The following is a 254166-nucleotide window of genomic DNA, read 5'->3' as shown; positions in this document are numbered from 1 at the left end:
CTGGCCTACACCACAGCCACAGCAATGCCAGATCCTTAACCCACAGAGCAAGGCCAGGGATTGAACCTGCATACTCATGGATCCTAGTCAGATTCGTTTCCACTGAGCCACGACAGGAACTCCTAACTGTAAATCTTGATGTAAATCTGCTTCTTGATTAACTGTGTCTTCTAATCTCTTCTGTTCCTCCATTTTATCTTTTTGGTTCTTTCTTTTGCTATCTCTTTGATATCCATTCTATTGACTCTTCCCATCTTTTTCTATTCTCCAGCTCTCAGCCAAAATCAATAAAACACTCTAACAGTGATGTGCAATGCTGAATAAAGCAGGGTTGACTGATCCAGTAAATCGTACTTGAGTATCTTCACTGTACAGGCCTCTGTGCTAGCACTGGGACCGCTTCCTGAGACCTTAATTCAGGACTCTAATTTCCAATCTTTAAAACGCTGAGTATTACTCAAAGGAAGTTCAGTACTTAATTATTTACTAAAAAATAGACCGTGGTGAATCTATGTAAAGGTACTAGTCCCTGAAAGTAGTGATAAAGTTTACTGTCTACACTTATCCAAATTAAAGTAACTTTGAAGAGCATTTTATCACTTATATACCAAAAATGTGTCTGAAAGACTGATTTTCAATGCCAGGTCAAATGACATTGGGCACAGAGTGGTTTGGTGATAGAACAATTTGCAAGGCCTAGAGTTAAATATAATTGAAGGCATTATTATTCAACTTTTTTTGAAATTGCTTGCTGGCTAGAGTCTAGTGTATTTTGTTTCAGGTCTAACTGAATTTTATAAACACCCAAAGATGGGAATTTGCAACGTCAATACTGACAGGACAATAGCTCTACTGGGTTCAACTATTCAATCTTCCTACAAAATGTCTTGTTTTCCTCCTTGTTTTTTATACCTTCAACACTATAACTCACAAAAATAAAAAATACAGGCTTCCTTTACCAGACCTAGAAATGCTGTGTCACATCTTCCTTCTCTAGAAACAAAGAGACCTGTGCTCTTCATCTTTTTGGATTCCTAGATTCTTTGCACAGGGAGCAAAGCCAAGAAATCTGCATTCCTTACCTCAGCAACCATGCCCTGGTGGATTTGATACTGGCTGTAGCAGATTTGATAGATTTATAGTTGCTTCACTGTAATACCTCATGAATGTTTCCAAACAACAGAACTGCATGAAATACGGAAGAAGGTCTCAAAATATAGAGCAGCTACAAAATCACATGGGTCAGTGATTAACCACTGACTAACAATTGTTGAGCTAGCTAACAATTTATCATCCTTGTGGTCAAGCTAGGTAGGTGCCTACATAAAGCCAGAGGGTCCCCAAGGTACCTTTCCTGTCCCCAAAAATATCACTCTCACATATTACCATCTTACCACATCAGTCTCTCTTATACCTGAAATTCAAACTAGCTCTTTGGGGTTATACAACTAGTTAGCTATTTTCTTAGAAGCACTACTGAAGTTTGCCAAATGATTCAAAAAGGTGGCAGAAAGTTCTCTTCCTCCATTAGCATGAGTCAGTATGTGAAATTAACTCATATCATCTTGAACACATCACAGATCCTAGAGACACTGAGGGAATCAGGGTACTAACAGCTTAACACAAGGCAGGTATTTGTCAACTCCAATATCTGAAACTTCTGAAGACATTTACTATTTTTATAATTTATTTTATTCATTTTTAAAATTTTTTATATTTTTTATAATTTTTTATTATTCATTTTTTTCTTCTTTCTTACAGCCGGGCAAATTTGTAAGTCAATGCTAGACATAGGTTATGAAAGCTTCCAGAAACATCTTGCTTCTAGTAGGTAGTTAGAGTAAGTAAAATTCACCTTATCCAGTCTGAAGTTGAAACTGAGCTAGTTTGAAGCTGAATTTAGTCAATGTGCAGGCCAATCTACTTCTGGTTTGCTATTACTATTAAAAGAGGAATGCTAGAGGAGTCACAACTGAAATCCTAGATTGTTAATTAGGTGTCTTCTCCATAATGATCCCTGAACTTCATCTTTGTCTCCCCAGCCCTGGTCAGATTTCCAGCCGAACATCAGTTACAAACTGGCAAATGCTTTGAGGGGAAAAGCATCATGGAATGTTGTGTTCATTCACTTTCCTTCCCTTCTCTTAAGCAATCTGACCCTCTTGTTCTTCCTGCCTTAGATTTTCTCCTGTGTCTTCAAACAGATAATGTGTGATGTATATCTGTGTAGGTATGTATTTGAATCCCAATTTTTCACTTTTCTAGTTTTTCTTAGAAAGGTCATTGTCTGCTACAAACTAGTCTGCCATAGCTGAAAGCAGAAGTTGCAAAGGTGTTTGGAAGCAATATGGCATATCAAGGGAAAACCCATGGAAAAGGAAAGACAAAATAAGCTTTCATATTTTTGTGAATTTGTTTTTTTTTTTTCACTTGTGGAGGTTTTCTTTTCTACCCAATTTTTCAAATTGTCCATGTTGTGTGGTCTCTGGCCTTCTTATTGAAGAAAACTATAAAGAGATAAGTATTGTCCCAATAATTTTTAATATCAAAGTACAAGTGGTAGTAGTTCTGCACACTTGGAAAAAGAAATCACAGATTCATGGAATCAGCAGGGCACTTAGAGAACACAGTCTAGTCTCTCCTGAAGAAGCCAACTTGCCTGAGGTCCCACACTGGAGGAAGGAACAGTACATGTCTTCTTCCTGGCCAATGCTCTTTAAAGAAAATACTCTATTGCTTTCACGAAAGCACTAACTTCATGGGAAGATTTCTGTTGACTGATAACTCTAAGATTCTAGAGCCATAATGTCCTCTCTGGAGAAAAAAATCTTTTGTGTTTGTTGCCTATCAATCTCATCCCATTCCCTAAACTGTCCCTTTAAGATACTGATCGAGGCTCTCCGTAGATGACTGTGATTTTCAAACTACATGTTCCTGTGCATAAGAGGGTGTTAAGTCAGTTCTCCACAAAACAGACATTTGCATGCAGGAAGATTATTAGGAAAGCTTGTAGAGGAGTGTTAGAGGAAGGACTGGACAGACGGAAGGTTTAAAATGGATGAAGCCACAACAAAGGGTCACTCAATCACCTGGGTACCCTGGAGCAGGGATGGTACCCTCGGAGTTGTCCTGACTTTGGCAAGGGGGACAGCTTCATGTTTCTACATGGATACTTCAGTTCTTTACTGACCTTAGGCAAAGGGTGTGGCCTTGAGTTGGGTGTCTCTCCTTGGCTAAGGACATTTCCCAAAGAGGGACTTGATTGAGAGCCATCACATGATAAATCTCTCAAGACTCATTCCTGAAAGGGGAACGTGGAAAACACAAAACAGCACCTTCTACAGGTTCTTAATTAAACCAAAATCTAAAGCAAATAAAAATTAAAAGCAATTCATCAAAGGTGAAAGTCAAACAAACTAAAATGCATCCGATTTGTTTTTCTGTTAGGTTGTCTTTGAAATAGACATCAGATAGCAGGAGTCTGAAAGTAAAATAACCTAATGATTTTATTCATAAAGGTTTTGCACTTGTTATCAAAGACAAGGCATTAAAGAGCCATGTACGGAGTCCCCTTGTGGTGCAGTGGGTTAAGGACCTAGTGTTTTCACCGCATGGGTTCAGTCCCTGGCCTAGGAACTTCCACATGCCATGGGTGTGGCGAAAAAAAAAAAAAAAAAAAGGAGTAACTAAATAAATAGACATGTAAACTTCACAATCATCTGTCTGGATAAAGTTTATCAGAGTTCAGGTAATTGCTTTCTAAAGAGTACCTTCATTGCTTTCCTGTTCCTTATGCAAGTTTTAATGAGAGACTTAGTAAAATAATGATACTGAAGTCAAAGGAGCTAAAAAGCAGACATCATCCTCTAGTCATGCATGTGACCCTCTGGAGAGCTGAGTGCTACGGTCACTGTATAGTCAAAAAAGGAATGTTTGCATTTGACTTTAGCAATGACCACAAGTATCCACTAATATATTTATTGAAAGGAAGTAATGTTCTTTAGTAGAAGAGCTATCATGTTGATATCCTTATTGAATTAGTTTAAGAGCATGAATAAAGTACACGATCTTTAAAACAGTCAAATTCCAAATTGTGAAGACATAATTTAAATGATCAATAAGGCAAATTTTTATAATGATTTATTCATGAACATTTTCAACTTTCTCACTTTCAAATTCAAAGTAAGTTTTTACTGTCATCTTGAAATTCTAAAGCATATCTCCTATTAATCTTTGAATTACCTTCAGGTGTGTATATGTATGTGTAGTTATTCTTAGAAGTCAAGTTGTACATACCATGTATTTGAAGTGTTCATGTTTTTAGAATGGAGAAAAAATATTTCTATATGAGAACATCAAATAAGAAATTAGGAGCAATTTGAAGAATGAAAAATATCTCTTATTAATCTGTGACTCCTTTAAATGGCCTGAGAATCCTGATTTTTCTAGTCTAATTTAAAAACAAAAGTTGATGCTTGGAGGACGATAAGGCCATCTGATTTCCTTGTGTTCACAAAGTTTAAGTTACAAAAAAGTCACCTAAAATTAGTAGGTACATGTGTGTAGTGTGATTCAAAGAATATCTATCTCAAAGCCATACCTGGTTTTAGATATCTTTCCCCAAACAAGCTCCCAGAGTTTTCTCCTTTTCATCTGTCCAGAAGTAGTCCCCTCTATTGGAAGAACTAATGAGAATGCTATCACCATTAAAAGTGATACTCAGAGGGAGACCCAGGCATTGGAATAATTTTATGCACTTACTAACCTGCTTAGTATTTGATGCTTAGATTTTTGTTGTTGTTGTTAACACAGAGCAATTTGGCAAATTATCCGGTGGAGAGCACTGAGGAGATAATAGAGCAAAATGGGTACTTTCCGGTTAAGAAGGAGAGTCTATGAAAAGATTGGCAGGGAGGGCGGTGGGCATTTGATGGAGGAAGTGTGAGTATACACTGCCAGGAGACGTGAAGAACATAAAGACATATTGCATGGACTTCACACTGATGCCAGTGCTGTTAGCTGTCCTCCCATTTTCTAATGTTCTCTCAAGTGATAACTTTCTCTGACTTAGACTGTGGGGGTCCTGGCACCTTTTACATACATCCTCGTATATTTGAGAATGTTAACATGATTCCAGTTCCTTTCTCTTCTTAGTTCTGAAGACTTTTATTTATTCCCAAGTATAGCCAAGGACCACAGGAAGAAATAAAAGTTAAAACGCAGCCGCTTATAAGTATTCAATAATTATATTTTATTATCAATGAAATAAGAAACAATATCAAGAGCAAAGAAACTGCTTATTGTCTTTTGTCTCCAAGCTAAGTATGTATCCTTTCCTCATTCTTTTTTTTTTTTTTTTTTTTTTTTAATGGAAGTTCCCAGCCAGTGATTAAATCTGAGCCTCTGCTACAACTATACTACAGCTGCAGCAATGCTGGATCCTTAACCCACTGCACTGGGCAGGGGACTGAACTCTCACCTCCACAGCAACCAGAGCTGCTGCAGTCAGATTCTTAACCAACTGCAGCACTGAGGGAATTCTTCCTCATTCATTGTTACCATGGATCACTAGGGACAAGCTGATACAATTATACCTTATAACTAGTGCCATTTTGTGGAATAATATTCTGTTGAAAAGTTCCCTGATCATTATAATAATTGCTCTTTTCATATTAAGATCATCTGGTTCTAAATATTTGATAAACCCTGTATCAAAGTTTTTATGACTTTTGGTGAAGAAATGGGAAAACATTTTCTGATTAACCAGTCTAAATGCTCAAAGATAGATTTTAAAGTAATAATGACCTTCATAATTGTATTTTTGAAATGAAATCCAGAATAAGTATCTCAGTCTAGATATAGATGAGTTTCTGCTATAGTCCTAGTCTTCTTTTATGTGAGGGCTATTAATTGTGAGCTTGTTATTCAGACGCTAATCTGAGCATTGATCTGACTCAATACATTTTATTTAAAATATTTCATGTTTACCATGGATAGTGATAGAATTAAAATTCTGGGAAAAAGGCTAAGTGTGTGTGTGTGTGTGTGTGTATGTGTGTGTGTGTGTAAATTGGTATACGTATGGGGGAGGTGGCTATGCATGTAAATATTATAAAATAAGAATTTTTAATGAGCATACCTCAAGAATTTGAATACTTTCTCTGTAGACAGCATCTAACCATGAATTTCTAACATGACTTTTCAAAGTCTATAGAAATGTATGTGCTCATATAGTATTGCTTCCTTTTAGGATCTAGGTATTTGAGTAGAAAAGACTACCATCTAAAGTTCTAAGAGCTAAACTTCAAGGTACACTAGAACTTTGAATGTTCTGAGATTTAATATGAGCAATTTCCTTGCTCTTTTGCCCGGCTGGTAAATCATTTACTCCAGTAGGCAAAATTTTTTCTTTTAAAAATGCTTCTTTTGAAAAAGATACCTCAAAATAGAGTTGAAATAGAAGCACTGTGTACTTGCTCTGGATACAAATCTACCAAACTGGAAAATAGTGGATGGCTTTTTAACTTAAAACCCAGCAGGAAAATGGGAAGAATGAGTTTTAAGTAAGAAAGATGTATCTAAAAATCCTTTATGCTAAGTAGAAGGAAAACTACAAATTACTGCATAGCGTTTAAACTTTGGCATTAGTGGAAGTGTAGACGTATACATTCTGTTCCCAAAAGACCTAGAGGGCAAAATAACATTTTGTCCTAGAGCTGAATATTTGCACCTATTTATCCCCTGCCCCCAAGCTCTAGCAATGAACAGTCCTGTTGGGATCTGACAGTCGGATCTTGGGTTACAAGCATTCCAACAATACCTGTGCCTATTTCTTATACAGAATGGAGAGGAAAATAATTTTCAGAATGAAAATAATAACCAGAGAGAGAGGTGTTACATAAAATAGGAAGCCAAACCTATACCAGAGCTAGATGCTTCTCTGAGAATCTCAAAGGAAAAGTTAGCTATATTTTTTCCTTTTCACCCTATTAATTCATAGACCTGTCATAACTCTGAATTGCACATTACATATGTTTCCTCCCACACATAGATATCTGGTGTCATGATATTTCCTTGATTCATGGATGCATCACTCCTATCTCTGCCTCCATCTCCCTGTGTCCCACAGTGTTGCATGGTGATGGGAGAGGCTGGCTTGGGACAAGATCCTGTCTCCAGAAGACACCCTGGCTGTGGCAGCATCATTAGACTTCATGACTTTACCAGCAGTGATCACCATGAGGACCGTTTCATAAGAGTGGCCTCCCCTTAGTGTCCCTGGTGGACTTAGTCATTATGTCTTGTGTTGGGTCATCAGCCAGTATCATTAGTTTGGTGTTTACTACTCAAACTCCCCAAACTTGTCAAGTAAGAAGAGCTGCCTAATCTACAGATTCAACACGGAGACTTCTGAGCACTGACCCTTTAGTGCCAAAGAGACTTTTAAAAACTGTCATTGTCAGGATTGAAATGTTAAATTTTGAAATGTCATGGAAACTTTATTGTCAATATAACACAATTTTCAGGATTTAAATATATCCATCTGCAAAATACCTCATTTTATGCAATATTTCAGTGCCTAATAATGAGGGATAATCCATTAATAAATGTAATTTGTGCAATTACTCATGCCATTGATAACAAGGAAAGAGAAAAATAGCTTCCAGGGGGCCAGACTGAATTGTTCCCGAAATTGAAAAGGAAACAAAGAAAAACAATAGGAAAAATGCATTATCTTAGTTATTAGAGAAAAATTATTCTGGTTTGTGACTTATCAATCAGAGATGAAAGATGTAAACAACACCAGAAATCATCCTTTCAGCAGAGATGTCAGTCATAAATGAGGTTTCATCATTGATATGCTTGTCCGAAGTAGTAATTTAGAACTACTGCTACCAGCTCTGGCTGTATCCAGAATGATAATTATGAATTAAGTGGTGAGCAGCTGCTTAGAAATAAAAGTTTGTCCTGGCTGCCAGGAGCCTAAGGACAAAGCTAACAGTCCCTATAAACCATTAGTTTAAGAACAGAATCTTCAATACAGCCACAGTCCACCAATTTGCCAGGCATCAATGGACATTAGCCATGACATACAAATATGGATGATTTTAAGAAAAGAAACTGTTTCCAATATGTAATCCTTTCTGCTTTTCTTTCTATGGATCTGTGCCTACTCTGAAGATCTTAAAGCAAAAAAACTCAAATTTAATTCACAAGGAAAAGAGAAACAGGCTAGTAAAAATTGTCTTTATTATCTCACAGCAAGAAATATGTGCTTAAGATGGGATTTATTCTTTGATTGCTATTGGAATAGACACTTAATTTTTCTCCCTAAAATGAAATGAAACTTTTAGAAGATTTGTAGCCGCTGAGAGAGCAGTTTCTCACATGCCAAGCTATGTTAGCAAAGTTGGAAATAAATCATCAAAGAAATCTGACTCGTACTACACAGCTCATGTAAAGTACTATTTCCCTTTCTACTCACATGAAGCAAATGTGGGACAACTATGTTACTGAGTTCACTGCATCCTAGGAAATAACATCCTCAAATCAAAGCCGATGAGTATTCTTCCTCTTTTGTTGGAGCTCAGAATAGTCTCTCTGTACCTTCCCTTCCTCTTGTCCTGTCTCCACTGCTGCTTCTCCTTCCTTGTTCTGACACCAGAAGGTTTGCTCAGCTACCCTCCTGCCTGAGTTTCCTCCCCTCCTCATACCTCCTCTTCCACTGGTATTAATGCTGCTTTCTCAGAAGCCCCCGCGGATGACAATGACAGTGATCACAGACTTGTCCTCCATCTTTCCAGACTATTGATACAGCATGTATTTAATCATATTGTCTGTTTAGAATGAGAACAATAACTGATAGTCTTTCTGCAAATAGGCTTAGATTTCTAACCTTTGTGCTTGAATGTATATTGAGATTTCTATATAAATAAATTTAAAAATGTTTGACTAACAATTAACATTATTTAAAAGTTCTGGGTTGAAGGGTTGCCTTTGCCATTTTACAGCTTCTAATAAATATTTCACCACTAGTTGAGAAAAGAGATTCCTGGCCGATAAAATACACTGAGTCCCTTTTATATTAAAAACAAAAAACAAAACTCAGTCAACTAGGGTAAAATCCCATTATAACATAAGAGAAAAAAGGTAATAATAACTATTATTTTTCAAGAGCTTATTATATGTCAGAAATTTTGCATTTGCTATTTAACACACACACAGCCCTATGATGCTGCTATCCTTTGTGCTACCCTGTTAAGCCAATGAACATATTCAATCTCTGAAAAGTTACAACACCTCTCAGGTTCTACTGGCCGACTCAGCCTCTCACAGCCTCAAACATCAATTCTATTTTATTTGCTCCCCATGACTTAGTGATATATCAGACTAATTTGAGGAACATGATTTTCTTTTGATAGAATGTAATCTATTATAGAGGGAAATGTTTTATAACAGACTTTTACAATATTTTTATTTCTTCCCTATAATTCTTATGAGTAAATGGCTCTGGGTCTGAGATTCTTAAATCCTACTGTCTTTGTGCCACCTAAACCTCTCTCTCTCTCTGCAGAGCTTACACATTTCATGGAAAAGCAAACTGTCACCTTAGTAGGAAGTTCTGCCAAAACTTTTTGCTAATTCATGTTCTGCTTAGTCCAAGGGGCAGGGAAATAGATTTTCCCTTAGTCATCAACGTGGGGAGTCTGATGGTGAGGAGAATGCTGTTGAGGGAAAAGCATAGCTGAGTGCCTGATCATTTGCCCTTTGGAAAGAAATTCACTCCAGAAATTCACCTTGTCATGGGGTAGTCATGTGACAATGAAATCAAGTTAATTATCTCTTTCTATAAAAATGTGTTCCGGATATACTAGTTAAACATTAGGACTTAGAGGAATCACTTTTCTAAACACGTAACTCCAAGAATTATTGCAGAAAGGGAAAAGTGTGTAAAAACTATTCAGAGGAGAAGCTGTATTAACAGAAACAGGGCCCTTGCGCACACATGATGTGTGGATCACTTGAAGGAAGGTTCTGTCGCTGATTTGATTCTTCATACTCATTGTCCACAAGGCACCGGGAGATGGTGATGATAAAGTCAATAAAGAGAAGCATGAAAGCATTGTTTTCCTTAGTAGAACTCTGAACCCTGTAACACCACGGTTCTTGTCTTATTAATCTTAGCATCACCAGGGTTTAGCACAGAACCTAGATAGTTGCTCAGTTTATGTTTGTTGAATGGAAGCAAAGTGAAAATCAAATGAGATAATCATAATAAATGCTTCTTTAATGGGAAATTACGTATATGGTATTCTAATACTAAATACATAATTCTAAGAACATGTATATGCATTTACTTACTTAATTTTTACAATAATAAAATATGCACAATTTTTATCCCCCATTTTACAGATGGGAAAACTGTGGCAAGGGGAGATTATGAATTTTCCTAAAGTCACAGAGCTAGTAATTGGGCTCACCTGGGATTTGAACCCAAGATGCTCTTGTTCCAGAGTCCATGCTCCTAACTATTTGCCAATACTTGCCCCTCATAAAGTCTCATCAGAGAATGTTTTCCTTGGACTCTCTGTATTTGATCATGCATGCAGCTGATATTTTCCTTATTATGCTGCAAACTCTTGAACTCTCCCAGGAAGGATCTGAGGGCTATTCACCTTTGAATCTGATCCAGCAAACCCTTGAACATAGCGGTCTGTTTAGCATTGAATAAATACATCAAAACAAAATCCTCACCTCAGAGGAAAGGGTAACTATCGTGGGAACCTTCAGAGGTAGCATAGTGATTAAGATTGAGTTTTGAGTTCTCATTCGCTCAAATATTTCATGACGAAAATCCTCTCAGAAAGGACAAGTCGGGCAGTACCCAAACTAGGACCTAGGCAAATGAAGGAACCCCAAGTTCTTTGGGAAGAGCCTGAAGCACACCAGAGGAAAGCACAGCAGAGTCAGGCTTGACACGGCAATGCTGCACATAGGATATTTGCAGATGAGGACAACAGCAGCCAGCTCAGAAATGTCTGCCCAGAGGTAACATACAGGGGGGAGCCTTTCCTATTTGTGCCTTTCAGCGTCTCCTGTGAGCAGACTGATTATCAGTTTATCAGATTAGTCAGCTGGCACCTGTGGAATAACACATGGAATGGGAAGGTGTTTGTGGGTGAGTTGAGGAGGGAATGTAAATGCACAAGAATAATGGCCTTCGGATACCAAAGGCCCAGTGGTGGAGGCAGCCTGCAGGGCCAATCAGGCCTCTGGGGGTGGGAAGCCTGAAGCCACACCTGGCCAGTTTTCGAATTTGTTCCTGTGGGTTGTAAAGATATTTTTTTCTAATATACATAGTAGATAAAATACTTTACTAGGTGTAGGAAGACCCACCCTTTCTACAAATTGTGTAACATGGAACAAGTGGCTGTGTTTCCTTGGGTCTCGGTTTCCTCATCTGTAAAATAGGAGAGGGCTGGACTGGATGATTCCTATGCTCCTTCCAGGTCTAACACACTGGAGAATCTACCACAAGTTACCAGGGCCAAAGTCCGCTTTAATCACTCAGCACTTACGCAAACAAAAACAAAAACAAAGAAAGAAAATAGAAAGACTTTTCCCAGAGCTTGCGGTAGCTAAGGCAGAAGGCCTAGCCCAGCCCTTGCCCATACTGTCCAGTATTCCCTTTGCCCTTCATGAAGTTTCCAGTTTTAACAGCTTCAAAAGCTACCCAGAGCCAAGGTATCTTAGTAAATGAAACAGAAAATTAAATTCAAAATTACTGAAAATCTTCTCAAAGGAGGAATTGAAAAAGGAGATGAATGATTACACACTCATTTTAGAAATCCCTTCAACTATTAAAAATAAAACATCACAAAATCAAAAATAGCTCTCAATTGTACAATATTCCATCACACTGAAGGCGTAGCACTATATCAAATTTGCAAACGAACATTGTGAAAATTTATCTTATGGGCTCAAGGGTCCAAAGTTTTCTGCTAAAGTTTTCTCTAAGGGTCTGAAGTTTTCTAGATTCAAGTCCATCTTTTCCTCTAAGAGATGATAAATCTGAGATGAAAACAAGTTACCCACAAAGGACTCTAGAATTACAGTCTATTTATTTACAAATATGTGCTGTTCCTGTACCATGTGGTTTGAACAAAGATATCAAAAAATGAAAACAACATCAGGTCTTGGGCAGAGCTGCCATTGAGATAGCTCAGTTTCCAGGTCTGTGTTTTCAAAGAAGCATCCACTCCTGTTCTGTTCAATACCAGGCACTCCTGCTCTAAAAATATATCTCTAGATCTCCACGTTCCCTTTCCCCAGTGGGTGGATTAAACTCATGCTCTGCACACCAGGTTAAAAAAAAAAAAAAATGATCCCTCCCCAATTCAGTGGTCCTTCTTTTCAAGAATATTATTTTGTCTGTCTACTTCAATACTATTTAAAACCATAGATGGCCAGGACCCACCAGGCATGATGATAGGAATGAGTGGTTTATCACCTCCTGCCTCACATTTCTTTCCTTTTTTTTTTTTTTTTTTTTTTTTTTTTGGTCTTTTCTAGGGCCGCTCCCACGACATATGGAGGTTCCCAGGCTAGGGGTCTAATTGGAGGGCCACAGTGACTCGGGATCCAAGTTGCGTCTGCAACCTACAACACAGCTCACGGCAACACCAGATCCTTAACCCACTGAGCAAGGCCAGGGATCAAACCCACAGCCTCATGGTTCCTAGTTGGATTTGTTAACTCCTGAGCCATGACGGGAACTCCTGTCTGCCTCACATGTCTGATGCCTCTGCTCTTCCTCATGCAAGTGACCAGGTCTCAGCCTTCCTGTTCCCTTCCCCTTCCTCCAGGTTGTTCCGAGCTCTCTGGCCAGGTCTCCTCTTGCTCTGCGCCCCTCCCTGCTGCTGGGAGGGCATGGCACCAAAAGAGCTACTTGGGTGTAACCCTACTTAGTTAACACGGAGCACAGAGGTTTTATCAGAGGACCTCCAAATGTCAGTATCTCTGCTCCGCCCCCCCCATTACATCTTTTCTCCAGTCTTCTCTGTCCTACTCTGGGTTCCAGAAACAACAGACCTGAGCTCCCTAAACAATTGCACTTGAGTGGGCAGCCACTAGGAGGATGTTGGTAAGAGCGGAAGAAAACAAAGGTCGGAGTATGCCCTCCACCGCATCCCTTTCCCTCCGTACTCAGCCAGAGTCTCCAGCAGTATCTGTCACTCTCCACACTTCACTTTCTGCTGCGAGGGCTTTGTTCCACTGTTCAACTTCTGGCCTCTCTTTCGCTCCATTGTCCCTCCAGCTCTGGGGATATAATGGCTTCCTACTGTTGCTGGTTGCTAGGAGGCTCATCTTCCCTCACTTGCTCACTTACAGACTGTACGTAGTTCCTCCATTAATGGCTCTTCATCTGAATCATCTAGAGTGTCTGCTTTCCTGCCAGGAAAGTATCTACAAGTCTCTTCTGTGGAACACTCTGGTTTCTCCAGAGAAGAATTCCGTGATATTTATCCAGGTATACCTGACTCTGAATGCTCACATAGGAGCACTGGGGGAGGCCTTCATTTTCTACAGTCTTTATCCCCTCTTTATCATTCACCATTCTATTACAGTAACTCTCCTTTGTCTGATGTTATCCCTGGTGTTTTGAGGTGTACCCTCTTCAAGGGAAATTCCAGCTTCTTGGTAGTGTTGGGGCACAGGGGATAAAAGAAAGGATCATGAGGTCTGATTGCCTCTCAGAGCCTGTTGACCAATTCTTTTTGTTTTCAGCCCCAGTCTTGTGCAGTAATAAGTGAATTTAAGTTCTAAATTTTTCCTAAGTTCCATAGTATGAATTGTTCTGCTTCTTACTGACATATGCATTCAATCTATGTTTCCCTTTAAACACTGCTTTCTCTGCATCCCCAAATTTTAATAAATTGTATGTTCATGTTCATACAGTTTAAAATAATTTTAAATTTCCCTTGAGATTTCTTCTTTAATCCATGTGTTATTTAGAAGTGTGTTGTTTACTCACCAAGTATTTAGGGAATTTCCAGCTATCTTTCTGTTATTGATTTCTAGTTCAATTCCATTATGATCTGTATGATTTCTATTCTTCTAAATTTGTTAAGGTGTGTTTTAAGGCCTAGAGTGGGGTCTGTGTTGGTAAATGTTCCATGTGAACTCCAGAAGAATGTGTATTCTGCCACTGTGGGATAGAGTGCTCTACAGAGTCCCTCATATCCCCTTGATTGATGGGATTGCTGAGTTTAACTCTGTTCTAACCGATGTTCTGCCTGCTGGAGTCTGTCCATTCCTGATAGGGGAGTGTTGAAGTTTCCAAGTATAACAGTGAGTTAATCTATTTCTCTTTGCACTTCTATCAGTTTTTAACTCATGTGTTTTAATGTTGTGTTGTTCCATCCATGTTACATTGCAGATTGTCATATCTTTTTGGAGCAGAGGGAAAAAACAAAACAGGGACTTTTATGAAGTTTACCAAGTGTTGGGTGTTATAAAACCTCTCCTCATGTCCTCAAGAAATCTTCCAGACAACAGTATAAAATCTGATTTATTCACGTATGATTTCTGGCTTGGATAGGCTTTAAGGGAAAAGGGCTGAATCCCGTTAGGAGATAATGCCACCCACAGAGACATGCAGCATTTGGGTTCTGCTGCTCTTTAGTTCCCTTCCTTTACTTCTTTTTCTTCCCCTTCTTCCATTCAACAGATATTAACTACGTACTTAGGTATTATACAAGCTGCTATGGATTATAAATCTGTGCTTTCAATACAATTACAATAGACTTGGAGATACAGAGAATAACACTGAGATCATGGAAAAGTTAGAAACGTGTGTGAAGTGTGTGGTGGAGGAACCAGACACGTGCTTGGTGTAGAGATGAACAAACTAGACAGTCTCTGTCTACAAAGGGCCCTCGTTCCAGACGGGGGAGGGTTGAACATAAGGACTGACAGAACAAGAAAGTAGGAGATAACGTTCTAAACAGTGCAAAGGCAAATACAGGGACCACAAACCCCAAGCTGGGTGATACATTCAGGGGTACCCACTTGGTGTGGGTATGGGGAAGGGTACAAGTGGGAAGCTGTATGAGGTGAGCCTAAGAGCAGACTGTGGAGGAGCTCGTATGTTTTGAATTTCATTCCAAAACTGAGAGGGATTTTTAAGAATTTTAGGATGAGGGATGGGCTATAAACAGATTTAGATTATTAGAAGGCCACCAGAGAGCACCGTAGAGGATAATGAAGTGGGGTCAGATGGAAGGCAAGAAGGCCAGAAGAGAAGCCACTGCAGTCCAGGCCTCATAACTACTACCGATGCTGATTAGGCAGAGGATCCAGAGGTGAAGAAAAGACTAGAGAAGTTGTTGTGACGGGTAGTTAAAAATCTATAGAATCTAGTGATGGGTTATTGGTGAGGCGAAGGAAACAGTAAAAACATGAAGAAAAAAGGTCTAAGATGATTCAAGGATATCTAGCTTAGGCAACTGATTTCAAGGGATTCACCATTCTTTTAGAGATATTAAATGCATACAAATTATGTCTGGAGAGATGAAATTCAAGAGCAAAGAGAAAAACCAGATTGACATAATGGGCCTAATGAATAACATTTGCTTATGTGAGGATATTTGAGGCCAGACATTTCTGGTTAAGGCTCACATGTAATTGAGTCCCTAATGCTCTTCTACTGTCTACAACTCAGGGAGAGGAAGCTTACAAGCTCCAAGGGAAAAAGTAATCCTTGTGCTGGAACAGAGGCTGGATCCATCTGAAGGGGAAATTACTGGATTCCTCATTGAACATCCTGGGAAACAACCTACTGGCTTACTCAGAGTCCCATATGGGAGTAACAGGAAATGCCATCAAGTGTGTGGTCTTATAACTGCATATAAAATGCAGCTGAATAGGCACATCTATAGAGTCTGAAAGTAGAATACTGGTTGCAAGGGACTGGAGCAGGGGGGAGGGTGGGAGGGACTGGAAGATGAGGAGTGATTGCTAATGACTAATAGGATTTTTGGGGGGGTGATAAAAATGTTCTAGAATTCAATAGTGATGATGGTTCCACAACCTTGTGAATACACTAAATGTCACTCAATACTTTAAAAAGATAAATTTTACAGAGTGTGAAAGACACACATATAACAAAGTCTCAGGACCTTTGGACCACTGAATTATCCTCTGAGCTGGGCTCAGCTCATCTCCCCACAGACCCTCTATTTAAGATGGTGGCCCTCATTATATATCTGGAGAAAGCTCTAATTCGAAAAGATACATGCATCCCAGTATTCATAGTAGCACTATTTACAATAGCCTTAATCTGGAAGCAATATCCATCGCTTCTCGGCCTTTTGGCTAAGATCAAGTGTGGAAGCAATATCCACTGACAGATGAGCAAAAAAAGATGTGGTACATATATACGATGGAATATTTCTCAGCCATAAAAAGGAATAATAGAGAAAGACAAATAACATACGTTGTCACTTATATGTGGACTCTAAAATATGATACAACGAATCTATTTACAAAACAGAAACAAATTAATAGATACAGAAAACAAACCATAGTTTCTCTTACTCTTAGAGGCAAAGCCTATTATCTATGTGCAAAAATAGAAGGAACAAGGAGAGAACACAATCATTCCAACCAGCTCAGATGAAAAGTGTCTGCGATTGTAGCTGACAAGTGGCCATTCTCTGTAGGACACTGAGCCTTAGTTCATCAAAGAAATAAAAGTGCACACAAACACACAGAGCAGACATACCCAGGAACCGCAATCTTCATCTCCATCTTCATTATGTTTTAAAACTTAATCAACTTCTCAATTAGGTTAGAAAGCAATAATTGTACATTAGAATTTCATTTTAGTAAGACTGGAATAGGTTCTCCTTACCGGAAACTAGATACCACATGCCTTGGGCTAGCAGGACACAGTGAATAGACCATGAGCTTCAAAGTCAATAAGATAAGAGGGTCACCACTGGTAGCTTGTGTTATTGGACATGTTGTTTGGAACATAAGCCTTTGTCTCTTTAAATTGAAGATAGTACTTATCTCAAAGGATTAAATCACCATAAAACATGCGTTGTCTAGTGGCATTTCGCAAGATGTTTTCAGTGAACGTTATTCCACTTCCTGTTATGACAAAGAAGGTATAATTATCTGGTCCACCCCCCAACCCCCCGCCCTCTCCATGCTCCCTCCATCCCTTTCCCTCTTTTTCTATTTCATATTCCTTTAAAAATCTAGGGTATCTGACTCTTGCACTAAGTTGGAGGTACCAAAATCTAAGATTCTGCAAGATTCTTTGAATGTCCTCTTTTTAAGAAGGAGAAAATACCATATTTAAATTTTTACTTCTTTTTATGAGTCATATAAACATAAAAAGAGGAAGATTCTAGTAGCTCAGTGATTTTCCATTTCTCAGGCATAATAATGCAGCTGATAAGTCTCTTTGGCCCTTTCACCATCACATTCATCCAAGCCCTGTTCCAGTAGGATATAATTTGCATGTTGGCAAGATGATTACTTTAATATGCAGTCATTAAAAAAAAAACAGACAGAACCCAAATAGGAAAATAGAACACCTTTTTAATAACTGGTGCGTTAAATGAGAAACAGTTTTCTTTCATGATAGTATATTACTTGACCTTCTGCAGAGACAAGTTCATTGGATCTAATTTTATGGAACCAATTACCTTTTTTTCTGGCCAGAGATGGTTTGATTTGACTGAAGTCTGGTAAGATGCAAAGAGGCTATTAAAATGATTTTTAGCATTTTTTTTCCAAAGAGTGATCCATTAATTGCCTGTGAACATTCAGCCCTCAAACCTCCTACTCTATTAGGTTCAGACTAGAGTTGTAAGATTCTGATGTTTTTATTGATAGAATTAATAACAACTGCTACTCCTTAATTTTGTTATTACCAAACTGGACATTTGACAAATGTACTCAGGGCCTTGCTCCAGTAAATTTAATACAAATATGAGGTAACATATCGACCTGAAAGGCTAAAGTCAAGAAGGTTATTGTGGAAAGAATACAAAGTGGAGAAATCATTTTACCAAATTTTGGAAAAGCTAAACATAATGATTTTTAAAACTAATTCTTTTCAGATTTTTCTGAACACCATGCTCAAATAATTTAAGACATCTGTGCAGTATATAACATCAATTGAAATGTTTTAAGATAGTTTAAAATACCAGAAGCAAGAAGAACACTACCAAAAGCGATAATATACAACATGCAGAGATTAGACCATGAAAAAAAAAACCTACCAGTTCACTTCACTCCTCATGCTACTACCAAGAATCTAGCTCCTATATAATCAGAAAGTTTAAGGAATAACTGCAATGAAATCTACCTGCCCTATTGCAATGCTGCATATTGTAACCTTGAAAATTGTACTCAGATGTGTACAACAGACTTCAACTGCACAAGGGCTAGAAACTCGATTTGTGAATGGACTGAGAACAGGATTGTAAATCAGACTGCATTAACTTGGGATTTTTCCATGTGCTAAGTGGATGTTTACTTTCATGTTATTTGAATGAAAAATCAGAACATAGCCAAGATTTTTCTTTTATTTAAAAACAAAATAGACACTGTGCCAGCTTTCCAGCTTTAAACAATAAACTCCACTGTGCTAATCCCTGACCCATATGAACAGGTAGGGTGGGGATGGCAGGGAGGTAAGGAGCAGGAAAAGAAGGGGACATATGTGTCGACTTGGACAGACATAGTCACTAGCAGCTAGAGAGGAAACTGGGTTCCACGAGGCCAGGGTGGGTACTGTCTTTTCCCATTTTACAGATCAGAAACTGAAGCTGAGAGGTTTCTTGTGCAAAATCCCACAGTTGGGAATCAATTCTAAGAGTTTTTTGCTTTGTTTTCTGTTTCGTTTTGCCCAGAAGGCACCCACTTTTTCCAGTTGGACTATCTTCAGAAAGATAATGCATGATTCGAGTACCTGATCAACAAAACGCTTCTATGATTAAGCATCCTCCAGCTAGAGAACTGAGAGCAGGCCACGGTGGATCAAGGTTTCCCATCCCCTACTCTTGCTCCTACTGAAGCTGCATTTTTTCCTCAGGGACCCTGGGATACACTGATGTGAACTGAGGAATGAAAGTGCCCCGTCTTACCTCACAGGTAAAGGTCACGAGCAAGCATCATTGTTAGGCACTGTGTGGGGGTTCAGAAAAAACACATATAATTCTTATTAACAAGATGCTTCCTGGACGATTAGAAGACAAGGGAAGGATCATCCTTGCTTTTATTTCCCCAAAATAAACATAATGAGAATGTCGGGCATTGATGGAGGAAAGTTGACAGAGATATTTTTGGTCAAGGACTTTCAGAGATCCCACATATTAAACTACATGGGTGGGGGAAGTTCCCTTGTGGTGTAGCAGGTTAAGGATCTGCCACCGCTGCAGCTGTCTGATCTCTGGCCCTGGAACTTCTGCATGCCCCAGGTGTGGCCAATAAATAAATAAATAAATAAACCAACCACATGGGTGGGAGTCAAACTCCCAAATGTGTAAGGAAATGTGGATCCATGCAGATGTGCAGATGTTATTCTCTTCCTTTTCTGCACCTCCTTTCTCATTTTCAGTGCTTTTATAGCTCATGTCCTATGGCTCACCTAGTGTCTCCAACTGTCTAAGCCCCACCCTCAACTGTGCAGGATAATGTTATGCTCAACATCTTTTATTTTCATTCCTCTCTTCTCAAAATTCACCAGTCCTATCTTTCCATTCTCAGCACTCTGCTATTTCTTGGGAAAATTTAAACTCGAGTGTTGGCTCTCCCAGAGGAAAATTATGCTTTAATAATTACAGGGAGTTGCGTTTGCTGGCAAAGTAGCCATCAGGTTAGGGTACGTAAATATTTTAAAGATCACAAAAATCACTTCCAAAGAAGTGCTTATTATATATTCATGCTCAGACCATATATTAGGACAATGGTTCCTAAACCAAATTATTTTAAGTTTTTTTTATTAATTTTATTTTAGTTTAAAAATGAATACAATTAATATTTTTAATGAGGCACCTAACCTGACCTTTGTTCAATTTCTTTTTTTAAGTAAAAAAAACAAAAAAAAAAGCCCGACTTACTTTGCTTAAATTAATTAAAATAATTCATTTTAGATATTTTAAATAGTTCAGTATTTTGCATATGTCTCAAACTGCCTAACTAAAAAGAAACTTACTTTGACTGTATCTTTAAATTTTCACTGCATTTTACAATTACTGACCATTAATAAATATTGAAAACTGAGACCTCGAAGTATTAGAAGTCCCAGTATAGCTGTATGTATATAAAACAGACAAATAGAGTCTTGCAGAAAAAGTCTAACTTAGAGAAAACATGAGGGAAAAAAGAAAGGCTAAACTAAGGTTGCCATATAAACTGCATTCATCAAAATTTCAATAAATTCTTGAGTAGCTATGCATTCATTAAGCTATTTGTCTGGTATAACCAATCTTGGTTCACTTTGTAAACCTGCATAAGGGTTTCATATCCAAAATAAGATAAGATAATGAACACTGGTAAGAAACAAAAGCTAACTAAAGCCAGCATAAACATGATTGGATTTGACATTTCCTTAAGAAATAACCCTCCAAGGTAATGATTTGCAAATAGGTTGCTCAGCTCAGACAACTATATTTCCTAAATCTGTTTAACAAACAATTTCTAGTGTCTTACTGAAATAAAGCATTTTGAAATATAATTGACTTGGAAGAACTATGACTTTGAAAAATACTACATCTTTTAAAAGAAAGTACAATACCACAAGGGCTAAAATTTTTGGCGACTAAGTCATTCTAAATATAAAAATTCAATGGTAAAAATGTAACAGGATGTTTCTATCACTGTCTAAGGGACTGGATAAATTTCATTTAGAAATAAAGTCCTACGTGGAGAACAGACTTGTGGTTGCCAAGGGGGAAGGGGAGGGAGTGGGATGGACTGGGAATTTAGGGTTAATAGATGCAAACTATTGCCTTTGGAATGGATAAGCAATGAGATCCTGCTGTATAGCACTGGGAACTATATCTAGTCACTTATGATGGAGCATGATAATGTGAGAAAAAAGAATGTATACATGTATGTGTGACTGAGTCACCTTGCTGTACAGTAGGAAATTGACAGAACACTGTAAACCAGCTATAATGGAAAAAATAAAAATCATTATTAAAAAAAAAAAGAAAGAAAGAAAGAAGGAAAGTCCTAGCAGTTGCTTTTGTGGCTCAGCAGTAATGAAAACAACTAGTATCTGTGAGGATTTGGATTTGATCCCTGGTCTCCCTCAGTGGGTTAAGGATCTGGTGTTGCTGTGAGCTGTGGTGTAGGTTGCAGACGTGTCTTGGATCCTGTGTTGCTGTGGCTCTGGCATAGGCCGGCAGCTGCAGCTCCAATTCAACCCCTAGCCTGGGAAACTCCATATGCCACAGGTGCAGCCCTAAAAAGCAAAAAAATAGCAGAAAAGACAGTCCTATAATGGAGATAGGTGATAGTATTCTTCAATTTTAATGATTATTTTAATTGTCCCAAGAGATTCTGCGACTCCCGACTCTTGAATAGCGTAGTTAGCAGTTCCCCGATGGCTCAGCTGGTGTTACTGTGGCCAACCCCCCCCAAAAAAACAAACAAAAAAACAGTATAATTACTAAGAGGTCTTCTAGGATTGATTTTATTTTGTAAATAAATCTTCCTATAGGAAACACAATTTACTGACCAGGCTCCATGGGATTCTAGTCTATCTCTTGTTATTTTTTTTTTATAAATTAATAAATTGGAAATATTGTATATAAATAAAATCCTTTAGCATGGCTCAATCTTCCAGAGTTTGATGAAAATTGTGAAAACTGGGTTTCAGTACCTGCAAATTGCAAGATATGTGATCACCCCATCTCTAAGTCTTTGAGACTTGGGCTCTGAAAAGCATCTCTCTCTTTCACTTGGCATTTGCTTCATTACCACAGAAAATGTTAATTTTGAAGATTAAGCATCATCACTTTCATCTTTTTTGAATGCATGTTTAGGACTAATTTCTATTGTTTTGGTCTCACTTTTGGAAAAATAAATCACAATATTTACCCTGATGTCTTAAGAAATTAGATTTGCAGTCTACTAAATTTTAACAATATGGATGAGGTATCATTTTAGAAGTGAATAATGCCCTGAAATCATTCAGTAAATGAAAGAAAGTAACTCCCCCAAAATTATGGCGCTCCCATACCTGGACTGATAAGGACTCTCTGGGAGACAAAGAGAAGACAGCTGACACAAAACAAACATGGATGGCATTTGCAGTGAAAAATAAAACCCAGGCTGAGGCTCTTGGGTAGGCAGAACATGCTTAATTCATAATCCTCTCGCTCACAACAACTAAAACCTACAGCCAGTTGTCTTTTTAAAAATTGTAGAATTTTAGAGCCAGGTGATATTTTAGTGGTGATTAAGCCAAAGGCTTAATATTCTTGAAGATAGAAAGGGTTGTCAGAAGTGTCAGGCTTTTGTCTGCCATTACACTGTCTTCCAGGAGTGAACTGGGACCATTCCTATAGACTTAGAGCTTTCGATGGCCTCTTTTAACATTCACTGACATACACAACTCATGCCCTTGAACCCTCTGAGGTTTTATCACTTAGAAGTACTGTATTGAGCGAAGGAAATAATTATTTTATGTAGGTCTAATTAAGATCAAACTGACTAGTGCTGGCCCCAGACTGCCTTTATTTCTTAGAATCAGTCAAACATGAGCAATTGAATCTCTTCTGTTTGATATGTGTTTTGGGGGTATATGCACCTGCTTAGGGTAGGAGAGAAGGAGTCACCACTCTGCCAAAGAGAAGGTTTCAGCTGCTAGAAAAAAGTGGACCAGAGCTGAGCCATCCCAGCTCACAAGATAAATGAACTGTTCACAGCAAAGACACGTGGAAACCAGGTTGACATGTACTCTGCTTTACTTTTACGTTAGAAAAAAAAAGTCTCTGAAGAATCGCTATCCTGTGGTAAGGGAAGATGTATTTCTTCATTTTAAATAGCCCCAAATTGTGTGTAAAGAATTTTTTTTCCACAAGAGATAAACGTTAAATGAAGAATGACTCTTGGAGTTCTCTTGCAGTGCAACAGGTTAAGGACCTGGTGTGGTCACTGCTGTGGTGCAGGTTCAATCCCTGGCCCCGGGAACTTCCACGAGCTTCGCACTTAACCAAATAATAATAATAATAATGACACTTATCTAGTATGTATCCTATTGTATGTGAAAATAACTTATGAAGTATAACAGTTTCCAAAACATGTCTTTTAATATCTTTTAAATAATTAGCTAAGGTTTTATTTTAAATGGCATCATAGACTTTTAGTTTTCTTTGGGAAATACGTTTTTCTACTATTTCTTCTTCCACAATCCAATTTAATTAACCCATTCCGTTCCTCAAAAATGCAGCAGGAAGCACTATTCACAATAGCCAGGACATGGAAACAACCCAAATGTCCATCGACAGATGACTGGATTCGGAAGATGTGGTATATATACACAATGGAATACTACTCAGCCATAAAAAAGAATGACATAATGCCATTTGCAGCAACATGGATGGAACTAGAGAATCTCATCCTGAGTGAAATGAGCCAGAAAGACAAAGGCAAATACCATATGCTATCACTTATAACTGGAATCTAATATCCAGCACAAATGAACATCTCCTTAGAAAAGAAAATCATGGACTTGGAGAAGAGACTTGTGGCTGCCTGATGGGAGGGGGAGGGAGTGGGAGGGATCGGGAGCTTGGGCTTATCAGACACAACTTAGAATAGATTTACAAGGAGATCCTGCTGAATAGCATTGAGAACTTTGTCTAGATACTCATGTTGCAACAGAAGAAAGGGTGGGGGAAAAAATGTAATTGTAACGTATACATGTAAGGATAACCTGACCCCCTTGCTGTACAGTGGGAAAATAAAAAAAATTATTAAAAAAAAATGCAGCAGGAAAATATGAAAGAGAGTAGATGGCTCAGGGCAATTTGCTTTGGGACAACTCCTGTGGAGTGTGTCACTAGGATAATCTAGTATGAAGGACAACTCCTATACCTCGAGACAAACCAAAGTCTAAGGTGAAATGAGGACAGGCAATCTTGAGGTCACTACTAAGATTTAAGGACTCTCCCTAGAATTAATGCTTAACTTACCTTGATATTCATTCACTCATAAAACATTTATGCATCAACTATAAGCCAAGTATTGTGCTAGGTGTTAGGAATACCAAATGAAATATAATAGGAGTCCTGCCTCTGAAGAGCTCGTAGGCTGGTTCCAGGGCTCTTATTCAGCCCAACACAGCAGTGTTACTTAAAGCTGGTTTCCATTCTGATTGATCGACATCTATGCCCTACCGGTGTTTAAATATTTTGAATATCCTCTACCACCTTGCTGTCTGTCATTGTAAATTTTAGGAGCACGGAAGAACCTAAAAACACACCACTGAGTGGGATTTAACAGCCGTGTATACGAGATCCAATGGGAGACTCAGCAAGGAGTAGCGAAATTCAGGTAATGGCATTTAAGAAGCCTTTATGGAGAAAACGATATTGAAGCCTTAATGGGTGGGTTTTGGGGGGGTGAGCATAGAAATGAAGGAAAGGACTGAAGGGGTCGGAAAAGTCTGGACATGACCAGAATTACCAGGGCATACTTTTCCTACAGAATACTATTTGGAAGCAGCTCAAGTACTATTGCCACACGATATATGATTAAAGATAGCATTTCATGTAGTCATTAAAAAGTTTAGTCTACCTTTCATAGTTTTCCAAAACATTCAAGGATATCTGGGAGTATTGTTTTAAAATAATAAATAAGTAAATAAGTAAATAAATAAATAAAATCCATAAATAACTGAATGGAAAAATTGGAAAGACCGTAGGTCCAAAAACTGGTAAAGAGCTTCGTAGATGGACCTCCCTCTAATTTCCCTTTTCCTGGTTTCCGGCCTTCACTAGTCAATTTAATTCTGAGCTGAACGGCTTGGGAGGAACTGTGGGGAGGACGTCTTTTGGCTGCCTGCCATCCTCTGAACTGAGGATGATAAAACACTAAAGTACAATAATAATGGTAAATTATTCTGTCTTGTTCCAAATGATTTAAATTTTTTTTTTTTTTTTTTTTTGGAGAGCTTTCAAATGCTTTTGAATTAAGAGAATGATTGCAATCCTAAATTTTAGGAACATGAGAAAACTTAAAATGGTCCTATTATTTTATAGCTGAGGTACTTTCATTCTTAATACATGTTATTCTACAAGTCCTTACCTATTTCAGAGTCTAAATAGATTTTTTTAAATGTTCTTATATCCCTAACTTCTCTACTATAATAGAAATTAATGTCGACTCATATAAATGTATACAAATTGAATATATATTCAAATATCCAATAACAGAAATTGTTGCAGATTATCTTGTTAGTTAAATTACACTTTGTGAGTAAACAAATTTAGAGTTTATGAGCAATACCAGACGGAGAACCAAAAGTATCAGTTCTCCCATATTCTGACTGCAGAGGTAGTGACCTAGGAAGCTGAGCTACACACCATGCCTCAACCCTGACCTCCAGAGGCTGTTCTGAGAATGACAGAGGGTTTCTAACATGAACGGTTGACTGAACTTTAGTGAAGCTATCCAATTTGTCCACATGCTTTAGTTAACCTGCCCCAGATCACAGCAAACAAATGAGGACACTGTCTTGTCTTGATCTAGAAGAGTAACTCAAAAATACTTTCATTTCCAAAGCAATGCTTAATATTTTCCAACTGGCTAGAATTTCTAACCCATTCAAGTGCTACAAATAACCTTTATTCACTCCCCCTTCTATTTTTTTGAGGAACGATAATTCACATGTATTCTCCTCATTTTATTATCGGCAAATGAAGATTATCAACAAAATGCTTCTCAGTTTTCCTGAATGATCCTTTAATCTTTTCCTACAAATCTCATTTTCTAATCTTTACTTATTTTTATGAGTCTAAGACATTTATTAGCTACCCAGTTAACATTAAAGATCATGCATCAATGATAAAAGAGGTGAATTTATTTATTATACTTTAGGGACATTTTATATTTCCCTACCTATAAGCTACCAAAAGACCATTCTGGAAAACTGCAGTTCATTAAACAAATTAGTGGATGTTTAGGGTTTTGTTTTGTTTTGTTTTGTTTTGTTTTGTTTTTTTGGCTGTGCATATGGAAGTTCCTGGGCCAGGAATCAAACCTGCTCCACAGCAGAGGCCAAAACCAGTGCAGTGTCAACACTGGATCCTTAACATGCTACACCACAAGGGAACTCCAGAAAACAATACAAAAAAAGCATCTAGGAGTTTCTGTTGTGGCTCCGTGGGTTAAGAACCAGACAAAGTGTCCGTGAGGATGTGGGTTGGTTCCCTGGCCTCACTCAGTGGGTTAAGGATTTGGTGTTGCTGCAAACTGTGGTGTAGGTCGCAGATGTGCCTTGGATCCAGCATCGCTGTTGCTGTGGCTCTAGCATGGCTGGCAGCTGCAGCTCCGATTCGACCCCAGCCTGGGAACTTCCATATGCTGCAGATGCGGCCGTGAAAAGAAAAAAAAGAGAATCTATATATATGCATGGCTGAGTCACATTGCTACACAGCAAAATTGACATAACATTGTAAATTAACTACACCTTAATAAAATTTTTTTAATTAAACGAATTGGCCACTAATGAGATTTAAACAAACAAACAAGCTACTAATGGAATTTAAATAACTTGAAGAAATGTTGCTTAAAGCTTATTAATAACCATTATACCCTCAAAATGTTACTTTGACTTATAAATAGAAACAAGATGGTGTCAGATGACAACCCAAGATCATGTTTTCCAGGAACTGGCTACTAAAGCTTATGCTGGGCACGCTCGGCCCATATCTGAAGAACAGAGAACTTATAAGTCTCAGGATCAACGCTTCTCTGAAAGACTTGATGAGAGGCACCATTATGGAGAATCCTACAGAACTACCACCATACCTCCACCACTACCCTCCAAATTTTCCCTTTGCCATTCCCAAGATATACAGAATATGAATCCCACAAATACGAATATGATCAGATTTGAGGACTTGCAGAGGGTGGTGTTATTATGACCCATCACCTTGCTAAGTACGATATTGTGATTTATAAGAAATATACGTAGAACCAAAGCTAAAATGGAGTCACTTATGTCGGAGACAAAATGGAGGTGGCAACATTGGAGCATTAAATTAAGAAAAGAAAACTTAACCTTACTGAACAACATTCGTAGGAATTTACAGCTTTTCTCAGAAATCAGCAGAGAACACCAGCCAATCCTCAAATGCCAAGTCTGTTTACACCATCTCTGGATTTTTTGTTCCCTGAAGTCAGCTACCCTGATCCAAAAAGGAAGAAGACTATCAGGCAACCAACCAGCTGAAAAAGACAAATTATTTCCACATTGGCCCCATAAAAACCCTTTAATCTGTAAACACCTGGTAACTCATTGCTCCTGGATCCTTGACTTGCCCAGCTTGCAGGTCAAAACCCTTGCACTAAACTCATCTTTTGGCTTTGTTTTACATGGTTTTCAGAGTTTAATTTTCACGTATATACTTGGTCTTCCTTCATGGTTTCTAGCTCACAGCATCCCAAACTTGGAATTTTCTGAACAAGTGACAAGAGCAATGGAAGCATCATTTGCTATAGTATTTGGTCTCTGGTCCTCAGTTTTGGGAAACACTTCAGAGCCATAAAGGTGAAATGGGTGTGTCACCATTCACGACAAGCCCTCTGTGACTACTGGATCTACGTTAAGGAGGTCACTTTTGGACAGTGCACCTAAGCATGGGGCTGGTTGCCAGGGAAACCAAATATTCTTTCTAAAAGGGATATTGGGCCTGGCATAATTGAGAACTACAGATTCGCTTCTACTTTAAAGTTCCAAAGTTAGTTCCACTTTCTTACATCTCTACTACCAATTCTTCTACCAAGAAAATAAAACCAAACAAACTTATTTAAATACAGTCAAGCCAAAGATGGTGAAGAATATTTTCTAAGCAGGGAAAGAAACTGGAAGGAAGGACTGGCCAAATCATTTAAGATATTTTCTCCAAAGACGTTGCTAAACTCTAGTCTTTGGAGTTGGGGGCACCACTGAAGGGGCAGGAAGGCTCAGAATTCATTAAGAAGCTGATTCTGAAGATGATAACACAATAACAGAATAACACAATTTTGCTTGAGTCAAATGTACCCTCAAATTATTTCCTATGTCCTTGTCAGTGTGTTTTCTTGGTAGTCACTGTGTTCACACCAGAATCAAAACAGAGGATGGTGTCCAGAACCCACACAAGTTAGATTCCCTGCCCTAGGTGGGCTCGAGTCACAGCCCCCAGCAATGGATGTGGATTAGAAGTTGGAGAAGAGTTCTACCTGGCCTGGAAAGTGTTCTCTTTCAATGGGAGAAAATAGCACACCTTGGACATAATAGGAAAGACTGACAAACCTATTTTAAAGGATACTTATTGAAGTGTTTCTAGTCTACTAAAGCTATGCCTTTTAGTATTACTAAAGGAGTGAAATTTTTAATTTCTTCATAAACAGTTTCTCACCAATAACTAGAGAGACAAGGCAAGTTTTGTTAACCTCTTTTCACAGGTAGAGAGTCCCATCCCACAGAGACATAGAGATACAGGGGTAGAGAGTGTGTGATTTGCTGCAAGATTAATTTCCCATCTCTTTTATTTGTTACGATTTGCTTCTCAGAGCTGGGAGGGGCTATTTCAATTTTTGGTAAACATTTTTAAAAATCAGCTTCATGCTAATGTTTCGGAAAGTTTGTATGGATTAGGCAATTAAAACTCAGTGTACTAATTATCTGGAGGTAGTTTTTGGAATAATCATTAATTAAATATATTAATTATGTTATTTTAATGAAGAGACAAAACATTTTCCTAAGGAGTAATTTTTTAATTAATTGGTTTGTTCTCCAAGTTGTAAGATGTTAACATTCATATCATGCCTCTGCTTTACAGCTAGACATCACTTTCATCATTAACAGAAGGAAATGATAACTAGCACTCAACAGTAGGAAGACTGCTTGGAAAAATGAGTGTTTATCTCATTAAGGCTTTTAAAATGACTTCTGAGATGATGATACATTATTTTTACATTCCAGGAAAGGAAGAGACAACTGTAACTATAGTTACCAAGTGTATCTGGGACCCCTGCTTTCTAGAATAGCCTCCAGACTAAGTATTTATTCAAGGGAGTTGTCATGTAAACACACTGAGGGGCAGGAGGTTAGAGAAGACTTTAAATGCACCTGTCACAAACATTTTAATATGCAACATTTCATCTTATTTTCATTTTCTTCATAAAACACTAGGTACTTTGAAAAGATCTTTTAAAAGATATCCTCCTTTCAGTTGTCTAGGACAAAAACCATTAGATGGCCTTAGTCCTGGTATAACAGGTATTTATTCACTAGACTTCACATGCCCAGGATGTAATGCTCATGGGTGGCATTGACTTGCTTAATATTTTTAACTGGAAAAAGGAGATTTCTATTGTTTTAGAAGATAGAAAGAAGAATGTCCATCCTATGCTTGCCTCTAGAAAACACTTCCTCTACTTACTTCATAGGGATATAAAATTTCAGTGTGCTAGGTAACTCCTGGAATTAGAGATATCTTTCCCCGGTGTTGTGCTATAAGGGCATTATTTATTTTATATAGTGGTATTCAGTTGTTTGGCTTATTCAGAGCATATAAGAAAACAGGATCTAAAAGTAGGAACCTAGATCTGAATACTGGATCTCTCACTTCCTAGATATGTGAGCATGACCAAGTTACTTAGTCTCTTCACACTCTATTCCGCCATCTGTAAAATGGAAAAAATAGCAGTGTCCTCTTCAGAGGTCAGTTTTGAGGGTTAAATGATATAAATCTTCAAGGCTTAATATTTTCCAAGATTTCTCTATCAGTGTTAAGAAAAAAAGAAGATAATCTTTCTCATTCTTCCAGGATAGTCAACAGGAAACTACTCTTTAAACGCACACACATACACCTCCAAAGGAGGGGGGTGAAAGTCACAGTCAGTATAATGTTGAAGAAACTATTGCCCTGAAAAAAAAAAAAGTACAAAGTCCACAACCCACAAAGCTAACAGGCTGATATTATTACGCACAGCAGCATGAGTGTCCTTTTGTTCCACTATTTGAGATATCTGGATATATTACAGTCTTAGTCTTGGGCTCTTCATCCTGGTAGAGTTTTAATTCTCTTTGGAAAACTTCAATTATCCTTATGGCCTTAGCCAGAGTTGAGGGGAACCAAGGAATATGCCTGCCTCTGCCAGGAGCCAAAAGAAGTCTTAGTATTCAAGAAAATTCTTGGTTTTCTGGCCAACTTGTCAAACTACCTTATTATTATTAGATGTAATAAATTTCAGTTCATTCTTTTAGATTTTCTAGGTATAAATAAGAGCACTATAAATTATGATAATGCAGGTGCTTCTTATATTTATTCACCACCACATTCTTTGAAGGAGAATTTTATATGTATACTTTAATTTTTGATGTCATTTAAAAAATAAAGGTTCAAATATTAGTCAAAAATATTTGGGTTTTTGTTTTTCTTTTTTGGTTTAAAAATATTTGTTTTTTTGAAAATGACCATTAGTTTAATGGAAATAGAATGTAGATTTCAAATTAGAAAAAATAGTAATAAAATAATTTTATTCAATCAAGCAAAAGGCAGGGCAACAAAAAAGAGACTATAATGAAGAAAGCATAGTAAAAATTAAATAGGACCTTCTGCTTCTGGACTTGACAAAACAACTAGTACAAGTACTGTTGCCTCTCATTCTGTAAACTGAGAATGCAGCTAAATTAGCAAAATAACCCAGAACATAGAACAATCAGGTCCAAGCGTAATATTACACGTGAAGAGCTTCACTGAGTTTCTTTAAACTTGTTTCAAGAATCATTTCCTAGTTAAGCCGTGTTCAAATTATAGACCTCAAGTTTAGATATCTTTAGCTAATAAATATCATGGCACATTTTGATTCATTTCTCATCTGTGTGGGGCAGTTCCGTTCTTAATTTTGCTGGACTATCGGAGAAAGAAAAACTAGAAACCAATACTTAGGAGCCCTAGTTTCTTCATATGTAAACTAAAGCCAAATATGTATGAGATCCAAACACAAAAGCTACTGAATAAATCCCTTTTGATTATTTGTGAAAGTTCCCTTGTGGTGCAGTGGGTTAAGGATCTGGTGTTGTCACTGCAGTGGGTTGGGTCACGGCTGTGTCATGGGTTCAACCCCTGGCCCAAGAAGTTCAACATGCTGCAGGCACAGCGAAAAAGAAAAAAAAACTTTTTGATTATTTAGATTTATACTGCCAAAGGGGGTCTATAAAGTGCATACAAACCATGGCTTTATTATATTTTCCTGATTAACTCATTCAATAAATTATTTTTAAAAATATTAATATATGGCAGTTTTTTTGGGGGGCCACAATAATTAAGCAGTGAACAAAACTAACAGAAATCTTAGCCTTTATGGAGCTTAAAGATAATCATAGTGTAACTAAGTTAACATGACCTAGAGGACTGAGTAGCCTTATTTTATTTTTTTCCTAGTTAATATTTTTAGGAATAAGTTACCCTTATCTTTTTCTGCTTTGACTTTATTTCTCATCTTAATAGTTTAGGCTGCTTGTTAAAGAAAAATTACATTTGTATTTCACCAAAAGGAGGTTCACCACAGTTTAATTAGAGCATGTTCTATTTTTTTAAAATTTTCTTTACAAATGTATTGAATATTTTCTACAATAATTGTGTGGTGCTTTTTGTAAGAAAAAGAACATTATTTTTAATTCTTTAAATGTAGTTCCTTATACTGTTTATAGAAAATTAGGTCATGAATCAATTAATACAAAATTCCTGGAGTTCCCATCATGGCTCAAGGGTTAACGAATCTGACTAGGAACCATGAGGTTGCAGGTTCGGTCCCTGCCCTTGCTCAGTGGGTTAAGGATCCAGCATTGCTGTGAGCTGTGGTGTAGGTCACAGACGCAGTTAGATCCCACGTTGCTGTGGCTGTGGTGTAGGCCGGTGGCTACAGCTCCGATTAGACTCCTAGCCCGGGAACCTCCATGTGCCATGGGAGCAGTCTTAGAAAAGGCAGAAAGATGAATAATAATAATAAAATAAAACAAAATAGAATTCCTTTAAAATAACATTTTATTTAACCTTTTAGGTTAAATAAACCTGCAGGAATACAGGTATATCTATAACCTAAGCATCCTGTACAATTTGCTGAGCCTCTTTGGCTGAAAAATTCAGACATTTCTTAAAACAATGTACCAGAGAAAAACCTTTTTGTGAAATATTCCTTGGGTAATCAAACTTTAACTTAGTCCTTTTGGATGTGCATTGTACTGTATTTTTATATGAAGCAAGCTTTCTGTTGCTTAAACAGAAATGCTATCACAGCAGTGACAACTGTCCTGAATTTATGAATTTCCCTGAATGATAGTGAAATCCTTCACTGTTAACATCCTCCTGCAAAGGACTGCTAAGAATTTTTTTAAAAAAATGAAGTCAGGTAGGTGCAAAGATATGGATTCATATATCCTGACTCTCTGTCTGAGGAAATTTAAAAGAAAACTAGAACTACTATTGAAAGCTGGGCTAATAATTGTAGGTGCAGATCTCTCCCATGAAAGAAAGAAAGAAAGAAAGAGAGAGAGAGAGAGAGAGAGAGAAAGAAAGAAAGAAAGAAAGAAAGAAAGAAAGAAAGAAAGAAAGAAAGAAAGAAAGAGAAAAGAAGAAAAGAAAAAGGAAGGCAGGAAAGAAGGAAGAAAAAAGAAGGAAAGAAAGGGATACGGGCTTAACCAATGAAATCTGTTTCTGAATTGGGCGTGAAGTCAGTCCACGGTGAGCCCCTTTTTGTGAGTGCACTGCTCTGTAAGTTGAGACACATTAAGTTTGAGATCATTGGTGCAAAAGGAATAATGGAATGTATCATGTTTTTATATGCTCAGAGATATGAGCATTGGTAACAAGAAATATTTGGGTTCTTTTATTATATCAGTTATATTAGATTGAAGAATTTATTCATTTCTGTTTAGAGTTTACTTTACTGGTTTCTAATAGCTGGATTTTTCTTTTAATTGAACTTTAAGAAACTCCATTTCTTTTGCAGAGGTAAATGAAGCCCTAATTAGGGTACAGTCGCTGATTTCATCAGCACAAACAATTGTTAATGCAACAGAAAAAAACTACTATCTGGAAACGTATTTTAGGATCATGAGTGTAAATCCAGTTCGCTTTATAGTCTTACTTCACATTAGAGTGTGTTCTCCATGCATTTTGTGTTCAACAAATATTTCCTGAACACCTACTGTGATTGGAGACTGGCTGGCATTTGAAATTTGAAAGGAAATAAGATAGACAAGATCCTTGCCCATTGAGAGAGAGACTAAAAATACATCATGTATACATTTTGATAAGTGTTTTAGAGGAAATACACTGGAAGCTGAACAGAGAATAAGAAGAAAGTAGAGAATCTACCTTAGATGGGAAAGCTGAAGAGATGAAATTTAAGCTAAAACTTGGAGTCTGAGGCATCTCCAAGGAGCCAACGGAGAGTGAGGGTGAGTGGAGGGATGGCCGGAAGAAATTATCCACTGGAACAAAAGTCCTGAGTAAAACAAAGCTCATTGGGTCCAATCAACTCCAAGGAAATTGGAAAGAGACAAGGTCAGAAAAGTAGGGGTAATTAGGGGTCAGTGATTGCTAGTCTCACAAATTAGACGCTCTTAGCCTTTTCTTTGTCTTAGAGCCCTTTGAATATCAGTTAAAAGTTAAGGGTCTTCATCCCTAAAAGAGTACCTCTGAAAAATTTACATGAATTTTTGCAGGCAATTTCAGGGCTTTCAAGGAGTAGCATTCATACTTGATTTGTCCCAGACCCAGATCACTCCATTTGCGTGAAGCACTTTCCTTGGCATAAGCCAACACACAAGCCAGACACCTGCAGAAAATCATGCCCCTGGAGAGCCCAGCAAGCTGACCTCAGTTCCCAAATACAAAAACACAGGAGCCAATGCCTAATAGAGGAAATTTTTAACAGATAGTGTAGAAAAATTCATAGATGTTTCCCTTTACCAAGAAAACTACGGTTTCTCAATACCTTCACCATGTCTGACCCTAAGTATTCCCTTATGACAGTTAGGGTCCTGGTTGAGGAATTTTTCATCCTTCTTCAGTGAGTTGTTCTCAGAGCATCTACTGATCTGCCCTTATTGACACAGCCATTATGCTAATCAGATCCTCCCACCCTGTTTTCCTTGCCCTGTTGTCCAGACAGACAGACCCTAACCCTAACAGGAGACTTCTGTTCTTCATGTAAACACCCTTGACAATACCCTGGGCACATGAATATATGTTGCCCGAGCATGTACAGGAGTTCTCTTCCAGGTGTGTCAGCACATCACTAGATGCAGATATGACACCAGAGTGGGGGGCTCTCTCCCCAAGAGTGAAGTCACTCAGCCCCCTCAGTGCCAAGCTTTAGCCTCCTACCCCATGCCAATCTGCTTCCTTTGCTTTCTCCGGAAATTAAGCCTTTAATTTCTTCAAGTGAACTTGTATGTGTAAACTCATTACGACAAACATCGATAACAAACATTAAACCACTATATGATGCATGAGATTTTCACATACCAATCTGCAGCTGAAGAAAGTCAACAGTTTAAACAAATAAAATATTCCAACCAGTTCTTTAAGATTTGCAATAATGGAAGTAATGCATAAATACATTCCATTGATTGTCCACCCAAACCTGGACTCTGTCCTAGTACAAGACTTGCACTTCTGGAATTCCTATTGTGGCTCAGTGTTAACGAACCCGACTAGTATCCATAATGATATAGGTTCGATCCCTGGCCTTGCTCAATGGGTTAAGGATCTGGCACTGCAGTGAGCTGTGGTGTAGGTTGCAGATGCGGCTCTTGGATCCAGCATTGCTGTGGCTGTGGTGTAGGCTGGCAGCTATAGCTCTGATTGGACCTCTAGCCTGGGAACCTCCATATGCAGCAGGTGCTGCCCTGGAAAAGACAAAAAGACAAAAAAAAAAAAAAAAAAAAAAAAAAAGCCACCCTGCTTGTGGCATTTTATTTTGGTAGGTGTCAGTGGCTTTATACAAAATATACAGAATATTTTCTCAATTGTAATATGCAGGATATCATTTTAAGAAGAGAGAACAGGGAGTTCCCTTCATGGTGCAGCAGAAACGAGTCTGACTAGCATCCATGAGGATGCAGGTTTGATACCCAGGCTCACTCAGTGGTTTAAGGATCTGGCATTGCCTTGAGCTCTGGTGTAAGTCGCAGAGGCAGTACAGACCCCGCATTGCTGTGGCTGTGGTGTAGGCCGGCAGCTACAGCTCCAATTGGACCCCTAGCCTGGGAACTTCCATGCTTCAGGTGCGGTCCTAAAAAGACAATAAATAAATATGTAAATAAATAAATAAATAAAAACAAAAAGAGAGAACCAAAAAAATCTAACAAAAAGGGGAGATTGCCTTATATTGGGAAGACAAAAACCAGCTGATGGTCCCCTCAATTCTTGAAGTTTTCTGATTCTTAAAGCAATTATCCACACAACTAGTGGACCGGTCCTCACGAGATCAACTAATGCACTGGAATGTGGTGTGCTGGCCGTGCTGATGTTCCTTCACAGCAAAGGAGCGTTCTGGCCTATCCATTCCGCCTATCAAAATCAACAAAACTGCATGTGTTGCATAAACACGATTTTAGTGTTCATATAATTCTGTTTTAAATACTTAAAATCATTTAAAGCAGGGAAACCTTCTTTTCTCTTCTGGGATACATACAGTTTAAATTTTTTAAACAAAAACAGCATGAATCTTTTCAAAAGCTATATCCTAAATTTGAACCAAATAAAATTGACTTAGCATTTTCTTAGAGAGACATGATCCTACAAAGCAGAAAAGGAAAAACAATAGAAATATTTCTTTTTTTTTTTTTTTTTTTTTTTTTTTTGCTATTTCTTTGGGCCGCTCCCGCGGCATATGGAGGTTCCCAGGCTAGGGGTCTAATCGGAGCTGTAGCCACCGGCCTACGCCAGAGCCACAGCAACGCGGGATCCGAGCCACGTCTGCAACCTACACCACAGCTCACGGCAACGCCGGATCGTTAACCCACTGAGCAAGGGCAGAGACCGAACCCGCAACCTCATGGTTCCTAGTCGGATTCGTTAACCACTGCGCCACGACGGGAACTCCAGAAATATTTCTAAAACAATGAGCTTGATTTGTTTAAGGCACACATAAGCAAAGCAAAACAGAAAAGGTCTCACCCCCCAGCAAACACCACAGAAAATGTCAGCATACCAAAAATGTCAAAAAAAATATATATATATAACCTTTTAAAAATCATATTCATTTCCCAAAGACTTTAAGACTCTTTCTTTTTAAATAAAACTTTTCTTCCTTTTTTGTTGCAGGAAAGAATATATCAATCTGACGCTAACCTATAAAGCTCAGACCTGCACTAAACAGGAGCAACAAAGGTGTGAAATGATCTCTTTCCTGGCACTGCCTTTCCTTCAAGGTCCTTAGAGCATCAGTAACAGAGACCACTTGCAGCTCAAGGTCATGCAATAGAAAACAAAATGAGCCTTAAATTTAAACCCACTCCTCCCTTTGCCCAGGGCAGTAGAGCAGAGTGGAAGCGCTGCTATTTGCATAGCCCCAGGGGTGCCCTTCCCATCACATAATCTACCTTTGCAGCATCTCAGCAGAACCTTTCAGAACTAACCTCCCCTGTGAGTGGGTGGGAGCCAATGTGGCTTTATTACTTTCTAGCCATGTCAGCTTGGCAGGTCACTTAACCTCCTAAGTCTCATCTATAGAACAAGAGAATAATATTCCCTATTTCACAGGATTGCCAAGGGGCTCAAAGTTAGGCAAGTGCGTGGCATGACTAGAAGGGGCTCAACTAGAAGGGGCTCAACAAATCACACATGATTGTTAACATATATAAGCTTAAGATATGGAAAGTGAGAAAAGGTTATAAACCTTCCCGTGGGTCTCTCCTCTACGAGTACGTTCATATATTTGTTCCCCACCCCACTTCCTGACATTCTCATCTACTTTGTTCTCACAACACTTATATTAAACAGCTCCAGTTATGAGGTGATATATGCCCTTGATAGAAGAGAGCTGTTGCCTCAGCTACTTATGCTGATAGAGAGTCAACAGTAGTGAGAAGTATTCAGGCCCCTGCACTGATGCTCCATCAGTGGCCTAGAGAAGTTCCCCTTGTGAGTAAGGAGAGACTTGAGTTAAAGACACATGGAAGCTGTAGCCTTCATGTGCTCACCAAAAGACGAGCATAGATGAGTTAGTGACCAGCAGAGTGTCCTCTCTGCTAAAACACTGGTGAGTTTTGATCAAAGAGCAAAAAGCCTCAGTCTGCTCGTCCTTCAACGGCTAAGCCTAAAGACATGCACTGGATTGCAGCTACATCAGGTGTTTTACTTTACCCATGAACTAACACAAAAGAAGCCGATTGATTCTGGGTACCTTCCTTTAATGCCAGTTGGTGTGTCAACAATCTTGGAATGGAGCTGTTGGGCCAAGAATCAGTTTTCCTCAGTACAAACAGTCCTTTGAACTGAAAATAAACTAGCAATTTTGCTCACTTAGTTATTCATGAAATCGATCCAGTAGATCTATGTGAAGATACCAACTATAAAAGAGTTTCTTATATTAAGTCACCGTAAATTTTTCAACTCTCAGAATTAATGTTTTTGCCTTCATTCACCCAGAAGTAAAACTGGCCTTATTTTGGCAAGCCTTAAAATTAAGGCCTAGCTTTGACAGAAGTGAACAGATAAAAATTTTGGTGAGCTTATGAATACGTAGAATTATGTGTCACAGGAAGAACGGGTCACTTTTACAGTTTGTCTTATATAGCCTAAGAAGCATGCCAGAAGATGAGTTTGGATAAACATTACAGAGAAAAATTATTTCAAAGTGAAATTCTAATACCTGCTGTTTTCCATCAATCACAAGCATGTACTAAGTAAGATTTCATTTGTCATCCAAGAATAACTTTTAGAATTCAACTCTACAATTATTATTTTAAAAACCCACTGGTACATAGCACAGTAAGGAGAAATAATTCATTTAAGTGGTGCTAAATGTCTTATGAAATGTCACACCCCTGCTGCACCAGCTGTCAATATCCTTTTAAAAAGACAAAAACCATCATTCAGTTTAGAAGGACAGCTCTGGTTATTAAAGAGAATGGTCTTCCCAAACTACAAAATCATAAAAACAAAACAAAACATACAAACAAAGAAATACCTACTATATGTTAATGAAATAAGAATGTATTGTTGGAATTCTGCATGAAAGCCAGGCTTAGAGATATGTTCCACTCATGTTTTGTTGTATGTCCTTTGTGAAATGAAGCCTAATGTTTCCTTAATGAACTGCAAATAAACCAGCAATTATGCTCATTTAGTTTTTCCCAAAGTTGAAGATTTACTGCTACAGATAATAAAATGCTTAGAGTTAATGCTATAACTATGGCTCTCAGAAAAGAATTTACCTATGGAGATATAATAATTAGCCCAAAATTATCTTTTTGAAAGTGTTCAATAAGAAAAAGCACTACTGAATGCTTACAAAGCACCAGACATAGGCCTAGTGTTTCATGTAGCATTTTGTACCTCCATTTTTGAAGGTGCAAAAAAATTTCCATGCAATAAACTGAAGTAACGTTCTCTTGCCTCAAGTTAGATACACAGCAAAACTGAGATTTAAAACCAGAGTTTTGACTAGGAAGCTATTCCCTCAGCCACCGCACTACAGCCTCTAAAACCGAGCACTTTGATATGCTGATTCTATGTGTCGATGTGAATACAGTTGAGGTCATTAATAAAATTTCCCAATACATAACACAGTCTGAAAAATTAATGTTTTTCCAATTGGTAATAAAAATGGGATGGGAATATTTGATATTTGTGTCCTTATTCATAAAGAGATAAAAACAGAGTTGATTTCCTCTTGATTCCCAATTCTATCCTGCCTTCAAGTCTCTGGATTCCGCACTTAGGTCTTTTTCTTACCTGCAGTCCCTGTTTCCTTGTTTTCCTTCTATTTTTGATGATTCTTAAGTTTATAACTCAAGCTGCACCCACCCCTCTCCTGAGTTCCATTCTCCAACCCACCAGGTGCTTCTTTTCTGTTCCATGTATCACAGGTGCTGTATCCCAAGCAAGTCCAAACAAAATTTACCCCCTCTTTTCAGCCTGCTTCCCTCCTCTGTCATCAATCGCTCTTGGTCAAGTGCCATCTTTACTCATTAGCTCTCTCAAATTTAAGACATCAGGGTCATCTTTTATCCTCCCAACTATTTCTAACTCAACAATTGATCATTTAAATCTAATAAATTCTGCTTCCAAGGTGATTCTTGTATTCACTGTATCTTCATATCTATTCTGGTTCAAGCACTTAACATTTCTTTTCAGGACTATTGCAACAGCATCCCATGTGGTTTCTAATCTCTTGCTCTCCAATTATTTCTTCAAATAGCAGACTGTGATATTGTGATTTACAATGTAGGCTGAAACTAAAATGGAGTCGCTTATGTCAGGGTCGAAATGCAGTTGGCCAATGAAAGCACATTAAAGAAAATGAAACAACCTTACCTAACATCAGTTGAGGGAAATTACAACTCCCTGTAGAAATCAGCAGAGGATACCAGCCAATTCCCAAAGGCCAAGTCTGTTCACACCATCTCCGGACTTCCTTGTTCCCTTATCTCGGCTATTCTCATTCAAATAAGGAAGACGACCACTGGGCAACCAACCACCTGAAAAAGACAAATAACTTCCAATTTACCCCATAAAAACTCCTTAAGGAGGCTGTGAGCAACCCAAAACTCATCACCCCAAGATCCTTGCGTTCCCTAGCTTGCAGATTGAAACCCTGCACTAAACTCTTCTTTTGGCTTTGTTTTACATGGCATGTAGAGTTTGTTTTTTGTCAGTATTAAAAAATGTATATCTGATTTTCATCCCTGTTTCTGGCAGAGAGCTCCTAAAACACACCAAATTCCTAAGTGATGAGAGCATAAAGTTGTATTTTCTTACGTCAATGAGGGGACTTTTGGAAAGTGTTTTTGGATGGGGGGTGGCTGCCAGTAGAACCAAGCATGAGATTAAAGGGTTGGAACTTTCTGCTGTCCCTGACCCACTCCACCTCCCACTCCATGTGCAGGCAGGGGAGATGGGCTGAAGATTGAGTTCAATCAGCAATGGCCAATTATCTAATCAGCTGTTAAAAAAAAAAAAAAAAAAAAAAAAACCACAAAGGAAGGAATTTAGGATGCTTCTGGGTTGTTAAACAGGTGAGGTGCTGGGAGAACGGTGTGCCCCAAGAGGGCATGGAAACTCTCTTCCCTTCCCACGGCCTAGCACTGTGTATCTCTTCATCTGGCTGCTGATTTGTACCCTTTAACATCCTCTGTAAGAAACTGGTAATCTAGTGAGTAAAAGGGCTGCCTGAGATCCCTGGGCCATTCTAGCAAATTAATGGAACCCAAGGAGGGGTCATAGGAACATCTAATTTAATAGCCAATGGTCAGAAGCACTTGCATCTGAAGCCTACGGAGGGGTCTCTGGATCCTCCGATCTGCTGCCAGTTATTCAGAGGCACAGGTAAAAACCTGGAATGTGAAGACTGGTCTATGCAGTTGCTGGGGGGTTGGGAGGCATGGTGTAGGCAGTCTTGTAGGACTGAACTTTAACCTGTGTTATCTGATGCTACCTCCTGAAGAGTATTAGAATTTAGTTGAATTGTAGGACTGGTTTTGGAGCTGCCTGGTTTTATGGGTAACCCCACCCCGCCCCCCTCCACAACTTGAAGATTGGGTGACCAGAACCTTGTATGGCCACGATAATTTTTCTAAAGAACAGAATTTTCATGCCACTCTGCTCCATAAAACTTTCCATAACTTTCTATTAACTATAGGATAAGATCCAAATTCCTATTCAAGGGTTACAAAAACTCCTTACAACTTGGTTACAACTCATCTTTTCCCTGCAGTTCTCTTTCCCTACTGCACTATTTGAACCATATATCCTAGCCACATAATTGCCTCCAAACCAGATACTCCCGCCCCCAAGCCTTTGTTCATGATGTCTCTTTAGTCTGGAATGCCCTTCTCTACCTCTGCCTGAAATTTTTCTTATTCTCTTAACTGACATCATTTCTTTGAAGCCTTCCCACATCTTCCTATGCAGCAGGAAGACTAATCTCTTCTATGAGTCCACAGCTCTCTGTACACAGCTTTAATTACATTGTGTTATAACTACCTCACAGTGTCTGTTTCTCTTGCTCTACAATGACTTTCTAAAAAGCACTGGCTATGTCTTAATTATCTTTGTGCTCAAAATAAATATTTATCAAATGAATAGTATTTACTAGAAGATTAAATATTAAACTGTCATAATATATTTTTCAGAAAAGAAAATCTGTTCAAACTCAATACATTTCTTAAAAAGGAAGATTTCTTTCTTAATTTCACTTTAATTTCTGCTAAGTGAATAAATAGTTGCATTTGACAGTTATCTAAACATCAAGTATGCTTTTTAAGAAAAGAAAGTTGATTCTCTAAATAAACAAGTTTTTAAAAATATATCTGTTAACCAAACACTACCAAAATCAAAATAATTCAGAGTAAAAATGTTCCTCTTTGTATCTGGCTCGCTAGTTAATTTAGTTTGCATTGACTGCTTTTGTGAGTTAGGAACATTATTAGACTTATTAAGGCTGTCTACAGACATAGCTTCAGATTTTTCAAAACAGTAGTAGAATAGAAACAAGAGAACAGCTTTAGTGGTGAAATCAGTGTGTCCATATCTAGTTAAAATCTTTAGCAAATGCTGTCACCAAAACATTGCCATTATCAGCAGCATAACAAACAAAAGACAGAATTGGTGGAGTTCCTGCGGTGGTGCAGTGGGTAAAGAGTCCAGCTGTAGTGGCTCAGGTTGCTGCAGATGTGTGGGTTGAACCCCTGGCCTGGCACAGTGGGTTAAAGAATCTGGTGTTGCCACAGCTGTAGCATAGGTCACAGCTACAGCTCAAATTCGATCCCTGGTTGAGGAACTTCCATATGCCATGGATGCAGCCATTAAAAAACCAAGAACTCGTGTCAATGACAATTGGATTAGAGCCATAAGAAGGTAGTGAAGACTAATTTAGATTATCACCACGGTGGCTCAAAGTCTTTAAGGTTTATGGATACATTCGGAATGTCAGTGGTCTGATGGAAAATGTCTTTGAGTCTAGAAACTACAATTCTTCTCAACAATCTCCCTACAGGACCATTAAGGTTTCAGAACTGTTTGGTACGTTCTTTCGATCATGCCTCAGTGCCTGAAAGTCAAAGTTGAGTGAACACTTTCCTTTAAACTTTGAAGACTCTGAGAAATACCATGATTACATAATCTTTGATTTGGTTAACCCTTCCTCGGGGTTAAAATCATTCTAAATTGTCTGCTTTCATCTCTAACTCAGGTTTAACAGATTCGTTTTTAATGAATAGTAAAGACTTAAGCTAGACCTTTATCTTAGAAACCCAAAGTCCTTTAAAATGCATATTTATTTATCTTCTCATATCAATCTATGAAAGGAAGAAGATGAAGACTAAAATATCCAACAGATATATAAAGGGGATACATCCATTAGCTTCTTGATTCTGCTTTCTTGATCCCAAAATGAATGCAGTACACTTTTAGCAAGAGAAAGAATTTGTGTTTTCATTTATTAATTAATTCATCTATTCAAAGGACCCTAATTAAACATAATTTTGTCACCAAGCATTTTATTTAGGCACATAAGACATTAAATGTTTTTAAATAAATAAGCCGTGCTCCCAGCTATTAAAAAAAAAAAGTTGGGGAGATAGTCAGTTAAGGAGACAGCTACAATACAGTGCAATATAGTGTAAAGAAAGCTCTGATAGAAGTAATGTGGATGTTATGAGAATCTCATGAAAACAGTACTCAGCCTGAGCGAGGGGGAAGGGATGGATAAGTCAAGGAAAGCTTCATACATCAGATGATCTCAAAAGTCTAGAAAGATGAGTAGAAGTTAATCAGGAAAAACAGGTGAAAAAAGAACATGCCTGGCCAAAAGATCTCCCTGGAAACTTAGTAATGGTGGCCATTTGAGGAAGTGAGCCAGGTGAATATGGCAGGACACTTGAGAGAAGGGCCAGGTGAGTGGGAGTGGCAAGGTGGAAGCCAGTGGAAGGTGAGAGCGAAATCAAGACAGCCTCTTAGGACTGTTTACAGTGTGTTGGCATTGTCCTGAAAGAGGGAGGTGGCTAAGGTATTAGAAGGGGAAAGCCAGGTAAGATCATCAGCCAGGTGGCTTTTGCTGAGGTTTTGGTCATACTTTTAAGAAAGTATTTGTATACAAATGGCACTTATGTATATATTTCATTTCTTGCCTGCTTAAAGGACCCGAATTTCTGTGATAGTAATAGTATGTGTGATTTTGTAATTATATGATATCTAGATACAATCTAAGGAAAGAATTATCCATTTCCAGTTTTCCTACTTTTGTTGAGGCTGTTATCTTACCTGTAATACACTCCCTAGCTTTATTTTTCTATCTAAAGTACTCCAGGTTTTCAATCCTGCTCCAAGGTTTGCTTGCTTGTTTTTTTTTTTTTTTTTTTTTTTTGCTTTTACAGTTTTCTCCAACCCTATCAGGACACCCAGATTTTTCTCTTCTTTGACCCGTGATTTTACTTTACAAATGTACTACAGAATCATGTTATCAGTGTCATCATCATCCTTACTAATTACCTTGAATTCCCCCAAAAGTAGAGCTTGAGACAAAGATTTGAGGAATTTTTGTTTGGGAGGTGACGCCTAGAAGCCAGAGTGAAAGAGTGAGGAGAGTCAGACAGCAGGGAAAAAACTTAGTAAAGTGGGCACTATAGAGCTGGTTACTACTACAAGCAACTGGGGTTTAGCCTCTTTGGGAAACCTTGACAAACCACCTAGAGTGCACCTCAGGATTAATATTTAAAATCATAGCCAGCTGACATCACCAAGAGAGAGAGATGGAGATGGGAGAGTGTGAAGATGGAGAAGAGTAAGTTCTACTATGAGGTCAGGTTATTAAAGGGAGCGAGCTGGGCAGAGGGGAGGTGGTGGTCTCAGAACCAACACTTGAAATTGAGATAATGGACAGTTGTGCTGTAGTTCTTATGTAAGCCCTCTTATTGTAGGAAAGCTTCTTCTCTACAGCTCAAAAAAGGAAGCTCATTGAGAGTAACTACTGCCTCTCTCTGAGCCTTAATTCACTCTACCCCTGGGCAGGTTCAATGGTACATATGAATATAAATGTGGAGGAATAACCCACAACTAAGTTCCAAGCTTTTTCCTTTTGGCAGCCCTCCTTCCAGCTCTCCTCTGCCCTCATGCGGTAAGGGAAGAAGAGAGGACTGATTCTGCCCAGCGCTGCTGGGAAAACAAGCTTCCTACTTCCTGGGTTCAAAATTGGACATTCTTGTGGTTATGAACCTAAAATTTTCATGGAACTTGGGAGGGGGAATTGCTGTTGAGAATTTGAAACCCAAAGCTGACCCTATTCCAGAGCATATGTCCTTTGAGGTAGCAGGACCATTTAAAAACTTTATTTTTTTATTTTAATAAAGGAGTACACACAGGAGTTACCATTGTGGCTCAGTGGTAACAAATCCAACTAGTATCCACGAGGATGTGAGTTTGACTGCCAGCCCCACTCAGTGGGTTAAGGATCCAGCAATGCCACGCGCTGTGGTGTAGGTTGCAGATGCAGCTCCAATTCTGCAATGCTGTGGCTGTGGTGCAGGTTGGTGGCTACAGCTGACTCAACCCCTAGCCTGAGAACTTCCATATGCCACTAGTGTAGCCATAAAAGGACCAAAAAAAAAAAAAAAGGCCAAAAAGCGGGGAGCGGATGCATATAAGAGCCAAGTATGAATGAACCTAGAACCTAGAACCTAGCACCATATAGGAAAAAGCCTTCTTCTCACAGTGACTAATCTAAAGGGATAAACTGGACTGTTCTGAAGCCCAAAGTGGAAGAGGGTATACTACCAAAACAATCATAAACTCATCATTTAGGATCTAGTATGCTTGATTTTACTTTATGAATGGAAAGAAAATGATTTTAAAGTAAAACAAAGATCCAGTTCTACTTTTGCCATTTGCTTGTAAGCTTCTTCAAACCTCATTTCTCATCTATAAAATGAGGCTCTCACACCAAACTTGCCAGCATATTATGAAGATTAGAGATGCATGTGCAAGTGTATCGCAACGCCTTGTGTTTACAAGGGAATCATATATAATACACGGAAGCTGGAAGAAGATATCGCCTTACAAAATGAGAAAAATGATAGAGAGTGATTGAAAATGATTGTGCTATGATTTAAACCTATGTTAAGAAAAGAGAAATACAGGCAAATTTGCCTCAATTGGATATAGTTTGCTTTCTCCAATTATTCACAATATAGAGAGATTTAATTCTGTCCTAGAGACACGAGCCAGACTCATATGGGCGGTGTGGGGAAAGCAAGACTCTGAAAGAGAAGGAAGCTGGTGTTTGTGGATCTCAATAGATGGGTCAAGAAGTTAACCTGAGTCCTCAGGTTACAGGAAATCTGAGAAAACACCCGGCATCAATGTAAAAGCTAAATATGACAAAACATGAACTCTGAACACTTCATTTTTGTTTTCCGAATACTTATTAACAGGTAGCCCTAATTTAGACTTCATAGAAAAAACATTCATGAGCCTATAAACATCTTTTCAAATGTACTTGGCTAAATCAAAGTATGTTTAAGCAAATCTATTCCAATCTTGATAATCCCTCTCATATAATATGAGTCCTCTATTTAAATAATTTAAATTAGAAATTTCAATAACAGACTGAGAAAAAATGCTAACCAATATGGTAGCCAGGTGTCAAATTAATATTGTCATAAAAATATTTATTCATTCAATAAATATTGATTGCATGCCGAATAAGTGTACTGATTTTGGCCAACAGATACTGCAGACAAGCTCTTCCTGTGATTTCTCCTTAATGCTAAAAACATTCAATTCCAAACCAATTTGTTCAACTGTAATTCAAAAATGATAAATCAATCAACGACTGATTAGAGAATTGTGACAAATTTTCCCACAAGGAGACAGTCTGGTGCAACAAAGGACAGACTCTCCTTTACAGCCTTAAGGCCCTTATTAATGTTCCACTTTTCAGGTTTTTTGCTAAGTTATCTAGAGATTCTGTACCTCAGTCTTGGCCTGAAAGTTGGATCAATTAAGCATCAGAGAAAATTTGTACAAAGAATAATTTTAACTAGATTGCAAAAGCCAAAAATTACTAAAAAATAAACTAGTGAATGTGTTCATGACGTGCCTTAAAAAAGATTTACGCTACAAAGAGAATTGATTTAATTCATCTTGTCCCATCTGCCTTTCAACAGTTTCAACAGTGACTTCTTGTCACTTTTGATCTTTTCTTGCCAAAGCATTGATTTTGTTTGTTTTCTACCCCACTGCTCTTATGTAGATGGCAGACATTTGTTTTCTACCAAACTGGAGAGGAAAATTCCCTAGATTCACTTCGTTTTTCTCTAGGAACCTCTACATTTATTTTAATTAATCCTCATTCGAGGATTTTCTCTGAGAACACGACTGCATCTATTACCAAGGATACCACCACTGACCGCCTGTCGGTTACAAAGCAAAACCTTCGGATTTTGCTCAGGTTGTATACTTAGGTTACCATTTCATTCCAAGGATCCCTGAGACCTTTGCTGGTATGCACACCACTAAGCAAACACAACATTTGGAGATTCGGATTGACCTAAAAGATAAAGTGAGAGTATTTTTCTTTACAAAAGGAATTGCCATAGGCTTTGCTCTGCCAACTCAGATGCATCTAATCAAACATATTCTTAAATATTAAATATTATATATATGTTCATTGTATGAGGTACAGTGGAAAATGACTAACTGCCCCTAAGAAATTTACAATTGGGGTAAGAAACAACAAAATGTAACTCAAAAACTTTAAATCAAAAACAGTTTTGAGCAACATGTAAAAGTGAAAAAGGGAATAATACATTCCGATTGAAATACCAGGGAAGATTTTATAATTACCACATGCATTAACATATCAGACATTTTGATAAATGGTGCAACAGACTGTCTGGCTGGTCTGCTCAGATTCCCTACCATCCCTTTTACTGGTTTGGTCGATATGGCCAAACCCTTATTGCTGTAGGGTGCTTCAATTAACGGTTCACACCTCCCATCTTCTCTGGAGGTGTGCCCGTGGAAGCTATATGATGCCATCTGCCCCATTGTCAATGATTGATTGGTTAGGAGTCTAAAAGCCCCACTCCCTGTCTCAAAGTGGGACAGTGTTTGTGGTGCAGTTTACATTCCAGAATTCCCCAGTCAATCATGATGATGACACTAGACTCTTCTTGAAAATACCAGGGATTGGATTCTTCCACAGCTCCTTCCTTTTCTCTGTATTGTTTCTATCTCTCAGATTGTACTCTGAAGGAGCTACAAGCCCCAGGCTCTACCAGCTGGAACCCAGAAAGTAAGCCTTGGGGGGATGCTAATGGTGCTGGACCAAGGGTAGTGAAAAGTATGTCCGGATAAAGCAGAGACACTCTTCTGTGAGATAGTATCCAATGTCCTGGCAAGAGTCCTAGTCCTGAAGCACTGGTGGGAAGGCTCTTTGGTGCTTGGCAAAGTATTAGCTCCTATTAAATGGGTAGCAACACCAGAACTGTACTGGTAGGGTGTGAAAAGGGAGCAAAAGCTCAAAGGAGTGGGCTTGCCAGAACGGATTTTTTCCTATAAGTTCCAAAACTCCTTAGTGGACTGTGTTTCGGGGAATTCCCAGAGGACCTCTTTACTTGGTGGATGAGCTACTGGTCTTGGCCTCAAGGAGCAGACCCTGAGGGCGGCAAGCCTTATCCTGCAAGGCAGATCTCTCCAAGGTGCATTTTAAAGGAACCCCTGGTGAGTATCTGCATGGCAGTGTGTATAGATCAGCTTCCCTCTAAAGGATAAAAAATATATGGAAAATAAGCAGAAAAAAATAGAAGAGAATTTAAATCCTTCCAAGAAAATCAGTAAGAATGGAAAAAACATGAGTCTGATTTAATCAGAAACACTCCTCCTTATGGAGAAGACATTGATCCAATTCATAAGTTTTGTGTTGGGGCCAAGTCAGGTCCTACATCACCCAGGCCCAGTCCCTTCTCTGGTCAGGCCAGCAATCATGAAGTGGCAGATTAGGGACTTGGCATAAACACAAGACTCTGTAAGCAGCACAGAGCAGAACCTCTATATGCCCATGAAAGCTCTTTCCCATCAGGAAGGAAAACATTGTAGACAGTGCTGAGTGTACATAACAAGAGCAATTACTGCAAGAGTGATTACAGCCTCAAGGATCGGCGCTTCTGTTATTCTGTCACAGAAGGAGCATTTGGAATCACTGACACATGGTGAGTTGGGAAGGAACAGAATGCTGGCCCCAGAGAAAGGTGCTCTAGAGTCATGCAAAGTACAGCGCTCCTCCCAGCAACATCTGTCACCTTTGCTATGCCCAAAGTGGTGTTACCGTGGCTTTTTTCAGAATATATTTTAGGCTTTCATTTTAGGCAAGATATCCACGCATAACACCATCAACCCTGTTAGAGCATTTGCTGAGACATATGGATGAAGAGTGAGGAGCAGAAGAACACTGGAAAAGTGAAAAAAGAGCAGAGCCAAGATTGATTCTCATCATTAACCCAGACTCTACCCAGAATGGAATCCTAGAAGCAAGAATGTTTGCAAAACAGAAATGTGAGTTGTCCTTATGACATAAACCTCTTGAAGTAAACTCTGTCCAACTGCTGTCATACCTGTGCTGGAAGATCATATAAATCAGTACCACATATACAAAACAAGGTGGCCAGCATTGGCACACACTGGCAGCTCCAACTCCAGGCACCATGCATGATTTGTATGCTTTTGGTTATCGATAAGTCTTTCCTGTTAATAATTTCTATTTGAATTCAACTGGGCCTACTGTCTTTTTAAAAATGCACTAAAAAAAAACCTGGTTTGATTTAACCTGTCCTGTTTCTAGGTTTTCTTATTTATAACAAAGCAACCACCAGATAGCACCATATCCTTTGTGATCTAACCATCTAGCTGTTCTGAGCTATACATTTGTCATCTAAAAGTCTCCTGGAGTTCCCGTCATGGCACAGTGGTTAACGAATCCAACTAGGAACCATGAGGTTGCAGGTTCGATCCCTAGCCTCACTCAGTGGGTTAAGGATCTGGCGTTGCCATGAGCTGTGGTGTAGGTTGCAGACGCAACTCAGGTCCTGCGTTGCTGTGGCTCTGGTGTAGGCCGGCGGCTACAGCTCTGATTGGACCCCTAGCCTGGGGACCTCCATATGCCGTGGGTGCAGCCCTAGAAAAGGCAAAAAGACAAAAAAAAAATAAATAAATAAATAAATAGAAGTCTCCTGTTGGGATTTCCAAGTATAGCACTGCTGACTTTTGGACCTGGGATTCATGTGTAAGTTATTTGCAAGGTCATGAAAAACCTATGTCAACATATTGAATGAAAGTGACATACTGCAGGTTGGGTCCTTCAGAAGCAAGGCTGAGGTGAGAGACTGAGTGCGTTGTTGGTTAGGGATGAGCATCTGTGAAGAGAAGGGAGAGGGAGCAGGATGTAGCAGAGGGAGAGAATGAATAGTGATGGGTGGTAAAGCCTGGACCAGCCCAGTGGCGTGATCTGTGTGGGTACTGTCTGTCAGAGTATCCTGCGTTGGGCAGATACAGGCAGGCCATTGTAAGTGCTTCATGACCTCAGGAGTGGTGGCTTCTCACAAGTGAACAGAGTCCAAGGGGCCAAAAGTGGGAGGTTGTCTATTGAGAGCAGTCTCTACAGTGGGGCAGCAAGTTCTCTCTTGAAGAGGGCTCTAGATGCAGCATCTCCAAGTCTACCACATAGTCTCACACTGATGGTGCCAACAGTAGAAAATATTTTCCGGGATAAATTTTTCCTAACTTGTGCCTATTAGATTAAGTTGTATGATTTCAAAATAATAAAGTATTAAACAGGTAAGAAAACAAGCCAGTGTGAGAAAGAATATGAAAAAAATAATAAGACTTTTAGACATCAGATAAAACTTGAATACTGACTATATGAAATGTTAACTTCAACTGACATTTTTTTGGCCATGCCCATGTAACATCACAGGCCAGGGATAAAAATCAAAGCCACAATAATGACCCGAACTACTGCAGTGCCAAGGCTAGATTCTTAACCCATTCTGCCATAAGGAAACTCCTAAAATGAATTTTCAAGGTAAAGCTATATTCAAAGTATGATTAAGAAACACAAGGCTATCAGTTACTTCACATAATTCGAATTTTAAATTCTAGTAGAAATTGTTCATCTTCTAGGAATATAAATTTAGCAAATTGTCCCAATTGAGATGAAAAAGCCCAAATAGACTATTTATCATAAAAGGATTAAGAACATAGGAAAATAACTCTTGGGCTAGAATACACCAGGCCTGAATAGCTTCAAAAGGGAATCTTACTGGATTTGTCAAGATCAAGTAATCCTAAAGCTACTTGAATTATTCTAACCCTAGAAAAAAAGGAAAACTTATAAATTTATTTTTATGAAGCAGATTAACACAAGTCAAAATGTATTAAAAATTACACAAAACTATAGACGTCTCCTTTTAGAAAACTGGCACAAAAATCTTAAATGACAAGCAAGGGCATTTGAAAAACACATTAAAAATATATATATCATGACCAATTAGATTTTATTATGGGAATCTAAGGTGTTTCAGTGTTGACAATCCAGTAATAAATTTATCACATCAAAAGAAGGTGAAAAATCATAGATTTTAATGAAAATTTGAAGGTCCATTTAAAACTCCATTGAAAAAACTAAATTAAAAATCCAACCAACTAAATGGGAGAAAATACTTGCAAATCATATATCTGATAAAGGGTTAATACCCAAAATATATCAACAACTCAAACAACTCAATAATGAAAAAAAATCTGATTAAAAAATAGGCAAGAGGCTCTGAATAGACATTTTTCTAAAGACATACAGATGGCCAACAGTTACATGAACAGATGCTCAACATCACTGATCATTGGGGAGATGCAAATTAAAATCCCAATGAAATATCACCTTACACCTGTTAGAATGGCTATTATCAAAAAGATAGGAAATAACTAGTTTGGAGAGGGTGTGGAGAAAAGGGAATTCTTGTGCACTCTTGGAAGGATTGTAAATTGGTGTAATTGCTAGAGAAAACATTATGGAGGGTCCTCAAAAAATTAAAAATAGAACTACTATATAGTCCAGCAATTCCACTTCTGATTATTTATCCAAAGGAAATAAAAACATTATTTTTAAAAGAAATATGTTCACTGCAGCATTATTTCATAATAGCCAAGACATGGAAGCAAGTGTCCATCAATGCATGGGTGGATAAAGGTGTGGAATATATCTACAGAATGGAATATTATTCATCCAAAAAAATGAAGGAAATCCTGCCAATTGTGACAATATGGATAGTCCCTGAGAGCATTATGCTAAGTAAAGTCAAGTCAGACAGAGAAGAACAAATATCATATGATTCCACTTATATGTAAACTAAAAAACCAAAACAAAATCTTGAACACATAGATAAAGACAACAGATTAGATGTTGCCAGAGGTGGGAGGTAAAAGTAGAAGAAATGGGTGAAAGTGGTCAAAATGTACAAATTTCCAACTGTAAGATAAATACTAGGAATGTAATGTACAATGTGATGACTATAGTTAACACTGCTGTATGTTACCAGGAAAGTTGAGTATATCCTAAGAGTTTTCATCATAAGAATATTTTCCCTTTATTCTTTTCTTTCTTCTTTTCTCTTTATTGTATCTATAAGAAAAGATGGATGTTAGTTGAACCTATTGTGGTAATAATATCACAATATATGTAAATCAAACCATCCTGCTGTACTCCTTGACCTTTATAAATTTTCCATTCTAATACAAGCCTGCCATTGTCTTCCTACTTGGAACTATAAGTTCTTAACATTAGAATTGCTAAACCTTGACTTTAGAGGTTGTAGATGATTTATACCCTAGCAGAAAATCTGCATTTCAGCAGACTTTCCTACTCTTTTGAATTAAATCTTCTTCCTTCTATCTCTCTGACTTTCATAAGTTCTATTGTCCTTATGTAGGGCTTTAACAGGTGGGAAACCCCCCACAACTGTGTGCTATGCGGTGACTGCTGAGAAGTGAAGAGTGAGCTTGAAGAACGCATAAAAAGTCATGACTCACCAATCCAGTAGCAACTGTTCCATTACAAAAGAAAGAATTGCTAAAAATCATAGAAACCTGTAAGACAACATGGCATTTAAGGCACTTAGGCTCAGGCCTCCTTCCTGCATCTTTACAACTCTATATATTTCCACCTCTGTTAACAAAACCAGGTTCTTTGCTTTGAATCTTTCCACTCATCTTTGACTCCTTCCATTGCTTTCTGCACAACATGTAGATCAACTAGTCTTACTGACCATTTTCTCATGTGGTCTCTTAAATCCATCCCTCCATTTCTGTTTAGCACTTGCTCTAATCCTATTCTGAGCCTATTATACTATATTCTCCTTACTTCTCCCAAATATTCCATGAATTATAGCCAGTCAAAGATAAGAAAAGTTACCATGATGACCACTTTTTTCCATCAAATCAGATGATGACTTTCATCTGCCAAGTTCACAAACATGCACTCCAGAGAAGAACATAAAAGAAACTGGGTGTGCCAACTCTATCTTTCAATCTGAAAATCTTGGTTGACTTCAGCAATCCTGGCTCCCCAACTTTTTTTGAAAGTATGCCCATGTTTGGTACTAAATTCAACTTTTTTGAATTTATACCAAATTCCTTATATTACTTACTGGTTATGTCCTGCCAGTGGAGGTGAAGATCTAGACAAATGACAATGAAGACACAACCATTCAAAATCTATGGGATGCCACAAAAGCAGTGTTTAGAGAGAAATTCACAGCGATACAGGCCTTCCTCAAAAAAAAAGAAAAATCTCAAATCAACAACTTAACCCACCCCTAAATGAATCAGAAAAAGAAAAACAAATGAAACCTAAAATCAGCAGAAGGAAGGAAATCACAGAGATCAGAGAGAAAATCGACAAAATAGAGATTCAAAAAACAATAGAAAAAAATCAGTGAAACCAAGTACTAGCTCTTTGAAAAGGTAAACAAAACTGAGAAACCTCTGACCAGACTCACCAAGAAGAGGAGAGAAACAACCCAAATAAACAAACAAGAAATGAAAAAGGAGAAATGTCAAAGGATACTGCATAAATACAAAAAAAAAAAAGAGAGAATACTATAAACAAGTATATGCCAACAAATTCGACAACCTAGAAAAAATGGACAACTTTCTAAAGACTCACAGCCCACCAAAACTAAATCAAGAAGAAAAAGATCAACTGAACAGACCAATCACTAGAAATGAAATTGAATATGTAATAAAAACACTCCCTACAAACAAAAGTCCAGGACCAGATGGCTTCATAGGTGAATTCTACCAAACATACAAAGAGAACTTATACCCATCCTTCTTAAACTTTTCCAAAAGGTTGAAGAAGACGGAACACCCCCAAAGACATTCTATAAAGCCACCATCACCCTAATACCCAAAACCAGACAAAGATACTACCAAAAAAGAAAATTATAGGCCAATATCTTTGATGAACATAGATGAAAAAATTCTCAACAAAATTTTAGCCAACCAAATCCAACAACATATAAACAAGATCATACACATGACCAAGTGGGATTCATCCCAAGTTCACAAGGATGGTTCAACATACACAAATCAATCAAGGTCATACACCGTATTAACAAAATAAAAGTCAAAAACCACATGATCATATCAATAGATGCAGAAAAAGCATGTGACGAAGTCCAACATCCATTCTTGATAAAAACTCTTACCAAAGTGGGTATAGAGGGAACATATCTTAACATAATCAAAGCCATTTATGACAAACCCACAGCAAATGTAATACTCAATGGAGAAAAGCTGAAAGACTTCCCACTAAAATCTGGTACTGGTCAAGGATGCCCACTCTCACAACTTTTATATCAACATAGTATTGGAAGTCCTAGCCACAGCAATCAGACAAACAAAAGAAATAAAAGGTATCCAAATTGGAAGAGAAGAGGTAAAATTATCACTGTATGCAGATGACATGATAATATATACAGAAAATCCTAAGGATTCAAAAAACTATGTGAACTGATCAACAGATTTGGCAAAATTCAAGATAGCAGGATACAAGATTAACATTCATAAATCGGTTGAATTTCTGTATACCAACAATGAAATGTTAGAAAAGGAATACAAAAAAACAAAACCTTTTAAAATCATACCCCCCAAAATTAAATACCTAGGAATAAACCTGCTCAAGGAGGTGGAAGACTTATATGTTGAGAACTATAAAACATTAATCAAGGAAATTAAAGGGGATTCAAAGAAATTAAAGGGGATTCCATGCTTCTTGTTTGGAAAAATTAATATTGTAAAAATGGCCTTACTACCCAAAGCAATCTATAGATTCAGTGCAATCCCTATCAAATTATCAATGACATTTTTCACAGAACTACAACAAACAATCCAAAAATTTATCTGGAACCCTAAAAGACCCAGAATTGCAAAAGCAATCCTGAGGAACAAAAACCAAGCCTTGGGCATAAATCTGTCAGACTTCAGGCAATATTACAAAGCCACAGTAATCAAGACAGTGTGGTATTGGTACCAAAACAGACATACAGACCAATGGAACAGAATAGAGAACCCAAAAATAAACTCAGACACCTACGGTCAATTAATCTTTGACAAAGGAAGCAAGAATATAAAATGGGAAAAAGACAGTCTTTTCAGCAAGTGGTATTGGGAAAACTGGACAGCTGCACATAAATCAATGAAACTGGAACACACCCTCACACCATGCACAAAAATAAACTCAAAATGGTTTAAAGATCTAAACGTAAGACAAGACACCATCAAACCCCTAGAAGAGAACATAGGCAAAACATTCTCTGACATCAATCACACAAATGTTTTCTTAGGTCAGTCTCCCAAGGCAACAGAAATAAAAGCAAAAAATAAACCAATGGGACCTAATCAAATTGACAAGCTTTTGCACAGCAAAGGAAACCATAAAAAAAAAAAAAAAAGACAACCTACAGAATGGGAGAAAATAGTTTCAAATGATGCAACTGACAAGGGCTTAATATCTAAAATATGCCAACAAATATCTAAAATATACAACTCAACAACAAAAAAAGCCAACAACCCAATAGAAAAATTGGCAAAAGACCTAAATAGACAATTCTCAAAAGGAGATACACAGGTGGCCAATAGGCACATGAAAAAATGCTCAACATCATTCTTTATTAGAGAAATGCAAATCAAACCTACAATGAGGTACCACCTCACAACTGTCAGAATGGTCATTATTAACAAGTCAACAAATAAAAAATGCTGGAGAGGGTGTGGAGAAAAGGGAACCCTCTTACACTGCTGGTGAGAATGTAAACTGGTAGAACCACTATGTAAAACTGTGGAGGTACCTCAGAAAACTAAATATAGAACTACCATATGACCCAGAAATCCCACTCTTGGGCATATATCCAGACAAAACTTTCTTTGAAAAAGATAACATGTACCCATATGTTCACTGCAACACTATTCGCAATAGATAAGACATGGAAACAACCTAAATGTCCACTGACAGATGAAAGGATTAAGAAGTGGTTTATATACACAATAGAATACTACTCAGCCATAAAAAGAACAAAATAATGCCATTTGCAGCAACATGGACGGAACTAAAGACTCTCATACTAAGGAGTTCCCGTCGTGGCTCAGTGGTTAACGAATCCAACTAGGAACCATGAGGTTGCAGGTTCGATCCCTGGCCTCACTCAGTGGGTTAAGGATCTGGCGTTGCCATGAGTTGTGGTGTAGGTCACAGACATGGCTCAGACCTGGCACTGCTGTGGCTCTGGTGTAGGCTGGCGGCTACAGCTCTGATTAGACCCCTAGCCTGGGAAACTCCATATGCCACAGGTGTGGCCCAGAAAAGACAAAAAAAAAAAAAAAAAAAAGGACTCTCATACTAAGTGAAGTAAGTCAGAAAGAGAAAGACAAATACCATATGATATTACTTACATCTGGAATCTAACATATGGCACAAATGAACCTTTCTACAGAAAAGAAATGCATGGACTTGGAGAACAGACTTGTGGTTGCCAAGGGGGAGGGGAAGGATTGGGATGGACTGGGAGTCTGGGGTTAACAGATATAAACTATTGCATTTGGAGTGGATAAGCAATGAGATACAGGGAACTATATCCAGCCACGTGTGATGGAACACAATGGAGGATAATGTAAGAAAAAGAATATATATACATATATACATATATATACACACACACACATATATATACATATATATGTATATATACACACACGCATGTGTGTGTGACTGGGTCAATTTGCTGTACAATAGAAAATTGACAGAACACTGTAAACCAACTATAATGGAAAAATAAAAATCACTAAAATAAATAAATAAAAAAGAAAGAAAAAGAGAAGAAGAAAAAAAAAAAAAGTAGGTAGAACACAGTCACTGGGCCACATTTAAAACTTCCTCCACTTAGTCATACATCATATACCTCTTTCATTATATTCAAGTCCAAACTCCTTTTCATTATACCCAAGGCTTTTGTCACTTCTCTCTCTTAACCCTGTATCCCATTATATATACAATCACTTAGCTTAGAAGTATGCCTGCTTTACTAAATCCTGCTTTATTATTTCCACAGCAATAAGGCAATTAGCTTTTGCACATCTCCAAAGTAACTGAGTATTTCCCCCAAAACCAAATACTCCTTGAGTGCTACACCCACCCACTCACTTCCAGCCAGTGGCTTTACTGGAGGAACTGCATTCATTGAAGAGGTGGTGGAGTCATTTCAGACTCCATGGGGCTGGCTGAAGTGGACCATTTATATGAACGAGATAGGGAAAACTTACACAACATTTTGTGTCCTTGCACAGACAGCAGATAACACTAAACCAGTAAAAGTCAAAGGTACCACCACCCTTTCTTAGGCCCCAACTTTCTACATTGATCCTGAAGACATACTTCAGAGCATTCATCCATATTTTATTAGCTTTGTGGTTTATAGTTTCTTTGGTATTTTAATTTAACTTCAATTCAGTAAGTATATTTTTGGACATGCGATTCTAACTCAAAACTATGCTAGGCTCTATGAAGTAACAGAAGATTGTGTCCCTTTGTAATTTTTTAAAAATCTGAAAGAAGTAGGAATGTTATTTAGTTTGAAGATGCATCGTTTTGAATAGTGCTGGATAGACGTTTGTACTTAGATACTAGAGTAAGGAGAAGAAGACTGTGACTCCCGGGCTAGGTTTTGGTCATTATCTGAGAATGCAGAAATGTGTTCTACTCCTTGTGTTGTCAGTATCCAGTGAAGAAAACAGAAACTGCTCTAGGTATTTCCAACAAAGAGGATTTAAATCAGGGAATCAGTAACAAATGTGTTAGAAGATCTGGCTGAGCAAAAGAGACACCAGGAAGCTGCTACCACTGAGGGGCCAGAGCCAGGAGTCCAGACTCAACACTGATCCTGCTGGAGACCCTGCCACTGCAGTGGAGAAGGGGCTCCTACCTTTACCTGAGTCCCCTGTACTAACTTTGTGGAGCAGCTGTTGCTGAGGCTGCTGGATCCAACGCCACCCTTGAGGAGTCAGAAGCTGCTGCCACTACCAGAGCCAGGAGCAGAAGGATGTCTGCCTACCTGCTGCCTTCTCATTTGGCTTCCATTCCTCCTAATGGCAACACTTAACTGAAACCTGACCCTCAAGGGATTCTAAGAAAGCAGTTCCAGTCTTTCTAGAAACAAAAGAACGCATGGAAGAGAGGGGTTGTGGTTGAGTACTAGCAGATAATATCCACCCCCCCCCAGCACACTTAGAGATTTTAAGTACAAAATAACAAGGTAGAAATGATACCATTAAAACAGGTTTGATCTTAACAGCTCTGGGCTAATACAAGCAAAAAATGTCCACTGAAAGAAGTTTAAAAATTTTCTTTTTCTTAGAAAATAATAAATAATAAAACAGGCTATTGACTCTAGCTAGCCTTTAAACTCTGCTTACCAGAAAAATAAATTTTAAAAGTTCATGTGCTATACCATTACACCAATCTGTAGAGTTAAAGAGATTTTCTAATGTGAAACTACATAGTGAAACAAAAAGCTGAATCACAACAGCACTCATTCACCCAGCCCACAGTTTGGTAAGGGATGGGCTACACGCAGCGTTCTAACTTCTGTGGGTAGTGCATGAGAACACGCATGGCTTCCTCTGCACCTGCACAGTGGAGATAGACTCCTAATAGATAATTATAGCATGCTGTAAAGTGATATAACATATGCATATACAAAATACAATGGAGGCATAGAGATGGGGTGAGGGAGAACATTAGAGGGCAGAAGAAACAGTACATGCAAAGTTACAGATGCAAGAAAAAAAAATGGTGGGTTTGGGAAGTGCTATTGAACAGTTTCACAGTACCAATTTCACCCTGTTACTTTTTTGCTTCTCAAACCCTCCATTGCCTTCCCTTCACACCAAAAGGAATCTCAAGTCTTTACAAGGCCCTGTGTGATCTGGCCCCTGGCTGCCACTTGGACTTCATCTCTTCCCACATTGACTTTCTTGCTGTTCCAACCTCAAGGTCTTGGCTCTTGCTGTTCCCTCTGCCAAGAACTCTCTACCTCCAGGTATCTGCCTGCTTACTCCTTTGCTTCAACTGCTCAAATACACTTTGCTCAAAGAGCCTTTCCTGACCACTGTTACTACCAGAGTTTCTCTCTTCTAACCTTGATTAATGACATTTATCTCTAGCTGCCATTATATATTCATATTTTTGTATGTAAATATAGTTAGATCTCTATATCCACAGATTCTGCATCCACAGACACAGAGAGCTAACTATATTAGCTATTTTATATAAGAAACTTGAGCATCTGCAAATTTTGGTATCCACAGGGCTCCTGGATTCATTCCCTGATGGATGCAGAGGGATGACTGTACTTATGTATACTTATACACTTGTATACTATACTCATACACATTGGCATTATAGCACTTACATGTTATTTGTCTCTTCCCCAAGACACACACATGGGGACAAGGACATTGCTTTACTCACTGCTGTGCTGTACCTCAGCACCTAGAACAGCCAAGTATATAGGAGATACTCAATAATTACTTGAAAAATGAACCAATACATAGTTAAATGAACAAATGAATTGATGAGAATGGGTAAAGGGTGAAGATCTGGATGGAGAACCCTGGTAGGAAAACAGATGCAGTAGAGGGAATCAGGCCCTTGTCTTTGACACCAAAGAAGTGCCACCAGAAAGGATGAATACATGGGAGGGTGAAAGGGGTCCCCAGTCAATCTTTCCAGGTTCTGAATTTTGCTTAGCATTGGCCCTTTGGCAAATCACTGTAGCTTTTCAATTCAATAGGGAAGTGCTTTTTCTACACTCAAGAGACTTCAAGGGGGAACTCTGTAAAATCTCATGTCAAACTTGAGCTTGAAAAAAAAAAAAGGGAGATATTTGCCACTAAACACTGTAGCCAGAATAAATTATGCTAAAGATAAAAATATCACAGAACTCTGGTTGAATGACTAACTTGCGAAATCCCCTGCCCAACCTGCCTTCCCAATCACTGTCTCCCCCAGTTACTGCAGGGAAATCTCTTGGAGATAAACATACTGAAAAGCGATCAGTTCCAAAGCAAAGTGGGATGGGGGGGGGATTAAAATTAGAATGATGACATGGCAAGTAAAATTAAGACCAGGAAGGGAAAAGAACTTGAAATCCAAGTCATCCTGACAAACAACAAGCAACAGCAGCTCTCAAACAGCTATTCCCTGGGTACACTGTGGCGTTGGAGATGGCTTTCCCTTTCTCTTTCCCAGAGAAACTCTCTCTGTTGACCATTCTGTCTATTGCTCTTACCAAGTTCTCACTGGACATGCTCTCATGCCCATCCTCTGCCTCCTTGACCTCAGAACACAGGCTTGTTTTCCTTAGTGTCTTGCCAAGAAAAAGATGTAAATTCCACAAAAATGTGAAGCAGGATCCTGAAGTCCCTCCTTGACCTAAAAAGTTGGCTTTCCTAGTTGCTTAGTTAACTAGAGCACCAGCATATAGATTTTCTGAACTTATTCAAAATGTAAGAAACTTAACAGAAGACATCAGGGAATCTACACTGGGAAGCAGGATCCCTTCTGCTGCCCCAGCAGGGCTTTGAAACAATACAAATAGCTTCTCTTGCTGTAATCATTAAAATGGTGTAAATTATTCATATAGATAAACACAGATAAAAGTGAAATTAAAACACCATTAATGAATTTCACCATGTTCTGTCCTGTTTTATTTTGCTGCACTTTAGCTTTTAAAAGTGGAAAGGCATGTTGATGAGGACAAAGTTTATTGGAATAGATGCATAATAAATAATTTTTCTGGTTTCATGAAAGTTCTCTTCAATTCTCTGCCTTTGGCCAAATGAACTGGGGCACATAAAGCACAGAGAATTACCCCTATAGTAGACTAGCCAGATTTAACAAATAAAAAATACAGCAAATAAACATTCAAATTTAACTGGACATTCTCTGTTTTATCTGGCAACTCTATCCTGTAATGCTCTTGTCTTATTCAGTGTCACAATCAAGAGCATGGCTTTGGAGACATACAGCTCTGTTTTCTTAGTAAATAGTTTAACCTCATAAAGTCCTTGCTTCTTCATCCCCAGAATAAGTTAATAATAGAGCATGCTTCATAGAATTGATTTAAGAATTAAATAATTCAGTCCATGTAATACCACACAGAATGCTGTTTTCACACATAGAAAACACTCGATTAACATTTATTTTTATTATTATTAAAGTGATGGTGAATTTTTAATCAACTAATGAAATTATTAGAAAACAATTTACAAGAAAAATTCAAGCCAGTTTCCATGTTTTGATTTTGTTTTATTGTGTTTTTAACATTAGGAAGTGGTCTTGAAAGTAAGAACAAGGGATATAGAAAATTCTAACACAAATATTTAAAATACCTACATTTTATTTCTACATTAGCTACCTGGGAGGTATGGGAAAGGAAGGGGAATGGGGGAAGATGGAAAAAAGACAAAGACAAGCAAATGTGCTTGGTTTGGACTGCATGGTATCTTAAAATGTTTTAAATTATTTTCCAACACGTAAAGACTGAGAGAATTCATATAAATATACACAATTCTGGCTCCTCCGGACAAATCGGAACTTCGGACCCCTCAAGCCTTGAGTAGCAGTTACCCTGTTAGATGGAGCATGCGCATTCCAGTTCAGCGAGACATGGGTGCTTAGTGCTGGTCACCATCACTCCATATACGTGCAGTTTTCATTCTTAGACCTCAACTTCACTCATTCATGTCACCTGCCTGGTCCAGCAGGGGGCCCAGGTGTGTGTTCAGATTGCATTAAACCTCTGGAATAATCTCTCACAGCAACCCCAAGCCACCCAAATAAACATACCATGTAAGTAAAGAAATGGTGGGCTTGGTGAGCTAAAATGACTAAAGACAAATCACCTAGACTAACAATACACTTCGAAAATATTTGCTCAAATACCTCCTAAAGGAATTTTGAAACCTTTGCACTTCTTGCACATTTTTATGCTGAAATCTAAAAAATTGTCATATGGTTGAACGGTTGAAATGATATAATTTCTAGCATTGTGTAAGTACTGAGTTTTAAATAAAACTCACATCATCCCCTTAAAGGCGTATGATGGACTCTAAATATGATTGTAAATTTTTAGCATTTTATATTGAAATTTTAGACTTTCAAAAAAGATTCAAAGATAGTGCAAAGAGCTCTCTGTGCCCTTCCCCCAACTTCTCCTAATGTTCATATCTTATATAACCGAGTTATAACTATCAAAACTAAAAAATTAACATTGCTTAAAAAAAGACCTATTAACCAATACTAATAATGATGGATTTATTTTGGATTGCCCAAGTTTTCCCACTAATACACTTTTTCTATTCCAGGGTTTATCCTGGGTTCCACATTGCATTTCATGGCCATGTCCCCTTAATTCCTCCAATCTGACAGTTCCTTGGTCCTTCCTTATCTTTCAGTATCTTGACACTTTGGGGGTGCTGGTCAAGCATTTTATAGAATGTCCCTCAATTTAGGTTGGTTGGATATTTTCTAAGGGTAAGACAGAGGTCATGGCTTCATGGGAGAATTCCATAGAGATGATGTGCCCTTCTCACTGCATCACATTCAGGGCCACATGATATCAAATTGTTTTATTATTGGTGAGGTTAACCTTCATCACTTGGTTAATAAGGTGGTAACTGTTGGCTATCAGTTTTCTCCACTCTAAAATTACTAGTCTTTCATTGTAACTGAGATGGATGTTTTGAGGATATTTAAATACTCTATTTTACCCATTAACTTGAGTATCCATGGATGGGTTTTGCCCACAAGTGCTATTCTGGTGTTCTAAAGTGATTTTCTTTTTCCTTTATCACTTCTTCATTTATTAATTGAACATTTTTGTAATGAATACTTATCCCTTCTCCCTCATTTATTTAGTTATTTATATTAGTATTTATATTAGTAAGGCTCATGGATATCTATCTTATTCTTTTGGTTATTAGTCAAAAGTTCTCCAGAGTACATAATGAACAAGACATGTAAATGCAAGTGTGTGTGTGTGTGTGTGTTTGTGTAAGAGAAAGTGAGAGAGGGATTTTAAGGAATCAACTCACACCATTATGGAGGTGCAAGTCCAAAATCTACAGGGGAGGCCAACAGCCTGGAGACCCAGGGAAGAGTTGCAGTCTGAGTCCAAAGGAAGTCAGCATGCAGAATTTCTTCTTGCTCAGGTGAATTCAGTTTCTGGTCTATATTCAGGACTTCAAGTGATTAGATGAGGTTGATCCACATTATGGAAAATAATCCGCTTAATCTCATCCAAAAAACACCTTCACAGAAACATCTCAAATAATATCTGACCAAGTATCTGGCCACTATGGCAGAGCCCAGCTGACACATAAAATTAACCATCACAGATTATTTAGATTGCTTCTCAAGTTTTTCCAGCTTTATCTTTCAGGAGTTCCTTTAGGTTGGCTCCTATGTTCTTTTAACAAGTCTCTATCCTTTTGTACTTCTATACTTTCTGGGACTATGAAATATTCCAGGCTCATCTTGTATTTTACCTGCCCCAGGTGGGAATCAACCACTTCTCCAAAGAACCTTGTTCCTTTTATGAAGAAAGATATTTAGAAACAAAATCTAGACACTAGGTGTGCCCACTGCTACTAGAGAATCAAAGCCTGTAGGCTCCCTCTGTGTAGAGCTAAGAAATGTATGAATGTATATTTACCTACATGCATGCAAGATACATATTTATTTCTGTATCTATCTCTTTGCATATTTTAAAACATGAGTTTACATTGATATCTTGGGCTCCAATTTAGTGCCACAGGGTTCAGTTCTAGCCTTCTGCCTTTCCTAATGCGCAAGGCCTTCTCCAATGAAAAACCCTTGCCAACATTATGTACAACATATTAACTTGTTTGTTCAATTCTAGCTTACATATAAAGTCGTTTCAGTATTGGTAACCCATGTCCCTGTAGGAAACACATTTACCAACCAGTGCTCAGTGCTTGTGTTTAGTAATTTTGCCTTTAGTTTTATATTATCCACTCAAAACTCTACTTTTCACAGCTACTTAAGTCAGTTGCTTTCATTCTTACCCCCCTTCAGTGTGGTTATGCCATTCATTTGAACCAGTTAAAATCATTTGTCAAGTACATCTTCCATCTTTAGGTTCCTTCCACATCATAGTCATTTTTTTCTTTTTATTTACATACAGTAAAATTCCCTCTTTGTGGTGGACAGTTCTGTGAGTTTTTACAGTCTTACATCTAGTACTATGAAAAATGATCTTAATATTTTTCTGTTTATTAATGTTTTTTCTATGCCTATATGTGTCAAAGTTAACTTGGTAGTATTACTTCCATCCTGTCTGGGAAAGAGTATACCACTAGAATAAAAAGATTAGTTTTACAGGTCATAGCCACTATTTAGACTTTATCTACTTAACATTGTTTTCCCAAGGGTCAAATGAGATCATCTTTTAACTTTGTCTGGTATGAGATAATTCACTTCAAGCTTTTGGATTACCATACATATCTTTCTCCTGTAGAAATATAGTTTTGGCTCTTGTGGATATTAAAATGTATAAATTCATCTTTAAAAATAAACTGAAATAAAAATAAGTGATCTTTCATTATCCAAGCTTATTATAGGATCTCTGTGATCCATATGTTGATTCTAAAGATACTTTTCAAAATCCATATCCATACATAAATTTACACTGGCAACAGTCCTTTCTTCCTGCTGTAGTGCTTTAAAATTCAAATGCAAAGAGACCATCCTTAAATTATCTCGCCTTGTGAGTGACATCCTCCATTAAGGCCTAAATTTACCTCCAGCCCACATAGATCCAGTGTTCACAGAGTTTGCTGCTATGAATTTTAATAACTGGAATGAAAAATAGTGAAATAGAGGTTTGAAATATTGCTTGCACTGAAAAAACTCAGCCTTACATCAGTTTAGATACCCTTTCTGAACATTTAGTTTCAAAGGGGGAGATTTACAGAGCAATTGATGCAGACTTGGACTCAAGAAGAAATAGGAGGCAGAGGAAGCCTGTGTTTTGTCACATGACATAAAGAAAGGCCTTAGGGAAAACTGCCCTGTGGCATCTCCCATAGAGTAAAGCTAAAGTTAAATGGAGTGGGGTGAAACATGATTCCTGTGGTGTGTTCCTCAATAAGGAATTTCAAAATTTATAATATCTGTGGAAATTAGGCATAAGCATGGGGTAAAAAAGTTAACTGTGACATTTCTAGGTATCCAATGAAAGATTATTATTTTTTTTAATGGTAATAATGGTTCTCCATCTTCATGTACAATGGAACTGAGGACATAGGTCTGGTTTGTGACATGAAGAAGCCTGGTTAAGTAATAGGAATTTCCTAGTATGGAGGACAGGTAGACTGTGAAATGGTTAACAAGGGAAGGTGTTGGGGTTTCATTAGCGAGGGCATTTTGAAATCTGTATTCACCAATATATTTATTACTGCCATGTTTGGGGTGGGGATAGGAAAATGCACTTGGTCACTAGCCTATTTCCAGGGCGCTTCCCAGTAACTTATTCATTCCCCAGTTAAGGGACAGGTAACAAGAGTTAATCTCCATTGATTCTGAAAAGAACATGGCTCATTGTAGAAAGAGAAAGCTAAGTAGACATATATGGTGAATGTTATTGGAAAGAGATGTGAAATAAGAGGGGAAGTTGTGAAATGATAAGTGATGTCTGGAAGAGAGTAATGGGCGGGAGAGAGAGACGCTAGAAGTGGGGACTTGGGTGGAACAGAAAGAGGGCTGGAGCCAGATGACCACCTAGTCCTTACCCAGTCTAAATCTCCAGGATGAGATTTAGAAAGATGAGAGGCAGAATGCTTATGGTCATCTAGGTCCAAGCATGTTTATGAAATGGACAGAGTTGGCTATTAGCATGTTCACCTCCCAGTTTCCTCTCTCATTATGGCTGCTGTGTTTTCAAACTTTTGTGCCCTGTCCCCTGGTCAGCCAGTCCCTCTAGAACCCTGGCATACCCATTTACTCCTTTCCAAAACTCAGAAATTGAGGGAGGTCTGCATTCACGTAGGTCTCTTCTTGTCCTTTTCTTTCTTTCCTTCTTTCTTTTTTTTTTTTCTTTTGTGTGTGTGTGTGTGTGTGTGTGTGTGTTTTAGGGCCGCCCCCGTGGCATATGGAGGTTCCCAGGCTAGGAGTCTAATATTACAGAGCTGTTGCCACTGGCCTACACCACAGCCACAGCAACGCCAGATCTGAGCCATGTCTGCAACTCACACCACAGCTCATGGCAACACCAGATCTTTAATCCACTGAGACTGAGCAAGGCCAAGGATTGAACACGCAACCTCATGGTTACCAGGTGGATTCGTTTCCACTGTGCGACAATGGGAACTCTTTGTCCTTTTCTTAAATATGCCCACAAAAGCAAGCTCTATCATGATTATCTCATTTTATAACTTCTGGAGATTTTATTTCTTCCCTTCTCTGTCACCTTCCCTCAGTGTCCTCATATTGTGTTTCATGTTTCCTGGATCTTGAAGGTGTCTCATGAGGGTGCAATATTAGGCATAAAAAATAGGTTGTTCAAGTGCCTCAAGATATCCCAGGATTCTACCCCAGAAATTTTTATTCAATAAATCTAGAAGAGAACTGGACTCCATATATTTTAAAGCTCCCTTAGTGATTTCAATGGACCATCTACTTGAGAACAACTGGATCAATAGATATTTCAAGGGAAAGTTATAACTCACTGTAACATTCACCTCAGTCCAAAACAATTATCTCAACCAAGTACTTTCAAAAGTACTAAGTATTATATCCATTGTCTTATAGTTGATGCATCCTCTTCATCCCTGTGTATGTGTGTGTGAGAGAGAGAGAGTGTGTGTGTAATCTCCTATCAATGGATTCATATGTGGATATTTCCTTTTTATCATTTCCTCTTCTTTAATTCCTTTTCTCCTTTTTCCTTTTTCTCCTGCCTCCTCCTCTGATTTACAAGCTCAAATATCTGCAGAGGTTTGGTCAGTGATGGCCCCAGAACTTTTGTACAAGGGGAACTAGAGCCAGTAATAGGATGAGCAAGGAAGGCAAAATCAGCAATCTTGAACCTGAAGAATGCATGGTCCTGGGGCAAGGAGGGCACAAGAGGCCTTTTAAGGGATGTAAAGACAGCAGTAATTTAAAAGGAATTAATTTATCATACTTTCAATATTCACTTGCACTCGTTCCTAACATCAAGCAGATTCGATTTTCCATCTCCCTTTTCACAGTCTCCCATCTGCTACCCTAAGTCATACCTTTGGCCATTAGGAATCTCACTAGGGTTCACTGGTCCAAGTGGTAACAAATTCCGTTGTAACAAATTCCAAGATAACAAACTGAGGCGCAATTGTAAATACTATCTTGGGGAATCGCATTTAGTGAGTAATCAAAGTACATCAAACCTAATAAAAGCTTCTTGTCTTCCTGTGATTTATATCAATTTGACCTAAGTTTGAAGTGACTGGGTATCTGGTAGGATGATCTAAAATGATATATTGTAGAACATGGTCATTCAGAGTGTAGATTTTCCTTTTACAACTTTAATCTCTCCATCCTTAAAGCATTATTAAAGAATTGGTTACTAAAGAAGCTGAAAGTAAAGCAAATAGGTAATGTGCACGAAAATTCAAAGACTGAAAATGGATTTTTTTTACTTAAGTGTAAGCATTGTTTTTCCATTTTTTCGGTATTCATCCACAGAATGAGTGATTAAGTGGAATGAAAAGTACCCCTAAACAACCAAAGAAGAATGAGAAGTACCACATCATTCTAATTACAACAAATAAAATATGTAGATGCAAATTTAATGTGAGACCATCTAAACTTGATAAAATTAAAGCATACAATAAATATACTTTATTTAGCATTTAAGAATTAATGCTAATTAATTAGCATTGATTAAGAATTAAGAATCAATTTTGGCAAATTATATAATAAAATGTACATAGACATACACACATGTCTCATGTACATATAGATATATGTAGAATATAAAATAAAATCTTCATTCCATTCTTCTTCTAATTCACTCTATGAAATGTTTAATATTTACCAAAGTCTGTTAATAATATATAGTTTAGTTCAGTTTACTAGCATATACTTTCTTCTTTTGTTAATACGTAAGAAAAGCTTAAATTAACATCTAAAGAAGTAAATAGGGTTATTTCTGACTTTTCATACATAATTCCTTTTTAATTATTCTCCAAAACTGAACATCACAGTTTGATATATGAATGTATACCCATTTGTTCAAGGAATATTATGCCTCTTAGCATCTTCTTTGCTTCATAAATAAATCATATTAGCGATTCATATAATGTATTATTAAAATTAAGTAATGAATAATATATTTATTATTGTTTTTATAGCCTTCCTAAAACTTAATTACACTAGTTACATTAGTTACAGTGGTATTGACTTCATTAGTTCTTTTATCATTTTAATATTGAATTGACTCCATTTAGTAATCTTTTATGAGATCTAGTCCATAATTTATTTCAGACATTTTGATTATATTCTCAAATTTCATATTTATGTAAATGTTTATGTAAACTGAAAAAGAGAGCCAAATTTCCTAACAGAAATGAAGTGAAATTTGGCTGATTGTGTTGACTGCGAGGATTAGCTTTGTTAATTACATTATATGGCAGATATCACGCAGAAATTTATGTGACTTCAGGTCTTCCAAGAAACATGTGACAAGACAGAATTGAACATGCAAGAGATTTACTAGGAAAAAGACCCTATGGAGAAAAAAGAGGAAGGAGCTGGGGTTGACAGGATGGCCTTCAGACTACCATGTAGTTCTGACACCTATGAAAGAAGAGGAAGGAAGAATGGAGTAGGAAGAGCCTTAGATTGCAATGCAGTTCTGAGAAAGCTTTGACTATGGATGTGGAGGGTCCTGAGCCAAAGCTGACTGTTACAGGAACCCTGTATTCACAGGAATAGACTGGCACTACCATACCCACCACTGGTTGAGAACAGCCCCAGTAAAGTATAACCTCAGTGCAAACCCAGTAGTGGATCCAAGGACCAGAAGCTGGAGCTATTAGCCAGTTGTGCTCCCCATGGCAAGAGATCTAACTGATGTGTTCCATAACTATCACAAGTTGAATGAGTTAAATCTATAATCTTCAGTCTTAAATCTTGAAAAGAATATGTTTAAAATATATAATATAATAAAAAACACTCTTAACCAAAATACTGTATTGACAAAAATCTTTTAAAAATTTCTTTCATAGACTTCTCTTGGCATATCGGGTTAAACACACCAAAAAAAGACTTAAAAAGTCTCTAACTGAAAAATAAAAAACTAACAGATATAACTAAGTCATTAGGTAAATCTTATTAATTCTCAGAATTAGGAAAGTAAATGATTATTATGACTGAGTAATAAACTCTACTGTAAGCCAGGTGGTTTTCAGTTCTTTGCCTTGCACATAATTAAAAAAGAATCTAATTAAGTCACCAACATATCAATAAAAATTATTTTTTGAAGACAGAATTCTATGTTTTGTAGCACATAATTCTGAGTTTAAGAAATTAAATGACAATGCTAAAAAACTGAAATTCCAGTTTATCTGAATGCTCTGTTGCAGAGAAGTATGACTATGATCAATAAAAGACTTTCAGGCATTAATATACGTTAATTATATCAAGATAAAGTTCTGTGAGGGGAGTAAGTTGTGGAAATATAATGTACACATCATATATGAAAAGGTATTTAACTGGATGATGAGAAATATCCAATTGCTATTGTATCAGTTTCACTTTGGAAACTGGAAAGAGCACCACTCCCACTACTGCAACAACTACAAAAAAGCTCGGAAAATGTCAAATTAACCAAATGAAGAAGTTTCCTCTAACCAATCAGATGATTGAAGGCACAGGGCAAACAAATGACCAGAAATCTGAGGCCAGGTGCCCATAGGGAGAAGCAGTTGCTTATCTGTGGCAGATGCTGTCAGACACACAGACACCAGGAAGAAGTCAGCTGAAAACACTTAATGAATTACAAAGGGATGTGTTTATGACAATGTGAAGCTCTTGAAGGACAGATATGCAGAAGTATAAGGTCTTCCAATCTCTTTCATGATTTTCCTCTATAAACCCCACCAGGCACTCACTAAAATGATTGGGAAGAATCAAGAGAAAGTTCCCTTGTGGTGCAGTGTGGGAGAGGGGATTAGCAAGCACTGCTGAAGAACTTGGATGGAATATCTCCCATGTTACCTTTCTCCTGAGCCTATCCAAATTCTTAGCTGGTTTGTGTTTATTGTGGACCTAAAATTCTGAAGATGTAAGCACCACAGAGACTATCTGGGCCAAATAGTTCATTGTAAAGATGGAGAAATTAAGTTACTTCTCTGAGATTAAATACATAGCAAAATGCAACATCAAGACTAAAGCCTAGGTCTCCTAGAATGTCCAACAGCATCTTTCAATAACAATTCTCATTCTTTAGCTGCAGTATGCAGATACATTCCTGGGAACAGTATAAAATCAAAAGTTAGATTTCCTTTCAACTTGTGGAATCCGCCACATTAGATAATGTATGTGTATATGGGACAAACAAACTATGGATAATATTAAAGTCAGAAATGCTAATTGGCACTACTGCTTTGGACAGGTGAAGGGTGGCTGCATTTCTCTGAGTAATGCTGCAAATGAAAATACAGACTGTTGCACACAGTGCATTACTTAGATTCCTGATTGGCACTCCTTCCCAGGGATATGATCAATCTTTTTCTCTCTTTTTTTGGCTGCACTCGTAGCATGTGGAAGTTCCCGAGCCAGGGATCAAACCCACACCACAGCAGCAACCCGAGCTGCTGCAGTAACAATGTCAGCCAGATCTTTAACCCACTGCACCACAAGAGAACGCACCACTATCTTTCAATAAATATGAACTTTTCAGAGGCATATTTAGCCTCATTCATAATGTACCATCAGAGCAATCCAGAGAACAGAAAAATAAAGTAGAAAGTAAGAGACAGAAAATCTCAGAGTGATTTGATATTAACAGTTGAAGACATCCATCACCTGGATTTCATAGATGAGTAAACTACTAAAATAAATTTAGTTTGCGTGAACACATTTCTTCGATTGAGTAGTTTTTAAAACCTAATAAATTCAGTTGATATGATATACTCATACATTATTTTAGAGGAAATCATTTGTATGCTCAAAGTCAAATTACGCATTACATATATAATTGCATATGAATAAAAACCTGCCTCAAATCTTCTTAGAAATGTGCCTTTAGGTTATACATGAATCTGAGTAACATTATATGCACAGAGTCAAATATATAAAAGATATGTGACTGAATATTGATCTTGGAATATACAGATTTTATTCAAAGAATAGCACTTGACTATTTTGCATTTTTATAAAATAAAGTGATATTGCAATTACAATATATTAGATTTGTTAAATATAGCTAAAGCACTACTTAGAGGGAAATTTATAGGATGAAATATTTCTTTGAGGAAAGATAAAAAATTACAAAGCAATTCTCTAAGTTTCATTTGAAGAAACTAGGAAAAGATAAGCAAATTAACCCCAAGTAAATGGAAACAATGAATTAATAAAAGAGCAGATGTTAACAAAATACTTAGTAGACAATAGAGAAAACCAGCTAAGGTACCAATAAAAACAGGGAGAAAAGATATTCAACAAATGGTGCTAGAACAACTAGATATCCAAGTTTAAAAAAAAGAAATTTTAATCAATTCTTACCTCACATAATGTACAGAAATTAATTCAAGATGGATCAAGGACCTAAATGTAAAGCTTAAACTACAAAGTAGAAGGAAATAATATCTGCTCAATTCTGGGGAAGGTAAACTTTTCTTAGAGAGGCACAAAAAGCATAGACTGCTGAAGAAACAATTGATGAACTAAACTTGAACAAGTTAAGAACTGTTACTCATGAAAAGACACCATTAAAAATGTTAAACAGAGCCACAGACTAGGAGAAATAACCACAATACATGATTCTAAGATTTGTATCTAGAATTTATAAAGAACATTTACATCTAAATAATAAGAAAAACAACCCAATTAAAGAATGGGCGAAGCACTTGAAAAAAACACATTCCAACAGAATGCATAAGAATGATCAATATGAACATAAAAATTGTTGAACATCATTAGTCTTCAGAAAAAGGAAAATTAAAACTGCAATGAGATGCCACTTACCTGCACCAAAATTACAAAAAGGCCTATACCACCAACTGCTGGTGAGGATACAGAGCAAATAAAATTCTTTTTTTTGGTCGTTTTAGAGCGGCACCTGTGCCATATGGAAGCTTCCAGGCTAGGGGTTGAATCAGAACTGTAGCTGCTGACCTATGCCACAGCCACAGCAATGCTGGACCTGAGCCACATCTGTGACCTACACCCCAGCTCAGATCCTTAATCCACTGAGCAAGACCACGGATTGAACTGGTATGCTCGTGGATGCCGGTCGGTCGGGTTCCTTTCTGCCAAGCCACAACAGGAACTCCCGCAAATAAAATTCTTATACATTGTTGCTGGGAGTGTAAAATAATACAACTAATTTTGTAAAACTCTTTAGCACTTTCTGCTAAAACCAAAGATACACCTATCCTATAACCCAACAATTTCAATTCTAGATATTTACTCAATAGAAATGAAAGCAGGAGTTCCCGTTGTGGCGCAGTGGTTAACGAATCCAACTAGGAACCATGAGGTTGCGGGTTCGGTCCCTGCCCTTGCTCAGTGGGTTAACGATCCGGTGTTGCCGTGAGCTGTGGTGTAGGTTGCAGACGCGGCTCGGATCCCGCGTTGCTGTGGCTCTGGCGTAGGCCGGTGACTACAGCTCCGATTCAACCCCTAGCCTGGGAACCTCCATATGCCGCGGGAGCGGCCCAAGAAATAGCAACAACAACAACAACAAAAAGACCAAAAAAAAAAAAAAAAAAAGAAATGAAAGCATATATCCATTTAAAGACTTAATAAAAGAAAGTTCAGAAGAGCTTATTTATAATAGCCAAAGGAACTGGAAATAATTCAAATAAAATATCACTCAACAATAAATATCAACAAATGGCTAAGATATCAAACAACACCAGTGAATCTTGAAAATATTATGCTGAGCAAAAGAAGCCAAGCACAAAAGAGTACTTTATAAAACCCAAGAACTAGCAATGCCAATATTTGATGATAAAAATCATAATGGTGGAGTTCTACTGTGTCCCAGTGGCTTAAGCATCTGGTGTTATCTCTGCACTGCATGGGTTCGATCCCCGGTCCAGCACTGGGGAATGCAGCTGTGGCATTAAGTTGCAGCTGCAGCTCGGACTTGGTCCCTGGCCCAAGAACTTCCATATGCCACATGAGCAGCCAGTATATATATTCAATATATATATGAATGTTGACTGTCTATAGTGGGTAGGAACTGACTATAACAAGCCACAAGCCACAAAAGTATTTTCAGAGGTAATGCAAATGTTTTATGACTTGACTGTCATATTGGGTATACAGGCGTACACATTTCTTGAAATCCACTGAATTATACACATAGGCTCTACATATTTCACTTTTCAAAAATTTTACATCAACAATAAAATGGTGCAAGAAAAATTAATTCCTTATGTACATCCAGGCATTGCAAATAAAAATTGTTATTATAGGTTTATTGGGGGAACTCGGGGTCCTTTTTTGAGTCATAAGTTGCCAGATTTACATCTTGTATAGCCTTTAGTAAAAGCATAATAAGACTATTTTTGCTATTTATCACAGAATTTTTACTGGTATATTGATGTTTTCAAAACAAAATATCATTATGATGTGTCAACTATCCAAGACTGTTTTCCTTCGCAACTTGCCTAGCTCATGGAAGGAAACTGAACAGTACATGGCGTTTTGGCATACATACTAAAATTTATCCTTAAGACTTATTCACAAGAAAAAGATGGTTTAAAAGGTGAATCAAAATGAGTTAGGTCAAAAAATATTGTAATTAAAAAGCTAGAAAAAAAATAGCAGATATTGATTTTGTTCTAAAAATAGTTAATATCTCTGGAATTTTGTCCAGAGAAATCAATTACAAAAATATATTGTTGGGTGGGGCCAGATTTTCCCAAAATGGCCACTTCCAGAGAAACACACGCTGCTGAATATTCCCAAGAGCTTTGCTTCCAATGTCCTTCCCTCACAACAAGCTATATTCACCCCTGTTTTCCCAGGAAGTCCTCCAAGAATTGCAGTCAGGTTTGACCGAGAATCCTATGGAGACTTTGCTTTGCCTTGGGACCCAGTCTGTGTCTGTGTGCACCTTTTAAGAATGGGGTCTCTGTTTCCCCCAGTCCTGTGGAGCTCCTGCACACAAGCCCCACTGGCCTTCAATGCCAGATGCTCCAGGGGGTCTTTCTCCCATTGCCAAGTCCCCACATGTGGTAGTTTGATATGGGGCTCAGAACTCTCATTCCTGTAGGTGAGTCTCTGTGAGCCAGTTACTTTCCAGTCTGTGGGGAGGTATGGGGTTGGTATGGGGTTGTTTATATCGCATAATAGCCCCTCCTACCTCTTGATGTGGCCTCCTCTTTGTTTTCTGGGGTAGGATATCTTTTTGAAGGTTTCTCGTCCATTTGGTTGAAGACTGCTCAGCATTTAGTTGTGAATTTTGTTGTTTTTAGGAGAGAAGTTGAGCTCCAGTCCTTCTATTCTGCCATCTTAATCTAGAGATTCAATGCAATCCCTATCAAATTATCAAGGACATTTTTCACAGAACTTGAACAAAATATTTTAAAGTTTGTTGGGAAGCACAAAAGACCCAGAATAGCCAAAGACATCCTGAAAAAGAAAAATGGAGCTGAAGGAATCAGGCTCCCTGCCTTCAGACTATACTACAAAGCAACAAGCATCAAAACCATATGGTACTGGCACAAAGACAGACATATAGATCAGTGGAACAGAATAGAAAGCCCAGAATTAAACCCATACACCTACAGTCAACTCATCTATGACAAAGGAGGCAAGAATATACAGTGGAGCAAAGACAGCCCTTTCAATAGGCAGTGCTGGGAAAACTGGACAGCCACATGGAAAAGAATGAAGTTAGAACATTCCCTAACACCATACTCAAAGATAAACTCAAAATGGATTAAAGACCTAGATATAAGACCAGACACTATAAAACTCTTAGAGGAAAACATAGGCCAAACACTCTCTGACATAAATGACAGCAACATCTTCTCAGATCCACCTCAGAGCAAAGACACTAAACACAAAAATAAGCAAATGGGATCTAATCAAACTTAAAAGTTTCTGCACAGCAAAGGAAACCCTAAATAAAACGAAAAGACAACCCACAGAATGGGAGAAAATCTTTGCAAATGAATCAACTGACAAGGGATTAATCTCCAAAATTTATAAACACCTTCTGCAGCTCCAGGAGTTCCCATCATGGCTCAGTGGTTAACAAATCCGACTAGGAATCATGAGGTTGCAGGTTCGATCCCTGCCCTTGCTCAGTGGGTTAAGTATCCGGCGTTGCCATGAACTGTGGTGTGAGTTGCAGATGCAGCTCGGATCCCTCATTGCTGTGGCTCTGGTGTAGGCCGGTGGCTACAGCTCTGATTCAACCCCTAGCCTGGGAACCTCCATATGCCGTGGGAGCGGCCCAGGAAATGGCAAAAAAAACAAACAAACAAACAAACAAAAAGACACCTTCTGTAGCTTCATACCAAAAAAACAAACGACCCCATCAAAAAATGGGCAGATCTAAGCAGACAATTCTCCAAAGAAGACATATGAATGGCCAAAAAACACATGAAAAGATGCTCAACATCACTCATTATTAGAGAAATGCAAATCAAAACCACTATGAGGTACCACCTTACATCAGCCAGAATGGCCATCATCAAAAAGTTTACAAACAGTAAGTGCTGGAGAGGGTGAGGGGAAAAAAGAACCCTGTTACACTGTTGGTGGGATGGTAAATTGGTGCAACCACTGTGGAAAACAGTATGGAGATTCCTCAGAAAACTAAAAATAGAACTACCATTTGACCCAGCAATCCCACTCCTGGGCATCTATCCAGAGAAAACCATGACTCGAAAAGACACATGTACTCTGATGTTCATTGCAGCACTATTTGCAATAGCCAAGACACTGAAACAACCTAAATGTCCACCGACAGGGGAGTGGATCAAGACGATGTAGTACATATACACAATGGAATATTACTCGGCTATTAAAAGGAATGAAATACCAGCATTTTTAGCAACATGGATGGACCCAGAAATTATCATGCTGAGTGAAGTCAGCCATACAATGAGACACCAACATCAAATGCTTCCACTGACATGTGGAATTTGAAAAAAGGACAGACTGAACTTCTTTGTAGAACAGATACTGACTCACAGACTTTGAAAAACTTATGGTCTCCAAAGGAGACAGTTTGGAGGGTGGGGGGATGCGCTGGGGTCATGGGTTGGAAATCCGATAAAACTGGATTGTGATGATCATTGTACAACTGTAAACGTAAAAAATTCATTGAGTAATATATATATATAGTTAACGAAAAATAGCTGGGGATTTTTTAGCAAATAAGAATGTTTTGGAGTTCCCGTCGTGGTGCAGTGGTTAACGAATCCGACTAGGAACCATGAGGTTGCGGGTTCGGTCCCTGCCCTTGCTCAGTGGGTTAACGATCCGGCGTTGCCGCGAGCTGTGGTGTAGGTTGCAGACGCGGCTCGGATCCCGAGTTGCTGTGGCTCTGGCGTAGGCCGATGGCTACAGCTCCGATTCAACCCCTAGCCTGGGAACCTCCATATGCCGCGGGAGCGGCCCAAGAAATAGCAACAACAACAACAACAACAACAACAACAACAAAAAAAAGAAAAGAAAAAAAAATACTAGAATGTTGCAACTAGCAAGACGTTAATTTCCAAAATATACAAACAGATCACAGAACTCAATAACAAAAAAAAAAACAAACAACCCAATAAAAAAAAAAAAGAATGTTTTATTCTTTATTAGAAAGCAACTTAAAAATTTTTTTTCAACTCGAGGGTCTTTTCCTGGCTACTTGCTATGTATAGTAGAAATTAAATAATTTCTTACACAGGGAGACCAGTTGCAGTTGATTTTTTTCATATCTGCTTAAAAACAGGTAAGGAGAATAGAGCTATCACATATATAATCTTTATTCTAATAATTGATATTTTTAAACTTTCACATTGTTAGAGAATATTCGTAAACTAATAAAGCCTAAAAGTTTAAGACTCTGTACAGTTCTTTGTTTCAAAGCCAAATCAGTCTCCTGAAGTTTGAGAGAATTACTGGCTTTACAAATTAGAAAAGAGAGAATTAGTGAGTTGTTGTCTTCCTAAAATTGCCCAGCTGCCGCTAATTTGGGAAAGATAAATGCAGGTTAGGAAGACCATTGGAAGCTGCCAAACACAGGCATTAGCAGGAAGCCACGCTGAGTGGGAGGAGAGAGACTGAGCAACCCATTTACAGATTAAGCACTTGTGAAATTGGGGAAGTTTTTCTCAGGAAGTGCCATAGAAAGTTCATAATAACCTCTTGAAAACTTGTAAAATTTATAGCTGCAAGGTATCAGCAGTAGCTGTTCACACTTTGCTTCACCTCCAGAAAGTAGAGTCTATTCTGTCCCTTTTGAATAGTTTCCCTGCACATTAAAAGGTAACAGGATAAGGGATGACATTTGGATCAAATTAGGATACAATGGCCTTGGACAAATTCCCACCGGGCCATGTCACTACTGTACATTAATAACCACTAGGACACTAAGAAAAGGACCAGTTGTTGAAGGGTAAACCTAATTCTGTGTGTCTCCGATCAACACACTGCATATGAAATAATAAAAGATTAAGCTGTCTTAAAAAACACTTAAAACAAACATTAATCCTTAATTAAACAAACATTTAACACTTCCTGTGTCTCATGCATCTTATATACACACTTTAATTTTTAAAAATCCTGCAGTTCAAATAATGCCAACTTCACTTTAAAGATAAGGATTGCAATTATTTGTCTGAATAGATGGGTTCCTTGAGGGCATGGATAGTATTTTACTCTACATATGGCCCCAAGGCAGAATAAATAGTCCATATTAAACTCAAGAAATATATGTTGAATAAATGTGTAAATGAAGGAATGAGGTACATTTGGGCTAAACTTGAAAAATACATAGGATTGGAATAAGCAGAAGCAGAAAAATGAAAGTAGAAAAGAAATCCAGGGGGAGTATCCAGCACACTTAATCAAAGAGGGTTAAGATTTTAAGTATAGATGAGAAAAATTTGAAGAGCTATTAGGAAAAAAGTAACCTAATTTCCCTCTTTCAATTACTTGTCCTTGTACCTAATTCAATTCACAAATCCAGTACTGACATGTAGTACCAAACTCCAACATATCATTTTGTTGGGAAAGTAAAAAAAAAAAAAAAAAAAAAAAAAATACACACACACACACTTCTGATTTGAACCAAACTTTGTACTCTGTTCAGATCTATTTGTATCTCATACTCAATATCTGTCTTCACACCAGTCACTTGAATCAGCAATGACTAAACATTGCAGAATTCAGTCTTGATATGCACTTAATTTCAGTATGATGTAAAAATGTTTTAATTTCAGTATGATGTAAAAATGTCAACTCTGCAGAATCTGAGAACAACCACTCTCCCCATGTATGTGTTAAGATTATAATTTAATTCTGCATTGTATGTGAGAGAGAGGAAATTCAAATTCAGTTTATGTATCACAGATATCCTGTAACAGCCGTCCACAAGATCCTATGAAAAGCAGACTTTGACTGTCATTATCACAAGCTGTTCTTATTAGAGAGTTTCATAGTTTAGTATGCATTTTCCTTTCCTGATTACATAATTGCATATTTATATAATTATGTACATTTATGGGAACTGTAACAGAAATATTTTCTCCTGAATCATTAATATTGGATCATGAGTATAGATATATGTTTTTAAAGTTAACGTTCAATGATAACATTTTAATCTATTTTTATGTGTTAGGTGTTGTGTAATATAAGAAATGTTTTTAAAAATCTGCAGTGCATTAAAGCTGGTAAATGAATCATCAGAATTCTGTCCACGTCAAGAGCATCCAGAGGACTTCTGGTTTTGTCCAGCATGTAAAAGCTTAGAAGTCACTACTCTTCTTAATAAGTAAAAACTAAACAAACTGAAAAATCAACAACTCTTCTTAGATCCATAAGAGAACTACTACCCCCAAGAGTGGAGAGAGTGCCAGGCAAATTCAGGGAATCACAGCCTACTGGAACTGAAGCCTCCATGGAAACTGGGAGAAGGACCCTGAACTGCAAATGACGAATTACTAGAGGCTCGGTGGGGCCAAGTCAAGAGACAGAAACCCCAGGAGGGGCCAGGCACCAGAGATCTCCACATCTTTGTAAGTTTTATTTCCTAGAGCTCTACAAGAGTCTCTTAGTGAACGTCAGAGTAAAAGTCCCTCGTGCTTCTAGAGAGAGGGGAAATGATTCATTTCTAAATATGCCAGATTATTCTGTTCTTCTGAATAGGTCTGCCCTCAGGATAAACTATTTAACCAGAGACAAACATACTGGGACTTTATCAGAGCCTAACTTACCTGGGAGAAGGAAAATAGCCAACTCCAGCTCACTCTAACCATCCTCTCTCCTTAACTGGGAGAGAAAAACAAAAATAAAAACAAGAAGTACGTGTTAAGCTCACAATCCAGACTTACTAAAGACTGTCACCCAACGTAGGACTACAGAACACTTCCCTCCCCTGACCCCTTACTACCACATTACTAAAGTCTTTTACTCAGAACATGTCCCACTATTTTTTTCAAAAAATTACAATACATACTAAAAGATGCACGCACACACACACACAAACCATTTCAAAGAGATAAAGCAAACATCAAAACCAGACCCAGATATGGCAGGGATACGGAATTATCAGACAGGAACTTAAAACAGCAGTGGCTAATATGCTAAGGACTGTAATAGATAAAGTAAACAGCATGAAAGAATAGATGGGCAAGGTAAGCAGAGAGATGGAAATCCTAAGAAAGAACCAAAAAAGAAATGCTAGAGATCAAAAAATGCTGTAATAAGTAAAGATAAAATAAAAACTTCTGTTTTTCTTATTCTTCATTAATCTAATAGGTCAGTTCATTCAAAGTAATAGTAAAAATGTATTTGACTATACATGTTTATATTTATATATAAAAGAAATAAGATTATAGCAATGATACAATGGGGATGAATTAGGATTATTTTATTGTTATAAGGAAGGTGCTGGCACTATTTATGAACTGGTATAGTAGTATTTGAAAATAGACTCAGATTAGTTGTAAAGGTACATTGCAAACTCTAGGGTAACCACTAAAAAACAGCTTAAAAAAAGAAGTATAACTGAGGTAACAATAAGAGTAATAGAGTAAATATAACTAAGAGAGGAGAGGCAATAGATTCATTTGATATATTCAGTTAAAACCAAAAAAGACAAAAAAAAGAATGGAAGACAAGAGTAGGGACAAAGACAATAACAAAAAGAAAATAGTTAACAAATAGATATTACTCCAACTATATCAATAATCATATTGAAAGTCATTGGTTTAAATGTACCAATTAAAAAATAGAGATTGTCAAAGTGTATCATAAAACAATGCCCACCTACATGCTGTCTACATAAAATTTACTTTATATATAGTTTTAATAACTGAGTGGGAAGAGATATTCTATGCTAATACTAATAAAGTGTGAGTAGCTATATTAATTTCAGATCAAGCAGACATCAGAACAAGGAAATACTAGGGATAAAAGTGGCATTACATAGTGGCAAAGGAGTCAATTCTCCAAGACATAAAAATCCTTAATGTTAATGCACCTAACAACAGAGCCTCAAACTGCATAAGGCAAAAACTGATAAAACTGCAAGGAGAGCTAGATGAACTCGTTCTTATAACTGGGGACTTCAACATTTGTCTGTCCTGAAATAGATTCAGGAGGCAGAAAATCAGTAAGGACAGAACTGAAGTCAACACCACCTTCAGTCAACTGAATATAATGGACATCTACAGACTACAAACTCCAACAGAATACACATTTTCTCAAGCCAAGAGCAATTTTACTCAAAAACATTTTGATGAAAATTTTTTAGTTCTCCCTCAGAAATTATTACTTTTAAACATACATTACTATTCTATAAAATATAATGTGTGATAGTTTTTAGAGTCCAAAATGAAGTTTCCTAATGCCCATTACGGAATGATTCACCATTCCTTTAAAGCAACTCGATGTGTTGCATCTGTGAGGTTACCATAGCATACTACCTGGAATATAATTTGGAGTTGCAAAGGACTCTTATTGTGAGATCTGATGAGAATAAAACAATCTTTATCAAAAAAATACGAATAATGTTTCTTCTCAACCAGGTATTGATAGCTCTCAACCTGTGGAAAAGTGAAATCATCACCAGTTCTCTTAGGGTGTTGTCCCCCAAGATAGTGCCATAACTGACCCCTAGTGGTCACTCCAGAGTTTTATCAGGTCAGGTATTTCTGGGTAATAGAGACATGGTAAGACCAGTGAATTCTGTGAGCATGACCCAGTGTCTCACCTCCACCTCTGTGAAGTGAGTTCCTTGGTTGAAGATAATGTAATATATGATACCATGGCGATGAGTAAGGCTTTCTATAGGTCCATGAATGCTTGTGTGGATGGAAATACTGTAAGCAAGAAAGACAAAATCCACATGCATACTCAACTCTACATTCATGAGATTAATGCTTTCTCCACAATAAAAAGGATCTGATACACTCAACTAGACATCATATGGCCAGCTGGTTTCCTTGGAGAATATATCAACTTGTGGCTTATTATGGTCCTCTGCTCTTGGTAAATTAGACACCTAGCTGTGGCAGTAGCCAAATTAGCCTTGATGAGGCAAAATTCCTTTTGTTAAACCCATAGGTGAGTTCCATCCCTACTGTCAAAGTCACTTTGTAAATGAACCCATTATGCAAGCACCAGAAAGGCTAGTGAAAGAAGCTGATTATATCCATAGAAGGAATACCCTTGTCCACTTCATCACTGACAGCATCCTCTGCAGTGGATGCCATCTGGAGTACACTTACATAGAACATGCTTATCCACATACATCTCCCCCTAAACTACTCATTACCCATTTTCTTTTTTTTTAATCAGATAAATCTTTATTTTTTATGATTTGTTTCCATTATGGTTGGTTTATAGTGTTCTGTCAATTTCCTACTGTACAGCAAAGTGACCAAGTCATATATATATATATATATATATATATATTCTTTTTCTCACATTATCCCCCATCATGTTCCATCATAAGTGACTAGATATAGTTCCTTGTGCTATACAGCAGGATCTCATTGCTTATCCACTCCAAATGCAATAGTTTGCATCTATTAACCCTAGACTCCCAGTCCATCCCACTCCCTTCCCCTCTCCCTTGGCAACCACAAGTCTGTTCTCCAAGTCCATGCATTTCTTTTCTGTAGAAAGGTTCATTTGTGCCATATATTAGATTCCAGATATAAGTGATATCATATGGTATTCATCTTTCTCTTTCTGACTCACTTCACTTAGTATGAGAGTCTCAAATATTCTAAGTCTCTTTCTAGTTGACCAACGTTTTAGTCACTACCAATGGATCTCTGTAGATCTGTACCACCAGTCATGTCCCATTCCATATACAGGGAACGACTAGATGTACCATCTGAAATTCTTCCCTCTGGAAGAAAACACTAGTGTCTTCCATGGCCACATACCCCCCTTACACAAGTGGAACAGTAATCCAGTGGCCAGCATATAAGCTGACCCTTCTCTAAATCAGACCATCTACTGACACCATGGTATGCAGTCCTTCTGTAAGCAAGTCATTTCTTTCCTTCTGTGTAAATGATTACAAGGAACTCTCCACGAGGCCATAGTAGTTTGTGATGGTTAAGTGGAAAAGCAGTAGAAGGATACACCATGGGAGTCTGATCTACCTTATGTGGTTTAAGTATAATTTCCAGATCTGCTAGGTCATTCTCTTATATACAATTTGCACTCTACAACAGAATGATGCTGTGTATGGTCAACTTTAGGATTGGGTAGATCTGATAACACAGTTTACTAAAGAAGGTAGGATGCTTGCTACTTCAGGCTTACCAGTTCCAAATTGCAAACATCATCAATGTAATGGACCAGCATAATACTCTATGGGAAATCAAGACAATCAAAGTCCCTCTGGATTATGAAGGGAAACTGAAAAGTTGACAGAACCCTAAGGTAAGACAGTGAAGATTTACTTCTGTCCCTGCTTTATGAGGGCTGAATGAATATATTTTGCTAATGGAAATTGAAAAGAAAATATGTAATCAGACAACGATTATAGGCCAAGAAGTGGGGATGTATAGCCTTGCTCCAACAAAGTTTCACATCTATAACCATAACTGCACTTATCATCATAAGATTTCCTTTACGATAACAGCTTTTCTTTCAGATCTGAATAAGATTTACACCAGCACAAAGGGTGAATAAATGGAATCTGGTGGGAATCCTGACCTTTCCAGTATCTGGTATCATTTCCCCCATGGATGCAGTATTGCTTCTGGTTTACTCTTTCTGGGGGGGAAAGGAGAGATCTGGAGGACAGTTTCAGGGACTTTCAGTTGGCCCTTTCTATTATAATAATCTTCACTGCATAATGAGAAAACATATGGGGGACTCCTGCCAGTTACTAAGTATATGCATTTCCATTTTATATTCTAGGCTTGGCAAAATGAGCACAGGATGGGTCTGTGGTTGCTGTGCACTCATTACTGAGTAGATTTGAAGCAAGAACCAGTCTATTGCCTAGTCATCAGAGACACCCAGTGGGCCACAGTGATGTTTTGAATCTCTGGGAATCAGAGACAAATCAGAACCAGTATCTAAGAGCCCTGAGAAGGTCAAGTCACTGTTTTTCCCTAGGGCATTATCCTCTAGTGGATGATATAGGTCCCACTGGAGAAGGCTTGGAGGAACATTCACAGTAGGCACATGTTTGTGAGAGGGTCATTCTTTTTCCAGCCTCTCCCTCCATCAAGAGACTGCAGGTCTGTGTTAATTAAACAAGAAAGCCATTGGACTGAGGTAGCTCTAATGCTATGGCCGCCTACCTAAGGAAACCAAAATCTCAGCCTGGAAATGCCTCACGGTTATGAAATCAACATGTTAAGAATAGCCAATCACAATCAACCAACTAGGCTTTAAGCTACAGGCAATCAAATAATTTCCTTTCTTTGCTTCCATCCTTTCTTTGTATGAGTCTTTCCCCTGGCACCTGCCCAGCAGAGCACCCCTAACTGCTTATGGAGTGACACTGCTCAGTTCAAATAGATTGTACTAAAACACAATCTTTAAATTTGTTAATAGGCCTGTATGTTTTAACATTTGTGAAATAGTTTGAGAATTCTGTAAGAGACCATGATTCCTCACTACGGCATCTTAAATAAATTTTTTTCTGCCCTCCAGAACTAGAACTGTACTACTTATATAGATGTCAAATAGAGCTATAGTAGGCCACTATAGTGGATTGAATGGTGGCTTCTAAAATGATATATCCATGTCCTAATACCTGGACCAGGTAAATGTGAACTTATTTGAGCATAGAACATTTCCAGATGTGATTACATGAAGGATCTTGAGATGAGATCATCCTGGATTACCCATGTAGGCCCTTAACCCAATGACAGGTGTCCTCACAAGAGACAGAGGAAGAGAAGACACAGACACACAAAGAGGAGGAGGCAAAGTGAGTAGGACAACATTTGGAGTGATGCAGCCAAAGCAGCTGACAAATGCCAGAAGCCACAGAAGCTAGAAGAGATGACAAAGAGTTCTCCTGCAGGACACACAAAAGGACGAGGCTCTGTTGACAGCTTGATTTTAGACTTCTAGCCTCCAGAACTGTGAAAGAAGAAACCCTTCTTGTTTTAAACCACCCAGTCAGTAGTAATTTATTTCAGATGCCCTAAGAAACTAATAGAGCTGTGCATTTCTTTTCTGTGGATCTGATTATTAATTAACCATTGTTATAAATCCTGCAGGGTCAAACCACTATGGACCCTAGGGTTCTTATTATAACCCTTCCCACTTTTTCTCTGATGGTTAAGTTTCAACCTGGCTTGTTGCATGGGGGGAGTCACATTATTCTCATTAGGTAAGGTTGTCTAATTCCACTGCAACATGCCCACTGTCATCTCCAGCTTAAAGGGAAGAGCCACCACAGAGTTTTTTAAGAATGCTGGTAATTCACTTATGACTGCATTTCTTAATGCCTTGGTAGAGACCCTTTTGTGGTGTATGGACACCTGTAAGATGTGTTTGAGAAAGTTTCACCTAACATATCCAATTCCAACAACCCATCTTCCTAAGTAATGTTTTCCAGGGAAGCTTAGGCATTTCAAGTTCATTGAAATAGCCCACTTTTGAGTTGAGGTTCCGGTTAACATATATACCAATTCTCAGGGCCTCAAGCCAACAATTAAATACTGAATTCTAGGCAAGAACATCAATTTGGTTTAATATAATCTTCATTTTTTTCCTTTTTAGTCTAATGCCCTTCCTTACAATAAATTCTTATATACCTCCCTGATTCTTTTTTTTTTTTCTTTCTTTCTCTTTTTTGGCCACCTCATGGCATTTGGAGTTCCCAGGCCAGGGATCAAGATATCAGCCACAATTGTGACCTAAGCCACAGCTGTAGCAATGCTGGATCCCTAACCCACTGTGCCAGGACTGGGATTGAACCTGTGTCCCAGCAATCCCAAGATACTGCCAATCCCATTGCACCACAGTGGGAACTCCTACTCCCCTGATTCTTAGTGAAAATTGACATGATCCTACATCTCTCTCAGTAAACAAGCGAACTCACACCAGGCCATACCTTGTTCTTCCTCACCAATATCCTTACATAGCCGAGTTCTAACCTGGATACACCTCTAACTCTTATAATCAGGTTCCAGACTTAATCCTTAGCCACAACTTTCATGTATATACAGGAGCTAAGTTCTTTAGAGTTGTCTTAGGGCTTTCAGAATTTCTGTCTGGCTCTATGTTGGACATTCACGCCTCTCAATTTATCCTTTTCTCCATGAATTTTCTCCAGTGTAAGAAATGCCATCTTATACCACAATCTTTGTCAGAAAACTAATTGCCATTTGACCTCCCTATGCTTATCCTCTATCTGCACCCCATTCCATGCCTTCCATTCTGAGTAATCATGATTCTACCACATGCTGCATATTATCAGTGTCCCATTTCCCACATGGAGGGTACCCGTGTGATCTTGAAATACATGAGCAGCCTAAGCCTAGGATTACACTTTAAAGTCCGTTTTTTAGAACCACTTGTGGTACCAACTGTTGTTTTGTTCAGGGCCCTGCTGGCAGACCTAAACTGGTTAATTTGAAAAGTATTTAGGAGTTCCCGTCATGGCTCAGCAAAAATGAATACGACAAGTATCCCTGAGGATGCAGGTTCGATCTTTGGCCTCACTCAGTGGGTTGGGGATCCAACATTGCCATGAGCTGTGGTGTAGGTCGCAGACACAGCTCAGCTCCTATGTTGCTGTGGCTGTGGCATAGTCTGGCTGCTAAACCTCTGATTCAACCCCGAGCCTGGGAACCTCCAAATGCCATGGATGTGGCCCTGAGAAGACAAAAAAGGAAAAAAAAAAGAAGAAAGAAAAGTATTTAGTAAAATACTGTTTACAAGGGAGATGACATTAAGGAAAAAAAAGTGAAACATCTAACCTAGCTATAACAGAAAGCCATTATCACCATTAGCTGAAGAAGCAAAGAGAAGGAATGAGCTCCAGAATTCAAAGAGAGTTGTGGAATAGGACAGATGCCCATCCAACCAGACCTGTAGTTTCAGGCAGATAAAAACTGTCACTTGACAGCAACAGACCAAAAAGCAGAAGGGAAAAGTGAGGGGTATAAACATCCCAACTTCTGCCCTTATTTCAGACCTCAAACTTCCTCTAATGCTTCCTAATGACTAAATCCAACCGAGGGATGTATTGATGCTGTGCATAAAGATCAGCTTCCACAGGAACAAAGCAGAGAAAGGAAGGGGAGAGAGTAGAGCTGAAGAGGCACATAAGGAATATCAAGGAAAAATTGTGTGCTTTTACCTTTTAAGACTTTTTTTGGATTTGGTTTGCTAATATTCTGTCTAGGATTTTTTGCATCTATACTCAGATGAAAATGGTCTATCATTTTCTTTCTTGCATTATCCTTGTTAAATTTTGTTTTTAATGATACACTGTCCTCATGAGTTGAGGAATATTCACTATGTTCTATTTCTTGGAAGAATATCTAGTAGAATTAGAATTATTCATACACCCAATGCTCAAAAGTGACACAGATAATTTTCCTTGCATTACATCAGACAAAGCAGGTTACATAAACCTCCTTCACTTTCAGAGGGTGAAGAATTGCAATCAGTCACCCAATGTTCCTGGAAAAAGAAGAGAAACAACATTTTCTACTTCTTGACTCATTTCTCTCTCTTTTTTCATTAATAAGGTTATCTGTTGAGAACTGTGAAGTGTCTGAGATGTTACCCTAACTGCAAGCTAACAAGTTTGGTATCACAAGTTCATAAACAATAGTAGAAGACATGAGACTCCTGGGTCAGAGATGAAGCACAATTTATTGTTCACAGAACCAGCAGCAGCCAGAATATCAGCATTTTGCCCTAATTCCCTCAGGGTGACACAAAGTCCGATGACACATGTACACAGTGAGCTGCTTTGCAGGCTAGGAATGCTGGGCTAAAGACTCTGAATCTTATAGGGAATGGTAAACACTGTGTCTTCCAAGACTACTTTTATACAAATATCCTTGATAAAAGGAGAACTAAGTACAGGTTAGAAACATTAGAAGCCTATTGAGAATTGCTTCCCAACTGATGTTTTGTTTTAAACCTATTTTCTTATGTAATATAGAGATTAATTATTAATTAATATTGTGAATAGTAATTTATCAAAATAAGTAACTTTCTTTGCTCTGCTACTTATTTTCTCAATTTCATCCTTGATATTAATACTGCCACCAATTTTTTTGTTGCCTGTTTGCATAAATGACGGATAGTTTTACTCAATATCTTTTTATGGCATCTTATTGGGGGCACACATCTGGTACACAGCGTGGAGTTCACTCATTTGATACTATATGAGAATAACTATCCTTTACTAGAATTTCAACCTATTCAAATTTATGCACTGTGATATTTTTAATCTTGTTTTTCTCATATGTATTCCCTATTAACCTAAAAAACAAAGAAAAATCCTTTTATTTAACAATAATTCTTAAGTTTGTTGTTCTCTTTTCCTCTCTAGAAATATGGAGTTTACAATTCTATTTTCATTCAGCTAGGAGTAGCCTTTAAATTGTTAAACAAAACATTTGAATATCTACTTTCCTACCTATATATCCATTGCCTCTCCTCCCCTTAAGAAGATATGGACCATGTTGCTCCCTCTGAGCCCACCTACAGCAGATATTTTGTTAGAACACTCGGCTTTTTTTTTTTTTTTTTGGTTAATTCGGATTATTATTTTTTGCAGTATAGATTTTTATTTGGAAAAAATTTTGTTCACTACATTGTTTCATAACCATACAAGTATGATCATTTAGAAAGGATCTTGAAGTTGTGGTGCTCACTGTCATTCCTCACACACAATACCATGCCCAGACCTTACCTCCACAGCGTCAAGATCAGCTGGAGTACAGGATGGGTACACACAGGTGGATGATACGCTTTCTGCCTAGCAATGTCTTTCTGTTGTCTTTACAAATAAACAAATTTCCTGAAAATAAATTTCCTAGGTCGTATTTTTACCCCCAGAATTCAAAATTCTTCAATAGAAATGTGCCTCCCTTGTCTTCTGGCATTCAGGGTTGGGGAAGAGAAATCTATGTTGCTGTCGCTGACTTTGTTTTCTTTTGGCTTTTTCCCTCCAATTTAAATGCTTGTCTAATTACGAAATCCAGAAACGTCATGAGCTTGTGTCTATGTATGTCTCTGTATTAATTTTCCCAGTACTTGTTAGATACTTTATACAGATAAGGATTCATGTCTTTTTAGCTTAAGGCATTTAGCTTTAAATCTCTCTTTGCTAATTGTCTCTCTTTTTCTACTCCATTCTAGGCTTATGTTACTTCTAGAATAGACAAAGCAAAGTGGTTAAACTTATTATTTTTTTATCATCTACCTCATTTCTTTGACTTTTCCTCCTAATTTTAGGGGGAGCTAATTTACCAGATCCCTGTTTCAGCTTAGCTTTCAAGTACCAAATCTGCCCTTCTTTGCCACCAATGTGTTGTTTTTTGTAACTCAACAATCATTTCTTTTATATAATAAGCAATTTTTCCCAAAGGACAAAAAATACCATCAAATGACCTTAGCATAAGAGATTTGTTAAATGAATATTTGTTTTCATTTTTCAAAAGAATTCTTTTTTCAATTTTTGAATTTTTAAGTATATGGTGACTTCTTTAGCAGCTTGTTTTTTCAATATCACAATATAAAATTTTGTTCTGTTCTATTGTTTAGGCCTCTATCCATATAATATAGTCTTCCTAAAGGAGAAAGAAGAAATACCTTCTATCGTTTCACTTGTTAGTGGGCCAAGGGAGGTTATTCATCAGGTCACAAACTAGAGGAATGCAGACACATCGAAGGCAGAGGAGCTTAACTTCCTAACTAGTTGCTTTCCAGTAACCTGGAGCTGGAATTCTAATAGGTAACAATCTGGCTTTTCCCCTGCTGCCTGCTCTCTAGCCTGACACTATCTCCAGCCCCTTCTGCTGTAGATTTTTGGATACCTGCATAGAACAAGAACTGTAGTTCCCAGGATGGAAGGTTTACCAGAAGGGTTGGCTTTATTAGGAAAGTCTGTCTGGAGTTGAAATGTTTTTTTTCCCTCTTTGTGGTTATTCTCCCAGCCCTAAATAAAGTGCTACCCTTTTCCATATATGATTCAACTGCTCTGGCTGGCCAACCCCTCTCAGTTGTACTCCACAGGTCTTCGATTACTGTAAGCAAGTGCTGTCTAGTCTATTGCCCTAGGGCAACAGGGGGATTCTCAAAGGGCTTTGTTTGCCCCTATCTGACCACTACCCCTTCCTGCCTGCCACCCCAGCCCTTTCTGCTCCTCCCCAGCTCCTCCTCCTCTGAGCCATGGGATTCTCCAGACTGTCTTGTGAAAACCTGGTCATTCACATCTCACTGCAAACCTACTTTTGTCTGTGCTAAATTTTTACCTCTTTATCAGTGATCAGAATGGTCCCCAATCTAATCCTGTCTGAATTTATTGCCTAGAAAGTTCCCAGAACATCTAAACTGCCCATGAAAACTTGAGAATAATAATGGCTTTATAGCACTTCCCTTTTTGATGTTTAGTTCCTTAAAAATATGACCATTTTTACATTTGATAAGTAAAAAATTATATACTAGAAAATATGTTGCTAAAATGTTGGTAAATATTTAGAACAAAAAGATTAATATTTAGATGGAATTCCTTGATTCTTTGATCACTAAACTTGAGAGAACAACTTCATTAACTGCTGATTGGAATTAGGAGAATTCCCTATTTATCTATCTATAATGTTTCCTCTCATCCATATACCGACTATTGTCCTGTAACTACATTTTATCTAAAATAAATTTCTTGAGTTGAAAGTTAGGCCTAGCTTTTGCTTGCATTTGATTTTTTTTTTTTCCCCCTAGGGCTGCACCCGCTGCATATGGAGGTTCCCAGGCGAGGGGTCTAATCAGAGCTGTAGGCACTAGCTTACACCAGAGCCATAGCAATGCGGGATCTGAACCGCGTTTGTGACCTACACCACAGATCATGGCAACACTGGAACCTTAACCCACTGAGTGAGGCCAGGGATCAAACCTGCAACCTCACGGTTCCTAGTCGGATTCATTAACCACTGAGCCATGACGGGAACTCCTACATGTTGAATTGAACTATAATATGTGTACTTGAAATTTTAAGACATTTTAATGTGGAAATATGTAAAGATAAAATGTTTTTTTACTTTAAAATATTAATTTCAGTAACTAAATCATATTAAAATTTAACACTAACTGTCTAACAATGAAGCATTTACATAGGGATATTTTTTCTTCATACAATTTATGACACTATGAAAAACAATTAAAATCAACAAAAAGATAAAATTCTCCTTCCATATTGTGTGACCTCTGTATTACTCTACTAGCAGTGGACAAAAATGCTGATCATCAAACAGTCCTGGATCTTCTAAGGACTAGGCCTCTGAATTTCTATAATTTTAGATGTTGGCTCTGACAGGTGTTTCTTTCTGATCTCATCTACTTCACCATCATCAAGTAAAAATGAAGCCAATAGTGGAATTTGAGAAAAATAGTTCTTAGCCAGGAAGTGTTTGTGTTTGATCTTGTGAATAAACAAGGGTTCATATCCCTGGAAAGAAAAGAAAATCAAATTCTATTAAACGTCACAGATATATTTTGCCAAGTAAAAACACTTATGCCTCAGTGCCTTTGCCTGTCAGTTCTTTCAGCCCAGAACACATATTTTTCTCACTTGGTCTATCATCTTTCAGGGCTCAGCTTTTATGATGTTTTAACTTGGAAGCCTTTCTTGATTCTCCCTCTGCCCTAAGTCCAAACTAATTTCTTCTACTTCCATAAGTACAAACACTCTCATGTATCTTAATTATAATATTTAGTTCATTCTGCCTTTAATTTCACTATCCACTTGCAAGTCTCTTCTTTGCAAAAATTCCTTAAAGATTTAAACTGGGTCTTTTTCATTTATGTGTCTCTTGGTCCCATAAGGTAAATATTCAATCAATATTTTTGTGTGCATGCTCCTTTCACCTTGGTTCTCTTTAAATCTATCTCGGTCTTGATGCAATCACTAATTTGAATTTTTTTTTTCTAAAATGAGTCCTCCCTCCATATCCCCAGAGTTCAAAGTCAAGATCACAATGGTGTTGTGACAATGTAAACTTCTCTTTAGTCAACCAGAGAGTAGTAGTAAAGGTTACTACTTGAGATATGAGTCCCTGCACTCCTTCTCTCCTGTATTCTAAACAGAAAATAACCTTCCTGCCTTTATTCAGTCTTTGTGCCTTTCCATTTTCATTTGTGCTTAATTTTTAGGCATCTTCTCTCTCCACAGCTATAACAGAGATTTGAACTATCCCTGTTATGTGGCTCTGCCACATTCTAAGATAGTCTGCTTTCTAATGAGAGGGGCACTGCTAGTTGTCAACACAATATTTATTCTCTCTTCCATTCATATTTAGAGTTCTGATTTTGCATTCTGTGATGATCTCAGCTTACCTAGCCTTCATTATAGCTAGTGATGGCCATGTGACAAGTTTCTGGCATACACATACACACACATTATATATATATATACACACACGTATATATGCATATTTATGTATATTTTAATAGAAGTCATTAGATAAAGTAGTTATTTATCTCTAAGAGGACACAAGCATTAGGATTAAAGCCAAAGGTTCAATTTTACTGAGGAAGAAGTTAAAGGGCCTGGGTTTCTGAGAACATTGTGGAGCAACCATACAAGCCCCAACTGCCAATTTCTAGAATTCTTATTAAATAAGAAAATTATTTAATTGTCATATTAAATTGTAATTATAAACTGCTGCATCTGTTATTTTCAGCTAAACTCAAATGCAACTGAAACAATGAAGAATTGTGTCCGAGTTCCTTGTTAACCCTTCCTTTCAGCCAAATCACTAATACTACCTGTACTTCCTTGTAAAATTTGTTTTCCGAAAGTTAAGGCATCCCCTTATTAAAGATCCCTCTGCAGTGTCAAGTCAAGGTAAAAAAAAAAAGGAACCAAAGGATATAATATTCATATAGAAAGCATTATGCAGAAGTATCCTGGGCTTATTTCAAAGTTTCTTCTCTATGAAATATATATACAATGGAATATTATTCAGCCATAAAAAGTATGAAATTATGCCAATAGCAACAACATGGATGGAGTATTATGCTTAGGGAAATAAGACAGAGAAGGACAAATATTGTATGTTATTTATGTATGGAATCTAAAATATAAAACAAACAAATATATGTGACAAAAAAGAAGCAGACTCACAGATATAGAGAACAGACTAGTGGTTACCAGTGGGGGGGAAGGAGAGGGGTAAAATATAAGTGTGGGATTAAAAGATATAAACTACTATTTATAAAACAGACATGTAACAAGGCTATATTGTACAGCACAGGGAAATATAGTCATTGTTTTATAATAACTTTAAATAGAGAATAATCTACACAAATATTGAATCACTGTGTTGTACCCTTGAAACTAATATAATGTTGTAAGTCGACTATACTTTAATTAAAAAAAAGTTTCCTCTCTACAGACAAATTCGTCAGGTCAAAATACTCATCCTTTGAACTAATCTAATTTTATTCCACCACTTTGTAGCCCATATTTCATTTAAGAAAAACTAACACACTTCTGTTATACGACATTTAATGACACATGTATAGAACTTTATAGGTTTTCAAAGTGCATAAATAAAACCAAAAAGTAGTCATTAAAGATGGGAAAACATAGAATGGTACACATAATAAAAGGAATAATAAGTAACTCAAAGAATAATATATGGGAAAATATCCATTATCCCCTTTTTATAGATGAGAAAACTGGGGCATTGATACATTAACAAATTTGCCCAACTTCTCCCAGCTCATAAGTGATAGAGCCAGAATTCAAAGCTACTCCAATCCTCTATATTGAGTCCATGTTTTCAACTAACCTTTATAAAAATGTATGAAGGAAAGAAGGCAGGTCTTTTTTTTTTTTTTTTTTTTTTTTTTGTCTTTTTGCCTTTTCTAGGGCTGCTCCTGCAGCATATGGAGGTTCCCAGGCTAGGGGTCCAATAGGAGCTGTAGCTGCCGGCCTACGCCAGAGCCCAGCAACGTGGGACCCAAGCCATGTCTGCAACCTACACCACAACTCACGGCAACGCCAGATCCTTAACCCACTGAGCAAGGCCAGGGATCAAACCCACAACCTCATGGTTCCCAGTCGGATTCATTAACCACTGAGCCATGACAGGAACTCCAAGAAGGCAGGTCTTAATGTCCTCCAGATGGTTAGTGACAGAAATGGGGAAATACTGGGACAGTTCTCCTGACATTAAATCCACTATTGTCCTACTCTGGCCAATGCACACACCATGAGAAATTGATCTGCTTCACATATAGTTCAAAGAACAGAAGTCTTTTTCCATGCTTTGCCTACAATTTGTGTAATGATGGCAGGAAGTCAAGATTATCTTAACTTTTGAATTTTTTTGTACTTACTGAGAAAGAATTTGGGAAATTCTGGAAATGTTTTAACCTGCCACAAAAAATAAACTATTCTTTAACTGGGCTGAATATTAATACTTAAAAGATTACACCAGCCCCAAAACTTAAAAGGCAATATTTATTTCCTTTTACTTTTTTGGCTGCCCTGCAACATAGGCATATGGAGTTCCCAGCCCAGGGATTATATCTGAGCCTCAGGTGCAGCCTAAGCCACAGCTGCAACAACGCCGGATCCTCAACCCATCGTGCCAGGCCAGGGATCAAACCTGTGTCCCAGTGCTCCCAAGATGCCGCTGATCCCATTGTACCACAGCAGGAACTCTAAAAAGGCAGTGTTTTTAGTCTGTCTTAAATGGCAATTATATTTGAAGTCTTTTATTTACACTAGGCTTGCCTGGTGTAAATGGAGCTCTATTTACAGAAATTCAATAAGATCAGCATCTTGAAATTAGAAATGTATGTGAATAGAACATTTAATTTGATACTGCAGTAATTTAATTAAATACACAAGGGGAGCTGTGTGGATTGATTGAAGAAGCAGTGGAATATGGGCTGTGGGAATGAACTTCAATCCCACTATGGGTCCTAGATGAAATGATATTGCTAGTATTGGCTATGCTTCCAAGTGATTAAATATTTATAAGGCCGCTTGCTTTACAAAATATCAAACTTAACATAGCTTCAATTTCTTGCTGCCCTTCCTTCCGATCCTTAGAATGATTTTTTTTTTCTAAGCCTGGCTTCTACTCTAATATTATTCAAAAGAGCTAAAAATTTAACTACTTTATCCTCTTTACACCTACCTTCCCCCTCCCCAGTGAAGCACAGGCAGGGGATTCAGCATGATTCAAAATGACTATTTAAAGCCATTTCTTTACTTTCCCTTAGCTAATATCTTGCATGGAATTAAAGTACAGCAATTTAATCAATGGAGGAGAGAGAATCAGTATCAGCCATTGCAATCATATAGGCTTACTCAGTATGAATAGAGCTTTCTGTGAACTCATCAGAGATGCCCATTCTGTTCATCAAGTATTTTACAGATTGCATCTTGTAAGTTACTGAAATTAAATGGTATTTAATTTTTACAGTGCTTTCCTCACTCCTACTTGGGTGAAAGGAAATGAAGAATGGAGCCTCAGAACTATACCCTATCGGTATGACTGCAGTTTAGAGCACAAAATTATGAAAAGAATTTATTTGAGAATTTAGTGTGCTTTTAGGCAGACTAGTGATGATTAATCAAAGGACTGGCTTGAAGTTCCATACTACTTATCTGGTGATAATATTTATTTATTCATTCAACAAATACTTATTAAATCCCTAGTCTGAGATACTGTTGTAGGTATTAGAGATATAGATACAAATAAACTAAACAATATCCCTGCTCTTGTGGAATTTACTGTGGAACTAACATGCTTGAACTTGGTATTATTAGGAGGGAATGGCATTGTGTGAGGTACTCGTAAGACTTTCAGATCTCTGATCTTTAACATTTTATGTGCCTTAGCTTCCTTTTTATTTTCATCTCTGCCTTACATACCATCCATGTATTTTGCTACTGTTATCATGTGTCACGTTTCTCAGTCCAACATAAGCATGTAAATTACGCGTGGAATAGAGTAAAAGGCAGTCAACTTCTCCCTAATAATCCCAATAATCAAATTAAGTTCCCCAATAAAGTTTGACTTTCTTACCTCTTCAATACTTTTTAGCTTGAGATGAGTAGCGCCTTCGTCTTTGGTAAGAAGAATGCAGTTCCAGGGCGACCACTCCAAGGACTTATCCCACCTGACCATGACCAGATCATTGAGGTCCTTCCAGGCACTGAGCACTGACTGGGATGCCCAGATATTCTCCGTCAGGTACTGAATATCCTGTAGCTGTACGTCAAAACATTTGTGACAAATAATAACATAAAACTTCTTTAAGATCACATTACTTGAGAAAAAAATTATACTGAGTGTATTTTTAAGAGAAATGTTATTCATGAAGTTTGCAACGCACATAGCCCCTTATTTTTCACCAAATCTCTGCTCATTCTGCCAAAATTACATCACCAGTTTCAGTCATGAATGCATCCTTAACCCACCATAAGCTGTGTATATTTCGAGTATGCTAATTTTACCTTACATTTACATGGTATTAAATACTTTTCAAAATTCCTTAGTAACTATCATCTCATCCTCAGGGTTACTGCAGGTCATTTTTATTGCAATTTTACAAATGAGGAAATGAAGATTTAATGAAGAACAAGCAATTCACTTGGTGTTATTAAAAGCTTTGTTGTTTTAATGAAAAAAGAGGGAAAAGGGAGGCAGTGAAATAACTGTTTAAAAACTTTTTTAAAAAATTTAAACCATATTAGCCAAAGCTCTTGAAATGACTTCTTATCACAAGGTCTGCATATATAAACTTAGACTTGCCAGAGGGGCAAGCGTCACAAAGAATAAACATAGAAAGAAGAATCATTATTTTAAAAGGTTTGGACGGGGAAGCAGAAATCTTTTCTGGAAAATCAGTGGACAAATTTCACCCATAGTTGGCAATGTTTACGGATCATACCTGCATCAGGAAAGCAATTTTAGAATCATCTTCATATTCAGCTTCTGAATTGTAGAGCCTCTGAAGTAAACATTTGTGCTTCAAAAACGATTCTCGTTTCCGAGTCTCATTGTCAAGGTTAACGCAGTGACGGCACCGGTAAATGCGGTGTGAGGTGGAGGATACAGCAAACTCTGTAGACGGCAAATACAACTGGCAACTATGGCAAAAGTAAATCTTCTTGTAAAACTTCAGTGGGTCTTGAGGGACCTAAACAGTTTTTTTTTTTAAAAAAAAAAGAAAGAAAGAAAACTATAACAGGCCAAATGCTAACCAAGAAAAGCCCTAAGGACTAACTTGGAATAAGATAAAAAGTTAATTTTAAAGTCCCTTAACTGCCTACTTTACACAAAATTTATAACCCAAACTATACAATTACCTTAACAAAATATTAAAAATATTATTCACCAACTTTTAGATATATGTGGTAAAATCACCTTGAAAATTAACTGATGGAAAAATATAAGACTTTGGGTTGCAGCAGTAAGAAAACCTTCCAAATGCTTTGAAACTTATTTTTAGGAAGAATTTAGATTTTTGGTGCTATGCTTTATTAATTATTTTTACGGGCAATAGCTAGATTCACATATAAATAAAAGCCCATTAAACCAAGTGCTGTTCTCATTTCATTCATCTTAACAATAAATTTGGATTAGCTCAATAATCAGTGTTCAAAAGTTGAAACCGTGCATTAAAGGGTGGCTACATTTTCAATTTTTTCAGGAACCTCCATAATGGTGATATCAATTTATATTTTCACCAACGGTGCCCTCTTTTCCCACATCCTTACCAACGCTTGTTATCTTCTGTCTTTTTGATAATAGACATTCTAACACTGGTGAGGTACTATTTCATGGTGGCTTTGATTTGCATTTCTCTGATTTTTAGTGATAGTGAGCACTTTTTCATGCACATGTTGGTCATTTGTATGTCTTCTTTGGGAAAATGTTTATTGAGGCCCTTTGCTCATTTTTAAATTGGATTAAAATTATTTTGCTATTGAGCTGTGGAAGGTAGGTTTATTGGATACTAACTCATCAGATATATGGTTTGAAAATATTTTCTCCCATTCCACGGGTTGCCTTTAATTTTGATTGTTTCCTTGCTGTGCAGAAGCTTTTTAGGTTGATGGGATACCACTTCTCAGTTTTTGCTTTTGTTACCTTTACTTCTGGTGTCATGAGCAAAAAATTGTAGCCAATTTTCCCATGTCAAGAAACTTTTTTTCCTATGTTTTCTTCTAGTAGTTTTACAGTTTCAGATCTTATATATAAATCTTTAATTCATTTTGAGTTGGTTTTTGTGTTATGAGATAAAAGTCCAATTTCTTTCTTTCTTTCTTTCTTTTTTCCATGTGGTTGTCCAGTTTTTTCAACATTTACTGAAGAAATTATCCTTTTCCCATTGTGTATTCTTGGCTCATTTGTTGTAAATTAATTGACCATATAAGTATGGGTTTACTTCTAGCCACTCTATCCTGTTCCATTGCTCTATGTGTCTGTATTTATGATAATACTATACTGTTTTGATTACTATAGCTCTATAATATAGTTTGAAGTCAGGGATCATGGTGACCCCAGCTTTGTTCTTTCTCCAGATTGCTTTGGCTATTCTGGGTCTTCTGTGTTTCCATACAAATTTTTGGATTTTTTTTTTCTCTGTCGCTGTGAAAAATGCCATTGGGATTTTGTTGTTGTTGTTGTTGTTCTTTCTTTCTTTTTTATTTCCTTTTTTTTTTTTTTTTTTTGCTTTTTAGGGCCAGATCTGAGCCACATCTGTGACCTACACCATAGCTCATTGCAACGCCAGATCTTTGCCATTGGGATTTTGATGAGGATTGCACTGAATCTTGTAGATCACTTTGGGTAGTATGGACACTTAAAAAATACTAGTTATTTCAAAAATGTCTTAAATACAAAAAAAAAAAGCATGAACCATTTTAGAAATGAATAAATTGAATTTCTTCAAAATAAAAACGTGCTCTGTTAGAGATACTGTTAAGAGAATGAAAAGACAAGCCAGAGACTGCAAAAATATCACATATCTTACAAAGGATTTATATGCAAAATATATAAAGAATGCTCAAAATTCAATAATATGAATATGATCAACTCAGGTGGAAAACGATATGTATAGACACTGCAACAAAAAGATCTGTGGGAGTTCCCGTCGTGGCGCAGTGGTTAATGAATCTAAGAACCATGAGGTTGCAGGTTCGATCCCTGCCCTTGCTCAGTGGGTTAACGATCCGGCGTTGCCGTGAGATGTGGTGTAGGCTGCAGACGCAGCTCGGATCCCTCATTGCTGTGGCTCTGGCGTAGGCTGGTGGCTACAGCTCCGATTCAACCCCTAGCCTGGGAACCTCCATATGCCGCGGTAGCGGCCCAAGAAATGGCAAAAAGCCAAAAAAAAAAAAAAAAAAAAAAAAAAAAGATCTGCGGATGGCAAAAAAAAAGTGCATGAGAAGATGCTTAATATTATTACCCATTAAGGAAACTACATGCCTATTAGAATTCCAAAATTAAAATAAAAACTGACAATACCAAGTGCAGACAAGGATGTAAAGCAGCTGGAACTCTCATACATTGCATATGGGGGGGATGCAATATGGTACAGTCAGTTGGGAAAAAAAGTTCGTCAGTCCCTTATAAAGATAAATATGCATTCACCAAATGCCTCAATAACCACACTTCCTAGGTATTTAACCTCAAACAACCAATTTACACAAAAACTCACAATTGAGTTCAGTGTGACTTTATTCACAAAAGCCTAAGGCTCTAAACAACCCAATGTCCTATAACTGTAAACAGATTAACTCTGGTACATTAAGGTCACAAAAATATTATTCACTTATGACAGCAAACTAATGATATACTAAAAAACATGGATGAATATCAAATGCAATATACTAAATGAAGGACATCAGTTTCAAAAGACTACAGGCACACCCTGGAGATACACTGGGTTCAGTTCCAGAACACTGCAATACAGAAAATATCAAAATAAAGAGTTACATAATTTTTTTTGTTTTCTAGTGCATAAAAAAGTTATGTTGGGAGTTACTGTCATGGCTCAGCAGAAACGAATCTGGCTAGTATCCACAAGAACACAGCTTCAATCCCTGCTCCGGCATTGCTGTGAGCTGTGGTGTAGGTCTCAGACGCACTCAGATCCTATGTTGCTGTGGCTGTGGCGCAGGCTGGCAGCTGTAGCTACAATTCGACCCCTAGGTTGGGAACCCCCATATGCCGTGGGTGTGGCCCTAAAAAGCAAAAAATAAAATTTTTTTAAAAGTTGTTGCTAAAATGCTAACCATCCATCTCACCTTCTTTTTTTTCTAGCGGAGGGTTTTGCCCTCCTCAATGGGTGCTGACTGATCAGGGTGCTGAAGTTTGGATGGCTGTGGCAGTTTCTTAAAGTAAGACAACAATTGAGTGTCCTGTATCAGTCGCTTCTTCCTTTCATGAATGATTTCTCTATGGCATGCAATGCTGTTTGACAGCATTTTACTCACAGTGGATCTTTCAAAACTGGAGTCAGTCCTCTCAAAATCTGCCTCTGCTTCATCAACTAAATTTATGTAATATTCTAAATCACTTACTGTCATTTCAACAACCTTTACAGCGTCTTCACCAGGAATAGATTCCATTTCAATAAACCACTTTCTTTGCTCATCCATAATAAGAAACTCCATATTCGTTGAAATTTTATCATGAGTTGGAGCAATTCAATCACACCTTCAGGCTCCACTTCTAATTCTAGTTCTCTTGCTATTCTCATCACATCTGCAGTTACTTCTTCCACTGAAGTCTTAAAGCCCTCAAAGTCATCCATGAGGTTTGGAATAAACTGCTTTCAAATTCCTGTTAATATTGATATTTTGACCTCTTCCCATGGATAACAAATGCTCTTAATGGCATCCACAATGGTGAAAACTTTACAGGAAGTATTCAATTTACTTTGCCCTATCCATCAAAGGAATCACTATCTATGGCAACTATAGCCTTATGAAATATATTTTTTTAATTATTGAAATATGGTTGATATAAAACATTATGTTAGTTCCAAATGTTCTACATAATGATTTAACATTTGCATACAGTAGAAATGATCACCTGGATAAGTCTAGTAACCACCTCTCCCAATGCAAAGTCATTACAATATTGACTATATTCCTTACGCTGTATATTACCTCCCTGAGGCTCACTTGCCATATTACTAGAAGTTTGTACCCCTTAATTGCCTTCAACTGTTTCACCCACATCCCCATCCCCTTTCTTCTGGCAATCACGTTTGTTCTCTGTATCCATGAGTCTATGTTCACTTTGTTTTATTGTTTTATATTTTAGATTCTACATATAAGTGAGTTGGTACAGTATTCTTCTTTCTCTGTGTAACATTTCACTTAGCATAAATTTCCCTCCAGATCCATCCACGTTGTAGCCAATGGTAAGCTCTTCTTTTATGGCTAATATTACATTGTATATATTTGTCTATTTGTCTTATTGTTTCTTTGGATAAATAGAGGTGGAATTGCTGTATCATGTGATAGTCGTATCTTTAATTTTTGAAGAACCTCCGTAGTATGTTCTGCTCCAATTTACATTCCCAATATCAGTGCACTTTTCTCCATATCCTCAACAACCCTTATTGTTTGTCTTCTTTTTTTCTTTTTTGACCACACCTATGGCATATTGAATCCTTAACCCACTGCACCACAGTGGTAACACCTATTATTTGTATTTATGATGATGGCTATTTTACAGGTGTGAGGTGATATCTTATTGTAGTTTTGATTTGCATTTCCCCAATGATGAGTGATGTTTAGCCCCTTTTTCATGTGTCAGTCGGCCATCTGTATGTCTTCCTTGGCAAAATGTCTATTTGGGTCCTCTGCCCATTTTTCAATAGTATTTTTTTATGTTGGGTTGTATGAGTTGTTGTATATCTTGGATATTATCCCCTTATCAGACACATCATTTGGGAATATCTTTTACCATTCAGCATGCTGCCTTCTCATTTTGGTGATAGTTTCAATCACTTTGCAAAAGCTTTTTAGTCTGATGTACTCCGTTTGTTTATTTTTGTTTTTGTTTCCCTTGCCTGAAGATACGTATTCAAAAAAATAATGCTAAGACCAATGTCGAAGAGCTTACTGCCTAGGTTTTCTTCTAGGAGATTTAAGGTTTCAGGTCTTACATTTAAGTATTTCATCCAATTTAGGTTGATTTTTATATTTGGTGTGATAAAGCAGTCCAGTTTGATACTTTTGCATGTAGCTGCCCAGGTTTCCCCAACACCATTTATTGGAGAGGCTGTCTTTTCCCTGATGTATATTTTTGCCTTCTTTGTCATAGATTAATTGTCCTTAGATTAAATGTCCAGGTTGATGTCTGGGCTCTCTCTTCTGTTCCATTGATCTAAGGATCCATTTTTGTGGCAGTACTATACTGTTTTGATTACTGAAGCTTTGTAGTACTGTTTTAAAGTCAAGGAGTATGATACCTCTGGCTTCTTTTTCTCAAGATTATTTTGGCTATTCAAAATCTTCTGTGTTTCCATACAAATTTTAGAACTATTTGTTCTAGTTATGTAAAAAGTGACACTGAAATTTTGAAAGAGATTGCATTAAATCTGTAGATTGCCTTAGGTAGTATATCATTTTAATAACATTAATTCTTCCAACAGATGAGCATGACATGTATTTCAATTTATCATGAAGAACTGAAGATTTCTTTCATCAGTTTCTGCCTTCAATGTCTTATAGTTTTCTGAGTATAAGTTTTACCTCCTTACTTAGATTCATTCCTAGGTATTGTATTCTTCTTGATGCAACTGTAAATGGGATTATTTTCTTAATTTCTCTTTCTGAAATTTTGTTATTACTTTATTAGAAATATTTTGTTATAAAATAGTTTTTTATTACTTTATTAGAAATGCAATGTTATTAGAAATGCAGCAGACTTCTGTATATTAATTTGGTATTCTGCAATTCCACTAAATTCATTAATGAGTTCTAATAGTATTTTGGTGGTAACTTAGAATTTTCTCTCTATAGTATCATGTCGTTTGCAAATAGTGATAGTTTTCTTCCTTCTTTCCAATTTGTATTCATTTCCTTTTTTTTTTGTATTATTGCTGTGGTGGGACTACCAGTATTATATTAAATAAAAGTAGCAAGAGTGGGCATTCTTGTCTTGCTCTTGTTCTTAGAGCAAACACTTTCAGCTTTTCACTATAGAGTATGATGTTGGTTGTAGGTTTCTCATATATGGCCTTTATTATGTTGAGACATGTTCCCTCTATTGTCACTCAGTTGAAAGTGTTTATCATAAATGTTGAAGTTTGTCAAGTTTTTCTGCATCTATTGAGATGATTGTATGATTTTCATTCTTCAATTTGTTAATGTGGTGTATCACACTGATTTGCAGTACTGCACCATTCTTGCATCCCAGAAGTAAATCTCACTTGGATCATGACATAAGATCCTTCTAGTGCATTGTTGAATTTGGTTTGCAAATCTTTTGTTGAGGATTTTTGTAGCTATGTTCATCAGTGATATTAGTGTGTAATTTTCTGTGATATCTTTGTCTGGTTTTAGTGACAGGGTGATGTTGACTTCATAGAATGAGTTTGGAAGTGTTCCTTCCTATTCAGTAGTTTGAAAAGGATAGGTGTTAACTCTTCTTTAAAAGTTTGGTAGAATTTCCTGTGAAATAATCTGGTCCTGAACTTTTGACTATTGGGAGTTTTTGATTACTGGTTCAATTTCATTAATGGTAATTTGTCTATTCATATTTTCTAATTTTTCCTGATTCACTCTTGGGAGATTGTATGTTTCTAGGAATTTATTCATTTCATTAATGTTGTCCACTTTACTGTATATAATTAGTCACAGTAATCTTTATGATCTTTTATATTTCTGTGCTGTTGTTTTTAAATTCTCCTCTTTCATTTCTGATTTTATTTATTTGGTCCCTATCTTTTTTTGAATATTCTTGCTAAAGGTTTATCAATTTTATTTATCTTTTCAAAGAACTAGCTCTTAGCTACATATCTAATTGATATTGGCCTATACTTCATTTATTTCTGTTCTGATCTATACTATTTTTTTCCTCCTACTAACTTTTTCTGGTTCCTTTAGGTATAACATTAGGTTATTTATTTTGAGATTTTTCTTACTTCTTGAAGTAGGCTTGTATCACTATCAGCTTCCCTCTTGAACTGCTTTTGCTTTGTCCCATTGATTTTGGATTACTGTCTTTCCATTTGTATTTGTCTCCAGGTATTTGCTATTTCCTCTTTGATTCCTTCAGTGACCCATTGGTTCTTTAGTAGCATATTGCTTAACCTCCAAATGTTTGTGTTTTTTGCAGGTTTTTTTTCCTCATAGTTGATTCCTAGGCTCATACCACTGTGGTAGAAAAACTCAATATGATTTCAATCTTCTTAAACTTATTGAGATTTATTTTGTGGCCCAACATGTGATCTATCCTAGAGAATGTTCCATACACACTTGAAAAGAATGTAGAATATTCTGCTACTTTTGGATGGAATATCCTCTATATATCTATTAAGCTATTTTGTCTAGTATGTCTTTTAAGGCCAGTGTTTCCTTATTAATTTCTGTCTGAATGATCTATCCATTGATGGAAATGGAGTGTTGAATTCTTCTACTATTATTGCATTATTGTCAATTTCTCCCTTCATGTTTGTTAATATTTGCTTTATGTATTAAGGCACTCCTATGTTGGGTGACTATATATTTACAATTGTTATCTTCTTGTTGGACTGATCACAGTATAGTTATGTAATGCCCTTCTTTGTTTCTTGGTACAGTCTTTGTTTAAAAGTCTCTTTTGTCTAAGTATTGCTACTTTGGTTTTCTTTTTGCTTCCATTTGTATGGAATATCTTTTTCCATCCCTTCACTCTCAGTCTGTCTATCTCTTTAGATATGAAGTGTCTCTTATAAGCAGTATATACGTGTCTAGCTTTTTTATCCATTCAGCCATTCTATATCTTTTAATTGGAGTACTCAGTCCATTACATTTAAGTACAGTGATGTACTTATGACCATTTTGTTCACTGTTTTCTGGCTGTTTTATAGTTTATTTTATTGTTCCTTTCTTATTTTTGCTTTTTTTTCCTTGTGATTTGATGACTATTTTTAGTGTTATGTTTGGATTCTTTTCTCTTCTATGTATGTATCGATTATAGCTTTTTGGTTCTTGGTTACTATGAGGTTCACTATAAATAAACTTTAAGTTGATGATCTCTTAAGTTCAAAAACATTCTAATAACCATGCATTTTTAGTCCATCACTCACCACCATGTCTAATGTTTTGTACATCATATTTTACATCTTTTTATTTTGTGTATTTCTTAGCTATTTAATATGAATATAACTAATTTTACCACTTTCATCTTTTAACTTTCTTATTATCTTTGTAAGTGTTGGTCTCTATCTTTACTGTAAGTTCACCTTTATCAATTTTCGTTTTATAATTTTCACATTTCTAGTTATGACCTTTTCTCTTCTGTTTTGAGAATTCCTTTTAACATTTCTTGTAAAAGTGGGTAGTTATGCTAAATTCTTTTAGCTTTTGCTTGTCTATAAAACTCTATGTCTGTTTCAAATCTGAATGACAGTCTTGCCAGGGTATTTTCGGTGGTAGGTTTTTCCCCTTTCATCACTTCAACTATATTGTAACAATTCCTTCTGGCCTGCAAAGTTTCTGCTGAAAAGTCAGTTGATAGTCTTATAAGAGTTTCCTTGTTTGTTACTAGCTGCTTTTTTCTTGTTGCTTTTAAGATTATCTGCTTATAATTTTTGCCATTTAAATTATAATATGCCTTGAGGTGAACCTCTTCAGGTTTATCTTGTTTGATACTTTCCATGATTCCTGAACCTGGATGTCTGTTTCCCTTCTCAAGTTAGGGGAAGTTTTCAGCTATAATTTTTTCAAGTAAGTTCTTTGCCTCTTTCTTACTCTCTCATCTCCTTCTGAGACCCTTATAATGTTAATGTTGGCATGTTTGATTTCGTCCCAGAAGTCTCTTAAAAGATGATCATTTTTAAAAATTTCTTCTATTTTCTGTTCAGCTTGGGCGATTTGCACTACTCTTGTCTTCCAGTTTGCTGATCGTTTTCTGAATCATCTATTGTTGATTCTTTCTAGTGTATTTTTATTTCAGTTATTGTATTCTTCAGCTGTTTGGTTCATCTTTATATTTCATAACTCTTTGTTAAACTTCTCACCATGTTCACCCATTCTTTACCTGAGTTTGTTAAGCATCTTTATGATCACTGCCTTGAATTCTTTTTTTTTTCATTTTTAAAAGTTTTATTGAAGTATAAATAAACTCAAAACGGCTTAAAGACTTCAGTGTATGAAAAGACGCTATCAAACTCCTGGAAGAGAACATAGGCAAAACATTCTCTGACATCAACCTTACAAATGTTTTCTCAGGTCAGTCTCCCAAAGCAACAGAAATAAAAGCAATAATAAACCAGTGGGACCTAATCAAACTGACAAGCTTTTACACAGCAAAGGAAACCAGAGAGAAAACAAAAAGACAGCTTACAGAATGGGAGAAAATAGTTCAAATGATGCAACTGATAAGGGCTTAATCTCTAGAATACACAAGCAATTTATACAACTCAACAGCAAAAAAGCCAACAGCCTAAATGAAAAATGGGCAAAAGACCTGAATAGACATTTCTCCAAAGAAGATATACAGATGGCCAGCAAACACATGAAAAAATGCTCAACATCACTGGTTATTAGAGAAATGCAAATCAAAACTACCATGAGATACTACTTCACATCAGTCAGAATGGTTGTCATTAATAAGTCCACAAATAACAAGTGCCTGGGGCAGGGGAGGAACCCTCCTGCACTGTTGGTGGGAATGTAAGCTGGTACAACCACTGTGGAGAACAGTATGGAGGTAACTTAGAAATCTATACATAGAACTACCATATGATCTGGCAATCGCATTCTTGGGCAAATACCCAGACAAAACTTTCCTTAAAAAAGACACATGCACCTGCATGTTCACTGCAGCTCTATTCACAATAGCCGAGACATGGAAACAACCCAAATGTCCATCAACAGATGACTGGATTAGGAAGATGTGGTATATATACACAATGGAATACTACTCAGCCATAAAAAAAGAATGAAATAATGCCATTTGCAGCTACATGGATGGAACTAGAGACTCTTATACTGAGTGAAGTAAGTCAGAAAGAGAAAGACACATAACATATGATATCACTCATATCTGGTATCTAATATAGGGCACAAATGAACCTTTCCACAGAAAAGAAAATCATGGACTTGGAGAATAGACTTGTGGTTGCCTGGGGGGAGAGGGAGGGAGTGGGAGGGATTGGGAGCTTGGGGTTAACGATGCAAACTATTGCTTTTAGAATGGATTAACAATGAGATCCTGCTGTGTAGCACTGAGAACTATGTCTAGATACTTAAAACGGAGCATGACAATGGGAGAAAAAATTATGTATACATGTATGTGTAACTGGGTCCCCATGCTGTACAGTGGGGGGAAAAAAAGTGTGTTCGGGGAAATAACAATAAAAAACAAATAAATAAATAAAATAAATAAAAAAACATGGTATGCTATTACATATAGCATAATTCCATTTACGTGACACTCTGGGTTAGGTATAACTACAGAAATAAAATGCTGATCAGTATTTGCCAAGAGTTAGGCAGTCAGAGAAAGGGCTGATTACAAAGTGTAGCAGTTGGGAGTTCCCATCATGGCTCAGAAGTTAAGGAACCCGACTAGGATCCAAGAGGATGCAGATGATCCCTGGCCTCGCTCAGTGGGTTAAGGAGCTGGTGTTGCCAGGAGCTGTGGTGTAGGTTGCAGACATGGCTAAAATCTCAAGTTGCTGTGGCTGCGGTGTAGGCCGGCAGCTACAGCTCCGATTCGACCCCTAGCCTGAGAACATTCATATGCCACAAGTATAGTAAGGGAATTTGGGGAAGGTGCTAAGCCTATTTTTTCATCTTGATTATCTGATTGTTGATTGCATGACTTTTCATTTGTCAAAACTCACCAAAAAGACTGAATTTTACCAAAGGAAAACTTAAAAAGTGAATAAAATTGTATAATGTTATGTGAATATATAGAATATTAAATTCTATCATACTACTGCAAGTACATAAAACTGAGTAAGTCTAGAAAGTAGCTTGAAAAAATGAAACACTGATGTGAATAAGAAATAATTCAATAGGTAACTTTTCTCTTGAACTTTTGTTATATTTTCATATTCCCCTACAATAAAATCAAGTTTTAAAAATTCATTAAAAAGAATATAAAACTAAGCAATTTTAATTTGTCTAAAATTTTTGACCGAATAGAGATTTTTTGTTTGTTAAAAAAGAAAAATAGATATTTAATCAGCTTCTTAGATTATAAACTCTAAAAATAATCACTAGAATAAAAAACTACTTCAAATTCTTTAAACATCCCCAACAAAATACTTTACTAAAAGTGTTTTAAATAGTTTTGCAAAGTAAGAAAGACATTTATCTTGGCTTTAGAGAAAAATATCCCCAAAGAAGCCTAAGCATGTTGGAGTTGGAAAAGGTACTTTAACTCAAATACATGAAACATTTGAAGTTCTCACAGGATATCTACATGGATCTATTCAGTAATAATTATAATTACATGCTAAGTATTATAAAGGAAGACAAACAGATGCATGTAGAATCTCAGAAATGAAGAGTTTAACTCTCTCTCTGAGGCTTAATGAAAGAGAACGCATGTGAAGTGAAGAGGGTCGGCTGGGAAAGTAAAGGGCAGCCACCCTGGTGGAAGCAACAGTACCTGCAAAAATACGAACGGGGGAGAGGTCGTGATGCATTCAACATAGCACAATATTCAACTGGAAATTTGGTTCAAAGAGTAGGAGAGAATTCAAAGTTGGAAATACAGATAGAAGTTAAATGATTAATTATCAACACAGAAATTATCATTCAAAGGAAATTTCACCAATAAAATGGTCTTCCACATGGACCCCTAGTAAAGTAGTAAAGCAAATCTTAGAAGTCTGGCAAAGGAATACAGGGGGAACAAAGTATGAGTACCTTAAGGTGTCTTGCAACTTCTGGATTAAACAGAGGTGTTTTGATGTAATGAAAAAAGAGTGTCGCGATCCTTTTTCTGAGTCCTGCAAGGTTTTCATGTTTGACTCCTCTCATCATAAGGTCAACCTCCCTGTCAATCAATTCTAGAATCTCCTGAGTCAGTTTACATTCATGTTCCTGTATAAAACACAAACACATTCAGTACAGAATTTTAAAAGTCACTAACTTAGTTTTTGAAATTACCACCCAAATAAACTGAAAACTAGATTTTGAAATGAATGAAGCACTGTTGATAGAAGTATAAATTAGTATAACTAACTTGGAAAAAATGTTGACATTATCTAGTAGAGTATAAGATATGCATAATCTACAATACAGAAATTCTACTCTTAAGTTCTTTAAAGAAATGTGCATGGAGTCACTGTTTATAGATGTTCAAAATTAGAAACAACCAAATATTCATAAATAAAGTGATTACAAAAATGAGCGACAGCTTGTTCATACAATAGAATATTATCTAACATATGGAAATGAATTAACAAGAGCTATATACAATAACACATTTAAATATTAAAAATTAATGTTGAACAAATGAAGAAAGCACAAAATAATACATACAGTACCATTTCATTTAATAAAGCCCCAAAATAAGCAACATTATACCCTATTATTTAGAGTTATATACAGAGATGGTAAAACTATGAAAAAAATCAAGGAACTGAATACCATGAAAGTCAGTATGGTAGTTACTTTTAGGGGATGAGAAGGTGAATTGCAAATATGGAGAGAAAGGGAATGGCAATGTTCCATTTAGGGTGACAGAATGTCTTAACATTTGTTAAACATAACATACATAATTCTTACATTTTTCTGCATATTTATATAATTCACAATAATTTTTAATAAAGTGATAAAAATGAGTGTGGTTGAATAAGAAAACCCAAGTAAGAGTTAAGTGTTTAAAGTAAAAGGATTTAAAAGTAGTAAAATAAAAGTTGCTCAAAGTGCCCAAAAGGGACTACAAGAAACGGTTTGAATGAAGGGGTCAGAAGGTAAAGTCAATAACCAGAAAACAATGTTCTTCTGTTCTTTTTAACACTTAGTTGATATGGCTAATGCAAGCATCTACATTAGTGGTCTCTGGCCCTCAAGGCACATTAGAAGAGATTTTAAAAGATTTTAACATTGCCCTCACATTTGAGGATCTGATTTAACTGCTCTAGATATCATGCCTATTCATTTATTCTCATATTCCCTCTCTCCCTTTCTCTGTGTATCTCCCTCTCTCTTTCTAGCTCTTAGATGATTCTAATGTACATTCACATTCAAGATTCACATCTGTATTAGCAACTGCGATCGAAACAATACTTTTTATTGAGGCTCAAGACACAAATTATACATTTTATTTATGTTATAAATACATACACATAAATATATTTATATCCTCAAAGTAATTAATTTTACAAATGACAAAACTTATTTTTAGAAATATTAAATAACTTACCTAAAGTTGTGCAGCTACAATAGGATAGAGCCAGAATTCAAGTCATGTTAAAGGCCTTAATCCTCCATCAAACATTATCAAATAAGTGTATATGTGGATATATTAAGTCAAACTTCTTAAAATATGCACAGCTTATCTTCTGTGAGTCCATATTTTGGCTTTTTAATTAACCAGCTAATGGTCCTAATTATGTCAGGTTAAGAGGATCTCTACCATATTCCCTATGTGCACTCTCTTTTTTCCAACCTGGTCTTTTTACTGCCCTCTATAGCTATGTGTATCTCCTTCCTCTGGACCTACTGCTTCTCCCTCTCCTCCTATCTTCAAAGGCATAGTCACCAGACAAACATCTTTGAAAAGGCAGTTCAGAACAAAGGCAGTCAATGCCTAACTGAGTCCATTTCTCTGCTCTCAAAATGGGCAGGAATGTGGAAGATCTATGGAGACTTACCTTCCAACAAAAATCCTTTACTCAACTACTTAATGGGTCTTAAATCAATAATTGATGAGGAAAAAGGAGATAAAAATATTTATACCAATGCTACTTCAAAACTGTTAAAAATAAAATTTTGATCAAAAAGTGTCGACATATAGACAACAATTGCTATTTTATTTAACTGAGTGTATATATTGAGATTATATTAATCTCATGCTGTATATATTGAGATTCATTGCAAAATTAAGGATATCTACATTAAGAATATTTATTGTGCCATATTTACACTTGTATGTGTCATAGTTTTAGAACTTTCAGATAAGTATTAATGCATAAATCATATCCTCCCCAAATTATACCAAGCAATATAGTTGTTGATAAAATAAAATTCACACATGTCAACATTTATTAATTATATCTATAATTAATTCAAAACATCTTATTTATTTTATTGATAGTGATGATGATATTCAAAAACTAAGAGAAAGTTAACATACCTTTACAGTATGTTTAAGTGTTAAAAGTACATCCAGCCTCTCATCTTGAGAGATATTTCTCAGCATAATGCATTTATAGATGTTTTGCAGCTCCCTGGCTCTTATGGTGAACTGTGTATCCATCTCAATTATTTTGCCATCAAACGTTCTCCATACCTTTGGGGCTGAACACTTAAAAATAATGTGTTTATAATTATCAGTTAATCAAAGGTTCAAAAATAATTTGTTCCTTCTATTATAACTTAACTTTAACTTTATTTTAACTTAACTTTAACATCATGTGCTTTACAAAAATATGACTAAAACTTAAGATTAATTAAAGAATTTCTAGACCATGGATAAATAAAACAGTATAGGAAAAAAACATGAAAGAGCTTCAGTCTATAGAAGTGCAAACACTTCCCTGGGATTCAGAATTTGCTACTAAGTTGTACTAACTAGTATCATGGTTAGTTTGATGGGTTTATGAAGTAACTCATTACCCCCTTGGGGAAAAAGTATGCTATTTAGAATGCTAAAAATAATTATCTACTTGGTTCTATTATATTGAGTTGTATGAATGTGTCTTGATCATGCCTTGCCAATTGAGGACAACCTTTGTGGAATAACCATTACAACCTTCAATGCCTTAGACTTACAGATATAGCAAAATGGAACTGTGTTTCCTATAAAGATAAACCTGTAACAAATGCACAGTTCTTCACAAAGCAGATGTCCACAATGAAACAGCTGTAATTAGCTATCTTAGCAGCGCTGTGCTCCCTGCAGTCCTCATGATAGCTAAGATTCTCACTTCCTATTCCAAATCCAGCTCCTCTAGCTCGGTGCCTTCCAACCCAGCCTGCCTCTGAACTGAGGGTCAAAGCTGGAGTTAACTTGCCCTGAAGTTCCTCTGAGGACTCCAGGCTAGGAATTCAGAGAAAGGAAACAGAGAAGCCAGTCCTCTGCTGACTCGGGACACCAACACCATCTTTAGCAATGATTAAGATTGTGGCCCACTGCTTTTGTTCCCTCCTACTGAGACTTAAAGAGAAGATTCATTGACCTAGAAATCACAGTGAAAACTCACGGGCTCTTCTACTTTAAGGTATAAAGCTGCTCAGTTCCTTTCCCTGATTACAATCTATCAAAGAGGAGACTGTGTTCATCAGGACTATCAACTGTCCAAATACTGTATTTTTTTGTAGGCTGACTGGTAACTGCTTTGCAAACATGTAGTCCAATTTACGTCATGCTAGCCATGATTTAAATCTTAGATTTGATATAATTTAAAGTTTAAAAAGCCCACATATCCAAATAAATTATCAGGAATGTAGAATAGCCAAATAGAGAATTCATATAAAGCTGTATTTAGTATGACAATAGTATGAGGAATTTTTAGTTACAGCCTCAATTTGCCTTTTTTACACATTTCATATTAGCTACATTATACTGAAAACTGCAAAGCTACATTTAACAACTATATTTGACATGTTTTCCAAGAAACAGCAGTGTTTTCTGATCAAAACTAAAATTAAAGTTATGCAAAGCTAGGAATCTTCATCAGAAAATTTAGATCCTGAGTTCTAGTTTTAATCCAGCAAATGAGAAGCTGTGGCCATATGATTTATATTTTTAAAACATAAATCTATATTAAATAATGCAGAGTTAATTAGCAGACTGACAGAATTAATAAAATTATTAAGGATTATAAAAGGGAAAGAGCTCAATGAGAAAATATTTTATTTAATTATTATCGCTTAGAATTTTTAAAAAATATTTTGTTTGTCTGTTTTTTCTTTTTAGGGCCACACCTGCAGCATATAGAAGTTGCCAAGGCTAGGGGTTGAATCGGCGCTGCAGCTGCCAGCCTGCGTCAAAGCCATGGCAACACCAGATCTGAACTGCATCTACGACCTACACTGCAGATTGTGGCAAGAGCGGATCCTTAACCCACTGAGCGAGGCCCGGGATAGAACCTGTATCCTCATGGATACTAGTTTTTAACCCACTGAGCCACAACGGAAACTCCTAAATACTGTTTTAACTGGATACAGTTTTATTTGGGGTAGGCCTTAGAGTGTTACTGAACTCTAATGTTTGCTACAAAGCTCTTTTTAAAAAAGTTTGAAGGAATAAGTAATCTTGGGCTGTTTCATACTGCAATGTTCTAAAGTCTTAATCATTGCACACAGTTTTCCTCAGGGTAGTTCTATTAAATGTAATTTCCTTTCTTCCAGTAATGTGGACAATACCTTTAGTTCTGCAGGCTCGTAAGTTATTTCATTTGTAATAATCCAAGTAAAATAACCTTTTAATGAAATACTTAGTTCATCTACTTTATTGTAATTTTTTCAGCTATTGTACTGATTCAACTCTACCTTCCCTTCAAGTTTCTAGCCCCATCTAAAGCACTATGACCTAGTAATACCTTGGATTTTTTCCAAATATATTCAATATCCAAACCCTTTCTACCCTTCAATTTTTAACTTAAATCCTAACTTTTCTATAAAGATTCCTAACTACTATGGCTTGAAACCACTGAAACCACTAGCTCTGAAGTGCTATTATATTTGTAAAAACAAACATACGTACGTGCACATGAAGTATCAATATCTCTATTTCAATCACTCATGACAATGCAATTTGGATCCAAATTGTTCTATAATTTTTTATATTTGTTAACTCTATTTCTCCCAAAAGATTATAAGATCCTCTTGTGTAGTTCCATATATCTCACAGGGCCTACAGTATTCATTCATTCATTCATTCAATAAATATTTACTGTGTTTACTATATATTGGTCACTGTACTAGGTGGCAAGTAGATAAATTCTGATTTCAAGAACTCCTAAATCTAAGAGAATGAAAAGATTTAAAAATTAATTAAAATAAATGTTGATTATGCTGGATGATGCAAGTAAACAGGTAACTACAGACTGCTATGAAGCACTTAACTGTTGAAAAGAAAATAGTATCTCATAAAAAAACTGAAGAATAACTAGGAATTAGCCAGATTAAAGGGAACTGAGTGATACAATCAAAGATTCCTAGATTCAAAGTTTGAGTTCCCTAGTGTAAGCACGGAAAAGATATAAAAAAGCTGTTTGGCAAATCTGTTTTTATACGTGGATTTATTTCTGCCAACACTGATAACTGGATCTTCAGGTCTAAGCTTCTTTGATTTCAGGCCTTAAGTCGTTTTTTGCTTTTCTTTTTTTTTTTTTACTCTGATGCAGGGAAATGTCAGCTTTGCTTATTTCTTTTTCTCTGAATGTGTTGGCTGTAATAGGAGATGTACAACAATCATGTTCTTAAATTGCCTCAGAAAATAGGAGCATAATAAATTCCATTTAGCTGCCAGCAAATGAGACAGCACAGACTCTAGAGGAGAGAAACAGAAGAACAGCAGGAAGACACATTTCAAGGAAGGGAAGGTGGAGAGATAACAAAAACCTTAAGAGCAGCAAGCTTCCGCAGAAGAGAAGAAATGGCTGCACTGTGAGAGGAGTTCTTTCCTTTCTCCTAAATTAACACTCTAGTCCCTCAGGGCCCACATTAAGAATATCACTGACCCCGCCCCCCCAAAGCTATTGGGCAGTGATCAGCTTTTCTTTTACACAGCAAAGGGGTTTTGTTCATCCACAGAGGATACCCCTGTGTACTGTGGGTCTCAGAGAGAGGCAAGGGCTGGCTGCATCCTCCTATCCCATTAGTTGCTGGCCACCTGAGTAAGGAGAAAAAAAAAAAATTAAATGACACAGCTAAACTAGATTGCAGTTTTTTAGCTTGTGATTGTGAGAAGTGGTTTGTGAATCAAAGAAATAAATGGCCTTAACTCTAGAGAAAACCCCTTGCAGAAATTCAAATTGTCTCTTTACACAGTTTGGAAACTAGCTGATGATTTTTTATTCAAATTTCTTGACTTGAATTTTTTCACTTATGTCAACTTACAAGTTTTTTTAACATTTGATGGCCTGGGGATATCAATGTTTGATGTATTAAAATTATAAATTATTTAATTAATACTTCAAAAATCTTTAGATTAAGCCTTCTATGGAAAATGAAGGCTCAGTATAGAATTCATAATAACTGTCTTGATTGGACTAATTTAAAATAGTATCATTTCATTACTCAGAAAAATCCTTTATGTTCAGTATAAAAAGGTAAAGAATAAGATATTGGTTCAATACACCATGTAATACTTAGACACGCTGAAGTTAAACTAAACCAAACCATAAAATTTTTTTTTCAAAGTTATTTCCAAATTATAGGAAAGTAAATACTCTCTTTATACATCTACATGTTATGGTGCTAAATGTGGATCTTAAAATCTGCTCTGGTTGTTAGAGTTAACATTTAGAAAAAACACTGACCTTATCTAGCCTCAGGTATTAATTATAAGCTATTTTTTCTCAGCATTCAAAAAAACTGTAGAATAAGTTTGAGTTTTATGAAATCAACCCTGACTCCTGATTATTTACTAGAGAAATGGTAGGCACGGGTGGGGGCGAGGGTGAAAGGAGGAAGACAGGCCTAAAAAGGAAGAGAACTTGGGTAAGTATTTACAACAAAAGACTAATTATAAAAATCTATCTTAATTGTTTCCTATGATTTCTAGCATGGCATCATATACAGAAATAAACTACAATGATTTTGTGTTCGAAGAACAGAGCTCACAATTTACTATAACACGTTAAAGGAAGACCAAAAGTCACTGTTAGCCAATATTTTCAAAGACTGGACTAGTTAGGCTACTTAATGGACTGGGAATTGAGCTCAAATGTATTTGTTCCACTCTGTATTTATGTCTGTCCTGCCCTATACAACACTTCAGTCAAAACTGAGGAAAAATTCCCTAGTGTCAGCTAAAAGGTCCATTTCCTCTAAGTCTTAGCTTGGGGATTGGTGAGATTAACTGGTTTATCAGGTGGGGTGACCATGGGTTCAGAACCCCAGTTCTAAAGCCTATGACCCACAAGAGCCTTTCCCTTGAGTTCTACAAGTTCTCACGGCTAACTTTTCCATCCTTCCTTTGGGCCTCACGGTCTTGCATCTTTGTGTATCGCCCCACATCATCATCAGTCCGGATGTCAAGGCCCAGTCACTTCAAAGTTCCCTCTCCTCTTACAACAAAAAAGAAAAAAAAAAATCACCTTGCATTTACTATTTCATTTATTTAGCAATACAATTAGAGAATTCACAAGACGGCACGTTGTGCCTCATTGCCTTCCGACTGTCTCCTCACTCTATTCATTCTCTCCCAGCAACACTCAAAAGCCTCTAATAACCTGGCACACAGCAATTCTTTCCACACTCAAGATCCTTCAGGGTCTAAGGTTCTACCACAAAAGTTATGAGTATTTACAAAAAAAAGAAACAAAACAAAAACCAGATCTTCCTTCCTCATAGGAATTCTTGTGAACAAAACTGCTCCATCACCTCTTTTTTTAAAGTGCAAGTTAAAGAACTTAGAGTGCGGAGTTCCCGTCGTGGCGCAGTGGTTAACGAATCCGACTAGGAACCATGAGGTTGCGGGTTCGGTCCCTGCCCTTGCTCAGTGGGTTAACGATCCGGCGTTGCCGTGAGCTGTGGTGTAGGTTGCAGACGCGGCTCGGATCCCGTGTTGCTGTGGCTCTGGCGTAGGCCGGTGGCTACAGCTCCGATTCAACCCCTAGCCTGGGAACCTCCATATGCCGCGGGAGCAGCCCAAGAAATAGCAACAACAACAACAACAACAAAAGACAAAAGACAAAAAGACAAAAAAAAAAGAAAAAAGAACTTAGAGTGCTCACTCTACTCGAGGACAGGGAGTAATGGTCCTCAACGGGCTCCAGAGTCACTTCTACATGTGGGGACGTGGTCTACCTTTGGACTTTCTGTAATTCAAAAAGTGTTTAGAGATGATCCTAGATCTGAGGCCAGGGGTAAGCGGTGGGGAGAAGGGTGTGAAGGCATACTGAAGAGAAGACATCATATAAGTATTTACAACAGGAATTCCAAGTAGCTTGTAGGGAACAAAGCAGCAGATAAAGCACAGCAGGAAATCCTGTAGAAGGTCCAGCCTTATAAGAAGGTTCACTGGCACCTCAGAGGCCTCTAGCTCGTTCAAACGCTCTTGTGCCCTGGGTCCATGCTATCCTCTTTGGAGAAGTTAACACTCAGACACATAAGGAACACAGTGGCCAGTGATGAAGCTGGAGTCAACATAAAGCAACTTACTAAAGGAATAAATTTAGTTCAAAATACGACTCTGGAGAAGTCTGAATATTATGGCTTCCATACAGTAGAAGTCATCTTTCCTGGAATGAAGATATTCAAAATTTGAAATGATAGTATCTACATGGCATATTTTCTTTCAGTAGCTAAAATACAAAATTACACAACCGTTATTTCTGTCCCTTATTTTTTCCTCCCTAACTTCCTCCACAAGCACTTATTTTTTAAAATTTTTTATTATTTGTCTTTTTAGGCCCACACCTGTGGCATATGGAAGTTCCCAGGTTAGGGGTCGAATCGGAGCTGTAGCTGCTGGACAACAATGCCCAGATCCGAGCCACATCTGCAACCTACACCACAGCTCACAGCAACACCAGATCCTTAGCCCACTGAGCAAGGCCAGTGATAGAATCCATGTCCACATGGATATTAGTCAGGTTTGTCACCGCTGAACCACAATGAGAACTCCCACAAGCACTTAATGATGCTCTGTGATAAGCACTGTGTTAGGACACAAGGATATGGAAACAAAACACATCTCTCACTTTAAGAAGCTCAGAATCTAGGAAGGATTCAGACCCATGAATAGATATAATAAAAACTGACCACTGAGTACTAAGACAGAAGAAAAGAGAGTCTTATGAAGACATATAGTACAGGCCAAAGGAGGAGGATCAGTGATCCTTTCTGGAAGAAGGGACATACATCCAAGCTTGTTTCAATGGGTGCGCGGCCAGCTACTAAAGAAGGAAGGAGAGGATGTTCCGTGCAGAGGCTGCGCCAGATGCAGAACCATTGAGAGCACCTGGTCTTTCTGAGAACATGTAAGCAACTGGGCGTAGCTGAAGTGGAGCGTGAGCAGAGATGATAGTGGGGGGGGTCGGGTCCTTGTTCCCAGAGGCCAACAAGGAGCGGCAGGGGCACAGTTGTGTTTGCTGAGGTCACGATGGCAGCAATATGGATGATGGAGGAGGCTGGGGGTACAAAGCCATTAATATGGGGACATAAAGCAACCCAGATTCAACTAAATCAATGTCAGGCTGACATACACAAGGCAAGACCTGTCTCGTGACGGCAGACAGGGAAGTGAAAAAGAGCTGCTCCATGGTATCTCCTCAGAGCTTCTGGTCCTCTCGAGGCCCAGCAAGATCAAAAGGCTTTCCACCAGGACACAGGTTAGCCACGCTTCAAGTCTCTGCCTACATGGCCTGTTGGGATACATGCAAGGTCATCATGCTGCCAAGGCAGAGCCACTTCCCTGCAGGCACTGGTAGTGGGTTTGGAAAGGAAGAAGTAAAGGGTTGAGGAGATTATTATAGTAACAGAACAGACAGGTGGCTGAGAGAACATCAAGAATAAGGTCCACAGAGTTCCCACTGCAGAGCAATGGGGTCAGCAGCGTCTTTAGAGCACTGGGACACAAGTTCAATCCCTGGCACAGCACAGTGGGTGAAGGATCCATCACTGCCCCAGCCGTGGCATGGGTCACAACTGTGGCTCACATCTGATCCCTGCCCTGGGAACTCTATATGCTGCAGGGCAGCCAAAAAAGAAGAAAAAAAGGATAATGCCCAGGTTTCTGCCCGAAGCACCTGAGTAGATGATGAAACATTCATAGAGATTAATTATGTGAGAGCTACAGAACAGGATCAGTTTGGAGGGGAGGAACCAAGAAATGGTATGATGATATAACTTAGGGGTGGACCTGTCGACTTGATGGTACTCTCGGGAAATTCAAAGAGCAATGATGGCAGGCAATTCAGTATGTGATCTGGAATCTCCTAACAGAGGTCTGGCCTAGAACTGCAGGGAGTTCCAGGATGCAAAAAGTAGTTAAAGCCCCAAGAAGAACTGAGATCAAACAGGAGAGTGTGTAAGTAAGATGACAGGCGGGCATTTCTAGTATCAAAAAATACGTAGTTTTTAAGAATGAATGTTCTCAAATCACAGAAATCATCCAGCCAGAATCACTACAGCGAGTATCTTGAAGAACTCCATCTCTTTTCTTCTTGGGATTGGATTGGCTTTTAATATTTGGAAAGATCTAGTTTATAAAAGAAATTGGTCACTATGGAAACAGGCTATTCAATATCAAACAAGCAGTTTCACCACGAAAAGGTAATTACTATAGTTTTTCCCTTAATTGTATGTTTTCATTTATTCCATATATTCCTCTGGTCAGAAATTTCCAGTCAGTTAAGGACCCAGTGAGCAAAGGCAGAAACACTAGCCTACAGCAATTTTCCCCAGGTTGCTTACCAGGGGGCACCCCGGATCCAGACATTTGGGGACTTCAATACTCTATATTCTATCAGGGTGTGTCATTCATCTGATTTCTATAGCCAGCCTAAGCCTAAGAGAACAGAATCACAAGGAAGGTGTCTCCATCTTTTACTTCATGGCCAAATCTCTTTTGTTAAGAGCATGTTAATTTTATGTTAGTTCTTAATTATTATTCTAGGCTGCAGTGAAAATCTAAAGCTGTATAAGAAAAAAGAAAAATACAAAATTTAAACAAATATGTCACCAAAATACTAAATGAAATTCATGCAAATTCTAACAGTGTAAGTCTCTTCTTTAGTTCACCATTCTACATTTTTAAGCTCAGGATACATTCACATTTAAATAATTGTTCCTTCACTAACCTTATCCAAAAAAGCTTCTATTGATGCTTCCCGGTTTGCCGTATAAGCAATGTATCTATGTCTCCCAATGGAAGCAATTATCTGGGTTTCTTTTTCCAGAAGTTCACACAAAGCAGCTTTCCTTTCAGCTCCAGTGAAAGACTGGTTAATGCGTGCGAGTTCTTCTTGCCGCCAGACTAAAGGAATAACATGAAAGACTCTTGAGTTTTTAAAACCCCACATCTTTACAGAGCATTTTTCACTATCACATCTTGACAAGCAATATTTTATTTTTATATCAACTTAAATAAAATTATACATGAATAGAATCATTCACATTGTACACCTGATCCATGAAAAAAACAGGATGAAATGGAAGCTGAGAGACTTAAAGCAATAAAAGTAGAGCCAAACAAACAAAAGCCATAGGACAGCAGTGGAGATAATGTCAAATTACACCTAAGAAAGCATGCACACTTCCTAGTATTGGAAAAAAAAAAAAATGTCTTGAATTTGTGGCAGCCACGAACACCTACGGCTCCGATCTCCCTCCAGGAAGAGAACCTGTTGCCAGGACACATGGTGGACAGCATCAGCCCCAGCACTTCAGATCCGCTGCCACTTTGGAGCAGAGGCCACACCCTCCCCACCAGACTCCCTGACCAAGACTGAGGACCACGGGGAGAATCAGGACCTGACCAGGTCTGCCCCACAGTTTCTCCCCTGTGGTCAGTCATTCTATCAGAGCTGACTCAGGCTTCCTCAAATATCTCTGAGGCTCTCCATCCCTCCTTGTCTTTCCTTCCCTCTCCACTTTCACAGATGTCAAATTTACACAAACCTAATTAATTAATTAATTAATACACATCAAGCTTTGAACACCAGAGGTTGACTATACATCTTATTTTCAAAGGTCTATGACACATTTATATAAATGTATATAAATTCTAGGAATAGGAATGGAAGAAAACATAAATCCCCCAAATCAGAAATGCCAAAACCACGTTTGTTGACATGGTACAATTAAACTACAATTAACAACAAAATTTAAAAAAATAAATATTCCCACTGCTTGGAAACATAAGAAATGCTATCAAAAGTAACATTCTAATCACGTTAAGAAATAAAAGGTGTGGCCTGTCAACTATTAAAGAAAAAAGCACTACATATCAAAATGTATGGGATGGAACAAAAATGGCAGTAAGGTAAATTTAGGGGAATTTTACATAAGTAAACCTCAGTTTCAAACCAGGAACCTGTGAACTGTGTGATGGGGGCAGGGAATGGGGCAGAGTTATAAAACGCTGTAATACCTGTGACAGTTAATCACAAGCCTTCTCCAAAAGGTCATTTCTGGGCACTCCTCCCATTCTCCATGATTACTGAAAAATGACAGTGCGGCTTTGTTCCCCTGGGATATACATTTGGACTAAGAACCTAAACTCATTTAAGCCATATTTGTTCTCTGTTCTTCACAGAACGTGGGGGCAAAGCAAAAGCAGAAACAGTGATCTACTGATCTTTATTCTGAACAGTCAATAAAGTCTCTTTAATCCTTTCAATGTACACTTATTACTTGGTTGACTACTGAAGGGAGAGCCGTATTTACTTCATTAGCCGTGTAACTCTTTCCTTTTACATAGATATGACTTATTATTTTATTGTCAGAATGATGAGGTTTCAGAGTCTCATGAATTGCACTCTGGCCATAGAATCAAACCTATTTTTTCTCTGAACTTCAAAAAACCCAATTCCCTGATCTGATTATTATACTTGCCAAAACTCTATCACTTCTTTGCCATTCAAAACACCAACTTCAATTTTTGAGCAATTATCTAAAAGGCACCCTATAGATTTGAAGGTACATACAAAAGTGAGAAAGATGGGAGTTCCCATTGTGGCTCAGCGGGTTACGAACCCAACTAGTATCTCTGAGGATGCAGGTTCTATCCTTGGCCTTGTTCAGTGGATTAAGGATCTGGTGTTGCTGTGAGCTGTGGTGTAGGTGGAAGATGTGGCTCATATCTGGCGTTGCTGTGGCTGTGGCACAGACTGGCAGCTGCAGCTACGATTCTACCCCTAGCCTTGGAACCTCCATATTCCACAGGTGTGGCCCTAAAAAGCAAAAGCAAAAAAAAAAAAGTAAGAAAGACATAATGCCCTCTTGAAGGAGCAAATGTATCTCCTGGCCTCTCCCTAGTTGGAAAGACCATAAAATCCTTCCACTAGGACAGAATTTCTGCTTCTCCTTCAATTTATCTTTACCCAAAAGCCTACATTTTTCACCATTAGGTTTAGACTTTCTTTGGGTAAACCTCTTCTTGGCACAAGATTACTTCTTTTAACATCAATTAGATATGATTCAATCAAGTAAAATGTACTCTCCCATTGTTATATTCCAGGCATGATTCCTTTCTCATCCTGTTGCAGAGATATTTCAGAATACATTACATTTGTATATAATTTATATAATTAGAGACTGTATTTCCCTTCCTCTATGAAAATTTCAGGTTTACTTTAACGCTAGTCTCTGCATTGAAAGGTAAATATCTGAAACCATAAGTGGTTGTTTCTGGCCCTTTTCTGCTACAACCACTGCCTTTCACGAGATCTAGGTTTACAGTTTTATCAGATTTTTTTCTTCCTCCTCTCAAATTTCGACTTGAAATCATCCTGATCAGGTCAAGGACTTGTCACGCATGTTCTCTCTAAGAATCTATTCTGTTCCTTACTAGGAATATAATACTCAGACCCTGTACTGCTTGGTTTATTCAAAAAGGGCACTGGTAAATTTAAAAGCTAAATTGTGTTCAGCAAAAGGGCTGTAAATTTAAGAGCTAAATTATGCTATGAAAGTCCAGGAAATCCATGATTGATGAGTTTATCATTTAAGAGTACTTTTACCAACCAAAAAACTTTTTAAAAATTTGACAATATCCATATACCAAAAGGCAGTGTACAAATAAGAGGAAAATTGCTTGCTTGTGAAAATAATAACTGAGAATATTTACCTCGTGGGATTATATGAATGTTCCCAGAAAGCAAATAAAAAATGAATGATATTAGTAAGCCTATTTTACTTCCCAGTTTTACATTAGAAACCTTTGGGACCGGTAGTAAATTTAGGCCACTAGGATATTATTTAAGCTCGTCTGCCAACCCCAAAAAGCAATATACTGGTCTGCTCGATTAATCCTTCTGTCCTGGGTGAATCTGGAGATACACATATGTGTATTCAAATACATTTCTATCCATATATATTTGGATTTTACATTTTGCCTAAATCATTAGTATGACTTTTAAAAAGGAAACAACCCAATGAAGCTAATTAGAAATGAAAATAATGGGCCTTAATTCCAATAAAATGAACAACTTCCCTGTAAATCTACAGTGAAAGATACAACACAGCATCAGAAAAATATCATGACCCAACTACTAATAAGGAACAGAAAAACACAGTAGCCAGGAGTAGCTGCACAAAACTGATTTTATATCTGATTTGACAGTTTCCAGAACATTACATGGAAGATACTGAGAAAAATGAGAGATTCTCCCCTGTTTCACAAAATATATGTTCCCCGGAAATGATAAAAAAAGTGAACAAAAAATTGGAATCCTGCATTTATTTGCTAAGGCTTCTATAACAAAGTACCAGAGACGGGGTGCCTTAAATAACAGAAATTTATTCCCTCAGAGTTCTGAGAATTAGAAGTTCAAATCAAGGTGATCCTGAGTGCCTCTCTCCTGAGCTTGTCAGTGGCCATTCTTCTCCAGTATCTTCACATGATCATTGTGTGTCTGTGTCCTAATCTCCTCCACTTGAAAGGACACCAGTCACACTGGATTAGGGTCACATAGGACCTCACTTGTTCTCCATTATGGCTTAAAAGGGCCTGTCTCCAACACAGTCCCATTCTGAGGTACTGAAGGTGAGAACTTCAGCATTTGAATTTGACGGGAACACAATTCAACCCATAAAAGACATCAATAACCACCAATACATTTTTTTTCTTTCTTTTTTTTTTTTTGTCTTTTTGCTATTTCCTGGGCCGCTCCCGCGGCATATGGAAGTTCCCAGGCTAGGGGTCCAATCGGAGCTGTAGCTACCAGCCTACGCCAGAGCCACAGCTACGGGGGATCTGCGCTGCGTGTGCAACCTACACCAAAGCTCACGGCAACGCTGGATCCTTAACCCACTGAGCAAGGCCAGGGATTGAACCCGCAACTTCATGGTTCCTAGTCGGATTCGTTAACCACTGAGCCATGACGGGAACTCCAACCACCAATATTTTTAAAGAAAAAGATATTAAAGGAATTGGTTCATGTGGAAGAATACATTTATCTTACATCCTTCGCTTAAATTCTTGGATAGTCTACCTAATTTCCAGGGTCTGAAGTTCAACTACAAAATGAGAGGATAGTATTAGTAGATAAAGTCCATACACATTCAAAAACTTCTGAGATTTAAACTTGCAATTTTTAAACAAGAAACAGCAGAACATACAGTATCTTGTTCACCACTGGCATTTATATGCACCGGCTTTTTAAAATTCTTGTCACAGACTGGAAGCCTGAGTAGAAAGAACCAAGAAAGATTCAAACTGAAAGCCCCGGCCCAGCTCTGTCAATAGACTGGCCCAGGGAGTCTCCAGAAGCTAGAAGTCAAGGTACCTTGAGATCAAGAGGTCATAATTAAAGAAGGGTCAGAAAGCACAGTTATCACAAGTCAAAACAAGACAAAGGGTAGAAGACTCAATTCAACAAACATTTACTATACATAATGAGCAAAGTCCTATCAGGTGCCCTAGGTAGAGACATGGACAGTTAAGATCGTGGTGTGGGAGTTCCCGTCGTGGCGCAGTGGTTAACGAATCCGACTAGGAACCATGAGATTGCGGTTTGGTCCCTGCCCTTGCTCAGTGGGTTAACGATCCGGCGTTGCCGTGAGATGTGGTGTAGGTTGCAGACTCGGCTCGGATTCCTCGTTGCTGTGGCTCTGGTGTAGGCCGGTGGCTACAGCTCCAATTCGACCCCTAGCCTGGGAACCTCCATATGCCACGGGAGCGGCCCAGGAAATAGTAAAAAGACCGAAAAAAAAAAAAAAATCGTGGTGTGTATAGAAACCATGGGGTAAGGAAAAGAGGCTCAGAGCCTAACCCATGCTGTCAGGAAAGATTTGCTCCTATGCTGAGACTGAGAGTGACATTTCAGATCAATGAAAAAAGTCACCCTCAATATATTGCTAAAAGAGAAATAAAAAGACATAAAAATCAAACATTGTAGCCTGGAGATAGTCCTCTCTTTTATACAGTATATTACCTTATATAGTTAAGTTCATTTTCTTAAATTGATATCACTTTGCTTTTATTACTAAGGAACAGGATATCTGGAGGAAAAGGTAAATGTTTTTAGTTCTAATTCAAACTATGTAATCGTCACTATGAACCACAAGAGAGCAGCAGTTCCAAAGACTGGAGTAAAGACTACGAAATGAAGCCTTATTAAGCAGAAGAGCTATATAAATTATTGAGCTTGTGAGCCAGAATTTTAACTACAATAAAATGGAACTTTAAAAATATTATTCTTAGAGTTCTAATTTAGAATTTTAGAGCTCCAAGAAAGCTAAGAGATGTTTTATGTAAGAAATTTCATTTTCTTCTGTAAAAATCATGTATAAACATAAAATATACCTATTCTTTTTTTTTTTAATTCTTCTATATCATCACAAGAGCACAACTTCACTTTCCAGAATCTAAGGTAATAACTAACTTCCTGTTCCAGTTACTTCCACTTTAGAGGTATTCTGGGAAAGCAGAAACTAGATGTACTGTTACATCTTTGGGTTTCCCTGCATTTGGGTTTCCGTTCACTTCAATGAATGAGTGAATAACCCATTCATTCTACCAGTATTTGTTGGACATGTGAGCAAAGCACAGAAAAAGGGACATCATCCAAAAAGTAAATTATATGCTTTTGGAGTTTACAATCCAGTGTAAAAATTAATGTTAAAAATGTTTTGTTACAAATTGTAGTGTTATAAACATAAAGGTTTGGGTACAGTGAGCACCATGAGGTGATAATCAGATATCCAGGTTTTACTGTCAGTCACAAAAGGCTTTGAGTAAAGGTGACATTTAGGCCGAGATTGGAAGATGGGAAAGTCTTCAAGAAGAACAATATATCTACTGCCCAAAGCAGGGAGTGATTGGCTTGTTCTGGTAACTGATTTTTTTTTTTTTTCCTTTTTTTTGGCCACACCCATGGCATGCGGACGTTGTTGGGCCAGGGATCAAATCCATGCCACCGCAGCGACAGGAGCTGTTGCAGTGACAATGTTGAATCCTTAACCTGCTGCGCCCAAAGGGAACTCCTAAGTAACTAAAGTTTTTAAGTGTGTCAGTGACTAACCTCTGGTGGAAGAAACAATGCGTAAAAGTCGAATGTGTACAGAATATAGATACAGGCATAAACAATCATTAATAAAGGGGAATAAAAAGGTATCTAGTAGAAAGAGCAGAATCACAGACAGGATGCTGGACTGAAGGATTCAACACAGGTCAACTCTGAGTTCACAAATTCCCCAGACTGTCAGAGAATCAGACTGGATAATAATTTCTCTTTTTATCTCACAGGGATGAGGATCAAATGAGATAATATATTAAAACTGAATAATTTACAAAGCACTATTCACATTTTATTTAACTATTGTTAATAAAAAAGCATTTCCAATTTCATTCCAGCCTTAATTCTTGTCCCAAATGTAAGACATTATTCATCTTTTTAAATTCTCTAGTCCAGATTCCCAAGGCATCTTCTTCCTAAAATAATAAGATCTTCCTTTTGTCTTTGGTAAACCTGTTTTTCCTACCAATGAAAAATTATAAAATTAATATTCAATGCAAAGCCTATTTCAAACTTACATTCCAGTGCATTATAAAGAAGTTCAAAATCTTCTTTTGTTTGAGGATTATGCCTCCGGTAATAATCCAGTTTCATCCATTCTTCTTTTTCTTTTATCTTCCTTAGTTCTTCCTGTGCTTCCCACTTCAACCTGAACATTTTCTGTCTTCTCAAATTCTCTACCATGACTTTAGCATGCCATCGTCTGTAGTGAGTCTGTATCACGATTACCTACAGTTAAATTAAAAGGAAATGAAATAATGCCAACTTTACTAGACAGTGAAAGGCAACGATGATTATTTCTATTCCAATGTAAGGTTAAAAACTAGAAAGAAGGGGGAACTATTAAGAGACATGGGAGATAAACATAGACATTCCAAAATATGTCTGATACAAGTTTCAGACAGAATGAAGAAGGTTGGATTAGAGAAACTGCTCAACATATATAATAGAAGAACATTTCCCAAAACTAAAGAAGACCTGAGCTCTATGATAGAAAAGGTCCATTACCAAATCTCAAGCACATCACGGTAAGATTACTAAGGACAAAGTAAAAATCCTGAAAGCTTCCAGAAAGAGGAAGTAAAGGACTGAGAATTCCACTGACATCAAAAACGGCTTCCAATATATAAAAGGAAATAATTTGGAAAATAAATTTGAATCTAAACTTCGACACCCACTCAAACTAAAATCCAAAATGAGGTTTATTCAATAGGACTTCGTTTACCTCTCATGCATAATCTCTGAAAATAATTAGTAGAGAATATGATCCAACAAGAGTAATAAAGTGGAAAAATCGAAGAAGTAAGCAAAAACTTCCAAAAACTTATTTGTGGAGTTCCCATCATGGTGCAGTGGAGGCAAATCCAACTAGAGACCATGAGGTTGCGGGTTCAATCCCTGGCCTTGCTCAATGGGTTAAGGATCTGGCGTTGCTGTGAGCTGTGATGTAGGTTGCAGACACGGCTCGGATCTGGCATTGCTGTGGCTCTCGTGTAAGCCAGCAGCTACAGCTCTGATTGGACCCCTAGCCTGGGAAGCTCCATATGCCGCTAGTGCAGCCCTAAAAAGCAAGAAATAAAAAATGATTTGCACTAAATACATCTTATTTGAAAAAATTCACATATATCAATGTAAATATATAAAACAATCTGAAGTTATGTTATATAGTAAATTATAATTGTGTAATATACATACAATTGTAATTCCAGATCAAGTCCTCAGTGAATGGGAGAAATAAGGAATGATGAGAAAGAAATGAAGAAGAGCCTGCTAGGGTCCTTGACTTGTTTATGTAAAAGATGTAGAGCCTGATTAAATATACATTTAGTATAAAAATATTAAGTGCATCAAAAATGTTTGAGTAACCACTACAAAAATAGACTCAAAGCACCTACTCCTGAACTATGAAAGAACAAAAAAAGAAAAAGTGTAGTTAAGCAAAAAAAAGAGAAAGTTTAATAAAAAATAAACAAGAATGAATAATAAATAAAAACAAAATGAGATGGCAGGAATGAGTACAAAAATATCAGTAGTCACACATAATATAATCTTGCTTACAATAAGATTTAAAATAAAGCATTGAACTCAAGAAGCTCAAGAATAAAATAAACACGCTAACAAATTGAAAGGAATCAATCAAGATCAAAGAACTTATTAGATGGAAATTTACTCTTTATACTGGCTTTTAACCAGTCCCTCTGTTTACACCTCCCATCCCACTTCCATCTCCCACAGAACCTCCAATTCACTTTCCAAGATTCTATGGGGCAAACTGATTTGGTTCTTGATGCCATCCCCTTTGGCAGGCATTTAGATTTTCACTTCTTCTGCTCACGTAAGTCAAGTTAACACTTTTCCATCTGCTTTACAACTTTAAAACATCGACTGACATTTACTCTTCCCTCTTCTCATATATTCTTTGTCCCTGTATGTTTATACTTTTCTTATTCCTTTAATATCATGTTATTGGAGTTTGGAAAGTGTTGCAGTATAGCTTAGTGCTGTCCATTTCTCTACCTAATAGCCTTTCTCTCCTACTTCCTTACTAAGAAAATTTCAGTCTTACTGAGGAGCAACAATAGGAAACTTTAAAAATGTATTTATAACACACTCTCAGTAAGGATGTTACATGACCCAGTTCAGGCCAACAAGATATTAAGTTGAATCATTCAGTGGGTCTTTTAGGGAAAATTCTTTTTTTTTTTTTTTTTTTTCTTTTTAAGGCCACACCCACAGCATGTGGAAGTCCTCAGGCCAGGGGTCGAATCAGAGCTGTAGCTGCTGGCCTATACCACAGCCACAGTTATGCATGATCCAAGCTTCGTCTGTGACTTACACCACAGCTGATGGCAACACCAGATCCTTAACCCACTAAGAAATCCAGGGATTGAACCCACATCCTCATGGATACTAGTAGGGTTCTTAACCCACTGAGCCCCAACGGAAACGCCTAGGGAAAATTCTTGAATGGCATACATGGGATGTGCTCCCTTGACTTCTCCCTTCTTGAAGGATGCTCACATTATGCTGAAGGTTGATAAATAATTTTATTATCATATACCAACAAGCTCATGAAAAGACTGATGGAGTGAAAAGGTGAAAGGAATTTAGATTCCTGATGACATCATAGAGCCACCAGCCAGGCCCTAAACAGTAAGAAATTAAAATTAGTTTGGACTGAGAAAATAAGATTCTATCGGGCTGGAATAACTGGCATTGATAAAGTCAGCTATAAAATTAATAGGAAACAGTATGCATCCCAAGGACACCCTTTAGCTATAAAATGTCATAATAAGAACCCCCTTCTCTGAGTGACTACTATTTTCTTACTCTCTGAGAAACTTTGTTCTCTAAAATCATAACCTATCAGGAACTTTGCTGTCTGAAATGAGATCACTAAGAATGAAACATCCTACTGTTGCCTGGAATATCTGTTACTTTGACATAGATAAGCAGCCTCGATTTACAACCAATGCGCTGAACTTCAGAGAGGAAACAACATTCCACAACTCTCTCCTACTTCTGTCACCAAAGGACCAGAACCCTGATCCGCATCTCAGTCCAGACCTGACGCTGACCCATCTACACACAGACTTGTTTTATACGGAGACAATCAAAATGCTGCATCACTTAAATTTCACCGAAACCTCACTCTTCCCCCAGAGTCTATAAGAACTCCATCTTTTCCTTAGGTGAAAATTAGTTTGGACTCAAAAAGTAGAAATTCTTCAGGTTGGAATACTGCAGGTCAAGTAAATAACTGCACTGACAAGTCAGCTACAAAACCAGCCCCGTGGTGCCCCTGGTGTGCGGTCTCCTTCGGTGCAATGAGCCAACAAACTCAGACCACAGGCTCATCGCTCAAGGTTCTGGGCTAACTGGGCTAGAACAGCAGTCTAGCTGCTTATCATGCAAAAAAACAAAATCACTGCTTTCAATTCTTTTTACTTATAACAATGCTAGGAGGTAGCAGAGATAAACTACGTATGCTTCCTATGTCATGTTTAACTGAAATCCCCAATGTTTAATAGGGTAAAGGTGTCAATTTTTCCCCAACTGATCAATGTACTTCTGATGAAGTTCTCCAATTTTCATAAAAACTGCAAACGGACTCTAAAATTCTTTGCACTAATAGTCAAGACAGGAGATCCCATTATGGCTCAGCAGATTAAGAACCCGACAAATACCCACGAGGGTGAGGGTTCTATCCCTGGCCTCGCTCATTGGGTTAAGGATCCGGTGTTGCTGCAAGCCGCACACTAGGTTGCAGATGCAGCTCAGATCTGCCATTGTCATGGCTGCAGTGTAGGCCAGCAGCTGCAGCTCTGATTTAACCCCTTCCCTGAAAACTTCCATATGCCACAGATGTGGCCCTAAAATTCAAAAAAAGAAAAAAAGTCAAGACAATTTTGAAACATAAGAACCATGAGGTACAATACCTTCTGTACTAGGTCTCAAAATATATTATAAACCAGTAGTTATTAAAATAATACATTACTGGAGTTCCCGTCGTGGCGCAGTGGTTAACAAATCTGACTAGGAACCATGAGGTTGCAGGTTCGGTCCCTGCCCTTGCTCAGTGGGTTAACGATCTGGCGTTGCCATGAGCTGTGGTGTAGGTCACAGACGCGGCTCAGATCCTGCGTTGCTGTGGCTGTGGTGTAGGCTGGTGGCTACGGCTCCGATTAGACCCCTAGCCTGGGAACCTCCATATGCTGTGGGAGCGGCCCAAGAAATCGCAAAAAAAAAAAACAAACAAACAAACAAACAAAAAAAAAACCATTACTGACAAAGAATAAAAAGACATATATATTAATGAGAGAATGGAGAAATCAGAAACAGATGTGTTTCTGTCACCAAAGGAACAGGACCCTTTAGTATACATTAAATTATTATAGAGAGAACAAATTTAAAAGTTCACGATACTGAGTAATTGGCATTACTTTTGGAAAAAAATAAAATTATAACTCTTCTTCATGTCATTTTTAAAAATCCAGATGAAATCATATACACAAAAACTATGAAAGAAAGTTATATTTATGTGTGGAATAATACCACCAATATATACCAATATATAAAGTATACCAATATATAAAATGTAAAACCAAATAAGTCTGATTATAATGAAGGACATCATAAACTAAGTATGAGTGATAAGTTACAAGAAAATATGAAAATGTATGTGATATCTAAAAGGAAAAAAAATTGAAAAATAATATGTACTCTGGGTAAAGTCAATGTGGAATGGGCTCTTATAAATGGTTAATGGATGTATAATTTGGTACAATACTTCTGAAAAACACTTTGGTAATATCTTAAGACTTTAAAAATGTCATCATTTTTGCCCTAGTAATTCAACTTTTAACATCTTCTCTAAGTATTTCTTAAATGAACATTATAATTTATATAGCATGAAGATTTTGATGAAACCATGTCTCTATGTCCTACAAAAGAGAGTAATTAAACTATGGTATTTATATTGTGGAACAATATAGTACTATTAAATTGTTTATAATAAATAATAAAAGGTAGAGAAATGCTTATGATATAGTTGTAGGTGTACAAGAAACTTATTTAAAGTTCCATGTATGATAAATTCCCAGTGGAAAGTAAGAAAACATAAAAGCCAACTGAAGAATTTCCTGCAATTTTTTTTTTAATGATTAATGCCATTTGAAAAAATAGAAGGAAAATATCACATTGAGTATGTTCAGGGTTAGATACTGAATCGATTTTTGTTTAAAATGTATGGGGAGAGAATATCAATAAAGAGATTTTTTTAAAAAAGAACCAAATGGAAATGTGGGGAGTTAAGAGTACAATAACTGAAATGAAAACACAAAAAACAGGCTCGACAGTAGATCTGAACTGGCAAAAAAAAGAATAATGAACTCGATTATAGGTCATTAGAAACTATCCACTCCGTAGAAGAGGGGGAAAAAAGGTAATAGAATAGAGACAGAGACCTTGGGGACACCATCAAGCAAACAATCATGCACAAATACTAAAGGGAATTCTTCAAACTGAAAGAAAATGACATTAGATGTCACTTTTAATTTACATAAAGAAATAAACAGTACTAGAAAAGGTAATTATGTATGTAAATGTAAAATCTTGTATAAACATATATATTTTCCTCTTTTCTATTCTTATTTAAAATGCAATTGCATAAAAATAATAATTATAAAAGGAACTTCAGGGCTTAGAATATACAAAGAACACACACATTTGTGTGATAATGATAGCGCAAAGAGGGGATAAAATTGGAGTTCTATTGGAGCAAGATTTCAATATTTTATTGAATTTCACTTACTATTAATGAGAAGTATGTTGCCATAAATTGAGTTGTATATTCTAATCCCTAAATTACACTTGGAGCAACCCTTTAGGAAATGATTAAGAAAAAACATTTTAAATACTAAAGCAATAATAAAAAAGAAAACCTCATTAAAAATGGGCAAAGTATTTGAAGTTACATTTCTCCTAAGAATATACCCAAGTTGTTAATAAGCACATGAAAAATATTCAGTATCATTGGCCATCTGGGTATGTAAATCTAAACCACAATGAGATACCACTTTACACTCACTGGGATGGCTGTATAATCAAAAAGACAAACAATAGCAAGTGTTGATAAGGATATGGAGAAATCAGAATCCTCATAACCACTGGTGGGACATAAGTGGTGCAGCTGCTTTGGAAAACAATCAGGCATTTCTTCAAAAAGGTTAAACAAAATAACCATATGAGGAGTTCCCGTGGTGGCGCAGTGGTTAACAAATCCGACTAGGAACCATGAGGTTGCGGGTTCGGTCCCTGCCCTTGCTCAGTGGGTTAACGATCCGGCGTTGCTGTGAGCTGTGGTGTAGGTTGCAGACCTGGCTCGGATCCCGCGTTGCTGTGGCTCTGGCGTAGGCCGGTGGCTACAGCTCCGATTGAACCCCTAGCCTGGGAACCTCCATATGCCGCGGGAGTGGCCCAAGAAATGGCAAAAAGACAAAAAGACAAAAATAAATAAATAAATAAATAACCATATGATCTAGCATTTACATTCCTGGGTACAACCCAAGAGAAATGAAAAATACATGTCCACCAAAAAATTGTACATGAATGTTTTATGGCATCTTTAATCCTAACAGCCAGTAAGTGGAAACAAACCTAACATCCATCAAATAAATGATGATAAATGTTGATAAATGACAACCAAAATGTGGTGCATATATATTGACATACCTACAGTAGGTCTATACAATTGGGTATATACAATGGAATATTGTTTTGCAATAGAGAGAAATGAAGTGTTGATACACGTTACAATGTAGGTGAACCTTGAAAACGTTATGCTAAGTAAAAGAAATCTGTCACAAAATACTGTATATTGTATGATTACATGTATATGAGATAATCACAACAGGCAAATCAAAAGAGACAGAAAGTAGGAGCTCCCTGGTGGCCTAGCAATTCAGGATCTGACATTTTCACTGCTGTGGCACAGGTTCAATCCCTGGCCCAGGAAGTACTGTATGCTGTAGGTGCGACCCCCACCCCCAAAAAAGAGGCAGAAAGTAGATTAATGGCCGCCTAAAGCAGAGAGGACTGGAGAGAAATAGGGTGTGGAAGTGGGATTTTTTCTGGGATGATGAGAATGGTCTAAAATTGACTGTGGTAATGGTTGCATAATATGTTTATAAAGTTTAAAAAAATCACTGATTTGTACACTTTTTTAAAAAGTATACATCATATAGAAAATAAAGGTTTTAAATTTTTAAAAAATAATTTAAATATTACTAAAAAGTATCTACTTAACATAAAACAAGGTACTAAAGGAAGAATAGGGAAACCAGAGAGACACAACATAGAAAACAAATAGCAAAATGACTGATAAACACTAACTTCATCAATAATTACATGAAATAGGGAGTTCCCATCATGGCTCAGCAATATTGAACCCAACTATTATCCATGAGGATGTGGGTTCAATCCCTGACCTTGCTCAGTTGGTTAAGGATCTGGTGTTGCCATGAGCTGTGATGTAGGTTGCAGACATGGCTTGGATCCTGAGTTGCTGTGGCTGTGGTGTAGGCTGGCAGCTGCAGCTCCAATTCGACTCCTAGCCTAGAAACTTCCATATGCCATGGGTGTGGCCCTAAAAAGACAAATAATAATAAATATTATATGAAATATAAATGTATTAAATACTCCAATCAAAAGGCAGAGATTGTCAGACTGGATAAAAAGTCAAGATCCAATTACACTGTCTAAAAAAATAGACTCTAGGTTCAAAGACTCAAATAGGTAAAAGGATAAAAAAAAAAACCACAGATCATACAAACCAAAACATACAAGTGATGGAGTGGCTTTATTAATATTAAAGAAAACAGATTTTAATATCTTTTGGTTTCAGTTATTCTGGAAAGCTTCATAGATAATTCTACTGTGACAAGGATTAAGGCCAAAGGACAGAGTGATTGAAACCAAGGGACAAAGGGGACAAAGCTAACAATAGCCAAGGGCAATACCCAAAGCCCCTATGATTCCCTAAGGGAAAGGGAAGGATGAGGAGTCCTTGGGATAATGGTTCCTTACACTGGGGGCGGAGGGGGGGGGGAAAGACTGGAGACAACAATGCTTTTACTACTAATAAAACATTGCTCATGACTCTCTTCTTGACCTAATTCTAATCAAGTCCCTTTGAGCTCTTTTCCAACTAGGTCTTGACTTTTGGGCTTCCATATTCATCTCTGCATCATCCAATTTTAGCAAGAGTCCTGTTAAATCAGTTTAACCAGAATCCCCAACCTTGATATCTTGCCCTCAATATTTCATCAGGGTCTTCTTCCATCCTTCAGAAGATGACTAATCACTCTGGCCTGACTTCAGAAAAAAATCCTCTTAGGTTGGTTTAGCCAGAATCTCCCCTTACCCTTGAAGTCTTCAATTAGCAATTTTCCATCCACTGACCCCTACCCTGCTCCTTGGCTATAATCTCCCCCTTTTCCTTGTTGCATTCAAAGTTGAGCACAATCTCTCTTTCCTACTACAAAACTCCATTGCAGTATCCCCTTTTGAATAAACTATGCCTTACCATCTTTAACAAGTGCTAACAATAATTTTTTCTTTACAACACCCACATGAGTTCTTTCACAGGCAAGTGTGCTTAGGGAAACACACAGACACACCCAGAAAAACTGGCTCTCAGATTTAATTTTTAGTATTCACCTATAATAAAAGTTATCTTACCGCCTCTAATCTTCGAGCATGATATTCTGCTGCTGAAAGATATTTTCCTGGTGTTACCAGCTTATCAGTCACATTTGATATATACACACCAATTTTAGTCATCTGTGTCGATGTTGTATTTGTAGTTTGTTGGAGCTTCCTTCTCTGAAAAACTGTCTAAAAATAAAAGCATAAAAAATAAATATCCACTGTATACACATAAAGTTAGTAAAGAACACACTGTCCTATACATTTAGGTTAATATTCTTTTACTTTTTTAATTAAATTGTATTGGGGTACAGTTGATTTACAATGTTGTGTTAGTTTGAAGTGTACAGCACAGTGAATCAGTTATATTCTTTTTTGGATTCTTTTCCCATATAGGTTATTAAAAAATATTTAGAGTTCCCTATGCTATACAATAGGTCTTTGACAGTTATCTCTTTTATATACAGTAGTGTATATATGTTAATCCCAAACTTCTAACTTATCCCATCTCCTGACATTTCGCCTTTGATACCACGAATTTTTCAATGTCTGTGAGTCTGTTTCTATTCTGTAAGTTCATTGTTAAATTAGATTTCACATATAAGTGATATGTGATATTTGCCTTTCTCTATCTGACTTTACTCAGTATGATAAAAGATACATGCATCCCAATGTTCACTGCAGCACTATTTACAGTAGCCAACACATGGAGGCAACTTAAATGTCCATCAACAGAGGAATGAATAAAGAAGATATGGGGAGTTCCCATCGTGGCGCAGTGGTTAACGAATCCAACTAGGAACCATGAGGTCGCGGGTTCGGTCCCTGCCCTTGCTCAGTGGGTTAACGATCCGGCGTTGCCGTGAGCTGTGGTGTAGGTTGCAGACGCGGCTCGGATCCCGAGTTGCTGTGGCTCTGGCGTAGGCCGGTGGCTCCAGCTCCGATTCGACCCCTAGCCTGGGAACCTCCATATGCCGTGGAAGCGGCCCAAGAGATAGCAACAACAACAACAACAACAACAACAAAAAAAAAAAGAAGAAGAAGATATGGTACATATATGCAATGGAATATTACTCAGCCATAAAAAATGAATTAATACCATGTGCAGCAATATTGATGGATCTACAGATTATCTTTTATTTTAAATGCCATATAATTATTTAGCTTTTAATTTTAGAGAGATACACATTGCAACATGTGTTGATTATATGGAAAAATAAAAATGTTACCTGGGTATCCCTACAAAATACATTCAGTTTTTCAGGACTCTTTTTAGGTACAGTTTGTGTTCCAGCATTGTGATATTCTATTCCTGTTATTTTATGTCTAAATCCACCAAGAAACGGTTTGTGAAATTCAGATCTTATCATCTCAACAGCCACTTCCTGATACTCATCAATGCCTGAGGATATACAGCCAAGATTCCATGAAAGTTCAACCACAGAAGGACTCTAAAATACTTTATCTAAAAGATAACAAATAACTAACCAGTTTGTACTCTGACAGTTATGATTTGAGAGACATCACTTAATCTAGCTATTCTTCTGATTGGATATAGATCTGGATGTAAAGAGAAGATTTCCACTTGTACAACATCCTGGGGCTTAACTCCATGTTGCAGTAATGTCTCCTGATTTTTAAGAATCATTCCTAAAAACAAGATGAAATTATTAGAAGTGTTATGATAAAGAAATGATTATATGTGTTCACTTTATGGGATGGAAAATACCAAAAGTGCTTATGTGAATGCATATTGTTTAATTACCAAATAGAGTATTGATGATGTTCACCTCTTGCTATAATGTTAATACAGAAAACTCCACAGTAGAAAAAAATTAAGGGGAGTTCCCGTCGTGGCTCGGTGATAACAAACCCAACTAGGACCCATGAGGATGTGGGTTTGATCTCTGGCTTCACTCAGTGGGCTAAGGTTTCAGCATTGCCGTGAGCTGTGGTGTAGGTCATAGACATGGCTTGGATCCTACGTTGCCATGGCTGTGGCAAAGGCCGGCAGCTATAGTTCCAATTCTACTCCAACCCTGGAAACTTCCATATGACACAGGTGTGGCTGTAGGGGAAAAAAAAGCCCCCCAAAAAAGAGAAAAAGTTAAGGTGGTCCTCCTGAGAATCTAAGTAAAGATACAACTCGCATCTCATCATAAATACAAATATATAATAACCATGCAACCATAAACATTTAAAAATAAGAAAAAAAAACCTTTTAAAATAAATTATGATCTATAGATATGCAGGCATATTCTAGAGACACATTTATTTAGCTACACAAGTCTGCTTAATTCTATCATAGTTACGAAGACTACATCCTCTCATGACACAAGGCTAATATAAGATGGGCTGCTCAATATTGCCTACAAATATAAAGAACCTGGAACCTCATCAGAATGTGAACTGACCTTAATGAATAGAAGACTGATAAGCCATTTTCATTCTTTTCTTTTTGAGGCCTTTTTCTATACATGCTTATTCATCGTCTTTTTTTTTAACCTTGTTTCCTCCTCATCATATATAACTTATTTCCAGTTCTTACCACTTCCCCAAAGTCCCAGGTTTTCTCACCTCTTTAGGAGTCAGCACAAGTATTATCATTTTTATTAGATGAGGTTTTCTAGACTCTCGTACTTTCTTTCCTCCCTGTTCCCACAGTTTTTGAGCATATCTCCATTAAAACATTTACACATTGTGTGGTAACTATTACATGCATCTTCTTCCTTCCCAGTCTGTAAACAACTTGAGAACAGGGATTTTATTTCATGTTTCTTTATATCTTTGGTTTTTTGCAAAGCACGTGGAGCAAAGTATGTCCTCAATAATAATGTGTTGAAAGAATGGATGTATAACTACAATATAATGTTCAAATAATAAATACCAAGATATTTAGCAAATTGAAGATCTTGATTATTTACATGTTAAGACTAGAGAAGTCTTGATAAGTTTTATTCGCCTCCAGGCTTACCTGCCCGTCTTATCTGTAGGCTATAAGGTGGGATACCTAACAGGGATGAAAAATGCTCCTTGAGTTCTTTTAAAACAATGTCGATTTTAAAGGGCATTATAATTTCCTGGCCCACAGGAAGAAGTACAACTTTTACTGCACATAAAAAGAGAAAAGAGTTACAGTTAAATGTTGGGTCAGCAACCTAGAGTCCACAAGCAGAGACAGAATTATGGGATAATTTGCAAGTTATTTCTGCCATGTTCTCACACTACACCTCTATGATAAGAATTAGTTTTCATTTTCTAGACAGAAGAGTGGCAAACATACAGTTGCAACGTTTTGCTTTGAAAATCAATCCATAGTCTCAAGAATTAGCATCAGTGGTCCACGTCTGCTCCCCCAACTCCAGCTCAAAGTTCAGACCTCTCTTCCGTTGCCTGCTATGAGCATCACTGCACATTCAAGATTACCTCTTCGCCCAAAATACAATGAGAAATAGGAAATGAAAGCTTCTTTTAAGGATTCTTCTAAAATCATTTAAAAATTTTAAAGACTCCCACTACCTGGAATATGTTATATAGCTATAAACATGGGAAATTTCTCAGGGAATCAAGCTTTTTTGTGTACTATTACAAAGGGAGACCCTGAGACTTGAACTTGGAGATGTCCATGCTTTGATTATATATTGATACCAGGCATCAGGAAATCAGTTCTTATTCATGAAGAAAAACAAATAGGAAATTTTCAAAGAAAATTTTCTTTGACCTTACAATTACAAAAGGTTACCTAATACTAAATTCATTCTTCTTCCCATAACTGATTGATGTCTATAGCTGGAAAAATGCAAAACAGAAAATCATTGTTTTTTACAAATATCTGGAATAACTGCACAAATTTACTTTTCAGGAAAAAATGGACATAATGTGGCTCACTCTCAACTCTAAAAAAAAAATCAAGACACTCACATGTTAAAAATATAGAAAAACTGTTATAAAATGATTATCTGTTTGTCAATTATAGGAAGAAAATATATAGTATTTAAAAACTAATTATCATGGAGCAAACTTTTTACTTTTATATCTACAGACTTTAAATTTGAAAGAAACAGAGAGAGAGAGAGAGAGAGAGAGAGAGAGAGAAAGAAAGAAAGAAAGAAAGAAAGAAAGAAAGAAAGAAAGAGAAAGAAAGAAAGAAAGAAAGAAAGAAAGAAAGAAAGAAAGAAAGAAAGAAAGAAGAAAGAAAGAAAGAAAGAAAGAAAGAAAGAAAGAAAGAAAGAAAGAAAGAAAGAAAGAAAGAAAGAAAGAAAGAAAGAAAGAAAGAAAAGACAGACTTCACAAATAATTAAGAAATTCAAGTGGCATAGTCACAGAAGTTTGGCAGATGAGGGAGAAGGAAACTAATATCAAATATAAAACAAATATGCAAGCAAAAACAAACAAAAAGCAACCATTCTTCAAAATGAGGGGAAAAAAAACCTCGATTCCCTGGGTGGTACCTGTTGCTGAAGAGTCTTTTGTTGATGTTCTCAGAGATTCCTTCACAGCCTTCACTTTTTCCAGAAATCTCAGGGAATCTTTTGAATATTTTTTGGCTGACTGCTCTTCATTATCAGATTTAGTTAGAGAATCTCCACTGTCTCTGGGAGAATGTGACACTTCTTCAGTTGACATAACGTCTTCCATGAGCTGCTTGATATCGTTTAGTTCCAGACTTGAAAGGCTCTGGTCACTCGAATCCTCAACAGGTCTTTCATGGTCCCAACCAGATGGTTGTAGTTCATATTCATTGTCTTCAGTTTGATCTGAGTCTGGAAGTTCTTCTGAGGAAACTGGAATACTGATAGTCCCCAAAGTATCCTTTATTTCTTCTGATGAATCAACAACGTTCTGAGCATCAGATTTTTTCTCCTGATCAGACATTTTCCTGAAGTGAAAGAAAAAAAAAAATACACCTACTACACATAAAATTTTTACACCAAATATCAAATTCTTGCTGTTATACAGTAATGTTCATAGTTCATAATATACATACTACAATATGGCTCATTATTTCTTTTTTCTTTTTTTTTTTTCTTTTTTTGTCTTTTTGCCATTTCTTGGGCTGCTCCCGCGGCATATGGAGGTTCCCAGGCTAGGGGTTCAATCGGAGCTGGAGCCACCGGCCTACGCCAGAGCCACAGCAATGCAGGATCCGAGCCGCTTCTGCAACCTACACCACAGCTCACGGCAATGCCGGATCCTTAACCCACTGAGCAAGGCCAGGGATCAAACCCGCAACCTCATGGTTCTTAGTCGGATTCGTTAACCACTGCGCCACCAAGGGAAACTCTGTGGCTCATTATTTTTTAAATATTATCTTAGCAATGGCATTAGGTAAAAAAATCATTGGTGAATTTTTAATAAAAATACCACATAAAGTAAAAATGTGCACCAAAAAGAATCTCAAAATGCAATAAATTTGAGATAAATTGCCTGTGAAAAATATATTAAAAATAATTTAAAATATATTGTCATTTCTTATTCAATGAACAATACCTTGCGAAAGGACTTTTTTAATAACTTTTTTTCTAAATACAAAACTAACAGGATTTATACTTTTGGCATTACAATTGTTAAGAAGCTCCAAGGAACCTGTCATCTCCATGGTGACTATATCTTGGAAAGTATACAGGTCTTTTTTCTTTAAAAAAAAAATCATTGGAATATAGTTGACTTACAAAGTTGTTTTAATTTCAGTTTTATAGCAAAGTAGATCAGTTAAACATATAAATATACCCATTCCTTTTCAGATTCTTTCCCATACAGGTTACAACACAGTACAGTAAATTTCCCCATGCTATACAGTAGGTCCTCATTACATATATATACAGCAGTGTGTATGTAATCATCCCAACCCCCTAATCATATCCTTTCCCACTCCATATTTTCCCTTTGATAAACATAAGTTTGGTTTCAAAATCTTTTGAGTCTGTTTCTTTTGTTTGTTTGTTTGTTTTGTTTTGTTTTTTGTTTTTTTTTTTGCTATTTCTTGGGCCGCTCCCGCGGCATATGGAGGTTCCCAGGCTAGGGGTCGAATCGGAGCTGGAGCCACCGGCCTACACCAGAGCCACAGCAACGCGGGATCCGAGCCGCGTCTGCAACCTACACCACAGCTCACGGCAACGCCGGATCGTTAACCCACTGAGCAAGGGCAGGGACCGAACCCGCAACCTCATGGTTCCTAGAAGGATTCGTTAACCACTGCGCCACGACGGGAACTCCGAGTCTGTTTCTGTTTTATAAGTTCTACTGTATCATTTCTTTTAGATTCCACATATTAGTGATCTCATATGATATTTATCTTTCACCGTCTGACATACTTCACTTAGTATGTTCATTCCAGGTTCATCCATGTTGCTGCAAATGGCATTATTAGGCTTTTCATAGCTGAGTAATATTCCATTATATATGTGTATCACAGCTTCTTTATCCAGTCCTCTGTTGATGGACATTTTGGTTGATTCCATGACTTGGCTATTGTAAAGAGTGCTGCAATGAACACCGGGGTGCATGTATCTTTTCAAATTATGTTTTTCTCCTGATACATGCCTAGGAGTGGGATTGAGGGATGGTATGGTAGTTCTATTTTTAGTTTTTTAAAGAACCTCCATACTGTTCTCCCTAGTGACTGCACTGGCCTACATTATCACCAACAATGTAAGAGGGTTCCCTTTTCTCCACATCCTCTCCAGCATTTATTGTTTGTAGACTTTTTGATGATGGCCATTCTGACTGGTGTGAAGTGACACCTCATTGCAGTTTGAATTTGCATTTCTCTAAAAATTGGTGATGTTGAGCATCTTTTCATGTGTTATTTGGCCATCTGTCTGTATTCTTCGGAGAGATGTCTGTTCAGATTTTCTGACCATTTTTTAATTGGGTCGCTTGTTTTTTGATATAAAGCTGTATGAGATATTTGTATATTTTGGAGATTAATCCCTTGCTGGTCACTTTGTTTGCAAATATTTTTTTCCCCATCCTGTGGGTTGCCTTTCCTTTTGTTAATGACTTCCTTTGCTGTGCAAAAGCTTTTAAATTCAATTATGTCCCATTTATTTATTTTTGTTTTCAATTTTCATTACTCTGGGAGATGGATCAGAAATATATTGACGTGATTTATATCAAAGAGTGTCCTGCCTATGTTTTTTCTATGAGTTTTATAGTATCTGGTCTAACATTTAGGTCTTTAATCCATTGTGAGTTTATTTTTGCATATGGAGTTAGAGAGTGTTCTAATTTCATTCTTTTACATGTGGCTGTCCAGTTTTCCCAGTACCACTTATTGAAGAGACTGTCTTTTCTCTATTGTATATTCTTGCTTCCTTTGTCATAGATTAATTGATGATATGTGCATGGGTTTATTTCTAGGCTTTATATCCTGTTCTATGGATCTGCATGTCTATTTTTGTGCCAATACAATGCTGTTTTGATGACTGTAGCTTTGCAGAATAGTCTGAACTCAAGGAGACTGATTTCTCCAGCTCCATTTCTCTTTTTCAAGATTGCTTTGGCTACTTGGGATCTTTTGTGTATCCATACAAATTTAAAATTTTTTTGTTCTAATTCTGTGAAAAATACCATCGGTAATTTGATAGGGATTGCGTGAATCTGTAGGCTGCCTTGGATATTATAGTCATTTTGACAATATTGATTCTTCCAATCCAAGAACATGGCATATCTTTCCACTCATTTAAAGTATCATACTAAATGAAGTTAGTCAGTAGTGAAGACAAACATCATGATATCACTTATATGTGGAATCTAAAAAAAAGGATACAAATGAACTTATTTGCAGAATAGAAACAGACCCACAGACTTCAAAAAATTTCTGGTTACCAAATGGGACAGGGTAGGGGAAGGATGGACTTCGCATTTGGGATTAGTAGATGCACACTGAGGTATATGGAATGATTTGCCGATGTGGACCTTCTGTATAGCACAGACAACTCTACCCAATATTCTGTGATAATCTATGTGGAAAAAGAATCTGAAAGAGAATGGATGTGTGTACATGTATGGCTGAGTCACTCTGTTGTACAGCAGAAGTTGTCACAACATTGTAAATCAATAAAACTTTTAAAAATGAAAAAAAAAAAATGAACAGCACTCTTCATAGGAGCTTTGCTCTCACAAATTGTAGCAGAGGTGTCCAATGACCTCTGCCTCCCAAAACAATCATATCAACAAATGTAGACTGATCTTGGAGCAGACAGCAAGCTTGGTTGCCTGAGCTACAGCAATCAACAGCTTTGGCTTGGGAGATGGTATGAGAGCATCTTGGAGCATGGGCCAGGGTGGGCCAGAGCAGCACAGAGCCAGGCTTCAGAGGCAGGAGCTGGGTCAGAGTGTTGAAGAGCCAGTATAGCTGGGAACTTACTTATGGAAATTGGCAGCCAGGAATACAGGATAGGGGAAGTGGCTTTGAGGCTGATTTCTGTGGCAACCACACAGGGAAGATTAAAACTTGAAACACAGTGAGATGGAAAAGCTGTGCTTGGAACTTCTACTTTAAGCATAGATCCTTATGGAGGAAAAAAAATTAACTTTAGTCAGTGAAGTTCTCTGGCTACTAGATGACAAATTTCAAGAAAAAAAAGAGTATATACTTATACAGCATTAGAGTTGAAGAGAGAATTAGTAAACTGGGAGACAAAAAAAATTTATATAGAATGTTGTAAAGAAATAAGCACATGAAAAATATGAAAGAGGGAGTTCCTGTTACGGCTCAGTGGGTTACAAACCCAACTAGTATCCATGAGGATGAGGGTTCCATCCCTGGACGCACTCAATGGGTTAAGCATCTGGCATTGCCTTGAACTGTAGCATAGGTCAGATTCCGATCAGATCTCACACTGCTGTGGCTGTGGCGTAGGCTGGCAGCTGCAGCTCTGATTCGACCCCTAGCCTGGGAACTTCCATATGCCATGGGTGCAGCTCTAAAAAATAAATAAATAAATGTGGTTAAATTTCAACAGCAACCAATAAAAGAATTGAATGAAGTTTTTAAATCCAGAACAATAAAGAAAAAAAAGTGCAATGAGACAAAACTAAACAAGATCTCAATTTTTTAAAAGTTCAAGAAACCTCTTCAGGCTCTCAATCACCAGAAAAAAAAAAAAATTCCTTTTGGTTATAATTTTCTCCCACAATAAAATTTAGTGGCCTGATAGGAAAGAAAGTAACACAAAGAAGCTCGAACACGTAGCATCATACTTATCCGCCCTTTCTGGAAAATCTGGGGTAATGCTTTTGTTTCTATCTGGTTGGGTCACCCTCCCCCCAAAATGGCCAAGACGGCATCTTCTAAAACAGCAACGGTAACAAAATCAAGAACTTCTGCTTTCCAAAAAACACACCTAGAAAAATCAAAAGACAAACCATAGCCTGGGATGTAATTTTTTGCAAAACTCACATCTGATAAAGGACTTGTACCCAGATTATATAGAGAGAACTCTCCAAACACAATTGAAAAAAAAATAACAGTAAGGGGAAAAAAATGAGTAAGAGATTTAAACAGATCAGTCACCAAAGATTATACATAGGAAGAAAATAAGCTGGGCCAGGACTATATTGAGGCAAGTGTGGCACCTGCACTGCTCTATACACACACTAATGCCTGAGAATAAATGCCTCCTAAAATGTTGGACCTAGTTGCCTCATTACCTCACTCTAGTCTTGTCCCTGAGTATGAAAAGATACTCAATACCGTTAGTCATTAGAGAAATAAAACTTCAGATGAGATTTCTCTAAACATCTATTAGAACAGTTTAAAAAAAATTTAGCCCAGCAATATCAAGAGCCAATGACAATGAATACAAGTGGAGCTCTTGTACCTTGATGTTGGAAGTGAAAATTGGTTTAGTACTTGAGATACTTGTCAGTTTTCTGGTAAAACTAAACACACACTTATCATATGACCCAGCAATCTGTATCCAAGAAAACTACATTCACACAAGATCTGCACACGAGTTGATAAAAGCTTCGTTCTTACTCACCAAAAGACCAGAAATAACACAAATATTTCTTAGCTGAGGAATGGATACCCGTACTATGATGCATGCATTCACAAAATGGAATATCACCCCCTCAGTAAAAAGGAATAAGTCACTGCCACACACAACAACATGGGTGAATTTCCAATGAGCTACGCTAAATGAAGAAGCCAATTCTAAAAGCTACATCATGTATGGTTTAATTAAGTGAAAAGGCAAAGCTTTTGGTTCGCAACCTCTGGAATTCCCTGGGTAGAGCTAAAATTGAGCCTGGAACACAGAGCGCAAGGATAACTGAAGAAAGAAGCAGACCCCTCCAAATTGTAGGTGGCAGGTAGCAAGGGTTGTCTTGGGCAGCCTAAAGACAGTAAATCTCAACATCCACCTGCCAAAATCTTAAGAGTTTTGAGACTTTAACTGGGTTCAGTCATATATACAGTTCATATGGTCTCAATAACACATGTCCTGTTTCAGGCACAATGGGAGAAGGGACATTCCAAGGACAGGAAAGGGAAAAGAGTCTTCAGCTGCCCACCTGGGTACTGGGTAAACCAGGGGTCAAGTCCTTTCAAGGACCTCCTCCAAAGAACATACCAGTATGCACAGTGTTACCGGCACAACTACATAATTGTTTATGCATAGAATTTCTCTGGAAGGTGAAGTGGAGGGTGGGGTGGTGGCAGAAGGACATAGGTGGAAAGCAGATTTTCAGTTTTTTGGGGGTTTGTTTGTTTGTTTGTTTGTTTTTGTCTTTTTGCCTTTTCTACGGTCGCTCCTGTGGCATATGGAGGTTCCCAGGCTAGGGGTCCAATCGGAGCTGTAGCTGCCAGGTTAAGCCACAGCCACAGGAACGCCAGATCCGAGCCCCTCTGCAAACTACACCACAGCTCACGGCAATGCCGGAACCTTAACCCACTGAGCTAGGCTAGCGATCGAACCGCAACCTCACGGTTCCTAGTCAGACTCCTTAACTACTGAGCCACGACGCGAACTCCCATTCTTTTTTTTTTTTTTTTTAATCATTTTTAATGTATTATTCAAGTGTAAATGTTATAATCTTTAAAAAGTTGTTTAAAAAGGAAAAACACTACGATGATTGCAGAACGTGCCTCTTTGACCTAAAATACATAATTTCGTTCATATATATATATACATACATATATATGTACAGAATATTAGTGTAAGTAGAAAGGCAGGGATCCAGTTTTGCCTTCCATCAAATAGCCCTCTTGAGTTTTTAAGTTTTTTAAGAGCCACAGCGAAGCCCGTGAGAGGAACGTCTGAGAGCGCTATTTTCTCAAGACTGAAAACGGTCACTACGAGAGGGTAAACATTTTCAAATGCCAGATCTGGGTCACACAAACGTCTTGCTTCTATATTATTAACCGTGATAAGCACTCGGGTGTGAGGTGAGGTACACATCCTAGCTTGGTGCTTCTGCTTCCGAATCCCAAATAAGAGATTTGGAGGCAGAAAAGTGACCAAGAAAGATGCTTTGCAGTTTTTTAGAGACAGCTGGAACATTCTAGAGAAGAAAAACAACGCCCAGAGCCCCGGCGGCTTCGGCGCCCTGCACAGAACCCAGGGCGTTTGCCACCGCCTCAAGGTCGGTCTGGGGGGTCGCGCCAGTAGAGGGCAGCCAGAACCTGTCCTCCTACCTGACTAATAAGTGCAGGGGTTTTTTTGGTGGAAGCGGTTTCTCAGGCTCCTAGACAGCAGAGTCCACACTTGCCGAATTCTCTGTTATCCGTCGTATCCTAGGAACGGCCCTGGCACCCCTCCCACCAGGGCACAGCTCCCGCGAGAAGAGGCGGTGCCCGCGCTGGCGCAGGGGACGGAGAGACTGGAGGGGCGGTTGGGAAGGGGCGGGACGGGGAGACGGGGCGGAGCCAAGGGGCGAGGAGGGGCGGAGCCAAGGGGCGAGGAGGGGCGGAGCCAAGGGGCGAAGAGGGGCGGAGCCAAGGGGCGAGGAGGGGCGGAGAGACGCGCCGAGGGAGGGAGGGAAGCTGTTACCTAGGCATTGCTTGGGTCGAAAGGTGATTCTGACCATAACCACTCTCTAAGATGTTCTTTACCCTTGTGAAATGGCACTGTTGTCCAAACCAAACAATTTGCCCTCATGGATATAAAAAGTCAGGGTTAGAGAAAATGTAATTATGAAGTGGTAGCGAAGACCTTGACAAAGGAAAAAACAGTTGTACAACTGTGTAGCTGGCTACCCGCTTTTGTTAAATTTGGAACTTGACTCTTAGCTTCCTGACAGCCAAAGAGAAAAGGGAGAGAGGAACTAGTCTTTTCTTTTTTTTTTTTTTTACCGGCTGCTCCGGTGGCATATAGAGGTTCCCAGCCTAGGGGTGAATAGGAGCTGTAGCAGCTGGCCTATGCCACAGCCACAGCAAAGCGACCTACACCACAGCTCATGGCAGCACAGGATCCTTAACCCAATGAGCAAGGCCATAGATGGAACTAGCATCCAGGGATGCTAGTCAGATTCATTATCTGCGGAGCCACGGTGGGAACGCCAAGAGAGAGAAACTATTAAATAATAACCCTTTTAAATCAGGAGAAGCAAGGCTTTGTTAATCATTGAATTACAAAGTGTTTCTTTTTTCCTCACATCACTGTAAATTAAAAAGATTTTTAAAGCACCCATTATTAGGGGAAAGGATCAATTACGTTCCTATTACAAATGCAGTAACAAAATTCATGTGGCTTTGTAATAATGGCTAACATTTATTAAATATCATTTGTTACTAAGGACTTTACATATATTTCTCATTAATTTTTTTTTCTTTTATGCCTGCATCTGTGGCATATGGAAGTTCTTGGGCTAAGTGTCAAATCAGAGCTGCAGCTGCCAGCATACACCACACCCACAGCAACACTGGATCCAAGCCACATCTGCAACCTACATCACAGCTCACTCACTGCAACTCAGGATCCTTAACCCACTGAGCAAGGCCAGTGATCAAAACCACATCCTCATGGATACTATTTTGGGATTTTAATCCACTAAGCCATAATAGGAACTCTTTTAATTTTTACAATTTCATTAAGGAAGGACTGTGAGCAGCTTCCTTCTACTAATGAGGAAACCAAGGCCTGGAGAAGTTTAGTGGGGGAGCCAGAAATAAACCAAGCAGTGTGACTCCACAGCCTCCATTTTTAAACCACTATTCTATGCTACCTTTGACTTAATACCATTTAATCATAAAAGATATGATTAAGTTATAAAATTAAAATTTGTGTTATAAAAATACTGCTCCATTCTTCCATCATAATGTTCGATGCCATCATTCTTTTACACCATTCTGTTGAAATTGCATTCTCCTCTCTCGAATAACTTCCTAATATCCGATGTCATTTTTTCAGTCATTATCTCATTTTAAGATAGATATTCTTTACTAGAAAAATATAAAATATGTATTTTATTATCAGATAAAATTGGGTTTATTCATGGTTTTTAATGAAGCCAAATGCATTTAAATCACATTATGAATCCACTTATTCATGAAGAGCAGAGCAAAGAGCATTCAGATAAAGGAAGGACTGTGACCAGCTTCCTTTTACTAATGAGGAAACCAAGGCCTGGAGAAGTTTAGTGGGGGAGCCAGAAATAAACCAAGCGGTCTGACTCCATTAGCCTCCTTTATGCTTGTCTTTCATAGTAACGCAGGTGTGATTGGAAGCATGCAGTCTTCTCCCCAGCACGCCTCCACTGCCACCCCCCAAATCATAATGTATCTTAAATTTTACTAGTAATAACAATTTCATTGGTTTTAAACACTTACCTTTCTGGGTCTCCCGTTTAAAACTTACCATTCACTGTCCTCTATGTGAGGGACAGTATAAGAAACTAGGTTTAGGGATAGAGGCAGGAGACAGAGGGAAGAAAAGCTGAACAGAACTTCAAGTACTTCACAAGGTTAAATACCCACTACACGTTCATATTTTATTTATAGTTTGCTGTGTAGGCAACCTTATACAACTCAGATTTACAACATAAGCCTAACTTAACTGGTTGGCTTCCCAGGTGATCTGTGCAGGTTGGGAAGACTATTAGCACATCAAAACCACACACACACACGTACACAAATATATAGTTTGGTTATACAAAATAAATGTAAATGCAAGCTGAACACAACCAATCAGAAAAAGAGCCTCAATTCTGAAGGCGGAAAATCAATTTTAAAATACTATTTTCCATTTTACTTTTCAAAATAAATCTATGCATTTTTCTAAGGATTTTTTGCCCAGAATGACTCATCTTTATTTCTCATGAGAAAGGAATCTTCCTTTATTTATCTCAGCCCTTATTTATTGAATAAACATCTTCTAAAGTGCTTTTATTTTTACAAAGATGCCATCTAGTGGCTTTATGAAATCAAGCATTTCAAAGTATTTCCTATTGTTACTTCGGGTTGAAATACATTTTGATGTAAATGAATGAATTAGGAAAAAACATTAGAAGAATAATTTAGAAAACCAAGGACTTGAAAACTATGCTTTGGAAATTACTTGTATGAACAGAATTTGGCTCATAATGCCTTTGTGAGCTTGTTAAAAGACTGGAAATACAGATCCATAGTCCCTTTTCTGAAACCTTAAGGGACAGATGTGTTGAAATTCAGGTTTCTTCAGATGTTCTAAGGGTAATTGAGCATATACTGTATATTCTGTAACACCTCCAGAGGCTTATGAAAGTACTCCAGAATCAAACATATTAATAATTATGTGGTAAAAATATTCACATTCACATTAAAGTTTTCTCATAATTCATTTGGAAGCAAACCTGACCTGAATTGAGAGAATGGCTGTTTGGAATAAGACCACAAACGGCCTTATCTCAATTCAGGTCAGGTTTTGCTTCCAAATGAGTTATGACAAAACTTTCCATTTTTCAAACATTTTTGGAGTTCAGAATTTAGACAGGAAATTATGGACATGTTTTATCCTGAGAAAAGAAATCAACTGCCCAGTTATAGAAAGAGAGCAAAATGAAATATTCTATTCCTATAAAATAGGAACGCTTATCTCTAGAAATGCCTAAAATATTCACCTGAAAAAGAAACCAATATAATATTTGAAGATTATGATAAACTCCAAAAAAAGAGTCTCTCCAATGCTTTTTGCTTAGTTATATATAGAAACTAATCCACTATACATTTCATGTAAGCACACAACAAAAAATTAGCTGCTGATATAAACTGAAAAATCACTTTGAAAGCTCATTATTAGAAATGCAAGGCATACTAAATGTATGATATACATAAATAGCACAGTCCAAAAAATATTTTTAACTTTCTAGAGTTTTCTAGGGTTTTCTAGGGTTTTTGTTTGTTTCTATATGTGATTTGCCATGTTCCCTTTCCCCTACCTCTGTGTTGATGAAAGCATGTGTTAAAATATCATCATTCTCCACCCAGATTCCTTGTGTGACTCTTTCAAGCACTGTCAGACCTCATTACACATGTAATATGATTAAGAAACAAATTCTGTTGAATTAAAAGACATTGGAACTTAGGGGTAGTCTATTCTAATTCACTATTTTTCTCCTATTTCCCTTCACTAAGGAGAGTTTTGGCTTATTGCCTCTAAATGAAAACATCTGAATAAATTTATCCAGTCTCCAATTATAATTTCTCCAATTATAACTGAATTAATAATTCAATTCCTATATCACATTTCCACTTTGATTTTGTTGGGGAGGAAGAAATTTTCAACCTTCTAGGTTCTTCTGGCTGGTCTAAGAATTAAATTGACATGAGACAGATTAACAAGAGAAAATCACAACAAGTTTAATAACATGTATACATGGGGGAGACTCAGGAGAACTGAGTAACTCCCCCAAATGGCTGAAGCCCTCACAATAAATACCACCTTTAGCTAAAGGTAAGAGGATGTTGAAGGTAGTGGTTTGGGACTTCGAAGGTGAGGAAGACAATTCAGAAAGATATAGAAAAGCAAATACTTGATAGATAAATAAATGCTTGCTGGGCCATGCAGAGACAATGGGACATGAGAATTTTAAGTCTTTACTAGGTTCCTTTCTATCTACATACCTAGCTCATGTAGTTTTGTATGGTGAGAGCTCCTTTCAGTTTCTTCCTGAGCCTTTTAGGCCTTGGTTGTTTTCAGCTTAAAACAATTGGCATGCCAGAGACATTTTGGGTGGCAAGTTTTGCTCTCTTTGTGAATTCTATTTAAAATAAACCTCTTCATCTTTCTCTAAGCCAAAATCCTATTTTCTTATTTACTTTTTTCTCATGAAGCATTACTATCATTGTAGCATAAGCTGCAAGCCCACTGAGTACTGAGTTTTAAAGGAAATTCTGTCCTCAGATGCAAAATACTCCATGGTATATTCAGGATTTGCCGCTTTACCCTAGACCACAAAACATGCTTGCATATGGAGTTTCTGTAACTCCCATTTGTTTATATAACCATGGAGGCTGGAAGGAGAAAGAAAAGGCCAATATTAGCATATATGTGGAAATTTTATTCTGTGGAGCATTGTTATTTTCTCCCTTTGAAGAAAAAATTTGAGAGTAGCAACTGCCTGGTGAGGAAGAGGCCTGATGTTGGTAACAGGGGAAGTGACAAGGGCTCAAGGTTGAAAGTCTTCTCTGCAGTTGGAGAACGTATTAGTCAAGGTCCTTCAAGACCTGAAGATCTTGGCTTCTGAGAATAATGAGAGTGATCTTCAATTTCATGGATAACAAGAGGAGCGAAGACCCTCTGCAATACCATCTTGGCCATCAGAAGGCATCAGAAGAGCTGGCCCAGTGAGAAATCTCATTCGAAAAGCCTGCTGAAGCATCAGGTAGAGACTTAACTTCTGAAGGCAACAGAAGTTGCCTTCCCCCATTGTAGTAGGTCCCAAAGTCAGCTTCTTAATCTGGTGACAAGACCCATGAGGAGCTGAGGGAGCAGCCGGGATCCAAGTGGGAGGTAGGCCAGCCAGGTGGATTGACCAGGGAGAAGATGCCCTGCATCCCACTTGCAAATGTGGACCAGGCAGACCCCTGCACTCAAGAGAGCTGGCCCCAGAGCCCCTCCAGCTCAGACATGGAGCGCAAGAGGTTGCTCGCCTCTGCCCCACTAACATCCTAAGAATAATGTAAGCTGCCCTTTTACAGTGAAAAAATAAAATCTTGATCTTCTCCATTTGACAGATGCCTGCTTTCCTTTTTGTCTAGTATTCTAAACCTCACTGTTGTACTCAAAAATCTGCATTATAACAACAAAAAAGCTTAATTATTTCACTTCTCTAAATATATACTTAAGAATTAGAAATGGAAATGAAGTAAAGATAAGCTCCCTTACTTCATCCCCAGTTCTGAGGGAAAGTCAGGAGGTAGAACAATAGAGGCACAGTGACACCTAAGGTCTGGTGGCACATAAAGGCTGCCACTGCCGGCATAGCCTTTCTATTTAGAAGGCAGACAATTTCCCCAACTTCTGATCTAGAAAGGATGGCAACCCGCCAGGCTGAGTCATATTTTGTGGACTCAGGGTAGTTGTGGTTTATACCTGTTATTCTTATCATACTTCCTTTCACTCTCAAATCAGTATACATTAAATGAAAAATTAAATGGTTATCCTAGATGAAACCATTTTCATCCCAAAGGAAAGAATGCCAAAAATACAAATATTCTGCATTCGGTCCACAGGCAGGAAAAAGGGGGCATCACTGTGCAGCCACTTAGTTTGAAAAGCTCAAAATGACTGGTTTCTTTTTCTTTTGAGGTGCCCAGAGGATGGCGATTAACTTAATGAAACGTAAGTGGAGACTAGGGAGACTTAAATGGGCCATTCTGAAAATTGCTCTAGAAGCCACTCAGCAACACTGAAGATCTTTAAATAGAAGAATCTGCTGGAAGATTAGGAAAGCTTGATCTGGAAGTTTAGAGGAAGCACCTAGAAAACATGTGCAGGACTAAAAACTATCTGGTATTAAGATTACATGGACAGTTGGAGTGATACAAAGTACGTAAAAATGAACCACACACCAAAACCTTTTAAATACCTGCCCCATTATCTGTCTATTATCCATATGAAGATTTTTGCACAAAATGAAATCCAGTTTGTTACTTCTATTCACATTTGTTCTTTATAGGTCCTTTGACAGAGTAAGTCAAGAAGGCAGATCTAGGTTCGTTTGGTGAAGCTCATACAATACAGGCAGGAGGGAGAGCATCCCAAGTGTACTCATAAAGAATAACATTAACGGTTGGCAGCATGGGTTCTGGAGCGAGGCTGTCTAGGTTCAAACTTAGCTCCACATCCTACTCTGTGACTTGAGTGATATTACACTGTCTCTCTAACTCAGTTTCTTCAGGTCCCCATGTGGCCTAACCGCAGGGGAGCACTACTCACAGTTGAATTCCAGTTTCCTTCTCTGGAAAAGTGGATGATTTGCAGGCTCTCACTCGTCAGAGTTGTAGTGCAGATTTAATAAGTAACATTAGTCAAGTACTTTGAAAAGTGCCTAGCAAACATTAACAAACATTAGTTATTATTACGACCATGACTATGACCACTAGTATATAACTAGCATTTCCAATGTATATAATCATGTAAGCTCCCTTTTATTAACAGCCACAGGAGCTCTGCTGATAAAATATACAAGAAGCCCAAGTTTCATGCGAGAAGTGAAGCTGAAAGTTGTATCAAACCATCTTTCTGTTTTCATGTGCCCAAAGGATCTGAAAAATGGTTGGCCAGAAAATCAGCTTGAAAATATCTATGCAAACACGACTTAAGATTATATATTTTGATCTCAATAAATATAATACATATGTAGAATCTAAAATATGACACAAATGAACTTATCTACAAAACAGAAACAGATTCACATAGAGAAAAGACTTGCGGTTGTGAGGAAGGAAGGGACAAGGATGGAGTGGGAGTTTGAGGTTAGCAGATGCAAACTATTATATTTAGAATGGATAAACAAGGTCCTACTATATAGTATAGGGTGATAAACCATAATGGTTTTCTTTTTTTTAAACCAAGCCAACATTGTAAATCAACTGAACTTCAATTTTTATAAATAAATAAATAAAATGTAGTATATATTAAAGCAAATGGTTAGAACTGAAAGGGGAGTTATAAATCATATTCTACTTCTTTTACAGAGAAGGAAATAAATAGGCCATTCTGAGAGATTGACAACTTGCCTCCACTTAGACACTGAGTCACGATGGCACTAGAACCAAGAGAATGAGAACTTCTGGATTTGACTCTCCCTCCACTGCTTTTCTCACTCCCCCTACAGAAGCTTTCTCTTTCAGTTTGACTGCTAAAGTATTTCGTTTAATATTCACTTAATATTCAATTTATAGCTCTGTAAAGGAAGAAATACTGGGGAAAAATACTTATTTTTTCTTATTCTAAATATTCTAAAAGGTTGTTTTACCACAAGAGATAGCAAAATATACATGCACATACATACACAAAAAACAAAAGTACTTTGAAGGTAAGAAATACCAAATTTGACTAAGTATTTAGAAATGATGGGAGATAGGAAGAAAAGTTAAATACATATGCAAAGTAATTTTATTTTGTTTAGCCTTAAACTTGTCAAACTGCTTCTTTCTTTGAATAGCATTTATCTTCTATCTGATATCTGACTGCACTCATATTGGAAACTAATGAAAACTACTTAGTGACTCCACTTTGACGTTATAACCATACAACTAAGATATTTTGAATATAAGCCTATCTGTATGCCAGACAAACTTTAGGAACTCTTAATATCTCTTTTACAGAAATTCCATATCCTGATGTACTTTAGTTGAGTAAGAAAACTAAAGGCCAAGGGCCAGAAGGCTAACTTCCTTAAATTAGACAAGTGGAAAAGTTTTTCCAACTACCTGTAAATAAAAAAAATCTTTCTTTTGAATACGAAAATCAATTTTCTCAATTGTACAATGAATTCTGATTTGAAGTTTTTACTATTACTACTTCACTTCAAACAGTGACCTATAAATTTGTTTAAACAATAGTAAAAGTACATTTATGCTTTTTCAGAATAAAAAAATCAAATGATGTGTTGAAGGTAGTACTAAAAAATACTTCACCTTTCAAATGCAGCTTCTGCAGTAAAAATCTATAGGGATTTTTCCAATTAACTTTCAGATTTTCCCACAACTTCTGATTATAAAGAATCATCTTTGAAACAATTTGAATGACTACTCTACAAATCAAAACTGACTCAAACTCCCTATTACCATATTCATCAATTTTAGCAAGTCCCCAAAATATGTTCTCCATCAATTTTCTTGATTATAATATATCAATAACATGGAAACATTTTTAACATTACACAATATTTAATTACATCAGTTTCTCATCAACACACAAGTCATCTAATGATATTTATATTGGCCATTTCCATTGGTTGGCAGGAGGCTCTTCCACTAAAGGCTCCCATGGCTTCCACCGCAACATTTTTCTTGCCAGACTTAGTTCATTTTCTGCCTGTTAATAAAAAATTTTTAAAAGATCATTTGATTATGCTGTTTAGTAGGTATTTATCACAGCTAATAACTGAAATATAACTATTGGAGCTACCTCTTTAACATTAATACCTAATAAGCTATTTTACCATCAAATGTTGAACACCATTAATTAATTACCTTAATTCTCACACCTATACAATGATCACAAGTAAGAAAGGATGGCTTTTGATTTCTTTTATTTGATCAAAATTTGCTGTTAGAGTGTTCAAAAGTTTAGTTGGTGAGTTTTCAATCTTAATTGTTTATTACACCATTCAGACTACAATTCTTTGAAGAAGTATGTCTCAATCTATTTCAATAGTTTTCAAACTTTATTATACAGTGGCCCACCATTAAAAATAAAACAAATTTACTAAGGGATCCACAATATAAACATATAACTAAAACAAAACTAAAAATAACAACTTTAGTAGCTGTCATAAATCTATTTTCTATTCAACGTAAAAAAAAAATACTAGTCAAAATCCACCCAATTGATTTCATGATCAATTGATTACTTGAGACCCACAATTTGTAAAACAGTGATCTATGGGAAGTTTCTGTTGTGGCTCAGCAGTAACGAGCCCAACTAGTATCCATGAGGATATGGGCTCGATTCCTGGCCTCGCTCAGTGGGTTAAGGACTTGGCGTTGCTGTTAGTTGTGGTGTAGGCTGCAGACGCGGCTCGGATCTGGCATTATTGTGGTTGTGGCATAGGCCGGCAGCTGCAGCTCCAATTCGACCCCTAGGAACTTCTACATGCCATAGGTGTGGCCCTATCCAACATGGCAGTCACTACCTACATCTGATACTGAATGAGTACTTAAAGTGTAACTAGCTCAAACTCAGATGTGCTACAAGCATAAAATATACACCAGATTTTTAAGACTTAGTATTAAAAAAAGTAATGCCTTAATTTTTTATATTGATGATGTATCTCAATGATAATATTTTAGATCTACTGGGTTAGACGCATCATTAAAGTCAATTTAGCCTTAATATTACCCATGAAAATGTGAGAACTGTAGAGCTAACTTAAAAATATTCAAGGTACCCTAAAACCATAATTGCATGACAAATTAACGTATCAGCTAAGTTAAAGTCATGATCAAAGTGAAATCATGTAGAAAAGAAAGAGGAACAGGAGGAGGACAATAATAATAGGTTTGCTCCAAGTTCCCATAACACTGTATCTAGTATCATATTCAACCCGGCAAATGACTTAAAAAGGCCAAGAAAACAGGCCTCTGAATGACTGAAACTGTCTACATCCATAGAAAGCTGTCTGAATGCTGCATTCCTTTTCACAGAGCTGTCTAACAATTCTTTTGAATTTGTATGTAAGATACTTTTTGATAAAAGGCAAGAAAACATAAGAAATGGTTACCTTTTTTAAAAAATATGAAAAAATGTAAAAATTAAATGAAACGGAATTGAACATTTATCATATCCTTTTAAGAAGACAATCTAAATAATACTGGGAAGAAGCAGGGACTGAAGAGGAGCTGAGAAAATATTCAACTGAAGTCAAAAGGCAAAGAACAGACTAAAAATAAAGAACAGACAATACAGCAAATATTTAAGGTTAGTATCTTCTACTTAAAAAAAAAAGCTCAAAGAAATATATAGGAAAAATACCAAACACAAATGGTAGAGTAAAAACATTAATGATATAAATATAAAACATGAATTTTATATCATGTTTTATAAATTTATATTTAAGTATTTATATCTAAAAAGATAAATTATTCAAACAATTACAATGTTTATCACTCTGAATTAAGGAAAGGCTAAAAGAACATGTTTAAATTTCAAACTTCCAATAGAAGTCTTATAAATTCAAGTTATAATCTATGATAAATATTTAACTGACATAAACATCCCAGAAGTATGTATTTTCTTACATGATTAGTCTTACATTTGATCAGGCGATATAAATAAAAATAGTTTCCCTCTCTTCCTGGAATGTCAGTTCTATACCTCTATACATTGTGCCTTTGAACACAGGAAGCCAAACATTTGAGTATTCAACATTTTCTTTACCTGAAGAATCACCTCTTCTATTTGGCCACCCTGAAGTTGCTCTTCTAATTTTTTAACATCTGGTTCCTATAATTTAAGAAAAAAAAAAAAAAATTTAAACAAAGCACAAAAAAGCACTTAATATGACAAACATAATTTTTCTTTCATTTTACCCTTGAAAATATACCAACTATGTGGTGAAAAGCCATTTCGTTTTCTCTACTATTTTACTGCTTTTCTGCCTTAATATTAAAAGCATTAAACATTTATTGATATATTTATTAAGGGTAAGAATAGGACGTTTAATTCGGTTTTTCAAAACAATAGATTTTAAATATCACTTTATTTTCTTAGTATTTCCTACATTTCCTCTTAAGCATTAGCATTAAAAATAAATGCTACCCTCTGACCTGGAATTCCACTCTTAAATAGATACAAAACAGAAATGCAAAATACATCAACCAAACGACATGTTCAAGAATGTACACACACACACACACACACAAAAATGGAGTTCCCGTTGTGGTGCAGCAGAAACAAGTCCAACTAGTAACCATGAGGTTGCAGGTTCGATCCCTGGCCTTGACCTCACTCAGTGGGTTAAGGATCCAGCGCGGCCATGAGCTGTGGTGTAGGATAAAGATGTGGCTCGGATCCTGTGTTGCTGTGGTTGTAGCATAGGCCGGCGGCTGCAGCTCCAATTCGACCCCTAGCCTGGGAAACTCCATTGCCATGGGTATAGCCCTAAAAAGCAAAAGAAAGAAAAAAGAAAAAGAATGTACACAGCAGCACAAATTACAGCCACAAACTTCCAATCTAAATGACCGTACCTACAGAATGAGTAAATTAGAGTATTCAAGTATAACAGAACACTATAGAGCAATGAGAATGAACTATAGCTATATGCAACAACATAGATGATTCTCTCAAACATAACATTAAACATGTCCTATATACACATACATATATAAATAAAGTGTAAATTAGGTAGGTTTTTGACCTAAAAGTGGAATGAAAAGAGGGAGAAAAAAAATTATTTTCACGATTTCCTTATGGCTCAGTAGGTTAAGGATCTGGTACTGTCACTGCTTTAGCTCTGATGACAGCTGTGACACAGGTTCCATCCCAGGCCCAGGAATTTCCGCATGCCACAGGTACGGCCAATAAAAAAAAAAAAAAAAAGAAACACCAAAAAAAAAAAAAAAAACCCCAGTTATTTTCTACAGGAATTGGCATCTATCTCAGGGCATCTGCTGGCTGACCCAAAATATCTGTATGGTTTATTCCCCCACTTGCACCAAAGTCTTCACTCATATATCATCTTCTTAGTGAGCACCACTCTGGTAATTTATACTATGGCAGGCTGGCATAATGCCCCACAAAAGGCACTGATATATTCTAACATACTATGGAATGTACTTCTTTATTCACTTACTTCTTTTACTTATTTATTTCTTTGCCTCCCATCATTAATATATAATCTCCAAGGTAGGGATTTTTATGTTTTGTTCATTGCCACGTAGGCACTAGCCTCCATGCCCAGAACTGTACATGGCATATGACAGGCATGCAGTATATCTTGAATAAACACAAAGTAATTAGAAAATAAAGGGGAAATAAGCAGTTGAACATGTTTGAGAAAGACTGTTTAACTAAAAATTAACTGAGCTATGAAGCAAAAAATCAATAACAAAACAGGGAAGCTAGTCACTATAATGAGAAGCCCAGGAGGGAGAAGGTAGAGAAGGCAAGGAATATTCAACATTATTTTCAACTTAGGAAAAGTCTGTGTTGGGAAAACAATTCAAAATTTGTGTTAATTAAGTTGAGTCAATAATGCGACTTTTATTTACCAATGGCATAATGTCATTAAGCTTAATAAGGTACTGTGTATTGAATGCTCACTATAAGCTTGCAATTGTGTTAGGCACTGCACATATATTATCCATTCAATCCGAACAAGGCAGGTATTATTATACCTATGTTATAGAAAAGGAAATTGAGACAGAAAATGGGCAACATGCTAACTCACCAAATAACTATTAGAGTTGAGACAAAAATTTTGAAAAGGCCACAAACCAGTACTTTTCAAGAATATGCTATTACTATCTCCCTGGTATAATCTGAAAAAATATACTTTTCTTTCCATTTGGGGCTAAGTACATAGACACTTTATAATCATTACAATATTCACTGAAGATTCTACAACTCTTTTGGTGGGGAAGTTAAAAATTTGTGACAATCTCATCAAGCAAGATTCAGCAATACAGCTATTACACAGCGCTTGGTGTTATTAAAAAGTATTTATAAAATTAAAAAAAAACATTATTTGTAGACAGTCCTTTGTATAAACAAAATTTCTAAGGACCTTATTAAGTATCAGGCAGTAAGCGAGATTCTTGGGATATAAAGAAGAATGCAATTCACTAGAAGAGAACACATAAAAGGCTTCACAGAGGAGGTAATGGATTTTTGAGGACTGAGTAAGAACTGCCAGGCCAACAAAATAAGGGTATTCCAGGAATAAGTAAGAGAAAACACAAAGGAACCAAAAATAAAATTACATGGAATTCACATAACTGTCAGCGGTCTGGTACTATTGAAGAATAGTGTTCAAAAAAGGAAATGACAAGATTGAGAAGATAACTTAGAATCAGATCTTAGTGGGGTTCCCATCTTATACGCCAGTGGCTCCCAAGCATGGCTGTACATCAAAATCATGAAGATAAAGGTAGCTAGGTGAGTTTCACATAACCAGCCCAGCATAAATCCTTAAACTCAGCCTTTGAGAAACACTGAGCAGGAAACCATAGTAAGGTTTTAAGCAGGAAGATATCATGATCAGATTTGTATACTGAAAAAAAATTCTTGGGTACATAATGTAACATGATGGAACTATATCCAGACCAATTTAGTCAGAAGGCAACTGAAATAGCCCAGGTCAAAGAAAAGAATTTTAGAACTACTAAGTGAAAGTAACGACAGTGAACTCCTCTTTGGGTGACACTGGCTGTGACAGAAAAGAGAGAAACAGGGTAAAAGTAAAGGAAAATGCAAGGATAAGTTTTCTTTCTCTCAAAATAGGAAAAAGCTAAACACATTTAAAGACTAAATGAAAGGTGATAAAACAGAAGGCTAAAAAGAAAAATAGAGAAGAAATGATTAAAGAGGAACGAGGTGGAGTTCCTGTTGTGGCTCAGTGATTAACCAATCTGACTAGGAACCACAAGGTTGCAGGTTCGATCCCTGGCCTTGCTCAGTGGGTTAAAGATCGGCATGGCCCTGTGCTGTGGTGTAGATCAAAGATGTGGCTCGGATCCTGTGTTGCTGTGGCTCTGGTGTAGGCCGGTGGCTAGAGCTCCAATGAGACCCCTAGCCTGGGAACCTCCATATGCCTAGGGTGTGGCCCTAGAAAAGACAAAAAAATTTAAAAAATAAATAAATAAAGAGGAATGAGGCTATGGAAAAGGGAAGCAGAGAAAGAATAAAAGACAGTTGAAGAGATTCACTTCAAGAAAAGAAAAATGTCTTACTCTGAGAATAGGAAAAAATGAACAAGCCCATTTTCCTTAAAGAAAAGATGAACTTAAAAGAAATGCCAACTTCCCCTTTAGAGACTTATAATCTGTGAATTACTTCTAGAACTGTCAGGATAAGAATAAAAGCTCCAAATCAAATTGCACTGGGTTTTTTTTTGTCTTTTGTCCTTTTAGGGCTGCACCCGCAGCATATGGAGGTTCCCAGGCGAGGGGTCTATTCGGAGCTGTTGCTGCCGGCCTATGCCAGAGCCACACCAGTGCGGGATCCACCCCATGTCTGCAACCTACACAATAGCTCATAGCAATGCAGGGATCGAACCCACAACCTCATGGTGCCTAGTCAGATCCGTTTCTGCTGCACCACGATGGGAACTCCAAATTGCACTGTTTTGCTGTATACCTGAAAAAATACCTCTCTGAACTAAAGAGTTTGGTAATCTAATAATAAAAATATATATCAGGGCCAGTTATTACATGTATGTAAATCACTTTGGGAGTTCATGAACACTATTTTGGGTAATTACAAAAGTCCACAAAATAACTACCATTGTGAAAATTTAACAACAGTTTGGTATAAATGAAAATACATGCTGTGGCATAAAAGAAATAGCAGCAGTCTACCGTGTGCCTGTCTAGGGCCTTTGATGTCTGCTTGGGCTGCCATAACAAAATACCATACACAAACTGGATGGCTCAAACAGGAAAAATTTACTTCTTCACAATTCTGGAGACTGGAAGTCCAGGATCAAGGTACAGCAGGGTCAGTTTCTGGTGGGAGCTCTCTTTCTGGTTTGCAGACAGCCAATTTCTTGCTGTATCCTCACATGGCAAAGAAAACAAACCGTCTGGTGTTTCTTCTTCTAAAGACACTAATGCTATTGGACCCCAGGGTACCACTCTCATGACCTCATTAATCTTAATTACTCCACAAGGGGGTCAGGGCTTCAACATCTGAATTTGGTGGAACACAAACATTCAGTCCATGACGATGCTCAATGTAATTTCTGGTGGTTAAAAGACTAACTTGGTCCTCTTCTTTTTGCAACAAGGTACTTGGCAAAATGGTTATTCCTGACAGTTGTTGAGTACAACACACATATTTTTTTTTTTGTTTTGTCTTCTACTTTTCTACTCTAAAACTAGAAAAATGAAATCAAGATTCATGTATCTATAGATAAGTAAAAAGCCAATAAAGGACTGGATAGGTAAGAAAAAGAAAACTACAATGTTAATTTAAGGACAGGACTTGATCTTATTCTTTCATTCCTGTATTTAACAGTGCCTTGCACATAAAAAGCACTCAGTAAACACGAGTTTGATGAATGAAAGTGAGAAAGGAAAGAAGAAAAGCACAGAAGGAGAATAGAAATAAGAGAGGAAAGTGGAGCATAGAAATAAGAGAGGGGGGTGCTGAATATGCAAAAACTAAGCAACAGAGTTTTTTTTTGGTTAAATGTTGCACTGGATACCATAAATCCAAGGAAACAAAATCAAGTCAGCTACTTACCGCTTTAACCATACCTAGCTTCTCATTTGTAATCTGTTCTGTATACTTTCTATATGCTGCATTTTTAGGTATTTGTCCAAGAACATCAAGAATCTTTGTATACAGTATTTTTAGCCTCTGGAAAAACAAAACATACAAACATCCAGTTTAAAATATCACTAAAGACTTAATGGAACACTTTAAAAAGTCTCAGCTTATTTAAAAAAAAAAATCAATCACATGTTTTTGAAAAAGCACTTAACTCTTCCTTGTTTCAATTTCTTCATGTCTATGCCTATTTTTCCCATTTACAATTCAGGAAAGATGTGAATATCAAGATGGAAACTTTTTATATTTGTATGTACAAAAGTATGGTAACAAAACTAAAACTTCATTCTAACTTATTGCTAACAATCTTTTTTTGGAAATTAAATCACTTATTAAATCAGTATTTCCCAAACTGAGGCTCCTAAGCACTCTAAATTCTAACTTTTTTTTAAATTTTCATTTGAATTTCTCTAAGAATAAGAAATATATACAAAAAGTATATTATCATATGACCAAATTTAACTGACTATATTCATGATACTTCAATGCTTATGCTTAATGACTATGATCAAGTTGGTACCACATGAAAATTTCACCACAGGTCTGAGAGAAAAAAGCAACAAGAACACTGAGTCACTGCCCTGTGTGTATATGTATGTGTGTGTGTGTATATGTGTGTATATATATATGTGCGCGCGCACACACACACACACACACACACACATATTTTTTTTTTTTTTGCTTTTTAGGGCTGCACCCGTGGCATATGGAGGTTCCCAGGCTAGAGGTTAAATTGGAGCTACAGCTGCCAGCCTACGCCAGACACAGCAATGTAGGATCCAAGCTGTGTCTGTGACCTGCACCACAGCTCACGATAACACCACATCCTTAACCCACTGAGCAAGGCCAAGAATCGAACCCGCAACCTCATGGTTCCTAGTCAGATTCGTTTCCACTGCGCCATGACGGGAACTCCCTGCACAGCATATATTAGGTACACTGAACTTAAAGTTGAGTACAGCTACCAGCAGTAAAGTCATATGGTAAGAAGTTGTTATAGCAGATTTCAATTCACAACAGTTTGTGAATTATCTTTGTATTTAATTTGAAATTTGTTTAATCGTATAAAACCATAGGTGTTAAGATCTAATTTCATTCAAACATACTCCACATAATCCCGAATAAGCAAAATCAACCTTGAGGGCCTCTGAGAATCATTTTTCTTAAAAAGTACTTTGCATATTTATATATTATTTATATATTTGAACATGATGTTCCATAATAGAGAGTATTTTACTAATGTAGAGCTTGTCATATAATATATAAACTGAATTGTGTGAATGGTGTGTGTGTGTGTGGGGGAGTTCGTTAGCCTCATTTCTTCTTAATTTTAGCAAAGGGTATGGCAGTAGAAAGGCCTGGTTCTTAGGTTCTAAGACTTTAGAAAGGTTCTAAAATGGGGATGTTGCAGTTCCCAATGTGGCTCAGGAGTCCACTAGTACTCATATGGATTCGGGTTTGATCCCTGGACTCACTCAGTGGGTTAAAGATCCAGCATTGCTTTGAGCTGTGGTATGGGTCAAAGATGTGGATTGGATCTGGCTTTGCTGTGGCTGTGGCCTAGTCCAGCAGCTGCAGCTCCGATTGGACCCCTAGCCCAAGAACTTCTGCCTAAAAAGCAAAGAAGAAAAAAAGAAAAAAAATGGGGCAGTAATAATAATAGCTTTAGGAGTTCCCTAGAGAGTGGGTTAATGATCTGGCTTGTCTGTGTGAAGGTGCCGGTATGATCTCTGACCCAATGCAGTAGGTTAAGCATTCAGCATTGCTACCACTGTGGCATAGGTCACAACTCCAGCTCAGATTCGATTGCTGGCCCAGGAACTTCCATATACAACAGGTGCAGCCAAAAAGAAAATAATAATACCTTCATAGGATATTTTACAGTCTAGAACAGGACCTGGCACACATTAACTTTCCATATGCTCTCATTATTATCCTATCAGGAAAGAAGAGTCACATCACAGTTAACGGAGAAGGTGTCTTAGAAAAGGCAGCATCTCAATTAGACCTAGAGGGATGGGAGGACCTAAGACATTAAAGATGTTGGAAAAGGCAACTTACACCCAGAATACACACAGAGGAGTTCCCATTGTGGCTCAGTGGAAAAGAACCCAACTAGTATAAATTAGGATACAGGTTCAACTCCTGGCCTCATTCAGTGGGTTAAGGATCCGGCATTGTCATGTGCTGTGGTGTAGGTGCCGTGAGCTGTGGCGCAGTTTGCAGGCATAGCTTGGATCTGGCATTGCTGTAGTGGCGGTGTAGGCCAGCAGCTGTAGCTCCAATTTGACCCCGAGACTAGGAACTTTTATATGCCACACCTGCAGCCCTGAAAAAAAAAAAAAAAAAAAAAAATACACCAAGTAATTAGTATATAGTTCTATTTTTCTTGAACTGTGTTGTCCAATATAGTAGCCACTAGCCAAATTTGGCCACTGAACGCCTGAAATGTGACTAATCTAAGATGTGCTGTTAGGTGCAAATACACACTAGATTTTGAATATTTAGCATGGAAAAAAAAAAGACTATAAAATATCATTAATTTTTCATATCTATTATATATCAAAATGGTAATAGTTTCGATATGTTACGTAAAATAAAATATATTAACTTTTTCTTTATTTAAAAAAGTGATTCCCAGAAAATTTTAAACTATGAACATGGTTTACATTTATGACTTGCATTACCTTTTTATTGGAAAGCACAGGGCTAGAATATAGGACACATAGGAAATGCTTAGGAGATAAAGTTGGAGAAAAAGTGAAGCAGATTGCATGTGGTTCTACATGCCAAGTTCATGCATTTGGGCTTTATTCTACGGCTAATCAAAAGACTGAGGGAAACTGATTAGAAGTGTGCTTCAGAAAAATTAATTCGTCAAAGAATAGGACAAAGAAGCAACAAAGAAGACCAGTATCAAGGTTGTTGCAATCTTCTAAACAAGAACAAGGGACTAAACTGTGGTAATAACAGTAGGGAAAAGAAAGCGAAGTCATACAGGAGAGCTGTTATAGAAAGAAATCAATAAAACACATCACTAGAATGAACATGAAGATACAAGGGTAAGAGAAGTATCAACTATGATGTCCAAATTCTCAGCCTGGGGAGTAGAAAGACTGATTCCATCAAGAAAAATTGTGGAAGAAACAGATTTAGAAAGGGAAAACCATGAGTTCAGTTTTAGACAGTAAGTCTAAAGGCATTATGAACTCATAACAAGTACAAGACATTAACTCAACAAACATGAGTGAGCATATACATACTAAGTGTTAGTCATAATTTTAGCGATGAACAGAAGAATAAATTCCTGTCTTGATGAAAATCTACATTCCAGTAGAGAAAGACAACAAATAAGATAAATCAGTACAATACAGTCAATTGAATAGTGATCTGGAGAACTACTGTAAGGACTTTTATATTTAGAGTGAAATGGAAAACCACTGGTGAATTTTGAGGAAAGGAATCACATTTTAGCAGGCTGACTTTAGTTTGGGTAGAAAAGGATCAAACTGAGGCAGTGCTGAGTGGCGAGAGGCATTAGAAAGCAAATGTAATTATCCACAGCCACGACCATGGTGGCTGAGAACAGAGTATTAGCAGAGGAGGTGGTGAGAAGTGATCAAAATTTGAATGTAGAATCCAGAGGATTTACAAAAGTACCAAATGTGGGGTATCTGAGAGAAAGAAAGGAATTAAAGATGATTTCAAGGCTTCTGAACTGGGTGAGTATCAGAATGAAGTGCCATTCACAAGATGAGCAAACTTGAGAGAAGAGTAGGCTTTCGCAAGATCAGGAACCCAATTTGAAACATGTTAAGTTTGTGTTGCTTGCCTGACATCTAAGTGGAGAATGCCCACTAAACAAATGCACAAGATTTTTGTAAAGGGAGAAGTCAATACCTGATATGGAAACACAAGAGTTATCAGTGTATAGGTGGTACTTAAAACGATTAGACTGGGTCCAGACAGCAAGAAGAGCAAATATTAATAGAGACTCAAGAACAAAGTCCTAGAACTCCAACATTTAGAAATTGGGACCTGAGGGATAAACAGAAAAGGAGAAGGCAAAAAGAGTAGAGAAAAAAATATCAGGAGACTGAGGTGACACACAGTAAAGAAAGTGCTTGATAGAGATGGTGGCAAATGAGTCAAATGCTACCACTGGGTCAATTAAGATGAGAAATGTGACCTGAACATTAGATTTAGCAGCATGGCAACCTTGAAAAGAGCAGTTCTGGACAAGCCTAACTGGAGTGCCTTCAAAGTGGAATGAGAGAAACAGGAGACCGTTAAGTACAGATAATTTTTGAGTTACCTGTAAAGGGAAGGAGAGAAATTGATTATTGGAGGAAGGAGAAGGATCATGGGAAATTTTTTGGTTTTGTTTTCGATGGAATCACGTCTGAATAATGACAGGAAAGGCCTACTAGAAGGAAAAACTGATGACAAAAGGGGGCAACGGCTAGAGTGTTAATCTTTGGTAATCAATCGAAAGTGTTCAGAATCTAAGGCACCTAAGAAAAGGTGAGACTGGGGAAAAGGTGGGAAATGGATATATAGATTTGGGAGGACACTCACAAAAGTACAAGTGACGTCACTAGAATGCCAAGGAAAAAGTCAATAAGTGGTTTGAGAAAGAGAGCATAGACAAAAAAAAAAAAGCACCGGATAAATAAGACCACTGTTGTCTCAAGTGCTCACGATGAATGAAATATCCGCTTCTCGTTAACCATTCCCAAGGTCGCAGAGTTAGTCTTCCTTCGAAACTCAGGAATGAAAAGAGGTACATACCTCATGTGGAGTTTCACATACAGCCAATCCCACAAGGCCAGTGGTCTGTGCAAAAAAAAAAAAAGTGAACCATGCTGTTTAATGCAATTCCGTGGGTCCCCAAGCTAAGGAAAAGCAAAATCACCACTGTCCTAAAACTGGCCTAAAACCCGCCACCGATCTCTCAAAGCCGCTTGTTCGGAGTGCGCCTCTGTGATCCGAGGCACTACATTAGTCACGCCTAATGGCAAATCAAAATGAGTCTCCCCCAAAGCACCACCAAGCCCGCGCCAGTTCCAGCCATCAACCGCGAGCTGACTCCATCCGCACAATCTAAATTCCGTCGGTGACCTCCACCCGCCTCACCTTCTTCAGCAACCCCGCCATGACAGCGCCGAGCTGCCTGGACGCGCTGCCCTCTGGGAACCTGGCTCAGACCCGCTCAATCCACCACCGAGGCCGCCTCTCCGTCACCTTGGAAACAGCCTCGGCACACTCCCTGGGGCTCTGCCCCGCCCATTTCTAAAGGGAAAATTGACGCATGCGCAATGAGTGCACCAGAACCTAAACCGGGTGCTCCAGGAAAGGGTTCTGTTAAGATGTCTTAGGTCTGAGGTCCTGTCCCTCTCACGCTGACTGGTTACTCAAAGGGTGAGGAGAGCACTCCAAACTACAAAAAAGCTTCGACAAAGTCTCTCTAGGCACCTGCATTTGACTTAACCTTTGGCGAATTCCTCCCTTCCAAAGCGTAGTCTGCAGTATGAGGAGGGTGGTCGCGGAGTTATCGTCTAAGTAATCTCTTGGGTGCAAAGGTTGGTACAGTATTTTCAGTTTTATGAGCTAGAGCAGAGCCGGAAGACATTTCTTATCACAAGCCTTTTCTCTTTCTTTTCGCTCCCTGAAGTACCTCATCCATTTTCTCATTTTCCTAGGTGAAGTGATACCAGACCATACCATTTTTTTCCACTTGCCTCTACAAACATTTATTGAATACCCATTATGTGTTAGTTTCTGGGACATAATTTGAAAGACAGGATCTCACATCCTGGAATTCACAGAACAATGACGACATGCACAATTTGGTAAGTGTTCCAAAAGAGGTTTGTGCCAAGTGCAATGGTAGTGGGGAAGAGGAAATAATCAAAAGTTGTAGGGTGACTGAAGCTAAAAAGGGAATTTGCTTAAAAAGTCAATGGGAGACCAGCATAACAAATTGAGAAAAAACTGTATTTACATATGAATAGTAAAAGGCAAAACTTAAATAACGTAACAACCACAGAATAGGAGAAGATATTTGCAACCACATATACTTACCAAAAGATAAGCGGTGCCTAAAATACATAAATTAGTAAAATTAGTAAATCCATAAATTAGTAAAAAAACAAACAAACAAACAAAAACCAACCAGAACAGGTCCTTCTGCTTCCATTCTTGCCTCACTCTCTGGAATATATTCAGTGGATTAACATATGTAAAGTGCCTGGTTCAGTGCATGGAACATAGTACCACACAAGTAATTTTTGTTACTAGTTTTTTTATTTTGCTATTGTTATTCTCAACTTTGTAGCTTTTTAGAAGTACTTTGCTCAAAATTTTTCCGTGATTTTTCACTCAAGGTATAAAAGCTGAAGTCCTTACATCTGCCTACAGTGTCCGCATAATTGCTCCCTTGCCCCTCACCTCTCAGACCTAACCTCCATTCCCCTCTCCCTACACAGGTAGCTGCTCTTCTAACCCTTTTCTTGGAAAACCCTTCCACCAGATTGGCACATGACTCACTCTCACCTTTTTCAAATCTTTACACAATATCATCTTCTCAATGTGGTCCGCTCTAGCCATGAGATTTAAAATTGCAAAGCATGGAGTTCTCGTTGTGCCTCAGTGGGTTAAGAGCATGACTAGTATCCATGAGGATGTGGGTTTGATCCCTGGCCTTATTCACTGTTAAGGATCTGGCACTGCTGCGAGCCTCAGAATAAGTTGCAGATGCAGCTTGGATCCCAAGTTGCCATGGCTGTGGCATAGGCTGCTGGCACCTGCAGCTCCAATTGGACCCCTAGCCTGGGAACTTATATATGCCGCAGATGCAGCCCTAAAAAATTAATTAATTAAAGTAAAATAAAATTGCAAATCACCACTGAGTTACTCCTTACCCTTTCTCTGCTTCAGTTTTTTTCATAGCCCTCATCACTTTCTAACATGCTAATTATCTTCTGTTTTTGTTTATCATTCTTTCTAGCATATAAGCCATATGTGGGTGGAAATTTTTTCCTACCATATCTCAAGTGACTGAAATAGTTCCTGGCACATAATAGGCACTCAAGTAATGTATTTTTAGTGAATATAAGAGAATAATAGGCAAAAGAAATAAATAAGCAGTTGATAGAAATGGAAATAGGAGTGGTCAATAAACATGAAAAGGACTCAACTTCCCTAATACACAAGGAAATGCAAATTAATTGTAATATTACTGGCATCTTATGGACAAAAATTAAGGACTGACAATACTAAAAATTAAGGACTGACAGAAGTGTTAGCACCGCTGGTAGGAGTGAATTGGTATAATCACTCTGAGGATAATTTTACAGTAGTTAGTTGAAGATATTCAAAACTATGACAGAGAGCTTTGAGTTGAAGTGTGCCCCCTCAAAAGTTATATGTGGAAGCCCTAACCCCACTACATCAGAATATGACCTTATATGAAAACAGAGTCATGGAAGATATAATTAGTTAAGATAAGGTCATTGGCATGAGCCCTGGTCAGGTATGACTGGTGTCCTTATTAAAGGGGGAAATTTGCACACAAAGAGATGTACCCGGGAAGAACACTCAGCACGGACGAAGGCAAAATTGGGATGATGTTTCTACAAGGCAAGGAACATCAAAGATTTCTAGAAAACCACTAGAACTTAGGGGGGAAGCGTAGAATGGATTCTCTTTCTTAGTCCTTAGAAGAAACCAACGCTGCTGACTCCTTGATCTTGGGCTTCTAGCCTCCAAATGGGTGAGCTAATACTGTTTATGCTATTTAAGCCACTCAGTTTGTGGCACTTTGTTACAGTACTATACATTCACACTAATAGATTAATTTGATCACATGCAACTCTCTTCTCTTAGGATTGCTGCCTTTAGAAACATGAACCATGGGGGTATAATCTTTCCAGTTCAAATAACCCAAGAATTAGGCTTTACCATAACTTCCATAATAATTTCCAACTTCTAGTATTTGAGTCATCCACAATTACTATTTAGGCAGAAGAAATATATAGTAGTGAACATGCAGGCATTAGTGGCATTTTAAAAAAAAATTTATGGCTACACATGTAGCATATGGACGTTCCCAGGCCAGGGATTGAATCCAAGCCACAGTGCAACTACACTATAGCTGTGGCAATGCTCGATCCTTTAACCCACTCCACCAGACCAGGGATTGAACCCACACCTCCACAGCGACCTGAGCTGCTGCAGCCAAATTCATAACCCACTGCGCCGCAGCAGGAACTCTAAATGCCACTTTAAAGATACACAAACCTGTGTGCATGGATGTACACACATACATAAAGAAACTGTTGATTTGGAACAAACCATCTGATGCACCCATTTGCTCCTACAAAGGAAATAGATGTATTTGGACACATTAGACTAGACTCAGGAAACCATATTAGGAAGGGAGGAAATGTCCTTGGTTTTCAAACCAGGTAATGTTGACATAGGCACTGGAACATAGATGAATGGAAATTTATGAAGTCACGGTCTTTGTTCCCTGTCTCTCCAGGTTCTAAGAATTTCATCATTGTGGTGTGTGTTCTAGAATGTAGAATCATGAGATTATAAAAGAGGCATGTGTTTTCGTTGGTTATAACTTTGGGTTCAAGCTTCTGCTGTACCGTATTTGCTAAAGACATCACGGCTAAACAGACCTCGCTGACCCTGGCTGAGGTACTGCATAGCTAACTAGTACTATGTGGTGGGGAAAAGTGTAGGTTTTCTGAGCCAATCCCTTGGCGGAGGTGTGAGGCTGTATATGAAGGGGGCTTGATAGTGGTGTCCTAGGCTGGTGACAGTAGAATTAGCTACAAAGAAAAATCAACCTTGGCATCTGTGACATCAGAAGGGGATTGGAGAATACCTTGATATGAGTAGCAGGAGCACCAAATGCATGCATTCTCTGATAAGAGTTCCCAGAGGGGTAAATGTTGGAATTCTCCTCAGGAAGGAGATAGATGCTGGTAAATTCTTCTGTAAATAAAGTTAGGAGGCCAGGTGACTTAGACCTAAAATCTGGAGCTCACGTTTTACACAGTTTGCTCTGCAGGACCTCTAACCTATCCAATAAGGGTGATCTTTTTCTCCAAAGTTAATTAACTGGAAGAGTTAGGACCTCTTATGCTGCCTCTTAATGACACAGCCTCTTTTGGGAAGGGCTGGATCTTACCAAATTTAGGCAGTTAGAATATTTGCCTAGAAGGTATGGCTCTGGAGTTCTGCCGAGGGAGCTTTTACCTGAGAGAATCATGAGACCAAATGACGGAAAAGGAAGAAAACATCTTGGTTTTCAGGACACGAGGAGTCATTCCTGAAAAGTCTGGAGGGAACAAGTATTGCCTTGGTCAGTTTCTCCTTAGTTTTCACGATCAGGGAGAAGAGATGAAAATAATCTCCACTCAGGGATTGTTTTTTCCTCTCCCAATTTGGAGGAAATAAAACCATTTTACTCGTTCTTAGAATAGACCAATATGTTAAAATTCTAAAACGTTGGATATTATCCATCTCTTGAGCCTCCATTCATATGAGGCACGTTCAAAACGATTTGGGTTTTTTCCCTTCTTCTTCTCTATCTATACTATGTTTAATTCTTGAAAATGTCCATAGCCAGATAATTGGGTGTTTGCAATATGGTGGTTTTTAGAATCTCATTCTAAATTGGGCTGTAACTCTGATAAAAGCCATTACCCAGTTGTAGCCGAGTGGCTATGGACTTCACTGTGTTTGAGTTATTTAATGTGTGAAAATGGGGCTCTCCAACACTCCCACCCAGATCTGGATTAGGTTTAGCATTGAGAGTAAACATAGATATCTCTATTGAAAAACAGAACTTATGGGAGAATTGAATAATAAAGATGCCTGTGGGGAATATCTAGCTCCATGTCTGTGTAACAAATGCTGCTGCTCCCCATTTAAAAGCAAGCAAGAAAAGAAGTGGTGAAAAGCAGGAAGTTTGTTTAAGGAGAGGAAACTATTTTAAGAGACTCAAATATTTATTAACATAACTATAATAAGAATATACTGATTAGGAGTTCCCTTTGTGGCTCAGCAGAAATGAATCTGACTAGCATCTGTGAGGACACAGGTTTGATCCCTGGCATGAGCAATCCAGTTTTCCACATTTTTGTCAGTATTTGGTGTTGCAACCTTTTTTTTTTTTTTTTTTAGTTATTTTGACAGATGTGTAGTTATGTCTTATTGTGGCTGTAATTTGCAATTCCCTAATGGCTTACTGATGTTAAACATCTTTTCATGTGTTTCTTTACCATTTGTACAGGCTCTTCTCACCAAAAAAAAAAAAAAAAAAAGTGGTAAGGTGATGGGTGATGGGTGTATTAACTTGATTGTGGCAGTCATTTCACAGTATATAGGTACGTCAAATCACCACATTGTCCACTTTAAATATACACAAAATATTTATAATTTTGTCAGTTACACCTCAATAAAATAAACAAAAAACCATTACTAGCACACCACTAACTTAAGCTCACCCATTTCTCGTTTCTCTGATTCCCTATGTACTCTAAGTTCGAAATAGTTTGATCTCTGCTTCCTCTTTGCTAATTCTGAGAGCAGAAAACATGATTTTTACTTCTTGTACTTTCCCATGCCATTGTCTACAGAGAATAGGTTACCTAACAAGTATACCTCGATCATTGTTAAAGCACTGAGGGACTCATCAGAGATGATAAGTGATGGAAGAAACCTGGCCTTGAGAACCACTCCCCCTCCAAATTTTTTTTACCATCAATATTTTGTTTTTACTTTCGGCATTTCAGACTTAAAGATCCCTGAAGGAAAATATTCAGCCAGGCTCTAAGAAGTTGGACATAAGCCGTTCTTTATTCTTCATGTGCATATCTTTGGCCTGAGGCTACATTATTTAATTTTTAGTTACTTTTTAGTAATCTATTTACTCTAGCAATTCATTCTTATAGCTAAGCAGTTACACCCTCAACCTATTGTGTTTTGTTTGGGTTTTTTTGTTTTCCTTGTTTTTTGGCCGCCCCATGGCATATGGAGTTTCTGGGCTAGGGCTCAGATCTCAGCCACAATTTTAACCTATTTTGCTGTGGCAATACCGGATCCTTAACCGGGGATCAAACCTGCATCCCAGCCCTGCTGAGACACTTTCAATCCCATTATACCACAGAGAGAACTCCAATCTACTATGTTTTGTTCAAAATATATTGTATCCATATTTTTTCTTGAAGAATGGATTCATTTCTTACCCAGTAACAGGCAGTTCATAACATGCTTAAGTATTTCCAGTCTCATTTTCCTCCACAAGACTCTTGATTTTACTTTAGCTTTATTTTTTTATTTCAGTCTTGGAAGACTTTTTGATTTAGATTCTACTCTATTAACTTCCAGCTCCCTTGGGCTCTAAGTTAAGACACACAAGGGAGAAAAATACAGAGAGAAAGGTAAGAATCCACCATAATTATGTCAAATTGATCCTTTTCCTTAGTCCATGTTAAGCTCATTTACATTTAATGTATGATAGATATGTTTGCTCTGGCTTTTTTAGTTTTTAAAAATGTCTTCTGTACAATCCGGTTTTTAATTAATTAATTAATTTTTATTTTATTTTATTTTTTTTGGCTGAGGCATGCAGAAGTTCCCAAGCCAGGGATCGAACCTACACTACAGCAGTGCCCCAAGCTGCTGCAGTGACAGCACCAGATTCTTAACATGCTGCACTAGAAGAACTCCTCTGTTTCTATTTTTTATGTAATTCTTTAGAGATTTGGGAAGGCTTTAGTCTTTGTTTCAAGATTATATTTATAGTATTACATTACTGTCTTGGTTTCCAGTTTTCCTAGACAGTACCTGTTAGTTTCCTGCTGGGAAAATTTGATAAAATTATCATGTTCCTTTTTTTGTCTCCCTTCCACTCAATTTTACTAAAAAAAATTGCTTTTCTTAGTGTTCACCTTCATATGTTAAATGTTTTTATACTCCCATTATTTGGTATGTCTGATTGACTTTTTACCATTTTATACCCAGCTACAACCAAATGAGGCAGTCAATACTATTTACCTTCTTATCCCTTCTGTCTCAAATTTCTGTTGTCTCATGTCTATGTTTTCAGGGCAAATAGACATCAACAGTCTATTCTGTAACCGTAATTCCTACTTTCCTTTTATTATTAGTTCTACAGTAAATATATTTTTTCAATATTCTGTGCTGTCAAGGATAGGAACATTTCTCCTACCCCTCTTGCTTGTTTTGGCTGGTCTAATAATTAAAGTGATACAAGGCAGATTAACAGGGAAAAATTAATTTTGTATATATAGAAGTTCATAGAAATATGAGACTCAAAGAAGTAATCAGACCGGGTAGCTTTTATACCTTTTAGACAAAGAAACAATACATTTGTGAAGAGCTGACAAGACAAAGAAGTTTGGGCTTAGGCTACTACATTGGTAAAGTAACAAGTTTTGTTTAGACAGCCTTCTTGGTCCTGAGCTTTATTTTTCTGATGATAAGGATGTCTCTGCCTCCTGGTACAGAAAAGGTGCCTTTCACATGGGAGATTTATTTCTGGCTTTTAGGGGAGCAAAAAAGGTCAGAGCATCCTTCTTGCACCAGCTGTTTCTTATATAACTTTAATTCAAAATAATCAATATGCCAAAGTGACATATTTTGGAACATCCGGTCCTGAACTCCATCAGTGCTAATCCATATGTCATAGTTACCTCACTCATGTGTTGTTTGGCTGAACTAATCCTCCAGCAGTTTCTTTTTCCTTTTTTCTTCATAGAGGTGATTATCAGACCTCATCTGAATTTATGCTGGTTTATTATACATGTCATCAGTTTCTAAGGTCAAGATCTAAAGCCCTCATTTTCCATATGAATTTTAATGTTGCTATTGACTGGTACATGTACTCACTCAGATATGAACTTGCAGTCCTTTCAATGAGCCAGAAAGCATAGTACCTAGACTACTGCAAACACAACGTGATGAACAAGTCTCAGACACTGTCTTCAGACAGCTGACCATTTAATGAACATTTGAAAACACTCTGACCTCCTTAGGGAAATCATTGAGAATCACTAAGCTTAGGTGCTTTCTCTGTTTTAACTATATGCAAACCATCTATTCTATTTGAGAAGGCATAGTAAAAACTGGACTCCCTGCCTTGAGCCTTCTTTGAACTAAACTGATGCTTCTTTGTGGGAAAATTAATGATCTCCATAGCTGCTGGCAAGGCAAAAGCTGTACACCCCTGAATGAGTATATTATTGGCATTTATCTGTGAACACCTATATTCAGTGTTTCAGAGTTAATGTTCTTTATCATAGGTAGTTCTTCTAAAGTGAGGCTTTTGGAAGTTTTTGATTTTTTTTTGGTCTTTTCTAGGGCCACACCCACGGCATATGGAGGTTCCCAGGCTAGGGGTCTAATCGGAGCAGTAGCTGCCAGCCTACATCACAGCCGCAGCAATGCCAGATCCGAGCCGTGTCTGTGACCTACACCATAGCTCCGGCAATGCCGGATCCTCAACCCACTGAGCGAGGCCAGGGATCCAACCCGCTGCCTCGTGGTACCCAGTCGGCTATGTTAACCACTGAGCCACGATGGGAACTCCCGCATCTTTATTTTTAAGAAAGAAAGTTTTCATAGCCAAGTAAACTTCCTAGGCAGAGAATAGAAACTGTTCATTCCAATTTGTGGTGGCTATTAAAGAGTTTTTTAAATCCTTCCATTAAAAAAAAAACTTAATTTAATTCAGTTTTCTGATATCACTAACCAGGAGCATCAAAAGGTATTTTTCCTCCTAACTTCGCATATGCCACAAAAATTCTCATACCCACCAGGGAAACCGTGGCCTTTTGATCTACTCAATCCCTCTCCAACACGCAGATGGCAGTCCACCTCCAAAGTCACTTCATGTACTGCAGCACTGTTAGTATAGCTCTGAGTGTGTGTGCATTTTTTATTGAGGTATAGTTGACTTACAATATTGTGTTTTAGATGTACAGCAAAGTGATTCAACTATATATATATTTGTTTCAGACTCGTTTCCATTATAGGTTATTACAAGATACTGAATGTAGTTCCCTGTGCTATAACAGTAAATTCTTGTTGTTTATCTATTTTATATATAGTAGTGGGTATCTCTTAATCCCATATTCTTAAGTTATCTTTCAAGCAGTTTCTTTAAGAAGGTCTCATGGGAGTTCCCGTCGTGGCGCAGTGGTTAACGAATCCGACTAGGAACCATGAGGTTGCGGGTTCGGTCCCTGCCCTTGCTCAGTGGGTTAACGATCCGGCGTTGCCGTGAGCTGTGGTGTAGGTTGCAGAAGCGGCTCGGATCCTGCGATGCTGTGGCTCTGGCGTAGGCCGGTGGCTCCAGCTCCGATTCAACCCCTAGCCTGGGAACCTCCATATGCTGCGGGAGTGGCCCAAGAAATAGCAACAACAACAAAAGACAAAAAGAGACAAAAAAAAAAAAAGAAGAAGGTCTCATGGGAACAGTCTATCTTGAGTCCTACACATTCATCCTGAAGGGCGGCTTGACTAGTTATAAGATTATCGGCTCATGTTTTCTTTCCTTGAGTATCTTGTAGGTGTTGCTTTGGAGAAATATTATGTTCAAATTGGTAGTCTCCTTATAAATGATTTTATTTTATTTTATTTTTAACCCTGGCACCACAGTTTTCGTTATCGTTAAAACCCAGTGACCTGACTAGGTTATGTCTCTGTATTGCTTTTTTAGGTCATTTTTCCCTGGCACATGATGTGTCCAATAGCCATTTAGATTTAAATCTTTCTTTGTTTCAGGATTTTTTTCCCTTATATCTTTCAATTCTATTTTTTTTTTTTTGTCTTTTTAGGGCTGCACCCACAGTATATGAAAGTTCCCACACTAGGAGTTAAATCAGCGCTATAGCTGCCAGCCTATGCCACAGCCACAGCAATACGTATATATACATATATATACATATATATGTATATATATGCTATATTTTTTCAGTGCTTTATTTTCATTCCATCTTGTTTCCTTTTCTCATGTTTACCTCATTTCATACTATGATCTCTTCAGACCCAATTCTCCCTTAAGAATTCCTTCAAATTTAATCTTCATTTCTGTGACTTCATTTTTTTCTCTCTCTCCTACTTCTTTTCGGAATTCTACCAGCCTTTATTTCATCTTCTTCTATTCTACTTCCATCTCTTCACTCAGCTGTCTCGTTTCTACTTGGTAGTCTTCCTTCATAGTTGAAGTTGTGTTGTTGGTGTTTTACCAACATAGTGAAATACATGACCATAATTTTCATCTGCTCAGTAGCAGCATTTTCCCCATGAATGTACGTCACCTGTTGAAAAGTTTTGCTATTCTCTTCCATATCTTTAATTGTATGTTATATCCATTATATACATTATAGACCCCATGTATATTAATCGTTTTAAAATAATTTGGATTTTCTTGGATCAACTCTGTCCAGGAGGTAACAAAGAAACTGCTTCCTGCCGCTGTGCTTCATCTAGGTGATTCTTTGTGTAGCTCCCTTCTTCTGTTTCTCTGACCCAAACCAAATTCAAGGGCTTTTATGCCTCCAACTTGCTTTCTTTAGTTCTGCCACAGATTGCTACAATCAAGGTAATAGCTTTTGCTATAGAACCCACTCTGAATGCTTTACCTTTAAAAATTGTGTATTTGCTGGTATATTAAAGATCTACTGCCACTAGATTTTCTTATCACTCTGTACCTCTTTTTTCTTCCTCCTTTTACTTCTTATCCTCCTACAAAGATTTCTCATCTTTACACTTTTAGCAGCCCTTACATTTGTTTGGATGAAATCTACTGATTGTATTAGTCTAGTTTTGCTGAAAATGGAGTTTATGTTTGTTTGTTTTGGCATTCTCCTTGTTGCTTCTGCATAATTTTCCAGGAGAAAGAGAAAAATATGAACTTACATATCCATGTTCAAAATCAAAAAACTTCCTACCATCTATTTTAATATGAAGACTATTCTTTTACTAATATTCTGTAAGATTGCAGTAGTTGTAAAAAAAAAAACTACTGCATAATTAGCTTATATTTAATTCAATGACTGAGGTCTCTGTGTTCTTTATATTATTGGCTATTAAACCGGGTCTTTACTTCATAGACCTGTGTGACTAATGCTTGAACTTAAATGTAAAGCTTTAATATATCCTTGATAAATTTCATTGTTGGATTTTTCCAATTTCTCCAGAATGGTTAGATGATTTTGTTTTTTCCCTTTTTTTTAGGGCCGCACCTGCGGCATATGGAAGTTCCCAGGCTAGGGGTCAAACTGGAGCTGCAGCTCCCAGCCTACACCATAGCCACAGCAATCCCAAAACCGAGCTGCATCTGCGACCAGCACCTACACTGAAGCTTGCAGCAACACCAGATCCTTAACCAGTTGAGCAAGGCCGGAGATCAAACCTGCATCCTCATGGATACTAGTCAGGTTCTTAACCTGCTGAGCCACAGCAGGAACTCCTGATTTTGTATTTTGAGGAAAACATTAATGTTTGTGTTCTGATGATGTTTTTTACTATCATCATTTTGATACTGAGAAGAACTGTCACTCTTCTAGAACCAAGCACCATGTTTTATATTAAGTATTTCTATAGAAATAGGTGGCCTGGTTTTCCTTTTCTGAACAGTTATTGGAAAACTTAAGACCCAGATTTTGGTTCGCTTAAAGTAGGTGAACCCATCACAATAGTCTGTACTTTTATGTCCACTCGCCTTTTTTATTCAGATCATTTTAACTTTTGCAATTTTGTCTTTTTGTTATTTATTATTGTAAGTCAACGTTAATTCTTTCTGCAGTAATTCAACCCCCTTCCCAGGTTTTGAAAACCCCCAAATTTGATGCTCATAGCAACTAATTTAAAATGTTAGTAAACATGTTGAACTTCTTAAACAATACAGCCAAATTGACGATAACACTTTATTAAGATTTTCTTTGACTGTGGTTATTCAATTTGAAACTCACTAACTGGTTTTCATCCATGTTTCTTTATCTTGTCCCCAGGGTTGCTAGGTGAGTTTCTGCCACAGGCATTGTGGAAATCATGATCTCTGTTTACTAGACTAGTGCTCCTTGTGGGGGAAAAAGTGCCAAACATTGTACCTTGCACAGAGAAATTGCTTATACAATATTGAATAAAGAAAAGGATATATGAATAGTAAAATAAAGTTCAAATGATAAAAGTTACTCACAAGCCATACTGGATAATCCATTTCTGTCCTAACCGCTCACAAACTCCCTGCTTATATTTGGCATCAGTTTAAAAAGACTATGACATTTACCCATCCAAAGCCTCCTGATGCTTTTTTAATTCCCTGTCTTGCTCAGACTTCACCAGCAGTATTTCTGTGTTCAAAATGGGATGTTTTTCAGGCTCTAGGAAGTAACTTGCCTGGTCCTAGATACCTGTCATTTTAATATGTGCCATTCACCTACACTGTGAACATACACCACTTTCCTGCTTCTACTTCTCTTTAAAAACTGTGCTTTAAAAAGTTCCCTCTACAATTTTAGTACTTGTTCATTCATTCATTTATTCCTTCATGCTGTCTCTTGAGGCTCTAGCTTGCCTAACATATTATCACCAGTCTTTGTATTTATCTGTGTTATAGGGACATTTGCATCTTTCATATATGCTGTTTCAATTACTGTGAACCGCAGTAATTTCTTTCAGTGTCTCACCCTTTTCTTTCTCAGTGAAATCTTGTGTGGCTGGTTAGAATTTTATATCCTATAGTCTACCCTTCCTCTTATAGATATCGAGGCAACTGAATTATTGTCATCTGGGAACTTTCTGAATTCTAATTGTTCTTATTCCCTCTCTGAAATACCCAGTTTTTCTTAATTAATAGATATAATTTATATCTATGATATAAAAATTTATATGAGATATTTTTATGCAAAGATTAAGAATCAAGTAACAGTATTAATAGTAGATGTTATCCAACATATAAAAATGTGAGTTGGAGGTCCCAAGGTGGCTCAACGGAAACCATTCTGACTAGCATCCATGAGGATGCACATTCAACCTCTGGCCTTGCTCAGTGGGTTAAGGATCCCATGTTGCCGTGGTGTATGTCGCAGACAGGGCTTGGATCTCCAGTTGCTGTGGCTGTGGCATAGGCCAGCAGCTGTAACTCCAGTTTGACCCCTAGCCTGTGAACCTCCATATGCCTTGGGTACAGCCCTAAAAAGACAAAAAAATATGTGGATCATATTTATTCTACCAATTATACTTGAATACATTGATTCCATAGCAACAACATGTTTTGCTTGCTTGTTTCAAAGCTTAATTGGGAAAAAAACAGATGAAAATATCTTCTTGGGATTAAAGAATAAGGATCTTAAATTTCTATTATTAAACTTCTACATTGCTATATGCTCACTACAGAGGTTGAAATAGTTATGTTCTCTGAATTCTTTTTTATTGCCAGTTCACGTCTATGCGAAATAAATTCTCCATAAATATTCCCAAATTTACCCTGAATAGCTTTTCTCTTTTTTCCATCTACTTAAGTTCTGCCTGACTTTAGCCTGAGAGCCTAATAGATAATTGTAGTCAAAATGAAAGTTTAAAATGAACTCAGAAATAGTTTGCAACCTGGCTGGTACCAAGGGATTTGCAAATTTATAACTTTATCAGCTCTTGGAAGCTGAGTGAATTATGGAAAATCACTAATTAAATAATTTACTAGGTCTTCATTAAAAACAAATCTATTATGTTTTTGGCTGCCTTGTGAGTTTGCCTTAAGCCTCCCAGCTGTCTTTCCCTGTATTATGAAATTCTTAAACATACAGTGAAGTTGCAGGTTTCTCTTACTGTTGTCTAGGTCCCCAGGCCTTTGATTCAATTCACTTTGAACACTCCTCCCCCCAAGCATCCTTGTGCAGGCTTCAACTTACACAACTGTACAAAGAAGCCCTGAGGAAAGGTCTTAGCATAATGCTTTGTTACAACAAGCAAGCAATAAATATTGTCCATCATTATAATTATTAGGTGGTGAACCATTCCAAAATGGTGTGGAGTCTCAGTCGGAGACTCTCTGGTTAAGCCGGTTGTGAAAAGAGGCTGATGTGCTCACGATGTACATGTTAAGTCTTGGAAGAGTTCAAAACACTGACTTGGAAAGCAAACCAATGGACACCCATCACTGTGTGACTCTCCTTCCACTAGGTGGTGCTGTCTCTCATGCAGCCAGGGCTTCTGCTTGCTTTGGTGGAACTGAGCTCTGTTTAGAGATGGCCTTTATTTACCAATCATTCAATCAATAATCAGACGGTATCTGGGTCCCACAGCCTTCCTTCAACTCTTTGGAGGTGTTACTTCTCTCTCAGAGCAGGAATGTTCCACATTATACTTAAACACTGCGGCAAGGAAAGAATTCTCACTAGATGGTAGAAAGCTGTAGAAGGGCTGTCAGCTGCTGTGAAAAAAAGTCCATTAACTTCCTGTCTCTTTGGATTCAAAACCAGAATGTTATCGATAATTAATTTACCAAATAATAGCATCACTTTATTGTTTTATGACCTTTGGCATTGTTAGAGTTTGAGAATGGGGCAAGACATGATAATTCAACTTTGTGGTTATAAAAATGTAAATCTCCAAACACCTAGTCTTCACGCTAGAGGAGGATCCTACCCAACTCAAGTCTTAAGACTATATTTTCATTATTTTATCTTCATCATTTTTTATTTTTCTGGTTCTAAAGGAAGTGTGAGCTTCACAACACAAAAGATAATTTTCTGGGAAGTCTTTTAGTTAAATGTGTATACTTCAAATTATGAGGATACCTTGCTACTTAAGAAATTATTTAATAAATAACTTTGTAAAATGAAATTTTTCTTTTATTGCTATTTAAGTTCAGTTGTGAAGATACCAAATATGTTTGCATGTTTTCTCTCTTTTTGTCACTCCCAAGTCTGACAGATTTTGAGGAGAAAATATGAGTCCTCAAGGGCGTTTTTCAAAAAATTACTGCAAACTACTTAAGACAATATGAATGAACTTTTAGGGTAAATCAAATGGACTGATTAATAAACTGTAAAGAGCCTTTTGATGCTCTTGCCATTCATTCTGGGCAGTGCTGGGCAGACCATGCAGCTGCTGCTCCATGTCCATTTGTAAGCAGAGCACTTCCAGTATACGTTTCTTTTTTGTTGTTGTTTGCTTTTAAGGGCCACACCTGAGGCACATGGAGGTTCCCAGGCTAGGAGCTGAATTGGAGCTACAGCTGCCAGTTCACACCACAGCCACAGCAACGCAGGATCCAAGCCACGTCTGCAGCCTACACCACAGCTCACGGCAATACCGGATCCTTAACCCACTGAGCGAGGCCAGGGATCAAACCTGCAACGTTATGGTTCCTAGTCATATTTGTTTCCGCTGTGTCACAGTGGGAACTCCTACATTTCATTTTTAATGTTAAAATATCTGCAAGACGGGAAGAGGGAGGCCAATGTCCTGCCTAAAATGCTCCTGTAGCTTCCTCTTTGCTGCAGAGGTTCTCAGACTCAGAATGCTTCCCGGAGAGACCATTCCATAGCCTTTGAAGGTTACATCTTTGTAGAAGGAAGGATGGGGTGAAGATGAGAGGTGGGGCGGTAGAGAATTATCCAAAAGACTTGTCTGTTCAAAATGTTCAGGCCATACACACAGTCTTTAGGGTTCTGGTGAATAATACCATGTAGACTGGTTCCCCCCGCCCCCCCCCCCCCCCGCCCAGGGAGAAAGCCCTTTCTCACCTCCCTTGCCCTAGAAGAAGAAATAAAACCCCGAAATTCCCAAGTGCGATATATAATATCCTACTCCTAGCCAGAAGTCAGGAGTATTCTGACTCTTGCCTAAATCTCCTGTTTATTTACTGCAGGTTCCTCCAAGCAGTCCATGAGCAGCTAAAATACATGTCCATAATTCCCCCCACACATATGCCATTTTCCTTCAGACCAGTGTGCATTTTTTTCTGCCCAGAATGCTTGTCCCTTTTTTAGATTATCCAAAAAAGTCCTTTTCCTCCTTCAAGTCTCAGCTCACGCCTTCATCTTCTCTAGGACATACTCTTGTCTCCTCCTGGAAGTTCATTATCACTTTTTTTTTGGTCATCTCTTCATCTCCTCCACCTGCCTTGTTCAATATCATCATCCCAGGTGCATAATAGCTGATAAACCCAGGTCTAGTGAATAAACGAAGGCAGTGCTACTCAGAGAGGATGCGTCTCATCCAGGTTGCTCAGAAATGATAACTTAGGACTGTGAAAGAAACGATGTAAATCTTATTTGAGTCAATCAGTTAGCCTCTGCTTTAAAGTCTAATTCAGATAGAAGGTCAAGACATGGCAAGCATCACACGAGCAAAAATACTTTAGCAGAATCTGAAACCTTAAAATGTTCAGGCGATAGAAGATAAAATGATAGCTTTATAGACTCTTTATATTGAAAGAGAAATTTGAGCTCATCTAATTCCAGATCTAACTTAATATTCCAGCTGAGAAAGAGAAGATCCCAAGAGATAGGAGACTGACCTCTTTCAAAGCATCTCGGCACTTTCCCTTCTGTTGGCCTTGTCATAGAAAGTGATATCATGGGAAGTGAGTTCCGAGGACATGCTGGAATTGAGAATCATGAAGTGCAAAATTCTAAACAGCCTCCAAAGTCCTCCAGGACAGTGGTTACCATGCCACAGTCCTGCCCTCCTCTCAAATCACTTGCTCCTTCTATGTTTGATGATTTTCTTTCATTCTCTGTCTCTCTCTCTCTCTCTCTCTCTTTTTTTTATTTTTTTAGGGCCGCACCCACATCATATGGAATTCCCCAGGGTAGGGGTCAAATTGAAGCTGTAGCTGGTAGCTTCCAGCCTACACCACAGCCACAGCAACTTGGGATCCAAGCTGCATTTGCAGCCTACACCACAGCTCATGGCAACACCGGATCCTTAACCCATTGAGGAGACCAGGGATCCAACCCACGTCTTCATGGATACTAGTTGGATTCGTAACGGCTGAGCCACAATGGTTTTCTAAGGAATAACACAACATTTTCAGTTCTACTTCAATTTCTGTTCTATGACATTCTTTTTATTCGAAAGCAGTTGCTGATACAAACTTTGAAAGACTGATTTTTATAGATCGATGGCCCTTTTTCATAAAATGAGGGAAACGAAATGAGCCAAGAGAGATTTTTTTGGAGGAAAAGCATAGAAAAAGGAAGTAATATTCCTAAATTCAGGGGAGCAGTATGTGGGTCTTACAAGCTCCTAAACACAAGATCGCTGTTTCTCTCTTCTTCATCCTGAGAAGCGGAGCAGAGAGAGAGAAAGATGGGAAATCTTTCAAAGGAAACCTGGGCTGTCAGTGAGAAGATTCTGAACTCGAAAACAAATAGAAACGTTGCTAAGTCCCATGGTCAGTTTTTAGTCCTCAGGTTTCTTCACCTAGCGGCAGAATTGGATACAGTTGATCGCTCTCTCCTGCTGCAGATGTTTTTCTTCCCTTAGCTTGCATTCTACTCTGGCCTTTGTTCAGCCCCAGGGCTCATCCCTTGAATGCCTTTGTTTTTATTTTATTTTTATTTATTTATTTATTTTTAATTACTTGATGAATTTTATTACATTTATACAGGTGTACAACCATCATCACAACCAAATTTTATAGCGTTTCCATCTCAAACCCTCAGTGCATCCCACCAACCCCCAACCTGTCTCATTTGGAAACCAAATGCCTTTGTTTTTATATCTATGTGTATTCCTTTGTGACTCATCTAACCTCGTGGCTTTATGTATCATAACTTTGTTGTTTAATCCCTAAATGTGGACTCACCTTCATTGCCTGCTTAACCTTTCTTCTTGGACTTCAACAGGTATTGCAAGTTTTACGTGCTCTGAGCTGAGCTCCTATTCCTTCTCTCTACATCTGCTCCTTCAGAAACCTTTTCCATCTTAGTTCATAGTAACTCCATCCTTCCAGTTGTTTGGGCTCCATCCTGATCTTCCCTCGCACAGACCCGACATGAAATCTGGGACAAATTCTGTAAATTTTGCCTTCAAACTGAGCAAAATGCCTGCAAGTTAGGTGGTGATGTGTTGTGCCTATTGCTATATCCTGAGGACCCAGAAAAGAAAGCCCACGTGAAGGTATTCACTCCCACTGACACTGGATGGTCCAGGTCTATAGGGCTGAACTACCCAGACATGCCCAGCTGTACCTCCAAACTCAACTTGAGTTTAACATTTTTGAATGATAGCACAAGTGAAGGAAATGGGAAAGTGTGCCTCATGTGTATGGTAATTGTATATTAAATCCCCAAATCAAGCCACAACTAAGCTGAATAGAATGTATAATAGTAGAAATAACATTTCAGAAAAATCAAGAGTGTTTTGTCACAGGACTGATACTACTGACTAGCAAAGATAAGTCTGGCAGAAATAATCACATTTTTCTACGTTCCTGAAAGAATCACGAAGCTTAACTTTTATATCGGAGAAATGGTTGAACACAATGGTAGGTCAGATTTGAAATGTAAAAGATAAAGATCTGAATGCAAGGGTGGGGGGCTGTACACAGATCTTTTAATGGTAGTGGATTTGTACTGAAATTTTAAAATGTTAGCATGGTAGGTTTCCTTCATTAAAGTCAAATAATTTTTCTCTAACAGGTCATGTCAAAATGCTCTTTTTCATAATTAAATATTAATTGATGAAGTGTCGTATACTAGCAGCTTCAAAAAATTGAAACATGAAAAGCTCAGTTCTTTTCAGAAAGAACAGAACAGACTACTGAATTTTCAGTAACTCCAATTTTACTTTGGTTGTCAATATACAGTCTTGATTATGATCATGGGTGGTTTATCTAAAATAGGATACGAAGCATAGTGAGTTTCCATGCCTCAGCACTATCAATGTGGGATATGAAGGAAGTCAGAATTATAAAAGACTGAAGAGAAGACTCAAAATAATTTGATGAATCCACTAATGTAAAACCGATTTCTCTCTTTGAAACTTAAATGTGTGTGCACGTGTGTCTTTTGTTCTCCGACTCTCTCCTCCGTAGCCCTTCTGTCTTATCTCTCCTACCACATTAGGGCTGCTTTTCCACTTATGTTCTCTATGCAACGGTAAACTTCTTCAGGACTAGAAAGGTGTGTTCCACCCGCATTGGTGTACATGCTCCGAAGGTACCCTGTGTTCCTGAAAACAGGTGTGGGGCTCACAGGCTTCTGACTGCGTTACTCACCTATCTGTCTGTACACCACATAGGACATTTTTTTTAGTGTCCATTTTATATCCCAGAAGTATGATACTATTGGTAAGTCCTGTATCTTTACAGTGATTACTATGTTTTCAAAGAACTTCCATAATTATGCCCTTACTTTAGTCTCATAATGACGTGACGTAATGAGAGCAGTATTATACACAGGTGGAAACGGAGGCACACACATTTCAGTAGTTTAATTCATGAAGACACAGACGGATCTGAGACTAAAATGCAGATTCCTGCTTTCTTTTAATCCCGAGTTCTTTCTCTTAGAGGCGCTTGAAATGCCTCTGGCAGTAATGAAAATTAAGCATTTGCTCGGAAAAAAAAAAAAAAAAAAAAAAAAAAAAGGAAAAGAAGAAGAGAAAGATCAACCTGCTTTCTTAAAATTCATTTTGACTCAGTTTTAATTAAATCAACCTTTTAAGTTAGACAGGAAATAACTGCTAACCCGCACGAACAAGTCATCCGTGTTCGGCAAGACACTTAGCACGTTTGATGTGTGCTTTCTATGTGGAAAGCACTTTACCAGACACTGGTGAGGTCGGGGTGAGTATAACTGGGGCCAGTAGAGTCCTCTCCACTTTGCCCATTATTGGTTTAGTGTGCTATCAACAGCACTACCTTATGAAAAACTACCCTCTCACATATTTCTACTCTCGTTTTATACACAACTGAAATAAGGTGTGCATTTTAAAAAATCATAGCCCCCAAGGCGAAAACAATGAACAAGCACAGAAGGAGAGGAAGAAGGAAGAGAAAATCCAAAATATACCAAAGTGAAAATGAAGCCAAGTGAGATGTACATGGGTGTGGCTTACCAAACTGCAAAATAAGAGGGCAGAACAAAATTGCATTCTCCAAGGTGTGTGAACAACATCTTCTTGGCCCAAGAGGCAAAGATAAAGCTGCAGTCTGATAAGGCTTTAATGGAGAATGGGTTGTATCAGGAGGGAATATGATAAATGGCTTTGGGGTTGGGGGGTGGATCGAATTGTATGGCTCATCTTCACACGAGCTATATTTTTAATTCACAGTCAGAGGCCTGTGAGCCCCACACCTGTTTTCAGGAACACAGGGTACCTGTGGGCAAGTGAGAAGTGTATTAGCAGCAGAAGCCCAGGAAGCCCATGGCTCCCTGGAAGCTCATCCTGCCCAAATCGCCTGTTCCCAAAATAAAAAATGGGTGGTTCCAGGGACAGTCCCTTTCACACTGTGCTCCAACCGTTTCAACCTCAGCCTCCTCATATCAGCTGCTAAAATTATCATCTAGAAAGTGGACATGCATTTCCTGCTATATATAGACAGTAGGGACGTGTTCTTGGAGGTCAGTATCACTACATGTACCTTCCTCAGAACCACGATGTGTTCAGCACCCCTTCACTGCTTGGTCACACCCCTCACCCAAAGTCACCCTCCTCTGCAAACCAGAGTCACACTGTTCAAAAATCCAATTCACTTTGTTCCCCTTTCAGAAAGCCAGCAGGAAAAGCCAGCCTCCAAGACAGGCAAATGTGGAAGTGATTATTAGTATTATGAATATGTCCTTCTCTTAAATGCTTACCCAAAGCACACTTTACTGTGTGTATAGATGATCAGCTACTTGAGGAATACATCTCATAACAATGGCGAGTGCTATAGTCATTGCATTATTATTATTTTTTATGGTTATGATTATTGTTGTAGTGCCCATGTTACAGATGAATAAATTGAATCTTCAATATTTTTTTCTTTTTAGAGCCACACCTGTGGCATATGGAAGTTCCCAGGCTAGGGGTCAAATCCAAGCCGCATCTGAGACCTATGCCACAGTTCACCAGAACACCAGATCCTTAACCTACTGGGACAGGCCAGGAATTGAACCCACATCGTCATGGATACTAGTGAGGTTCTTAACCTACTGAGCCACAATGGGAAGTCTGAGTCTACAAAATTTTAAACAGCAAATCTGAAGTGGCAGGGACAGCAAGCGATAAAGCAAGACTTGTTCATAGGTCTATGTCATCAGTAGCATATTTTCATTTATTTACCACACTGTTCCTCTTTTCTTGCCTTTCTATAATGTTAAGCATTATTTTAAGTGTTGTATAATATAAGGGGATCTATAATAACTATTATAGAAATGGATAAAACAAGCATAAATTTATTGGTGTAAGTGCAGAATTGTCCCTGAAATGTGCCAAACCACATTTTAAAATGTTGGGTATAGGTTTTTTAATAAATTGAATTACATTCTAAACCTTCATATGAATGTTTCAGCTTGTATATTAAGAAAAACTATAAAAATTAGAGCATTTCACAATACTGCTTGATTTCTAGAAGAATTCTTTATTGAAAAATTCCAAATCAGATTAATAACTATAAACTGTGCACAGTGTTCCACCCTTCAACCTTGACTCTTTCAAGACAGTTATTAGTGATATACATACAAAGTATTTCTTGGGGTTTCCTCTGGGGATGACAGAAATACAGCCTCTTCTATCACAAAGAGGAGGTAGGACTTCTGATTTCTCATTTACAGTTTTCCGCGTTTTGAAATAAAACGGGGAAATTCACTGCAATTTATGTGTTTATTCATTAACACTGAGGACAGAGAATGAATCAGAGAGATAAGAAAATGAAAGAATATTGTTCTCCTCTGAAGCCTAAAGAGTAGGAAGTTCTAGGAAAAAAGGAGGGCTCAATGGCCCAAATCCAACAGAGGGTCTGAAAAGTAAGAAGGAAAAGTGTCCATCCACCTTAGTTACCAGGAGGTCAGTGAGACTCTGGAGTTGTTTTAGTGGAGTGGCGGGGACAGAAGCCAGATGGCTTTGTGAATGCTGACAGCGGCCTGAATTCATCCAAGGCTAGCCATGTCAAAACAAACTTAAGGCAGATTATTTTCATTAGAAAACCAGTGAGATCCTACACTTTATTTTTTTTTAATAGAAACCAAACAGCCCTTCCTAATTCAAATACTAATTTTCTGCTTGCTTTACCTCTGCTGCTCACTTTATTTGTTTTATAACTTGACCTAAAAAATCTTGATCCGATTAGATGTCACTGAATGTCATGCTCCCATCAGTGTATCATACTGGCAGCTGTGAAATGCAAATCAAATGAAAAATGGTCAATTCCTAGAACAAGAGGATTGTATTGAATGAGATTCGATGTGCGTCTAGAAGGAAGAGAAATAGTGCGTGTTAACACGTTGACTAAAAGTGGATTTGGATCGGCAGATGCAGAGACCCACGGATTTGTCTCTTGAGCAACTAATTTTAAAGTATTTTTAAATTCTACGTAACTGGTTTTGCTTTGCTCCTTCAGCAAGGACCCTCTTCACAGCTGGGTTGGCAGACCACTTGTTTTCACCAGAGCTCTTTGAACCAATCAAGACTCAGATAATCTTATTATACCTCTTTGGCCATGGGTTTCTTGTGATGAGGGTCCAGAGATGTCGTGGGTAACACTTTATTGTGTGCCAGGAACGGCTCTGGTTTCAGTTGTACAAGGTCAGGTCTTAATTTAACCACCAACTGGGTACTTAATTTTAGATACACAGAGGAACACATTGGCTCCCAGGCACTTCCTCTGATTTAGGAAGGCAAGGCCCTGGATAAGAATGACAAGATGATCATTCCAAAAGGTGAGATTATGAAATATTTGATCTGTACCTCACCAACAAGCTTATGTAGTTTAGTATTGGGAATATGTTGAACAGATAGAAACATGTGTTGTGGTAGCTTTTCCTTTCTTTCTTTCTGATTGATCACCTATTGCCTGCCTAGGGCCTTTTGAATTACGGAATAAAGCCAGAGTTGTTTCATTTGTTTATAGAATTATTAGCTCAGTTACATAGTTATGAAGCTTAATAAAAATAGTATCATGGGAAACACAGATTAAGAATGAATATGCTGGAGTTCCCATGGTGGCGCAGTGGTTAACGAATCCGACTAGGAACCATGAGATTGCGGGTTCGGTCCCTGCCCTTGCTCAGTGGTTTAACGATCCGGTGTTGCCGTTGCCGTGAGCTGTGGTGTAGGTTGCAGACGCGGCTCGGATCCCGCGTTGCTGTGGCTCTGGCGTAGACTGGTGGCTACGGCTCCGATTAGACGCCTAGCCTGGGAATCTCCATATGCCGTGGAAGCGGCCCAAGAAATAGCAAAAAAAAAAAAAGAATGAATATGCTTATAGAAAGTTTCTGTATATGCTCTATGGCATCTCTTAGCTGGCCCTGGTTACGGGGGAAAAAAATTAAACAACTTTTGTGAAAAATTAAAATAAATTTCTATCAAGACTTTTTTTAAATCACATGACAGAAGATGGATGCTTCATGTTCAGATGGAAAAATCCCTTTAAATATTTTTAAGTCCAATGAAAAAAAAGGAACTCCATAGATTTGCAAATTCACTTTTGAAAATTAAATCATAGAATCTTGCAGTAGGAAAGTCTTGAGAATTTATCTGAGACCATCACTCATCTGGTTCTTAAAAGATCAGATAGCTTCTAAGGAACATTCTACATCTAAAATGAAATGATTTCTATGAAATAGCAATAATGTGGACAAGGAATGCTGAGAACATTATATTGTCATAAAGTATCATAATTTGACACTGTTGTTTTTATAGGAATGCCTTGTTTTGAGATGAAAAATCCACCTAAAATATACATATTTCCACTGCAGTTGTTTGACAGGTTTGCTGGTTGTTTGCTTCAGCTCGTTGAGAAAATTTTTTTCTGAGGCTTACGTATATTTGGATTATAAAATGAGATCCTTTTCTATTAATTTCATCAGAGTAGCTGAGTCATCAGTTATAGTACAGTGGTCAAGCTGCATGACCTCTAGTGCCAGAGGTCTGGGTTTGCATCTACATCCTCTCCACTCACTAGATGTACAGGCTTGGACAAACTACCAAACCACTGTGTACCTCAGTTTTCTCATCTGTAAAATCGGGGGGGGGGGGCGTGTGTCATAGAAATTAAATGACATCATCTATTTAACATACTTGGCATAATTCATGCCAGAGGCAGGCACTTAATAGAGATTACTTTTAATAATTATTAAACTCAATAAAACAAATATCGATTGAGGATATGCTGTGTGCTTGACTCTGCTAAACCTTTGAAGGGAGGGGAGATACTGGTCTTGTTTCTGAGGAAAAGTCTAGAAAGCATTATTTAAGGGCAGCAAACTCCTTAATACCTGATTCCTATTGTCTTATGTCTGACAGTGTGCCTGGAACACAGCAGGTATTGAGTACATATTTTGGAATAAATGATTGGGATGGTCTGAAAATCCTTATGAGAAAATAATAGCAATTACTGAGAACTGGTGAGCCTTTATCTTTTTGATGGAGTGGAGAAAGGCAATGCAGTAGATACTACGCATCTGCATTTCACAAAGTATTTGACAGTATTTCTTGATGACGGTCTTGTTATCAAAAAGGAGACGTTGATACTAGATGGTGGTGTCCGTAGGAGGACTTGTAACTGGAGAAACAGCTCTTCTTGAAGGGTGCTAAATAATAGATCAACGTCAATTTGAAGGCCTCTGTCCTGCGCCAATTTCTGTTCAACATTTATCATTAGTAATGGAGCAGGTGGACATACAGCAGACATGCAAATAGAATAATACTTGGAGAGATATAAAATGCATTATCTTTTAGCAGACTGAAATAAAGGTCAAGTCTAAAACAAAGAAAGAAATGTAACAGGATAAAATAGAGTCTTGCACAGAATGGTATAGCAATAATATGAGGGGGAAATATGACTTACAGAACTGAGGGCAGTAGGGGTCCAAATCAAGTCTGTAACATGATAGCTCCCAAATTCATCTGAGTGTGGGCTAAACTAACAGATTTCTTCAGTGTCCAGCACAAGGGAGGTAGTCACACTTGCTTAATGCCGTATTGACCTGACTCTAGCTGTAGTGCTGCCGTCAGAGTCCGTGGTTCAGAGGCACTTTTAGAAAGAGATGGGTAAATGTGTGTGTTTACAGGAAAGCCATCAACGTGGTGGGGGGAGGTGAAGCCACGCCGTAGGAAGAACAGTCGTCCAAGCTTGGGAGGAGAAGGCTCAGTGGAGACTTGACAGCCTTCCTGAGAGCAGTTTAAAGGGCACTCCTGAGGCAGAGGAACAACCTTTTCTCTGCATGGCTCTGAGGAATAGAACTAGAGTACTGATTCGAGGAGATGGATTCAACTTAAATGTATTACCTAATTGCTAAAGCTGGCCAAAGATGAAGGAATGCATGGGATATCGTAAGCTTCCTATCTTTTTGGTGTTCAAGTTGAGGCTGGACCATTTTTTCTTGGGCATCTTGTAAATGAACTCTACAAGAGGGGCTACCTAATGAGCGTCAACTCTGAAATCTGTTTGATTCTAGAGAAGAGAAAAGAGAAGGAAATAATGAATGTGTCAGAGTGCCTGTTCAAGGGTGAGGAACAGAGCTAAAACCAACAAACCATCCCTAGAATTCCACTTCCCTGTTCCTGAGGGCTTTGGTCACAGAATAATAGCAGGTAATGTTTGTTGACTTCTTGGAACACGTCAGACACAGCTAATGAGGCAGCTAAGCCAGGAGAGCAGGTTCAACCACTATACTCAGCTGTCTCCAGCAGAAAGAAATCAATGGCTTGTATATGATTTCAAAATAACATATGAAGAAATGCAATGGCTCAATATTGCTTGAGAGTGGAATGGAAAGATTTGACTTGGGTGCTAAACAGGAACTTCTGCCATGTTCAAAAAACAAATATTTCAAAAACAAATATTTTTAGAGAGAGAATATATGTATGATATATACATATACATATATATATAAACAATACTTTTTATTGAGGTCTAGAGATAATTGTTATTGTTACTGTAACTAATTCATCTCGCCAAAACTTTTTTATTCACTTTACAACTCAATTGTGTAAATCAGATGTAGCTATTTTATAATCTCCTCCGGAACTGCCACTCACTCATCATTGGAAAATAAATTTGGTCTCATGCAGACAGAGACAGTAACTTAGGTAATGAAGAGTTTGCTTATATGACTCAGGTAAATGGATCAGTCTTTCAAATTTCTGCTCCTCCCCAAACCAAGACATTTCTTTGGCCAGGGTTCACCTGCTTTACTATAAATGTGGGCAGTTTCCTCTCTTCTCAGTGTCACAAAAGTCTAGCCTGGCAGGAAGTGACCTATCTCACCACCTGTAAGGCTTAGCCTGTGAACCAGATGCCAGGGCAGTTTTCTGGAAGGCTTTGTAAGCTTTGGCTCCATAATGTAAATCTTAGTTCCCTCAAAGTGGCTGGTCATAGCTGATTAAATGAATATCATTTTTGCATAGGACATTATCCAAGGCATTAAATATACTTTAAGGATATGAATTTTAATAACTATAGTTTTCCATAGCTTGGGTGTACAATATTATACAAATTCCCTTTTGTTGGACATTTTGTATTATTTCTAATGTTTTGGCAGTTTACTTATTGCTGAGATGAACATTTTCACATACAAATCTTTCTCCACATCTCTGATTTTCTATAAGATAGATTCCTGGATTTAGAATTACAGACAAAAGGGCAAGTCTTTTAAAAAAAAATCATGTTATCATACCAGCTTGTGATAAGGGCATATCTATGAATTAGTTGCCTCTTTTATTACAGTTGATTTACAGTATTGTGTCAATTTCTGCTGTACAGCATAGTGACCCAGGTGTGTGTGTGTGTGTCTTTTTCTCATACCATCCTCCATCATGTTCTACCCCTAAGAGATTGGACGTAGTTCCAGTAAGTTTGGAACTTTTTATGAGCCATGCATGCTCTATTCTATTCTGTCCTATGTTTATATTTCCCTAGAAATCCACATAGCTATGAACCTAAAGCTCCTTCCTATTCAGTGTGTCATTTTCCAAAGCTGTCATGTATCTTCCTACATCTCTGTCACAATTGAAATGAACTTAGAAATCAGTACTGGGGAGTCAAAATGTCTAACTTTGTAATAAGAAACTAGAGATAAGCAAAACTAGTATGACAGGTTTTCTCTCTAGAGTATTTACCTAGAAATTAATCCTCAGTTAGTGCAGCATCAAACCTGGAAGTGAACTTGACAAAAACTTTTGTTTGACATGGAAAAAAAATGAGATTAATCTATTCTTTTGCTAATTTTAAGAATAGAATGTATTTGGCCATTCAATTATTTATTCATTCAGCAAATACTTGGGGAATTCTTATTATATATCAAATATCTTACTTAGTGTCTAGAGAACAAAATGTCTATGTCTCTTTTGCCTTCTTATAACTTTTGCAAAATGCTGAGATGTATCTCTTTGAGTCAAGAGTAGCATCTGTTTTCTGGACTAAGACTCTGTGTGTGTGTGTGTGTGTGTGTGTGTGTGTGTGTGTGTGTATGTGTGTGTGTGTGTCCCTGTGTCTCTGTGTCTGTGTCTGTGTGTTTTGTTTATTAGCAGAATGTGTAAGGAAGATGCTGTTTGAACTGGTCTAGTTTACCTTGTCATTTGTAGGATTTCCCTCTGATAGATAAGGCAAATGCCCCACAGAGGGAACTGCTGCAGCTGTAATAAGTCACTTGTAAATAAAAGTTACCTGTGTCTGTGGGATGGAACCCAATTCTGGCAGTTTTGCCCCCTCTGAAACCTCTAGGGGACTAGTTGACTCTGTAACTGAAATCAGCCTAACACAGCCATCTACCTGATTTGCCACTTTGTGCTGCAGGATTCTGAAAAAACAAAGGTGTGTAGCCACCAAATAAAAACCAAAGTTGTAACAAAATTTTATTTATTGTGATTTCAGTATACCTTTAAAATTACCCATTTGAATGGTCAGAATGCAGAAAAATGAGAACAAGTATTGTTTTGCATAGAAAAATTGTATTTTCTTAACAAAACCATAACATGAAAATGCATTTTAACAAAAGCTATTCCTCTGATAGGACAAATGCTGGTGATTCTCTGTGGGATCTCCGGTAGATGAGTTCGTCACTCCAGAACCATAGCAGTTCCAAGGTAAAAGCAAGTTTCCTCAGAGTATCAACGTCCCTGTCGCACGCAGCAGACCCTACACCCCAGGGTGCAGAATGTCAGAGGGTTTGGATTGGGACTGACCCTCTATAGCAAAAACCAAGTTTAGAGTTCTGGTCATGGCTCAGCAGTTAACGCATCTGACTAGCATCCAAGAGGTTGCAGGTTCAATCCCTAGCCTTGCTCAGTGGGTTAAGGATCCAGCGTTTCCATGAGCTGTGGTGTGGGTTGCAGACACGGCTTGGATCCTGCGTGGCTGTGGCTTAGGCATGCAGCTACAGTTCTGATTGGACCCCTAGCCTGGGAACCTCATATGCCACAGATGTGGCCCTAAAAAACAAAATTAAAAAACCCCCAAATTTCACTATATTGCCCTTTTCTTATCCCCTATACCTCCCTCTAGATTCAGTCTTAGACCCTCGACCATCTTCCCCGCCTAATGCCACCCTTAGCCACTATTCCAAGAGATCCTTTTTCTACACAGGGGGCCAGGATGGTGCTAGTGGCATTTTCAAGGGGACACTGGAAGATGGAACAATAAGCCTCAAAGGACAGAACCTCTCTCTGATGTAACAGAATTACACTGATGTGACAGGTGCTGGCGGTAGTGTGATATTTCTGAACACAAAGTCCTTCCTTGTATCATGGAAGCACCTGTCCATTCTGGGAACTCTTAAGGCCAGCCCTGTTTAGGACGGACGGAGATGGTTTCAGTTTTTTATGCCCAAGATGGAGCATATGAGTGAGTGGGGTAAACAGTCTTGGATGTAATTGGAAGCAAGCCAAACCAACAATTCACAGGGAACAAAGTTATACTGATCCTGGTTCTGGAAGGAGGCCTTGGTCCTATGCTTTGGGAGCTCCCACCTTTCAAGGGAAAGTCTGAGGGACCCTCAAAAACTTAACAACGGTATGGTGGCCACATGGATCATGGCTTAGGGGTAATTTGGAGACTCCATTGGCGAGAGGCATCATATACCATGGTCACCTCTGCATCATACCTTGTGACATCACCCCAACCCCCTAACCACTTCAGTCAGGCACCAACTAGAATGTTGATCCAGTTTTTTTAGCCAGTAATGTTTAGACTCTAAGACAAAAGGTATAAAATAAAGGCAAGTTTAGGATACCTCAGACCACCCTAAGCAACACAAAACCTTATTACACAGAGCCAGTGATAAAGACTGATGTGTCCCTGGAAGCTATTTTTTATTTTTGGAAGTTACTGTCATTAGGAGCTGGCTGGTAAGAGCAACATCAGAGTGTTTTCTTTTAAGGACAGGAGACTGCGCGTTGTTTTGGCAGCTTTGGAAAGACATTAAAAAGTAGAGTCAGTCCAGACTCTACTTCTCAACTCTATGACATTGGGTGGCTCTCTTAACCTCTTGAAGACTAAATTTCTACTTATGCACAATGAATCTCTAACATGTACAAGCTAGATTTGGAGGATTGAAAGCAAGGCAGTATATGCAAAGCGCTTTGCGTAATGCTTGAAACAAAGCAAACACTCCATAACTTGCGGCTGTTATTATAATCACCATTTTTATCATTACCAAAGATCCTCTAAAACTTACATGATCAGAGTTCCCGTTGTGGTTCAGCAGGTTAGTTACCCAGCTGATATCCACGAGGACTCAAGTTAGATCCCTGACCTTGCTCACTGGGTTAAGGCTCAAGCATTGCTGTGAGCTGCAGTGTAGGTCACAGATTCGGCTCAGATCTAGCATTGCTGTGGCTGTGACTGTGGCCTAGGCCAGAGGCTGCAGCTCTGATTTGACCCCTAGCCTAAGAACGTCCATATGCTGCAGGTGCATAAAAATAAAAATAAATAAAGATAAACAAATAAATAAATAATAAAACTTACATGATCACCAAACTTTTCCCTTTCCCAGTATCTCAAACTAGGATTCCTCAGCCCATCTGAAAGTAAACTAATAATTCTTACTATCTGAGTAATACATTTAGCATTTGGAAATTCTTTTTTTTTTTTTTTTTTTGCCATTTTCTTGGGCCGCTCTCACAGCATATGGAGGTTCCCAGGCTAGGGGTCTAATAGGAGCTGTAGCTGCCGGCCTACGCCAGAGCCACAGCAACGCGGGATCCAAGCTGCGTCTGCAACCTACACCACAGCTCATGGCACCGCCAGATCATTAACCCACTGAGCAAGGCCAGGGATCGAACCTGCAACCTCATGTTCCCTAGTCGGATTCGTTAACCACTGCGCCATGACGGGAACTCCTGGAAATTCTTAATGTAATGGTTCTTTTTTTTAAGGGCCTCACCCATAGCATATGAAAGTTCTCAGACTAAGGGTTGAATCAGAGCTACAGCTACAAGCCTACGCTACAGCCACAGCAACAGGGGATCCAAGCAGCATGTGCAACCTGCACCACAGCTCTTGGCAATGCTGGATTCACTGAGCAAGGTGAGGGATCAAACCCATGTCCTCATGGTTAGTAATTGGATTCGTTTCCATTGTGCCACAACAGGAACTCCATTTAATGGTTCTTTACCTGGGATGCATGAAAGGACATCTGAGGATCCATGAATTCCCTAAAATTAATGCAAAATTTTGAGTGGGTGTGCATCCCTCTGGAGAGATTCCATTGCTTTCGTCAAATGTGTTTCTGACCCTAAAGAAGGTTAACCAGTGCTTGAAATGAAAAGGCCAACTTTCCAATATGATTGTTCCAGTTATTTTGTAAATCAGCTACTTAAGGAGAACAAATAAATCTTACTAGTGGGCCTCTCCAGAACAACTATTATCTGGAAAGTGTCCATTAATTATACAGAATGAGAAGTGGGTCTTTTGTGAATAGGTCCCAAAGAATGTCAAAATATTATTTCTTCAGACTCCTGGTTGCTGTTCTATTTAGATGATTTGAAAGCTGGCAGTAGATAAATCGCCTTCTGCCCTTCTCATAGCATCTTGATGTCTCTGGTTCTGGTCCAATGATGCTCCCTTGGTTGTCTGTCTGACACCTTAATGCACCTGCGCACAGATCGTCATTGTATCCCAAGCTTTCAGGAAAAGGTTGGAAACAGCATATATCAGATGGGGATTGTTCCCTACAGTAGTAAGAGTTTCCTCACCATTTGTGTCCTGCCGTCATTAGGGATGAAAACAATGAAGAGTCTTAGATAACTTTCTTCTGGATGGTAGTTAAAAAGACATTAAAAAAAAAAAAAAAAAAAAAAAACTTTCCGCAGACCAACTCCATTCTCTAAGGAGTCTGTGGTATCTCATGTACTGGAAGCCCAAATTTCAAATGGCTGGTGATTTAAATAAGTGAAAGGCTCTGTCCCGTTACTACTCCCAGGGCCATGCAGTCCCCCATCACCACAGTGACGTTAGTGAGAAAGGCAGCAGGCGATGCACACGTCTAACTTCACTGCCTAATCGTGCTGTCTGAAGGGATTCAGCACTTGTCTGCTAGTCATGAGTCAACAACTTGTTCTCAGTGACCACTGAGAACAGCCCCTTGCTAGAGCTGCCTAGGAGTGGAAGTAGAAGAGAAAGGATGGACAAGGAAAAAAATGGGTTTTTCCCCTCAGAAAGCGAAGAGTCCAAGTGAGACTATGAAACACAAAAATGAGAAGAACTTGCAAAGCTAATACAAAATGAGTGTAAATGCAGATGTTGGAACAAATATTACATAAGAGAAGATATTCATGGATGAAGAAGGCCAGAGAGGAGTTGGAGAATTTTGACAAGGGCTTCCACAGGAGGAATGGCTGGAGCTGGACTTGAGGCCATGGGGTTCACGAGTGTGGAACAGCCTGGGGGGTTAGCTCGTGAATGAAGAGGAATAACACGTAAAAGCGCAGAAAGGAGAAAAATGAAGTCAAACACAGTGGGCAATCACATTTGTTAAGTTGGAAGAAGAACTCCATACTTGAGGAAAACAGTCGGTTCTAAGAAAAAACAGAGCCTAGATTATGTTGGGTTCTCTTATTACCTCATTTGGTACTCATTCATTCATTCATTCATTGATTTAACACACATATATTTAGAGTCCATGTATTTGAGATGGTGCATTTCTGGGCCCTGAAGGTACAGACCAATTCTCTGCTTTTATTGGGGTACCTTCTAGGAGGAGGCAATAGACAATGAGCCAATAAAAAAATAAATTAAAAAGAATACCATTTGGGTCTATTTGGTGAAAGGATCCCTGGGGCACGCGTTGGCCTTTTGAGGTCACTGCGTGATCGTGGCGTGAGAGCTTAGTAGTGCAGTGTTGCTGCTCATAGGAAGCCTCTGAACATTATCAATGTTCTCTCCTTTCTGGTTCAAGGTGATCCAAAGGCCACTAGTTCAGAACAATGAGCAATAAAACCATGATGCCTTTGAGTTCATGTGCAGTCTGTCCACAGGTCAGAGACCTTGGCTATCAGCATGTAGAGAACTGTCCTCAAAATTTGAGCTCATCTAACTTTGAACAATGAGAAGTAAAGCAAGAGTCAACTGTTTCGGAAATTGTCCACAGAATACTGGTTTTGGTTGTTTTTTTTTCCCCCTTGAGAACACACTTGACAATGTAAAATTTTACATAGAGAATATATTTTGGCTTGAAAAGTACCACTAATCAAAAATAATTTCATATTGGTCAGTTACCCTCACTATAGAATTATTTTGATTTCTGTGCTTACTAAACTATAAGATAAAGCAACTGATCCAATAGTAATGAGAGACACTCACTCCTCTAATTTGATATTTTGAAGAAACGAGATGATGAGAAATAATGTACTTTTTTGTGTTTATCTTCAGAAGCAAGTACCAGTCAATGGCAGTGGCTTGTAATGGATGGAACTGAGCAGGGAAGGGAACAGAGTATCTATAGGAGAGCTGGTCTCTGGTCTGGGCAGGGAGTTAAGATGGACCTAATCTCAGCCTTCAAATGACACTGAGATCAGTCAGACCTTACGACTTTCCCTGTAAGACAGGCCAAATAAAATTAGACGAAAGAGGCGGGGTGGGGGGGAGGGGGGGAAGGGAGGCACCAAATAGTAGCACAAAAAAGTTTAGACATAGTGTCTTTGTTCTTTCTAAAGGAGAGTAACCAAATGCTGAGGCCCTTTCACTTTGGGAGAAGACTGAAAGAATATATAATAAAAGGTATCATGCCTATCTCTACACACTTATCCAAAACACTAAATAATTAGGCCTCTTTTTATTTAACTTTCTGGTGCCTAACTGAGTTTTGGCATCCCACATGCTCTAAGCACTTTGGTGCAAATGAAGAAAAGATGCTGCTTCCTTGGGGCATGCACAGCACCCCGGCAGGGTGCACAGCTCGATTAAGGGAGATCTGGCTGGATTTCCTCCACTGGGCACACTTGTGCAATGCACATCCCACATGACCATTCATGGCGGCTCTGATTTGGTTCAAACCAGTAAGGAGATTAGGGAGAACTGAAGTAGCCGCCAAGAAATTACATGTCATTGTAGGAACTTCTCTGTTTTTGACTCTTTTCTTCAAAAGAAGGAATTCATTTTTACTGTGCATATTGTTTTGCCAGTTCTCATAAGCCTCACTCAATAAAGCTGGTCCTTACCACACCTGTCCCTATGTCAGCAGTACCAGCATCCCTAACTGCATTAAGGATGCCCTTCTGCCAAGGTGTCAGAAAGGACCTTTCTGTAAAGATGGATTTCCCAAAGCACCCAAGAGCCATGTGATCTATCAAACCCATCTGAGCTGGAAGGAAGTTTTCCAAAGTTTTACTAAGGCTGTTTAGCCCTCTCCTGTTTTATTTTAAACTTCTAGAATTGAGAAACCTGTTCACTTTATCATGAGACTAGTCAGTGTTTTCTCAGGAAGCACAGTGTTTAATGTTCCCAGTTCCTTCTATTTAAAATTCCCTCCGTGACTTCTCTGCTTGCTCTATCAAATTTCCTGAAGGCAAGCCTAGGCTACTACATTTGTGGTGTTCCGTTCTCTCTACTTTAATTCAGCAGATGTTCATTGGGAAGCTTCCCCATGCCAACTACCTTCTTGAGTTGTAGGCAATGCAGACATGAGTGAGGTAGAACCTTTTGCCTCAAAGAGCATAGGGACTGCTGGAAGAAGTTGAACACAAATGCAAAAATAACTGCAATTCAAGGCAGCCAACTCAAACCATTCCTGGAGTGAAGAAAGGGATAAATCAGCAAATGAGCACACACGACAGAGGACAAAGACTTAGTAAAGAATGTGAAAGACTCATCGTTCCCTATTCCAGCCACCATCTGCCTTCTCAGAGTTTTAAACTTCTAATGTGTTGTGTAGAGCAGTGTCTTGAGAAGAATGACAGGCCAAATTAGTCTAAGTTGGAAGTGTGGAAAAAGTGAATTCTTATCAGCCCAACTGTAGTCATTACTCAAAAGAAAGTGAAAAAGTAGAAAATGGAGACACTCAAAAGCAGGTAATTAAAGGTTCCGACAATGGACATCATATACAAGATGGATTAAAAGGTTAACTGCACTTGTGTTTATTAAATGAGGAAACGTGAATGCATTTTAACATTTCATTTTGCATTTTTCGTTGTACCTCTATAGGCTGTTCTGTGCCATTTGCTGATAATAAAAACTTGCCTCTTTCGAAATTACATTCAGCCATGGATACTAGTGATGACCCTGATGAAGATCATCTTACAAGTTACGATGTTCAGCTCAGTATTCAAGAATCCATTGGCGCCAGCAAGACTGTGTTTTATCATGAAAGGTAACATTCAAATTGCCTATCCCCGGCAAAACTTCTGCATTCATTTTGTTGTAAGAGAAAATGAATGATGCTTGCTGACTCCTCCTCCAGGAAAATGTTTTCTTTTCTCTTCTGATGAGGAGTCTAATAGCTTTACAAGAGTCGCTGTGCATAGGTTTAACCATTCACAAATGCCCACCTCCTATGAAAGATGGACATTACCTAGATGGCAAATGCCCAGTTGAATTTGGTTGTACAGGACTGCCTGTTTTCTAAATTCACACAGAATAAGAAAGAATGATAAACAACACGAATAAATTTGCAAGCACTGTTTATATGACTAACATATAAATAAGTATACAGAATCTGTTCTTCTACTGACTCAGGCAACCTGTATAAGTAAGGTGTTCCATTTTTGAACCTTTAAAATACAAAAGATAATGCTAACCCACCTACCTATAAGCTTGATGAATGGGGAAAAAGTTGAGGGCTTTTATTATAAATGATAAAGTAATATATAAGCCAGGGCCAATTTAATTATCTGCTATTCAAGTGATAGCAGTAAATAAATTATACATAAAATTGGTGTTTTATGTTGGCAGGAGTTATAGAGTCTAAAATTGCCAAGGTAAATTTTTGTCTTAACCACACACATTATACTTCTGACAAAAATAAACTTTAGTTTGCGTTTACCTTCTATTGTAGTATTTATAGTCCTGTATTCCAAAATTTAGTATTGTGATTTTGAATAGATTCAGCACTATAAAACTACCGCTTTTGAGCTTTTAAAAAATGGACATATTACAATTAAATTTCTAGTCTCTTTAATTTTCCCCTTATCTCCAACAGATTTTTAGAACTATAGAATTCCCAGAAGGCATTCACAACCCTAGAATACCAGCAGAAGTTTCTGCTTTAATAGAGTGGAATCGGTTTGTTATGAAATACCTTCTTTGCCTTTGAATAAACACACACCCCAGAGAACTGCCATGAGGGTTGACATTATGACCTGCTGGGCCAGTGACTAGGAGTTTGTTCAGTAAATGCTCAGCCTATTTTTACTTGTGGATCAGTTGATTAAAGACTCTAACATGCAGTGTCGTGCATAAGCTCCCAAGTAAGCAACCATTAAGTAGCGATTATTAAGTTCAAAGCAACAAGCCTTTAGTGAGCATAGAGTTTTTAACGTTGGGAGAAGACTTAGGGATCTTCCTGTTTAATCCCCTCACTTTACCAGTGCAGGAACCACCACCCAGAGAAGCCCCTAGCCTCCCTGGGAATCACAAAATCATAAAACCTGAACCCAGCTTTTCTGATTCTGACTGCACTTGTTTCCCCCTTTTCATTGCCTACACTAATTTCAGAGACAGTGTTATAAATTTTATTCCATCTTCACTAATGGTCTTAGGTTCAGTATCATAAACATACTCTGTATCTGGCTTTTAAACATTTTTGTTTTTAAAGTAGATAAAATCAATTATGTGCATTTCTTATAAATTGCTTTGGCACAGTGGAAAAGAATCTGACTTGTATCTATGAGGATGCAGGTTCGACCTCTGGCCTTGCTCAGTGTGTCAGGGATCTGGCTTTGCCACAAGCTGTGGTGTAGGTCAAAGACATAGCTCAGATCCCACAATGCTGTGGTGCAGGCCGGCACCTGGTAGCTCCAATTCAACCCCTAGCCTGGGGACTTCCATATGCCACAGGTGCAGCACCAAAAAGACAAAAAAAAAAAAATATGCACAAAACTAAATAAATGTTTTGGTTCCTTCAAGTATACCGTGAATACAAATGTGCTTATTTTTCTTTCTCTGGTAGATTTGTACCACTAAGTGATCAAAACAGAAAGCTTGTGGAAGCCATAAAGCAAGGTGAGTGGGTATATCACCTACAGTAGGATCAATTGGAGATTCCACCTGGTCAAGACAGAGTTTTGTTATCAACCTATGTGTTTAATTTAGGTCACATTCTTGAGCTCCAGGAGTATGTGAAATATAAATATGCATTGGATGAAGCTGATGAAAAAGGATGGTTTCCATTACATGAAGCCGTCGTTCAACCCATTCAACAAATACTTGAAGTTGTCCTGGATGGTAGGAGAACATAAAATCTCTTTGATCAAATGGATACCAAAATGTAGACATTATGGAGTGTTCCCAGTGAATGTTACAAGCAAAAAGAAAGAGTAGGATAAAAAATGATTTGCAATATGGAAAAGGTAGTACCCATTCTTTAAGCTCAAGAGTACAAAAATTGGCACATTTCATGGGGTTCAAGGTTCACCCTTTGCATCCTTATAAAAATATGGCACAAGTTGGTGGTAAGGTATGATTATAACCTAGAAGTTTGTATGCAGCATTTGCAGCATGAATTAATTGATTTAAATATAAATATTTTTCCTTTTCAAAGTCAGTTTTAAATTTTCATCTTGAACTATCTCTTGAGTTAATAGCTTTCAAAAGATTATTATTTAGTACAAGTAGTGCTTATAACATCTATCCTTATATTACATTTTTTCATAATACCAACATTAATAATATTATGGTAAACCTACCTAGGGTTAAATATTAATAATAATTTTGATGTTTTACCATATCTAAGCATCTTATAAAACACTTTGATAGTGCTCCATTTTTCAGCCTTCAGTGTTCCTCTCTGGTTCTGTTGTAGGGGGAGATAGCTATGGGATAATTAGCTATCCAGCAAGGCAGCCGGCTAAAAAAAAGTTATAAATAGATAGACAGACAGATATAGAAGATGATATTAAGGTGATATTTCTTTTCTAACATATTCTGACAGGATATATTTGTTCGAATACTTCTCATTCCCACATTCAAAAATTGTATTTGACAAATACCAATTTCAGTTGCAGTTTAAATAATAATCTAAAGGATTGGAGAGTTATTTTACAACTTACTGAGAAAAAAGAATTCACAATCCATTACTTTTTTTTTTTTTTTTTGGTCTTTTTAGGGCTGCACTCAGCAGCATGTGGAAGTTCCCAGGCTATGCGTCAAATTGGAGCTACAGCTTCCGGCCTACAGCAACATGGGATCTGAGCCACGTCTGCAACCTACATTACAGCTCATGGCAACACAGGATCCTTAACCTTCTGATTGAGGCCAGGGATCAAATCTGCATCCTCATGGATACTAGTCAGGTTCATTACCACTGAGCCACAATGGGAACTCCAGTTACCTTTTTTTTTTAAGCACCTTGAAACAAATGTTTGTATTCTAGCTGTCAACTTGATTAGCAAGCCCACACTTATCTACTTCTACTCACCACCATTTGCTAAACTTTAATCATATCTCTGTTTAGTCTTCCCTTTTTCATCAATTGACTTTATTCAATCTAGGGTAGGTAATATTGCATCATTCTGATCTGTATAACACCTTTAAGTAACAATTTTTAACTTGCATATATCAGCATCCTATAAGACGCTCTGGGAGTTCAAGACCTCTGATGGAGAAACACCCTTGACTTTGGCGGTCAAATCTGGTCTGGTGGAAAATGTAAGAACTTTACTAGAGAAAGGAGTGTGGCCAAACACCAAAAATGACAAAGGAGAGACGCCTCTTCTGATTGGTAAATGACTTTTGTTTCCAGAACTCTTCTAATTTGAGATAAATAGTATTTAACAGGTACTTCTTGGAAACCACTGTGTCCTGGCTAAAATCACGTCACTTCATCTCCTTCCATTCCCCAAGTTCCTCCCCTAACCCCTGTCTCCCCCGTCCTATGATTTTGTTTTCCTATCCCACAAAGAAGTCAAATGTGAAAGCTCTTTCAGCACCAGTTAATCAGGAGGGATGCAACTGAGAAGTTTTAGGAGGCCACGAGTGTCAATTCCAAGCAATATTCTCTAAGCGAAAGCAATATTCTCTAAGTGGGGTCCAGCTCTCAGGAGGGTTGCATGTGTGATATGTAGCCTAAATAAAGAGGCAGAAAGTGGGTTCCACAGCAGAACAATGAAGCCAAACTGGAAGGAAGGAGATCCAGAAGATTCTGAGCACACAGGGACAGCACTGTGGGGGTCACCTCTGTGACACAAGGAAGGAATGATTGTAAGCCTGAAGGTGTGGTTTATCTATCAGCTTCTTCTTGGGCTTGTGTATCCTATTACTTGTTGACAAATGAGAACTGGTCGACCTGTTTGCAGAAGCAGAGAGAGATGAAATTAATTATAAATGACCAAAGATAACCTTTCTTTCTCTTAGGGATATAGGCAGTAGAGTAAGAATTTGGGCTTTGGCACCTGAGATCTGTGGATTTATTTTTTCTCATTTTATTGAGATATAATTGACATATAGCATTGTATTAATTTAAGGTATGCCCCATGATTCGATGCATGTATAGATCACAAAATGATTACTGCGATGTTTAGTTAACATACATCACTTCACAGTTACACATTTTTTTCCTTGTGTTAAGAACTTTTAAGATCTACTCACTTAGCCACTTGCAAATATGCAATACAGTGTGTTATGTGAATGTAAATTCTAACTGAGAGATTGTAGTCATGGGTCTCAGTTTCTTCATGTGCCTACTGATGTGGGGGCATTCTGATCTGATTCCTTCTTGCTTATTCTTGCCCCATGTCAGAGCTCTCAGTCTTCCCAGATTCAGATTAGATTGAACAACAGTCTAATTATTATTTTTAGGGTATAGGCAAAGCTTCCATAACAAAACAGACAAACACAGATCCAGGAGTTCCTTGGTGGCTCGGTGAGTTAAGCATCCCAAGTTGTTACTGCTGTGGCGTAGGTCCCATCCCTGGCCCAGGAACTTCTGTGTGCCGTGAGTGCATCAAAGAAACAAAACAGAACAAGAAAACCCAAAAGTCAAAACAAACAAACAAACAAACAAAAAACCCATACAGATACACACAGAAAACAAACAACAATGACTTAAAAAGAAAGAAGGTCAGTCCTCTCTCACACAACATTATGAGTGACCCAGCATTGACAGGGCGTCTGTGCCACCTTTACACAAGACTTTTACATGTTACATTTTCCAGCCAGCAGGGAGGAGGAAGGAGGCAGCCTTGGGAAGACATCTTGGCTTTTAAGAAGATGATCAGGACATTGTACACAGCACTTCTGTTCATGCCCTGATAGTTTCGATTCTGTGACAGAGCTATACTTAGCTGCAAGGGAGGCTGGCATATTTAGTCTCTACCTGGATAGGCTGAGAACAGCTAAAACTTAGGGGCTTCTGCTGCTAAGGAAAAAAGGGAAACCTGAGTACTGAGGAAGAGATCATTTTCTCTATGTACATGTTACCAGCCTTTATGTCACAATAACATGGTGCTTTTCAAAGATGAACAGAACTCTTTTCCTGAGTAGGCTTTACAGATACTGAATAGAATATTATCCATGCTTGCTTCAGCACTATTAATGTGATCTGTTAATTTTGTAAAAGCATATACCATGGAGTATTTACAATGATACCCATGTATTTATTGTTTCTATAGGTAGTCCTTGACTTTTGCAAAAAACCCCACTTTTTTCAGAGTTTATATAATATAAAATTATTATCTACCTGCTATTCTCAATCCACTTACTTCTAAAGAAACAACTAAAGCATGGTTATCACTCATTTGTCTTCTTTTTGCTTCCTTTAAATTTTTCTTTAATGCTTAATGCCCACAACAGAGCATTGAACATTTATATGCATTTCAAAGTTTCAGCTGTTGGTCTCGCTACTCTAACAATATCTAAAGTGTGGGAAAGGAACTTGATTGTTCAGTTATCAGAGTAGAAATGGAATTAACATTTGGAAATAATATTTTTAAAACCAAATGGTAATATCCAAGAGAAGATGGAAATTTCATGACGGAAATATTATGGACATGTCCACTATGTCCCCATCATCCACGTTTCCTGAGAATAGGGACTCTTCGCAGGTTACCTGCCTTAGGACCTTTGTTGTGGAAACCACAGCAAGACTTTTTAGGTTCATAGGAAAATGGATCATCCATGGCACTTTTCTCAGTTTTTTTCTTGAATTTTATGGACTACTTTGAAATGTACTACTCATGGTTCATTAATTTATAAAGGAGAGAGAAGAAAAAAAATGCTATTTTAAATTTTTTTTGTGCAATGCCATTTTTGTTTGTCTTAATGTGATACCATCATCTTTGTTTTAAAGTATGGAATATCCTTGGATGGCAAAAAAAAAAAATCGCTTTTGGTCCCAGGGCCCTTCTTCCCCATCAGACATCTGGCCCTAACTTATGGTACTTTGATGGATTACAGTCCTGTTACACAGTTTCTTGCTGAGGAGAAATCCGATTTGTGATGACCTGACAGTTATTAAGGGGGTTTTGCACCCGACTCCCTCTCCGCCCATCCCTCTGAGGTTGGTGTCGCCTTTCTCCAGTTGGAGATTATTTGGGTTAGTGAGTCCCAGGGTCCAGAGGAAGTCAAGGGAACTGTCTGGTACAGCTCAGTTTAACTGCCCTCCATCCCCCCCAAGACATCATGCTATCCACAGCTCAGTTACTTTTACTACAGACATTTTCTTTCTCACAAATCAATCCATATCCTCTTTATCTCTTTCAATCTTCAGATCCTTGTCAAGATACTGTAGAAAATGCTCTCTTCTCTATTTCTGTGTCCTATGAGTCAGAAAACAACTCACTGCAAATATTAAGTAAATTATGTCAGCAGAACTCATCTATCTGGGAAGAAAATGACAGAATTTTTAAAAAGTGCGGAGTTCCTGTCGTGGCGCAGTGGTTAACGAATCCGACTAGGAACCATGAGGTTGCGGGTTCGGTCCCTGCCCTTGCTCAGTAGGTTAACGATCCGGCGTTGCCGTGAGCTGTGGTGTAGGTTGCAGATGCGGCTCAGATCCTGCTTTGCTGTGGCTCTGGTGTAGGCCGGTGGCTACAGCTCCGATTAGACCCCTAGCCTGGGAACCTCCATATGCCGCGGGAGCAGCCCAAAGCAATAGCAAAAAAAAAAAAGACAAAAAAAAGAAAAGAAAAGAAAAAAGTGTCAGCAAACTATGAAGTGTTCAAAAGTGCCTATATAACCGATGCAAAATTCTCTGATTCACTAAGTCTTCAACTGAGGCTTGGTTTCCTTTAAGCATATCATTTAAGACACATATATATATGAAATATATGTTTTTACTTCATAAATTATTTAATTTGTATTTTACTTAGTTACACAAATACTGTGTCTTATTAGTTTTTATTATTTTATCCATTTATTGGTTACGAATATCTTCCGTGGGTTAGCTTGAGAAGGGTTCTCCATGATTTGAATTTTTATTTCTGTGAGAAATAAAATATATTCTTAGTTCCAAAAAATTAAAGTGCAAATAAAAATTTATTTTTTAGTTATTTTAAGTTAAATATGGCTTATATAGAATGTTATTTTCTTGAAGAAAGGCTAATCTCTCTAATCAACACCTTCCCCAAGTCAGACAAAAGGAAAACAGACCATGAGGGAAGAGGTTCATTATTTTAATACATTTTTTTCCTAAGTGGAAAACATGGAAGAGGAGCAAGAAGATAAATGAGGACACATTATCTCTTAGTTCATTTTACTTACTGATGTTTGCTTTGCAAGAGCACCAGCTAGGATGAGGTAATTCACTGTAATTAGAGCTGCCAGTGGCAGGTGGGTGATTCAGGGAAAGGCATTTGTCAACAGACTCTGCTTCAGACAGCGAGCAGGAGAACAACTGAGATCTCACTGCAGTGAAGGCTTGCCTACCTCCAAATGAAATAGGCCAAGTTTGTCTTCACCCTCCTTTTATGCCTTTTGGAGCCCCTTCCTTTGCCTGGACCTCAGATCCTTTCTGCATTCTGCCTCCTAGCGGCCCAGGATGTTCTCTGTGGCCCCACATCTCCTGCTTTTCCCAGGAAAGGCCCAGACTCTGAGTCTCTCCTCAACCAGAAGACAGTATAGGCTTCTTCCCTAGACTGTACATTCCAGGAGTGAGAACTCCTTCTGTCTTTTTCCTGTTGCCCACAGTGCCTAACACCTAACGCAGTGCCTTTAGTATAGCCAGTGGGGATTACTGAGTGGATGAATGAATGAATGCGTGTAAAAGAGTAGCACTCACCCTGCTCTGTTTCTTACTAAGATTTTACTCACTGAAAAGAGAAACAATGCATTACATCTTCGCAAAGTGCTTATGTCTAAGCTGGGACCAGCCATTAATAATCCGAAGGGGACAAAGACTTAACAGTGTAATTTCAGCTATTAGAAACGAGCAGAGGGGGAGAGAGCCATCTGATTTAGCGAGCCTCGGAAAATGTAGTACATTAGTTGCCACATACTGTTTAAAAACTGAACTACCAGTTACCTGGATTCTAAACAGTCCTTGCTAACTTCCCATAAGAGCATAGGAAAGGGAAGTTCATTTCATCTTTACTGCTATCTTTGCTAGTGAAAACAATCTTTCTAGAAGGAGAAAAACTTGACAAACAGTTATTTACAAATGTGGATCCAGGATCCCAGAAGTGATGAAACTATAGTGATAGTAATAGTTATCATTTATCGAACTACTAATATTTACTAAGCATTTTATATACGTTATTTGATTTATTTACCTAACTTAACGCAAATGTCAATGTTATTTTCATTATGTTGATGAAGAAATTGAAGTTTACAAAGCATAGACACAGAATCTTCTCTTAGTGAGGTACATCCTGTTTTCCATGAAATTCTTAGCCCTCCTCAGGTCAAGGTTCCAAAGAAAAGGCAGTATCATCTTGCATGCTTACATAGAAATCTAGATATGAGAAATAGGAGGGGTGTGAAAAATACAATATTTTCCTGTAGAAGAAAGGGACTCACTAATGTCTATTTTGATGTTAAATTTGGTAATTAGATTAATGTCATCCAAAGTATTCATGGTATCTGCCTCCTGTTGACTCTTCTTTTTAAAATCATCTTCAAGCGGTAAAAGAGGGCTCCTATGACATGGTGTCTGCTCTGCTTAAACACAACACCAGCCTTGACCAGCCCTGTGTCAAGCGATGGTCAGCAATGCATGAGGCAGCCAAACAAGGCCGAAAAGATATCATAGCTCTGCTACTAAGCCACGGAGGCAACGTCCACCTGAGAGACGGCTTTGGGGTCACACCGTTAGGTGTCGCAGCCGAGTGCGGCCATTGTGATGTATTGGAACATCTCATCCACAAAGGTACGTGGAGGGGAATTGCATGTTCCTGACGTTTCTCCCACCTCTCATATTTCCTTTTATCCATTCCTCACTGGTTCTTCCTCCTCTCCTGAATGTAACTGAGCACCAGGCTTTTGTACCACCCCTCAATAGCCCCCTCAGTAGCCCCTATTGCACAGCTCACTTGAACCCTACACATGGGGACCTGCAAATCCGAATGCCTGGCCCTGATTATTCTCTCTAGAGACAACCCTGTTTTCAAGTCGATGGCTCACCAGGGTCTCACACTCGTCTTCTCCTACACTGAATTCCTCTTCTTTCACACATTTAATTTAATACTTTCTCTCAGCCAAGACCAAGAGCTTGGATTTATCTCTAATTCTCCCACCCCCTTCTTTTTCAAATATAACCAGCTGCCGTGTGCCATAGCATCCCTCTCTCTCACCTGTTATCACCTTGGCAGTCCCTCTGGTTTGCATCCTCCGTCTTCACTGGACCAGTGTCTCGCTCTCTCCTAACCATTTTTCCTCGTTTGCAGTCTCTCCAGCTGTGAAGCCATACTACATGCTGCAGCTCAGTCATAGGAGCGTAAATGGCTCAGACTATCCTCAGTGGCTTCCCCCTGCCCACTGGATTGTGCTCAGGTCCCCACTGTGCCACCCAAAATTGTTTTGCAAGGAGCATCTCTCACTACTCCTGATGTATATCCTGTACTCCAGCTAGATAGCTGACCAAATAGCTGACCGGTATTCCCAGACATACCTCCCATCTGCTCTGCCTGGGTTTGGGTCAGGTCCTTGCCATCACCTGGAATACCCCCCAATACAATTCAAAGTCAATCTCTTAAGACACCTCCTCCCTGCAGACTTTCCCAGTTCCCCCCAGCCGATTGTGATGTTCTCCTCCTTTGAAATCTCCAAGTGCTTTTGCTTTATACAACTACAGAACCAGGAATTAAGAGACCAACTTCTTGAGCAGGTTTCTGCCACCTACCCATTTTCTGACCCTTGCCTAGTTACTTAAACACTGGGGCCTCCGTTTCTTCATCTATAAATAAAGGCTAGGTCCACATAATCCTCAAGGATCCTCTATGAGGGAAAGACTAGCATTTTTGAGGACCCCCCCCAAATGCAACCTTGTTTAATTATCAAATAAACCCTAGGAAATAAGCCATATTACCCTAGTTTACAGATTGAGAGGTTGGAAGTTCTCGGAAGTAGCTTGCCCCAAACTCTCAAACAGACCACTGTTCAGCAACAGTCAAACAGACTACTTTCCCCTACATCATGCCTTTTAGTCCTGATGTCACTCGAATATTATACAGTTTGTGTTCTTTGTTGTGATTTTGTTTCATTTCCCCTCTGAGCTCTTTAAGACAGATTTATTCATCTTAGGATCTTCTTTAGTTAGGTGACCCACTGTATGCTGGGTCACATACAGTGTTTGCACATAGAGAGCAATTGGTAAATATTTGTTGAAAAGAAACAGTGTTAACTGCTTTCTTTAACTTTAAAAGTCTAACTATTTTTTTTTTTTCTGGGAGCATTTGCCTGTGATGGAAACTGGCCTGCTAATTTCTCAGATGTTCTTGAGATGGAAAGATTTTCTAATAGAATGAAACATGCTGTTTGACTGTTTTCTTGAAAAGATGGAGATCACAGATGTTCTTAATTCTATGCTTTGAATAAGTCTTAACCAGAAAGGAAAACAACAGGTTATTTTTTAAGGTGGGGACTGTCTTGACAATCTTCCCAGTTATCACTCTGCCACGTGTTTTATACCGCCAGGGGGTGATGTGCTTGCTTTGGCGGATGACGGGGCATCGGTGTTGTTTGAGGCAGCAGGAGGGGGCAATCCTGACTGCATCTCCCTCCTGCTGGAATATGGAGGAAGCGGAAACGTACCGAACAGAGCTGGGCATCTTCCTATACATCGAGCTGCCTATGAGGGACATTATCTGTGAGTAATCCAGCAAGATCATTCCAAGTTGAAAAACACAATATTGCATATACAGTGGACACTCAAGTCTGTCTAAACCACTTCCCAAAAACTCAAAACAGATTATGATACTTAGTGAAGTAAGTCAGACAAAGACAAATTACATATGATATCACTTATATGTGGAATCTAATTTTAAAAATGATACAAAGGAACTTATTTAAAAAACAGAAACAGGGAGTTCCTATCATGGCTCAGCAGAAACAAATCCAACTAGTATCGATGAGGATGCAGGTTCGATGTCTGGCCTCACTCAGTGGGTTAAGGAGCCAGTGTCTTGTGAGCTGCGGTGGAGGTCGCAGACACAGATTGGAGCCCGTGTTGCGGTGGCTGTGGTATAGGCTGGCAGCTGTAGCTCTGATTTGACCCCTAGCTAGGGAACTTCAATATGCCGTGGGTGCAGCTCTAAAAAACAAAAAAACAAAAAAACAAAAAAAAAAAGAAAGAAACCAGAAACAATCTGGGAGAGAGAGAATAACACATACCCACTACTGTATAAAATAGATGATTAACAAGAACCTACTATATAGCACAGGGAAATCTACCCAATAGTTTGTAATAACCTATATGGGAAAAAGAGAATGGATATATTATCTATATGTATGACTGGTTCACTTTGCTGTACACCTGAAATTAATACAACACTATAACAACTATACTCCAATAAAATTAAATTTTTAAAAATTTTAAAAAGAAAAAGGCAAAATATTTACAAGTTTTGTATATAGAAATATTTGTTTGATTTTCCCTTCTTTTTATGTTCTTGTACTTTCCACATTGAATTTATACTACTTTTATTATGAAAAGACTTTTAGAAGAAAGTTATAAGTAAGAATTCTGTACAAGCCATCCAAATGTGCCCTCTATTTTTTTTTTTTTTGTCTTTTGTTGTTGTTGTTGTTGTTGTTGCTATTTCTTGGGCCGCTCCTGCGGCATATGGAGGTTCCCAGGCTAGGGGTTGAATCGGAGCTGTAGCCACCGGCCTACGCCAGAGCCACAGCAACGCTGGATCTGAGCCGCGTCTGCAACCTACACCACAGCTCACGGCAACGCCAGATCGTTAACCCACTGAGCAAGGGCAGGGATGGAACCCGCAACCTCATGGTTCCTAGTCGGATTCGTTAACCACTGCGCCACAACGGGAACTCCTATTTTTTTTTTTTTTTTTAAAGATGTGTTTAACAGAAGGCTACATGGTTTCTAAAAATTTTGCCCTTGGCAAAGGATTAAAATTTGTGAAATTTTAGTGCTAATTGGTATTATTACAATTTCTATCAACATGAACAGATATTATAATAGAATGTCAAATTTATCCTTGAATAGGAAAGTTTTATTACAAGTTTAGATGTCTTTATTTCAAAAAAAATTGGATATATTTTTACATCACAAAATGTGCCACAGTCAACACATCAGTGGAGATCCATAATCATTGTATTAAACTATCCACCATTTCAGGCAATTAAATATATTTCATAAGTTCAAAAACTTTAAAATCATTAGGCTTTATCACTTTCAGTGGTGACATTGGCTAAGTTAAGTAGACTGTGACACGTAATTGATGCTAAGTGACATGTTGTTCAAGTTTACCTGGATTTACTCCCAGTGTTCATAAATTCACACAAGGTAGCTCTGAATTAGGCACAAGAGATCAAATTATCCTTGCCTGTGTCTCTCATGCATGTCTGGTTGGTCAGTCAAGTGTGACATTCACAACGATTTGTCACAAGTTCTTATAAACTTAAGCCGTGGTTTGTTATCTCAATTGGACTCATATAAAGTTGAGGAAACAATACTTTTATTGTTCATAACTTAATTTCAAGTAATAATGGAAGCAGACAGAAGGTACATGGCCAATATTAAAGCATAGATTGCTAAGGAAGCAGTCAAAGAGGAGTAACAAATGAGAATTCAAGAGGCCTAAATTCTAGTCATTGCTCTACATCTGTGTGACCTTTCACTTCCTCAAGACTTCATGTGGCTCTCCTGTGAGTAAGGAGGTTGAACTCACTCATGTCCAAGGTCACTTCTAGCTCTACTTCCCTGGGAACCCATGACCCTAATGTCAAGAGTATGAAGCATTCTTCTATGACATCAGATGAGCAGACTTTTCTTTTTTTTTTTTTCATTAAATAGCATTAGTTGATTATAAATATTATGTTGTTCAGAGAAGAATTGGAAGATGAACACAGTTCCTGAGAAATCGTAATTCTGGGACCATATATATAAGATCCCATGTTTTCCCCAGGAATATTTCGAATGGGAAGCTAAATCAAAACTAAACTACACTAAACTAAATAGTAGTAAGTCAACGGACAGAGATTAAATGTTTTATGTAAGATTATCTGGAGAAAATAAAGGAAGCTAAATAAATTGCATTCACTTGTCTAGCAAGGAAGCTGGCTTTAATTTCTTGATTTTCTTTATGCTCTGTGGATATTTGATTTTTCTTTCAGTGCACTGAAATATCTTATTCCAGTAACATCCAAAAATGCAATCCAGAAAAGTGGGCTAACCCCAATTCACTCAGCAGCAGATGGACAGAATGTACAGTGCCTAGAACTGCTTATTGAGAACGGTTTTGATGTCAATACCCTGCTGGCTGACCACATTTCTGAGAGCTATGATGACCAACGGAAGACCGCGCTGTATTTTGCTGTTTCTAATAATGATATCCACTGCACGGAAATCCTTCTGGCTGCAGGTGCAGACCCAAACCTAGATCCCCTCAACTGTCTCCTTGTGGCAGTGAGGGCCAATAATCATGAAATTGTCCGGCTGCTTCTCTCCCACGGAGCTAATGTCAATTGTTATTTTATGCATGTGAATGACACTCGGTTCCCCAGTGCCATTCAGTATGCCCTAAATGACGAGATAATGCTCAGGCTGTTGCTGAATAATGGCTACCAAGTGGAGATGTGCTTTGACTGCATGCACGGGGACATCTTTGGAAATTCGTTTGTGTGGTCGGAGATAGAGGAAGAGGTGCTTCCGGGATGGACATCTTGTGTTATAAAAGATAACCCGGTGAGTTACACCCTTCTCTTCTTCATGTTGGGTCATCATCCTAACTTTTGCCCATTTGTTACAAGAAAAGAAAAATCAACTCCAACATGTTTTTCTTGTTCTTGAATTATTGTTTGCAGTGATATGGGGAAATAAGCATAAAACTAGGCCTGAAAAGATTTCATTTTTTTCTTGAATTGGAAACAATGTTGAAGTGAATTTCTTGAATTGGAAACAATGTGAAAAAAGTATGCAATTAATCATTTATGCTTGTTTGGTGGAATGTTGGGGCTAGAACCACAGAAAGAAGAATCATGGAAAGAAGCATGATTCTTCCATGTTATGCTGAGTGAAATCACATCAGAACCTTGCATGCTTCAGAGCTCACAGTTTCACAGAATGGTTTCAAACCATTTCTTTTTCTTTTTTTTTTTTTGTTCCTTACAAAGAGGATACTTTTATTTCCTGTAAAAAGACAGTAATTTTTATAACAAAATTAAGTATTTATATATATGGTATATTAAAAGTACTACTAAATTAATTTTATCACTTCTCTCAGTTCTGTGAGTTTATTACAGTTCCTTGGATGAAACATTTGGTAGGCAGTGTTATTCGTGTATTAATAGACTACATGGATTATATCCCTCTATGTGCTAAACTGAAATCTGCGCTAGAAGTACAGAAAGAATGGCCAGAAATCCGTCAAATACTAGGTAAAAACACAGTTCTTTCCTACAAATTTTTTTTATGGAGAATATATATAGGGGAAATTTCTTAATGTCATAATTTGATACTTTTTCAGTGCTACTTTATTCCCAGATTCTCTGTTTTTTTCAAATCATTCTTAATACTTCATCTGATCTAAGATACTAATTTTTGTTTTTCTTGATACTCTTTGATTGTGTAATTAGAAATTCAATAACTATATTAACATTCTAACTCATTTTTAAAGTTAAATTCTATAATACTGTAGAATATATAGACTGTAATCTTCATGTGGACAGGGATCTATTTTATTTTTGCATTCTCAAGGCTTAGCGTAATGCCTGGTAAGCAGTAAATACTGAGTAAATGAGTGAATGCTTTTTGATGTGCACTCTTTGAGTCTTTACTGACAAATCCTACCACTAAAATTATGTATTACAAGTAGGCCATTTTGTATTCTCTAGGTTAAGGTTTACTTATAATCATAAAAGTGAATCATAAAAGTTTCAACAAAAATGTATCTATAATTACTCCAAAGATGAACAAAAACTAGAAAAAATTTGAAAGATTTTTCTATTTCAAAATATGAGTTTGGAAAAGTGAACTTTCAAAATCTTTGTGGTCATCAATTTCATGGAGCCCACAGAAGCATCATAGAATTTGACATCACATTTAAATATTCTGGTATTCGTTTCTTATTTTTTTGGCCAGCCCAAGGCATGCGGGAATTCCCGAGCCAGGGATCAAACCTGCCTCACAGCAGTGACAACACCAGATCCTTAACCTGCTAGGTCACCAGGGAACTCCATAAATATTCTGGTATTCTCCGTACATCTAAATCAGCTTTAAATGGAATAACAAAACCATGACAGCCTATTCTTTAGTATCAGGCAAATTTATGCTAATTAGTAAATTATAATTTGTAGTCAAGAAGATAAATCTGAAATATTAAGCCGATTCATGTACCATATGTTAGGTATAAAGTTCAATGAAAAGAAATATGAGTTCTATAGTGCTTTTCATCCAAGTACTTAGTTTCAATCAGTTTAGTTCATATGTTAAAGTATGTAATATGAATTTCGACTATTTTGACCATTGTAGCAAGAGACTTTGATTAGCTAGAAAAAAAATAATAGTTTGAATGCAGATTCGGAGGTAAGCTTGGGTTTTCCCCAAATGACTCGTCCCCTAGAATGGGTTCCACAATAGAAGAGATTTTTGTAACAACTAAAGCAGAAATTTTAGAGAATCTAATGAATAATATATCATGAGCCTAGAAACTGACCTTTGCAGTCAGACCTAGAATGGGATGGAACTCTGGCCTTGCCTAGATGTAAGATTGCTAGCTATATATAGTGCATATGACATTCAGGGCTTATATTTCCATAGAAACAAGCAACAATTTTTTTTTTGTATCATTTTTTGTTTCCTTGAGGGGAGAGGAATTTTTTATTTTCTGTAAAAAGACCAAGATAGTCATATTAGCTGTGTGACTTTGAGTAAGTTACTTATCTTGTTTATGCCAATGTTTTCATACTGCAAAAAAGGAAATGATGTAATTAGGTATCACCTTTTTGCATCCCTCTGTAAGCTAATGGATACAGTTGTTGAGCATCAGTTGCTGCTAACATCCCATCGTGTGTCCCTTGGTGAAAGAACACAGCACCAGCTATAGTTTTGCCAACAGATCAAACCTGAGTATGATCAAGCCTCTGGATCTAGCTATCAATTTGCAAAAAAATAGAGAAGACAGTAGGACTTGGAACTGCACCATAAAAATGCAGTCAGCAAAATCCAGGCTTCGGGAAACCTTTTTGTATCTTCAAAGATTAGTTGAAAGGATGAGAAGAGGATGACGTGAAGAACCTGCAAATTAAAAGGGACTTACAGAACATATCAATTTAAAAATATATATTGTCAATACTATAGTGTAAGGAAAGCACACTGAAATAATGAAGCTCTAAAGGAAGAGATTACTATGAAAATCAGAATAGTAGTTCCCACTAGGGGAAGGAAAGAATGAAGTTTAGGATGGATTGTGGAGGGAATTCTGGGGTGGCTGGGAAAGTCCTTCTATTCATGACCTGGGAGATGATTAAAGATGATCACTTGATAGTCACTTATAAGAACTTAAAAACTATATGTTTGGGCTATTGCTTTATATATATATGTATGTATATATATATATATATATATATATATATAATTTTATAATGGAAGAGTTGAAAATACTTTCGAGTAAAGCAAAAACCCCTAAGCCTTAGATAAATTAATTTCCCAAAGGTGTAGACAGAAAGCAAAGCAAGGATTTGAGTCTGTCTCACTTCAAAACACAGGCTCTTTCTCCAATACCACTGTATTTCCTTTCACAGAACAGATTTCACTTCTACTTGGTAATTCATTGTCTGTGCATTGGTATTGCAAAAGAATGAGCAATTCTTAAGACTTCCGAAAAGCAATCCGAGGAAGAGTAAGACCAGGAGGTTTTTTTGTTGTTTCAGTCATCCATCATTGCAAGTAGAGTTAAGTCAGTTGAGTGCTATGAGTATGGTTAACCACTGGATGTCAGGATTCCTCCAGGTATGCATAGGTCAGAGTGTGAGGGAATAAATTAAATGGTAATTTTTTAAAAGATGGGTTTGTTCTGCCTATTTTGGTAGTAATAATTTCACCTGAATAGTTTTTGAAAAATGTTTTAATTTTTTTAAGATAATTTGAATGTTTATAATCTTGAATGTAACAGAAATGTGATCTTTTTGAATATTGAATTGACAGTTCACATTATTGAATGATTGCAATGTGCTTTTCTAATACTTTACATGAATTAATTTGTTAGATCTTCAAACAACCCAATGGGGTAGGTCCCGCTGTTATCTACATTTCATGCGTGAAAATACTGGGAGCACAGAGGTTAAGTCATTTGTCCAAAGTCATGCAAATACTACGTGGCAGAGCCAGATTTTAACCCAAGCCAGAGCCCACATCTAAGCCTGTGTGCAATGTTGCCTTCTCCCTAACTCAGGACACTGGGATAATATATTAGTACTGTAGTGATACTATAGATAAAGTAGGAGTTGAAAATAAAGACTCACATCAGATATTTGAATAACAAACATAAACTGTTTAGGTATTAGACATTGAAACAAACCTAACAATGAATCATGGATATTTGGAATCACTGGCATCAGATGTTTCACAGGTAAACATTCATTAGAGAGATTGGTAGGAGAGAGAGGTAATAGAGAAGTATATCTCTAAAATACTCAATTCTAAAAAATAAATAGGAGATGTGAGCATTTGCTTTCTTTAATCAAGTCCATCCATGCACAGAACATATTCTAGTTGAAAATCCCCTAAGAGCCAGACTCTACTCTTGACACAGTGATGACCAAATGTCTACCTTCAGGGAGCTTACATTCTAGAAGAGTGGTCTGGAAGGCTTAATTGCAGTTTGAATTCTTCTTAAAGTCACCAGTTGCTACCATGTACATGCCTGTTTTTCAGAATGACTTTACTAAACATTATTCTAAAACAGTCTGTATCTTACAGGTCAATCGATTAATGTTGTTTTTATTATTCTGCTGTTTTTCCCGTTCACTTTCAGAGAATCCTTGCTCATTAAAGCATTTATGTCGGTTAAAAATTCGAAGACTTATGGGACTCCAGAGACTCTGCCAGCCAGCCTCAATGGAGAAGCTCTCTCTACCACCAACTATTCAAAGATACATATTATTTAAAGAGTATGATCTCTATGGACAAGAGCTAAATTTGCCATAATTTGAAGTAGTATTTTAAAATGTGATTCTAAAAATATGTTTAAATGGGATTCCTTTAGAGAATTTCTTGGAATCATTTTGCAATACTTACATGAATTTAAATTCATTGACAATGTTATAACTGGATCCCGTGTTTTTACGGAAACACCATATTTTACATCTTTAAAGACCTTTACATTGTGATTTTTTAAGCTAGTTAGTATTTTGTATTTCATTTCTATTGACTATCTTCACTTGCAGCAAGTCTTCAAACTCTCCCTAGCAAGTGGCTCCTACAATATCACAAGCAAGTCTCTCCTATGTTTATAAAACAAAGAACCACTTTCTCAGACCCACATCTCCAGCCAGTTGCTGGCCCTTTCTCTCTTTTCTTTCATAGCTACACTGCATGAAAGAGTTCTTTCCCATCTGCAGAATCACACGTTGTGATATGGCTTCTGCTCTCTCCACTGCCCTTTGCAAGGGCCTTAACAAATTGCTTGTTACTAATGTCAGCGAGCATCCTTCTGTCCTTCCAGCTGACTCCTGCAGCATCTGACATTGCTGCCTGCTTCCTCCAGAAAATGTTTCTCCCTTGGCTTTCCTGACGCCTCGTTCTCTCCGCTGTCTTCCTACCTCCCTGACTGCTGTGTTTCTGACTTCTTTTTGCATTGCTCATCGCCTGCCAAATCTTTAATAATATGCCTTAAATCCTCTCTTTTTATGCTACATTCTCCAGGGAAATTTTATCCATGTCCGTGGTTTCAATCGCTGTCTACATACTGTTGACTGTCAAGTTTATATCTGAAGTTCAGCTCTTTCTCTCATGTGCTTGAGACCTGTATAGACAATTTGCATAAAGGACATTTGAATACAACTCGCCTCAAATTCACCATAAAAAAGCTCCTTCTCTTTCCATCTCAAGCTCAATAGTTAACCCAGTTATGAATTCACTTTCCCAAGTCAAAAGCCTGGATTTCAGCCTTGACCGCCCCATTTTCCTTACCCAGTATAACAAATCACCAAATCCAAGGAAATTTATTCCATGAAGTTATCTTCTACTCAGTCTCACTGATTCAGCCCAAATACCACCTGTTCTCTCCTTTCTTCCTGGGATGCTGAGGTGCCACCTGACTGGTTCTCCTCCCTTCTGGCTTGCCTCATCCAACACACAGTCTACATATAACATCCCAGAATGATCTTTCACACTTGTAAGCAAGTTTCGCTCCCCCGCTTAAAATCATTCCCATGGCTCTTAGGATAAAGGGCAAAGTTCTTCCATGGCCCTTTATGCTCTAGCTCCCTGCCTTCCTCCTTAGCCTTCAACCCTCCCTTTAACAATATTAAACACCTTTAGAAGTTTGTTCTTTGAACCAATGATTCCCAGACTTTTTGATTATGTGCATCAGTAGTTTTTGATTTACTAATTTTAAAAATAGGGTCATCTATTATATATATCAGATATACATAATATAATATATATCATAGATAGATATATAATACATCTACTGTTACTATTACTCCATAAAAGAGGGGCCATTTTAATGCCAGAAAACAGGGCTGCCTGAAACTCAGTTATTAAAATTGTATGACTTTAGTTTTGAAAAAACTTACCAAACTGAGTTCGTTTCCCTAGGGACTGGTGAAAATTTCATTCTGGTCCAGCACGTCTCTGAGGTCTTTAGTTTGGGAGCCACTATTACAGAAGAGACGGTGCCCTCTAGTACCTCGGGGTCTTTGTATGTTCTTCGTCTGCTTGGAATCCTTTTTCCATGACCTTCCCCGTATCCTCCAGGTCTCAGCTCAGAAGTTCCTTCCTCTGGGCTGGGGGCCCCGGGAGAGCACTTGGTATGCTGTGTTAGAGGTGCCCATCTTCCCATCTGTCTGCCCCGTGAGACTGTAAGTTCTATGAGGGCAGGGCCTATGTCTGATTTGTTTTGCAGTATTTTCTTAGGGCCAAACACATTCCCTAGAGCCTAGAGAGAGTTCCAAAATTATTTGTTGAATGTATTGAACAAGTGAATGTTATATAAGACCCAGAAAAAAGTCATCAGTGACCTGATGGTAAAATGATAGTTTTGAGTCTCTGAATTGGTTATACAGCCTTAATAATGGTAATTACTTAGATTCATTTTTCTTATTTTTATCTCAAGAGCCATTGTTTTCTCTCAATAGTAATACCTTACTGGTTTCTGAACTTTCCAAATTGCGTTTAGTGTTAGTTATCTTTGAACAATAACCAAGTATGAAAAAAAACCTTATAATTCAAGCTGTTGCTTTAACCCTTTGTACTCCCTAAAGAATATATTTTTATGTAGATTAAACTGTATGTTTTTAATTAGAACTATAATGTTTTGTGTATGGGATTTTGTGATTCCTCTGTTGCTCTCCTACTTACAGCTAAAATGCATTGTTACCTATAACTATTACAGTAAATAAAAAAATATAATGATGTCAGTATGCCATATCATACTTCAGAGATTAAACTAAAGCTTTAATATTTAGTGTATTTTTATAAATACATTCAAGATGTTTCAGATATGAAATAAACTCTGGTATATGAAAATTTGACATTTTCTTTCATGTGTTTTACATAAATATATTCAAGAAACACTTGAATGTAAAGATATGAATTCACTGCACATGCTTTGGGTTGAAAGTCGTTCTTTTGGTATTTGTGAAGCAGGAGAAAAATATACCCTGTGAAAGTGAGGCAATAACTACATCCAAAGTGGATTTGATTTTTTTTAAATCCTACTTTGAAAATTTCTAGCAATGTGTTTGTTTGGGGTGATCTGGATGGTAAGGGAATTAAATTATATCTAATTAGGACTCTGTTTCTCCTAGAATATGTCACTTTATCTGGGAGAGGGCAACAGCTGCTCCTCCCCAATGAGGCTCAGGCGAAGCCAGACATTCTGCAGTGGAACCTGTTGAACCACTATCAGGTTTAATCAACATGATAGCGTTTTGATGACCTCTTCCCAAGCTGCCAAGATGATCATGGCTGTTTTGGTAACTGTGGATTTTGTTTTGTATCATACAGAGTCTCTGGCTGGAAAGCAGGTATGGCCTCTCCTCTGAGTGTATTTTGTTTAGTTTTTCAGTAGGTGATCTTTAAAATAGTATTTCCATTTCTGTCTTACAAAAATTTCATAAACATGTTGAAACCAAGTGCCTCCAAAGAATACAGTTTAATCATTTTAAATAGTCCCAGAATAGGTTTCCATGCATAGGATGACGTGAAAACAAATTGCGTAAATGTTGTCCAGCAAATATTCGGGGGTAAAACTCCCTTTGATGCCAGTTTTTGAAAAAACGGTACATATGAGTTAGCATGGAAACTACAAAAAAAAAAAAAAAAGAAAGGAGTCTTTTATGACATAGAGAATACACTTAAACCTTGTCATTGACCTTTCATCGACATTTCTACCTAAATTTTGGGTTCATGTCATATTACTCTTGTGTATATAGGCAACTTCCAAATCAGAAGTTATTTAGGACATATAAAAACTCTAATCTGCTTCAAGATGTTTATGAGATACAATGAAACACTACATGCTTATATCCATACTCTTATATTCACATGTATGTAAGTTATGTTCGACATATTCATATCTAATATACATACATACATGCATGTGTTGTAGTGTGGCATATTGTTACAGTGTCACATAATGCAGTAGGAAAAACTTGTACTTTGTAGTCAAACAGACCTTTTTAGCCTTAGTTTGAACCAGGCTCCACTAATGATTAGCTGTTTGATTTTGAATAAGACATAAGTGTATAAACATCAAATCTAACATAGAGTAAGTGCCTGTGAAATGCATGCTCTCGTTATTACCATTATTATTATTGTTGTTGCATAGTGGCAATGCCAGTGCCAGAGTTGCAAAGGTCAAGAACCTAGGTCTTACAGCACAAGTCTGCAGATTGTCATGCTTGGATGGGAAAATATGAAAAAATTATGTTAGCGGTATATTTAGCATGTCGCTATCACTGGTAAATACCTTGAGAAAATTCACAGAATGAAAATAGCAGAAAATTGCCCTAGCACATAAAACCCCACATCTGCTGTTTCTTAGGAGAGCCCTGATCACCAGTTGTTGAAAGGGAAGAAAAGGCTTCTCAGGGGAGAAGAGGTGTAGAAGAAATAGACTGATGTGACCTCAGTGGCCTGTGTTATGAAATCTCAGGGAGTGCTAGAGATGTCTGGGGATTTGCTGTTTTGGGAAGGAGACGGTCTAGTAATTTGAATCTGGGCACTGGGAGTGCCTGAGTTCTAATGTCGGAGCGACCAGTGATTCCACCAGAGGCACTTGATGACGTGCTCGTATTCTGTGCCTTAGATTTTAGTGAACCTGGGACAGCCATTTCTCTTGCCTTGAAAGTCTTTCATCCCAGGCAGTCCCAGGGAGATTTAAGATAAAACTTCTTGGAAGCAGCTGGATAAGGTAGAAAGCGTGGAAGGTGTTACATGGGATACTTACTTGAGGATTGAGTGGGTGTGAGATACCAGCACTCGGTTCTTTCAGTTTGAAGCAAAGTCTGCACCAGCTTCCTCCCAAAAACTATTTTTTCATGCTTTGTGGAAGTCAAATAACTAGATATACCAATCGGTGGTCAACAATCTATGTTCCTGAATGTTTGAGTAACCCTTCTTATTTAGTTACCCCAGTTGATTTAATATTGTTTCAATGACATGACAATTTTAATCATCATTGACGGCAGAATGATAATGTTTGCTTGGGCTTTAACTCTTTGGAAGCCCCCTCAACCCAGACTCAACTCTGCTCCCAACCCCCTTACTGGGGGGCCTGCCTTCACAATCGCCTGAGGTACCCAAGAGGCGAAATTGAATCTGTGGGTTGGAGGAAGCTTCTGATTAAATTTGAAATTCACCTTTACTGAGTCCACCTTCCTACAGTGATTCTAGGCTATCTGAAGGCCCTCTCTTCAAGAGGAAGGAAAGCCTTTGTTTGGCAATCAAAAATAAAGTTTTTCAAAAAAGGAGTTCTCTTGTGGCCCAATGGGTTAAGGATCCTGTGTTGTCATTGCTGTGGCGTGGGTCAATCCCTGGATGGGGAACTTCCACATACTTCAGGTATGGCCAAAAACAATTTAATTAATTAATTAATTAATTAAAAAGAAATTAAAAAAATAAAGTTCATAATGCCAGTAAATTTAAGAGAGGTAGAATAATTTAAAAATCTTTCTAAATAGCAGGATTGGTAAGGGAAACATGGTGAGAATCCTAAGTCTGTAGAAGGAAAGCATAGTTATTTCTTACAAATCGTTTCTTCTGTAAACGTGGTGAAAATCTTGAGAAAAATCTAGTTCATTTGAATATGTTCTAGCAAGATTCCTTCAGTAACAAACCCATTCATTTGTCCTGTTTTACGGTCCCCAAAGAATCTCACACACATCATTTCACTTTCTTACAACTACTATCAGAGAGGGACAGGGAAGGGGTTGATTAATTCCACTCTATAGATAAGGAAATCAGCTTTACAGCCATCTAAGGCAGGAAGTGCCAGAGCTAGGATGCAATCTGGGACTCCTGACTCCAAATCCCAGGTTGTTTCCACCCCATCATTTTTAGTACAGATTAAGAGTGTGTTGTTCAGAACAGCCAGAAAGTGGGGACAATCCCCTGTCAAGTGGTGAATGGATAGGCACAGCCTGGCCAGTTTATATAGAGGAATACTGTTCAGCAACAGGCTACAACACGGATGGATCTCCAGAGCATTATGCTGAATGAAAGAAGCCAGATGAGTGGTTGCCTGGGGCACAGGAGGGTGGGAACAAAGGTCGATTGCAAGTGGGCACAGAGATCTTTGGGGATTGCTGGAAAAGTTCTACAAGTGGATTGTGGGGACAGTCGCACAACTTGGTAAATTTACTGAAAATAATCGTTGGACTTCACACTTAAAGTTGAGTGAATTTTATGGGATGTCACCTGCATCTGAATAAATCACTTAGAAAAAAAATAGAAGGAGCACGTCTCTCGTTGACAGGTGGTGCCATGTTTACAACCTTGCTGAGGTAGCCCCGCTCAACAATGGAATCCTCTGGCTCAGAGGAGAGCACTTGGTTCTTGTGCTGGCAGCACATGATTTATTAGTTTTTTGCTCTGCAGATAAGACCATTAAAAGCAGATGATGACACAGCATGTAAGGGCGGCAGCATGCTTGCTGCCTTCACCTATCTTGGTGGCCCTCGAGCCCAGACAAACAGCCTGCTCTGCCAACTTCTGACATTTTCTTTTCTTTTTTCTTTTTCTTTAATTTATATTGGAATGTAGTTGACTTACAGTGTTGTGTTAGTCTCAGGTGTACAGCAAATTGAGTCCATTATACATATACATATATATCCGTTCCTTTGCAGATTCCTTTCGATGTAGGTTATTAGACAGTATTGAGCAGATTTCCCTGTGCTGTACAGGAAGTCCTCCAATCTCTGACATTTTCATGCTGGTGGTAATGACTTTCCCACTTTATATCTTATTATCATCACTATTTACTAAACACACAAAAACATACAGATAGAAGAGCTAAAAAGGAAGCTTTTCTGTCCCACTGAGGGCATAAATTGACAAGGAATCATGTTATTGCAGACTGGGTCCCTTGAAAAGCAGCTCTGATTCCCTGGAGGTGCAGTGGAAGGGAAACAAGGAGAGATGGGGGATGGCATTCCAGGGGGAATCAGAGAAGGCAAATGCCCCAAAGGCTGTGGATCTCACAAACACGGGGGCACTTCTGAAAGAGAGGTCAGTGAGGAACCGCTGTGAGTCTGTGCAACAAGGCAGTGCCTTCGATTTCCCGAAAAAATTGCCAGTAAAAAAGCTTAGAAATGAGACACCAACCTCGAGCACTGATGGGTCCCATCACTGGACACACCAAATACCCATATTCCTGAAATTTGACACTGAATTTACCTTTTCTTTCTTCCTTTTTTTTTTTCCGGCTGTGCCCATGGCAAGGGATCAAACCTGTGCCACAGAAGTGACAAAGCCAAACCCTTAACCATTAGACCACAAGGGAACTCCTGAATTTACCTTTCTAGCCCGTCTTCACAGCAGGATCTCAGCTCTCCTGCCCTTTTAGTTACCACCTTCTTGCAGGACTGGTGTTTTCTCAAGGGGCGGTTGTCATAAACCTGAGGAGGGAGGCTCCCCAGGGAGCAGATCCAAGTCTTGGGTGCTGACTCTCCACATCACTCTTCCTGATACACACGGAGCAGACCTGTCCAAAACCATAAATTGACACTTGGGGCACTACTAAAGGAGTTGCCGAAATGAACCAAAGCCTTCCAGTCCATCCAAGTAACATTTTCTTTATTAGGACTTGATACAACACATACCAAATCTGCTCCCGGTTTCATAAGTGAAACTGTATTTCTGATCTGCCTTATAAGATGGAAAACCTGGTGGATGAAATTCAGCTCTTCTTTCCTCATTTCGGACTTTTTTCTGGAAATCATCTTTTGATCATTGCCAATTTAACATGATCAGTTTATCTTTCCATTTCATGAGGCGCATTTTCACATGTTTGAAGCAGTTCTGCAAAGGCGATTTGAACCCACTACACACAAGGCAAATGGGAGGCTGCTCTATTAAAGATTTCTCTCTTTCATCCCATTCGTCTTTTATTTTGGTACATTTTGAAATGACAAACTAGGAAACTTCAATATGAGAAGCAGCTTGGACTTAGGGAACGTAACACTAATTATCACTTACTAGCTGGGTAGGCTTAAAGAGACTTTTTAACCTCTCAGAACCTCAGAACCCATTTTCACCCTTTGTAAAATGGGAGGCAGAGTATCTATTTCATCAAGTTGCCTCACTCGCAGCAAGTGGCAGCTACGCACAATTATTCAACGGAGAATCAGATTACTATGTTAGACTGCCTGGCACATTGTACGTGAAAATGTTTTGTAAACTATAAACATTATACAATGGCAAGATATTATTTTTATAAATAGCTCTAATAATTTTAAATTTGACTCATGCTCACGACCGCAGGCTGACATAGCTGGGAGGTTTGCTTGGCTGCCAAGCCTGAGAGAGAAGACTTGATAAGGGTATTTGCCAGTTCTCATCTGATCCGGGTGGCCTGTTTGGTTGTTGTCCGTGCAGAGCCTGACCTTTGCCTGACTTCCCCCCCGGGAGCCTGTCTCCAGCTATCTGAGAAGCTTCCAGCAGACAGACTGAGTGAAGTCGGAAGCCTCACTTCCTTAGGGGTCATTGCATTTGCTGGGCAGCCTTATGACCAGCCAACTGTAGGAAATGTTGAAAACCCAAATCCTTCTGTGTGAGGGGGAAACAGGTTAGATTTGGTTCAGGAAGCAACCTGGCACCTGTACAGTGAGAGAGAAGAGCTAAGCCTTAAAAAAAAAAAAAAAAAAAAAGGGTAAAGAGAGGGTGAAAATTAGGAATAACTTGTAGATAGACATTTGATATTCATGAACATAAGAGAATGTCCAGTTTCCCAATTTTGTAAATAGCATTGTAGGATATGATTTTTGTGTTTTCTTTCTTTTTTTTTAGGGCCACACCCACGGCCTATGGAGGTTCCCAGGCTAGGAGTGTAATCAGAGCTATAGCTGCCGGCCCACATCACAGCAAGCCAGATCCAAGCCACATCTGTGACCTACACCACAGCTCATGGCAACGCCGGATCCATAACACACTGAGCGAGGCCAGGGATCGAACCAGGGTCCTCATGGATCCTAGTCAGGTTCATTACTGCTTCGCCACAAAGGGAACTCTGATTTTTGTGTTTTCTTATCAGCAAATGTCATCCTGAGATATGAACTGGTCGTGATCAGTAGAGCCAATTTGTTAGAGTGGGGGCCAAGCTCAGAGGCAGAATTATAGTGAAGCTGGAGCTTCTGGGCCCTTGTGAGTGTTGGGGGTTCCAGGAATAGTGGGGGGCTGAGGGGAGTGTGGGGGGCAGCTGAGAAGCCAGGTTATAATTAGGCAGCATTTCTCTATAAGCGTTTCTGGTAAGTTGTTTCAGAAGAAAGGAGCTATAATTACGTAAGATCTAGTAGCTTGTTATGATTCTATTGGTATTTTATATAGAGTCTTATAACTAATTTTGTATTTACAATTTTATATTATTATTTTTTAAGAGGGCCCCAACACTGTAAAATCCCCAGGCTCTATAAGACCTGGATCTACCCCCTAACTATAATGCAAATCATCTGGTGGCTTTTTTTTTTTTCCCCTAAGCTATACTTTCTGAACTGCTGAGAGTTCTGTTAGGCCTCAGGTGAATGGGCAGATTATGGCTCCTCCCTTTGGAGAAAATGCCTTTCCTGTGAAGACAAATTTAAATCAAGCAATCCCAAATAGGATGCTGCCTACAGTGGAGTTTTGTGGGAGTGGGGAGAATTAAGCTGGGCTCGGGCCTCAGGAAAGCACACCCCGGCCCCGAAATGTTGCTTAGAGCAAGGTGGAGGAGATGCAGGCAAGGGGAGGAACTTACCCGGAGGCTTGGGGATGGAGCCAGTGGGGATGGAGTTCAGAAGCCCAGGGTGGCTGAAGGTGAGGGCTGGAGGAGGAGGTAACCCAAGCTGAGGCTGGAGAGGGGAGCAGGGCCTGAGCCTGGAGGGACCAGGGGGTGCAGGGAAGAGTCTCTCTGAAGGACAATGGAAGCTCTTTGACGGTTTGAGGCAGGGAATGACCTGAAGAGATTTACGTTCGGGAAAAAACCCTCCTCTGGCCATATTGTGGCAAAGAGAAAAATGCCAGTCATCAAAGAAAATGAGGAAGGGGACCGGGGGAATGGTCAGACATGAAGCAGGTCTCAAGAGCTTGTGACCGAACATGACAATGTTGCTGAGAGGAGCCAAAGGTGACACACAAGCTCCACGACTGGATGGATGAGGAACTGATTTAGAAAACAAATGTGAAAGCCTGGGGGCGGGGAAGGTGGAAGGAGGGAAACCAAGCTATCAGTTTGGAGCAAGTTGAGTTTTTGGTGCCAGTGAGCCTCCCCCCCACCCCCCATGAAGTTTTTCTCGGTAGCTTCACAAAACATTCTTGAGGATACAGTAAAGTTACATGTCATTGGAAATCTTGGCCCTCTGGGGTCCTTTCAAATCGCTGAAACTCCACGTATCAAATCTGTGAGTGCCTATGGCAGAATGAAGCCAAGGACCAGGGGAAATGAAAGTTTTGTTAAATGCTCTCATGTAATATGTTGGTTTAACTCTGCCTTGTGGTTGTAAATAAGGAATGCCTACACAAAGGGTTTGAAATATGAATAATTCCTGAAATGACCAAATTCTTCCTGAACTGTGGGGTATTAAAGAAAACAAAAGGGAGTTCCCCTCGCGGCACAGCAGAAATGAATCCAACCAGGAACCGTGAGGTTGTGGGTGGGTCTGGCCTCACTCAGTGGGTTGAGGATCTGGTGTTGCCATGAGCTGTGGTGTAGGTTGCAGACCCGCTCGGATCTGGTGTGGCTGTGGCTATGGTATAGGCCTGCAGCTGCATCTCCAATTCAACCCCCGACCTGGGAACCTCCATATGCTGCAGGTGTGGGCATAAAAAACAAAAAAAAAAAAAAAAAAAAAGACAGAGAGAGAGAGAAGAAAAGAAAACAAAGAATCAATCGATAGGCTCTCTCGACATTTCTGAACATTAAGAGCTATAAATACATAAGCCACAAGCTGAGAAATTCACCTTTAGGCAGAGAGAGTCTCCCTCCATATAGAAGGTTGGGCTGAAGCAGTTATTACTTACAAGTGAAATTAGGAGGGCTCTGATCACTGCCTATAAACACTGCTTACTGAAATATCAGCTCTGCTGGTGGGGCTAGTATTTCTGAGTTTTGGAGGTTGTGACTCCATTAATACCAGGACACTTGCTGGGATTAACAGTTGCCTGTACTAAAGAAGGCACACCGTGGCTATGGGATAATGTTAAGAGAGTTCCACTTAACGTTAGATGATGATAAAGTTCAAAACTCCTTGACGTGGCCTTTCAAATAAAAAACATTTAACATCTATATGCACCTACCATGTGACAGACACGATGGTGGGGGCTACAAAAAATAAAAAAGAGAAAGAGTTGCCGGGCTGGTAAGAACCAGGGCCACATGCTGACTAATGCACCATTTTTGTTCATGTTTTTGTTTTCATACTCCTGTGTGTTTGCTCAGAGGCTGAGCTCTCTGACTGGAAATCTCTTTTGATGGCTTCTGTGTCTTTTCTGACTGCACCCTCGTGGGTTGCATGGCTTCTTCATGTTGGCACCTTGGCAGAGCTGTCACTGCAGTATTGCTGTCAGCTGTCTGTCTCTCTCTCAGGAGTGTGAGCTCCTGGGGGCAGGGAATAGATCGATTGCTATTTTTCTGTTGGTAAGTTTAGCATTCAGCACAGTACCTATGCACACAGCAGGTATTTTGGTAAATGGGTGTTGAATAAAGAAACAATAACATTTTCAAGAGGAAACCAAAAGCAAAAAAGAAAACAACTCTGTTTTCACTAAAAAGAAAATTGCTGATATGCTGGGAAGTAGGGTGTATTTGATTGACAGTCAAGAAGCAGGAAAATAATTCTCTCCAAGACAGAGATTTTCCCAAAGGGAAAATGTAAACATTCAGGAAGCTCATAGTATTGTTAACTCTAAAAGCAATTCTACTCAAAAAACAATGTGATCAAGTAAACATCCCAAAATAGAAAATGCTGAGGCTTGAAACACTTATGATTGGATTTTTTTCGTCAGTGTAGACAAGGTTTCAAGGAAATCTAAATTATTCCATTAGGTCTGTCCAGGGTTGGGCAGTGATGTTTAATTACCCAACGGAATTTTATCCAATGGATTTAAAGTCTGTGGAGAAAATTTAAGGGGTATCCAGTGACCTAAAAATCACTCATGAGTTGTGATTATTATTGTAATCAGAGTGATTTTTAACATACGTACTGGGATCTCTAAATGACCTTTGTTCTTAAGGTAGTGTCCTTGAGAGGCCATAATTTTTTTTTCAGTGCTGGTGTCACAGAGCAAAACACTTCACTGTCTCCTCTTCCAGATTTATTTTCATAGTCATGCATGCGCCACCCAAGATTTGGGAGAAAAAACTCACAGGAGACCATATTTATTCTGGGTTCTTCCAATGAGAAAGCTAAAATATATGTGTTGTGCTTTTTCTTTCTTTTCTTTTTAGGGCCGCACCAGCAGCATATGGAAGTTCCCAGGCGGGGGGTCGAATTGGAGATGCAGCTGCCGAACTACACCACAGCCACAGCAACGCCAGATCCCAGCCGAGTCTGCGACCTACACCACAGCTCAAGGCAACACTGAATCCTCATGGTTCTTAGATGGATTCGTTTCCTCTCTGCCATGAGGGGAACTTTGTGTTGTGTTTTTTGAGAGATCAGTTTCAACCCAACAAAAAGAAGAATTTTCTAAGGATTTGAGCCATCCAACAATGGAATTAAATTTTTATTTATTTATTTATTTATTTATTTTTGTCTTTTTGCCTTTTCTAGGGCTGCTCCCATGGCATATGGAGGTTCCCAGGCTAGGGGTATAATTGGAGTGATAGCCACTGGCCTACACCACAGCCACAGCAACTCGGACACCACAGCCACAGCAACTTGGGAACCGAGCCGTGTCTGCAACCTACACCACAGCTCACGGCAACGCTGGATCCTTAACCCACTGAGCAAGGCCAGGGACTGAACCCGCAACCTCATGGTTCCTAGCCGGATTGGTTAACCACTGAGCCATGACGGAAACTCCAGGAATTAATTTTTGGTAATGTCCAATTTTCACCACAAGTGTTCAAACAAACACTAGACGTGATAGAGGACTGATATGTTTCAAAGACCCATTGAAAGCTGAGACTCTGTGATTCCAAGAATATCTAAATCATTGTTTTATAGTCACATTAATTGTGTATAATAATCTGCATCAAGCCCTTATTTCTCCAGGTCTGTGTTCAGATGTCACCGCAGGAAAGCAGAGCTCTTTCCTACATGAACTATTACCCCTACGACTTCTTTATTCCCTTTTACCTTGTTCTGTTTCTCTCCACTGAGCTTCCAGCTATATTTCCTGGTTTATTTACATATTGCCTGTCTCTCCCAACTAGACTGTAAACTCCACGAAGGAAGGGACTTCAGTGGTTTTCTTCACTCTAACTCCAGCGCTTACATTAGAATCTGACATGCAGTGTTGTCAAATAAAAACAATATTAAACTATCATAGAAAAATTACAAAAAGAGAATAAAAGACAGTTTCATTTTGTATCTAATTACTTACCTCAACATTTGTACAGTGGTCAAAATAGCATATACGCCCAATGAATAATTGTTGAAGAAATGAATTTGGATTCTCATTTTAATGTATTTTTTTCATCTTTTTTTTTCAAAAAACACAGGTTTTATATAGTTGCAATCATCATTCATCTTTTAACCTAAAATGTAATTATTCAGCTGAATCACTCATCTTATTTATCAGACGTGGATATAATAATTTGATGTCATTTACAAAAATCGAATCTATTTTCACATACAAAAGATGTGTTACCACTAAAGCTACACAGAAGTATATGCTAGAGGCCATAAAAAACTATGAGCTCATCATTTCTAATATCATAATCATCTCTCTCATTGGTATCATTGAAAAGAGTCATAGTTATTTTGGGAGACAGAATACCATAATGAGTTGAGATCCTAATAGTTAGCCAAAACATTCTTGCAAAAGAAAACATTTGGAAGACTTATTCTTCCTGACTTTTTTTTTTTTTTTTGGTCTTTTTGGGGCCACACCCATGGCATGTGGAAGTTTCCAGGCTACGGGTCAAATTGGAAGTACAACTGCTGACCTGCACCATAGCCACAGTGACTGTAGATCCAAGACTTGTCTGTGAACTACACCGAAGCTCACGGCAACGCAGGATCCTTAATCCACTGAGTGAGGCCAGGAATCGAACCCATCCTCATGGATACTAGTCAAGTTCGTTACCACTGAGCCATGACAGGAACTCCCATGTAATTCCAGATTTTAATATTTACTACAAAGCTATAGTAATTAAGACCAGGTGGTATTGCAATAAGAAAACAGACACACAGATCCACAGAACCTAATTGACAGTCCAGAAATAAACCCTTAAATTTACAGCCAATTAATTTTCCAGCAAAACACCACTACAATTCAATAGGGGAAGGTACAGTGTTTTCACTTTTTTTTTTTTTAAGATGCTAAGACATTTGGACATCTGTATAGAAAAAGATGAATTTAGACCGTTACCTTACACATATGCAAATATTATGTCAAAATGTGTAGTAGACCTAAAGACCAAAAACTATAAACTTCAGAAGAAAACATAGAACTACTTCTCTCAGACTTTGTGTTAAGAAAAGGTTTCTTAGGTATAATACCAAAAGCTCAAGCAATAGAAGAAAAAAATGATGAACTGAACTGCATCCAAATTAAAGATATTCGCTTTTCAAAAGACACCAATAGACAATCCACAGAATGGGAGGACATATCTGCAAATCATATATCTGATAAAGTCCATAATAATCAAAGAAATCTTACAACTCCATAATAAGAAAACTCAATTTAAAAGTGAGCATAAGATTTGAATAAGTATTTTACCGAAGTAGACAGAAGACGGCCAATAAACACATGAAATGATGCTCATAGTTTTTAGAGGAATGAAATTTAAATCTATAATGAGACATCATTTCACACCCTCTAAAAAAGCTAGAATCAGAAAGACAAGCAGTAACAAGTTAGGATGTATAGAAACTGGAAGCCCCATCATTGCTGGAGGGAAAGTAAATCAGTGCAGACATTTCAGAAAATAGTTAGGCAGTTTCATGAAAACTTAAATGTAAATTTACCGCATAACTCAGCACTTCCATCACTGTATATCTGTCCAAGAGAAATGAAAACATATGTCTACACAAAGTGTTCAGAGTGGCGTTATTTATAATTACCCAAACCTGGAAACAACCCAGCAGGTCACCGTTGAATGTATAAACAAAATATTATATACTACATTTGTATTTTTAAATGTATATTTCCATGCATATACATTTCAGCAGATTTACATCTATCTGTATACTAAAATGGTGTATTTAGGAAGCCCTGTATTCTTACATTCATAAGAATACGGACATGTATATAATTTCAAATTAGCATCTCTTCCGTTTTCAGCCCAGACACAAATTTGGTTTCAAATTCTAGCTCTATTATTTCTTAGCTCTGTGGTCCTGGACGAGTTACTTAACCTCTCTGAATCTCTACTAGTAAAATATGAGCAATACTCTACATCTTACAGGACTGTGGGATTAAATGAGATAAAATGTCTAAAATGCTTAGCACTAGGTAGGCAGAATGTCAGTCCTTAAATCATACCCAGTGTTGTTATTTGTCTTTTTGGAGCTTCATTGCAAACCTAATTGTTTACTAATATTCCTGGGTGAGAGAAGGGAGCCATTTTATGCAGCAGAGAGGGCTACTTCTGCTGTCTGACTTTTTCCATTTAATTTCTCAGAGCCCCAGTTGCCAAAATCTGTAAAAGAGGATACCGTACGTCATCTCACAGAACCGATGCTTAGGAAAGTTATATTAACGTGCTTCATAAACTGCAAAACACAATGAAAACAGAAAAGTACTCTATTACCATAGCCTTCTGTTCCCACCAATGCCACCCACAATGTGTTTTTAGGAGAACCAGAATGACTGCTCAGAGTGATGGGTAGTCATTTCTTCTCCTGGAAGATTATAATGAAACAATCTCTTCATGACCACGGTGGTGGTGGCAGCAAGACATTTTCAGAATAAATTTTACTCCCTCGTTGCTTGAATACAAAGTAAGGACGATGTCCCTCCCTTTCTGAAGCTCTCTCTGCCTGTCCTCATGAGTTATCAGGCTCAGCTAAATATGTCCCTGGCCAGTATGTTAATAATCCCCACTGGTTCCGAGACCTCCATCCACCACCGATGTGACATTCTTTGTGTTCAAATGTCTGGCTGACGTCTGATGCTTAAAACAGCCGATGCCTTCACCCCTCTCTGCATTGTCACAGCCTGTATCACCACTCTTAAAAGGCTATCGCAGGCACTCCCAGCACCAACTGCTGACCAGCCTGCCCCCTTGCCTCCCTGCCTGCTGCCGGCTGCCTTGAATGCCTGGTTCCTCCAGCTCCTTGCGGGTCTAACAGAGCAGGGACCATGTCTACCTTCGGCTACAGGAGAGGACTTAGCAAATACGAATCCATCGATGAGGACGAACTCCTCGCTTCGCTGTCAGCTGAGGAGCTGAAGGAGCTCGAGAGGGAGTTGGAAGACATTGAACCCGACCGCAGCCTTCCCGTGGGGATGAGGCAAAAGAGTCTGACGGAGAAAACCCCCACGGGGACGTTCAGCCGAGAGGCACTGATGGCCTATTGGGAAAAGGAGTCCCAAAAACTCTTGGAGAAGGAGAGGCTGGGGGAGTGTGGAAAGGTAGGAGCTCGGATGTTTTCCTTGGCTACTCCCACCGCTCCACCCTGCACCCTGGTTTTTTGGGGGGCAGGGGGGTTTCCTAGCTTTGCCGGCCTCATCACTTTTCTTTCCTTAGAACCCACTTGTAATTGCTACTGAAAATTTTCTCAGGCTGAAATAGTCATCTGATTGTATGGCCACCCAATGGATGATATGTAAAATTCTTAGTTGGGGGTCCTATGACTGACAAAGATGGGCTCTTCAAGAGGAAAATAATTCACAAGAAAAACAAGTGTTTAGATATTTTGCCAAACGTAAGTCTAATCCGAGTTGTTAAGTTGAGGATGTGGCATCATATCTGGTTTTGATATATATATCAGAAACAAATCATATATGTATGTATATATATACACATATATATATGATTTCTATATATAGAAGGGAAGTAAAGTTTTGTTTCTGATATATATATATATATAAGAAACAGATCATATATATATAATTAACTGTGCTCTCTCCATATATATATGTATGTATATATATGGCAGTTAATTAAATTAATTTTCTTCTGTTAAGGCAAAAGTGGTACTCTGGTTACTTGCACTGTGATGGTGGCTATAATAAAAATGATTCTTTTTTCCAACACCAGGAAGTTTGGGGTGGTGGGAAGTACACGGGACTGAGACTCAGGGGACCTTATCTCTAGTCACTGCTCTGTACCTAAGTCGTAAGACCTTGAACAGATAATCAATTCTGCAGGGTTCTCTTTCCCATCTGTCCCTGGAGGGCTCTGGATCCAGTGTTCCTTTTGTGAATCAAGAGCCCCTTTGAGGTTTTGTTAAGTTATGGACCTTCTTAAGAAAATGCACCTGTGCTTATACATGTATACCTAAGTTTTACGGAGAATTTCAAAATGATGACACACATCTTGAAACCCACCTAGGATCTGGGTTAAGCATGCCTGCATAGATGATTTCTAAGATCCCTTTGTATTTTATAATGGTGATTCTGAGGGCAGGACATGTGCTTATATTAGTAGGTCGGGTCTAGTAAGCTCTCGTTTTCTACTCAGTAAACAGTTACTTGGAATTTGCCAAATGAATCATTAGCAGAAGGAAGTTCAAAAGACGAGACGCTAGGAAAATAGTAGTGGCACTAAGAATATCAGTATAACAAAGTCTTGAATTTGTAGAACACTGGTCAGCAGCAACAGTTTAAAACCTCTATGCAATTCTGGATCATCTAAAATCAAAATGGCCCGAAGCCAATGGCAAGACTTCCACAGTACTAATCTAGGCATGTTAGATGATCTTTATGATAGGGTGTGGGGGCCACATTTGTAGCAAGATGTGTGTGAGTTCTGCCCATGTCAATCATCGAACGAAGGGCCCCTGGGATCAGGTCAGGGTCTGCCAAGGCCACCGTGGCCGCCTGCACTGAGGGACTGAAGGTGGGGGTGGGGGACGGAAGGATAAACATGACAAGCCAGGATTTGGGTTGGTCAGTTCCTCCACAACAATGATTTTTAGGGGTCTTTTTGTTTGTTTTCTGGTGTGGAAACATGTGTTCAAAATCTGGAAAAAAAAAAAAATAGGAAGTATGACATTTTCCTAACAGCTCTTAAAGATTTTTCCTTAAAAAGATACAAATAGTCCCATAATGTCCAGGACAGCCAACCAGAGGAACAATAACCCAACAAAGGCATTTTAATGTCATAATGTCTTTAGATCAGCGGAAAACAAAGGGCAAAGCCTGCTGTCAGCTGTCGAAACCCACCTGCTCCTGCCAAAGGTTTTGCTGATCCCTGATCCCTGCCAGTGGCTTATCAGCTGCATTAGAAAGGCCGTGTGTTGATGAACTTTGATTCCTTTCTGAGCTAGTTAACTTTTCTCCCGAGAAGCTTTCCCTGCTGGCCAGTCGCCTCTGGAGGCACAAGGAGTGCTGAGCAGAAGCTCGCCAGTGGAGGGTGTCAATCCATTCCCACTCCAGGGAAAAACGCAGAGCAGCTGACTGGCCAGGGGGTGGGGGAGGGGCGCAACTGCGTGAGTGAAGGGCAGCCCAGCATGGACCCCGAAAAGGAGCCGGGGGTTGTGGTGATCAGGCTACCGGCCCTGCAAAGGTTTGCGAAAAGCATGGTCAACGCTTGCTGAAGGACAGCCTCTGCCGACCTAGGTTCACACAAACTTATTCTGCTCCAGGGAGACCCAAAGCTCTAGCTCCCCTAGCTTGAGTGCCTACTGGGTCTCAGGGTAGGTGCCAATGTGTTCGCACATCATTTCACTGAATTCCTAGCTTCTGGACGTGAGAACTGAGACGAGGAGAGGTTAAGAAACCCATTTGAGATGAACAGCCTCTAGCTGAAATTCCAACCAAGCTCCGTTGGCACAAAGACCATGATTCTCAAAATGTGAGCCCATCGGCAACATGTGGGACCCTCATGGACCTGCTAATTCTAGGGCTCCCCTAGACCTGCCCAATGGGGAACTCTGGATGCAGGCCTCACCAGCCCTCCAGGTGATGTGACACACTCTGTAGGCTGAAAACCACTCGACTCAACTCTAGTTTTCTGAGACCACCCCTCACTAGGATTTTAGTGCCTTGTCTAAAATCAACTGGCTGTTTGTAGGTAGACCCAGAATCAGAACGGAAAACCCAGCCTCTTGCCTCCTTCTTCATGTAAGGGGCCAGGGAGGTGATGAGGAGAAATGGGTGGTCATGCTCTTCTTGTTGCCTTATTTATTCCCGAAGTGTACCCACATTCACCTTCTCCCTATCACCCCTGCACCTTGGGCCTCACCCCACCCCCACCTTCCATTCTTGTCAGGATCCGGGTTAACCCCAGAGCAGGGGCAGACAGGTGACCTGGACCAATGCAGTCCGCTCAAATGCCAGAATATTTTTGCAAGTAGGCAATGTTGTGCACATCCTCCTCCCTCCCTCTCCAGGCACCTTTCTCCCATCTGCTGTTTTCCTCGTAGATGCCCCCCACCTAGGGTGACTAACCATCTCAGATTGCCTGGGCCTATCTAGACTTTAGAACTAAAAACTCTGCTTCCTGGGCTACCTTTCAGTCCCGGGAAACCAGGACCGTCAGTGACCGACCCCGCCTCCGCCAGCCCAGTCTGTACTTCTCTCCTGGGCCCGGTCCTGCCTCTCAGTGGCTGTTAACCAACATCGATTTAGATGCATTCCGTAAACAAATATTTATTGAGTGCCTCCTGCATGCTGAGCACCCTGTGAGATGCACAAAACCCTGATCCCTGCCCTCACCCTGGAAACAGTCTTTTGAGAAAAATGACAAACAAATCATTAAATAGGGACTTTTAGGGAGGAGATGCACCTCCATGGGAATCGATCACAAAGGTCATTTGAGGAGGTGTCAAAGAAGGCTTCCTAGAAGAAACGTCATTTAGATGTTATACAACAGTGCATTGCTGGAAGGCGGAAATCATCAGATATTATCTCTCCAGGTGCCTTTAAGAGGAGAAGATCTCTTGCAGATAAAGTATAAGGATTTTCTAAAAACTAAAGGGGTGGGAGTTCCTGTCGTGGATCAGCAGTAATGAAACCAACTAGTACTAGGGTTTGATCGCTGGCCTTGCTCAGTGGGTTGGGGATCCCGTGTTGCTGTGGCTGTGGCACAGGCCGGCAGCTGCAGCTCCGATTTGACTCCTAACCTGGTCTAACCTGGTCTCCTAACCTGCACCTGGTGCCATGGGTGCAGCTCTAAAGAGACAACTCCCCCACCCACACACAAAAACATTAAAAAAACCCAAAGGGGTGTGATTTAATGGTGGTATGAAAGGCAGTACACCTTGAATTTTGCTATAGGCCCTTTCCTCTAAAACTGAAAGAGCTCTCTCTCTCTCTCTCTCTCTCTCTCACACACACACACACACACAATCACTGTCTCTCCCGCTCCTGAACAAGTGAGTAAATTAAAACTCGAGGAGCCACCACAGGAACAGCTGACCCCTTCCCCAGGCCATCGCTTGGTGCCTGCCACTCCGAACAAGTGGATAACAGGACACTGTTTTGTGATAGCAACTGGGCAAACAAACCTGGAGCCCAGCGCAGCGTTTTCCAAAGCTCATTCCACATGCCACCGGCAGCATGAGGCTGGGGTGAAAAAACATTTCCAATGTAGAGGGAAGACTCAAGGCTTTGGGAACAGGAGCGGGTCTTGGGGATTTAGATAAAACAAAAGACTAAAAAGATGGCATTAGAGAAAAATCAGACTCTGACAGCAATTTCCAAATTTTTATTTCACTAGAAGAGAGAAAGGAAGGGCCACCTGAGCTGCTCAGTACAAAGAGTCTTGTGAACAGGAAAGACAAAGATGGAATGAAATTGTGTTTGCCTGAAAGTCTTTCATAATTGATAGCTGGTAAATAATTTAAGACCATTAGGCTGAGGCAGTGGCTTGCTTCAAGATTTTCGACTGCTCTCTACTGTTCCACATTACATTTGGAATCTAGTGAGTGCCAAAGGCAACTATCTTTCCCACCTCATGTCTCCTGTAGTGGCATCTCATTTAACCCTGTGATAACATGAGATTTCAAGCTGATTTGCTGAAAAGGGTAACCTGAATGGGCTCCTGCCAAAAGCTGGGTTTTGACCTGCTGCCGCCCTGAACAGCAGTCCTGCCCCTGGACTTCCTTCCCCGGAGCAGGGACAGAGGCTGCAGCAGCTTCCAGGTGATGTGGGGTGTCTGAAACCCTGGCCCAGGCTCTACCCCAGAGGTAGAAGAACAAATGATGCCCTTCCTCTGTCTACACTGAGAGCTCCTGCCACATTGGTTGTAGGAGGTAAATTTGGGGAAGAATTTTTGGTTTGTTTGTTTTTTGTTTTGTTTTGCTTTTTAGGGCTGCACTCATGGCATATGGAGGTTCCCAGGTTAGGGGTCAAATGAGAACTACAGCTGCAGGCCTACACCACAGCAGTGCAGGATCTGAGCTGCATCTGCAACCTACACAACAGCCTACAGCAACACCAGAACCTTAACCCACAGAGTGGGGCCAGGGATCAAACCTGTGTCCTCACGGATACTAGTCAGATTCGTTTCTGCCGAGCCATGATGGGAACTCCAGGGAAGAATTTTTGAATGTTAAGAAAGAGAACCCATTGACATCTTGTATATTTTCGTTGTCACTTGTATGTTTGGGATGGACCGATAAGGAAGGAAAGAGGGGTGGTTCCTTAAGGGGACAGCTGAATTTGCTAAATTGCAAGCAGACTAGGAGTTAAATAGTTTAGAAGAAGTATAGTTAAGAGAATAAAAAAATGTATCAAGGGTTTTCCAAAGCAGAAATTCCAACTTATTTGTTCAAATTGGCCAAATGATAGCAAATTTGAATTCAATAAATTGAATTCTGGATATTTCTTTTGCAGAAAGAAATGTTTGTAGAAAAAGCTGTTGAAGGTTATGTCAGGAAATGTTAACCTTGGTCACCAGTTAGATCAGAAGCTGCAGATGAACTTTTTTTCCCTTACGTGCTTTCGTATTGCTATGTGTTACTTTTTTAAAAAACGCATTGAAATATAATTGACTATCACAGTGCACTAGTTTTATAGATGGACAACAGAATGATGTGATGTATACATATATTGCGAAATCACATTTTTTTTTTGTAATTTGAAAAGATATGTTTAAAAATGGCAAACTTGATGCTCCTGTGTTCTTCAGGTTGCAGAAGACGACAAAGAGGAAAGCGAGGAGGAGCTCATCTTTACAGAAAGTAACAGTGAGGTTTCTGAAGAGGTGTATACAGAAGAGGAGGAAGAAGAGGAGGAGGAGGACGAGGACGAGGATAGCGAAGAAGAGGAAAGAACAGTTGAAAACGAGAAAGGGATTAACGGAGCTGTACATTACGGTAGTGTCAATTCTGACAACGCAAGGCCAAAGACATTTACCAGTCAGATCGAAAACATACAACTGACGAATGGCCACACACCGAGGAACACAGAGTCCCCGGCTGCTGCCACGCACCCCTGCGGAAACCCTACAGTGATCGAGGATGTTCTGGAAAAGATTAAGAACAACGACCCCGACACCACGGAGGTCAACCTGAATAACATCGAGAACATCACGTCGCAGACCCTCGCCCGCTTCGCTCAGGCCCTCAAGGACAACACAGTGGTGAAGACCTTCAGTCTGGCCAACACGCGCGCCGACGACAGCGCGGCCACAGCCATCGCGGAGATGCTCCGAGTCAACCAGCACATCACCAATGTCAACATCGAGTCCAACTTCATCACGGGCAAGGGCATCCTGGCCATCATGCGGGCCCTGCAGCACAACACCGTGCTCACGGAGCTTCGCTTCCACAACCAGAGGCACATCATGGGCAGCCAGGTGGAGATGGAGCTCGTCAAGCTGCTGAGGGAGAACACCACCCTGCTGAGGCTGGGCTACCACTTCGAGCTCCCAGGACCAAGAATGAGCATGACGAGCCTCCTGACGAGAAACATGGATAAGCAGCGGCAGAAGCGGATGCAGGAGCAAAAACAGCAGGAGGGAAGCGAGGGAGGAGCCACCCTTAGGACCAAAGTCTGGCAGAGAGGAACGCCTGGCTCTTCACCTTACGCATCTCCCAGGCACTCTCCCTGGTCATCCCCCAAAGTCCCCAAGAAAGTCCAAACGGGGAGGAGCCGGCCCATGTCCCCTGCGGCCCCGCCCCCGCCTCCTCCGCCTCCGCCCCCGCCCCCGCCGCCCCCTCTTCCTCCGCAGAGGCTGCCGCCCCCTCCTCCGCCTCCACCCCCTCCTCCCCCAGAGAAGAAGCTCATCACCAGGAACATTGCCGAAGTCATCAAACAGCAGGAGAGCGCCCAGCGGGCACTGCAGAATGGACAGAAAAAGAAAAAAGGGAAAAAGGCTAAAAAACAGCCAAACAATATCCTAAAGGAAATTAAAAATTCCCTGAGGTCCGTGCAAGAGAAGAAAACGGAAGACAGTTCCCGACCTTCCACCCCGCAGAGATCGGCTCATGAGAACCTCATGGAAGCTATTCGGGGAAGCAGCATACGACAGCTAAGACGGGTAAGTAACCAAGGGCAGAAGCTGGGGCCAGGCCTTGCAAAGGAGCCGGCCTCCGCCGCCGCACGGTGGTACCAAAGATGCCTCTGAGAATACTCAGTGTGCCGGAGCAGGCTACCCAATTTGGAGCATCAAGAGCAGGTCACCAGAGAGTACATTTCTGTCTGAGACAGGTGCCTGGTCCACTTTCTTAGCATCTCTGGTTTTTAAGGGCCGGACGTGTCTTAGGACATTTCAACTTCTAAAAATTCCAATTTCCTTAATAAGGAAAGCATTCTAAACCAGATTCATCACTTGTCAAAATTTAAATCACAGAGTTGCAAGTGACTTAAAACCTAACCTAGATAGAATACAACATTTGGGAGTTCTCTTGTGGCCCGCGGGGTTAAGGATTCCGCATCGTCTCAGCAGAGGCTTGGGTTGCTGCTGGGGCACAAGTTCAATCCCTGGCCTAGGAACTTCCACATACTGTGGATTTGCTAATTTGAATATTACCCACAATAATCAATCTATATCTGAGTTCTTCTCAGAGAATACTGCTGAAGACATACTCTACAGATATTTTTTCACTTTATCGTTTTTTTAATTCACTTTATGATTTGTGTTGTTTTATTGAAAGAAAATCCCCTATTTTTGTAGGTGGAAGTTCCAGAAGCTCTGCGATAAAAACATGATCTTTAGAAGAGGATGCAGAAATATTCAGTGGTATTAGATGAAATGCATTGTGAGATGTTTCTAAAATACTTTCTTCAATTTGAAATGTTCTCTGACTCTAAAAATAGCCTCGCCCATTAATTCCAAAGAGAATTTTAAGAAACAGTCAGCATGTTTCTTCTGTAAATATGAAAATAAACTTCTTTTTTATGTCATGAGATTTGTACTGACAAGAAGCAGTTTATTTAAAGATGCTCTGGACGGTTGGTAACTCTGAGCTACAATGAATTAACGAAATATGCTGTTATTTTTGTAATCCCAATAAATTTGGATTGAATTTTTTTGGGTTTTTTTTAAAACACTAATTTTTTTTTGTAAGTTGATACATCTGTCAGGTGTGTATGTAACATTGCTAAATATTAAAAATATTATATTCTCACCCCCAAAAAGATTTGAGTCCTTAGCATTTTCCTTTATTTGTTTCTTCATGTCTGAGAAAATCTGGTCAGAGCTCTCTCCTAAGTTCTGGAATCGAGAACCTTCTTAAAAGTCTTTTTGGTATTGAGATAAAAGCTTGGGAAAATACCCCAAAGTAACCATTATTATCCTCGATGCCTCAGGGTCAGATCCAGGGTATCAGCTGTCACTCCCACATTCCCCATATCATTCACTCATTTATAACAAAAACCAGCTATTTCTAGAAGGAAAAAAAAAAAAAAAAATTGGGAGTTCCCATCGAGGTTCAGCAGGTTAAGGACCTGACATAGTCTATGAGGAGGATGTGGGTTCCATCCCTGGACTCCCTCAGTGGGTTAAGGAGCTGGTATTACCAAAAGCTGTAGCATAGGTTACAGATGTGGCTTGGATCCAGTGTTGCTCTGGTTGTGGTGTAGGCTGCAGTTTCAATTCAACCACTAGCCTGGGAACTTCCATATGCCATAGGTGTGGCTGTAAAAAGACAAAAAAAGAAGAAAAAACAAACAATTGAAAGTCATGGAGGAGTTGTGGTTCAGCAGAAACCATGAGGATGTGGGCTCGATCCTTAGGCCCACTCAGTAGGTTAAGCATCCGGCGTTGCCAAGAGCTGTGGTGTAGGTTGCAGACGTGGCTCAGGTCCTGCGTTGCTGTGGCTGTGGTGTAGGCCAGCAGCTGTAGCTCTGACTCAACCCCTATCCTGGGAACTTCCATATGCCGTGGGTGCAGCTTTAAAAAGAAGAAAAAAAAATTTTTTTTTTTTGTTTTTGTTTGTGTCTTTTTGCCTTTTCTTGGGCCACTCCCGCGGCACATGGAGGTTGCATGTTAGGGGTCGAATCAGAGCCGTCGCCGCTGGCCTACACCAGAGCCACAGCAACACAGGATCCGAGCCACGTCTGCGACCTACACCACAGCTCAGGGCAACGCCGGATCTTTTAACCCACTGAGCAAGGGCAGGGATTGAACCCACAACCTCATGGTTCCTAGTCAGATTCGCTAACCACTGAACAACGACAGGAAATCCTAAAAGAAGAAAAAAACATTTTTTTAAAGAGAACGTTATAGAAAGTTTCAGTAAAGAGGAATAAGTGCTAGGGGAATGCCTGGAAGATAGGTTCCCTGAATTCAGAGCTGTCTTGGGGCTGATGCTAAAGAGTCGCCAGTCAAGTCTCCTTTGAGCTCCCCTTGGATGAGCCTTAGTCCAGTGGGTCTCAGCCACGTTGTGCTCTACACACACGGGGTCAAGGGCATGTTACCTTTGCAATAACGCTACCCCACTTTGCTTTCACTCAAGACAGATCTGCCTTCAGATAAGGGACAGACCCATCAGAGGTTAATTCCTTCATTCTGCTCTAGTGCTCCACTCCAGTTTATGAGAGCTAGAAATCTCCTCTAAAGCCCCGTGTATTATCTGTGATTAGCGATGCTTCCTCTGTGTCCCACAGAGGATGGCAGTGGTCCTGGCAAGCTCTCTGGGCCACTCATGTAATAATTGTTGCCTGAGTTTGCGTGTGGAGTGCCCGACGTTTTCTAAACTAAGTCGCTGTCTTTTCACAGCAACATTAAAAGGTGCTGTCCTCATTTTACCCATGAGGAAACCAGGCTCAGAGAGGCTAGAGTTGCCTGGGAAACTGCTCCTGCACCTCTCTGCTTCCGTCCAGACGCAAACCTTCTGAAGTTTCCCTGTTCTTAGAACAATGGTGGAGATTTCAGTTTCCCTTAGTAGTGACTTCATTATTTTATCCTTTTCAACGTGTGTTCACAGTCATGCTCATTATTGTTGTACAAAGAAATTAAAGCTAAAATTTAGGTTTTTAAAAGGAGTGTGTGTGTGTGAATTTAGGACAGAAAGCCAAGATTGACCTTCCTTCCCCCCACCTTTGGGTGAGCACAAAGATGGGGCTTTTCTCATGGGAATGGCTTTCAGCTCCATCATGACGACGCAAATGGTTGCTGGTAAGTGGGGTCTTTGAAAAAACCATGTCTTGGAGTTCCCGTCGTGGCTCAGTGGTTAACAAATCTGACTAGGAACCATGAGGTTTCGGGTTTGATCCCTGGCCTCGCTCAGTGGGTTAAGGATCTGGCATTGCCGTGAGCTGTGGTGTAGGTCGCAGACACAGCTTGGATCCCGCGTTGTTGTGGCCCTGGTGTGGGCCGGTGGCTACAGCTCTGAATCAACCCCTAGCCTGGGAACCTCCATATTACCGTGGGAGCGGCCCAAGAAAGAGCAAAAAGACAAAAAAAAAAAAAAAAAAAAAAAAAAAAAGAAAGAAAAGGAAAAACCATGTCTTAATCCCAGAGAGGGGACACGTGGAGCCAGGAGGGAAAGGCTCATTCCTGGGCTGCCTGGAGCTTCCAGGGCTATGGAGACTGGCCAGGACTTCCCACCACATGGGCGTGATTAGGACACAAATAATCAAATAATCTCACCTTCCTATTTTAAAAAAATGCTTTGCTGGAAATTTGCGGGCTTGGGGAAAGAGAAACATGCATGTATGAGGCATGTCACAACATGTAAATAAAGGTGGATCCTCACATCCAACCTACACAACAGAATCTTGTAAGGCCCCTCATAAGACACAAGGATGATATGGTCAGACACTAAGTTGGCACCTTTGTCATCCAGGTGATGCATTTCTAGAATGTGATTTCAGAATACAACCCCGTTAACATGCAAGTGTCATGACTCTCTCTCTTCAGCACAGAACAGGGATTCTTAGTTCATCCTGCCTGGAAACTCTCAGCACTGATATGAAAACTAGTTAGTTCATCCTCTATAAAGAGCGTTCAGCTCTCTGGGAGGGAGGCTGTCCAAGACCAGATGAAATGTTTAGACCGTGATTTATATCTGCACATTAATCTCTTAAAGTACATCTCATCCTGATTGAAATGGGGCCAGGATGCTGAGTCTCCCTCTGCTTTGCAAGCCCTGCTGCCACAGGTATTCAATAACTCAGTGTCAGCAGGATCGTGATTTAATACCTGCCCTGACGTAGTTGCCCTAAGTGAGTAAGAGAAAGGTGATTACAGCCTGTAGTGTCCATATTGAGAGGCACCGAAGACTGGGGTAAATCGATATGTTCTTGAAAAGTCCTCTTAACGACTTCCTTTTGTGACAAGTTCACCCTGTATTTTCTTTGTTCCTTGCAGGTTTGGAAGGTGGGAAGGGGTTTTACGTCCATCAGTTGTCAAATAGCAAATGTAGGGAGTTCCCTGGTGGTCTGGTGGTTAGGACTCGGTGCTTTCCCCGCTGCAGCCCAGGTTCAATCCTTGGTCTGGGAACTGAGGTCCTACATCAAAGTGCTGCATCCCAGCCCCCCAAAAATAGCAGATAAAAAGACAAAGAATTGACCGAGGAATTACAATACTCAGAAATATGGGAGCATGAAACTCCCACAACTATTTTCTGAGTGCCTATCACATTCCAGATTTTTCCGATTACTGAGGATATCCAGTGGACAAAGGAGATAAAACGCCTGTCCTTGTGTCACTTACATTCTAGGGACGGAGTTGACACCATTCCTTCATACATCACGTGTCTGTGGAGCAGGTGCCTCCTGTGTATGAGGCACTCTGCTCGATGCTGGGGAGACCACAAGGAATTAGAAACTGTCTTCCCCCTCAAAACAGTGGGAACCCTAAGAAAACCATTCCTTCCAGAATACGTGGTAAGAGCTGAGTTAGAGGCAGGTGTAGGGAGGGTCCCCTGAGGGCACCAAGGAAGCCTATTCATCTAAAGCTGGGGTTAGCAAACTTCTTTGTGAGGAGCCAGAGACACTTAAAATTTCATATAGGAGCTCCTGATGTAGCGCACCACAGAGGAATCCGACTAGGAACCACGAGGTTGCAGGTTCGATCCCTGGCCTTGCTCAGTGGGTTAAGGATTGGCATTGTGGTGAGCTATGATGTATGTAGATCGGAGACATGGCTCAGATCTGGCATTGCTGTGGCTGCGGCGTAGGCCAGCAGCTGCATCTCCGATTCTACCCCTAGCCTGGGAAGCTCCATATGCCGCGGATGCAGCCCTAAAAAGAAAAAAAAAAACCAATCACGTAAAGTATTTAAATATTTTAGACTTTGTGAGCCATCTGGTCTCTGTCACAACTATTCAACTCTGCTACAGTCGGGCAAAAACAGCCACAGGTGATACATAGATGAATGAGTCTGTCTGTGTTCTAATACAACATTTTTTATAGACACTAACATTTAAATTTCATGTAATATTTGCATGTTGTTAATTTTTATTTCTTTTAATTTTTTTTTTTGGTCCATTAAAAATGTTAAAACTCTCCTTAGTTTGTAGGCTGGACAAATGTAGGTTCTGGATAATACAGATGGCCAAAGGCACATGAAAAGATGCTCAACATTGCTAATTATTAGAGAAATGCAAATCAAAACTATAATAAGGTGTCACCTCACACCGTTCAATATGGCTATCATCAAAGAGCCTACAAATAATAAATGCCGACAAAGGTATGGAGAAAAGAACCCTCCTGCACTGTTGATGGGGATGTCAACTGGAATAGCCACCATGAAAAGGAGTACGGTGGTTCCTTAAAAGACTAATGGTTACTGGGAATTCCAGTCATGGCTCAGCAGAAACAAATCTGACTAGGATCCATGAGGATGCAAGTCTGATCCCTGGCTTTGCTTAGTGGGTTAAGAATCGGGCGTTGCTGCCATGAGCTGTGGTGTAGGCCACCAGCTAGAGCTCCGATTTGACCCCTAGTGTGGGAACTTCCATAGGCTGTGGCCCTAAAAAGACAACAGCAACAACAAAAAATCCACTAATAGAGTTACCACATGATCCTGCAATCCCACTCCTAGGTATACATCCAGAGAAAAACATAATTTGAAAAGATACATGCGCCCAGTGTTCACAGCAGCACTATATACAATAGCCAAGACATGGAAACAACCTAAATGTCCATCACCAGAGGATTGGATAAAGAAGATGAGATTCATATATACAAATGGAATATTACTCAGCCATAAAAAAGAATGAAATAATACCATTTGCAGCAACATGAGTGGACCTAGAGACTATCATAGTAAGTGAAGTAAGACAACAAAGACAAATATCCTGTGATAGCACTTTATGTGTGAAATCTAAAAAAAATGATACAAAAGAACTTATTTACAAAATAGAAATAGACTGACAGACATGGAAAACATATTTATGGTTACCAAGGAGGAAGAGGGAGAGGGACAAATTAGAAGCTTGGGATTAAAATATTTACATCACTATATATAAAATAGATAACCAACAAGGACTTACTGTATAGCACAGGGCGATACTCAATATCTTATAATAACCTATAATGGAAAAGATTTTACATATATGTATATTCTATATAACGGAATCACTTTACAGCTATAACCTATAATGGAAAAGATTTTACATATATATATTCTATACAACAGTATATATATATATATATATAAAACAGAATCACTTTACAGCTGAAATTAACACAAAATTGTAAGTCAACTATATTTCAATAAAATTTTTTAAAAAGGAATAACTTGATTTCATAAAAAGAAAAACAAGACAAACAAAACAAAAAATAGTGTGTCAGATGGATTTGACTTGTGAGCTACAGATTACTAGACCCTTGACAAAAAGCAGATAATGGGTCAAGTGCCTAAGGGAAGGTGACAGGTGCTTTGGACTTTTTTTTTTGGGCCACACCTAAGGCATGTGGAAGTTCCAAGGCCAGGGATCAAACTCAAGCTACAGCAGTAACTCAAGCTGCTGCAGTGACAATGCTGGATCCTTAACCTGCTGCACCACAAAGGAATGCCTCACTTTGGATTTTTAAAAAATAGAGAAGATTCCAGGCTATAAAAGGAATCAAATGGAGGGAATGATGAACAAGGAAAGACATTTAAGTCTGAGGAAACAGAGTATTCTAGAAAGTGGAGCTCGGTGATGACTTTGATGTGGAATGGTACAAGCAGTTTTGGACCAAAAAGTGATGGTGCCTGGAAGCTGTCTTGGCCTGGGGAGCAGGGGAATGCTGTGGAGGGGGAAAGGGGCTTGTGTCTATAAATCATGCATTTACCAAGCTAAATAAATAAATAAATAAATAAAAATTCTGTATAGGCACCAAGAATCTCCCAAATCCCACCCACACAGAACTGCTGACAACCCATCAGTGTGTAACCTTTTCTTTTTCTTTCTTTATGGTTGCACCTGCGGCATAAAGAAGTTCCCAGGCCAGGGATCCAATCTGAGCCATAGCTTCGACCTAGGCCACAGCTGCAGTAATGCTGGATCCTTAACCCCCTGCGTCACTGTGGGAAGTCCAAGGTGTATCCTTTTAGATCTTTAATGAGAATTTAAACACATGTAACTATTTTTTCTACAAAAAGAGAATGATGTATATGCCATTACAAAATCCACCATCTTTTATTTAAGCAATTTCAATAACTTAGATATTCAGGTTATTTATTTATTTTTTGTCTTTTTAGAGCTGCACCCACGGCACATGGAGAGTCCCAGGCTAGAGGTCTAATCCGAGCTGTAGCCGCCGGCCTACACAGCAATGCAGGATCCGAGGCGTGTCTGCGACCCACACAACAGCTCACGGCAACGCCAAATTTTTAACCCACTGAGCAAGGCCAGGGATCAAACCCGCAACCTCATGGCTCCTAGTTGGATTCATTTCTGCTGCACCACAACAGGAACGCCAACTGAGATATTCAGGTTATTTTGATTAGACCTCTGACGTTGGATATTTAGTTTGTTCCAACTCATCCCCTTGAATTATCCTAACTTTTAACTCCTCCAAAACGTCCTTAGAAGAAATGATTGACTGAAAAAAAAAATCACTGCTAAGAAGCCAACTCCACATAGACAAGAGTTGTGAGTACTCGATCATTGTGGTACACCAAAACTGGAAATTAGGGTTCAACCAAATTGTCATGTTTACCAGTTTTTTCTCAGTCAAATTACATGCCTATCTGAACCACAGAGGCCTGCTCTGGCAGACGCATTTCAAAAAGTCACAATTTTAGGAGTTCCTGTCATGGCGCAGCGGTTAACGAATCCGACTAGGAACCATGAGGTGGCGGGTTCGGTCCCTGCCCTTGCTCAGTGGGTTAACGATCCGGCGTTGCCGTGAGCTGT

General features: G+C 38.4%; 4 protein-coding genes across 17 annotated transcripts; 2 read left to right on the top strand and 2 right to left on the bottom strand.

Annotated features, from left to right (window-relative positions):
- On the bottom strand, window positions 36317-147989 carry IQUB (IQ motif and ubiquitin domain containing). Of its 4 annotated transcripts, none has more exons than XM_005673215.3 (13): window positions 147812-147988; window positions 140619-141046; window positions 139142-139276; window positions 137656-137817; window positions 137397-137569; window positions 136201-136356; window positions 127479-127689; window positions 120580-120755; window positions 111738-111908; window positions 109301-109477; window positions 97138-97386; window positions 96270-96455; window positions 36317-39967 (listed from the first exon to the last, which is right to left on the bottom strand). In XM_005673215.3, exons 2-13 carry the CDS (start codon window positions 141040-141042, stop codon window positions 39932-39934), a joined length of 2256 nt encoding a protein of 751 aa, XP_005673272.1. In that variant the 5' UTR covers window positions 141043-141046; window positions 147812-147988; the 3' UTR covers window positions 36317-39931. The 4 variants fall into 4 exon arrangements, with proteins under 4 accessions (XP_005673272.1, XP_003134795.1, XP_013841136.1 ...); XM_003134747.3 differs by lacking the exon at window positions 36317-39967 and adding an exon at window positions 87846-91669; XM_013985682.2 differs by lacking the exons at window positions 36317-39967; window positions 111738-111908 and adding an exon at window positions 91106-91669 and having other exon boundaries at window positions 147812-147989.
- NDUFA5 (NADH:ubiquinone oxidoreductase subunit A5) lies at window positions 154244-169071 on the bottom strand. 2 transcript variants are annotated; one of them, XM_003134727.3, is made up of 5 exons: window positions 168951-169071; window positions 168606-168650; window positions 163728-163844; window positions 158703-158768; window positions 154244-156638 (listed from the first exon to the last, which is right to left on the bottom strand). In XM_003134727.3, the coding sequence occupies exons 1-5, from the start codon at window positions 168969-168971 to the stop codon at window positions 156537-156539; spliced, it is 351 nt and encodes a 116-aa protein (XP_003134775.1). In that variant the 5' UTR covers window positions 168972-169071; the 3' UTR covers window positions 154244-156536. The 2 variants fall into 2 exon arrangements, with proteins under 2 accessions (XP_003134775.1, XP_013841113.1); XM_013985659.2 differs by lacking the exon at window positions 163728-163844 and having other exon boundaries at window positions 168951-169034.
- Window positions 169149-224918, top strand: ASB15 (ankyrin repeat and SOCS box containing 15). Of its 10 annotated transcripts, XM_021079195.1 has the most exons (13): window positions 169149-169396; window positions 169517-169666; window positions 194480-194615; window positions 197036-197108; window positions 203662-203827; window positions 205625-205677; window positions 205768-205899; window positions 207236-207394; window positions 212729-212974; window positions 214741-214912; window positions 217405-217975; window positions 218514-218667; window positions 222264-224918. In XM_021079195.1, the coding sequence occupies exons 5-13, from the start codon at window positions 203721-203723 to the stop codon at window positions 222434-222436; spliced, it is 1767 nt and encodes a 588-aa protein (XP_020934854.1). In that variant the 5' UTR covers window positions 169149-169396; window positions 169517-169666; window positions 194480-194615; window positions 197036-197108; window positions 203662-203720; the 3' UTR covers window positions 222437-224918. The 10 variants fall into 10 exon arrangements, with proteins under 10 accessions (XP_020934854.1, XP_013841108.1, XP_013841110.1 ...); XM_013985654.2 differs by lacking the exon at window positions 194480-194615 and having other exon boundaries at window positions 169161-169396; XM_013985651.2 differs by lacking the exons at window positions 169149-169396; window positions 169517-169666 and adding an exon at window positions 191636-191740.
- Window positions 235171-247016, top strand: LMOD2 (leiomodin 2). The gene is made up of 3 exons (XM_003134726.4): window positions 235171-238891; window positions 244557-245909; window positions 246546-247016. The coding sequence occupies exons 1-3, from the start codon at window positions 238619-238621 to the stop codon at window positions 246570-246572; spliced, it is 1653 nt and encodes a 550-aa protein (XP_003134774.1). The 5' UTR covers window positions 235171-238618; the 3' UTR covers window positions 246573-247016.

Source organism: Sus scrofa, chromosome 18 (assembly GCF_000003025.6).
Source record: "Sus scrofa isolate TJ Tabasco breed Duroc chromosome 18, Sscrofa11.1, whole genome shotgun sequence".
Classification (NCBI taxonomy): Eukaryota; Metazoa; Chordata; class Mammalia; order Artiodactyla; family Suidae; genus Sus; species Sus scrofa.
This window is presented reverse-complemented; position numbering and strand designations above follow the sequence as displayed.

Coding starts and splice junctions, on each gene's coding strand:
- IQUB (XM_003134747.3), bottom strand. CDS start 141,042: ATGTCTGATCAGGAGAAAAAATCTGATGCTCAGAACGTTGTTGATTCA. Junction 137,570..137,655: donor AACTGTCAGAGTACAAACTG/GTTAGTTATTTG, acceptor GTATATCCTCAG/GCATTGATGAGTATCAGGAA. Junction 97,387..109,300: donor AAGTTGCAAGACACCTTAAG/GTACTCATACTT, acceptor AAAACTGTTTAG/GTCCCTCAAGACCCACTGAA.
- NDUFA5 (XM_003134727.3), bottom strand. CDS start 168,971: ATGGCGGGGTTGCTGAAGAAG. Junction 168,651..168,950: donor TGGCGGGGTTGCTGAAGAAG/GTGAGGCGGGTG, acceptor TTTTTTGCACAG/ACCACTGGCCTTGTGGGATT. Junction 158,769..163,727: donor AGCTAGGTATGGTTAAAGCG/GTAAGTAGCTGA, acceptor CTTAAATTATAG/GAACCAGATGTTAAAAAATT.
- ASB15 (XM_013985647.2), top strand. Junction 217,976..218,513: donor GTGTTATAAAAGATAACCCG/GTGAGTTACACC, acceptor CACTTCTCTCAG/TTCTGTGAGTTTATTACAGT. Junction 218,668..222,263: donor AGAAATCCGTCAAATACTAG/GTAAAAACACAG, acceptor GTTCACTTTCAG/AGAATCCTTGCTCATTAAAG.
- LMOD2 (XM_003134726.4), top strand. CDS start 238,619: ATGTCTACCTTCGGCTACAGGAGAGGACTTAGCAAATACGAATCCATC. Junction 238,892..244,556: donor GGCTGGGGGAGTGTGGAAAG/GTAGGAGCTCGG, acceptor TGTGTTCTTCAG/GTTGCAGAAGACGACAAAGA. Junction 245,910..246,545: donor GCATACGACAGCTAAGACGG/GTAAGTAACCAA, acceptor CTATTTTTGTAG/GTGGAAGTTCCAGAAGCTCT.